This window comes from Cavia porcellus, unplaced genomic scaffold (genome assembly GCF_034190915.1).
Source record: "Cavia porcellus strain 051 isolate PalLab524CR breed Dunkin Hartley unplaced genomic scaffold, mCavPor4.1 scaffold_23, whole genome shotgun sequence".
NCBI classification, from domain to species: domain Eukaryota; kingdom Metazoa; phylum Chordata; class Mammalia; order Rodentia; family Caviidae; genus Cavia; species Cavia porcellus.
Window position 1 is genome coordinate 28,203,074 of NW_026947506.1, and position 223,174 is coordinate 28,426,247.

General features: G+C 41.5%; 1 protein-coding gene across 5 annotated transcripts; it reads left to right on the top strand.

The window, feature by feature from the left end:
- Positions 1-3,123: 3,123 nt before the first annotated feature.
- Positions 3,124-203,026, top strand: Aoah (acyloxyacyl hydrolase). Of its 5 annotated transcripts, none has more exons than XM_063233961.1 (23): positions 3,124-3,570; positions 22,764-22,859; positions 49,069-49,135; positions 58,999-59,220; positions 61,694-61,867; positions 66,370-66,469; positions 91,027-91,086; positions 95,080-95,150; positions 98,299-98,359; positions 99,377-99,447; positions 100,173-100,221; positions 102,577-102,625; positions 104,479-104,573; positions 127,732-127,823; positions 148,169-148,251; positions 174,057-174,093; positions 175,633-175,707; positions 183,329-183,597; positions 188,170-188,228; positions 188,350-188,409; positions 189,758-189,854; positions 197,762-197,838; positions 202,185-203,026. In XM_063233961.1, the coding sequence occupies exons 1-23, from the start codon at positions 3,444-3,446 to the stop codon at positions 202,311-202,313; spliced, it is 2,220 nt and encodes a 739-aa protein (XP_063090031.1). In that variant the 5' UTR covers positions 3,124-3,443; the 3' UTR covers positions 202,314-203,026. The 5 variants fall into 5 exon arrangements, with proteins under 5 accessions (XP_063090031.1, XP_063090033.1, XP_063090032.1 ...); XM_063233962.1 differs by having other exon boundaries at positions 3,128-3,570; positions 183,329-183,501; XM_063233963.1 differs by lacking the exon at positions 58,999-59,220 and having other exon boundaries at positions 3,126-3,570.
- The last annotated feature ends 20,148 nt before the right edge of the window (positions 203,027-223,174 follow it).

Sequence of the window (223,174 nt, forward strand, 5' to 3'; positions counted from 1 at the left end):
ATCTGACCAGAGTTAATGACAAATACATGACCTGAGACATTTCTCATTGTCAGCCTTAAATTTATCTAGCATCTACTGTTAATGCTTCTCCACTCATGTTGTCTGTTTAATCCTTACAGAATCCTATACTATTGGCATTATATCCTTCATTTTACAAATAAACTGATAATCAGAGCAGGAGAGCAGGTTGCCCACAGCACGTAGGTACTAAGCAGTAAAGCCGCAACCGCCATACGGTTTCCCCATCCTGACCCAGGACTTCTTTTAAGTAACTCACGTGCTTGTTGGTCATGGGCTAATTGGCCACTTCCTCAGCAGAAAGCTGAGGTTCGAGAGGCAGCACAAGGGGGTTAGAATAAGGAAGCGTGCAACGGATCTGTATTAGGAGGCTGTAAGGACCAAACAAAGACTTCAGCAAGCCAGGAGTAGAGAGAGGGCAGCATGAACCTGGCCATCAGAAAGAGGACAAAAGCAGGACATAGTGCCTTTGTCACCGGCTTATATTGTATCTTCTGTCACCCAGGCCTTTTCCTGCTCCTTTATTCTTTTCTGATTAAGGAACTTGCTGTGAATGAGATGGCCGAAGCCAATGCAAGTCAAAAAGTAATCAGGAAGCAGGTGTATTCACACAGATCCAGCCAGACCACAGGGCCAGTGTGGAGAGGCTATCAATCATCGGCCCCCTGCAGCAAAGAGAAAGGTTGTGGCTTGAGCTGGGGCTCTTTGAATGAAGCAACAAAAATGCTTCAAGACAAAAATCTTCCCAAGAATAGATTTTTAAGAAAATCAAAATTGGAGCCTGTGGGAGTAAGGGTCCCGTGGGGATATCATACAGAGTCCGACACGTTGTCCCAAACCCAGGTGGGTCCAAGCCTTCCAGCAGGGTATTTAGAGATCCTGAGTCATTGGCAGTCATTGTATTCATGAACAGAGGCAGCTTCACCGGAAGAAATGGCACCAACCAACCCGAGAGACAGGGAACCCATGCAAATGCGGCAAGAGCAGGGTGGTGAGTGGACTGAGGTTTTGTCAGTAGTCCAGTCCAGTGCACCACACTGGACCTTCAGCCTTAGTTGGCAAAACCATGTCCTTGACTCTTGGCTGCTCTTCTGACCTTGCCAAGTAGAACTGCACCCTCCGAGCATGGGAAGCATTTCCATTAACTGAAACCCACGGTGTCAGGCATTATGCCAGCGCATGCTATGAAGCAGATCATCTCACCTCCTTTCCCAGTGGAAGACTCTCACCCCCAGACGTGGCAAGGAGTCTACTCAGCTAAGTCAGGGGTACTCATTATGGGAGTTCCAAAATCAGAGCACAGCAGATATTCTCAGAGATCATCCTCCCTAGGATGACTCTGGGTGACACTGCCTGGTTCACATATACAGGACCAACATCATAAACTTGGGCACAGACTTATACTAAGAAATCCTCCCCACCCCAAGATTTCCTGGACCTGCTCACAGCTCTACATTCACAGCAGGGAGTCCTCAGGGGACCTTGAGACTGGACTGAATGGTCTTCCATGAACCCTCAAAAGATTCCTCATCAATCTCTGAGTTAAATGAATCAGATTGTGTGTGGCTGGAGCTTTACCAGGAACAGAGAAAGAACTCAATCAATACCATCCTTTTGTACCCACAGCATCTCCCCACACATTACAACTTGTCCTGCAACCCCCATGTTCTCAGTCTTCTCTGGAAGAGCATCAGTGCCGTCACACCCTTACTGGGAAATACCTGGAGCTTTGATTTATAAGTTTGAATTTCTTGTCAGATACATTGCTTTGTCATTTGATATGTCACCCACCTGAGTCTTTCTAGCATCCCTATTAACATCATTAGCCCACAAAAGGAGAAAATCAACACGAGAACATTTATGTTCCTCAGAGGTAAAGGGTAGATTCGTAGCTAAACAGGAGCCTTTCTGTCTTCATCACGCCACTATCCAATTTCCCCCGGAAGCCTCGGGAACTTCAAAGTCTAGGCCCCACCCCTGTCATGGTCCTAGTGACTCTCAAAGTTTCCTTTGGTCACAGGGTCAAGATCGGAAGCAGCAGCATCTTTGCCTCAGCGGAAGTCACAGGTCTGCCGATAGCCAAGGACATTCAAATACCCATGGCACCTGTTAGTTCAACCAGTGTTGGGCTTGAGTGAGAGAAACACCCACATGTGTGATTCTTAGCTGCAGGTTTGAGAATTTTAGCCACATTACCTTTGCAAGATGAATGCCTCTCTAAAAATTCTTCAAACCACAAAAAGCTGGAATGTCACACACTCTGGAAAGGATACAGTTCTAGAACTTTATCTGCTGTTTAAATTTCCAGTCTTTCAAGAAAGGCTGCCAATTTAGATAGCTTCCATAATATGTCACAGTCTGTAATAAGCTTTCCTTGAGGCCTAAACAGAGACAGAAAGAATCGCATGATCTCTTATCTAGTCCATGGCACTTTGGCCCTGTCCTCTGGTCTTGTCTGACCATGCACGTGACTTTGCTGTAGCTTATTTTAGAACAAAGCATTCAGATTAAATGCCTTTTCTTTCTCTATGATCTTTTACAGGATTTTTTTTCTTCCCTGTGAAAAATGGTGTTTTATTGTCACCTTCAAAGCAGAAAAGCAGCCTCTTAGAGATGGACAAATCACCCACAGGTAGAAAATGTAAACACACTTTGAAATCCTGGGGATAAAGATGTGGCCCACTCCCTTTAAAGTAAGTATGAGCTGGCTAATTCTAACCAATTTTGATTCTTCTTTCAGCTAAGATCCAATTCTGCTGATTGCCCTTACACTCTGCATACCAAAAGAAAGACATTGGCAGAACTGGACCCTTTCAGGAGTAAGCCAACTTCTCTGGTGTCACATAGCTACTCATCTTCAATATTCCTTAGCAACAAAACAAGAAGACTGGCCTCACCACAGAAAGTCCTTTAAAACAAACCTATGTTGTGAGTATAAAGCAGTATAATTTCTACACTCTGTGGGCTCTGTGATCACACCGCTGAAAGAATATGTGTTGGTGGTTTGCTTTTCTTTTTGTCAGTTTTAGTTTTACCTTAGTTTTGTTTTGCAAGAGTGAGAGGGGAAGAGCCCTCTAAGCAGCCCTGCAGAATGAGCCCTGCATTTTATGGTCACTGACTTCATCTGGGGAGGCCGGAAATGCTGTTGCTACCCCGTGAAACCGGCTTTCCTTTGTCCTGCAGTTTTTAACTTAGATCTGCACGCTGAAGATTCCCTCCAGCTCCTCCCAGCCCTGGACTTTGTGCCTCTCTCCGATTACTGATTGTGGGTCTGTGAGTGTTCCTGTGGGTTTTTATTTGTTCACACTTACTGAAAAGTATGTGTGTGTGACAAAGAGGAAGAGAGCTGGGCAGGCTTTTCTGGTCCGTATCCCTCAGTTGGCTGCCTCTACAGTCAAGTGGTGACTCCAGTGGAGAGCTTGGAGATGAAGGTCCCATGCAGAATCCTTGCAGTGGCTCCTCTGTTCCTGCTCCTCCTCTTTTGCTCCTGGGCCTCTCCAGCTCCCGATGACCAGTTCAGCATGGGTCACTCCAAAAGGCACCAGTGTATAGGTATGTACTTTTGTGTTTTTTGATGTGGACATAATAATCAGGTCTAATACTTTGCTTGCACAACAGACCACATACCTAATGACTTGCGTGGCTGTGAAATTCCAAGGTACCAGTAAACACACAGACATTGATAATTTTTGAGTCTTGGGGTAAGGATTCACAGACTATGCATATAGGTATATAGACAGATGTAGGATGTGCAGTTGCTAGTCTGATAAGCCAGAAAAATTTTCTACTTCATTGATGGGTGATATTTGTTTCTCTTAAGTAAAGAGTTGTAAGAGCCTGAAATTCTTAACTCCTTTTTGGCACCTTGCCTACTTCTCCTCCTCTTGCCCATCTCTTACTGGTTATGAAGTCTTGAATTAGTGATTAACTTTCCCATTGCCTTTGTGTCTTCACCAGTGAAACAGGGTAATAATCCCTACTTCACAGAGAGGCTGTGAGAACTCAGGTCACACATGTAAATGTGTGCTATTTGACCATTGTATGGATTCAGCCATCTCAGCTTTCATCATTGTTTCAGGGAGTCCAGACTTTGTGGTCAGCTGAAAACTGACTGACTTATCACTGGTTTATTTCCACATTGTTTTTGGTTTGCATTTGGTTTGACTTTTTGGTTTCTTCTGGAAGTGAGTCAGAAGTAACATAAGACCTTTGATATTCATATTGTACCTGGAACGTTCATAGCTGTGGTGGCCATTTAGATGGGACAACCCATGAAGCCACACCCACTTTGAAGTGAGTAGCAATTGTTCAGTCAGTAGCAACCGGGTGGCAAGTGTTCAAAATAGGATTCTAGTTTGAGAACCCAGAAAAAGAAATTGAGGGGTAATATGGTAGCCATACGCTATACAAGGGAAATCTTGACAGATAGTCTAACACTTAGGAATGATTTCTGGAAATGGTATGGAAAAATATTTGAATTAGTCCTACTTTCTAAAACCATGACCTCGTGGTTTTAACCACATTAAAGAATATACCCAAGCTTTTAAGTTTATGACCTAAAGATCTCGATTCCTTGCAAATCTATTGTCCAGAGATCAAAAAGCAGAAGTTGAAGCTACCTCTGCTCTGTGCCAGGGAAGTCACTCTGTCTCTGCATTTGGTGTTTTTATATATTATTTACTGCCATCCATTTTCTCAAAACAAAATCCTGAAACTTGTCAGATGCAAATATACTTAAGAAAGGCTTGAGTGAGATCAGTTCTACTTCTAGGCTGGTTGCAAATCAAATGTTTGGATTTAGGCAAGTTACCTACCTTGGGCCTTCACCTGGATCAAATGGACTCAAGATACTCATTCCCTTCCCTGCCCCACTCCAGTAAGGCCACAGAATGTTAGAAGGAGGTAGTGAGGGGATTCCTGGATGAGGTTGTTCTGGTTCCATTAAAATTCATCTATTATTTATTATTTGTGGTTGAGGAATCTGTTCAGAACCTGACTGGTGATATTTCTGCTCCCTGTAGGAATGACTGAGGTGACCAGATAGGATTTGGATGGTGGCTTGATGGGTCCAAGGCAGCTTCACGTACACATGCAGCGCCTTGGGGATGGGGGATGGCTCACCTGGAGAGGTCCATTTCTGCACATGGCAGTGTCATGGTGGTAGAACTTCTTGCATGACAGTTCAGAAGTCCCACAGGCAGAATTCAAAAGACAGGGCCTAGAAGCTTCCCAACCCTCAGATCTTGGGTCTGGAAATGGCACACAGCATCATTCCTGCCTACCCGTTTCTACTCAACTTCTTGCGAACTCGGCCTGTGTGACTTGGTCATTTGTCATTGTAACCAGAAAGATGCACGTGAGATGATTCATTCAGCAAATGACATTTGCTGAGTACTGGCCATGTACCCGGAGGGCTGCTGAAAGGGCTCCCTGCCTGATGTTGGTTAGGTGTGGAAATGGACATTTATGAGGAGGGGGTTTTCCTGAAGTGCCCACAGCCAAAAGACCAGTAAGAAAGAGAAAGTGGTAGGAGGAGACCTGAGCCAGAGCCTCAAACCAGGACCATTGTACAGTGAGCACTGGCACTCGGAGGGTCCCTTGAACCTGCCCTGAGGTGAGCCAGCCCGAGCCAGGCCACACTGTGGCCACCAATGAGAACTGACTGCAGCAGAGGTGCCTTAACTGAGACATTTCTTGGGACAAATGCTCCATTATCTGTAAGATCAACACTCCAAGAAGCTAAGGGGAGCCAATGCCTCTGAATGGGAGCCTGGGGTGTCCTTCCATGGAGCTATGTGTGGGAAATGTCCTAGGAAGCACAACGGAAGCTGGCTCGCAGCCAGTGGTTAGAGGAAGAACTTCAGGGCAGAGGCAGGAGAAGAGATGAAATCATGGGTGGGGCTTTGCTAATTCAATAAAATAGGATTTTATGCCTTCACACCCAGCTGCAAGAAGGATCCCCAAACCTTTCCATACACTCCCTCATCACCTGCTACCTCTGTTGCCACCATAGGCCAAGGCTGGTGCTCTGAGCCAATGTCACAAGATTAATAATTTCTACTTTAATAATACACGCCTTTAGGAAAGTCATTGTCTGGTTTTGAGAAAAATAAAAACCTGGAGACTGGTTAAGATTATGGTCCTTTAAATGAGGAATGAACTGGGCACTTAGCAGAGGTGATAAGATGCCCTTGTCAGCTCCCTGTATGTAGCAACACTAACAGCAGAGGTGCAGAGAACCATGCAGAATGGGTCAAAGGCACTCAGCACAGAGACAGACAGCAGAGGGCAGAATGCCTGTGTTCACCGCAGGAAGGAGGAATTATAACCTGAGTGAAGTGAGAGGATTATGTTGAAATTTCAGAATTTTTGGAAATAGTTCTACACAAAGATGGCTGATATAGAAGAAGCACCAGTTACCTCAGATTCTCTGCACCAGCTACCTCCTTCCTGACAGATTCTGGCCAACACAACCTTGCTGAGAGAAGTTGGCCAGCCAGTTGAATGTCAGTCAACCCCATTGGGCAAGAAGGACTTGACCTTATTAGATATCTTCTATCTTTTGGTGGCTGTACTTGTATAAAGTTTTAACTGGGTCACAGAGTACATTTCTTCCTTGGTTAACATCATAATAAAATACTATGTCCACCTTCCCAACATGCGAAAGTGACTTCTTTCCTATTTTACATGGAGTTCCATTTTGACTTAGTTGAGTTCCATCCATTTCTGTGCAAATGAGTATTCATACGTGCTTCTTACCTATAAGGCTTGTTTAGCTGTTAGTTCATCAGCCTATTTGCAGCTCCCAGTATCTCTCCATGGGGTGTTAACCATCCATGTTTTTATGGAGCTTAATCTGGAATAATTGGAGTGATGCTTTCAGAAAATAATTATTATATCTAAGAGATCTTCAACCATGTAAATTAAATTGTTATATCAAAAACTACTAGACATATTAGCATTTACTGAGCATTTGCTATGTGATGAATAATTTTCATAGGGTTTATGTGTATTAATTCATTTAATCATCCTAATGACCTCATGGAGTACAATTAGCAGATAAGCAAATTTGAAACAGAGAAGTAGTAACTTGTTCAAGGTTACACAGGTAGTTAAAACTTGGCTTTTTATTCCTCACTGTCATTCTAACTGCATCATTTTTGATGCAATTAAGTCAGGCTAATACAGTTATTCATCACACTTTTTATAATACCTGCTTTATTGAGGTGCAATTTACATACTATGAAGTTCACCCTTTTAAAGTATAAAATGAAGTGGCTTTTAGTATATTCGTGCATTGGGTATCCATGGTCAGTATCTAATTTCAGAACATTTCACCACCCCAAAGAGAAAGCCATTGCTCATTAAAAGTTGTTCCACATATTTTTCTCTCTATGGTGCCTAGAAATCACTGCCTATTCCTTTTCTTTTGAGCAGTTTATGCAGTTGCAATAATGTGATATGTGGTCTTTTGCTACATGCTTCTTTGACTTAACCTAATGTTTTAAAGGCTGTTTTATTTTATAGCATCTACCAATTTCATTTTTTTTCTTATGACTGAATGACACTCCATTGTAAGGATATACCTCATTTTCTGTATTTATTGGTACATGTTTATGATACATAATAATTGCACTTGTCTTGGAGAATTGGTACATATACATATCACATCTTAATCATTTATTTCCTCTTCCCCTTTATACTATCTATCCAATTTTATTTATCTATTCATTATTTATGGACATTTGAGTTGTTCTTACTTCTCAGTTAGTGTGAGTAATATCCCTGTGAACATTTATAGGCAAATTTTCATGTGGACTGCGTTTCTGTTTCTCTTGGTTGCATAACTAAGAGTGGAAATTCTAGAACTTAGGCTAACTTGACCTTTAACACTATAAAAAAGTTTTCCAGAGCACATGCATTGTTTTACATTTCTACCAGTTGTGTAGGAAGAGCATGACTTCTCCACCTTTTCACCAGTACCTGTTATTATCTTTCTTTTTATAGCCATAGTAGCTGATATGGAATGAAATATTTGTGACTTTGATTTGTTCTCAAATGCTAATAATGTGGAATATTTTTCATGTGCTTTTTGCCCAGTTCTATATCTTCTTCGAAGAAATATCAGATGTGATCTGGCATGCTCAGGGTGACATAACTGTACACTGAAGAAACATTAATTCAAGTCTTTAGCCCATTTTTATATTGGTAGGTTTATAATTCTATTGTAAATTTTAAAATATATTCTAGATAAAAGTCCTCTATCAAATTATGATTTACAAATACTTTCTCCAATTCTTTGGACTTTTCTCCACTTTCATAATGGCATCTTCCCAAAAGGAAACATCTTTTTGATGAAGTTCTATTTACTTATTTATTCTTTGACTTGAGCATTATATTTAAGATCAATGTTTTTAAACTTATTTTTCTCTTGTCTTATGTCCATTTGTTTATCTTATTTCCCAGACACCCAGCTCCTAACTACCATATTGGCAACTAGAAGTGTGATCTATAGGATTGTAATTAAGAGGAATTAAATTGAAAGTATGAACATAGCTCACTTGTAGAGTGCATGCTTAGGGTGTGACAAGCCCTGATTCAATCCCTACACCTAAACAAATAAATAAGGAATCAAAATGAGTGAAGCTAAGCAAATAAATAAATAAATGGAGAGAGAGAGGGAGAGAGAGAGAGAGAGAGAGAGAGAGAGAGAGAGAGAGAGAAACTTTCTTACATAAATCTGAAGAATGGAATTCAGAACCTAAAGACAGAAAATCAGTCAGATCTAAAATCAAACCAAGTGCCAAAAAATGATGACTGCCAGGACCCCTGGGAACCTCTCTCCTGGCCTCTCGCTGCTGGTTCTACTGCTGTCTACAGATGAGCTGTGCTTGTTGCTCTCAGCCCTTTGGCTGACTTCTGGCCCCTGTGGCCCTGGGTTTGCATGGGATTGCAAAGCCCACACAGAGATGGTGCCTCCTTCAGACTTCCATCCCAAATTCCCAGCACAGAGACCCAGAGCTAAGTCTTTAGATCACTGAACAGGAGGAGGTGGGAGTGAGGTGAGCTCAAAGTGCCTATATGGCTCCCTGAATGGAGGGGAGGGGTGCTGGCACTGAAGAGATTGAGATACTCCAATGGGAGCCACCATTGAAGTTTCCAAGCTATTAGGCCAAAATCTCATTACAACCCCATCTCCACTTGCAGTGACAAGGAACTTCGTGGTGGGGAACCAAGCAGTAGACCTTAGAACATAGATTTCAATAGATTCCAAAATCAGAACTAAGTGGTTAGAAGCCCTAGGGACCCCTTCCTCAATTTCCACTATTTGTTAACATTGAGCCAGTCACCCCCATTGATCACTAGGAACTGCTGATTCCTCTACGCTTAGGCAGGCTCTACATTTCTGCCACTTTCCAAATCTGGTAGAATCAATGATAAGTCAGATTCAATATTGTAAAACATCATTTTCTTTATATGGATGATTTAGAAGGGAAATAATTCTTATGTTCTCGATCACTGGTATTTAAATCAATTCATTGAATTTTGGGCTTTTTTCAAAAGCATTTTTTAATACTCAGGAAGCTTTTAGAGAATTAAAAACCTACTTTCCCCCTCATTTGTATTATACAATAAAATGCCTTCGGAGGCAGGTTATCACCCTCCCCCTGCCACAAACCCCACAGAGTGGTCAGAGATCACTGTGGTTCGAATGACAAAGAAACAAAGGTATCCTATGGATTTGCCAACCTGCACAGGACAGATTTAGACAGAGCCAGCAGAGAAGGTTACAAATTTATGATCAGGATCTAGACACACACAAATTCTACTTTCTATTTTTTTCTCTGTAGCTGAGCACTTATTCAGAAGACAAAACATTGCCATTGATGTGTTTAAATTTAGTTTCCTCTGGGTAACTCAGATTGTCCTCTTCGGTCCCCTCCGAGGATTGATCTGTCCTCAGAGAATCCCTAGCATCACCCTGACAGTCACAGTTCTCAGCCATCAGGGTGGCTGTGTCCTTGACCCCCAGAGCTCCTGTGATTGTGGTTAAGATGTCCTGGCTGGTGGACCTTTTGGTCACATCCAACACAGCACTGTGGATGGTCCTCTCCACCCCTCTAGCCTTCTCTCTCACTTCCATGCTAGGGTCTTGCAGACCCTGGAGTTCTGTCTAGCTGGACCCACCCAGGCTCCCAGACTGACCTCTCTACTTACTCTTCACATTGGCAGTGTCCTTAGACACTTTTTTCTCTGTAGTCCTCTGTCCTTATTTTGATATTGAAATTGAATGCAATCCAACCTTAGCACAACTGTTAGTTTTCTGATCATCTGCCTTTCTTTTCTGCAATAATTCTGGGTTTAAAAGAAAGCTCACAAAGATTCTACAGAAAGGAGATGAGTTTTCCTCAACTTTGGGGAAAGATTGTACTGTGAATAAAAACCGAAAGCATACAAGATGACAGCATGCTATACTGCAAGAAGAAAGTGAATATTTTCTTTTTGTAAATGTGCTATAGGAAAGAGAAAAATGTACCATGGAAAAGAGAAAACCATACCAGGGGAAACAGCACTGAGCATAACGAAGTCCAAATTATGTTATAATGTGCCCATCACTATTTATATAGCTATCTTCCTAGATAGAATGGACAACGAAATATGATTATATGGCTATCTGGGATTGCTGAAGTCACTAGCAATTTTCTTTTCAGTGCTTTTCTGAATTTTCCACATTTTTTATGGGAGCAAGGCATGATTAAATCAGGACTCTGAACCCTGATTCTGTCACTCAGAGTGAATATGATATTGGGGACTACCTCCACCTTCTGGATTTCTCTTCCCTCATCTGTAAAATGAGAATTACACAGAGCAAAACAGAGGGATAAACATGAGAGTACACTTGGCACACTGAGACCTGTCCTGGATACACTATAAATACTCAAAAAAGGATTGTGATTATCTATTCTTTTAGAAATCAGCAAAGAAACGTTTGGGAATGGTGCCTTAGATGTCCTAAATTAAACCCATTATAAAGCAAAGAGTCTTGATTAACTGCATGATTACACACCAATCTATACCTTATAAAAATACAAATCCTCAAACTTGAGATGTCTTGAAGGAAAATTCATTTATAAAGAAAGATTTCACACTGTGTGCGCTTTCCCCTGCAGTAATAAATTGTCATACACTTATCAGCTTTTAATCAACACAAATTCATCACCTCAGTCTCTACACAGCACATGTCTGGACATAACATAATTGGGTTCTAGGTTCAGGTTTTCCAAGGTTGAAATCAAGATGTCAGCCGGAGCTGCTGTTTGATTTAGGACTTGGGTTCCCTCCCAAGTTCAGTGATTATAGAATTCAGTTGCTCACCATTGTGGGAGTGAGGTCCCATTTGCTTGCTATATGTCAGCCAGAGACCACTCTTCATGACTAGAGGCTGACTCTGCAGAGGAAGTTAGCAACATGGTTATTTCTTTTAGCTCAGCACCAGCCAGAGAAAACTACAGCTAATGTGCTCCTTTGATTAGGTTGAGTCCACCCATGAAAACCTTGATTAGCTCAAAGTAAACTGATGAAAAATTCTTCATTACTCATGTAAACTCCTTGGTCATTGTCACAGAACAGAGCATCATCATGGAACATATAGCTCAGCATAGTCACAAGTCCTGCCCTCACCCTGACACATAAACCAGGAAGCAGAAATCTTGGAATTCCACTTGCCACCCATGGAAATGCTCATAACAAAAAGAAAAAATGGTCAGATGAAACACTGTGATAATAAAAAGAAACTTTGTGTGGCTTAGCCCTATAGTGCTTCACATGAAAAACATTAATACACAATAGCAATTAATACATAAAGAATAAATGGCAGACCAAGTTTTTTGGATTTGAATTTTTTGTTTTTTACTTTATAATTTTTTATATGCAAGCATTTCCTCGTGGACTTCTTTCCCTATGAACTAGTTTTTCAGTTCTAGGGGAGAAAAAGCCAAATTCTGATCTGAAACTTTCTCCCCTATATAAATCGAGAGTGATGGACACATTATGACATAATTTCGAATTTGTTATGCTGTTTCCCATGGTATGGTTTTCTCTTTCCTATAGCACATTTACAAAAAATCCATCTTTTACAATTTAACAGTATGAACGAAAATTGACCTTTATTTTATAAACTTTAGTCAAATTGCTTCAACTCACATGAGTGAGTGTAAGAGGGATTTCTGAGTATAATGGTGGGAAGGATTGGGAGATTCCTCTACAAAAGATCAGGGATAAAACTGGGGAAATGATCAGAAGCAGCATTATAGGGCACTAGAAAGTACCAGCGGAACATAAGGAGTGGAGAAATGTTTGCTGAATGCTTGAAGTTCCAGAACAGAGCGATGTAATGGTTTTCTTGCCTCATGCTTCTCTATCTATCCAGTGCTCAGCTTAGTGAAATCAGTTTTAGCATTGTGGAACTGGCTACCAAAAAATCCTATCTACTGCCAATTAAATGGGCTTAATTTGACCAGAGGAAGATCTCTCTTCCTCCTCTCATAAAGCCACTAGTTACATCATAGGTCCCCACCCTCCAGACCTCATCTAATCCTAACCATCTCCCTAAAACTTCATCCCCAAATAACATTAACATGAATTTGGGGATTATGTTTCTAACACATGAAACACATTCAAACCATAGCACATACAAAATTCAATTTCAGTACATGTTTTTATATTAAGTTTTTAAGGACTGAAATTAAGAACATTCACAGTATAATAAAGGTACTTAAGAATAAGTTTGACAGCAGGAATGGGATTATCCCTACCCAGAAAACAACAAGACATTGCTTAGAGAAATCAAAGAAAGCTTTACAGAAATGGAAAGATGTATTTTGTCAATGGCTTAGAAGATCATTAGTGCTAAAATGATAATACTCCAAAATCAGTCTGTAAACACAATTCTAACCAAAAGCCTACTATGCTTTTTTTTTCTCCTTAGAGGAAGAGAAATTGGCAAGATGATTCCAAAAGTTATACAAAAAAAAAAGTGAGAAGAAACCAGAACAGCCGACACTGTTAGAGGGGTTAAACAATCTGACTTCAAAATTTACTATTACTGTAATTAAACGCTGTAGTATTGACACAAACCTTGTTATGGGAAATAGAAAGGTCAGAAATAAAAGCACCAATTTACAGGCATTTGATTTTTGAAGGTTCCTACATGTTTTAGTGAGGGCAGGGAAGTTTCAGAGCAGATATTGAAATAATGGAATATCTGTAACGGGTGTGGGTGGGTGTTGCTTAGACTTATTTCAACACACAAACACAACTGTGATCTCAGTGTAATCATACACCTAAATGCAAGAGCAATAGCCATCAAGATTCTCATGAAACACCTTTGTGATATGGGAATCAAGCAAAGATTCTTAGATAGGACATAAGAAATTAAAACTGATCATTGTGCTTTATCAAACTTAAACACTTCTACTCGGCAGAAAGCATTATTAGAAAATGGAAAGATTAGCTCCATGCTGGGAGGCAATATTTACAAATCATATAGATGATAGTATGACAATGATTACTTAATTAACATGATCAACACTTTTTACTTTCCAAAGGCAATGTCTTAATATGTGCACAAGGCACTTAAAAGAACATAAATTTTACAGTAAAATAGATCTGGATTTGAATCACCGGTTAGCCACTGCTTACCTGAAAGGCTTTTGGCATATTGTTTAATTAACTTCTTAAAATATGAAACACCAATCTTCTAGTATGTTTTAAAGATTAAGTGAGGTAGAGTGTATAAGTCCTGGCAGAGACCCTAAAAGCAAGAAGATATTTCTAGACAATGTTATTTTATATATTTTCCTAAAATGTATTTTGGTAGAAGATAGCTATTTAAACATTACTCAGTAAGAAATATTTGATGGAAAAGAATAAGAGATATTATTGTAGCCATCGTTGATTTTCCTATTGTCTGGTTTTGAAGGCCAGTAATGCTTTCATTCTTTTGTTTTGATCAGTTTTATACTGTTTTGCTTTGTTTGAATTCATTGTATTTGAAGGTATGGACAGCTATTTCGGGGAGAATAGGAAACACTGTGGCAACCATTGTTGACTTCTGGTTGTCTTGTTTGGAAATGCTGTGTTGCTTGCATTGTTTTGTTCCGATCTGCTTTGTTCTGTTTTGTTTTGTTTTACTCTCTTTAAAATGAAAAAGAAATTATTTGATGAATGAATTTTTTTCTTATTATAAAAGACACATGGTCTTCACAGTGATTTTAGATCTGAGTTTTTTTCTTTTTGCGATACTACAGAGATAACCAAGGACCTTGACACTCAGCTACATTCTCAGCCCTTTGTAATTTTTATTTTGGGACAGGGTCTGCCTGAGTTGCTAAATCTCAATGGCTGGGTTCACACTTGCAATCCTCTTAACTCACGGAGTGCTGTGATTATAGGCACGCACTACCACCCCAGCCTAAATGAGTATTTTTAAAGAGTACAGTCAACTGTGATCTCAAAACCCAATAATCACTCTTGATATGTTGGTATATTTCCTCTCAGAATTGCTTAAGCATACATTTACTGGGTTTGGATCTTCTTGTACTATCTTGTTTTATTTCTAAATTTGGGTTGTTAAGTAGACAATCTAAAAGCAAATGCTATGTTTTTCTTTCAACAAAACAATTTATAAAAACCTTGGCAGCAATAAGCATTTGCAGGCAGATGCAAACTTTTCAAGTTAGCAAGGAGGCTTGGAGATAAAGACAGAACAATGTTGAACAGAACCTAAGATTATCTACCCATCTGTCCATCTATCTCCCTCCCTCCCTGCCCTTTATCTGTCTATCCTTCTTTCCATCCATCTGCTTACTCGTTCATCCACCCACCCACCCCTTTTCTATATATCTATCCATTCATCCACCCAGCAATAATCTGTACCTATGTTTATCTATCTTAAAATACAAATATTGAAATGAACTAAAAAATGAAGCTCTATGTTGCTTAAAGAAAAGTCTGGTTAATTTTTTAATGACAAGATCTGGCTTTGCCACTTAAAGATGAACTAAATCTGCAGCTTCAACATTTAAAGTATGCATTAAGATAAAAACCATTTTATGGGTTAAGGAAGTAACTATGTGGTAGAGAACCTGCCTACATATAAAAGTCCTGTGTTCAATCCCTAGCACCACAAAAAGAAAACAGATGAAAGTGTTTTGTTAAAAATACAGCAAAAATGAATATAAAACACAATTTGTAATTTCCAAATATCTCTTAGTATGAGGTTTCACAGGATCTAAGTGAACAAATGACACCCATAAGTAAAAGGCAAGCATTATTAAGTTTGGGGATATATTTACTTGAAATTGGGAAATGAAAGAATTCATTTATGTGTCTTATAAGTCCTTATAAAGTGAATTGCATACATACAGTCACACTAATTGGCCAAAAAAACATAAAACTCCTAAGACAATTGTACTAAATCAAGGTTTACTTTCAAGTACATTGTGCCTGTTGGATTACAGAAACTTTTTTCTTCTTGTCTGGTTTTTGACCTGATCTTTATTTATATACTGAGTTTCTCATATAAGAGAAACCATTCAATTTTTAAACTTGTGTGTGACTTACTTCACTTAATATTATGGTCTCAAGGTTCATCCATTTTCCTATAAATGACTTAAGATTATCCTTCTTTATTTCAGAGTAGTACTCAATTGTGTATAAGTACTACATTTTTGTCTTTTCCATGAATAAATGATATTCTTCAATAGATAGAGGTGCTAATTAAAAAGATCTAACCACTGCATTAAGTATGTACAACTAGAATAGAATTTTACCTTTATAATTTTCTAATCATCTGTCAGATTGTTAATACACAGTATTTATATAAGTTGGTTTTACTAAAAAACCAAAAATCTCTAGAATGATTTCGTTTTCGTTTTGAGACAGTCTCACTACACAGCCCAGGTTGATCTCCAAATTACCCCACCTCCACTTCCCAAGTGCTGGAACTACAGGACCCTGCCACCACCCCTAACCTAGGAGACACTTTTAATAGAGTGTTAAACTTATCAGAAATTTAAATTCCTATTCAAGCTTTTTACATAATTGTTAATGTTGAGAAGTATAACCACGTGCTCACTGAAAAATATACTACCTTGAATTCACTGTGTGTGACGATATGGACAACTAGTTTGAAGAAAACAAGAGACATTATAGTAACCACTGTTGATTTCCTGTTGTCTTGTTTTGAATCCTTTGATGCTTCCATTGTTTTGTTCTGACCCACTTTGTTTTATTCTCTTTAATAAAAAAATTTAAATATATTACCTTGAGATAAAATTACATGGTAGAAGAAATCAGGAAAATAGATTTTTCACTTAAATAGAAAGAATTCAATAAGAAAAAGTCTCAATGTGAGGTGAAGAGTTTGGTCCTACATATTTTTACATGAATGAGAGTAGGTATAAATCATAGTATTGACATGCTTTTGCATCTATGTAGAACATGAGTTAACAGTTCTATAACATTTGCAATCTTCCCCAACCATACCCTTTATAGCTATTTAAACTGATAATTCAAACTAATAGATAAATCATGCCAACAGCCTATATGCCCATGAACACATCAGTGGATAAAGAAAATATGGTATATATACACAATGGAATATTGCTCAGCTAGAGAGATGGGCAGAAGATCTAAGGAACAAAGTGGGTATGGTGGGGAAGGGAGGGGGAACAAAGCTGAGATGTCTATGCTCCACAGCATGACCTTTCACCTCTTCCTAGTCTGGATCCTATAACATCTCTCACCCTTCCTTTCCCACAAATCCTGAACCTGGCCTTGGCCAACTCTTTCCCTTTCTCACCTCCATGTCTTAAACCATGCTACTCTCTGTCCCTGCAAGGACTTTCCCCTTTTCTGATCAAAGAGGTCCTATCTGTTCCCAAGCAGAGAAGGTCATCCGTCCATCACAGCACTCATAGGCTGCTGTCTAGGTGGCTCAGGACTGTTGTGTTTAAACATTAGCCTCCATTACTGGTCTGTGGTTTCTCTTCCTCACCTTTGCATCCTCCAGCTAAGCACAGCTGCAGGGGCTGGTATTTGGTAAATGATTAACAAGACTGTGGTCTCTCATTTCCTTATGATTAAATTTCTAACTTCACCGCAGGTCACCCTATCTCTCCACACAGTCCTAATTGCTTCTCACAGCCTTGCCTGGGCTCTGTTTGCCCTCCAGTGTCTTCTGCCCTTGTCTTCACCATTAATTTTGCCTCTCCCTGATGCTGAAGCTGGGAGTTTGGAACTCACTGAGCATTTTCTCCTTCAAAACTGTAGTTTCCAAGTGGTGGTTAAGTGAGGCCATGGAGCCTAATCCAACCAAATCAGTTGAAAATCTGAGATATCTGAAGTGAAAGAAAACTCGGCCCCAGAACAGTAAAGGTGTGCTGGAAAAGCCACACATTTCACAAAGAAGGGCTTCTGAGTTTCTCTTTTCAAAGGTTTGTGGATGTGTGTTACCCTGGGAGCACTGCAGGTGGAAGAGGACACTTGTCAGATGCCTGCCCTGCAGCAAGGCCGAGAGCATCTTATGGGCTGTATCACGCTGGCCTCACAGCGCTGTGTCTCAGTCACCTCCATCCACATTCCAATCACGCACAAGCTGGTGACCACCGGCAGACACAGCTGAACCATTCTCCAGCACTGTCCTCTGGGCTTACTCTTGCTGCTGTGCTCATCTGGAGTGGTGGGGATGGGTGACCTGGACTGACCTCACTCACAAATCTGGCAGTTGGAAGACAATTGGCTGGAATGCTTCAGTTTCCCTTCATGGGGCGTCTAAAGATAGGCTCATGACTGTAATGTTAGGGTAGAATTAAAAGCTTCAAACCCCCCCTGAGTGCTGGTTCTGAACCCACACAGTTACTTCTGGCATATTTTGCTCAAAGCCGGTGATGTAGCCAGATTCAAGGGGCTGGGACAAGACGATGCCCCTTTTGTGAGAGGAGGTGCAAAATCCCTGTGGATAATTCTAATGCTCTGCACAGGAAGAATGAGCATCATATTCTGAGGATGGCAGAAGAGAGGGTCACAGATTAGCAATTCTGAAAAATGTTCCAAGCTCGTAAGGAAGAGGACCAGAATTCGAGCCCAGGTCTCTCTGATGACTACTTTCTGCTCAACACCATACCTCAGCAGCTCAGAAAGACTCACTGTTCTCCCTTCCATTCTCTTTCCTTCTCTTGCCCTGCTTCTCCCTGTCCATGTCTGGAATGAAACAGATGGATGCAGAAGGAAAAGGTACCCCATGATTCACAAGCAGAATGTGTGCCACCAGCTCTTCTCCTTACCTGGCTTCTTGGAGAAACAGGGCTTCCAATAGGTAACATTTAGGGGATTGTTACCATGCCTTTCTCATTTCCTTTTGTTTTCCCCAATACCATGTACAGGTCGCAGCCCCCTGCTCACGGCTGCATAAACTCAAGCTCAGTGAGACATACGCACTAAGCTTCCATGTGCTCATCTTTAAAATGAGATTAATTATTCCTACATCTCCAAGTGAGGTTTGATGAGAGAATAATATATGCAGAAACTCTTTGGAAACCATAGCACACAATCCAGCAAGGTGATGAATTATTTATGTCCCTTCTCAGGGTCAAAAAGGAAGCGCAGTCACGCAGACTGGCTCTGAGGACTACAGGTGCTTTAGAGGCTTGTGAAGTGTGGGAGTTGTACATGGCTCGCCACAGCTGCTGCGTTTCCAGTGGCACAGATAGGATTTTGATTCATTTCAAGAGTTCTGTCTCATTTCAAAAGGATTCCACTGTAGAGTCTGCAGCCGACCTGAGGTGGGTGGCCAGAAGCGGATCACCATGGCAGGTACTCATATTCAGGCCCATTTGCTTCTGTCCCTACATCATCAGGAGTGTCTGTTTCTATTACACTTATGATCTGCAGATGCCAGGTGAGAAGAGATTTGCCATATGTGAGATTTCAGGTGATGACTGCTGAGCAAAATATACAATTCTTGCTGCTTCCTCGCTTCCTGAAATGAATGACAGCCTGGACAAACTCCCTTCAACAGAGCCAGACCTTTTATTAGCAGCCAAAAATCATCTGAAGATGGAGGGACTGCTCAACCAATGTGTCTCTCCCGAGGAAAACATTTGTTAGCTTCTCAAGGCAGTGAAACCTCTTATTAGATACCACAGAAAAGTCAGTTCCTCCATTCTTGCTGCTAAAGGATCCAACACACTCCTCACTGTGGACCCTCCAATGACAATCCCACAAAAAGGGGAGTCGAGCTCACTAGAGCCGGGCGGAGATGGGCTCCCATCAAAGCTGAGCCCAACGTGGGCGTCCACAATTTCAAACCCAGTTACCTGCTTTCCTGCAGGGGTCTTTTGATCATAATAACTCTTCACCAGGTAAAGGGAGACTGGTAAGATTCACCTGGTCTTCAGAGGCAGCTGGCCTCTTTGTGGCTCCTTTTTATCTGCCTAATGATTTTCCAGTTTTAGCCAGCAGTGCAAGGTAACTGCAGTCCCAAGTCTTTGATGGGATTTCTCTGAGTAAAACTCGAAAAAAAAATGTAAGTACAAAGACACAGGTTGGTCTCCAGCAGACCAATTCTTTTTGCATTCATCCTTCTAAGCCATGGATTAAAACATGCAAATATGTGCTGTTCGAGTTAAGTTTCAGGGAAGGAAACTAGCCAGCCGAGTGTCGCTGGAATGGATAATCCTTAAGGTCAAATTCCAAGAGGCACATTCAGTGGCTCTGTTATTGCTCACCCAATATTCCTGCTACTCCAGATTAATTGTAGCTTCCCTGTTCTGGTATCTCATCCAGTCTGTGATGCCAATAATTATTATTTTTTAAACTACCATTTAGGCACTAAGAAGAAAGAAAATTTGCCACTTATTAAGTTGTGAAAATTATGGAGAAATGTGCCTAGCTCTTTCAGGCCACCAGATCTTGGAATAAATGCATGTTCTCTGACCCATTCTTCCAGTCTCTGAGAAATCTCTGTGCCAGATATTTGACGGACATTTACCATACAGTTTGTGTGCATTTGAGAAGCATGGTAGGAACTCCCTGCGGACAGGGGTTAGTTATATTCTGTTTGCCTGAAGTCGCCAAAGGCTAGCAGTTTCTTGGCAAGTTTCTTGAGACTGTTGATTCGATATGTGCTTCTTTCATTAAAAGAAACATTGGACGACTTTTCTGATATTCAGGCAATCTATATATGACGTTAGACCCTGAGAAGCAGAAAAGACAGAAACTGCCAGAGTTGCTCTAGCTACTCATGTAGTCTTACCTAGATTTTTCCATGGAAATCCAAGTCTTGGAGTTTCTTAGTTGGTTGGAATTTTTATTATAGCATAAATTTTGTTACCTGCCATTGGACTGCTCAGAGATTTTATGTCTCCTTGGCTCAGTTTTGGTAATTATAATGTGTCTAGTAATCTTTCTATTTCTTGAATATTATTCAATTTATTGAAGTATAATTTTTCAAAGTAGTTACTGATACTCTTCTGGATTTCCATGGTGACCATTGTCATTTCACCTTTTTTATTTCTAATTGCATTGATGTGAGTCTTCTCTTTCCTTATTTTGGTAAGTTGGGTTAAAAGATTGTCTATTTTGATTATTCTTTTAAAGAACTACTTCTATTATTCACTGATTATTTGTAATTTTTAGTCTTAATTTTCTTAATTTACTCTTTGATCTTTATATTTTCCTTCCCTGTGCTAGGTTTAGGTTTGCAGTGTTCCTGTTTTTCTACTAGTAGTTTTCTAGTTAGAGGTGCTTCACTGTTATTTGGGCTTGCTCTGTTTTTCTATTTTGAGCATTCACAGTGAAAACCTTCCCTGTTAGTATTCTATTCATCGTGTCCTATAGTTCTGTGTATTGTGCTGGAATTATTTTTGATTTTAGAATTTGTTTAGCTTCCTTCCTTTATTTCTTCTGTGACCTACTGAGTGGTTAGGAGTGTGTTATTTAATGTCCTGGTGTTTGTAAAACTTCTATGTTTTTGTTTTGTTTGGTTGCAATTGAGTTCTGGTTTCAGTGTTCTGTGATCTGATAGCATATGTGGAATGCTTTCATTATTTTGTATTTATTTAAGCAGGCATTATGGACAAATATGTCTATCTTGGAGAAAGTTTTGTGTGCTCTGAGAAGAATGTATATTCTGTTACAATAGGGCACAACACTATAGATATCTATTAAGTCTATGTGTTCAAATATGTGGTTCAGCTCTGATATTTCTTTGTTAGTTTTTTGCTTTCTTGATCTATTTGTAAAAACTAATATTGAGGCCACCTGTGATTGTGTCGCTGTTTATTAGATCTTTTATGTTCAGTAGTGTTTGTTTTATGAAATTAGGTGCACTGGTATTCATTGCATATATATTTATAGTTGCTATTTCATCCTGTTGAATTGTTACATTAACTAACATGTAATGACCTTCTTTGCCTTTTCTGGTAATATTTTAGCTTGAAGTTCATAGAAATGCCAGGTTGCACTGTTTGCATTTGGTATGAGGTATCAGGGTCTTGGTGTGAGTTTGATTTTGATGAAGTGTACACAAATGAGGTCTTCAACTCCTTGAGAAGATGGACAATAATGAATCCACAGCTGGATCAAGCATTTGGAACTTCCTGTATTCATAAACTTTCTACTGAACTTCTGCATGATGGAGCTTCTTCCTTTGCCTTTTTATAAATCTGTGACAAGTGCTTACTTCTTTTATCTCAACAGGCTATAACGACTTCCTCTCACATACTTACAGAAATTTGTATAGAGAAAAGTACTCCTTACCTTTGGAAAACAGACATGGGCTTTCCCATCTATTCCATAGGTCAAAGCATAAATAGAAACTTCTGGAAATTTCAGCCTACCAGTCTGTGCATGCAAATTTATCACATACCAAATGAGGTGAAGGAATATATTCCCAATGTAATCCAAATTTCCTTTTAGACTTACTGTATTGGTACTTGTTTTCAATAATATGCTTTGTAGTTTGAGGTAAAATAATATTTTACCATTTGAAGTGATTTCAAAGACACATGCCATTGAATTATTTTTGCATTGAATCATCATAAATGTCTGTATGGGAAATACATCACTTCTTGCTTTATAAGGAGGAAACCAAGGTTCAGGAAGGCTGGATAGTCAGTCCAAAGTTACAAGGTCAGTGAGTGACCATGGTGAGTCTTTCAGAAATTTTCCACCACAGACTGTTCCAAAATTAAAAATCTAACCCTGGGTCACAGGAATTTATGTGTGATGGGAATGATCCTATTCATAATTAAGCCAAATACTGCTGAAGGGAAGAAAAATGGAGAAAATAAAAGCTAGTATCTAGCTCCTATTCTGAATAGGTTACTTTATTTGCACTATCCCGTTTAAACATCCTCGCTTCCTCCCACATGACTAAGAAGATATAGAAATCAAGGAAAACTAAATTATTCCCCTTTAAATCTAAATTATCCCTAACAAGATCACAAGTCACAAAATTGGCTTGACTACCCACTTTCTGACCCCAAAAATCCACAATCCTCTCATAGACCTTTCCATTCCATGACAATTTATGCACACAGAAGATTCTTAAAGGCAAAGGCAAAGAAAAGCTTGTTTTGATGAGGCTTTTGTCATCAAAAATATATGCACACTTTCTTTCCCTGACACCCTAACCCAGCTTCCTGTGAGGCATTACTCACCTGTGTTTCTGCTCCTTGTAGGGTGTGTGCTGGTGCTGTCTGTGATCACACAACTGGCTCAAGTTCACAACTCTACAGTGGAGGCCTCAATGGAGAGACTGTGTGGCTACTTGCCTGGTAAGTAAGTGTGGAGGGGTCTTGCTGTTTTTGCTTTTTCTCTCACTCTTGAGTCGCCATGAGTGTGTCTCTACCCATATGTGTCTATGGGACAAATTGGATTGTCTTATTTCTGTGAGTTGATATTCAAAGACACTCATAGAAATTAAAATAAAAATAGAACTCTAGGAAGTTTCTCCCTTTCATTTTCCATCATGGCAGTTAAGGAATGAAATGTTGAATGGCCAATTGTCAATTTATGAGTCCCATTAATAATGATTTGACAACAGGTGATCAGACACCTTAAATACCAAGAAGTCAGAATAATGAATAATATCAACAATTTTGTATTGACTTTTATATGCATACCTATGAACACAGACCTTAAAATTGTAAAGACAACTGATCTCAAAATCCCAAACTGGAAAAAATCTGCAACATTTCATTGGCATCAACTGGATTTCAACAAAGTCCTTTATCCATCCTTCAAAAGAAGAAAATGATCAGTGGCTCAAAAAAGTTATACAATTGTTTCTCAGCCTTAAGAGAAGGAAAAATCTCTTTCCTTTATAGAACACCATTGCATGAACAAGTGGTAATGAATAAACATTCTGAGAGTCAAGTTTTCTTTCACTTACTGCTAGTTCATCCTACATTATGCTTTCTGTTAAATAAGGTGGTCGTACTAATGGCTATGGTATCTTTGATTTACATAGTACACTGTGCCAATGGCACCAAAGAATTTTCAGAGTTTATTACATGCAGAATGCCCTCACAAGATACAGTGTTCAGAATTTTAAAATAAAGACAGGATGAAGAAATACATGTGGTAAATAAATGTATGAAAAAAAATGTTCAACATCACTGGTCAATTGAGAAATGAAAATTAACACCAAGATTCCATCTCACTCCAGAAAGAATGGCCAACATCATGAAATCAGTCAATAACAACTGCTGGAGAGGCTGTTGGGAAAAAGGAATGCTTCTTCATTATTGATGGGAGTATACATAGATTGAGCCACCATTGAGGAAATCAGTGTGGAGACTTCAAAAAATTAGGACTTGAGGTCCCATTCGTGTGCACCCATGTTTATAGCAGCACAATTTTTAACAGCTAAATCTTGGAAACAATCCAAATACCCATCAATCATGGAATGGATAAAAAACGTGCTATTTTTATGCAATGGAGTCTTATCAGCTATAAAGAAGGATAAACTCAAGGCTTTTATAGGTAAATGGATGCAACTTGAGACCATACTCATAAGTGAAATAAACCAGATTCACATGTGTGAATATAGTATTGTCTCCCCAGTACAAAAAATTGAAAGAGTAAATAAAATCCAAAATGTACAATAGATATTGTAAAAGAGAAAGAAACCACTCAAAAGGAGCAAACAACTGGGATAGGGGAAAGGGGAAAATAAAGAAGGAAAAAGATCACACACACATACACAAGATAGATAACTATACTACTAATGTCTTTCATCAAAAAGATTGGTTTGTGCTTTCATTGTCTATTTTTTCATGCCTATGCCTTGTAATCTGTCAACTATTTTGAAGATAACTATACACAATATATGAACCATTGTTAATTTTGTTTTGAAATTTTTTATCACTGTTTTTATTCATTTTTCATTTTTAAATTAAAAAAGACTAAAACAAGATCATATGCAAGCACTTGTGTTTACAACATTTCAGATCGACCCATTGTTAAGATTTTAACATATTTACATCAAACCTTTCTTTTAGGAAAGTAAAACATAGCATATAAATTTAAGACATTTTTGATTTTTTTTACCGAAGCTCCATTTCCCTTCCTCTTCCCTATAAGGAATAACTCACTTGAATTTAATGACTATTGCTCTTGTCAAATTGTGTACAAATTGTATAAATCCATAAACTATATCATTTTGTTTCATCAGTGATGCCTTTAGCCTTTTATGGGCAAAACAAATGTAGAAAACCATAAAGCTATTAAAATGTGAACATTCTTGGAAACATAGCCCAAGTCAAGAAATAACAGACAAGTGGTCTCCCCTGAAGGTCCACATGCCCTATGCTATCACAGGCCTCTCTGAGCCCCACCCCAATTGAAGAATGTCTTGAATTTTATGATAATTTCTTATGTGCACTTTATATTTTTACCACCCTCGTGGTGAACATCCCTAGATACCAGTCTCACCCAGTTTTTGCAATTTCAATGTGCTTTTAAATCTATTTTAATATAGAACTTTCTTTTATATCCTCCTCTTTTCTATATAGTTTAGCTATGGAGTTTGACCTGCAGAGTTGCTCACAGTCCACAGTCTAGACAGTGCTGATTACATCCTCATGGTATAAGTGACGTTCTTTGCTCTATATTTCCTGAACATTAATAGCTGGATCCAGATCCTTGTTTAAACTTGTATAATTACTTTGACAAGATTATATAATCTCTCTCTCCCTCTCTCCCTCTCTGGTTTTTACCTGCTATTGGTGCTCAGTGATAACATTTATTAAATTATTGGGAGGTACAAAATTAGAATATTCCAGTTTATCACTTTTTATTTAATAGATTTTTTATCATCATTCCAAAATAATCAACTGGTTTTCTAAACATGAATGAACTCATGAATTTAAGCATACAGAAGGAGCTTTGGTGGGCTGCCGTTACTATTCTCTTGATGTTCCAATGACCCCATCTTTGAGAGACTCCTTAGTTTGAGTCCTATGTGGCTGTGGCCTTGAACAGGAACCCTCAGAAACTGAAGTAGCAAGGTGTACCAGCCCTGATTTGTATTTTTCGAGTCCCATCAGTCATTTCTCCTAGAAACCCTGGTTTCTTTTAGTGAGAAATACTATTTCAAGGTGACCATCTGAGTGCTTAAGGATGCTTGTTGCTACTGATTTGTCATTCTCTCTAGGTCTTCTTTATGAGCAGTGAAATACATGTATATACATTTACAGGTAAAAATTTTTAAGATAAAATATCTGCATTAGTTAGATTTCTTTGCAGGAACATAATATTTGACACTCACAATTTATAGGGGGAGAGGTTGATTTGGCTCACAGTATAGGGATTTAGTCCATGGTTGGCTGCCTATGGGGAAGAAACATTACAGTAGAAGGGTCAACTCATAGAAGCCAGGGAGCAGAGAAAGAAAGGTGGAACTGCAGAAAGAGATAAATTCTCCAAAAGTATGTCCCCAGTGACCCACTGCCTCTGACAAGACCCCATCTCCTAACAGCAGGTTTAGCCATGAACTCATCAATGTGGTCAACTTACCGATGAGTATAGTGCCTCCATAATCCAATCATCTTCCATAATCCAACCTCTGAACACATGAGATTGGAGAGTGGATTCTAATTCTAAAGTATAACAGTATCCAATGAACTCATACTGACACATCAAGTTCAAACATGCAACTATCTATAGAATGTTTAAAAATCTCTTCAATATTGTATCTGTGTCACTTTTCTGTAGTCATAATTTCCAAGGACAGGTTGATTGATCAAATTAAAATGTCCAGTGCTTACTGATTTACCTATTTCTCCTTAGACACATACCAATGTCAGATTATCAGCCCTAATACTATCATCACTGGCATATTCCATAACTATTGAGAACAACTGAAACAATTCTTTGCATATGCATTTCCTGTTTCTCCACCAATTTAAATCTTGGATCCCTGTTATCTGAGCATATAGCAGTTACACAGACTATCCAGGCCCTTTCATCCTCATTTAGTCTTGGCTCCTCCAGAAAGTGAATGAATGTTTTCCCCCACCCTTGAGAAGATGTCCCTCCACTGAAGAAGTCTGAATTTCATGCCTTAGAAAGGGCTGGAACCATATTCCCTGAATCCTGCATGTAGATAGCAGAGCATCTGTGTCCTTCTTCTTTAAAGTCAGCATTTTATAAGACATAAACTCTTGGCACATAACTTCTTTCCCCAAACAGTTTAAATATCTTACTAAAAACCTAATGATAATTAATGTTTTTCCATACCAGTTGCTTGCTTCTTTTGCCTTGAAATGCAATGGATATTCTTCTCTTTTGGTTCCCATAAGAATTAGTTACTTAACTAGAAAATGTACAGTGTTAATTTTTGTTTGTTGATATTTTCAGGCATACAGCATGCTCTCTCAATATGTGGTTCCAACTATATATCTTCTACTTTCAGGAAAGATTTTAGTATTTCCTCAGTTCCTTTGATATGGTTTTCTTCTTCTGGAATTCCTATTATCTATACATTGATTTTCTTCATTGCTTGTCTTCGACAGAGTATTCTGTTTATCTCTTGGATACCTTTTATTTCATAGTCTACAACTTTGTATTTTGTGGTACTGGAGACTGGAGTTAGGGGCTGTTACGGGTTAAGAACTGGTGATCAACTTAATGCCAGCTGGATTACATCAGCATGGCACTGAGTAAAGATGCTCCACCTGAGGAAAGTTGCCAGGATAAATAGGTGGAGAAGAAGGGAGGTGTTCAAGGGTTGAGGCATTAAGGAGGCATTGTGGGTTCTCCTACGAGTTGCTGTCTGAGCTGTTGGTTCTCCTGGAGAAGCTTTGGTCCTCACATCTAGCATTGCTTCCTGGCTCCAGAGGGGAAGACATGTGCTGCTTGGTCTCCAGGATGAACTCGTCACGCTGCTTCCTGGCATGTACCTGACTGTGCTTGCTGTCAGAGGAGCTCGGGGCCTCCATGTCGCTGAAAACAGCTGTTCAGGATAGCCCTGGTCTTTGTTGTGAGTGTTACTTCTCGGCTCCAGCATAGAACCCTCATCCCACTAGCACAGCTCCTTCATCCTGCTGGCATGGACTTTCTGGCTTCCACCGCTGACGTTTGGGTCTTCCTGGCATGGATCCGTAAAAGAGACTGGCGTGAGTCCTTCTTGTGGGCTCTGGACCTTCAGTTGGATTCATGGGAGGCACTGTCCTGAGCTCTGGGTTTTTATCTGGACTCATGTGGGACATTGCTGTGGGGTTTAGGCTCTTGACTAAATAATCCATGTCTTTGGTGTTGCAGATAGATTTCCTGCATTTTCCTGTGTTAACTTCCGGTGACCATTATAAAAATATTATAAACTCCATGTCCGAATCCTAGTTGTTCTCTGTGTACAACCCCTGACTACAACAGGGGCCTCTGCTCTTAGCTACATCTTTATCCTTTTTATTTCAAAACAGGGTTTAGCCCATGCTGGGCTAGAACTTTTGATCCCAGTGTGTCACCATACCTACTTCTCATTTACTTTTAAATCTTAAAATTATTCCTTCTCTTACCTTGTATTTCTCTTACATCATCTATTATTTTTACTTGTTTTTGTGTCCATTGCAGTTTAAACTTTATTTCTTTGATAATTTTTATTCTTCTCCGAGTTCTTTCGTTCCACAGCTGAGTTTTTCTAATTCCGATTTCTGCTGTTCTTTCGTGTCTCATATCATGTTATTAACGCCTCTTAGCTCATTTTAGAATAATGTTATGTTTTAATCTTTTTTGGCATGACTTGCTGGCATGCTTTTGCTATCTGTAGGGATGCTATTCTGTTCCTTATTCTTTTCTTCTTATAATAACTATGTATGGGAATTGACCTAGATACATTTCTGTTGTTCATTTTTATGTGAAATTAGTTTTCAAAAACTCTTAGAAAGAGGTGGCTCAGGTTAGCTTTGCCGAATGCACAGAGCTCCTTCTTTTGTTGTTTCTGTGTCATGTTTAAAAATATAGGTTAGCTTGCTTTCTGAGATTCTCTGACTGTTCTCCACTGCCCACTGTTATCTGAAATTCCTTTATGCTTTATTTCTGTCCAGCTTAATTTTGATCCAAACCCAGCAGTTTCTCCTCAGTGTGGGCCCTGGAAGGAAGCTTGGAAGGGTCATTTTCTAGAGCTTGCAGACGAGTCTGGTCCTTTAGTGTTGCTGACCTTAAAGCCCTGGGACCCTCCTGTCATTGCTGTGGGTAAAACCCCTACCAACCTCAGCTCCTGTGCTCTCATAGTCTCACTGCACACTGCTAATACCTGGCAGCTCTGAGAAGAATCTTCTCTTTTCTTGGGGTTACCTGAATTCACTGCTTTCCTATCCTTTTTCTGGTACAGATATTGATAGCTGCAAGAATTACGGTTATAATAGCGGGTCCACATTCTCACCTAAGAGGACACTGGGGTCCGAGTTCTGCTGTTATTATTTATACCCTGTGGAATTTTGGTTAGGATTTACATCCTAAATGTCCACCAAAAGCTCATGTGTTGGAGGCATGTTCCCCAGCTCATGGCACAACTGGGAAGCAGTTAAAACTTTAGGGTGGGACCTCATTGGAAGAATTACGTCATTGGAGTTGCGGCCAAGAAAAGTATACTGGAGCCCTGGAATCTTCTGTGTTTCTGCTTCCCAGCTGCCATGAGGTGAGCTGCTTTGCTGAACTAGATGCTCCCACCATGATGTTCCACTTTACCTAAGGCCTGAAAGCAGTGAAGCTGGCTAACAGTGGACTGAAACCAAGAACTTTCCACGTTTAGGTCATTTCTCTTAGATATTTTGTGATCATGATACAAAGCTGACTATGATTTATCCAAGTATCCCGTGTGTGTGTGTGTGTGTGTGTGTGTGTGTGTGTGTGTGTGTGCATGTGCATATGTCTATATTTAAACAGATTTTAGAACTCTGCTTGCATCCATCGTCTCTCCATAATTCTCCCTTACAAAAGCTTTAATTTTCTAACAATTGTTTTTGGTGTGTGCTGCTCTGCAACTTCCTTTGTTCACCCAATATTAAGTTTGTAAGCTCTATGCATGTTAAGGCGCATACACCAGCCTCCTAAATTACTCTACAGTCTCATCCATACCAACGCCCTGTATCTCACAGCTTTATTCCCTATTACTGGACATTCATAGTCTATGATAAATCCTACTGCTGTGTTCTAGCTATGGCTTGAGTGTGGCCCCCAAACATTCAAGTGCTTGGATCCTAATCTCCAGTACAGCAGTGCTGAGGTGGTGGAATCTTTGAGAAGCAGAGTCCAGTACAAGGCAATGAGGTCATGGCAGACATCACCCTGCAATGGGGTTATGCTGGTCTTGTGGAAAGTGTTTGTTCCTCAGACGGTAAATTGTTAGAAAAAAGAGCAAGTTCACAGGTATGGCAGTGCATACTTTGTAGTTCCAGCTGCTTTGGAGGTTGAGGCAAGAGGATCATTTTAGCCCATGAGTTTTAAGATCAGCCCAGACAACATGGCTGGAGCCTGTCTCAAGAAAAATACAAGGCCTGGCCTCTGAATCTCCGCTGCTGCCAGTCTCACGACGTGACAGCTCTCTCCCTTCTGCACATGCTTTTCTGTCATATTGTGATGTTACCATTCCACATAAACCTCTCTTCTTTATTCAAATACTCAGCCTCAGGTAGTTTGTTAAGGCAACATAAAATGAATTAATTCCCTTCCTTTATATTTTTACATGTCTACATCAGAGAAAGAAGGGAAATATTACTAAAACTTCACAAAAGGGAAAAACGTGAATTACAGACCCAATTAGCATTAAGTGTTTCTGTTGGTTGCCCGTCTCTACGTAACAGACCACACTGACAAATGTAACCACTTTTGTGAGCCTGTATCTTGAGCCTGGTTCTCTTGTATCTTGAGCCTGATTCTCTCTTTTTTAAATGCAATTGTGTTGTCCAAAGGCAAAAGACTAAGCACAAACCCTATTTCTTAGTTTATTACCTCTTCCTTATATATTAGCAAAATGTAAAACAACTTAGAACAAAATTATTGATGTCCAAGGAACCATGATGGCACTTTTAGCCTGAAACAGGAAGTGTCAAAGTTAACTCAGAGGAAATCAGAAAATGTGAGATTCTTATAAAAATGGAATTAGTAACTCACCAAGGAAAGGAAACAAGGTAGCTGGTTTTCAATTGGTGGGCTGCCTTTTCAATTGAAGCAGTTTATTTAGTTTAATGAAGTGATGTTTTACTTCTAGATGGAAACCGAGAACTTACTTGAGATTAAAGGATCATTCAACTTAACAGTCATAGAGGCAGGCAGGCATAACTATACCCATTTTATGGGTGGAGAAGACTGCATGGAGTGCAGAAACAAATATCATGAGACAAACAGTAGATTGTTTCTAGCTGAGTATTTCTCCTAGAACATAACAGTCCTGGTCCACAGTGCTGACCCGAACCCATGTAGCTTTGTGTCTGGTCCACAAAGATAATGGAGAATAGAAGAAAGCGAAATTATGCACAATGACAGCTAATTACTTTAAAAATTATTTTAAAGATCCATTTGTCTCTAAAGCTAAACAATAATAAATCACAGAAACTTTGCTTGCAAGACCTTTTTTGAGGATAATCACTCAGTAAAACACATTGCCCTCTGTTATGCCTAGGAATCATTTTTTTGTTTTGTTTTTCCAAATTCTGCAAAGCATTTCTGACCTTCAGTTTCACCTACTATTTTTGCCTGTGGCTCTCATTAGTAAACACCTTTGAAGAATCTTAGAAGGGCTCATGGAAAAATGGTTAATGGAATCACACTCAGTAGGGGTCAACAGAATCTATGCCCTGCATATCTTAGTAGAATTTCACTTTCTTGGGTCACCTGTGCAGAAAGCTTATCTTTGTGCAATGTGGTAGTTTAAAATTACACTGGTGGCAGGAGGAAGGCACCTCACGGAGCCTAGAATATGTATTATGTGGTTAATTGGTCTCGCTGTGCATCAAGTTTCTCATTAATAGTAATATATAAAACACCTGCTCTACCCAAGGTAGATAGGGCATCAGGTAAAATGTCCTCACATGTGGAGATGTGCACTACCAGTAACACTGACTCCTGGAGCAAAACTTCAATCTCAGCTGAACTACTTACTATGCCTGGGATCTTAAACTCTCTACACCTTAGTTTTTTGCCCATAGAACAAAGATAAAAATGAACATTTTCTCAAATGTTTCTAATAAGAAAAGAATTAACAGTAAACATGAAGATGACTTACAAAGTGAAATGTCCTACAAAGTGAAATATGCACATATTTGTGTGTACACATAATATATGGTGCTCAGCTGATCTTTTTCACCCGCTTTTGCCCATTGGAATGGCTGAATTTTATTTTTTCTTGTCATTTAAAGTCTGATCCTTTAGATCTGTAAAAACTAAACTCTCATGCCTTCCTGGGCACAGTCATACCTCCATGGCACAGTCTTCACCTAGGATAGTGGTTCCATCTATTTTCTGCAGCTAGAATAGAATAGCACAGGTAGGGTAATTTATATTTTTCTTAGTGAAAATTATTTTATTGTTTCATTTTAGGTATGCATATGATCACATTTGTTATACGGAATTTGTACCTGTATGTGATACAACTCGATTCTCTTTATCCCCATCCTCCTTCCCTCCCTTTGACAACTCTTCCCCTCCTTATTTACAGAAGATTTGTTCCATTTTTCTTTCTTTTTTCGTCATTTTTAATTTTTTGTTTCTTTCCTTTCTTTACCTGTTCACCAGTTGATGAACATTTAGAATGTTTCCAAGAGTCAGCTATTATAAATTATGCTGCTACAAACATGGTTGTGCATATATTGCTATGGTATTATGCTTTAAATTCTTTTGGGAAGCTACCAAAAAAGGAATATACCTGGGTAACATGAGACCTCTAACCCTAGTTTTCTGGAGAATCTCCACACTGATTTCTAGAGTGGTGACACCAGCCTACATTCCCACCGACAGTGAAGAAGAGTACTTTTTCACACAGCCCCACCAGCATTTGTTATTGGCTAATTTCTTGAGAATGGTTATTCTTTCTGGGGTTAGTTGGAATCTCAGTGTTATTTTAATTTGCATTTTGTGAATCACAAATGATAGTGAACATTTTTCATATATTTATTTCCCATTTCTGTTTAGTCATCTGAGAACTGTCTTGTGATTTCAGACATCCATTTTTAGATTGGATCTTTAACTTTGGGGAATTTTTTTAGCTCATTATATAGTCTAGATAGTAATCTTTTGTCTGAGGATCTGACAAAAAGGTTTTCCCACACTGTGGGTTGTTTCTTCACTCTGTCAGTAGTTTCTGTTGCTGTGCAAAAGCTTTTTAATAAGATAAGATCCAGTTGTTGATCTTTTTTGAGACCTCATGTGTGATTGGGGTTTTGTTCACAAAGTCTTTGTCTACACTATTGTCTTCAAGAGTTCTACCTATTCAATCTTCAAGCAGTTGTAGTGTTTCTGTTTTAGTATTTAGATCTTTGATCCATTCCCAATCTAGTTCACTGCATTGTGAAATATCTGGGTATAATTTTAATCTTTGGCACATGGAAGTTAAGTTTTTTCAGCACCATTTATTAAACAGGCTGTCTTCCAGTGAATGTGTTTGGAACCTTTGTCAAAGATAAGGTGGCTAAGTGTGTTTTGGAGTTGTTTCTGAATCTTCTAATCCATTCCATTTATTCTCAGGTCTGTTTTTTTCCAGTGCCATGCTGTTTTTATCATAGTAGCTTTGCAGTATAATTTCAAGTCAGGGATTGTGATGTCCCCTGTCTTGCATTTGTTGCTAAGAATTGCCTTTGTTATTCTAGGTCTCTTCTGGTTCCAAATGAATTTTAGGAATGTTTTCTCTAATTCTGTGAGATATGCTGTTTTGCACTTGATTGGGACTTCAATAAATCTGTGTAACAATTTTGAAAGTATGGATATTGTCATTATATTGGTACTTCTTACACAAGAGCAAGGGATATCTTTCCAGTTTCCGATATACTTTTCAACTTCCTTTTCCAAAATACTATAGTTTTCCATACAGAGGTCTTTTGTTAGATTCCCAAGTATTTCATTATCTTGGATGCTATTATGAAAAGTTATTTTCCCAAATTCTCTCTCTGTAAGTTTTCTATTCATTTACACAAAGCCTACTGATTTTTGAGCACTGACTTTGTATCCAACTCTACTGCTGAAATTGGTTATTAAATCTAGAAGCTTTTTGATGGAGTTCTTGGGGTCTTCTGTGTAGAGTATCATGTCATCCATGAATGATAATAATTTAACTTCTTCCTTTTCTATCTTTATTCCTTTTATTTCTTTCTCTTGTGTAATAGCTCTAAGGTTTGAGAATTGTGCTCAGTAAGAGCAGAAAAAGTAAATATTCTTGTTTTGTTCATGATTTTAGAATGATAGCTATCAGTTTTTGCCCATTTACTGATTTTGGCTGTTGGTTCATCATAGATGGCCTTCAGCAGACTGAGATAAAAACCATCTATTTCAATTTTCTGGAGGGTTTTTATCACGAGTAGATATTGGATTTTATTGAATACTTTTCCTGAATCTATTGAGATGAGCATATAGTTTTTATCCTTGGCTCTGTTAACATAATGTGTCACATTTATTGATTTATGTACGTTGAACCATCCCTGCATATCTGGAATATATCCTACTTGGTCACAGTGTTCAATCTTCTTGATGATTCTTGCATTCTGTTTGTAAATATCTTATTGAGAAGTTTTGCATCTGAATTCATTAGGGAGATTCACCTATAGTTCTCTTTCTTAGTTCAATCCTTCTCTGGTTTTGGTGTCAGGGTAATGTTTGCTTCCAGGAATAAATTTGGGAATATTGCTTCCCTTTCAATTTCATTAAGAAGTTTAAGAAGTAGGAGTATTAGGTCTTCTCTAAATTTGTTGTAGAATTCAGTGTGAATCCATCAGAGCCTGGACTTCTCATTGTTGCTAGGTTTTTAATTACACTTTCAGTATCATTGATTGATATTGGTTCATTGAAAATTTTTATATCTTCTTGATTCGGCTTTGGTAATTCATATTTATCTATGAATCTGCCTATTTATTCTGCATTTTTCTATCATTAAAATATAAGTTGGTCATTCAAGAAATACAAATTAAAAACAGCACTGAGATTCCCTCTCACTGCAGAAAGAATGGACAATGTCACAAAATCAACCAATAACATTGATGGAGGGGCTGTTCGGAGTGTTGGTGGGAGTGTAGACTGGTGGAAATCAGTGTAAAACTAAGATTAGACGTCCCATTTGACCTAGCTATTCTTTTTGTGGGTATTCACCCAAAAGAATTAAAAGCATTATACCATAGCAATAGATGTGCACCCATGTTTATAGAAACACAATTTGTAATAGCCAGATCTTGGAAATGACCCAAATGCCCATCAACCATGGAATGGATGGAAAAGATTTGGTGTTTTTATACAATGGAATACCACTCAGCTATAAAGAAGGATAAACTCAAGGCTTTTATAGGTAAATGGATGTAATTTGAGACCATACTGGTAAGTGAAATAAATCAGACTCGCATGTGTAAATACTGAATTGTCTCCATAGTGTAAAAAACTTAAAGTGTAATTTTAGATCCAAAAGGCACAATAGATATTGTGAAAGGGATAAAAACTGCTCAAAGGGAAGAAAACAGCTGACAGGTAAAAGGAGAAAACAACAAAGGGAAAAGAAAAAATACAACTATGTATATTTATATTATATATATGTATACACATACATATAGACACAAGATAACTAAGATAATTATAATACTAATTCTATTGGTTCAAGATAATTGTAGTGCTAATTCTATTTAGCTCATATTGTTTGGTTGATTTTACATGCCTATATCTGGTAATTTGAGCTACCCTTTTGAAGATAACAATATGCAGCATAACAACCATTGTTAAATTCCTATCATCTTGTCTTGAAATCTTATATCACTATTGTTTTGAGAGGTTGCTTTTGTTTGTTTGTTTGTTTTTCACTGTTTTTGAATTTTATACTCTATAAAATTATAATAATAAAAGAATGCAAGTTCTCAAAGTAGATATAGATAATCTTTGAGATTTCTACAGGATCCTTTGTAGTTTCACCCTTTTAATTCCTAATTACAAGAATTTGAGTACTTTCTTTCCTCTTCTTGGTAAAGTTGCCAAAGGACTTGTTGGTTTTATTTAATCTTTTAAAGAACTAAATCTTCAATTCAAGGATTCTTTTTTTTTTTTTTTTTTTTGTCTTTTTCATTTTTATCGGTACCAGGGATTGAACTCACAACTGCCTGCTTGCAAGACAGGTGCTTACGCTGCTGAGCTAAATCCCCAGCCCCAATTCAAGGATTCTTTGTATTGTTTTCTTACTCCTCATTGCATTAGCTTCTGTTCTAATTTTTATAATTTCCTCCCTTGTATGTGTTTGTGTTTGACTTGCTCTTCTTTTAGTAGAAGCTTCGGGTTCAAACTTAAATTGTTTTTTGGGCTCTTTCTGTTTTCCTGATATGGGTATTCCCTGCTGTAAATTTTTCTTATAGAACTGCTTTCCTTATGTCCCATATTCCAGTGTGTCGTATTGACATTATCATTTAATTGTAGGAACTGTCTAATTTCGATTTTAATTTTGTCTTTGGTCTGCTGGTTGCTCAGGAGGGTGTTATTTAATGTCCATGTGTTTATGAAGTTTCTGAGGTTTCTTTTGCCATTGATTTCCAATTTCATTGTGATATGGTCCGATAATATGCATGGCATAATTCCAATTCCTTTACATTTACTTAAGCATGTTCTTTGAGCTAGTATTTTGGAAAACATCCTGTGTGCAGCTGAAAAGATGTGCTCTGATGTTGTAGAAAAGAACACTCTGTAGGCATCTGCTAAATTCATTTCTTTAAAAGTTTGGTTCAGCTCCTGAGTGTTGGGATTACAGCAGGGCACCACCACGCCTGGCTTGCTCTGTCTATTCTTCACCTTGTCTACTCAGTGCTCCATGAATCGTGAGGATATCCAGGTTGGTCAGTAGAAAAAGGCTCTATTTGTCCATTTTGAGCAAAGATGGTGGATAGATAACAGCAGGTTACAAAGGCTCCCTGAGATAGTCAATTTAGAATTCAACATAATACAGCGTGGGGACTCCCGAGCAGAGGGAGATGAATTCTCTCATCCCAAGAAGAAACTAAGGTGAGAAGAACCAATCAAACATACAGTCCCAATGCTACTACTGGAATAGCTAAAGGTTCAGTGCTCCACTGCAGTGCCTGAATTCATGGGGCAGTGACTTAAGGAGCAGTCCGAAATCCCGCTGCTTTGAATCGCTGGAGGCACAGTCACACTGAGATCGGGGGTCAGCGAGCGGAACGGAGAGCTGAGCTAGCAAGGAATCTGCATTGACCTGTGGTGAATGATGGGAATAAAACTGTTCCACAGAAAAAAGGGCTCCAACAGATGACATTCTGTGACCAGGAAGGACTGGCAAGAATAAGGAGCAGCAGTGACTTCAGTCAGTTGTTCCCTTCCCGAATGGGATTGGTGGAGTGAACTAATCCTGGGTCACATGACCTGGCTGAGACCCAATAGGTTATCTGAAATCAATTCCCTATAGCGCCAGCATACACTAACACAGTGAAGGCCTCAGCAGATTGACTGATGAAAGGGGCAGCATATGCTGCCCCTGTTTGCAACTCACTAACACACTGTAGTGGGCAGGATCACCTAGCCAGCATGCTTTAGAAGAATTGTAACCAACAGAGAAAGAAACTGGGGCCTCCTGGAAGAAACAAAAAAGATGGGAAGAGGAAGCAACAAGAAAAATTACCCAGATCCCAACCCTGAGAACATTGACCCAGGACAGGTAAATACAAAGGAGAATAAGGACAGCAAATATGCAATATCAGACACAGCACCAGTGAACATAAAGAGATATCTTCAGGACCCCATAGATGAGTTCAAAAGTGAAATATTTAGCCAAGTAAAGCAAGATATAGGAAGGTTAATAAAAGAGATGCTAAGCACCCTTCAAAAAGACACAGATAGAAGAATGGAGGAACTCAAACAAAGGAGAGAACCATTTGATGAAGAATATAAAGAAATTATAGAATACATGAAGCAGATTCAAAGAGATTACCAGGAAATTTAAAACTCTATGGAAAGATGGCAAAACTGCTTGAAAGAAACTAAGGATAGATTATCCAAACTGGAGGACAGGTTTGCAATGTGGGATTATGGAAAGGAAAAATTTTTTAAAATAACAAGGAAACAACCAGTAACAATACAAAGACTAGAAGACGACAAGAGGATCTATAACTTGAGAATAAAGAATGTGAATGAAAAAGCAGGGGTACAAACAAAGGAACTACAAAGGCTATTTACAGAAATAATTAAAGAAAACTTCCCAAACATAGGAAAAGGAAGTAATATTTAGATGTATGAGGCATACAGAGCTCCAGCCACCTGCAACCAAAACAGAGCTACATCCAGGCATACAATAATGAAGATCCCAGAAATTCAATACAAGAACAGAATATTAAAAGCTGTTAGGGACAAGAAACAGATCACCTATAAAGGAAGGCCCATCCGAATAATGGCGACTTCTCCATACAAACCATCAGTAAGAGCCTGGAGCAAAATAGTCCAAGCCCTGAAAGAAAATAACCTCCAGCCCAAATTGATGTACCCTGATAAAAGTCTCTCTAGAAATTAATGGAGAAACAAGATGCTTCCAAGACAAAGAGGAACTTGAGAAATTCGCAACCACCAATCCAACTCTACAGAGAATACTGCAGAGCATTCTAGAAAGAGAGAAAAATACTAGGATTCCAGGAACAGTGGCAGAGAGGCCTCAATGAGTGGAGCAGAAAACAGAATGAAGACAAGCAGACAACTGATGGCAAAAAAAGAGCACAACAGAAATGAGGCAGAGAAGGTTCGTTATAATCTCTAATATAGATTGTCTTGATACACTAAATTAAAAAAAAAAAGAACCACACGTAGAGTAGATCAGGAAGTAGGATCCACCGAGATGCTATTTATAGGAAATATAATTAACATGAAAAAGAGTACATGGACTGAGAATCAAATATGAGAAAACAATGCTCTATGTGACAGAGAACCAGAGAGTAATAGGGGCAACTAGACCAGAATTTGTGGATAGGTTGGAAAAACAAGTTTTAATAGGTAAAGGAGTACAATTAAAGATCAAGTCCAGCAGAGAGAAGATTTGGAAACACTTAGGTAAAAAGATTCCCCCTCACCAATTTAAAACCAAGGGTCCTGGTTAGACCCAAAAATGCACAGTGTAACTTGGGGAAGTGAAAGGGGAGAGTCTTTAAAAAGATGGATGAAGATATTGTTAATAATGTATCAGGATTTAAAACCCACATTACTCACACCACTCTGCTTATATAGATTTTATTCTGTTCCAGTTTGTCTATTCGCATTAGATTTGAGGGCACAGACAGCTATCCCAAAAACATCAGGATATAGCACAGTAATCATCTTTAATTTCCTATTACCTTAATATGCAGCCCTGTATGACTTATACTGTTTGATCATGACTGGTCTCAGTTAAATCTGGTTTTTTTGATTGCTGTTTGGTATTGACAAATTTTATTTAAAACTGATATGACTGATAGTATCAAGTCTGAAAATATAGGCAACTATACTGAAGATGACAAGACTCACTACAATACACATTCTGGTTTGATTACTGCATGTTTTTTTAAGTTTTGTACTAAATACAAAGTTCTGTTTTTATTAATACTGATATGTACTGATATATTCAATTATAATATGTCTGGTATATAGCCAATTCTATTGAAGATAACAAGAGACAACACAGGAACTATGGTAGAACTCCTTGTACAATGGTCTTATATGTCTTTTTCATTTCATGTGTCTATAGGAATATGTTTTGTTTTGTCTTGCTTTGTTTTGTTTCTCCCTCTAATATAGAAAGAATAGAAATACATGTTAAGACTCATGCATGTGTAGAACCTATAAACAGTTTTTGAGAACTGATCTTATGACACACGATGAAATGAACAAATACTTTGAAGAAAAAGAGACACTAAGTACCTAGTGCTGATCCTGGAGTGTCATAATGTGAAACCCAGCATTAGTATTATTTTTGTTCAGAGTGATATTAGCCTGCTTGGGTTTGTTCAATCTCAACATAATTGAAGATATGGATAACTGCATGTATAAGTGTATAGGAGTGATAACCATATTTCTAAGTTTTTGTTGGATAGTTGAACAGAACTGCTTGTAGTCTCAGTGTTTGAATCCCCATTCTATATGCTCCACTTTAGTATCTTGAATAACTATTTGTAAGAGGACAATCTGTAATCATCAACTAGTGATTCCTTACTGTTTATTTTTTTCTTTGAAAGTATACATTATTTCTACTGATTTTATGTTTTGTTTAGTCATTCTTTAAATAAAATTTTTTTAAAAATTAAAAACAAAAACAAAAAAAATAGTTTGGTTCAGTTCTTTGTTGATTTTTTTGTCTAGCTGACCTATTTGTGGCAGTGGGATATTGAGATTCCCTGATACAATTGTATTAGTACTTTGTGCTTTTACATGTCCATTTATATTTGTTTATCTAACTGTGTGCACTGGTACTTGGCACATATGTATATTCATGATTGTTATTTCTTCCTCTTGAAGTGTTACTTTTGCAAGGATGTGGTGATCTTTGTCTATCTTATTCATTCTTGGCTTGAAATCCACTTTATCTGCAAATATAATATCAATTTCTCATTTTTTTCTGGCTTTCTATCCCATGAAGTATTGTTTTCCATCCTTTGACTTTCAGCCAATGAATTTGTTTTTGAATCAAATGTATTTCTCATATAGAACATATTGCTGAATCTTGCTTCTTGATCTACTGTGCCAGTGTTTGTCTTTTGATATGTGAATTAAGGTGTTAACATTGATGGCTATCAATGATACATACTGATTTATTTCTGTCATGTTATTAGCCCCTTTTTTCTGCTATTTTCTTTAGCTGGTAGATACCTTCAGTTGGGGTTTATGGAGTTGTAGTACTTATTTCTAGAATGTCTTTCAGAACATTTTGGAGTACTAGTTTGATGTACATGTATTTCTTCAGATGTTCTTTATCATGCAAGTATCTTACTTCTCCATCAACTTTGAAAGATACATTACTTGTGATGTACATCAATCTGGGTTAGAGGTTGTGTTCTTTTAGGGCTTGAAATACTGCACTCTGAGGCAATCTCAATGTTAGTGTAATAGAGAGAACAACTGGTTAGAACAATTATTTCACCTTGGCTGAAGCAGTATAACCAGCAATAACAATAGCATCAAACACCTAGAAAATGACAAAATGAGATAACTGTTAATTTGCTACCTTTAACTGTATGAACTAGATTTGTGCTTATATAAAAATTTTAAAACAAACCAGAAAATTGTATGCAGTAAATAATCCCTAAATATGATGATTTTACTCTCAGGGAAGAAAATTTAAAAGACCTTAGGGAGAAAATAGAGAAATAGAAGAAGAGGAAGAGGTTAGAAACAGGACTAGAGGACAAAGGAAGACCACGCAAACTTTGGGAAACTGAGCCAGAATACAGGAGAAAAGAGGGAAGAGAAAAATAAAAAGAAGAGATCAGAGCAGCAACCACACCAAAAAAAAAAAAAAACCATGAAACTAGAAGCCGTGTTTACACTCATATAGATCAAGAACAAGCAATGAAGAAAAACAAAAACAAAAAAAATGAGAAAGAGAAAAAAATTGTTCCACTTCAAGGTGTGTCTCTGCTGCACTCACTGGTGGACAACATAGGCAGAGTCCATAACCATGTTGATTAATCCCAGCAAGCCAGCAAGAGCTTTACAGTGAGTAGTAGATAATCCCACTGAGCCCGAACCTTTCTTCCCCATAAAGTTCAGGCTAATTTCTGGCCATGAGACTGAAACCAGACTCAGTCAACTTGCAGAAGTCAATGTACCTTCTATGAACTTTGACTCAGTTTGGGGGCCACCAGATGGAATCAGCAATTGTACTGAGTTCTGAACTCAACTGGCCCTCTACAAGATGGCACCCACTCCTATCAGATGTTTGCATCCCTGTACCATCACTAACTACTGTGGCCCTCCACAGCCACCACTCCCTCCACTGGTGCATTTCTCTGTGGGGCCCTCTGGGATGGTCAGCAGTCACCATATGTGGGTATGTTCAACTCACCTTTTCCAAGCAGTGAGTCCAGGCTCAGGAAGAAGGTGCTGCCTGCCATCTGCTCCTTCATCGTTGAAATTTCCCTTTTTGCTCTCCCTGTGGGCTTCAATTCTCACTTCAGATCCTTCCTGGTCCAAGGGACTCATTTTGCTCCTGCTTTTCTTCCTCATGTTGCTATTTTCCAATATCCAGACACCAAATCTCAGAGAGGCTCTTCCTCTGCTACTCAGTGCCCCACTATCTTCCCAAAAATCAGATTAAGTAATTTAGAATGAACAGAAATGTATTCACTCACAGTTCTGGAGGCTGGGAAGACTCAGAGTATGGTGCCAGCCCATGGCAAAGGCCTTCATCTATGGCATCTGGAGGCAGAGGACAGATGGACAAAATTCTGGAGTGGGAAAGCAAGAGGGGGCCAAACTAGCCTTTGTCACCACCACTCTGGCAGTAATCACATCTACAGTGATAACATTAATCCATTTATGAGAGCGACCACCTGTTCTTAGACCCCACCTCCCAATTCTGTTACATTTCACCACAGGAACTTGTGGGGGCACATGCAAACCACAGCAAATGTTTTTATTTTTAAATATACTTTTAGCCTTTTAAAACTAAACATAAATTTTCTGAGACAAAGGCACCAACAGTACTTTGGATGATAGAACCTTGCCATGGATTGATTTATATTTTGCTATCATTTAAAGAAGGGGTTACAACAATGTTAATGCAAAAAAGCTTTTCTTCTGTTATATCATGACTGTCAGGTTTCCTTCTGCTTTTGGCTGACTGGGATATTCGTATCATTCAGATATTCAGATAATCAGCCTTGGAAACTACAGATGAAATAAGCTAGTCCCAATCTCGCTTGGTGTTTACCCTACAAGGCAGGTAAACCAAGAACAGGCTGACTGGTCCTGGCATTTTTCACCTCTATTTTTCAAGGTGGATTATTTTCTGGTAAGCTCTTGTTTTCAGGGAAACAGGGTTTTAGGATTTAGTTCTCAGAGGGCTATCTCCATGTCCATCCACCATTGCTCCAGGGGCCTTTCAAGCAAGCAATGACAGCAGCCTTAGAGGAAAGGATATTTCAAATGACCCTGCTCTGAGAGTGAGTTGAACCCTGCAGCCCTTCACTGCGACTTGAGTAAAACAGAATTCTAAGAAACACATATTGCTTGTATAACCCTTACTTTACCAAAAATGACATAAATGTTCTCTTCCTTCAGCCAGTTATGCAAGTTAACCAAAGAACTCTCTAACGTTGGTTTTTAAATTACTCTGCTCCAGGCTAAGCTGATTTTACATCGGCAATACTTTCAACTCACATCCAAGCTGCCTTTCCCCTTCACTTTTACAGAATTTGCTAAGCATTTAAGATACTATGTGAAGGGAACTAAATATCATTTTTGCATTTGTCAGATAAGGAAACTGAAGTTCACAGAAGGGAAGCACTTCCCCATGGCCAGAGGACAGTGATTTGTGCAGGAATTTGGGTCTCTGAGTCCTGTAACCCTGCAGCTCCTTGACACTCTGCACAATCGTGTGGCTTAAGAGGGGCACTCCGTGGATAAAGAAAACGTAGTCTACAAACAGAATGAAAAAAAAATTCTCCAGTATCAACACATTATTTCTTTCATTAGAGCATATAATAGTAAGTATGAAGTTATAGCTTCTCTTTGTTAGGATTTGAATTTCCTTGATAGCTGGTGATATTCAGCATCTTTCCATCTTTTTTTTCTTTTAAAGAGAATAAAACTAAGCAAAATAAAACAGAATAAAGCAAATCAAAACAACCCAGTGTAAGTGACACAGAACTTCAAAACAATTCAAAATCAACAGTGGTTACCATAATGCCTCTTGTTGTCTTCAAAATGGCTGCAGAAGCTGAGCGTGGTGGCACTATGCCTGTAATCCCAGCACTTGGGACACTGAGGCAGAAGGATCATTGCCAGTTGAAGACCAGCCTAGGCTACAAAGTGAGCTCAAGCCCAGCCTGAACTGCACAGGGAGACCCTGTCTCAAAAAGACAAAAACAAACAAAAAAATGGCTGCAGATACCGTCAGACATAGTAAAAATCAAACAAAACAAAACAGAATAGACCACTAAAAACAAAACAATGAATGCAATAAAGGTTTTCAAAACCAGACAATAGTAAATCCAAAATGCCTACCATAATATATCTTACTATCTTTGAAATAGCTGCCCATGCCATCAGATATAACAAAATCAAACAAAGCAAAACAGAATAAAACCCAACCCAACAAAACAATGGAAATGATACAGGACTTCAAAACAAGGCAATAGGAAATCAACAATGGCTACACTTTGAGAAAGAGATCCTCTTCTGAATAGATAATCAGACCACTGGCCCTAGACCTGCAAAGTCAGTGAAACACCAAACACCACAAGCATCGAGTTGCATTTCACCTGAATAGCTAACATCGCAGCCTGTGTTTCTCCACATCAGCTGGTTGCTTACAGGGCGGGCGTTGGCTAGTCTTGTTTTCCAGCCCGTGTGCCGAAAGGGGCTGGGACTAGGCTGTACCGATGACAGCCCACACACTGTGCTGATTCACAGGGTGGGCTTACTTCTTGGTTCATCTTTTATGTGACAAAGCCTATCTTTCTTGAGAAAGATACCTACTTAGACACTTTGCACAATTTTTAATTTGTCTATGTCATTTTAGTGTTGTGTTTAAAATCTATGTACAAGCTTCTCTTGTATTTATAGTTGAATATTTATTATTTTTCAATTACACTTGAGTTGCTCATTTTAAAAAGCTAGGTGTTATAAGTGAAATAAATCAGACTCACATTTGTGAATATCATATTGTCTCCCTAGTGTAAAATAATGATCAATAATAATAATAATAGTAAAATGAAACAGTAATAAAATAAAAAATGTACAATAGATATTGTAATAATGAAAGAGAAAGAAAATGACTAAAAGGAAAGAACAACTGACATAGGGAAAAGGAGAGGGAAAAAAAGGAAAATATTATATGTATGTAGTAACTATACTACTAATCTCTGTTAATTCAGCAAAAGAACAGTTTGTGCTGTCATTGATTGATCTTTTTATGTCTAGATCTTATAACTTGAACAATACTTCTAAGATAACAAAGTGCAATATATTAACTAGTTTTTTACTTACTTTCTTACCTGTATGATTTCTTTTTTCTGCTTTTCTTTATAAAATAAAAAAAATTGGGAAAAAAGCTAGATGTTAAAGGATTTCAGGGAATACCTGTATATTAGTGTATTAATTACCAGTAGGTAAACAGAATGAGACATACTGAATTTGTTTTATCAACCTCAGTACGAATCCTCCAACTGTTATTAATCCCCTGAAATTAGAGTTAGTAGGATAGGATACTCTCACAAACCAAGACAGATCTTGCTACAAACATCTTTGACACTTCTAAGGGTCCATCCGTCTTCTCCTACAACCATTTACCTTGAGGATACGGGGGGGGGGGATGTCAAAACATATGGTGAATATTCAAGTTAAAAATTACAATAAAAGACACATTGCCATTAACACCCTGAAAATATTCAGTTGCTCTGAACATACTTATGCGACCATTATGGGCAATGTTCCTTTTACGGTACTGTTTCTGTTTAATTTAAACAAAGCATGAGGCTTTAGCAGGATACCTAAATATAAACCGTAGGTGTATGTATCTGTGTTCACTGATGTATTCTCTTCATGGGTGTAATTGTGTGTCATAGATATCATAATATACAAATGGGCATGTGTTTTTTAAAAAAAATTTTAAAAGCTAGGTGTTAAAGGATTTCAGGAAATACCTGTATATTAGTATATACATACATATATATATACATATAAAAGAATTTTTAAAAAGCTAGGTGTTAAAAGATTTCAGGAAATACCCATATATTAGTATATATGTGTGTGTGTATATATATATAATATATGCACTATATTTCAAGAAATGCCCATCTATTAGTATATGTATATGTGTATATATATATGCTATATTTCAGAAAATACCTGTATATTAGCATATATCATATCATATATCTTACTAATATACAGGTATTTTCATACATTATATATATGCTATACTGTATTTCCTGAAATCCTTATAATATATATGTATATATAATATAGTGTATATATATATATATAGTATACTAGTACAAAGGTATTTTCTGAAATATACTATAGTATATACACTAATATACAGATATTTCCTGAATCCTTTAACACCTAGCTTTCTTAAATGTTTTTTAAAAAGCAAAACAGAAAGATAGATAGAAATCATACAGAATTTTTTTAAAAGTAAGAAACCAACACTAGTTAATATATTGCACATTCTTATCTTAGAAGTAGTTGTTCAAGTGACAAAATCTAGGCTAAGATAAACTCTCCTCAGTCAGGGTCCCATCTCTTCCAAGGACAGTGAAGGCATATATATATATCATATATATCATATATATAGCATGTAGCATATATATGCCATAGATATATAGATATTGATATAATATATGCCTGTTTGGTAATTCTAGCAATAGAATTCAGTCCAAGGACACCTGTCCTCTTCCCAACTACTGGGAAATATGACTCCTCTAACCTCTGTCTATTTTTCAATTTTATTGTAGGTATTCTGAGTACTAGAATTTCCCTATGAAAGTTAGGGTCAGCTGATCAGTTCTGCAAAGAAGTTACAATTTTGATAGAGAACCATTGGCTTGTGGACCAAAATGGGCAATGTTTTCATTTAATCCACACTAAATATGCCAACCCATAAACATAAGCTGACTTTCCATTTATTTCTGTTTCTTCAACTTCTTTTAACAGTGTAGTTTCAAAAAATAGGTGGCACTTTTTGACTTAATTTCTCCTAAGTATTGAATTTTTGATGATATTATAATTGGAATCATGTTTCTGAATTCTGTTTTTATTCACTCATTTTGTTGTATAAAATATGATAAGATTTTGCATTATTGCTTTTGTATTCTGCAATTTTGCTCAACTCATTTATTATTTTTTTATTTTTTTAATTGATTCTCCTTTCCAATTTGAATGCATTTATTTCTTTTTCTTACTTAATTATCCTGGCTAAAACTTCTAATACAATATTAAGAGAAGATATTTTTGTCTTGGGGAGAGAGAATTCAATCATTTGCCATTATCACATCAGCTGTGGGGCTTTTGTAAATAATTTTATGATGCTGAGGAAGTTCCCTATTATTCCTCATTTTTTAAATTTGTTTTATTTTGGGAAGGGTCTTTTGATCACAAAGAGGTATATTCTTTTGTTGAGTAGCTTCTTCATTTATCAGATGATCAATGTTTTTTGTCATTTATTCAGCTGATGTAACACATAGGTCAATTTTCAGATGTTAAAAAATTCTCACATTTTTGGAGATAAATCTCAGTTGCATATCGTACAACTTCGTCTATATTTCTAGATTCAGTTGGCTTTTACTTCATTAAGGGTGTTTGTGAGCAGGGTAATGCTAGCCTCAAGGAACAAATTCAGAAATAGTCCTTCCTCCTTGGCCAATTCCATTTCTTAGAAGCATTTAATTAGAACTGGTTTTAATTCTTTTTGATAAAATTCACCAACGAAGGCATCTGGTCCTGGGCTTTTCTTTGGAGCATCTTTTTTAAATTCCTAGTTCAATCTTTCTACTTGTTGCATACCTATTCAAATTATTTATTTTTTAGTCAATTTTGACATTTTCTGTCTTTCTAGGAATTTTTGATTTTATCTAGATGATCTAATTTATCATCATGCAGATATTCACAGTATTCCCTTAAAACTATTAACTTCACTGAGGTCAGTAGTAATGTGGGGACAGTTTAATTGCCTTCCTCAAGAGCACAACGTATTTGGAGTTTCATGCTTTATTGTTAAAAAATCGTATAATCATATCTATTTGAATATAAAATAACATTTAGTATTACTTACCATAAACTAAAAGCAAAGTTTCAGGGAAAGTTCACTGTATTTATTCTGCTATTTCCTCCCTCAGTTTCCAGGAAAGGCCTAGGTTGTCTGCTTGTGATGCAGCAAGACAAGATAAATTCTCCTTAGTCAGGGTTCCATCTCTTCCAAGGACAATGCATCTGACCCTGTCTATGCTAAGTCTACTGTGGAGCCAACAGCATTCCATAGGAGATTCAGCCAGCGAAAAAGCAGGACTGGAGTTAGCAGTTGACACTGTGGTGATGACAAGTTCACGGAATTTCTTTGTGATCAGAAGACTGGAGGATATTATTCTCTTAATGGATGTGCATATTTATGTGGCATGCTCCTATGTTCTCTGAAGTAAATTATTCTCCTTGTGGATGCATGTGTGTTGCATGTATTATAATTATTTTCTCATTGCTGGGATGAAATACCTGACATCCACAAGTTAAGGGAAGAGAACTTTATTCTAGCTCACAGTTGTACAGGTTTCAGTCCATAGTTCCCTGGCTCCAAGGAAAAAAAAGCACATAGAAGAGGGAAAGCAGTCCATGGCATGGCAAGCAGGAAGCAGATAGAGATCAAGGGGGGAAAGAGGCAGAGAGAGATGTCTGAGTCCATGCCCCTCCCCATTAACCCACCTCCTTTGTTCAGACTTTACCTCCCAACATTGTATTTAGCTACAAACCCATCAATAGATTACTCCACTGATGAGCATCACAGTCACCTCCTAAAAGCCCTCCCTATGAGTGCATGGGGCTGGGAGGGGATATCTAGATATAAACCGTAAGTGTGCATCTGTGTTCTCTGATGTGTTTTCTTCATGGGTATAATTGTGTATTATTCACATTTGTTCTCTGATACAGATGGTAGTAGAGGCACCTGCAACATTTGGTCTTCTTTTATCTTTGTGATAATGACAGCAAAAACTAGTCAAGATGAAGTGTTGTCCCCAAAATGAATATCAGCAAAGAATATTTCCACATTCCAGATTATTTAACACAATTTGTTTCTTTCAACTTCAAATGAAATCTCAGCCAGCATTCAGATATTCCCTGCTGTAAAAAACAAAAAAAGAAAAGAAAAACTCAAAATGTAACTATAATTTTATAATAAAGTGGAGATATTTAGCACATATAGAAAAGTGAAAATCACATAGACAGAAATGATATTTAATAGATATGTTAACTGTAAAATTACCAAACCCTTAAAATTAAACACTGAAATCAATCATTAACCACTCAACCTTAGTTGCTCATTAACTCATGTTTAAAATCATGCTTAACTAATATTTAAATTTGTCACAATAAAAAATATTCTATTTTTCCCTTCTTTGTGTCTCTTAGGAAAGCTCTACCTGAAGACCACGTGTTATATATTGGTTCACGTGTTTGGATCAGACATCATCAAGCTGTGAGTATGCTGGGAGTGGGACTCTTACTCAGCTGCTGAGATGCAGGAGACTGCATTGCTCCCAGCCTGACATGCACACTGAACAAGGGTGCAGGCTGTTGCTCCAGTTCCGGTTAGCAGCGGGGGATTGACACCTAATTCAGTTCCTTTGTCCTCAAGGTGAAGACTGCCCTTGAAATGCACTGTGACAATCTGGCTCAATTTCTCTCCAAGAGCGTTTCAGGGTAGTACCAAGAACAAATGCTTGATTCCATTGGCTGACATAGGCCATCAGAATGGATCCTTATCTTGAGCTCCCCATCTGTGCCATCTCTGACCCTTGTCCCCTAACTCCAAACTCTTTCCTCTAGGTATTTTAGCTCCTTCTGGCTGGGGCTTTTAATCTGTTCTGGCCTCTCCACATTCCAATCCCTTCACCTACATCACTATCTGCTTCCCCACCAATCATTAATACATGGACTTCTTATATTTGTGATTTAAAGCTGTATCTACCTTGGATAATGTATAAATGCCAAGATTAATCACTCATAACAAAGCCTAGGACTTGGTGATGACCTAGGCTCATCCTGTGGTCCCTCTGTGTCATTCTATCATGTTTTCCCCACCAAGTTAGCATTGTCCTAGATTCCTGTTCATCCTTCTCTTGAAATCCTTATCTACAATTTTACTATTTACTAGAGTATAAATTACAGGTGGGGAATGGTGGAACACGCTTATCTCAGGACAGGAAGATTGCAAGCTCAAAACCAGCCTGGGCAACTTAGTGATACCCTGTCTCAAAAGTTTAGAAAGTTAGGCTTGTAGCACGGTATTCCCCGGGTTCAACCTCCCACCAATACTGGAAAATAATTTATGCATATTCCTTAAAACTCTATGTTGTTATTTTAGCCATTTTTCTAGTTTACACAGGTCCTAGCACATCTGATGTTATCTTTCGGACCTCATCTTTAAAATTGTGCACTTGAGATCCATTTCCATGATCTTGTCACATCTGTAGCTCATCTCCCTGACCTGTAGACAGTGCTCGATGTGTCTCTACAGATGTCTCACCACTCTACCCACCAACGTTGAGCTGTTTTCTAGTTTTTCCTTTTCACTGTGCCAGAGGCTCAGAATATAGTATCACCCTTGACATCAGAATAGCATAGAGCTGCAACATTTTAAAGATGGAATAGAATTAGAGATTCTCAAGCTGTGTACCTGCTTCTATCAAATACTAACCTCACTCCATTATGCAAATGACTCATGGTGTACTGTATATTTGAGTGCAGGGACCCTGCTTTTTACTAATACTTCACAGACAGCCACAGTCTGCTAATCAGACTCCCTAAGTCCTGCAATTCTTTTTTTTTTTTTTGTACAGGAATCTGAACTCATGACCTCATGCTTGCCAGGCAGGGGCTTATGCCACTGAGCTAAATCCCCAGACCTCTGTCCTGCAGTTCTGTAATCCACATAATTCCACTCTGGAATGCAAGTCTCATCACGGCACTTCCTTCCACACTCTTCAAAACCTTCATGCCCTTGTAGGACTCCTACCCCATACACAAGACTTTTAATGAACTTGTTAAAGAGCTTTTCCAGGCTTATCCCTTGCTGCCCCATAACATACCACACTCCTCTTGGAGTGCAGTATTCCCCACACCCCAGGAAGGTTTTGCCTCAAGTCCTTCTCAGGAGACGTTCCCTATGCTTGGCACATGCAAAACCTCCCCTCCAAGGCAACCCTACCTCAGCCCTCAGCTCCAGGTCTGCACAAACACAGGCTGCTTCTCTTTACTCTCAGCACATTGCTGCTCTCTAGCACCTCTTTAGGCCATCTGCGGGTGCAAATGGCACCGCAGGCGAACTGTGCAAGAGACAAGTGGACATGAGTGCTAAAGGGGGGGGGGGGGCTACCCCTGAGGAGTAATGTTTTCTTTTCTAGGATGAGCAATTCCCATTAGCATCAGGTGGACCATTCTTAAGGAAGGCAGATGCAATAAGTGATCATCCTCTATGGTTCTGTCTGCTATTTTGTTTTGCATTATATGCATTATGTGTATTATGTGCTGCTGAGAATTTCTCCTCATGCGATATGCTCCTTTTGTGTCTTGATGTAGGTGAACAGATACAGCTCTGGGTTGATGTAGGCCCTGAAAATAACTTTATGATTTATTTTTAACTGAATATCAGTCTCACTGTATTAAAGGCATTTCCCATTCTAGAGAGCATCCCTCCTATTGTCTCATACCAATCTGTTCTCAATGATTCGTGGACTAATTATGCAACTAATATATTTCCTACCCACAAGCAGAGACATAGACTGGTTTAGAAAGTGGAACGCCTAAGAACTCATGCATTCCCCCAAGAACCTGGGTCATGCAGTGTCTCGTTCTTTTTGGACTGCTTATAACAAAATACTTCAGACTGAGTGATTTATAAAGAACAGAAAGTCATTGCTCATAATTCTAGAGGCTGGAAAGTAAAAGACAGCAAAAGATTCAGTATCTGATGAGGCTCACTGTTAGCCTCATCGGTGGTGCCTTCTTTTTGAGCTCTCATATAACTAAAGATGCTGATAATTCCCTTTTATAAAAGGGCACTAATCCCCTTCATAATCTGCCCTAATTGCCTTCTCAGGGTCACACCTGTTAACACTATTGCATTGGTGATTGTGCTTTAGTGTGTGAGCTTCAGGGGGACACAAACATTCAAGCCATAGGATACCAGGAGGGGCTAACTCAGAAGCAGACCTGTTCTAGCCTGTGTCCATGAGCTAGCACCCCTCTGTCTCCATTGATCTTAGCCAAAGGAAACCTGGCTGTGATCCCTGTGAGTCTCACGTTGCTTCCTGGTATCTTTTGATGCTTCTCTATGAGGTACAAGCTCTGTGTCCCAAGCCCAGTCATCCTGGAAAGGCTTCCACTTTTAAGATTTTTAGAAGAAAAATGAAAACAGAAGTTGTAACAATTATGGTTCAACTTAAATACAAGTGATGGCTTTTCTGGTCATAAAAACACAATATAACTATGTTATTCATAATTGTAGAAATTGTTAAAATCACAGAATACTATATTATGATCCAGAAAGTAAAATATTGACTTGTAAAAGGAGATTTTTCAACTGTGCTGGTGTAGCTCATTGACTATAACTCACACACAAAATCTTTGAGAGCTACCTCTGAAGTCAAAATTAGAATATTTTCCAGAAAGAATCTTCTGTCCTGCACCCTTGCCATAGACGTTATTATGCTTTCCATCTGGAAAACCTTGTTCTTTTCTTTAGAATTATTATGACAGATGTCATCATCATTGACATCACTCTCTCATGACCCTAATTAAATCTACCACCTATCTCTGCCAAATATGTTTATGCCTTTCTCTCTGCATGTCTTGCCTCTACATGACTGCATAAAGGTGGTAAAAGAAAATAAATTAATATGGGATGTGTTCCATGGGTACGGAGTTTAGATATTACCACTTTTTCCTAACACTGAGTAGAATTTGGAAAAACAGAAATAAGAATGCTTCTAAAGATCCTTCAGAGAGGTAAGTAAGGTCACTAGTCAAGTCACTAGGAATTTACTAGAGATCAGTAGATACAGTGAGTCACAACTTCCCAGGACAGAAACTGCCATAGACACTATAGCTTGAGTAGAGGAACCTAAACCAAACTTGAGCACCCTAACCTAGACATGATCAAGAAGAGAAGCTAAAAACTCTGGGGTAGCTATCACAGCACTGTGCCCACACTTAGGTGAATTTTACTTTCAGGAACTTGATGGATTCTCACAAAACTTGTTGGAGAAAAAATATCCCTTTTGCTTCTGGGGGAAGGAGCTCTACATGACAGCACACTGTTATTCTCCTGATATGAAGTCTGCCATCAGGAAAAAGTAGTAACCAGAGCCTAACCTTTTGTGAGTTTTATCAGAGGCTGCCTCACCTAGGAAAAAAGATATACTCAAGTCCAGACAGTTTTAGCCAGCTTGCTCCATAAAAAACAGCTGGAAAAAAACCTAAAAAGCAGTTGTGAAGTTCACAGAGCAGAGACAGACTCAGTGAAAGGTTGAGACCTGATCACAATGTTCCCTATCCCCACACAACCCACGGTCACATTACGAAAGTCCTATTTACAGCAGTGCTTTCTATTCAGTACATTGTGTCTGGCTATCAGAGAATATTACAAGGCACACTAAAAGGGAAAACCACAGACTGGAGAGACAGAACAAGCATCAGAACTGAGAGCATAACAAGGATGTGATAACCACCAGAAAAGGAGTTAAAACAATTACTACTAACATACTAACAGTTCTAATGAATCAAGCACACAGCATGCAAGAGCAGACAAGAGAGACCTGGAGATCCAAAGAATCAAAGATTTTAAAATGCTAGAGAGACAATGAATAATAATAAAAACAAAGATTGCTTTTGATGGCAAAAGAACTAGAAATGGTTAAGGAAAGACTCTCTGCTTGATGGTGTACCAGTAAAAATCTCCAAAGGGGAAAAAAATAACAAAGAATGAAAAAAGGACTCTTGGACAACAACAAAATATGCAAATTATAGAATAACAAGAAGAAAAAGGAACAGAATATCTGAAGCAATGACTGAGAATTTCCCAAATCCAAGTGAATCTGATTCAGAAAGCCAGAGAACAGCGAAGAGTACAAATGCTAAAGTTAAATAAAACAGAAATCAAAAGAGTACACCTGGGCACACCCTTTTCCAAACACATAAGAGCAAAGATAAAGAAAAAAATCCCAAAAGAAGTCTGGAGAGGCATTATCTATAGCAGAACAAAAATAAGATCTACTGTACCTCTAATTTCTCCTCTGAAACAATACAAGCAAGAAGAGAATGGAGTAAAACAATTAAAAGTGTTGAGAAAAAACCCCATTAGCCTAAAATTCTGTACTCTGATATAATTATTCAAAAATGAAAGACAACTAAAAAGATTTTTAAAAAGAGCAAGAGAGAGTTTGCTGCCAATAGATTTTCCTGGTATGAAATGTTAAAGGAAATTTTGCATTTAGAGGGAAGAATAATATTGTAAATCAGAAACTTGGATCTATATACGAAAGTAGATTGCCACAGAAAAATAATGGATGGTAAAACAAAATCTTTCCTTTTCCCCTTCCTAAATGACCTAATAGAAAAGTTTATCAAAAATCATAATAGCAAGCATATATTCAATTATGTATAAGTGTATGTGAAATAAATGCAATAACATGAATATAAGAAGGAGAAATTAAGATTTTACAGTCATGCTACCCATGAAGTAGAATACCATTTTTAGTGGGTTTGGGTTAGTTGTAAACATGTATTACAAACTATGGAACAACCACCAAAAATGGTAACCAAATACAAGTAATATACCAAGATGAAAAATGAAATATAATATGTTCAAAACCACAAAAGACATAAAAATAATAGAAGACAAAAACAAAGAACTAAAACTAGGAAATGGTAACAGATACAATCGCTATTAATTCACCTATACTAGTAATCACTTTTAATGATAATGGTCTGAACGCACCAATTAAAAATAAAGATTATCACAGTGAATCAAAAAACAAGACCCAATCATATGTTATGTACAAGAATCTCACTTTAAACATTTAAATATAGATTTAAAGTGAACTAATGAAAAAATATGCCACGCTATCACTAATCTAATGAAAGCAAGAAGAGCTATATTAATTTTAGACAAAACAGACTTCAAAGCAGAGAAAGACACCAACAACCTAAAAATGCATATTTTCTCAAGCTCAGATGGAACATTCACTAAGACGGAACACATTCTAAGTATGAAATACGTCGTAAGAAATTTTAAAGAATAGAAAGCATAGTGCCTGCTCTCAAACATCAACAATAGTAAACTAAAAATCAATAAAAGAAAGAAAATTGGAGTTCTAAATACATGATAGTAAACAATAAATTCCAAAATAACATCTTCATCAAAGAAGAAATCTCAATAGACATTTTAAAGTAAATAAAACTGAAAATACAACTTATCAAAATTTGAGATGAAGTAAAAGCAGATCTTACAAATATATAGCACTGAAAGCAAACATCAGAAAACAAGATCTTAACGCTAGAAGCATTGCAGCTTCTAGCATAAGGAAATAGAAAAAGAACACAAATTGAATTCAAAGGAAGCAGAAGTTAAATAATAAAAATTACAGCAGAAAATAATAAAATTGAAAATAATAAAACAATAGAAGAAACAATAAAGCCAAAAGCTAGTTTTCCTGAAAGTTCAATAAAATGTATAAGTCTTTAGCCGAATCAAGAAAAAGCTTGGAGTCATGGTACTGTAGAACTTTCCAGAATGCTGGAAAGTTGAGGTAGGAGAATAACAAATTTGATCCTAGCATGGAAAATTTAGAAACTTAGGTAATTAAAACAATTTTTAAAGGGATATAAATGCAGCTTAGTGAATTGCTCTAGAGTCCCCTGTTAAGAGAAAAAGAGAGAGAGAGAGAGAGAAACAGAGACAGAGACAGAGACAGAGAGAGTACACAAAGCAGTTTTCATATCTCACGGGTGTTAAAAATAAGGAATATTATAAATAACTCTTATCCCCCCAAATTTATTATCCTGTATAAAACTTTTCAATTTCTTGCAACACAAACCACCAAAACTTACACAAGAAGAAACGGCAAATGAAAAGGCCTACATCTATTAAAGAAATGGATCAATATTATGCCTTTGAAATAGAAAACACCAGGCGTAAATGTATTCACTGCTGAGTTCTACCAAGCATTCAAGGAAGAAATTATATCAATCCTCTATAATCTCTTCAAAAGATAGAGCTTAATGGAACACTTCTTAGCTCATTTTATGAAGCCAGTATCCACTAATACTAAAACCAGACAAAGGAATAATAAGAAAACTACAAATAAGCCAGGTATGGTGTTGCACACCTGTAATCCCAGCACTCTGGGAGCCTGAAACAGAAGTGCAAATTCAAAGCCAGTCTAGGCAATTTAATGATTTGGCAAAAGTTTGTGTCAAAACTTAAACTCTTTTCGAAAGGCTAGCTCACTGTGAAGTCCCTAGGTTCAATCCATGATGGGGAGCAAAGATGAAAAAAGAGAGAACAGATGAATATTTTTTTATTCTCATGAATATAGAGAAGAAAATCTCCAATACACCATTAGGAAATGGAGTCAAATTATGTATAACAAATTGTATACAACAACCAACTAAGATTTACCCAGATATGCAGGGCTGATTTAACACTCAAAAATCAATTAGTGCAATTAAGCTTATCAAGAGACTCAGGGAGAAAAAATCACATACTCATGTTGACTGATGCAGAAAAAAATTTCACAAAACTCAGCATCTATCTATGATAAAACTCTAAGTTAACTAGAAATGTTCCTAGAAAGTGGAACAACTTAAGCTTGATAAAAATATCTACAGAACACCTATAACTGACATTATACTTAATGCTAAAAACTAGAAGTTGTCCCACTAAGATCAAGCCTAAGGCAAGAATGATCCTGCCACTACTTTTTAGTATCATTCTAGAAGTCATAGCCAGTGGCAAGAAAAATTAAAATGATTGAAAAGGGAGAAATAAAGCTATAATTATTTGTCAGTAGCATGATGTTTATGTGGAAAAATCCAACAATATCAACAAAATTTCCCAGAACTGATAAGCGATTATAGCAAAGTGGCAGGGTACAAAATTCACATACAAAAATCAACCACTTATCTGTAAAATTACAATCAGCAAGTAGAATCTGAAGTTGAACATACAGTACTGTTTATACTAGCATGCTCAGAAGTGAAATACTTAGGTATAAAAATATGTCCGGGGATATGTGAGCAAAGTGTTGAAATAAATCAGAGCCAATGTTCAGGGATAGTACCAAGGGCCAAAGCAATAAGATAGGGGATAGTCTTTTCCACAAATGGGACTCAAACAAATGTACACCCACATTCAAAAATAAAAAGGAATCTAGAAACTGACTTCAAAAAAATGAATTTAAATGGAATATTGACCTAATGTAAACCTATAAAATTCACAGAAGATAAAATATGAGAACATTTAAACTGCCTTGAGTTTGAGGATAACTTTTTAGATAGGACACCAAAGACATTAAGGAATTCATAAACTGGATATCATTACAATTAAAAATTTTACTCCTCAAAAGACATCATCAAGAAAACAAAAAGACAAGTCACAGACATGAAGACACTATTTGCAAAGGACATATCCAATGAAGTACTGTTAAAAGACTTATTTATAAAGAATTCCTATTACAGTGTAGATATTGAGTGTCCCCAAAAGGCTTGGTCCTCACCTTTGCCTTGAAAGGAATATTGGGATCACTAACACTTCCTGTTTCTCTCTTTGTGTTCCTATTACCATGAGGTAAACAGGCCTCCTCTGATACATCTGCTTGGCAGGCCCAAAGCAGCAGGAGCAAGCCACTGTGGGTCGAAATCTCTGAAAGCATTATCCTCCTTTTTTTTTTTTTTTTTTTGATACCGGGGGTCGAACTCAGGACCTTGTGCTTGCCACGCAGGCATTTGTGCCACGGAGCTAAATCCCTGGCCCCCATTTTCCTCCTTTTAAGTTGATTGTCTTAAGGTGTTTCATTGCAGTGGCAGAAAACTAACTAACACGGGTCTTAAAACTCAACAATACATTTTTTAAAATATTATTCAAAGACCTTCACACATAATTCACCAAAGAAGATATACAGGTAATAAATAATTACATGTATAGATGCTTAGTATGATATGCTATTGAAGGATTACAAATCAAAACACCTGTCACAATTTTTAGTTTAAAAAAACTAAAAATTTTATTGTTTTTCTTAGGTCTATAGCTTTTCCATACAATCCAATAATTACATCCCTAAATATTTACCCAACTGAGTTGAAAAATGTATGTCCCTACAAATACTTGCACATGGATACACAGATGTTTATAACATTATTCATAACCATCAAAAACAATTATTAGGAAGCAATTATTAGGATTTTTAAACTTGTGTGTATTGGTCAGAGTTCTCAAAATCAGTAGAAAAAAATTATAATGTATATGGTTATATGCATATATGATACAAAAATTATATATATATATATATATATGATTACAGGTAGGCTTACAGGATAGGAGAGTTCACAATGGCCATCTGTGCACTGGAGAGCTGGCAGATTCCAGCTGCTCAGTGCAAGATGCTGGAAGCTTCAGACCAAGAAGGATCAAGCGTCCAGCACAGTCTGTGATTGAAAGCTTGGAAGCTCTCTGGAGAAACCTTGTATAAGCCTGGTTGAAAGGGTGAAGAAACTGGAGTCTAATGACCACAGATGATGGCAAAAAAAAAAAAGATGGAGTTCTTCAAAACATACATGAACTTTCTATTTCTTTCATTTTTATTCCATCTAGGCTACAAGCATTTTGGATGGTGCCACATACAGTTGGGGGGGATTTTCCCTGTTCAGTTTGCTAGCCTACATGCCAATCACCTCTGAAACACCCTCAGACACACCCAGAAGTGTGCTTTCCTAACCACCTAGATGTACTTTACTAATCTCTTAAGCCAGTCATGTTGACATATCACAATCAATGGTCATGCTGTGGTGCCACCATACAATGCAGTGTTATTCAGCAATAAACATCAACAAGCTTTCCAGTCATGAAAAGACAAAGAGGAAGTTTAAATGCATATTGCTAAGTAAAAGAAACTAAGGTTCAAATTTCACAAACCATATCATTTCAACTAGGGCATTCTGGAAAAGGCAAAATCATAGACACAATAAAAAGATTAACTGTCGGGGTCGCTCCCGGCCGGCAGGAAGGACACACGACAAAGTCTGGCAGTGGACAACCTTTTCTTTTATTTTCTCTCCGTACAGCCTGCCCTGGGATCGCTCCCAGCCGAAGCCTCCTCTGGTCCGCTCCCCGCGGCTCCTTCCATGCTTCGCTCCGAAGCCTCTACCGGTCCGCTCTCCGCGGCTCCTTCCGGGCTTCACTCCGAAGCCTCTACCGGTCCGCTCTCCGCGGCTCCTTCCGGGCTTCTACTTCCCCCCAGGGGTGGCACCAGTATATATACGGATACAGTGTCCAATCATGTTAAAGTAAGCAAGGCAAGCTGATTGGCTAACATATTATTGAGCGGGTTGTTTACGCAGTAAGCAGGAAACTAACGTGCTCGATGGGAGGGGTAATCTAACTCAGGCTTTACTCTTTACCACAGGCCGCATGATCGCTATATGTGGCGGCTCGGCAATGTGGTGGCTCCCAACATCTCCCCCTTTTTTATTTTAAATAAGTCTACGCATCGCAGCCCGTCCTGAATTGAGTGTAGAGGCCTATGCCCTGATAGGAGGCCCACCAAGGGCTCTCGGCGTCGGCCCGGGTCGGCCGTCCCCGAGTCTGCCGAGGCCCCGAGGCCCTCGTCCTTTTTCCAGGGCCAGGAAGGAACCGGACGGAACCTGGATGCACACAGGCATACACTCATGTCGCTCCGCATGATCCCCCCGGGGCGACATTTGGTTCGGGCGGAACCTAGTAATTCAGCGGCTTTCGTGCGGTATGGGGTAGGGCCTGTCTTAGGTTGAGTCATGCTGGGGAGGCATGCTCTTACCCGTCATTGACTCATCTACTCTGCTATATCATAATTTTTTAGAGGAGGAGTGTGGGAAGCTCACCGTCCCTAGACTCGGTCGTAGGCTAGGCGAGCGAGCCATGCATATGCCTGAGGATCTTTTTGTCCATTTCGGGCTACCGCTATTTCTATTCATCTTGTTGGTTGGTCTGTGATGGATCTCCGGTAGGGCAGGTCTGATCTTCAGTCGAGGGCTTTGTCGCCCGTGTCAGTCTCTCCGGTACCCACAGTGGTTCTCGTCCCGATTCCTGCAGAAAAACACAAACCGCGCCTCGGTTCCAGCTGATTACCGGATCCGGGCCCATCCATTGTCATGCCATAGATAACCGCGCCTTTGGAGGCAGGCCTTGGCTTACTCCCCCTTTTTGTTTTTTATTTTTTATTTTTTATTTTTATCTTTTTCGTTTTTTTTTTTTTTTTTTTTTTTTTTTTTTTTTTTTTTTTATTGGTACCAGGGATCGAACTGGCGATTGCCTGCTTACAAGGCAGGCGCTTATGCCGCTGAGCTAAATCCCCAGCCCCCATTTCCTCGACCGGCGTTTTTCTCAGCCTGCTCGGCAGAGAACTCTGTGTACCAGGCTCGCCAATCCAGGTAACTACCCGAGGGCAGACACGCCTTTGCCAGCTGAATCCAGTCCGCGGGGGTGAGGGGCCCAGAAGACAGGTTCTCCAGCATGGCAATGGTGTAAGGCGCAGTCGGCCCAAAGGTTGTAACTGCATTTTTAAGTTCTCTAATCTGCTTTATCTCAAAAGGCTCCCATGCATTACGTCCCTGGCCCATAGCTACTTGTACAGGAAATATCCCGTAGGGGCCACTATCTATCCCAGGTGGTGGATGTACCTCATGAGAAAAACGTCCCCCCTGCCAAAGCCGCCTGTAAAAATACCGACCCGCCGGCGGCGGAGCATAAGACGGCGGCCGTGATTGGGCGGAAAATGGGGGCCCGTGCATCACTTCCTGTTCTGGCGAAAGGGGAGGGAGCTCCCACGCGGCCGCCTCGTGGCGAGGGATCGCTTCCAGGAACAGCCCCCAAGGTGGGACGGAAGGCTTCGCCTCCCTCTCGCGCCAGGGGGCGCTCAGGAGCTCTCTACTCCTCCGCAGACCAAGTTGAGCGGAGCGCAATTCGCGGCGCAACGCTGGGAAAGAACCCTGCGACTCCTTATCGAGCGGCCTATCCTCTTGGCATCTAGGCTCCTTGGTCTCATCGTTGTCTAAGCCTTCCTCGTTCTCGGAGTCAGACGACTCCGAGGCCTGAGCCCCGTCTTCCTCCTTTATATCTTTGTCTCCTTTGACGGACCCCTCCCGGGAGCTCCCTGACTGGGCCTGTTCGAATGCCCTACGCACTTTAATGAGCTCTTGAGAACCTTCCCTGCAACCACCCTCGCTCTTCAAGCATGCATATATCATTTCCCACAGTGGCCGAGCGAAGACCGAAGCCCCGCCCTCCCTTTCCACTAGAGAAAGATCCCTGCCCAACTTCTCCCACGAGGGCAGGTTTAAGTGCCCTGTGGGCAAGAACCAGGGAGCGAAACTATCAATCTCCTCAAAAAAGCTCTCCAGCGTTTTGCGTCCCACCTTGAGGTCTCTGGACTTTAAGAGCTTCCGGAGGACCTGTACCAAGGGCTGGGTGTCGTTACTCGGTACGTTACCCATATTTAATATGTTACTCACCGCATGAGGCCCAAAAATCCGCCACTTACGCGTGAGCCTGAGGGGAGTCTAAAAACCCTGTAGGTGCGCGCCACCCAGGGCCCAGGTTTATCCCCTACTCACCTGTCTCGCAGTGCTGTATCAAGGAACGTTGTCCACTACCACGTCTCGGGGGTGATCAGTTGTTCCCCGTACGGGCCACCAAATGTCGGGGTCGCTCCCAGCCGGCAGGAAGGACACACGACAAAGTCTGGCAGTGGACAACCTTTTCTTTTATTTTCTCTCCGTACAGCCTGCCCTGGGATCGCTCCCAGCCGAAGCCTCCTCTGGTCCGCTCCCCGCGGCTCCTTCCGTGCTTCGCTCCGAAGCCTCTACCGGTCCGCTCTCCGCGGCTCCTTCCGGGCTTCTACTTCCCCCCAGGGGTGGCACCAGTATATATACGGATACAGTGTCCAATCATGTTAAAGTAAGCAAGGCAAGCTGATTGGCTAACATATTATTGAGCGGGTTGTTTACGCAGTAAGCAGGAAACTAACGTGCTCGATGGGAGGGGTAATCTAACTCAGGCTTTACTCTTTACCACAGGCCGCATGATCGCTATATGCGGCGGCTCGGCAATGTGGTGGCTCCCAACAATTAACCATTGCCAGGGGTTAGAAGGAAAGGAAAAATAACCTGGCAGAGCACAGAGGATTTCTAAGACAGTGAAAATGCTCCACTTGGGAACCTAATGGTGAGTGTGTGCCATTACACATTTGTCCAAACCCAAAGAATGAACTTCAGTGTAAACTATGGACTTTGGGTGATGATGCTACCTAAATGTAGGATCCCAGTTTGGACACATGATTTGGTGGAAAATGTTGATAATAAGGGAAGCTATGCACCCATGAGAGCCAGGGAAATCTCTACAGCTTTCTCTCCGTTGTTGTTTTTGTTGTTGCTGCTGTCATTTTTATTCTGAGAACCAAATAACCTTTCCAAATATCTTTTTAAAAAGTCACCATTTTGTCATAGTTGCTGCTCTGAGAAAAAGAAAACAGTTTTGGGTACCAGGTTTGGGCCAGCCAATCCTGAGAGAGAGATGAATAACAGCACAAGAGACAGAATTTCTTTGAGGAGGGTCAGGGCACCCCACTGAAATGCAGCCCTAAAGTGACTCAAACTCCCAGATTTATTGAGGAGCAACAGAGGCATAGAGTTCTGCTGAGCACGACGTTTGTTTTAGGTTAGCAAGGCAGGTACCGAGGCATGGTAACAGTCTGGCTGAATGATTAACTTTTATCCGGCAAGCTCCCCAGTTTCCCCATGAGGCCCATCTCTGATCAAGTTGGCAGAACACATCTTCAAGACACTTCAGCTTCTGGGAGTTAGCAATCTTCTGCCTCCAGAGTCACCCAAGCAGATATTGACCCAATGGGTGTCGCAAGGAACTCCACATCTAGACGATAATGATTCTGGCGACTTTGAAGATGTCCTGGAGAGATCACAAATTATGTGTAGCCTAGGTCAAATTATATGTAGCTTGGGGGTGGGGGTAAGAGCATCTGTGCTACCTTGTAGCTTCTTATGCATTTTGCACATTACTATGGACATGAACTTGCGTAGATTTACAAGGCTAAGTATCTTCTCTTTTAGTAAGAGGAGTAATCTTCACTTTCAGTCTTTTAGTGATGAAGTGCTCCTATAGAGGATCCCACTGGGATAGCCTGTATACAGCTACCCTCTTCTGCCCCAGCCTCAACCACTCCCCGACTGAGTGGTCCCTGTATCCTCTCCCATGTTTGAGCTCACTCTCTTGAATCTGTGCATTCTCTGGGGTTGAAGGAAAGCAGACCTTGGATGCCATGTGACAAGCTGGCCCCGTGGTCCAGGACTGTCACAGATGGCATAGTGGCTGTAGGTTAAAAACAAAGGTTAAGCAAAGCCTTATTTATCACTGTTCTGAGTTCCCCGAATATCAGACCCTCATAAAGACAGCAGTCATCAGTTAAATAAATGAACCATTAAGTTGAGAACAGGTGTGTGGAAACAGCCACCTTCTCCTGATTTACTGGCCCTGGATAGACATTAGTTTGGTAATAGTCTTTAGCTGTAACTCACAGCTGGCCCCACTGCCTGAAAGACTTGGCCTCCTTTTATACTTCAGAGGTAATTGCCACCCTCTGATCACCTGTGAAAGGACCCTGGGGCTAAGCAGGTGACACTCACACAATTCCATTATTCCTTCTTAGCTCAGGGGTGTACAGACAGCTGATAAACCATGTTGGCAGTCACTCTGTTAGTCCTGCTCAGTTGGAATGAAGTCTGGGGCCCGTGATCCCAGCTTGTATTTCCACATGGCAGTGACCCTCAGTGTATTTGGCAATTTCTTACGTGAACTGCTTTCCCTGATGGGCTTTGATGAGATCCATTTACATTAACACAAGATAGTTCTATCCACAGGAGCACATAGTAGAAATAAATTCTCAAGGTTCCTTCCAGCGTTTGGAGGAGCCGTACAAATTTGGAAGGGTGTTAGTCCAAAAAGATAAAATCATTAGAGATTTTACAAGTTATTTTGATGCTCAGTGACCATTAAATTGCTGCTTACTCACTAAATGACAGTGTTTTGTTTGAACCCAAGGCCTTTGAGCTGAAATAAATCCCTGGCCTTCTTTAAATTTTTGAGACAGGGTCTAGATAAATTGTCCATGCTGGGTTCTAACTTATAATCCTCTTGCCTCAGCCTTTCAGATGCTTTTTGTTTCAGCTTTCTGAATCTCATTGTTAATCCACATATCCAAGTACAAAATTCCTTTGGAAAGGTGGACAACCACGGGAGCAAGAAATCAACCAGCGACATGTATGCAATAGGAAGCAGATTCAGAGACTTGTTTCCAGGTGTTGTTCACAGTGGCCACTACCCTAGTGCTAACCAGCAGTTCTCAAGAGTGGGCCCATGTGTGGCTGTGACTGTCTTCAATGGCAAGAAATAGAAACAACTTTGCCTTGCATAAGAGGAGAAGGAGGAAGAGGGTCAGGAGGAAAGAAGAGAGACTTCAGTAGTGGCTGAGACAGTCACTTTACAGTGGAGTTAAGAGAAACACAAGGAACCAGAGCACACATGACACAGAACTCAAGGGCAGGAAAAGGTCCAGGCCTCTAAAAGAGGCTGAAAGCAGGATAGGATGCAGCCCTCTGCATTCTGCCCAAGCACCCCCTCCTGCAGGTGCCCTGTCCTGCAGGTGGACTATCTGGATCTCAGTCCACATGGCAGGAAATGACTAAGACGGAGCTCCTATGAATGAGCCCAGACTGAAGTCAATCTTTTGTTACTATCAATGCCTGCCTTTCCAAAGGAAAGAATCTGAGGGGTCTTCCTTGAAAAAGTAGACTGATGAGGTTCAATCAACTGTCCAGGAGTTATAGAGACTAAACTCCTCCTTACCTGGCTTGAGGTACCCTCAATTGATTGTAGTCCTAAAGCATTCAGTGCAAAATTCCAGAAATATAATTAATAAGTTTTAAACAACTTTTATTATGGTATATTTGTCATGCTCTATGTTTATTGCCCTAGTAACCATATACCTAGAGCACCGACCACATTGTTGTAAATTAACTGACTGTGTCATCATGCTGTTCTGTATGCGTCATTCCCCCTCCACCCCAGTAACCTGTTTGCTGGGTCAACTTTTGTTCCCCTTGTAAGAGACAAATGATGCTGTGTCAACCATTATTCCCTTTATGAGACACAAACATTCCTGGAATTGGCAGACCAAGGGCTATTAATTGGCTAACTACCCACTGATTGAAATGTCTCTGACCTCAAGCAAAGGGGACCAAAGGCCCACCTTATTTCTGTTTCTCATCGCTATGTACTTAATGATCAATGAGCTAATCGTATTGTTAGATATTTTTCTATTCAATCATTAATTTTTGTTAATCTCTCATTGTGCCTAATTTATAAATTAAACTTCATAATGCATATGCCTGTGTAAGAAAAAGCATTGTGTAGGTCTGGGATTAGCTGTGGTTTTAAGTATTCATAAAGCAGCTCAGAACCTAGCCACCAAAAGGAGGCTATTGCCTGAGTGTATGTACAAGGAGCCAACCCTTATGGGCAAGAGGGCAACAGCTGAGTGATTTGTAAGCCTAAAAACCCCAAAAACTATTCTTTAGATTTCACACTGGTCCATCCACAAAATATAAAGATTTATCTTTAAGTATTAGCAATCTGTGTTATTGGAGTTTGTTTGTTTATTTGTTTTCTTTATGTTGGTTTGGTTTGGTTTTTAGTCTGACTCAATAATGTGGTTGGAAAAGTCACTAATGATACTTACCTTGCTCTTTACTAGAAACAATTGTTTATGTGTGTTTTACTCCATAAGAAGAGTTTTTAGAGGCTGGCAAAGAAATAAAGGTTACTTGAGCTCTTTCAAATCTTGACAGAAAACAAAATATTTGAAGAGTGTGGTCCTTACACCATCCCCAGGAAAAGAAACAAGTTGACTATATTATATTTTCTTCTTTAAGGATAAGAAATCTGTTTATTTCAAAGTGGAAGAGATGGTTTGCATTACACCTAAGAAAATAATTTTAGGTATCTAAGACATATCACAAATGATTTTTTGCTATAAGACCCAGAAAACATGACCATGTTGTTCCCATCAAATTATACCCCTGTCCATTTTTCCTTTTCCAATTGTATTTGTGGCTTCTGAAAAGATTTCAGTGCTCATGTGGGAGGTGAACTCTGCTCAGAGCCGTGCATCTCCCCTCTGCTCCCCCAGGCCTTTATTCTAACTACAAGAGGCAGCAGCATGGCAGGAAATCGTTAAGATCCAGTTGCTACTCTGAAAGGAGCTCAAAGGCCTGACTTCAGGAGTTAAGGGTATTAGAATCCATTCTGGGGATTTACTTTTGTTGGAAACAGCCTCCTTTTTCTTATGCCTGTGAGATCTTAACAGCCTTTGCCCCATTTCCCTCCAGGCTTGATGCAGACATGAATGTTGACATTGTGTGTCACACTCTGGAGTTCTGTAAGCAGGACGCTGGCCAACCTCGGTGTCATCTCTACCCGCTTCCCAAGGTGAGCAGGCCCTACTCCCAACATGCTTCCAGTAACATGCAAGACCTTTGGAAATATTGGAGGCTCAGCTTCACTTGCTCAGAGGTTTGGGGACAGGAGAGGCAGCATGACATTTTCAATTACTCCGTATGAAAAGCTTGATGTAGTTTAAATCTCGATCCTTACTCCTATGCTCCAAAGAATGTCTTTGCTGTACAGTTGTTGTGGACAGTAATCCTGAGCTGGGCTGATAGGAGAGAGTGCTAATCAACCAAGGAATGAAGGGGCTTAAACACTTCTCCGCCATGCAAAAAGTAAGTCCTTCCTATAGGGTGACCAACTCATCCAAGGTTACCTGGACTTTTCTAGGATAAGAATTAAAAGGTCCTTTATCCTGGGAAAACCTGAGCAGTTGGTCATCCTAGTCTGAGCTTTATTGTCCTCAGCTATAAAATGCCTGCTTGCTCTGTCACGCATGAGATGTAAAGAACTGAATATATACAAAATGCTTAGCACAATGTCTGCTGTTTAAAAGTGTTAATAAAAATGGTAGCTCATAAGATTATTATCATTATTGTTCAGAGTTCAGGATACCAACGTGTATTATATCACTTTGGGTTACTTTTAATTGGATTGCAGTTGGAGACAAGGCTGTGATGGTTAACACAATTCTCTCTCTGCACTCTGGATCAGAATATAGTATTAAATCCAACCAGGCCTCTACTGATTTTCAGCAGCTTCTTACAAGAAATGTATCATCACTGTACCTCCTTTCCCAGAATTGTGGGTTTTCTGTACAAAACACAACAGATTGACACTGTAATAGTTCTCTTTTTATTTTGTTGAAATGAAGTCAATTGCAGAATCTGGGGCCTAACCAATACAGGCGATTTTGTGACAATTAAATATCCGAAGTGTCTTTCCTTAAGCAGGAAAAACAGGGCTAAATGTCTGGGGTCCACGTATCTCATGCTTCTGAGGTCACTGACTAAATGCCAATTCGGTTCCACCTACACCACCTGAGGAGCTGTGGGCTTCACTGCCTTCTGGAAGAGAGAAAATAATCATGCGTTTAAATGTGCCTTAGTCACTTTCTCTGCTGAACTACAAAGCCTGACAATCATGACTCAAAAGAGGAGAGGTTTATTTTGGCTCACAGTTTATAAAGGTTTCAATCCATTGTCGGCTGGCTTCAAGGTAGGTGGTGTGGCAGAGGACCAAACAGTCCAGGGCATGGTACAGGAAACAGAAGAGGATCAAGGGAGAAGGAAGATGGACCTTTCCAGGCCACGCCCCCAATGACCCACCTCTTCCAATCAGGCTTTACCACCCACATACATTTAACCATAAGCCCAGCAAGTGGATGCATCCTGTAATAAGGATTGTGCCCCCACGATCCAGTCACTTCCTGAGAACCTCACTTGGGAGCACAGAGGCTTCTTGGGGACATCTAGCTGTAAGCTATAAAAAAACATGACATGTGAAATTTTATCATAATAATTGCCGTTGAATAATATTGGAAGAAGGAAATATGTCTCTGTTAGGAAAGCAAGTGATCTGGGTTTTTGTGATTTTCACAAATAACATCTTGTTCTACAGATGGGACAAGCACGGCTAGACATAGTCAGAATTAGTCCAGCTTTAAACTGTCCCATTTAAAATGGCATTCCTGCAGGATGTGGTGACCCACACCTGTTATGCCAGCACTTGCTGAGTGCAAAGCCCACCTGGACTACATAGCGAGTTCAAGGCCAGGGTCGACAGCATAGCAAGACCGTGTCTTAAAAAAATAATAAATTATTTTAAGTGATATTTTTGTGTTATATTTTCTAGAGTTTATATGCAAAATTTCATTTTTTTTCCTTCCCTATACAACCACACTTTTAACTCCCAACTGAGGAACATCTCAACTCTTAAATCTCTTAATCAAGGAAGGCACTAAAGGGTCACACTATGAAAGACTTGGCTCACCTTCTGCCTTCTGGCATCACCCAGGAAGCCTGCACTTGTGCCCTGAATATCCCCCTTCTTCCCCACTTCTGAGTGCAGCTCACAGCTGCCCCCTCAAATCCTCTGGGGCCCTCCATCCCTAGGGGTGACCCAAAGCATGAGCAGTCAATGAATGTCACCTGGGCACCTTCAGTCTAATCTGCCTCAAGGTTTCCTTTAACAACAGCAAAAATTTGTCTTGAATCCTTACCATGTGCCAAGACACTCAAGCTTCATTTTTTGGTTCCCTGAAGAATCCTAACATGTAAGCATCATTGGACTCCTTTAACAGTTGAGGACCTGAGGCCAAAAGAGTTTCTGTTACTTATTGAAGGTGCCTCTCCGCGGGGAAGGAACATGACTGGGATCTGTCACAGTGCTCAGGAGGGTTGGTGTCTTCTTTACATCTGGGTCAGGATTTCTGAGCTAGCACTTTACAATGACTTCTAAATCCCTACCACTAGATGACATCAATATTAAAAAGTTATACGTCCTTTTAATTTTTAAAATAGATTTCAATATATTTGCAGTTTCAATAAGTTATAATAATGCACATGCAATTGTGTATATACATTTGTTTTCCCCTTTATCATTATTATATCTTGAGCATATGTAGTATGATCAAACCACAGTGAATGTTTAATTAAGAAAAAAATGTGTTCTAGTGAAAGACACTTTGCCATGAATCCCCCTCAAAATATTCTCCCTTGCTTTGAACACATCCTATCGTTCTTGCCACTTTCTGAAGCAATTTCAGAAGTTCTCTTTATTGGCTACTGTTACTCTGTTGTACCTGCCTTGAGGTTCTGAAGCAATTAAAAATATTTACCTTAACAGTCATTTTTACTTTGAGGAAGAACCAGAAATAAGGACTAGACCCATGGAATATAAATATCCACCATATTGTTTGGCCATCTCTCATACATTTGTAAATGGTGCAAAGTAAACCTTTTCTTATTTCCCTGGCATACAAATCCCTCCTAGAATGCATATATAAATTATCTACCTACTGAGGAAATAGATGTAGATGACTTTCAGCCCACCAGAAAACCTCCCCATGGTTCTTCCATGTATATACCCACAAGGTGGCCATTATTCTGAAATCATACCATAGAAAAAGTTCATTTACCAAAAAAACCTCGGTTTTCAAACTTCATAGACATGGAATTAGCTAGTGCAGATGGTCCCTCACTTACAATAGGTTGGCTTACAATTTTTGACTTCACAGTGGTGCAGTAGTGGCATGTACCAAACAGAAATGACATTTTAAGTTCTGATCTTTTCCATAATTGCCCCTGTGTGGTGCCCTTCTTCTCTGAGACCTTGGGCAGTTACAGGGAGCTCCCAGTCAGCCACACAATCACCAGGAGAAACAAGCGACACTCCACAGTGCACTGCTGCATTGCTGGTGTTTGGAGATACTGTGTTTTCACCTCCCATCACATCTACAAACACCCATCTGTGTGTGTGTATGTGATATTCAACTGTGTTATGAAACAGCCTGTGTGTTAGATGGTTTTACCCCACCGCAGGCTGGTTGGTGTAAGTGCTCTGAGCATATTACAGCAGGCTGGGCTGAGCGATGATGTCTGGTGGATCTGGTCTGGTAAATGCATTTACAAACTCATCTCAACTGTCACCACCTCCATAAAATAATTCCTAACTTTCCCAACTATCGTCATAAAATAACTTTCTTAGTGCTTACCATGTGCTGATACTGTTCTGAATAGTTTGCATTTATTTATCCATTTACTCTCACGAAGTAAGTAGTGTTGTCCACATTTTACTAAGATCTTAAATTATATAGATTCCCTTATTAGAAAGTAAGAATATGAGAAGGAGGAGAGGGAGATGAGGGGTGAGAAGGAAAAATATCTGCAGACCGTCACTGCAAAGATTATCCAGATGGTTTTACATTAGGTTCTTTGGAGGGATGAATTACATTTTGATTACTCTTCTATTCATTTGTGCATAAAACAGCAGACTGAGTGTGTACATAAATGTACAAAAGCATACCTCTGGCAACACAGCTCACAAATCAGAAACCACGGGCAGCTGTGTGTACCCTGTGGCTCTTCACATCCCTCACTTTGGAATCCGAGTGTTAGAAGGTAGGAAGAACCCCAACTGAACTAGCAGGTCCTGGAGCCTCGGGACTTTCTGTTACACCTTCCCCAGGATCTCCTACCCCAGGCCTGAGGTCCCTCGGCTGAGCTTGTAGCTTGGAACAAGCCCCTGCTTACCTATGGCTTGCCAGAAGGGCATGCTTTATTTACCACTGTCTCAAAGGCATACTCTCAGGACTCACTTCACAGCCCTCTGATCTGAATTAGGAGAAAATTGTCTTCAGAACTTTTCAGAATGTATTCTGTGCATGGAGATAAGTTTCCTTCTTTTCCCTGGAGCCTCCAGCCCACTTACATTGCTGGGAGGGAGGACTCCTGTCCTAGGAAAACAACCAGACTTTGAAGTGGTTTTTCCCGTGGCAAACCCAATTTCTGCAGGAAGCAGAAGCTCACTGTGCTGAGTGTGTGGAAGCACTTGCATGCACAGGAATCCGCTTCCCCAAACCTCCAGGAAGTTGACATCAATCAGTCTGGGAAAGAACAAGGTTGCACTTGTATTATGAAAAAGTAACACGGGATAAATTCTTGTTTGGCTGGAAAACAAATAAGCTGACCTTGGGAATTTGCTTTTGTTTTTTAAACATCAGGCATCAAATAAAATACCTGGCATCTCTTTTAATACAAGGCATTAGGTAGTAAGGTTTTTAAAAAAAAAATCAGAAGACAAGAAAGAGAACATGTTCTAAGATTCACCAATCACTAAATTTCTTGCAAAGAAAACTGTTATTACCCTCTGTTCCCCCTAGGTTACTTAGCCCTGTGAGGTCATAACACACTTTCGGATATGTTATCTAGTCTTCCTCAAACTCTGTTTTTCTTAATAAAGTTTTTATTTAGCAGTAATTGCAAATTTGCAAAACTCTGCTAGGGCACAGCAGAGCATACGCCCACATCCCCTGAATTTAGATTCCCGCTATGCTAACATCTCAGCATTACTCAGCCAAAACTAAGGAAACCAATATTACTACTTTGTACACATGATTAGCAATTAAACTCCAGACTTCAGACTTCATCACTAATATCCTCTTCCTGTCCCAAGATCTGCTCCAGGACACACATGGCATTTCAATCCCGTGTCCCCATGATGTCTTCTGGTCTGTGAAAGGTTTTTAGTCCTTCCTTTTTTTTTTTTTTTCGTGGCCTTCATAATAGAGAGAAATACTGATTAAAAGTACATTTGTAAAATAGGTCTCAGGTTTGGACTGTTTGATTTTTTTATTTGAGGTAGACAAGGTTATGAGCTTAGAAAGGAACATCCTAATTGGAAGTGCTCTTCTCCCCATATTCTATGAGTTATGCAATCCCACAGGACGTCACTGAGGAGGTCAGCCTTACATTTGTTTAAATCACTGTTTGCCTCCTTTCCATTACTCTGTTCTCCAAAAGTGGGTCTCTAAATCCAGCCCACCCGACAACAGCCAAGGCAGACCAATCCCTACCTTTTGGAGGAAAGAAAATCTGTGTATATTGTTTGCAATTCTTCTGTAAAGAAATTGTGTCTCTTCTCCACCATGTGAACTCATGCACCATATATTTTGAATCTAATCCAAATCCAAATCTAATCCAAATTATTTGTTTTGTTGCTCAGACTTTTCCAGTTTTGCTCCAGTTTTGGAGCTCTTTGGGTTTGTTCCTGTGTCCCTTTAATATGCCTCTTTTTAAAAGCACTTCCTTATGTTTGGCATTATAGATGACATAGACTCAATTCATCATGTTGTTGCTATTAATATTTTTCTGCTGCAACTCAAGAATCAGCCATTTCTCCCAAGAAGCTCTGGTTCCTTCTCTTGGAGAATGATATTTAGAAGGCAAGATCTGGACACTGGGATGTCTTTGCTTCTAGCCTTCTTGGTAGAGAGCTAAGTAAAGTATGTGTACATACATCCTACATATATGTAAATGACTAATAGTTGTTTATGTCTATTCATTGTGTGTACAGACATAAACCTATTCAGAAATCTCCAACTTTCATCCATTATCACACCCCCAAATTCTACTTTGAAAAAGTGAATTATCAAACTTGTTTCAGAACTGAAGCATAAAGTCTTAGCCCTGGTTCATAACTGGTGAGAAGAACCTGAACTCAAGCCAAGACCTGGGTTCATCACATCAGCACTGCCTGTGTTTAAAGTTACACAGCATGCACAGAGTAGCCTTTTCTCAGAGCCAGAAAGAAATACCAGCAGCTTTGGCTTCACTTTTACTGAAACATCCTAAGAATCTTAATGTCCAAGAATCTCACACAAATATCCCAATGTTCTCAGTACCAATTAAACGATATATAGCTATTGCCCACTCAGGCACGCCTCAAGGAACACTTATCATATGCCACCCCCACAACTGGGTATCCTAAGTAAGCTCTCTCTTTTACCCATCACAAGTCTGCAGGACAGAAAGATTCTCCTGTTTTATAAGATATCTACAAATATCTGAAGAGCTAAAGACTTCCCTCAAATCCCACAGTTCTTGCAGAATAATTGTTTCCTTTTCTCCAGTCAGCAAATATTTGTGTCCAGTGAATTATGCAGACCAGCAGTCTAGCAAGTGTGGCAAACAAAAGTCAAGCAAACAGGAGTTCTAGTGGGGGGGTGCGTATGTGAACAAATGATGAGGAAGAGACAGTGCTGTAAGAGAGGATGTCGGGAGGAAGAGGAACCCCAACACAGGAGGCTGGAGTGGAGGTGGCCGGCCTGGACCTTCTGTTAGAACACTTTCTATTCTGGCATGGCCGGGGCCTTCCCTCCCTGTGGATCTCTGCTGAAATACCTGTTTTCCAGCTCATCTAAATAAGATCTCTTTTCTCTCTCTCTCACATTCAAGAAGAACTGTGTCTTCTTGCTCACCATCAGAGTCCTGGGACAGATGCATAGGGGGTGCCTCATAAAAATTTTTGAATAAGAGATGAGAGGCAGAGAGCAATGGGATGAATAGGTGTGCTTCATTTTCCTCTGTGAGCATTCATCTGATCTTATGGAGTACAACCAAGTTCAAAATATTGAGTATGTGTTAGAATGGGAAGTAATTTTTCAGAAATAAACATGGGCCCTGTCCCAGTAGTTTCTGGTGTGATATTACTGGGGTAGAATCTGAGTACCTGAGCTTCTAGAAAGCTTTTCATGACCCTGAAAAATGAAGACTGTTGCACTGGAACCAGAATCAAGCCTGATCACATTGTTCTTTCTGCTGTTGGCCTCCTCTTTGTCATCCGGGGACCTTCCAGGCCCTCAGAGTCATGGTTCCACTGGCCCTTTCACATCACCCTTTTCCTAGCCATCCCTTGATTTCTACCACTTTCCTGATGAATTCATGAACTTCAACTCTGTTACTGGGTTTGTAGTCTTTCTTTTAAGAACATCAGTGCCCTCCTAAGTGTCAAATGATCAGCAAGATTGTAAGGCTGGGACTGTGCCTGTGCAGCTGTCTGTACCCACCACTGGCACACTAAGGATGCCCACCAGATGTGTGTGGAATAGGCCGGTGTTTGAATCTAGTGCTACTTATAAAGAGGAAACAGTACTACCTTGGGGATTTACCTGATCATTCCATTACATCCCCACACTGCTGGCCTCCATGTCCTCAATGCATCTCTTTCCTCATCCTTTCCACAGATGCAGTCTAAGCATGGAGACTTCTTGGTGTATTTATCTAGACTTGGGCTTTCCCCCTTTGGCTTTTCTGGAAGGTTCACTACGAGCATCACTCCATCCTTCAGGCTACAGTCACCCCTGGGGTACATATCTCTTAGTTATTAACCCATTCCAAGAGCACAGGGTACACTTGAAGCCCTGCACTTGAATGAGAGCTTTTAGAGAGCACATTTCAGAGCCAACCAGAGTTCTTAAATTAAGTAATGCTTATATAAATGATGATTAAAGAACTATATCAAAATTAAAAAGTAATATGGAATCAGGGAGAGGATCGGAGTCTAGACTAGAGTCCGAGTATCCCCTATTTAAAAGCAAATCCTGACTTTCTTGGGTTTTTGTTGTTATTGTTTTGTTTATTTTTTAGTGTTTTGTGAGGTTTTTTTGGAGACAGGGTCTTCCTATATAGTTCATGCTGGTCCTGAACTCACCATGTAGCCCAGGCTGGCCTTGAACTTGCAGCAGTCCTCTTTCCTTAGCCTCTTGAGTACTGTGATTACAGTTATGCACCACCATGCACAGCTCATCCTTTTGCTTTATATTTTTTTTGTCTTTTTTCCTTTTTATCGGTACCAGGGATCAAACTCACGACTGCCTGCTTGCAAGGCAGGCGCTTATGCCACTGAGCTAAACCTCCAGCCCCCAACTCATCCTTTTTCTTAATCAAGAAAACTTACCTCCTGGCCCTGATCTCCATTGTGTTTGATATACATGCCCATGTCATGCACAAATATGTGCGTGCATTTACAGATGTGTGTGCATTTGCACATGTGCATGTGCATCAGTATTTGGGTAAATTTCTTTAACCAATGTCTGTTTTTCAAGCCTCACATCTCCATAGTCCACATTTTTCCTCTCAGTGCTGAAATTATGATTTAAATCTTGTTTTGTGACAGGTGCACAGAAAATAAAAATGAATTAAATGCACTCCGTTTAACCAAATCTCTCTATCAAAGAAAGGAAATTACTTTCTCTGTCATCATCATCTGTTATGTTGGAGCTTCTACAGCTTCTGCATTGCACAATTCCAGCCAAATAATAGCTCAGAATCTAGACAGAATAATTAAGCTTCTCTGTCCCATTGACTGTGCTTGTTCTAACCCTGTACTCCACCTTCACTGTGAGTAGTGTGTGCGCAGTGCTTCCTCAGACAACCAAGATTTGCAGCACACAAGTTATTAAATAAGAAAGAAACTCTTAATGTGGTAATCATAGCTTTGAATTGAGGAAATTTCCTTCTTGAGTGATGGCTGATTTCAAGAAGGACTTGATAAACCATCAGAACATCAAGTGCTATTTCTGAAGGGAACATACATTCAATAAACAGTAACTTACAGGTTTGGAACATTATTTGCTAACTTAATATTCAGGAAGAGCTAATAAAGTTTTCCAAAATTACCCTGAGTAAGTAAACCCATGGGTATGCCTGGAAGATGAATCTATTTTTGATCACTGAGACCAAAAATGGTTCTAATCAAAAGCACCTTGGGTGAAACTGACAGGCTTTTACAGCACAGACAATCATTCTCTTGTTCTTGTAATATACACTCACCAAGCTATTATTGTATAATAGGTACACATTAGGGGCTGAGAAATTAAAGACAATGACAACTGCCATGAAACTGGGCAAAGTACTTGGCACATATATGTCGTCTAATACCCTCCCACACAATTGCAAGGTTATTCCTTTATCCCAATTTCACAGATGAGAAAAATTTAAGCAAATTGTGGGTTGTGGAACTGCTTAATTGACAATGTTTTTAAAGTTCCTCTTTAAATACACGAGGAAATTATGAACAATGAAACAAATGACAGAGGAATAGAACTGCTTCAGTGCAGAAAATCAGCTTAAAATGGAAGAGAAAATGATATCTAGAAATAAACCCAAATGCACTTGAGATTCTTTATATTTTAAAATTAAAATAGCATTTCAAATCAGTGAAAACACACTGGATTAGGCAATAAATATACAGAATTAAAGACCAGACATGGTTGGAAGGTTAAGTTAGGTATTTATTCCTTATAGCAAAAGAAATCCCAAGTGAGCTAAACATTGAATGAGAAAGAATAGAACCATAAATGAAGACAAACCTGAGTAAGTTTGTTTATAATTTGTGATCCAAAAGTCACAAAGGGAAGCATTACTGCATCTAATTATTAAAAACATGTTCATACGTAATTCCAAAAGACAAATAGCAAACAAGAAAACTTTTCACAGTATGACACACACAAAAATGTTTTCCATGATTCAAAGAACTCTTAGGAAGAAAAAATGTGCACATATCACAAACAATTGATTTACAGAACAGATCCAGAAATATAAGGGGAAAACTAATGCTTTCCTTTTCTCATGATTAAGAAAAATCAAAATTAAAACTAGAGCCCATCACCTCTCATACATTATGCTTCCATGGGACTCTTGAATTGTCATTGGACAGTAAATTATCTGAGAAACAGAAAACCTCTAAATACCAGAGACCTCTAGATAATTCCCTGGAATTTTGAAGGTTTTAAACCCTAACAGATCTGAAGAGAACATTAGGACCGTGTGTTCAGACTAAAGGTCTAATCTTCAATCTTTTGTGCAAGCATTTTAAATTAACTTGCCAGAGGATCTAAGATGTAATTTTGTTGAAGTCCACAGTTGTATCTTGGAGAATTTATCCATTTACACTTGCTTAAAGACTTTCTTGGGCGACTTCAACTAGTGTAGATGTAAACTTTTCAAAGGATGCCAGTAATAATGCAAAGGTTAAGTTCCCGTTGACTTCTTATAAGTAGAGGAATTCAAGTGATTCCAAAGAAGGTACTTAAATGATGCTCAACATATTTTTTTAAAACGTATCTTGACTGCTTTTGAGAAGTTCAGAATGTCACAAGTATCTCTATCTTGAGAAGAACTTTTTTCCCACTTAGCTCAAGAAGAATTTCAATAGTTCTAGAAAATCACCTGAACTTTAGAGTTTTAATCACTAGCCTCCCTGCATCCACCCTTGGTCCTCCTCCCACTTCAATGCTCAGCTTCCACATCTTTCCTTTAAAAAGTTTTCCCTGATGCAAAGGTTAAGTCAAGCCCTCCAGGATCTCTCCACTCTTCCTGTTCCATCTTTCTAGCACTTATTTCAGTTGTATTAAAAATTATAAAATTATCATGTAATGTCTCTATCTCCCATTAAGATGTAGCTTCCCCAGGAACACAAATAGTCTGACTGTTTTTCTGTTTTCTTCAAACATACTGCTATTTGCAATTTCCCCAGAGCCCTCCACAGTTCACTATATGAATATTGCTCACTAACTCTTGGTGAACAATGGCATCCTAGAAAGAATAATGCCTTCCTCCTGCAAAGAAGTTCACGTCCTAATCCCCAGAATGTGGCAAAAAGAAATTCTTGGATGAGATTTAGTTAAGGATATTTAGATGGAAGAACATCTTGGATTATCTCTGTGAAGCTGATATAATCACAAGAGTCCTTTAAGAGGCAAACATTAGGATCAGAGTGAGAAAAGAGAACTTGACAATTAAAGTAGAGGTCAACACGAGAGGCCATGGCCAAAAAAATGTTCACAAGCTAAAAACTGGAAGAGGCAAGGAAGGGAATTCTCCTGGGAACCCTATAAGAAGAGACAGCTGACACCTTAACTTTAGTCCTAGATTTTTGAACTCTGGAACTGCAAAAAGAGTAACTGTTGTTTTAAGCTACAAATTTTGTGGTTCATTACAGCAACAGTAGAAAACCAACCCAAATAAATCGCTTCATTGAGCAATATTAGGCAAATCTTATCTAACAGCCTAAAAGTAAATAGAAAAATGGTTAAGAAATTTAAATAAAACTCCAGACCATTGAGTCTGGTACTGGCAGGCTTGTTTGTGGGCCTAAAATAACCAGTGAAATGGAGCTGTGAAACCTCGGACAGCTCACATAATGGCACTGGGTCTTGATTTCCCAGCCATAAAGTGGGGTTAAGAATTGTTACTTCCTACTCTGTAGAGCTGATATAAAGCTTAGAGACAAAATATACACAAATTTTGTTTGCCACAGACTTTAAAGCATAGAAGAAACTTTATGGCAAGGTGATATATAATGTTGGTGGTGAAGATAACCGTAATATCAGAAAACAATAAATAATGTTGGAAGAAAAGATTAGAGTTGGTACAATGCTACATAAAAAAAAAAATATTGCCTGAAGAAAGAGAATAACAAGGATAGTTGTCATTCAATATATTGGCAATAATAATAGCTATGCAATGCCAAATTAGCCTAAAAGGAAAGAAGAAAATGTAACTGATTATAAATGTGTATAAAGAGTCACCTGGCAAATAAAGGAATGCTTTTTCAAAAGCATTTTTTCTTTTGTTTTATTTCATCCCTGAAGAAGAAAATGACATGAATTTGGCTTCATTTTTTTCTATTGAACTTAAAGCCATGAGTGGCCATCCGAGCTGGAAAAGATCAGAACCTGAAAATTGAGCTTTGATAGAGCTAGATCATACATATTTGAAAATAGCCACTGTAACACACACAGTGAAACACAAATATCAAAATAGACCAGCAAATTCCACCCGAAAGGCCAGACAAGCCAATATTCAATAAAAACTCATAAGCAGAGGAACTTCTTACCTTTGTATTTCTACTTCATAGAAATCACCTCAAAGCTCTTTTCTGTGCCTTTCTAAGGTCTCCTTGTCATCCACCAAGCTTAGTCAGTTTGAATTAATATAGCAAGTATCATAGCTGGAGTGTCTTATAAAAAACAGGCATTTATTTTTCCTAGTCTGTAAGTTAAAAGTTTCATATTAAGGTGCCAAGTTGCGAGCCCCCTTTCAAGCTGCACAAAGCAAACTTCTCTCTGTGTCTTCATGTGCAAGATGTCTCTTCTGATAAGGGCGCAAACCAAGGTCATGTTAAGTCCACCTTGCATTCCTACTCACCTCTCAACCTCCAACTGTGATCATATCAAGACTAGGACTTTAATGTATGAATTGAGGAGTGGTTTTACTAATTAGCTTTCCCACTGCTGGGACCTCCTGGCAATCAATTTAAAGGAGGAGACGTTTAATTTGGCTTATAGTTTGTGGGCAGTCAGTCACAGTCAGCTGGCTCTAAGGCAGGAATATCATGGTGGAAGGGTGTGGCAGGATAACACTGCTTAGTTCATAGCAACAGGGAAGCAGAGCAGGGAAACAGTGTCCATGAGGAAGGGACCTGGGACTAGACATAGACCCTAAGGTCACACCTGCATGACCCACTCAGAAGTGTGCTCCACTAATGCCCTGAGAGGATCTCAAATCAATGAAGTTGACAATTAAGTTTAACCATCACAATGCAATGCAAGCTCTCAGTGCATTCCACTATGTTTTAGTTATCTATGCCACTTAACTCCTCCAGCAAGCAAGCAGGTCCTTGGAGAGAACACCTTTCAAATCTTGCATTCATTTTTAAGTCAACCTGTACCATTTCATTTGGGTGTGAGGAGCAACCTTTCCTCATAAATTCCTAGAAAAGATGCAGAGTAAACCAATGATCATCCCGACCCAGCTGCCCGCCCCCCTTGTTTGTGCACACTTACTAACAATAAAGAGTAACCATCTCTGATCATCACTGTGCTTCCCAGGAGCTTCCTCCTTTGTGGAAATCTGCCACTGCTGTCACATTATGAATGAAAGGCTCATTCTGTACTTTTCAAATCTCTGCTGCTGTAATTGACAGCAGAGAACTGGAGTACTAAAAAGTTGTTCACTATAGAAGCATAAAGGCCAGGTGATACTTTACTATATTAACTCAAACTGACTAAGCCTGGTGGATGAGGAGACCATAGAAGGGTACAGTGTAATCCCAGCACTCAGGAGGCTGAGGCAGGACGATTGCCATGAGTTTGAGGCCAACTTGGGCTACATAGAGTTCACAGCCAGCCTAAACTACTTAGGTCATGCCTCAAAAAACAAAAAATAGAAGCATAAAAACAAGTGCATCACAACTCGGTTATTTAACATCACAGATCCTACAAAGGACCAATTCATGAGTGTGTCTTGTACAGTTCAATACTCTTCAAGTGTCAGGAGACATGACATGGAGTCCCGCCGAATGCCTGGACACTGTTCTCTAGAACTTCCCCACGTAGTCCAAGTGGCTTAATGTACGTTGGCTGAAACCTTTGAATTTGTTCAATTTAAATAATATTTATTTCCACAAAGTGACTCAAAGCTCCCAGTGTAAAAACACTTTTAAAAGTGTACTGCAGCTCTCTCAGAGGAGGATTTCATTCTCAGATTTTTTTCAAACATTTTAGCCTTAAGTTAGCAAGCCTTTTTCGGGGGTAGGTGATAGGATTATTTCCTAAAGATGAGAAGTATGAAACAAAAGAGGCCTTTATTCTGAGAACACGGAGAGAAAGAACCAGCACCCCCGACCGCTGGAGTCCGGCTTTCTCTCTGGTGGACACGTGGCGTGGGCGGGGGGGGGGGGGGGGTAGGTTTGCGGTGGAACCTAAGGGGGCATCAGGGATGCACGGGTAGCTCATTGGTCCTAGATTTGGCACCATAGATAAGTTCCCAGGGGCGGGGAGATGACGTCACAGGCAAATTCCTAGGGGTGTGGGAGATAGGAGCTTCCTGATTCCGGTTGAGGCTTTTCTGGCTACAGAGTCCTATCTGGGCCAAAACCCTTTCAGTAGGGGAAGGTCTTTTTGCAACAGGGTCTTGATAAACAATTCAGGATGGTTCTGAGCTCACTTTGTGGCCCAGACTGGTCCTGAACTTGCAACAATACTCCTGCCTCAGCCTCTCCAGTGCTGGGATCACAGGCATATGCCACCTGGCTTGGCTAACAGTCTTATTTTTTAAGCACACCCAGAGCAGGGTTAAAAACTGGAGCAGGGGCTGAACAAGACAGTTGGATCTACACTGTCACTCACCAGTCTGTGGCTTTGGATGAGATGTTTATTCAAAGAAGCATCAAATGACCTCATCTTTAGCAGAGGGACAGTAGCTGTGCTGCTTAACACTTCCCACACTGTGTTCTAGTTACAAGGCAAAGCCAACCTTCTCTCTTCAGATTATAAATCTCGATATCTCTTTCACTTTATGTCCCCAATGACAGTTCATAGCACAACATACAATAGACAGTAAGCATTTGAAATGAATGAGTGGAATGAATGATTGCACAAAGAAATGGCAAGGAGAAAGGATGAGTCTCTTTGTATTACCAGTACAAACTTATGCCAGGTGACATGAACTTTGATCCACATGCACGGCTTCTTGACGTGCAGGACTAGTCCTGACCCCTGACGCTCTGACCTTTTCTAGGACAGTGACACTTGCCAATCCCTGAGGCCTTGGTGACATCTCCCAAGTCATACTTACTTGCTTGGGGTAAAATACCAGGCTCTGCTCAATGTGGCACTGGTCACACTGGTGGAAAAGATGACGAGGTCTAGAAATGTAACAACCGTGGCTCTGCTTGCAGACAGTCCCTGGTTAAAGAATGCAACCTCTCAGACCCTTGATTTTCTCATCTGTAAAGCATGACAAACAATACTGTGTCCTCAGAGTAGTTTTAAGGATCACTGAAAAGCAGCACACGTTTGTGTAGGTTGGTGCTGTCTCTGTTCCAGTGTTCCAGCTGTGTGTTGGTAACGTGACAACCCAAAATGAAAATGTCAATAATTGACAGCACTTGTAGGACACTTACTGGCACTGTGTTTACTCTACGTGAAGCACTATTCCCAGTTCTATGGTTCAGTCCTCACAGTAATGCTGTTAGCACCCCCATTTTGCAGATGAGAAATCTTGAGTCCCTGAGTGTTTAGCGTAAACACTCCATGGTCCAAATTCATTTTTAATGCAACAGTGGAGACCATGACCTATTGATCAATGCAATATTTTAAGTTTCCACTGAGGGTGGAAATGTTGTCCACATTTGAACTGTTGGATTAGACTACTGGTCTGGTGGCCTGCTTGAAATCTTTGGTCCTCCCTTTAGATGCCATTCTACCTGAATCTTTACATCATCTTCTTTGCATATGTGTCTATCTCTCTTCACTTGTCTTGTGTATAAGACCAGTCCAATAGAATCAGGGCCCCATTCCACTCCAATATGACCTTACTGCAACCTAACGTATTATATCTGCCATGATTCTGCTTCCAAATAGTCACAGTGTGGGATGTTAAGGGGTTAAGACTTTTCTCCTTAAATAAAGTTTAAAAAAAATTAAAAAAAAAAAAAAAAAAAAAAAAAAAAAAAAGACTTCAACATAAGAATTTTGGTGGGACTCAATTCTACCATAAGGTCAGTCGATGGTTACCAAGCCTCTCCCTTTGTCTGAAGAGTCTGGGGTGCCTGTGGTTTGAGCACTGTAACCATTCTAGGCAAAAGTGTTTTAGCAAACTAGCATGGCTACAATGCTTCTGTGTGCCCTGATGGTTAGCAAAGTGTTCTTCTGTCTCCTGTCATAGACTGCTGGAGTCCAATGCCATGCTGAAATAAAATCAGAAACAAAGGAAGAAAAAACTCAATTCACGTATCTATGGTTCTTTGGACTATAAACCCCATACTGAGTCTTACACCCTTGTGAGCTAGGGGGTGGCTTCCTCAGCATCCACTCCTGAACTTGTTAAATAAGCAGACTCTGAAAGAATTTGAAACTGGAAAGGAAAACATAATAACCAAATGAAGAAAGTAATGAGGTTTGTGAACAGATTCGACCATTAAAAAAGGTCCAGAACCAAATGGAAGCTTCCAGAACCAAACCCCTGCTTATTGATGGAGAATCTGCTTATGTCTCAGATGACTGCTTAAACTGAGTAAGTCAGAAACACATTCTGACTTCCAGCCACAAGGATGTTCTACCCAGCTCACATTCCAAAACTTCCTCTCCAAGGTTTCATCAGAACTATGCCCTCATTCTCATCTTAACTTTTCAGAGTATTGAAGCGTTCTCCTCATACTTTGTAAGCAAGCACAAACATCAAAGTGCCAACATTTAAAGATCACCAAGGAAAGGTAACAATTACGTTTATTTTTATTTGCAATTTGATTGTCATTAAGACAAGCAAATCAAATAACTCCCCCAACAGCTTTGAATTTTTACATTCATTTTCTACCAGAGGAGAAAGGCAAGCAAGCTTTTATCCAGATTTTCTGTTTTATGTTGACAATAGTGCATTTTGCATCAGCAACTGTGGGAGGAAATGATGGTTTGATCATTTTTTCAATTTTAATTTTCTTAATTCGTGTTTGTCACTAAACCTGACACACTCCCTCTCAAAACCTCTCAGTAGCCAACACCTACCTTGGGACTAAAGACCACACTGTTACCATGACACCTGAGAACTCCCACTCTCTGTCCATTATCCACTTGTCCCAGTTTCTTTCCATGCAGCCAGAATGCCTGATATATCTGAGGTACTGTGGCCCAAATGTGGCACCTGCAGCCCCTTACTTATGAAGTCCCCTCTGCTTGCAATATTCCCTTCCCACTCACTCCCACCTTTGAAAGCTCAGCCCAAGCATCCCTTCCTCCTGATACCTTCCTAGCTTTCTCCTTACTCTCGTGGAACCTTCCTTTCCAGTTTCCTCTACTTCCCTTGCTGGAATATACTCCCACATTCCCCTCTCGAATGCTGTCTTCACAACTCCCCAGCCCCACACTCCCCACTTGGTTCCTGACATACTGCTTTGCAAGTGGCATCGTTGGCTGAAAAAAGGAAATTACAGTCTGTAAATTACAGTTTCCATTTCGTCTTCTTCATTCCAACGGTCTTGGGATTTCAGATCGGCAGATTCTGTGGTCTCCCTGCTCTGTACTGTTAAAGGTGGTATCCAAAGCGATCACCACCCTGAGCACTCACAGCCACTGAGAGTGTGAGACATCAGTGTTCCCACTGGAAAATTACCCAAAAGAGACACCTCCCAGATGGCAGCTCCTAGCTAGGTCCCTCTGAATCCAAGATCTGCCCTTGGCTTCAAAAATGGGTGACAAAGGCAGGCAAGATAGTGCATGCCCCTAATCTCAGCACTCTGTGAGGCTTAGGCAGGAAGATTTCAAATGAAACTCAGCCTGGACAAGTTGGAAACACAGGAAGCCCTTGACTTAAAATAAAGCATTTTTTACAAAGGATTAGAAATGTAGCTTAGAAGAAAGGTCCTAGTTCAATCTCTGGTGTTACAAGAGAGAGAAAGAGAAGAATTCCATTTTTGTTACCAGGAGGAAACATGGGCTGGGACTGGGAGGAGCCCACCAAGAAGCCAGCTAGCCAGGCTTTCGGAAAGCCCTGCAAGCCAGACGGGGCCCAGGGGGGCCCAGGAAGAGAAAAGTCAGATAGAGCCTCCCCTGAGAATCAACCCCAGCCCCAGTAAGCAACCAGTGAGAAACTTCCTTCTGTCTTTGAAATCCAATATTGTTCTCACCGTTTTGTCTGATTAGTTGTTTTTGCTTTATTCGTTGTTCTATTTTGATTGGTTTCATTCTGTTTTGTTTGATTTGCATTCTGTTTGGTTTGATTTTGCTATACCTGACAGAATGGACAACTATCCTGAAGATAACAAGATGTACTGTGGTAGCTATTGTTGTTGTCCTAGTATCCTGCTTTGAAGTTCTGTACCAATTTCACTGCTTTGTTTTGATTGGCTTTGCTCTGTTTTGTTGGAATTTATTCTTTAAAATAAAAAGAGAGAGAGAGAGAGAGAGAGAGAAAGTGCATGAGCTCTAAAACCCAAAAGCTCTAGGCTTGATTCCAACAGGCTTCTCTCTGGCTGTGTGGCCCTGGATAAGTTGCCAGCCTCTGGGTGCATGCATTACATAACAGAAAAGAGGTCCCCTCCTGGGTGATGGGACATTTGTGGGAAAGCTGGACTTAAACTGCAGGGATCTGAGAAGCTCTTCCAAGCACCAGCTGGGCTCACATAGTCTCCATTTGTACTAGTGCTGCCCAGAACCTGTTCCCAGCTCTCTACCCCAGGAATCAAAGCGCTGATTTGCTCCCCACTTCCACCCCACCTTGAAGACCTGGGGCTCTTCTAGGACCTCTGTCTGTGCTCTGGCCACAGTGCCCATGTCTGGAGCCCAGGGCAGCTTCTGTAGCTTCTCTACTCTCCTCTCTTGATGGGTGGGTAAAACCAACTGCCATTTTCTTAAAGTTAATTAAAACCACAGCTATAGGAGACACTTGTCACCACTGCCACCCAGGAAATGTCAGGGACAGCTCGGGAAGGGGCAGGTGAATCTCACAGAGGCTCTCTGTACCTTGGTAGCATCATAACCTGCACTCCACCCCTCCAAGGGTATCTCCAACCTTAGTGTTGTCAGGGGTGGTGACTGACCTGGTTCTTGGTATCCAAACAAAGGATTCCACAGGACACACAACAATAATTGTGAAAATGCAGATCTATTAATCATGCTAGCTCCTCAGGGTAGGAGGGGCCACTGAGGAGAGCTCACCCCAGAAGCAGCAGCCAGGTGTCAGAGGCTCTGTGTGGTTTGCACAAGGAGAGAGCAGCTCTTTGCACTGGTACAGCAATTCCCAATTCAGCCCGTCAGGGACAAGTCTGCTCCTTCCAGGACAGGGTGTCACTATAAGAACCAGAATAGAGTCATGAAGCCTGAAACGGAGTCTGCTGAGTCACGGCCCTCCAGGAATCGTATTAAAAAACGTCTAGCAAGCGTTCTTCAGCTGTCAGGAACCTCCCAAAAGCATGACCAGAATGTGATGGATGAGCCACTGGTTCAAGGGCGCATGGACCCTGCATAAACACTGCACAGACTGGACCCTGAAAAGTACATAGTCTGTTACAGGATAGAGACGATTTGTTCACACAGCAGTCTGAGCTCTTCCTGAAATGCTTACAAACTCTCTCCATGACAAGCGCCTGCTTGGGTACCCTACTCGGTCGGGACTCCTCCCAGCTAGTGGGAGCTCTACTTTCTTGCCTTTATATCTTTTCAATAAATTTGCTTTCACCCCCCACCTCCTCTGTCCATGGTTCATTCCTTGACACCATAGAACACAATCTGGGTATTCCAGTAACAGCAGCACAGACACCTCGTTGTCTTTCCCAGCTATGGTCCAGCTGTCAGAACCCAGCACCCTTGTAATTTTTAGACAGCTGGTTTCTTTCTCCCACTGCTCTTCAGGCTCCTTCCTTCCAAGGGTTTCTCCTCAATCCCTTCTGCTTCACTGGCAGTGATGGAGATTCAGCAGGGACTCCTCACCCTCTTCCCCATGAATGTGCTGGAAACCTGGCCGCCCCTCTGGCTCCACTCAGCTGTCACCCTAGCTGCATCTTGCAGCAGTGGTCCAATGTGAGATCCTCCCCTTCCCCAGTTTCCCAAAGAAATGCAGATTGTCCCACTGGACATTGTAACTGCAATGTGCAGGAGGTACTGGGTAAATGGGTGGGTTTGGTTCACCTCTGGTTTGGGACTTAGGATCCTGCTCTTGGATCGCTCATTCTGTCCTTAGAAACCCTATGTTCCCCTTCAGCTTAGCCCCTGCTTCCTGCTGCCTCCACCGCTGGCTCCAATGTCCCACAAACCTGGCCATGGCCTCCTAGAAGGCCACAGAAGCAACCCGCCACCAACAGTGTGTCAAGGGCCCCATCATGTTTTTATAGTTTGTCTCCATCCTCCAACAATCACTGAGCCCCAGAGGATGGACTGGGCTAAAATCATAGAGGTGCTTTCAAAGGGATCCAGGGCCACTACAAGGAAACTGTCACCAAGGTCTTCTCTCTGCTCCTTTTTCTTCATTTCACTGTTCATGTTCAATTCAAGCTCTGACCAGGCTGGAAACTTTCAGAAGGCAGGGAATCCAGTGCCCCCAGGCCCTCACTAGCACATACACACTATCATAAAGCACATCATTCTCTTCAGTAGGAAACAAGGTCTTGTGATCCAGCTCTTTTTAAAAAGCATTTGCTTCTAAATTGGTGCTCGTTCTTTAAAAATTAGAAAACACAGAAAATAACAAGGAAAAAGTTATCACCCAAACACTAGTGTATTTCTTCACACGTTTTGCTCTGTGTATAAAATCTGGAAGCCTGTGATTCTTGATTAATACAGTATCATAATGTTTTCCTTCTTTCTGTCTCTGTATTTATTGAGCAGCTACTGTACATCAGAGACTGTACTGGGCTTTGTAGATGTTTAAATGAGGAGTTTCCATGTAAAGGAATCTTTCCAAGACAGAAAAGCAGGAAATCCATAAATACTGCCTTTAAGATTCCATATGGGAGCCGAGTGTAGCGGTGCATTCCTGAAATCCTAGCATCCTGGGAGGCTGAGGCAGGAGGAATGCGAGTTCAAACCCAGCTTAGCAACCTAGTCAGATCCTGTCAAGAAAGGAAGGAAGGAAGGAAGGAAGGAAGGAAGGAAGGAAGGAAGGAAGGAAGGAAGGAAAGGAAGGAAGGAAGGAAGGAAGGAAGGAAGAAAGAAAGAAAGAAAGAAAGAAAGAAAGAAAGAAAGAAAGAAAGAAAGGAGAGAGAGAAAGGAGAGAGAGAAAGGGAGGGAGGGGAGGAGAACAGAGGAGAGGAGAAGAGAGGAGAGGAGAGAGGAGAGGAGAGGAGAGGAGAGGAGAGGAGAGGAGAGGAGAGGAGAGGAGAGGAGAGAAAAAGAAACGCTTGATATGTAGCTCAGTAGCTCAGGGTTCAATTAAAAAATATACATCACGGAGAGCAAACATGAGACCAATAAGTGTAGCCAAACAGAAAAATCAGCACTTAGATTTGGTGTCTCCTGCCTAGGCAATACCAGATGGACTGACTTTAGACAGTGGGGAACTTTAAGGCTTTGCCAGAATTTCCAGGAAAAGCCAAAAAAAAAAAAAAAAGCAAAAAGTATTTCAACAAGCGTAGTTTTTGAGTGGGGGCCCAGTCCCTGAGCAGCCTTCCTGTGATAGACACCAATGGTTAAAAAGTGAGGACTGTCCTCTTCTGTCTCTGCCAGTGGGGTGGACTCTGGGGAATTTGGAGCACAGCCTAGAGGTTCCCACTGGATGGCACCCTCTCACCAACCCCTCTCTGTTCACCCATCCCAAGGAGGCTGGGCACCATAGGAAGAGGAAGAGGCTGAGTGGTGACCAGGGCAGTGGAAAGAAGGGACACCTGGGAGCTTAGGGACACAGCTGTCCCCAACAGCACAGCAAGGTGCCTGTGTCCTGAGAGGCATCTCCTGTGCCTGGCATCTGGCTCCACCTGAGAAGGTGTCCTTTCTTCAGGTCACCCTCACACACTTCTGGCTACCAGCCAGACTGCTGCCTTTGATTTAAGGGATACAATTAGCTGTCCTTTGATCTTGATCATGAGCTAAGGGGTGGGTCTGACACCAGGGAGATGGCTCAGCCTGCTGGCACTGAGACCCTCTTCCAGGAAGCTTCTCCTCGAGGATGCACCATCCCAGATCTCTCTGGCAGTCACTGCATCTTACACAGACTCTCCCACGTAGCTGGTGTCCTCAGAGGACCACACAGTAGCAATGCAGAGACGGGGCTCCTGGTGAGGAATGGACCAAGGTTAAGGGGTAACCTGAGTGCCAGTCATTCATCAGAAGCAAAGATCAGCATCTCCCAAGGGCCTCCTCTCATCCTCCACTCCAAAAGTCCAAAAGTCCCTTCCCACATGCAACTTTATGGTTCACTTACACGAACTACATTCTCAATGATCTTGAGAGAGAACTGCACAGCTCCCCCAAATCCCAGCTTCTCTGCTGCTTTGGTGTCAGTGGAAGTGAGGGCAGAGACAGACCTTCCAATCAAGCCATGGATGACTTAGCAGGGCCCTGCTTTGGGCTGCATGGGGAGCAGGTGCGGAGGGGTGGCAGGGCTGAGGTATGCAGGGAGCGGGCATCAAAGCTCTAGGAAGCAGTGCTGTAGGCAAACCTTCCCCACACCCCTCCTCCAATCCTAGTGCCATTTTTCTCCCAACTATGCAGACACAAACATAGGTCCTTGGGGTTTTGCATAACAATCTTTATTGTTCATAATGAGCCAGCTCTAGATTTGCAAGCTTGTATAGTGGGAAGGCAACTTGGATGTTCTCAGATGCTCTGGAAATGGCCAGAAGAGGACAGAGGATACTGAACCTGGAGAGGGGATGGTGAATGAGAGATGGAGTGGGAGCTTACCATGGCAGTGACTGTGATTCTTTAGTACCAGGGCACAAACCCTGGGGTAGGCTGTTGACAGCTTCTTCTGGTGAGCCTGCTGATTGATTGATTGATTGATTGATTGATTGATTTCAGTATTAGAAAATTATCCCAGGGCCTTCACACCAAGCTATGTCCCCAGCCCCTTTTCATTTTTTATTTTGAGACAGAGGTTCACTAAGTCACTAAGTTTTCAAGTCTGGATTTCAACTTGCCATTGTCCTGCCTCAGGTTCCAGTGTGCTGGGATTAAAAAAACGTACCACCATACCCACCCCGTGTCCCCTTTGAGTGCTGAATCCACCCGTCCTGGGACTACTCTCTCCAGAAACCTGCTTCTGTGAGCCAATCAGGTGTTCTTTCTAGTCTTTAATGTTGGTGATTGTGTTCCTGACAGCTAATGCTGATGAGTGCTGTTGTTACCTGCATGGTAGAAGGAAGTAGTTGAGCTTTTTTGCCTAGGGCACTTGGCATAGGAAGGGCAATGCTCCTCTAGTCCAACTCTTAATGCTGTCCTAGTAATCCTCAAGTTCACCAGGTTCCTGATGAGATTCTTTTTACTTGACTCGCACAGGTTCCACCAGAAACTCAAGGTTGGGGTCCTGGAATCTCCATGCAAAGCCTTCTGAGGACATTTGTTGTCCTGGGCTGTCTCCCCACCCATCATGCTCATCTCTTCCCAAAGTGCACTCTTTCTCAAGGGCTTCAGGATCCAGGCAGCATCCACATCTCTGCCAGATTCTAGAGGCATGGCCTTGAGCCATTTTGCTAGCTTTTCTGAAGCACTGTTGTCTCTCCTACGAGGTGGTCTTATCTCTGGGCACGGTTGTGAAGACAGAGTACCACAAAGCTTATAATGTACCTCCTGAAACATCTTGGGCAGCCTTCAATAAAGATACCAAATTACCATGTGAGCAAAATATACAATAAGTATTTAAATTAGAAGTTAAAATTTTTATTACAGTAAAAGACACATTGCCATTGATCCCCTAAATACTCCCCCTCTTTTTAAACACACATCCACCATGCTGGCTGCCTTCTGAAACATGTCCAATAGTCCTTTAATAATTTTCCAATATAGAAATCAATCAATCAGACAATCAGCAGCCCCACCAGCCGAAGACTGTCAACAGCCTACCCAAGTCTGTGCCCTGGCACAAGTCTTTAAGTGTGTTGTCCTGTTTGCCTCAATGTCCTGAATCCATTGAAAATGTTGACCATTCGTGGTCATTTTGATTTTAAGAAAGGGCCAGAAGCCACATGGCACCATATCCAGAGATAGATGAAGATGTCCTGTCGTGTTTTTGTTTGGCATAAATTTCTACAGATGTTTTGAATCAATTCAAGACATGGAGGCAGTCACAGAAGCACAACAAAAGACACTCATGGAAGAGTACAGTACTTCCAGAATGCTCCAGAAAGTGACCAGAATGATGGGATAAGTGTTTGTTTTGAAGTGAGGGAGAATATTTTGAGGGAGAGTCCCAGCACTGTGTCTTTTATTGGAATAAATGTTTAAAATTTAAACACCCACATATTAACGTAAAATAACCTTCTTGCAAATTGCTTTATCACAAATTTATAGAGCAATTTATTTCAACTTAAAGACTTCAGAATTTTCACTTTAGAAAACATGTGGAAAAGATGGGGCCCAAGTTATGATACTGTCTTACTTTGTTTTATAGGAGGCATGGAAATTGACACAAGAGAAAGCAAGACATATTGTCAAGAAGTCCACAGCCATGGTAAGCGGTCATGGGGGGAACACCAGCCTTTCTCTGGGCATGCCTTCCCCTCCTTTGCCCTCCCCGTATACCTCAAAGGCTGGGGGCTGCTTTGGATACAAGCCTGCCCCCTGTTTGCCCTAATTTCTTGGTGACTAAAATAAGAACATGAGCTCCTTTCCACAATTTCCTCCTGCCTTCTCCCCTTTAGAAAGGTTTCCACCATGGCACACTGACATTTGGGGCTCCATAATCCTGTGGTAGGGGCTGCCATGTGGGATCCAGCAGCGTCTCTGCCCTCTATTCATCTAACACCAGCAATGCCATCCATCCCTCCCCATCCAGGATTATCAAAAATGTCTCTTGGCATTGCTAAACAGCCTCTGAAGGGTAAAATAACCCCGGTGAGAACAATCCTCTCCCCCAGCAGTCTTCAGGAAGCCATGTCCTCCTGCCCCTCCCACTTCCTACAAATGTGACCTCAGGCTTGGTGCTCTTTGCTGTGCCTGATTGGAGCAGGGAGGCTGCTAACAGAGTTCCTGCATGCAAAGCACCTGCTATCAGGCCTCAGGCTTACCAAGTATAAACTTAACATCATCACTGTTCATCTCCCCTAATTTGTCCTCCTTGTAATGACATTTCTAGTCAAACAAGTCATCAAAGAGTCAGGTATTTGCTCTGATAGGAAAATCAGCCCCAGCTAAAAAGGAAGCAGAGGAGCAGAACTTTAAAGCCCAGTGTCATCCTCAGTGCTGGAGACCCGGGCAGGAAAGATGCATTCATCCCCAGTGAGAGGGCACCAGACCCACCCTGGACTCCCTGCAGACCTCCTTTCTTGCTCACTCTGCTATAAGACATTGAAGGTATTATCGATTTGGCCACATGAAAATAGAAGGAAGAAAAATCACTTAGGTCACAGTTTACAGGATTAAGCAAATAAAAACACAGGATGGCCCATTAAATTTAAACTGCAGAGAACCAATGAATATTTTTTTCTTAGTGTAAGCATGTCCAGTACAATATTTTTATCTGAAATCCTATGTGGGAGAGTCACAGGGGTTTTGATGTACAAGGTTGATCCATGTTAAATAGCAACACGCAGGCATTTCTACATAATTGATTAATCAATCACAATGTCTGCTTCACAGATCATTATTTAATTCAGTGGATAATTAAAGGCTGGCAGTAGCCAGCTCAGCTAATCTGCTTATATTGTTGGATAAGAAATGGTAACACCACTAGAAACCCATGACTGCCACCTTCAAAGCTGTGGAGAAAAACATAATGTGTCTTTTATCCTGCTCAGTGTGGGTCTAGAAACTTATTTTCAGGTCATTGTTTATTTGATTAGCACAACTTCCTTGGCATTAACTCGAGGGCTAATTAGGATTTTGCATTTTTTAAATTTCTGTCAGTAGGATTGAAAGCATAATTTGAGAGGCAGGATTCCAATACTGACTAGCCAGAGAAGCCAAAAGAAATTCTACTGAACATTTCAACAATTTTTTTTTTAAAAACTGCCCAATTTATTTACTCTCAGGGTTAGAACTATAAAGGAAAAAAATTAAGCAGAAAATGCAAATGAACATCTCTGGAAAACTCCTCAGAGAATATCATGGCAGTAAATTCCATCATGATGGCGGATGGAACTAAGAACCTAAGCAGGAAAGCAACACGTAGTGGGTTTTCCAGCACCGCTTATCAGGCTGTAAACACCTAGACCAGAATCATGAGTCATATTTTTCAGAAGGGAAGAAAATGCCCCAGAAATGTTCTGGATCTCCTGGGAGCTTTGCATGGATTTAGGGAGCGCCAAGTCATAGGTCACAGAGTACCTGGGTTACAGAATTTAATTTTTACCAATACAAAACACACAGAGAAGAGGACTAGAGCTTAGCAATCCACTTACTTCATGTAGCTATTAAGTCAGAAAATCATCTCTGAAGTCCAGAGCTAGCTGTTTCTAAGTCTAACACCCTTTCTTCAACGCTAGCAGCTCCCCAGTCAAGCCTCAGTGCTGAACTCAAGGGTGCTGTTTAAACCTCAGGCTTTGGGAATAAAAGAGTGATTTGAGAAGGCCTGTGCAACTGAACACCAGGACCCTGGTCACAATGCTACCTGCTTAGTAGAGTCATCTGGGAGGACATTAAAATTTTTTGATGCCCAAACCAATTAAAACCAGGCAATAAAATACAGAAAAAGGGCTTAAGAGCACTTTACCACACAGAAATTCAATTTCGGTTTCCCTGCGTGCAGAAAGGTGCTTACTCTCTCCCTTTGGCCTTCTCTTTCTGCCACTCACCACAATTTTCTCTATTCCTGATGTGTTTGTTGTTCTGCATTCATTTAACACCATGGTATGGGGGCAGCTCAGGAGGCAAATGGGTTCTGGTGGAATAGATTACAAACTGAAGATGCCGTTTGCCTCTTGTCTCCAAGGACATCCCAGATTTGAGATTTCCCTTTTAGATGAGATGAGATGAGCTCCATGCAATATTTTAAATCTATTCTTGAACTAATAACTGCCTGTATTTCTGTCCCTATTTAGCAAAGTTCAAATTGAGGGAACTAAAAATGTACAGGCAAGAACGTCTAGGCTTATCTTAGTTTTCTTTGCAAGCAAATTATTCCAAGGTAGGAACAGAGCTTAGGAGCAAATGTACCTCCCATTCTCTGTGATGAAAGACCAGATAACCAAAACTTGTCTAAACAGCAGGCTTTCCGGGGCATCTGTGGACAAGTTACATCATCTATCACCTAATCGCTAGCCCAGATTTCTGCACAATGAGTATCAGAGACAGCTGCAGCCTTAGGATGGATTTTGACAGTGAACAGCTGGGCAATTATAAAATTTTATCCTATTGTGCCTCTTGTATAGTAATTATAAGACTGTTCATGTAAATTCGTGTGCATGTTGGTGATCATCAGAGTTAAAAATCTACACTGTCATTATGATAATTAGCCTGAGACCTCTGGACTAAAGTCAATATTAAAAGAAATAGCTCAGACATCCAAATGTGACCTGTCTTTGGACTCTGGGGCCCAGAATGTGTCCATACTCCAAACTGCCACTGATGGGTTGCATAATCACAGTGAGTGTTTGTCTTATTGTGTGACTACAATCCTGGTCTCCATCTGACCCCAAGCTTTGCTGGGTTTTCTGAACCCCTCTTCTTTCCAGTACCGTTCCCCCCACCCTAGGTTACAGCAGATGTTCCAACCGGTGGCAACTTGGGGGATGAGGGTATTTGACAAAGTTCAAAGGCATATTTTTAAAAATCATTTTTCCTAACAATTTTATTCATAATAGCCCAAAACTGACAAGATTCTCAATCTGGGTTTCCCACAATGGAATACTGAACAGCTATGAGAAAGAGAATGAACTTCAGGTATTTGCAGCAACATGGAAATGAAAGAGATAAAACTTAAAAAGAGTGCCAGCTGTATGATTCCATTCATAGGAAATTCAAGAACACAAAAAACAAATACAGTCAGGTGCCATGTAATGACATTCCTGACAACAATGGGCCACGGGAGGGTGCACCTTGTGGGCAAGGAACATACCAACTGCAAGGATAGGCCACACACCAAGGACTGGACATTCAGTCCCTGTGGCCCTAGTGCAAACCCTGCCGTGTGTCTCAAGCATCCTTTATCTCTCATGAGCTTTCCCCCAGCCCTGGAGATATCCTTTGAGATGTGCATGTGATTCCTTGGCTTGACACCTCCAAGAGTTCTTCAGGATCCTAGGGTGACAAGTGGGGGAGTGGCAAACTATTCTCTGTGCCATGGGGGAGGTAGGGAGGTGGCTGGGGGTGAGTGGGGTGCTTGGAAGGGGGCGTCTGCAGGCTGAGGAACCAGCAGTACCATGGCACGGGAGGCAGAGTCGGTATGGACTGCAGGGCAGAAATGGGAAGTAAAGTAAGATAAGTAGGATGATTCTAGAAGAAAACCCAAATATTTCTCAAACTAAACATCTGTCTTTTTATTGTCTTTCTCTCTCTCTCTTTCTAGAAATATCTCAGAAGTGGTTCTGATATATGCTCACTCCCATTTCTGGCCAAGATCTGTCAGAAAATTAAAGTGTACGTATGTATGCTCTTTCTACCTTCCAAGTGTATGGTGACATCTCTGCTTGCCTCTGTTTTCCTATGGTTAAAATGATTTTCACATCTGAGAAGCATCTTCCTAAAGCAGATGCTGCTTCTGCTCTAAGCAGGGTTTACACAGAGACTGGGTGGTGAGTAAACTCCAGCAAAGTCACATTGGAGATACACAGGCCAGGCAGAACCTTTGAGCCTCCGAGCCTGCTCTGTAACCTGCAGTGTGCCATCCACCTGTCTCTGCAACCCTGGCATCCCCTGTATGACACTGGAGACAGTGCACCCTTGCCTAGAAGACACAGACCCAGTTGTCCCCAGTTTATGACTGGGACTCTGAGCATCTTTGGGGCAAAGCATGCAGGAAGGTGAAAGGGGGACTCTTTTCTTCACAGAGCCCAGCAGGAGGTTACCTGAATCAGACATATAGAACAGGATTCCAGATAGAAGAACACTGTCTAGAATTCCCAAGTCCCTCATCTCACTGTAAAATCCCATCTCTAGCTCTACTTCGCATCTAGGGTTAAACTAGGTATAATAGAACCATTGAACAAAATGTGAAGAGACAGACAGTGATTCAAGAGGACACTGGACAAAGAGGCAAAATAGCATAGGCTCTCCCTTCCGCATGTGTTAGTCAGCTTGCCATGACTACAACAACTACTTGAGATAATCAAGTTAAAGAGAAAAAAGGTTTTTTGGGGCTCATGGGTTTGTAGGTTTAAGCCCATGACCCTTTGATCTTGTTACTTTGGGCAGACAAAAGCATAGTACATCAGGGCAGGAACACATAGCACAGTTCATCCCCTAGCCAAGTATGAAAGAAATGGAGGCAGAGACCAGGGTCCCCAGTACCCTCCTACGGTCATTTAGACCAAACCATCCACTCCAATCACTGATTCTTTCACTCTCCCTCTACTGTGAGAGCCCCTATTCATTTGGCCCCTGCTGCTCCAGCCTGGCCCTCACAGGAGGTACAGATCAGACCTCAGGATATGCAGCGTGAGAACCATCAGCACATCAGGTCTGAGAGGCTGTAACAGTTCCCTGTGGCTGCTATAACAAAATGCTGTAAACCAGGTGGATTAGACCAATAGAAATTTACACTGCCTCAGTTCTGGAAGCCAAAAGTCTAAAATCAAGGTGGTGGTAGAGCCAGGCTCCCTCTAAGACTGAGTGGATTACTTCCTGCTGTCTTCCTAGCTTCTCATGAGGGCCATCAACTTTTGGACTTCTTAGTTTGCAGCCTCGTCATGCCAATCTCTGCTCCCTTTTTCTGATGGCCACCTTTCCAAGGTGTCTCTTTTCCTCTGATAAGGACCCCAGTCATATTGCATGAGGGTGACCCCAATGGCCTCATCTTCACTTGCTCCCATCTGCAAAGATCCTGTTTTCAAATAAGGTCACATTCACAGGCATTGGGGGTTAGAACTTCAAGACTTCTGCTGAACATAAATCAACCCATACCAAAAACTTTTACTATGCCACTATCCTTCATCTCTTGGGTTTTACAAGGAGCTAAGCCCCAGGACATCTCTCAACTGCCATGAAAACTTCCAGAGAGAGAGGAGCAAACCGCTGTGATTCTGACCCAGATTCACAGGCTCTTAGGGACCCGGGAGTTACAAACTTTTCCTGACTCATCTGCCAGCAAAAACCCTCTGGCCAGCTGTGCTAGCTGCTGGCCAGGATCCCAGAAACAGTAGCACTTCCCCTTTTGTGAATGAGGGAGAGATGCAAGAGCCTTAGGGATCTGTGAGGGGAAGAGAGGGCAATTGGACAGGAAAGATGATGGCGGCCACTCATGTCATCATGCCTCACTCCTCTTGGATCAGGACCCCTGCCCCTCCTCAGTGAACAGGTCACTGCGTCTTCCATGTTAAACACAGACCAGCAGTACCCAGTAGTCCCCAAGTGACAACTCTTCAATTGAACCACTTTTGCAAAATTAAATTCAAGAGCATCTGCAGCCAGGGAGTATCCTGGCCCAATTTAAAAAGAAAATTATTCCTTTATGAAAAACAAAAGCAAAAACAATGTGGGTTTTTTTCTCTTTTATTCAAAATCATTGTGGCCTGAGTATAATTTGCACCAGATTACAGTTCGTTCACTGCTTTGTGATTTACAAAACTCACTTAAACACAGCCCCATTTATTCTTCAAAACATTCTCTGGCTCAGTAATAATAATAACTAAAATTTATCCAGTGTTATCTGTTTCACCAGGAGCAACCCACTAAGGCAGACATCATTTTTGTTAGCCTCCAAGGGGGAAAGTTATTTGCCCAAGATTATAGAGCAGGCAATAGATGAGCGTCACCTTTGCAGCCAACCTCTGACCCTCCTTGGAACCCTGAAGTCCTAGTCCTACTCTCCCTATAAGAGATTTTAAAAGCCTGATTCACTCTGCTGAGCTGTATTCATTTGCTTAGAGATTCTCAGCACTGCAAAATGCTCTGAATTCAAAAGAACCTCAGATAAATCCTAGACAAGGCAGAAATTCTACCTCCAACTTTCAGATTCTAAGAAAAGCCTTGTCCTGCAGGAAACTGTCCTACCTGGGAAGCCATCTGCCACTTAGAAGCTGGAGACAGTCTGGGAGCAGTAGCACAGGGGAAATACTCCCTTATAGAGCGGATTGGTTGGGTTGATTGTCACATCAGGCTCTATGGATACATGGGCTCATACTTGGGTTTCAAAATTGCCAACTGATGATATCCAAATGCCTCCAGAGCCCCAGAGTGAGTGGGTGGAGAGAATAAGCAGAATATGTAAAAGGAAATGCGTTCAATTCGTAATGCCAAGTTCATTGACTGGACTCCAAACACACTCCCCTGCTTCCCAGTGTCCTCACATCAGCCATCCATGCCCTCTACAACTTCATTTATTCCGCCACCACCCCGACGTGGGCCACGTCAAATAGCAGATCGAAACACTTCTGGAAAGTGCAGAGCAGAGACTGGCCAAGTTTGGCTGGAGGTCCACTCACCATGCGGACCCTGAACGTTATTTTTAGATGAGCCCTCTGTCTTATGAATTCAACACAGCTATCTCTGAAAATGTGCCTTTTTGATTTTACAAACATCATTTCCTTTTTCCTGAGCCCACCAGGGTATTCTGTTTTCTCTCTTCTAGGTCTATACAAACTTCCATGCCACTCAAAGATGCTGACTCAGACAAATATAGTGTTTTCCCAGTAAGTATTATTCCAAATACCCAGATGTTCACTGGATATTATATCACTCTCTACAGATTTCTTTCCCTTAATAAGACAAGACTGAGTTTCATCTGAGTGTGTTATTAGTTTGGTGAAAAATACATCATTTCACAGTGTTCAGTGACTTTCTAGCTTCATAAACTTACATACCCCGTCAAAGTACATCTTTTTCTATTCTAGCTGGAATTGTCCATAGGAGCTACTTGTTGAAAGGTTTTGGGATTTATTTTGGAAATTCTTAACACTACTTTATCTTGTTTATTTAAAGTACACATATGTGTGTATTTGGTTGTGAGCTGATAGGGTGTCTGATGTTTTCTGGAAAAGCAAACAAGAAGGTAATATACGCCAATCCTCCAGCATTGTGAGATCTCAGATGGACTTAGGAATGCAGGAAATTAAAACATTGTTTGATGTTATTATGATATTTTATTCTTTTAAAGAAGTCAGATCAAACATATAAATCCACATAATTATCAGTTGAGCTAGATTATTTTTTAATTGCCCCATAAAGTACCTAACCATTTGGCAAAAACAAAGAGAATTATAGTAGACCCTGAGAAGATTCCCAGGGGAATTTTTGGAAGTTGGATGGTCCTGCTGTGTCTGGAAGTGTATGTTAACACACACACATGAACACATGTGCATACAAAGATAGATACACGTAAACACACACATGTGCCACACACACATGTATAACACACATGCACATATGTGTATACACATGCAAACACGTGTACCCCAACGTACCCACATACAGGCACACACGTACCATCACACACAGACACACACATCCCCACCTGTTATTGGTCCTGGTGTGATATTACACTTCACCTCACATAGCATGTCTTGTAATAATACTCATTTCCTTAATGATCACCAGTGATCCTAAGCTGTATTTGAATTAAAGGTCAACACTCCTCCGACGACTCTGATTAATCTTCATGTGGATAACATCAAAGCAATTCGCAAATCATGTGTGCTTTTTAATTTCAGACGCTGCGGGGCTACCACTGGCGAGGGAGAGACTGTAACGACAGTGACAAGACTGTGTACCCAGGCAGAAGGTAACTCTGTCAGGCTTTGAAAATGACCTCCAGCAAAGCAGGCAACAGGAATCATTTCTTCCAGGCATCATGATTCCCACTTAGAGAACTCTGTGCCTCAATAGCTTAGTGAAAAAGAATGGCATTCATTCATTCACGCATTCATTCATTCATTCACTGGGTCAAGAGATGCTTATCAAGTACCTAAAATTTGTGAATCACTTTGCATCATGTTAGTGATAAAAAAATAGAAATAGATCCCCTCCCAAGGGCATCTAGGAGTGGAAAGAAAGTATGCCACCCTTGAATCTTAAGTTGATGTTCAACCATTCACATCAAAAAAAGGAGATGCCACCCTTCACTTATGTTGTAATGGCAGTGAAGAAGCACTAAAGTCACCCGAAGTGTGCCATTTTAGAGGCACATTTCAAAGTCTCTCCCCACTTTCTAAATAAAACAGATAGCATGCATTCACCATGCTCACCAGTGCCAGCCCCACCAATGCAGTCCCTGAGAAGAGCCCACCATGGATACTGCGTTGGGTCCAGGCTTCTTTGGAAATACCCCCCACTGAGCTAAAGGCAAAGGGCTGAGCAGAGGCTTCTGTGTGGAACACACAGAGAAGCATGAGGTGCACTAGCTGGAAGAACACTGTTGCCTTTCAGTGTTATGCCATGTAGCATCCATCCATGCACTCATCTGAGGTGAACTCATGCCAAAGACCAGTGCTGATGTTTCTTTCTTAGGCCGGACAACTGGGATGCCCATCGAGACTCCAACTGCAATGGCATCTGGGTAAGCAACCAACTTCCAGTTTGACTCCCCATGTCTTACTTTCTGGTCTGCCTGAAGGCCCATTGCCTTCCCACCTAATGAAGGGAGTGACAGCTTGCAGTCACTCTCTTACTGCTGCTTGGAAGAGGGCATGGACTCCCCACCACATGCGAAGAACATCAATGATGGAACACAAGCTGAGGCTCTGTCGCAGCCCCTTCAGCCTTGCTAGTGGTCACCCAGGTCAAACAGAGTGAAACAAAGTGGTGTAGTGTTAGGAAAGCTCACAGCCACTCACCCTGCTGTCAGCACAAGCCATGCTTTGCCACTGGTACAATGCTGTCATTTTTCTCTGTTTCATTAACCTCATCAGCAGAGCAGGACTTTCCCATGCTCACCCCACCACCCACACCGCAAAGCATCAGACTCCAGCAATAGTGGGTTCACAGCTTCCAGGACAAGGGAAGGAAGCAGAAAAGCCAGCCAGGTACTCCTCTGCACACAGCGAGGACATTAGAACCATACTTTGAGTGTCTTAGATTTACATGAGTTGCAGGATCCTCATGAGGATATCAATACAAGCCAGGCAGGAGGTAGGGACATCACAACTTTGAACCCAGCCTGGGCAATGTAATGGCTTAGTGGGATCCAGGCTTGAGATAAAAAATAAAAAAGGTCTGGGGTGTAAGGTCAATACAAAGCTCTTAGGTTCAATTCCCATCCCACGAGAGAGAGAGAGAGAGAGAGAGAGAGAGAGAGAGAGAGAGAGAGAGAGAGAGAGAGAGAAAGGAAGGAAGGAAGGAAGGAAGGAAGGAAACCAACTTACAAATGCAAGGTCATGAATGAAAGTAAACAATTACTTAGAACACTAAGTTCCTAACACAGTACTCAAGTCTCATTAATTCAAATCCCTTTTTTATAAAAACCTTTCAGATTAAGCAGAAGTGCTTACATGCAAACAGGTCCTGATTGCAGCCTGGCCTCTCCCACTCAGCCTAGAGCCCTCTACAGCTCCCAGCCACTCCCGGCACTCATATAGGCAGAAGTGATGTAACCAAAGGGCCCCAAGGTTTAATAGTCTTTAAGCTCAAAGTAAACATTCATTTATCTCCTTGGACAAAGGGGAGACGCTTCCTATAAATATCATCTTCTCTCCAGGACATTAATAGTCCGGGTTTATATCAGTGGTCTCCTAATATATTTATTTAGGTCCTGTAGCTTCTGGTACATGGAAAGGGTGACAGAGGACTGTCCTCAGACACATTATTCTTCATGGAGCAGAAGACCCTTCTCCTAGAGCTTCAAGGTGTCAGGACCTCCAAGGCAGCTTTTGTTCTGATAACCTCAAATTTGCTTGTCCTATGGAGGACAAAGGCATTGATCCATGCTGGGGCTGCCATGTTTGTCCCATGTTTGTCCCCACCATGACTTGTGGTATTGTGTGCCTTTTACACATATGGAAAATGCTATGCAAAGGCTAGAGGAAAACCAACTAAGCTCAGGAGGGCAAAACCAGAGGTTCCATGAGTAGCGGGAGAAACTCACCTCACCTCCATGCCTATGCCTTCCCCAGAGGAAGAGTGGCCCCCATAACCCCAAAATCAGGAACAAAGAGGGGACATTAGCACCATCAAGGCCATATTGCCCAGTAGAGTGATTGCAGGACTTTCAGTCTATCTCTGACCATCAAGCACTCTCCAAATACTTCTCATCTAGAAGCCTTTGGCCATTTAACTCAGTTTCACTTAAGAGGTCCAAATTTCCTTCCAGGACTCTTAGTCTTGGAACTATTGCCATTGGGGTCCAACCCTTCTTTGTTGTTAGAGTTGTCTTAAAAATGGCAGCATGTTCAGTGCACTCCTTCACCTCTGCCCACTAGATGCCAGGGTCATTCCTACCCAACAGTGACAACCACAAATGCCTCTAGACATGACCAGTGTCCCCTGGGTTAGCTGTAGGGTGAAGAGGAAAATCACCTCTGGTTGAATTGCTTCTCTAAAATCATGAGTCATCAGGACCTGGAGCTGCAGGACACAGATGTTCTGCTCAGAGACAGCAGAACTCCCCGACCTGTGTCCTAGTTCCTCACTCACACACACCCCAGTGCGCTGAGGAGGGGACTCTTGGCTTGGGGTCTCTTCCAGAAGTTGCCTCCCATCCCCATGAAAAGGAGGCAAGTTCTCTCCCTATTCCTGCCCTCGGTTCCTGTTAAGCCCAGCTCTCACACACATCTACCTGTGTTGAATTAGGGGCTCGAGAAACTTTTGAGGGTTTTATCTATTGATTTATCTTTGCACTTGCAAGGCCAACTGGGAAGGATTTAGTCTCTTTGCTTGAAAAATATACACAGCTGATCTCATCATTCTTCTTCTAAAGGGTGTTGATCCCAAAGATGGAATCCCCTACGAGAAAAAGTTCTGCAAAGGTAAGAACTAGGGTCATCAGTGCTTGTTACAACACAAGGGCCTCTGTAGTTAAGTCAGACTGAAATGACCAGACCACTTGGAGAGGAAGTTCCTGAGCCTCGCGTTAAGGTGACTTATTTACACTCGTGTCCATGACAGAGAACGACATAAGAAAGGCATAGGAAAGAAGACAGAATCTGGAAAATGCCAAACTTAATTTGCTTAATGGGCTCTTTTTTCTTGGGGATTTGAAACATTAATGATAATGCTAGAAAAGGCTGCAGGATGGATAAGGCTAACTGGAATCTGGGACTTTTCTGAATTTAAAAAAAACAAGGAGAGGCAAGAACAGAAATGTGTTACAAATGCATATCCTCATCACTAGTACGCAAGGTCAGGCACCTGGACTTAGCTGACTAGAGGGATCCCTATATCCACCAGGCTAGAGATGCAGGGCTAAGGGACTTGAGGGAGATGACAAGCCCCGGCCTGCAGAACTCCCAAAGGTGACTGCCAAGCAATAGCCCTGTATCCTGGACGCCCCTGTAACTCAGACAGCTGAGCCACCAGTACTGTCTGGAGAAACCTCAGCACCCCATATTCCCATAAACAACTCATCACAAGGAGCCTCAACACAGACCCAGGGTGACGCCTCTATTAGGTGATGCTTTTCTCCACTTAAAGAAACACTTCCTCTCTCCCTCACGCTCTCCTTCACACCAGCTATTCTTACTGGGCACCGAGGCCTCTACCTGGCTCTGCATTTCTAAGACAAAAACAAAAAACCGCAGTCCTTCCTTTGATCAGCTTCACGTCCGTTTGCCTATGAGCTACCAGAGGGGCAGAAAGCAGGATAGGAAATGTAAAGGCCCATTCCATGTGCATGCAGTTGAGAAACATTAGGTGGATGGGTAAAAGAATGGACAAATAAGTTGATGAATGAATACAGGCCCAGGATGTCCCTCAGTCAAGGAGCACTTGCCTAGCATATTTGAAGCCCTGGGTTCAATTCCCAAACATGAACAAAAAAAGGGGAGAAAATGATAAATAATGCAGATCTAGGAGAAGCGCTGGACAGTTTGGCCTCAGTGTGGACAGGCTCTTGGAGTCCCCACGCCTCACCTCTCACCAGGTATCCTGACCTGCTCAGTCCCTGCTGTGTGGTATCCCCACTGGGACCCCAGGCTTCCCTCAGGGATGGAGAAAGGAGGCTCTCTCTCTGCCTCTGGGAGCATGGATTTGTTCTCTAGGTTTGGAAGGAGGTGGCAGAGTGTATTTCCAGGTGAACAATCGTTGCCTTGGAATCAGACTAAATGTCTCTTACCTCCAGACACACAGGCTGCACGGTGGCCTTTCTGACTCAGCGGCTCCATTAATCAGCCAGAATTATCCACCCAGTGCTTCCGTGTGTGTATGAATTAAGGGCTTTAAAAGACCATAACATCTTTGAAAAATCAAAACTGCCCCATAAGGTCATTAGCTCCTAAAGTGAATTACAGTGGAAGTTGATGTGTTTTCCAAGAAAACTATTTCCAGAACCAAAATGCAGAGCATATTTCTGAGTCCAGATAAAGTTTGGATTCATTTATTTATCCATCACTCACTCAGGCTGTGGCACGCCAGCTGGTCTTATACAGAGCTGGGAAACCCACTTTCATGTGTACAGCTTAGCTCACAGTACCACAGCCTCAGGATTCCTCCAGCTCCCAAGCTCTGTGCCCCTCACACCCCAGCCCAGGAGATGTGGCTCCACATCATTGCACCCTTGTGCTGCCCGTGCAACACACGCTGGGCTTTCCTTGCTCATCCCTGCCCAGTTCAGAGCTCCAGCTACTTGAGTGCATAAATAATGGGAATAAATTGTGCTGCCTAGGTTCACAGCCCAGGGGAATCATTTTGCTGGGAGACTCAGCTGGGGCTCATTTTCACATTCCTCCTGAATGGCTCACAGCTTCGCAGATGTCTTTGGTAAGTAATTTGGGCAGTTATCATTATGGATGTGCTGTCCTTTGTTTTTGTTTCCCTTTGTTTCCCTTTGTTCTCTCTCTCTCTCTCTCTCTCTCTCTCTCTCTCTCTCTCTCTCTCTCTCTCTCTCTCTCTCTCACGTGTGTGAACGTGCATGCGCGCCAAACAGGTGCCAACTTCCCTCCTCAGCAAAATCTGCCATCAACAGTAAATCCAAAATCTGCCATGAACAGCAATCCACAGCCATTTCCATCCTAGGCAAAGGGAGGCCAAGGGTTTCTTCACCTCCCCAGTCTCAGCCTAAAAGCTGATAAAGAACCCTGAGGGTGGCAGGTGAAAATCAAGAAGAAAGTGGCAAAGCCAGGCATAGTGACACAGGCCTACAATGCTCACACTCTGGGAGACCGAGGCAGGAATATCACAAACTGCAGCACAGCCTGAGCAAGTTAGCAAGACCCTGTCTCAAAATAAAAAAGAGGCTGGAGATATAGCTCACTGTGATGGTCCCAGGTTCAATCCCCTGGACTGCAAAAAAATAAAATAGAGGAGTGGCGGAGGGGCAAAACAGAAAGTGGCACACTCACAGAGAGCCCAGGGGTAAGGGGCAGCACTCCAGGGTCTCTTTAGCTTGGTTTCTGTCTGGGCAGTCAAGAAGGGACTGGACAGGGCAGACTGCTGGGCTCCTGATGGCTCCCTGCCCCATTGAGAGTAGCAGGGGTCAGAGATGCCTGCGTCCCTTCCAAAGAGCAGTAGGACTCTCCAGGAAGGTGTTGTGCATGTAAAACCAAAGAGAGTTACATTCAGAGAGAGTTGTAAACAATGACAGAGTTGTGGGAGGCCAGGAAAGTGGAAGGAAGCCAGAGTTATAGTGGCGTCAGGCATCAGGCACTGTGGGCAGGATTTATGTGAATAACTCGGGTGATCAATTAAGGAACAGTCACCCTCAGTATCTAACCCACCGCAGAGGGAAAAGGAGATAGACCTTTGATGGTTGCGTGTATACCTAACACACATTTTTCTCTGTTATTCTTCCCTAAACAAGCATGTATCTTGCACTTGCATTGAGTTAGCTAGTATAAGTCATCTAGAGATGCTGTAAGATATAGACCAGGATCACACAGGTCACACAAGAGATATCACAGTGCATTATTTTACATAAGGGACTTGAGTATCCATGGATTTCCATATCCAAGTGCTGTCCTGGAACTGATGGCCTGGACACCAAGGAGAGACTGTAGGGTGGACTTAAGGTAGCAACTCTGTGTGTTAGCAGATGGTCACCTGAGCACCCCCTGTCATGTGACCAGGGCCACTGTCCTCCCCTCAAACTAGGAAACACCTGTGGGAATGGTTTGGTGAATGATGGGAACAGGAGGTGACAGGAAATGCATTCCAAATGCTACACATCCAAGCAGGGACAGTGCCATCAGATGCAGATGCAACATCGGCTCCTCCAGCTACCTGAGGGAGGGAGAGAGTTGCCTGTGCCTGGACCAGCTATGTGACCAGCAAGGTCCAGTGCAACTGAATGGTGGACTCATTTGTTCACCGTGCAGAGGGAAGTTCTAAAGGTACTAAAATAAGGAATTTTTGCCATTCTTCTGCAATCTCTTGTCTGCTCGTAGTGTTGTTGTTTTGTTTTGTTTTGTTGCTATTCAATGTTGCCATGGTTTATGTCAGTGCCCCCAAGCCTCATACAATTATGGACTCAACCAAACCTAGCATTTGTGATTGGTTCATTGTCTTGCACTCGGATTGGTGGTGAGTGCTATACCACCTAGGGGTGGAGCCAGCATACAATGTAATGGTGGGAAGAAGATGTGTCTCTCTTGTGGGTTTGCGTCTTACTGTTTGTAGCTGCCATGAATGGCTGCCCCACAATGCCATGCTGCCTTGGCGCCAACTGCATATGGACAGAAACCTCCAAGAACTGTAAGAAATAAACCTTTCCTACTTAACTTCAGGCATCAGGTATTTTGTCTCATCGAGTAAAAAGTAATTAAAACAAATGTCATTTTTAAAAATGAAAATTTTAAATAATTGACACAAATAGTACATTTATCTTTGTTATATAGGGACAGTTCTAAGTGCAAATTATATGTAGGTACCTGCCAGATGCACAGGGGCAACAAAGAAAAGGGGACTCTAGGGAAAAGCTTGTTGTAGAAAGAGTGACATTTTGTACAATGATAAATTCAGGATCTCCACAATAATTGAAAGGAGATTGCTTATGAGCAATCCAAGGTCAATCAAGGAAAGCTGCTTTTAGGAGGCATCAGAGGCATCAGAGGGGAAAAGCCCACATGCATACAGAGCAGGTGACCAAACCAGCCAGTCCCCCACTCCCGGGGAAACCTGGGGCTCAGGACAAAGGTACCAACATGAAACCCAAGCAAGAGACCTGAGGCATGCAGAGTGGGTCCTGGAGACTGAACAGGAAATCCTGGAAAAAGGCAGACCAGGAGATGGGACCAAGAAATAAGGAAAGATAATTTTTGTGTACTGTGGGAAACTTTGTTTTCCTTCCAAAGCCCCACTGAGCAGCCAGCCAAAGTATGAAATCTCAACCAATCAGACTTATTTCTCAACACTAAATTTCAAAAAATAGGGGAACAGCCCTCCAAAGGGTTTGTTTGTTTGTTTTGTTTTGTTTTCCATACTTGGGATTGAACCCAGGTCCTTTGCACTGAATTACATCCCGAGCCCTTTTACTTTTTATTTTGAGACAGGGCCTCTCTAAGTCACTGAATTGCCCAGGCTGATCTAGAACCTGTGACATTCCTGCCTCAGTCCCCCAGAGTTCTGAGATTTCCAGGTTGTGTGTTAAAAACAATCTGATAGCCGGGCATAGTGGCACACACCTGTAATCCCAGAGGAAGAGGCAGGAGGATCCCCTAGTGATCAAGGCCGGCCTGGGCTACATAGTGAGTTCAACCCTGAACGATATAACAAGACTCTGTCTCAAAAACAAAATAAAGCAAAAACAACACTGGCCTGCCCAGCTATTATACTTATATGAGATTGCAAATCCTTATTCTCAACCATTAAAAGATTCAGAAAACATACTATATATAGACCATCCCTGGAAAATAATTTATTTTAAAAATCATTCCAGGTTCTCTAAGCATGGTAGGCAGCCAAATGAGTTACTAAATTTAATTTCATACAATTTTCAAATATATCCAGTGTCAAAAAATCATAAAATTAAGCCAAATGAAAAACTACAAAATATTTATAAAATATTAAGTCAAAGTTTAAATCTTCTAATGAAATTCTGTGATTGTAAGAAAGATATCTTTATATTTTTAATGATGAAGAACATGACCAATATTGACAGGAATTTTATTTTCAGCTGTAAGAAACAAAATAACAATGTAATTCATTATCCTTGATCAAACAAAGGCTTAAAAAGAGATTAAAGGCCTAGTTTTAGCAATCATATGGTGCAACAGGCATATTATTTCACCATCAGTGAGGGGTTAAGTTGCTAGAACTTCTCTGAGAGGAAATTTGGCAATATATAGAAAGAGTTATTATACTGTTTTTTATTTTGATCAGTAAGACTACATCTGGAAATTTCCCCTTACAAATGGTCAATCATTTGCTCAAGAACATTCAGCAGAGAATTTTCTGTCAGAGGAAGGATGAGAAAAAAACTTTAAAAGTCCAAAAATAGAAGCTCTAAAAATATATTACATCTGTACAATGGACTTAGTACACACATTAATTGACAACATTTATGGACAAGAAAATATGCTAATTGTGATTCAGTAAAGAACAAAAGCAGGCTAAAAATAATGTATAGGAATGAATTTTGTGAATGTATAAGTGGGTCTGTGTGTGAATAAAACATAATTGGAAGGTTGCAGATCAGTATGTCAGTATTAGCTCTCTTTAGGAGGTGGAATGATGGGTAATTTTTTCTAATTTTTCCATTACATGGGAACCAAATATAACTCCAGATTTGGGGAACTTGGAGGCCAAGGGTATAACTCAGTGACAGAGAACTTGTGCAAGGCCCTGGGTTCCATCCCAGCACCACACACACAAACACACACATACACACATACACACAGAATTTGGAGCTGGGTTCATTGTGCCTTATTTTGTTTCATTTTAAGCAAATAACCAAGGAAACCAGCTGAAGAAAAGCAATGCACTGCTTTATTTAACCTTTGTGTAAGCCTTCTGAGGTGTTATTACTCACTTTATAGACAGTTAGGGAGGGTGGGGAGACTCCTCAGGGTTACACAGGGTCAGCGGCAGATCACCTGAATGGACCACTCACCTGCACTCAGTGAAAGAAGGGGGTACCCACCTCAGGTGGGGTTCTGTGCTTCTGTGAGCTTTCAGCTGTGAAATATTTTGGACTCCTATGCTGCACCAACAAGGAGCCACTGCCACAGTGGATGGTGCGACCTAGCGAGGCTGGTCATCTCTGCGTGGCTGTCCTTCCTGTTGCTCCCCATGGCTTCTAAAGGCCAAGGAAAAAGATGCTTCTCTTGAAACCTGAGGCCCACTCTAGGGTTCTCTTGGAGAGGACAGTCTCTCACCTGCCTTCTTCTCAGGGCAATGGCTTGCTCTGCAGGATGCTAAGTTTCTAGGGAAGAGAAAGAATAAAAGACATTATATCACAGATGCATAGCAGCACAATTCATAATAGCTAAATCTCCGAAGTGGCCTATATGTCCATGAACAGATGACTGGATAAAGAAAATGCTTCAGTCATGTGTGTTTGAAAATGAATGCGCCTTGATATCATAACATCAAGTGAAATAAATCAGATACACAAACTCAAATACAACATGGTTTCTCTTCTAAAAGAAGCCAAATATATAAGTTAAAAATAGAAGATAAATAGTGGGAAACAAGAAGACACTTTTTTGTAAATAGGAGGGTGACCAAGAGATAGAGAGAGGGTAGGAAGGGAGGGTAGGACAAGAGGATATAAAAAGAATTAAAACGTTATGCACACACACCAACTCCCCATGCTCAATGTGATCGTATGCACTGCAAACATGCACCAATAAATATAAAAGAGACAGAAACTCACTTTGCAAGCCCAGCAGCAGCCCATCCTAGAGGCCTAACAATTAGAATTAGCACTGTAGAGCTTTTCACCTGCTGTTTGCAACAAGGACTGGTTAAAATGCTGTAGCTTAGCACATGTGCGTGAGTTTGGGTTTGAGTTATTCTCCCTCCCACTTTCTGGACAGGGAGCAGCTTTGAGAAATGCCTGAGAGATCAGGCAGATGAAGGACCCACATCAGACCCAATAGGAGTTAGGAGTCACAGATCTCATCGATATGGCAACAGCACCATGGACAGTGGGCAGCAGTACCATTTTCATGCTTTTCAGTCATCTGTTTTCAGCCTTGATGTTCGACGGTCCTAACAGTCTCTCCAGGTTCACATCCTTCTCCAGGATAAAAACGCAATCACTGGCAACAGGGATCTGTCTGAAATTGCTTCTATGGCATAGCATTTGGCAAGAACAGAAGATGAGACAAGAAATGTTTTTTCTTGGATTACTGATGCTGAATATTAAGTCCTAGCACAAGTTACTGTCAGAGTAACAGCCACTCTGCATCTGAAGCCTGCATCAGTTCACACGCCATCATTTCTCCTCACTCACATGTGGGTTGGCTGGGCTTTGTTGGTATTGGGTCCAAGGTACAGGTCTGCCCCACGTCACTCTGATGTTCCTGCTGTCTGTTGCGAGTCTGTTCTTCTCATGGAGAAAGCAGAGTACAAGAGCACAAGACCCCTGCACAAGCACCTTCGCTGTATCGCACCCTCCACCAACCCAACTCCAAAGCAAGTCGGCTGACCACAGGCAAGCTCAGTGCCAAAGAAGTCTCTGTCCAATGCGGGAGATGGAGACAGTGACTAGCTGTTTTGTGGCTTTCATCTAATTACACATGTTCTGGAAAACAGTAAGGAAAATTACGAAGAAATCAGATGAAATTCTTAATTATTCTACCACCCAGAGAGGATCATTTATCATTTTAATATTTTGGGATATCAGGTTTGTTTTGAAATATTTTCTTAACATTATTATTTCTTTAAAAGATATGTTCACATTAAGAGAGCCAATTTTGAGGAGTAAAACTCACTCCACTATTTAAAATTTTTCTCATGTCTCTCTACTGTGTGCACATGTATCTACGTGAATATGTACATGTATCTGAACATCGTATGCACACATATATATTCTAGTCACGAGAATAACAAGTTTACAACTGGAAATTCTCCTTTTTGTCAGTAAGTACTAGTCACAATCTTAGTCCACCTTGCCACTTAGTCTCTATATTTATTATATTTATGGGTGCTTCGGAGTTTCCTGTTAGTGGACTTGGACAATGTGCTAAATCATTCACCCAAAAGTGGATATTAAGCCAATTCATGGTTTTGTTCTATGACCATTATTAATCATGTTACCTTTCCAAAAAAAAAACACTTCCAATTTTTAAAAAGTGTTGTCTGTAGATTTTCTTCACTCATGTAAGGATTCGCTCTGGATGTGAAACCCTTGCCTCATCAACAGCCATGAGCTGTGTTGAGCTTGGATGTCCCAACTTCCCATCATTTGGCTTTTAGCCCTTGAGGCAAATGTAACCAACATCTCAGCTCTATCGAGGGAAGGTTCTAGAGATGCACATTGGCAGAACTGTAGTGCAGCACTCACCATGATTAGTTAAATCAACAAACACTCACCCAGAGCCCTCAGTGTACAGATTCCTGTGCTGAGCTTTGACACAGCAAGGAAAAGGATGGAAAGAACCCGGTCCTTGCCGAGTCCAGGATCCTGTGGGAAATGCAGCCCAGCAATGGCGCTTCTAGAGCAGTGTGTGCTGCGATGATGAAGGAAGGCTTCCTGGAGAAAGAAACACAAGCTCAAAGCAGAAGAATGAATGGAGGCAGTAAGATGCTAACAAACCTTGGAAAGCAAGTCCTGGTGTTTTAAGGTGAAGATCCCAACTTTGGGCAGGGGGTTCCAATGGATTAGAGGGCATCCAGGCAAGGAAGAGACATGGAAGGCTCCCCTGAGAAATGGCAGCAGTCAGGCTTAAATCTTAGAAAATGTACTCTGGTTTCAGTGCACCAGGCAGATAAGTTTGGAAGGAAACTCAGGCAAGAGGACCACAAAGGAGGTGATTATCATTCTGGCAAAATTGTACTAAACTAGAAAAGTACAATGAGAAAGCAAAGAGCTAAACAAACTCAGAAGTCATCTAGGATCAAGAGTGGCCACGCCTCTAGTCCATGCCATCCCCACCCTGGGCATTGCTGTGGGAGAGACCTCTGCAGTAGTCAGCTTCCCAACCCTGTACAAAATGCCCGAGGCTGTTAACTGATAAAAGAGGAAAGGGTTGTGTTGGTTCATGATATTGAAGGTTCCATTGACCCGTTTGCTTTTGGGCCTGTAGGGAGGTGGCACATCATGGCAGGAGCACATGGCAAAACCAAATCACTTGCTTTGTGGCCAGGAAGCAAAAAAGAGAAAGAAAGGTCCATAATGCCTTTCAGGGGTACCCTTCCAATGGCCTTACCACCTCCCCCTGAGCTCTCCTCCCACACAGCACCAAGCTGGGGGCTAAGCCTTGAATACATGGGTCTTCAGGGCACATTCAGGATCTGAACTGTAACACCCACCCTCCTCCCCTCCAGCTGGATCCCAAGTGTTCCGTAGTGAGCACATCTGAATGCGGCACCTCAGAGCGGCTGCCTGAACTTGATCCCTAACTGCAGGTTGTCCCCAGAGTCTAGGCCAGCCTTGGAGATTAGAGAGGAATTAGCTGCCCTGGGAAGCTGCCGGTGCCTCTTGTCTCTCTGTGTCACGGCCCCAACAGTTACAGTGAGCATAGCATTCCCTGTCCAAGCTGGGGACTTAGAGCAAAAAGAGTGACAGGACTCTAGACATGAACCTGGATGTGCACTGACAAGCTGAATGCAGTCACCCTACCAGATAGCATGAGTGCCATATCCACACTGACCATTAGGAGTGGTGTTCAGCAGGCAATTTCAAGCCCCTCACCTACTGGATTTGTCTAAATCAAATAAACCAGGTCCAAAATCCTGGCTCAGTCACTTAGTTTACTTATGTATTCTGAGCTTTAATTTCCTTATCTAGCTGATAAAAATGATGATGGTAACCTCATTAGAAATTTGGGGTGACTTTTATGCCAGCATGTTATTCCTGTGAGGAGTGGACAAGGCAGCAGGGCAGAAAGAGTGTACTTGACCAGGAAGAGAGGAAAGGGTGAGAGACGTCCTGACAGGGACAAGGCGGCCACACAGCTTCATCTCCAGCTGAACAAGGCAGAGGCAACATAAATAAGAGACTCACAAGCCATGTAGTAGAGAAGGGACAAGCTGATCATGGGAGATCCGTGCAAGAACCCCAGAACAACCCCACTCCAGAGACTCAGCCGTGGCCAGAGACAGTCACGCCCCATCACACCTCTTCCTTTTCCTCTTCCTCTGTCTCTGGAGTCAGAAATAGGAGGAAAGGCTGGTGAAGTGTAAGAAGAATTGGACACATTCTCCTCCCCGGGTACAGACAGGCAGCCTCTGCCTCGGGAGAGGCAAGGAGTTTCACTTCAAATTCTGAAGACTGGGCTCCTACAACTGGACATTTTTGTATTTCCTAAAAAGCAATGTAACACAATGAGAGGAACGTATGTTTTCCAACAATGAGCAATTGTATGACTCGGCTGGCCCAGATTCTCTCTCTAAAGTAGGGGATGACTTAACACCACAGTTTCAGAGGACAGAATAGAATTTGTCTCATTGCACCCTACAAGTACTGCTTCTTGAATGTGCCAGACCTCAGATACAGACATGATGATGGAGGCTTGGTGACTGCAAATTCTCTTCTCTCTGTTGTTGGTTTCGATCATCCTAAGTGTTGCTTTATAGAAAATAGCTCGCATCTCAGAGGACCAGGTCACAAACATTTTGGTATCAGGTGCCAACTGTACTCTTTAAAAAACTGAGGAACCCAAACAGCTTTGGCTTATGTGAGGGATTATGAGTTAGATATAAAATGTCCCCCCAAAGTCTCATATGTTCAGAGGTGGAGCTTTTGGAAGGTGACTGGACCATGGACACAGTGTCCTCATCACAAGATCCGTCCCTTACTGAGCTCGTAGCTAAAGGTGGCATGCAATGGTGGGGTTTGGTTGGAAGAGGAGGTCACTGGGGGTCTGACCTGGGAAGTGTGTCTCCCTCGCAGGCTCCTCCCTCCTCTCTCCGCTTCCTGGTTGCCATGTGGCGAGCACCTTTCCACTGTGCTGTCTCCTTAGAGAGAAGAAACAGCACTCAGTAATAACTCCCGTGGTCCTCACATAACTCCCTCCTCCACATTCTTCCCCAGCCTCCTTCCCTTACTCTTCCAAAGCCTTTGAACTGCTTCCCTGGAATAATCGGTTTATACCAGGTCCTGATCAGTGTCAGGGTCCACTAACCAGGGCTAGTAAGGAAATAAAAGCATTCAAGTTGGTGGATTTTTCACAGAGAACTGGCCACACAGGTGTTAGATTTAACACAGACACCACTTAAAATGAGGCCTCAGCCAGGTGCTACAGGGCAGGCCAATAATCCCAGCACTCTGGGAAGCTGAGGCAGGAGGATCAAAAGTTGAGCGCAGCCTGGTAAGTTAATAATTTAGCAAGGTCCCAACTCAAAATGAAAGATGAAAAGGGTGCAGAGTGTCATGCAGTGCAAAGGTGCTGGATTCACTCTCCAGTACCACAAAGGAAGAAAAGAAGAAAATAAAAGAGGTATTATAGGCTTTTCATACCCTGATGCAAGAGACACAGGTTCTTAATTTGGATTCTGCAGCAATAACAGGTGGGGGAACCACCATTCAATGCGAAAGAGCTGGTGTCCACACCATTAGCAGGTGACAGCCTGTTGGAGTGTAAACAGTAGGTCACAAGGTTTTATCCAGAACCTCAGTGGAAACAAATAATTTAAACATTGGTGTTTGGTGCTATCTCTTTGCTTCCCAAGACACAGATCATATCATCTGGAAAGGACAGTAAACGCTGTGGAAAGACAAGCATTCATACAAGCCATTCCTGAGACCAGCCAACATTCCTTTGTCTTTCACTCCCAATAAGACAGAAAAGGCTTCTTGGAGCACAGCGCCGGGTTGCAGCTGCATTCACAGAAGAGGAATCCATCATCATGGGTGTTCTATGCAGCCCCTTCGCCCCTCTCCTTCCATCCTCTAGTTAAGCAGTGTGGCACCCTCGAGGCCTGTTTACAGCTAATTAGATTAGGAGCGTGTTCATCTGGAAAGATATTTGTAGCTCAATAAAGAGAGTGTGAAGAATCACCCTGTGGTTCCTCAGAAGCAAAGGCCCTGAGCCTCATTGCACTCAGGACAGAAAGCCAATCCCATGCCTCTCTCCTTAGCCAGCCTCAGAGTCTCTGCAAGACTCCTGAGCTGCAGGAGCCAGGCTCTCATCCAGCCTCCTGCGCTCTGTGTCTCTCTCTCTCTCTCTCTCTCTCTCTCTCTCTCTCTCTCTCTCTCTCTCTCTCTCTCTCCTGGAAGACCTCAACTTACAACGGTTTCAAAGAAAAACAAAGAGTAAATCTGAGAACACATTCATGCTGGGGTGTTTTTTGTTTTTTCTTTCAAAGAAGAAATCGCTGTTTGAGCAGCTTTGCTATAAGCAGAAGGGAGACAGAGCAATGGCAGAGGCCGGTCCTGGGTACTGCCCTCCTGCTTCTTCCCCAATCTGTTCAAAAATTATTTCCAAAATATTAAACGCTATGAAGATTTCACTGAACCAGAAGAGGTGGAGGAAGGGAAGCAATTACAAAGCACCGTTGCCGAATGTTTATTTTGCTCTGGAGGCTGTTTCTGTCCTATTAGGGAATCTTCGCACGACCCCTGGCAGGCTGTTGTTCATAAGGCGAGGAGGCACAGTTGGATTTCATGCTGCATCAAGGACAAAATGCATCCATAATCTGGCTGCCAAAAATGCATATTCACTGGATGGCAAAGCAGTTCCAACTTCCCAGCCTCTGCACCCATCCCTCAGCGGGGCTCAGGGTGTCTTCACTAGACCGCAGACAGCTCAGGCAGCTCCAAGTGCTCCCCCACCCTGGACTCCCCACCTGGCTTCCTGCTCTCTGAATTTTTCAGGGCACTTCAAGCTTCCGCTAAGCATGAAGGCAGATTTTCATGGTGCGTATAAAATATGGAAATTCTGTCTGAGTTAACTTCATGTGGACGGCAGAACATCTAAGCTTAGAGGACTTTTTTTAATTGTTTTTTTTAAGGTGAGGAAAAGCTGTTGTTCAGTAAAACACAAAAATCATCTATCTATTGCGCGCCACGGAGATCTTGCAGGCGGGCAGAGAAAAGTCACTAAATGAAACCAGGGCAGCCTCCATCCTGCTGACTTTCACTGGTCTCTTTCCTTCTGCTTAATTATGTCCATCACTTTGCTTCCCTGGCCCCACGTTAGCCATAAAATGGGTCTAGTGGGACAAGCTCATCATACGGGAATCAGACTCTTAAGTTGGCTGGAATGTGGGAAGAGGAAATTTGGCATTTAATTGTAATTTGGGGTGCTTGCAATTGATAGCTAGGTGCCTTTCATACATTAGTCTTCAGTGCCTAATTTCATTTTTGCATCTCCTTGGGGAGCACAGAAGGCAGGGATTCCTTGGTCCAGTACTAATTCAGATGTCCGGGGGACCAAGACTGGTTTTGGGGGGATTTCCTAGTCAAGGAAATGGCTGGAGGATTAGTTGGAAGGATAATTCCTAGAGGAAAGTCAAGAGGTGCATGTATGAAATCCAAGGTTCAAAAAGTCCCAGGGCAGACACTGAGGGCAGGCGCATCAACTAAGAGTTCAAAGCCTGATGGATAAAAGGCTCAAATGACAGGGGATCGGGAGGTAACAAAGAGATGAGGGTACTAGGATGGTGACAGATTTGAGGGCCAGTGAGAATGAGTGGATGAATTAGTTCCCCTTAAAAGACTGGTAATCTATCAAACAATGTATAGGCTCAGCATAGTCAAAGGCATAGTGACTTATGATGGGAATGTGTTTTCCTGTCATATAATAATACAGAGAGAGGTGATCCAGGACAGGAGGACACTCAGTGCATCATCCTCAACATGCAGCTTCCATCTGTGGGACTTGGGTGGTTACTCCTGGTCTTGCTACTGCCCACTGTAAGGGCAAAAAAGGGCCAAGTGAGGGCACTCACATCCCTGGGCAGAACTGGCAGGAAGGGGTATGTGCCACTCTCCCCCACTGTAGCCCCAATGCCCGTAACCCTGACCTACTAAAACGGCCACTTCGGGCTGCAGCACAGATTTAGAAGTACAGTCTTGGGCTTCCCAATTACTACTACTCTATCATTAAAGACAGAAAAAATGGGTAAAGGGAGACTGCTGGGGCACCGGGGGTGGAAACACTGTCTCTAACTGCAGGGAGTTTAAGTCTAGCTGGGAAGATAAACAAACTCACAATATAATAGTAATACAATGCAAATATTATCTTGTGCTTACTAAATACCAGATATGATACCTGAAATTATTTCATCTAACACAGTCTGAATGTCTGTGCTCCTCTCACCAAAAAAATGCATTTTGGGAATCTAACACCCAATGCTGACAGTGTTCAGAGGTGAGACCTTTGAGATGTGATTGAATCATGAGGACACCACTCTCATGCATGGAATTAAGCAAAATTCTAGGACTCAGCACGCAGGCACTGTCTATGAGGTGGAAAAGAAACCCTCGCTAGACACTGAAGCTCCTGGTGCCTTGATCTTAAACCTCCCAGGTTACTGGTATGTTTCTGTTTTTTACCCCAGTCTCTAGTATTTGGTTACAGCAGCTAATCCTGGAAAAGATGCCATTATCTGATGTATTTTATAGATAAAGAAACTAGGATTTAGAGATGTTGGCAAACTTATCCAAGGTAACAAATACAGTTAAATACAGAGCCTGAATACAAACTGGGTCTGTCAAACCCTAGAACAGAGATCAAGAAATCATATGACTTGGGCCAAGTGCTATTGTCCACCAGTTTTTGCAAATTAATTTTTATTGGAACACGATCCTGTCCTTCACTTACATATTATCTGTAGCCACTTCAACATTACAAAAGCTTATTGAGTTGTCACAAGAGACCAAATGCCCTACACCGCCTGAAATATTTATTATCTGGCCCTTTCCAGAAAATGTGTGCCAACTTTGCCCAGTACTGGTAGGTTAGGGGAAATTGGCTAGGCCTGCACCAGGCAGAGTAAGAACTCAGAGAAGACACCTAATAGGGAGGGCAGGTGGGCATGGATGCTCCTCCCACAGCACAGCAGGAGTAGCTAACTCCTGACCCATGAGTAGCAACCCCAGCAGAGGTTGCTATAAGAGCAGAAGCCATAGCAAAGCCTGCAGGGGCAGTGATGGGTTTAGGGGCTGCAGGCTGGTGATGGGAAGGAGGACAGAGGAGCCTCCGAGAGAGTGGGTGACGCCGTGTAAAAATGACACCGTGGTAGCGACAGCAGCCTGTAGACCAGCATGTCCCCAGCTCAGCCAGTCACCACGGTCACCCAGGACACTTATTCAAAAGAAGATTCTAGAGCCCACCACAAATCACTCGGTCGGGACCTGGATTTTAAAAGGACCTTCCAAGAGGTTGTGGGACCCGTGCTGCAGGTGATAGGAGGAGAAGGAAGGGGCAGGGTGTCTGGTCAGTGGCAGATGCAATAACAGAGGGGCAAAAATATGTAAAGAGGGTGGGGCTGAGTGATGGCCTCGTGATCCAAGGTAACAGGGACAGAGAGGAAGGAAATGGGATCAGAGTCTGTGACCAAGATAGTGGGGAGCGAGTATCTAAAGCAGGGCTGGTTATTAGGAGGCCCCAGTGAGGCCTCTGCCCATTCTCACCCCGTGACTTGACTGTGAATGTGGGCTTCATCTGGTGTCAAATTCCAGAGATCAGCTCCAAGAAAATAAAGATACCCACACCCTAGAGTAGACAAATGTCAGCCTGCCTGCCTTAGAAACAAGTAAATCTTTTTTTTTTTTCTTTTTTAGACAGGGTCTCACTATGCAGTTCAGGCTGGCCTTGAGCTCACTTTGTAGCCCAGGCTGGTCTCGAACTCGCAAAGATCCTCCTGCCTCAGCCTCCCGAGTGCTGGGATTACAGGCATGAGCCACCACACCTGACTCAAAATAAGTAAATCTTAGCCAGGTATGATGGCACATCCCTGTAATCCTAGCTCTCTGGGAAACTGAAGCAGGAAGATTGCAAGTTTGAGCCCAGCCTGGGCAACTTAACAGCTTAGCAAGCTCCTATCTCAAGAATTTTTTTTTTTAAATTAAAGAGCCGGGGATGTAACTCAGTGTGAAGGCCCTGCATCAGATCCCTGGTACCACCAATCAGTCAATAAATGAAAGCAGTAACCAAAGCTTTACAAAACCAAAGATCAGAAGAGTCCATTTTTATGATATGATCCTTTGGTTGTTTGTTTCTGGCTCTTTGAGGATTTATTCTTTTATGTTTGTGAAAGAATTTGTTCCACTGGCCCCATGGAAGGATTGACTGATGGTTGTCTTTGTGTAAAATCAGGACACAACAAACTCTTGTTTTCTTACTTTTACTAGTCTAGGTACTGTTCTCCAATCACTTTGGAAAAAATGGTGGAAGGCATGGAATTCAATAGGAAGAACCCAACGCATGGTGTGCTCTCATTTGGTTCAAAGCAGTTGGATAAATATGTCCTTTGACTCGTTCATTGAATAAATAAATCATAGAGCTAGAGCTTAAATAATAAATAATAGAAAAGGGAAAAAGAAGAAACTAAGAGGAGCTGACAAGGTAAAAAAATGATGAAAGAGCCAGAGTTGCCTACCTTTCTGTCTTTTTTGTATTTACTAATCATATTTTGCTAAAAGTCTTTGACTATGTCTTCTTTGCCCTCTGAAGTTTTGGGACTGGTATTGGGTCAAAGATAAAACTGCTTTATCTTTTCCCAAAACATTGCTTATTTAGCTCAAACTGAAGTTTAAATGTGCATCCTCATAGATGCTATGCAGTTCTTGTTACTGGTCTATTTGGATACAGCATGTTTTAAGATGCTAAATTTAAGGGTCATTTGTTACACAGCAGTAGGAAACTGATACATTTGGTATTTTCTGATCTTCTTTGGATGTAATGTAACAAGTTTAGTCCTGGGTTTTCCTTGTGGCATCACCAATGTCTAAACTATTTTACCCTAGCCCGCTTTCTCTGGCTACCTCTTATCAGTTTCTCAAGACTCACCATCTTAGTTTTAAGCACTTTATGAACATAAATTTATCATTCACAAGTATGGATGCTGGGAACTCTATCCCAGAAAAGTGCAAAGGTTTTGCTGCTGCTTCAAAGATGGCATCTCCTAGTTGGGTCCTTTATCTAGTGAGAGGGACAAAGGTGCTTGCCCAAGCATTTCTTTTAAGAGCCCAAATGTTATTAGTGAGCATGGAGCTCTGCTGACTAAATCACTCCCAAATGGCCCACCTTAATACAATCAGCATTAGGTATTAACTTTTAGCATATTTTGAATTTTGAAGGGGCACAAATATTCAGAAAATACCACTTCTATTAAGTGATACTTGTTTTAAGATTCCTCTCCCAAAGCCCAACATATGACCTACATGCCCTTTCTATGTAGATCTAGAAACCTGGACTTCACCATCGAAACTATTAACAGGCAACTAAGTGAACTTACCTTGTGCATGGTTCATTTTTTCTAATCTTTTCAACCAACAAATAAAATAAGTGCCATTATTAATTTTTATTGGCAATAAAATGGAGGCAAGAGGGACTGAAGAATGTATCTGAGGTTACCAGAGGGAAGTTGCTTATTGTCCGTGGCTCAGTATACAGTGAACCCTCTGTAGAAGGAGCCGAGAGCTGCCTGGTGTGATGGTCAGCAAGATACCAGTACAGGCTGATCTGTGATCTCTCTCTCTCTCTCTCTCTCTCTCTCTCTCTCTCTCTCTCTCTCTCTCTCTGTGTGTGTGTGTGTGTGTGTGTGTGTGTGTGTGTGTGTGTGTGTCCACGCAAGTGTAAGTAATGAATTACAAGACCACAGGGATCTTCCTTAATAGGAGACTCATGCACAAAGAATTGTAAGGTTTACAAATCAAACTTGCAAAGTTAAATTAGCTTCTCTAGTTGTCTACCTCAAAATGTTAATTTTCCAGAATGCTAATCTAGTGAAGCCTGAGATTACACAGGCAGAAGCCAGATGGTACATTCCCTCTCTCTCCTCCCTGGGCTCTGCCAGCTAGCTCCAAGGACAGACAGACCGCAGAGCATCTGTGTCAGTGTTGTTCCCAGTATACTGAGTGCCAGAACTGGCCCTGGGCATGTGGGAATGGAGTATATATGATGTCTGTGTAAGGTCTCGTGTTCGTTCAGAATTTACCCCAAAAATACTCATTCTGTTCTCTTTATTCATTTGACATGTTCTCCATAGAAGGGAAACAGAGAAGGAACAGACGGTGGAAACTCTGGGGCATTCATGAATTTCGGAACCCTTTATGCAAAGCCATTTCTGAGAGACCACCCTCTACACAGGCAACCATAAAGTCTCACTTCCAACAACCAGCTTAGCCAATTGTCTTATTTAATGGAGTTTGGCAGCTTAAGGGAAAAGCAAGTACCAAATATATACAAATGGGCTACTACAGACTAAGGACCATGAGTCTGCTGTCTGCCTCTCTGTTCCTAATCCCATCAGAACTCAGGTCAAGACCCAGCCCCATTTCTTACCAGCTCTGTGACACTGGCAAGTCAGTCAAACTCCCTCTGAGCTCTTTCCATAAAAGCTTTTCCTAGGACCTGCACAGTGATGTGTGTGGGGTTTTTCCATCAACAGAAAACACAAAAATTCTCTGGGCTCAGATCCAACAGCCAGAGGCACCTGTGATAAAGGGGCTGACTCCATGCTGCTCATTGGTTTAGGACCTGGCCACTGAATTTATCACCTACGTGCAAAGCAAAGGTGTGTGTGGGGTTTTTAAGAGGTAATAACATCCAGCATCTGATAAATGGCAGTTGCTCAAAAGTGCTTGTTTGTAGAAGGCAGGGAAAGAGAAAGGGGAGGAAGGCGAGCCCTTGCTTTTCAGAGTTATGTTATTAAATCAATTTGTGCAAGGTACCTGTCTCAGCGCCTGGCGTATGAGGCTTTCAATACTTCAGCTTCCAACACTGTGGCTTAAAGTGCAGAGGTTACCTAGGAAGTAAGTACATTCAAGCATTACTAATAGAAATGCATTTATTGATAAGACATAGGCATGTAGCAAAGCGTAAAGGAATGGGACCCAGGCTGGAAAATTTGCATGAGGATTATGAGAGCTCTTAAAGTTTTATAATTTGATGTTTGTATAAGAAAAAGCACTAACTCAGTGGGATAGGGAAGACAGTCTAAGCAGGATATCTTTGTGGTGGTTCTGGGGTCACTGTGAGACAAGGCTTAGAAAAGGGGAAAGCCTCAAGTTTGCCACCTACAGGACAATGAAGGAGTCACAAACCAGTCACCCTGGGAGGCCTTCAGCCTCAGCACTAAACAGCCTTTGTTTCAGATTCCCTTGTCTTGAGACTAGGTGTGTTATTGAACACCCAAGAGCTACTCGCTTCTTTGAATAAACAACAATCCCCTTGTATTCTTTCAGGGTTTAATTCCCAGGAAATAATTAAAATGATTTACTTAAGTGATGATGGTACTTTTCATATTTTTTAAACAGTGACTACCTGCAAATTACTCTAACTTTGTAGTGCTGAAAATAATCAGTTCGGGTCTAACCCAGTTCAGCATATTAGGAAAGTGAAGACACTGCACAGATTGTCCACAGCATTGCTGGAGGGGGAAGGGTACATCCAAACAGTGACTCGAAACCACCAGGATCTTCCCATTATCAACAGAAGACGGGCGGAACCAGATGACTGTGTGATCAATGCCATTACTCTTGCTTTCTCTTAGCAGAGATGTGAGAAACTCAGACATCAGTTACTTATCAAAATGGCAGTTTAGGCTCATTTCCAAATTAAAATCATTGTGTTTACTAAAGAGTCAGCAAGAAATGAGAACCAATGGATTTTATCAATACATAAACAGAGAGGGAGAGGGAAAGGGAGACAGGTCAATGGTAAGTGACAGTTTTACACAAAAACATAGCATATAGTTTCTAATTATGACATTAAAAACACATTTACCCCATTGATAAAAGTCAAGAGGAAAATTAGAAACAATGCAGTAGTTGACCTAACCCTCTCTGAGTTGCTCAACTCCTTTAAACCTGCAAATTTTTTCTTGGTAAATATTAAGTCTCTCCACATATGTACATTTAAGACACACTTAAAATGAGTTCCTGAGAACATGGATGCTCAAGAGGAATAAGCAGGAGAGGATGATGAAAACCTTAATTTGCATTTTGCTGCCTTAAGTGCCTGAAATATCTTGGGTATAATGTTGCATGAATGAGGCTTTCAGTGTGTAATGCAAAATGACTTAAACATTCTCTTGTTGCTAAAGTATCTAAGGCATTTGCTATTAATGGCTGTTATTTTTCATTTTTATCTACCATATTTACAATGGAAGAAACAGACACATTGAGCCTGTCATTGGTATGCTCAACTCTTTTCTATTACCTGGCAATAAATTTCCCTCCTCTTCCACCTATAACAGTCCTCTTGGAAAGGAGCATTGGGTGGTCCACCCTAACCACAGCGCTTTGCATACTGTGGGACCTCTGACTTGTCCACCTATTTCTCACTGTCTTTTGATCTTTCCGTCAGTCTGCTGAACAAGATAATACTCCTGTAGTCGTCAGAGTTGCTGAAACTGTGGTACTGTTACCACTACGTCTTCCTTGCAGCTAGAAACAGTAAAGTCTCATAGCAACACTGTAATTGGAGTCTAAGACTTCAAACAGGAAATCATAGCTTTGGAATACTTTGAAGTTAATCAAATCACTGTGATAAACCTACGCAGCTGGTCTGCCAAGGCCTTCTAGGACTACAGTGGAGGATGCAAACTCATCCTGGTCCTAGCTGTGAGTCAGCACCAGGCGCTGTCCATGGTATTTTAATACCCCACACACAGCAAAGATCCCAGGATTGACTGGAGCTTCCTGGAGAATGGCAAATGGGTTTCCTAGGTATTAAGACTAACTCATTTCTTCCAGAGAGATTTAAGCATGATCAGAGAGGTTGATCTAGGAGAACACTGGGGCATGAAGGCCCCAATTCCAAAGACACGGTTTCCTATCATTTCCCCAACTAGCTACCCTTTCTCCTCTACCGCCACTGGAGACAAGAACTTCACCAGCACCTGAGAATGGTGGCTGCATGGAGTAGGCACTCATTTCCAGTGCACTTTAATCTACATAACGGAGTTTTACTGTGAAAAGAGTGGTCAAACATTGATCCAATCAATGTTTAAATCATTTTAAAAAATTATTACAGTAAGAGACACATTATCATGAATCCTTCTTCAAACATGCTTATCCCACTATTTTTGACACTTTCAAAAGCAGATGTGAGAGCCTTCCTACATAGGTATCTTTTCAAGGTATGATAAAAAAAAATACAGTAAATGTCGCAACCTGGTGTCATCTAACAGGAAGGCAGGCTCATTAACATTATAGTGTGGCTTCATTCATTTTGTTCACTGGATCTCCTCAGAGCATCTTCTGGATCTTCCCCAAAGTCAAAATGACCATGAAAGGTAAACATTTTGAAATGATTTTAGACATCAAAGCAGCCAATACAGCACAACTAAAGACACTCCTGAAATAAGACTTCCAGAGCTGCTTCCAAAAGTGGCAAAGAATGATGAGATAACAAAGAGAGGGAAGTATTTCAAAGGAGATTCATGGCAATGTGTCTTTTACTGTGATAAATTTTAATTTAAATATTCACCACATTTTTATGACACCTATGTGTGGCATCAGAAAGAGAAGACAGGTCTTCTGTTTTCCAGGGCAAAATACATTTGCCACATTGGTAGCACATTCAGAATTCCCACCCCTGCACCATTGCTTCCAACTACAGAGGGAATTTGGCATGGTACAAAAGCAGGAATATAGCTGCAAACGTGCAGTCACCATTGCACAGATAGCCAAAGTAAAGGGTGGGGGAGAGGGGTGGATCAAAATCATCTTTCACTTCCCTTCTAGAAGGTTGTGATGGACTGACAGGACACAGCTCATGAATTCTGCTAACATCTCACAACACTCCTGCTTCCTCACTCTCTCCACTTACCACAGCTTATGAGTTTCATCCATCCTGTTTGTTTTTCTTGTCCTTCCTGGCAGAATTGAATATTCTCAAATCCTTCAGCAAACACACATTATAAACAGAAAAATGGCAGCAGTGTGGGTAAAAGATAAAAGACAGAGGAAATCAGAACAGAGAGTGGCTGACTCATGATAGTGGTAGAGTTTCGAACAGAAAACTATGGGTGCCAGTTACCAAGAGGCGACAAAGTACCAGGCTTTGGAACTCCAGGGTCCTCTGAGATTCAGTGTGAGGTTCCTTTTGGTGAGTTTGTTTCAGTTCCTTTGAAGGATAAATCATACTGAATGCAAGTGTCTTGAAGCCATCCTGACCACTACTCTGGTCTCTACCAAGATGGAAACCACACATGGGATAAGAATAGGATGGAAATCTTGGATTTGGCATTTGGGAGGAGGAAAAAATTAAAGAAAGAGAACCAGAGAAAGCCAGAGAGCCATGGAAAATGCACATGGTATCCTACGGTGCTGGTTGTGTTTGAATTCATTTTTTGTCAACTTGTTTTATGTTAAAAGTAAATCAACTTGGTGAAAGGTTTATATCTTATCCCTCTGAATAAAAGCTACAAGCAAATTATTCATTTCAGATCATGCATTAGTTTCCTATTGCACCCTAAACATGTAATGGTTAGAAACAACAGAAATATATCCTCACAGAGTCCCCAGGGTTGGGAATCCAAGCTCAAGACAGTAACAACATTGACTCCTCCCCAGGGGTAAAGGAAAACCTGATCTGTGTGTGGCTTTCATCTGGTTCCTGTTGCTGATGGCCATCCTTGGCACTTGGCTGCCTCCTTTATCAAATGGATTTCCCGCTGTGTTTTTGTTTCTGTGTCTCTTCTTTCTCTTATTGTAAAGACCAGTCACTGGGTTAGGGATGCAAGCTGGTCTAGGGTGACCTCATCCTAACTAAATACATGTGCAACAGACCTGTCTCCAAGTAAGATCACACTCTGATGTACCATGGTTAGCACTTCAACATATCTTTTTGGAGGGACAAAATTCAATTCTTTAGCAGTCCGAAATTATGAAATATTATAATTTTGAATTCTCATTCTCTGAGACTCTGATAGAAAGACTACTTGAGCTTTCTCCAAGTGTAAAGACCGAGGGTAGATTTTATCTGTACAGGATATTGTAACACTTGCTGATAGTGACCATCCCCAACAGTCACATCATGGGGGGAGGTGACAAGGGACCTCTATTTCCCCATTGAAAATTACTATGATGTTTGAATTTTTACAACAGATGTACTATTTTTAATCAGAAAGAACATTTCAATCCTGTTTTGAAATTTACTATTTTTTCTCTTTAAAATAAATGGGAAAGAAAGAAAGAGAGAGAGAGAGAGAAAGAAAAAAAGAAAAAAAATTTAGACAGACTTTCAAGGCCCTAATGAAAGATATATGTAACATGGCTTTTCTTTCTCCCCAGTATCAGATTTTCTGATTTACAGTGGAGGAAGAGACAAGGGAGCAGTGTTTAGTTTATTTCAAACTTTGAAACAGGATTAAAGAGGGTGTGAGGTTTTCATGTTCATCTAGAGGATGTTTTAGTTTCTAATGTGGAAAAGCACAGAGGCTTCCTGGATCCATTCAACAAGGTTTCCTTTCAACTCAGGAAAAAAGAAAATGCTGAACATTAAGGTTTTTAACCAAAGTAGGATTCCCAGTTAAAATTCTGGACACCCAATTAAACTGGAATTTTCATATCATCAACAAATAAAAATTTTAGTATACCTATGTGTGAAATGTATAAATGCTAAAACTTATTTCCTGTTTTCCTGAAATCCAAATTTAACTAAACCTCCTAAACTTTTATTTGCTGAACCTGGCAGTCCTGTCCAAAACACACCAACCTAGGCAAGCTGTCTCTAGAAATTAGACCACAAGGGACTTGTCCCCAAAAGCCACATATAAAAGAAACAGGAAGAGGTCATAGTTGACCATATTTTTCTTCTGTGATTTTGCACCAGTCATGGAAATGTGGTTTAACTGAATTCCATTGTTGCTAACATCTCCCAAAGGCTCCCACCTCCAAACACCATAGTAGATTAAGTTTCTGACCTCTTAAGACCTCACGAGGAAGAACAAACTTTAGTGTAAGTTGCAGGGGGCTGAATCATACTCAGACCATCATGAGGTCTGTGAACCTCCTGCAATCACAGGCCGTTCTGAGTATACATGGGTATTGGTTGGGGAAAGGAACCATAATTAGATTCTCAAAATGTTTGCAACCTCCCAGAAGGCCAGGGGCACCACCTTATGGATGAAAGGCATAGATCTGAACTCTGCGAAGGCATTTTTGTGGAGGCTTGGGTATTATATTTCAGCGTAATTACTTTTCAGGCAATCACCTTTCTGATGATCTAAAGTGAAAAATGGAGAAAGTCTCTGAAAGTTTAAGAGTGGAAGTGAAGCAGTGCTTGCAGATGTGTGAGCCATCACATACTCCACCTGCTTTCCAGGAGCAGAATGGGGTTCATGGGTGGTGACAAATGTTGTGAATTCTCTGGGGAAGGTTAAAGTTGAGCCATGTGCTTTCAACAACAAAGTCTCTTAAAGAAAGAGGGACAGAGCTGGGTATGATGGCTCAGTCTGTAATCTCAGCATTCTGGGAAATTGACGCAGGAGGATTACATATTCCAGCCCAGCATGAACTACTTAGTGACTTGGTTAGACAATGTCTCAAAATAAAAAGGGTGACAGCCCTGGGTTCAATCTCCGGACCACTAAGAGAGAGAAAAGAGAGTCAGAGAGCAATGTTTTAGCCATGGACTCTTACTCTCTATAGAAAATGAATGACCGCTTTGATTATGACTCTATATTTTTCCTCTAGTCCTCCTTCTTCGATTTGCCAACGGCTCTTACCGACGAGTTCAACTGGCCCCAGCTCTCCGGTGCTACGGGATTTATGGACTCCACCAGTGGGTAAGTGTGCACACTCTCAGATACTTCTATGTGTCTGTTTGGCAGCAAATAGGACATGGAGCTTCTTGCAAGCTGTTATGAATTGTTCTAGAACTTGAGTGACACACAGCAGGATGGGCCACTGCCATGGGGTCCCTCCTCCATGGAGTGTGACTCCAGGCAGCTTTTATTTTATCAGTGTTGATAAAAAGACAAAGTTCCCATGGCTGCAAGGGGAGGGGTTCTGTTCACATGAAAAACATTCACAGTTTCGGATTCTAGGGACAAGGAGGAAATTTATTTGATTTTTTTACTCTCAGAAAAATGAATATTGGCTGGGGATATAACTCAGTGGCACAAATGCCTTAAGTTTGGTTCCTGGTACCCACCCCCCACCAAAAAGAAAAGAAAATGAATATTTACGAAGGTCATGGCTCTGGTTAACTGGCAAGTTGCAGGGTCCTGGAGTCACCTGGCTTTAAAGCTCTAGTCTATAAAGCGAGGATGCACCATGGGGAGTCAGTCTCCTGTTGGACCCCAGGTTCTGCATCTCAGGGGCCCACACTTGGGTGCTGGTGAGACTTCCAAGTGTCCCTGTGAGTGGAAAGCCAAAGGCACCAGAAGGAACACCTCTCTCGGCATCCTCTAAACAGTTAAAAGCTAATAAACATAAGCAATATGGCAGACAACTGCTTCCCAGTGTCAAAAAGAAGAAGGGCAGAGCTTTGCTTTAAAGTCTAGCAGCAGGACAGAAGCAGCACTCTCTGACTCGGCAGAAGCACCAGAAAGCCAGAAAGCGCCAGATGAGCCATGGAAATCATGAGATGCACAAGTGGGCAAGGGGCCTGACTTATCCAGATCTGTAAGAGCCAGAACACCCAAGGGGCAGCCCAAGGGACAGGCGTCTACAGCCACTACAACACACAATGGTCCTGTTTAACAAAGGACATTGCTGCCATGAAAAATTTATTTGATTATTATCTTTATTCACTCACTTTACTTATTAAATCCTTATCACCTAGGGAATCAGGCACAGAGTTATCAGGGTTTCCAAAGTGGATAAGGCTTATCCTGTTAATGTATTCCATTACAATAAGTACAGCAGCCCAGACAGATGTTCCAACAATGATAACCCAAGGTCAGTGTGCGGAAGAGGTCTCTTAGGAAGCCACGGGGTTTGGGGGACAGGCGCACGCAGTGAAATGATCAATAGCTACCTCCTTTGGGACTATAAGCTAAGAGGTCCAAACTCCAAGCACTAATAGATTTGAGTGATGAAAAGAACAGAAGAGTTATGCTTGTGACGGATACATATAAGCCCAGCACTGGGGAGGCTGAGGAAGGATCTCTGCGAATTTGAAGCTCTGTAGTGAGTTCAAGGCCAATCTAAACTGCATGGCAAGACCTTGTCTCAATAAAAAGAAAAAAGAATAGAGAAGAAACCAGGAAATACAACTAATATTCAGGACAACCTACTCATGAATCTATAGCAATTATTTGTGCATATAATGAGGAAAGCGGAGGAGATATGTTTTCATGTTTACGTCACATTTTCAAGCTTAACTACATTTTTCAAAAAGTGTGAAAGACTAATGATATCAATAACAGACATAGTAAGAAGTAGCCTTTGTGCCAAGCAAGGTGTAACCATGTGACAACCATTGTTTGGAATACTATATAGAGATTATTTCACTCCATCTCTTTGTAAGGTTGGTGGTAGTGTTTTCTGCATTTTACAATTGAGGAATCTGGTGTCTAAGTAGACTGATCAGGAAATGTGCCCAAGGTCACACAACTAGTAATAAGTGGCAGGACTCACTCTCATGGAACTTGGTGTCATTGTAACAAGGAAAGTGACTTAGTGGAACTAGCTCTCTCCCACAACCCCTACCTTTATGCACTGTTTGTGTCCTGTGTGCAGGAGTGACCCTCCCTCTGACAAGTGTCCCTTTGTTTGAGCTCACAACATAGGATGAGAATGACTAAGGACCCAAGTAGCTATGATCTATAAAACTATCTAGAAGTTTCTCTCAATCAAGGCTTTGGTGACAATAACAGAAAGAATCAATTGTGAACAAGAGGAATCTTTTAATGGAAGCTTAAAGTTACATGAGTCCTACAGATCTCAGCCACCTTTTGCTATAAAGGAAATGCCACTCAGATATTTATTAATTGCTGACTTCTTTGCATCTTCCCTGGAGTCTTCAAAAAATGCAAAAGGAGTCATGCCCAGCAGATCTGGTGGAAATTTTTGCTTTTTCTCTTGTCAGACACAATTTGCAACCCACAAACACACAGAATTTTCTCTCTCTTAAATCTAGTTTTCCCCAAAACTCTACCTCAACTTAGCTCCTACCTCCAGTTAGAATCTTTTCAGTGGCTTGAATCTGTATTGGGGTGCAGGAAGCACGTTCTATTCCCCTTTTCCCCCCACACCTGCTCTGTCTTCACACCAAGATTTGTGCCCTCGCTGGTAGAGAACCCCTCAAGCTCTCCATCCACACAGCATTTGCCACTCATGACCCTCACTGGAGCCCAGCAGGCTCCCCTCTGCCTGGAGGTCGAGTGTCGAGGTGCCAGTATCTCATGTGATCCACTGGCTGTTACCGCACAGGGTAGAGGGCATCCTGAGACTAGACAGAGGCTCCCTAGTAGCTCAAATTTCTCTTCCTCCTCTTATAAAAGCCAGTGATCTCCTACCCCCTACCCTTAAGACCTCACCTAATGTTAACCACCTCCCAAAAGCCTCATCAACATACAAACAGGGCATCCCCTTTCCAACTCATGATCTTTTGGAGGGGAACATTCATAACATTTTAGGAAAAAATTGCCATAGAGTGGGCTTAGGTGAAAATCCTCTGTGTTGTTGGGTTAGCACCTTTTTGTGTCAATCTCTACATTACTGTTTACAAAAACAAAAACCTCAGTCTGTTCATCCAGTTGTTCACATGGACTCTAGGTATTACACTATCTGCTGTATTGGGAACATCCTGTGGAACAGATCACAGCTGGCTGTTCAGGTACCTGAAACCCTTCTCTGTGTTTGTGAGTCCCACGCTATCTTCTTGCTTGCAGTTCTTGTGTCCCTGAGTCTGTATTCTCTGCTACTTGGCTGAAATGGAAAAAACCACATCCAACTCTTCTCAGTATAAAAGAAAATTATTTGGACCTCAATGGCAATGGAAGCCCCTGTTAGGCAGAAACATAAACAGCTGATATTTCCTATGCATCAACATTCAGGATGTGACTCAAGGTAGTCATTACTGTTAAACCATCTCACATCCCATTGTGTGGATGCTACCTGCAGAGATTCTATGATAGAATGTGGAATAAAAATTATCGGGTACACAAAAACATCAGAGAGAGACTAGCATATATAAAGATTCTCTACTGGTAGGATAAGGAAAATGAAAAGATCAGCACTATGAAACAGCACTCTGGAGCACAGATGCTGCCCAAGATGGGACTGAATGGACAGATTTCTCTATTCACCTGGATCTGTAGAAGTACAGAAGTACATTCCTGTTTCCTGTGATCAGCCTCACCATTTATGTATGAATGAGGTTCTTTGGATGACACATCTCAAGAGAGCATGAAGATGTCATTTAGAAGAGAAGATGGTCTCTTTCCTCTCCTTCTCTGTCTTTATGACACACACACTCAAAATGTAATATCTTCTTCTCAAGATGAAAATAATTGTAACTAAAATTAGGTCCAGGTATTAAAAAAATATATATGACCCCTTGGTTTTAAAAACCTATAGCTCCTTCAGTTAAGCAGACATTATCAAAATCTCTCCGGCTTCAGAGAGTCCAACAATGACATTCCTTAAAACATGTTGTTTTGTTTTTTCCAATAAGATTGACAAAGAAAGTGAGTAGAACAAAAGCAGGAGGTAAAATTTCCATATGGATGGGGAGCTTAACAATAGAGAAGAAAACTAACTGCAGATGGGAAAGAAAAAGTATATTTTAAAGATTTAAAATAATACTTGAAGTTCAGATCACTTTCAAAAGCAATTCATGTGACAGGAAAATCCACTGAAGTTAAAGTAACTGAGGCCCAGTAACATCGATGGAAAGATGCAAACATACTGAAATTCAACACGAAGAGAGGGGCTTCTCATCCAAAGGTGCATCTAAAACTCCAGAGCCCTTACAACGAACTGGCGGCCTGTACTTCCATTTCAAGGACTCTGTGTTATCCCCCAGGTGGGACACTTGATAGCCCTTGATCTCATTTATATGATGAAGTTGAGTTGGACCAAGTGACTGCTGAAGTTTTCTCCAATGTTCAGGTTTAATAGATATAGGTGTTACTGGATAGAGGTCCCATGGGGTTTCTTCCCGGTTCTCCGTGTTTTAAATAAAGAATTGGACTAAACACAAAAAGAGCAGCAAAAGTATACATTTAATGAGGCAGGATAGAAATATGCATTATGGAGCAAAAAGGAGTCAGTGAATGTCACAACAACCCCCAGGATAAAGGAATGGAATATTTTGTACCTACAATTCCTGGGTTATCTCTTTCATGCAAATAAGGTGTTAGGAAAATCATTCTGTCACTTGGCATTATACCATTCTGTCCTATCAAAAAACTTGCTTGGTTTCCTATCACATGTAAACAAAGAAGCATAAATCGTGTGTTTTTAATGGTTGGGCCCATATAAAAATGAAAGATCAAAAAGAGCATCTTCTGATTGGCTGTTATGGTTTGTGTCTGGATGTTCCCCCAAAGCCCCATGCAGTCATGGGAGGCAGGCCTTTCAAAGACAGCTGAATCTAGCATTGGTGATTGGTTCATTGTCTAGCACTGGGATTGACAGTGTGAGTGCTGCAGCCTTCCAGGGACAGGTAGCCTGCATACAATATAAGGAGGGAAAGAGGCATGCCCTCCCCTTGTGCCCTTTTGCTCTTGCTACCTTGGGTGTTTGCCACAGCCACCATGAACAGTTGCTCCTCAGCCACACCACCCTACCTTGGAGCCAGCTGAGTGTGGACTGAAACTTCCACAAACTGTGAAGTAAATAAAAGGTTCCTTCCTTCATTTTGGGTGTTAGGTGTTTTGTTCTGGCAATGAGAGAAAAGTATCCAAGATGCTGGCCCTGTAAACAGCACCAGAAATGAAGGATTAAAAATAGCAAGTTTCTGATTGCTCCAAAATCACACTGTTCTGATTGGTTCTGTGTACAGTGATGATGGCATCATGGTGTTGGGAGTGTCACTCACTCTTGTTACGATCTTACAGGGAGACAGGATCTGACATTATGGTGCTATTTAGTTTAGCTCCATTAGAGAAATTATTGTTTCTCCTCATGAAACATACCTTACTCCATCTCTAAGCTGTCTGAGGGAGGACTTGGCTTAATTTTAAGTGTCAGATACTATTATGGATTGAATCTCAAATGTCCCTCAAAGTCTCATGTATTCGCTGATGGAGCTTTCAGAAAATGATTGGATCATAAGGGCTCTAACTTTTTCAGTCTTAACCCACTGAGAGATCATAATTTGATGGCCTTGCTGGGAAGTGATGGAAACAGGAGATAGGGCCTAGTTAAAGGGAGTGGATATAAGGATATGAACTTCAGGACTCTCTCCTGCCTTTATCTCATCCTCTCTGGCTCTTTCCCCCTCTCTGCTTCCTGGCTACCAAACGGTGAGCAGTTTTCTTCTACTGTGCCTATCTACCAGGATGTTCTGCCTCACCACTGACCCAAGGCAATGGAACCAGTAGGCCATGGGCTGAAACCTCTGAAGCTATGAGCCAAAAATAAGTCTCTCCTCCTCTCAGATATTTGGTGACAGCAAAGCAAAGACAATTAACACAGAGCCTGAAATGTCCTCAAGACCACGTTTGATGAGGCCAGTGGCTCAGTTACTTTTCTCATTGCTGACACTCACAAGTTAAAAGAGGAACATTTTATTTCAGCTCGTAGCTTATAGATGTTTCAGTCTATAGTCAGCTGGCTCCAAGACAGGGTGCCATGGCAGAGGAGAAAAGTCCATGGCGGAGCAAGGAAGAAACAGGAAGCAGCCAAACAGCAAAGCAACAGCAACAAGCTTTTCTTTCCCTTTTTTTCCATCCAGGCTACAAGCCTATTGGTTGGTGCTCCCACCTGGGTGAGCTTTCCCATTATGCATTCTCAGAACTATGATAAACCACAAGTGGACTCATTTAGTCATACTCTTAATCCATATTCACACACTCTAGATCCAGCCATCTCTGAAAAGCCCCACTTATGAACACATGAGGCTTTGGGGGACATCTAGACACAAGCTAGAACACCAGGGTTAATGCTTGGTAAGCCCTTTCGCATGTGATACTGAGTACCTGACCAGCTATTAAATAAAAACAGCGTTTTGTTATTATTGTTGTTGCTATGTATCAGCCTTTATGTGATGTATTTCCTCTGAGAAAAAAAAATACAAAAGTAAAATAGCCGAGCCCAAATATTTGCAACAATAATCACCTGCATTTGCTTATGGCTATCTAAACCCCTTCTTATGATGGTAGATACAGAAATAGGGCCTACCGGTGGATTCTATAGGGAAGGGCTAAATAATAAGTGACTTAAACAGAAAGCTGGGGGTTGAGGAATGGAATAGGGCAGCATTCAGCCTTCTGAAAAGAAATAGAGAAAGCGAACAAACTAAAGTTAACCAGAAAAGTTGTGCAAGCTGAAAGCAGTTTAGCAAGTTTACCACACCACGCTGCAGTGATAAGGATGAGTTCTCCATGGAATTTTCTAAATAAAATGTTCCTCTCTCTGCCTCTGGCTTAAATTTGCTACGCTGGGGCAGAGATATAGCAAAATGCTTAGAAAGAAATAGATAAAAATAGCCTTTGTTACAAGTGGCACCATAATGCTGTTCAGGACATTTAACACAACTCTGATTATATGAGAGGTGTCCTAGAATCTGAGGGTTAAAGGCTATCTATTTTCACCCATCCAGCAGACATTGTAGGAGAGAACAATTCTGAGAACTGATGTAACTCGCTGAGCCAAGTCATTCGGGGCATGCAAACCAGAAAATTGGAGAATAGGGACTTGAGGCTAAGGATTGTTAACCTAATTTCACCTTTTTAAAAAGACATGGAAGTACTAAACACTAATAGGTCTAATAACCTCATTAAATCCATTATTCACAAGTTATGTCTGATATAATTGCAAATGATTAGGCTTGTTATAATTATACTTTGCCAAATGAATAACTAAACAGAGAGGTGGTCATCTGACATTGGGTGTGGCTGATGAGCCGGGATAGAATCTCTAGCAGCCACTTCTAGGGGTGTCTTTGAGGCCCTTTCAGGGGTCTATAAGTTAAAAGTTTGTGCACACAATACTGAATAGTATTGGCCTTTTCATTTGTAGCCATTTGTACAGATGGAACAATAGAGTACAGAATGCCCCCATAAAAATCACAGTTCAGAGTTCACGGCCTCAGTCTTCCTGGATTTTTCTTTAGACTCTAACAATAATTATTCACAGAAACCTTCATAACTTCACGGAAACCATAAATACACTCTGTAGCTTTTTTGACGGGAGGATTGCAAGTATCCAATCCGAGAGCTTCTTATTCAGTTATTCAGTTCTCCTTGCTGCTGATTGGCCGCTGACCTGTAACCCATCTGCATCAGCATTCCCAAATCAAAACAGGTTGCTGTCCCATGTGTAGCTATCTCGAGGGACCTCGGTTTTGTTCTTCTTAAAGTTCTAAGATCCCTAAGATGCACCAAAAACACCCTGTACCTTCTAAGGCTTTATTAAGACAGTATTTTATTAAATTGAATTATATAACTGAGGGAGACACCACCCATTTAGGGTTGAACTATAAAAATAGGCATTTAGAGGCATTTTACTAATCATATCTGAAATTCATGGCTTTTCACAATTCACAGTGCTCTAGGAACATTTTGTGGGTAATTTTGTGTAAATTTTGTGGGTCCACCATTACAAAAAAAAGTAATAGGACTTCCTACACAGCATATATTAAAGCACAGGCGCAAACTATGTTAGCAATTATGGTTGCTTCACCTCCATGACTCTTAGCTTCCAGCTGGAGGTGATTCTTCCCCTATAAATGTTACTTCTGTTATAATCCCAATGCTCTGGGAGGCTGAAGCAGAAAGATCTCTGTGAGAAATAAAAAGGAGAGAGACTTGCAGCAAGGATAGGCTTTAAGATCTAGACCCGAGAGGGCCGCTGGCTGCGAAGCACTAGAACAGCCGCTCTCTTGCAGAGTAAAGGGGTTTATATGGAGTAGTTAGCATAGCAAACACTGAGGAAACCAGAAACTCACTATTGTGGGATCCGTTCATCTTTCTTAGTCTGTGGTCAGTTGATTCATTTTTGTTTGCACTGTTTCATTATTCTTCGAGAGTCAAGGGCCTCCGGGTCTGGAATTATCTGTTCTGTATATAGAAACTAGGTCAGGCCAGTTAATTAGGAGTCGTATTGTTATGAGGCTAAGAGAAAATAAGGAAGGATCGAGACTCATGGAAAGATGTCCTTTGGACTTCTCCTTTCAGTCTCAAATTCAAACCCAGCCAGGGCATCTTAGCAGTTTAGGTAAGTCCTGTCTCAGAACAAAAACTAAAAAAGAAACCTGGGGGTGTAGCTCTGAGCAAAGGCTCTGGGTTTAATCTCCAGTATTGAAAGGAGAAGCGGTGGGGAGAGGGAGGGGGGAAGGGGAAGGAGGGGAAGGGTGAGGGAGGGGAAGGGGGAGGGAGGAGGAGGGGGAGGGAGGGGAGGGGGAGGGGAGAGGAGGGGAGGGGGAGAAAGAGAAAGAGTTATCTCTGAAGAATAAAAAAGTTAATTTTATTAAACTCAAGTTCATGATTTTTAAATAATTTAATCCATGAAATGCAAAATAATCACTGAGCATTTCTGCACCATAACAAAGTATTAACACAGCCCAACCTTTGTCTTAAGGACAAGGCCTTGTACAGGTGAGGTGAGAACTGATTTCATTTTTCATAAAACACCATGTAATGAATTGTGATTCTTCCACCTTAGATATATGGCAGATTTTTTATTTAGAATGATGAAAATGAGATTGTTGCTTCAAGAAAAGTAAGTGACAATGATAGCTGCTAATCATAAAATTTGAGTTTTGAAGGAAAATCTGATTGGAAGATCTGCGACTTGTACTCTGAATTTGACAACTTTCTGATACTCAAAGTCTAAGGAGATATACAGCAATATTAGCAAATGCAGTGTTTCACTATTGTAACATGAAATGTACCAATATTCAGAATAGTTTCAAGATTCAGTGAGCCAATATACATATGAAAATCTAATGTGTGATATATAAAGTCATGCTTGGGTAAAAGATTTATTAAAGATGTAAGTCAAACCAATGCATTTTAATGTAACAAGGTGCAAAAAAGTTCACTGATATAAATTTCAGACTGCAATTTGCAGCTAATCAACCTTTAAGAAGCTGCCACTTGTTGAGTTTGGGTATGAAATCAAATTAGGCATTTATATGTATCTAAGAAGCATGTTAAAATGCTACCTCCCCCAACTACATATGCAGAGACTTGTGATAGTACAAAAGAATAGAGGGAAAATGGTTTCTAGGAAGAAAAATTTATGCTAACAGGTCAATTGTTCATTATTTTTCTTTAACATGAATTGATAATTTTGATCATTCGAGTTTCTTCTAATCTGAATTTCTAATATGATTATAGTGAGAGGTTTAACTCATAAACCAAAGCTTGCTGGAGTCAATTGCTTTAGGAATCCAAAGAGGTTCCGAGGTGAAAAATTTGAGAACCTCTGTTCCACGGAGCATAAAAAAGAATGCCATTAAAGACAGAGGTGGGGTGCCCACCTTCAGGGATGAGAAGAGAGGTGATTGAAAAGGGACAGCCATGAAAGTGAACAGAAAACCTGAAAGATCTTGGGGCTCTGGGGGCCAAGGAGATGTTCCATCCATCAGCCTAGTGCTTCTAGAGGTTCAACAGCTGAGGAAGACAGATGGTGACCGTGGGGAAAATGTCACAGAACTGTGACAGTTAGGTGGAGTCAGGAACCTTGATGAAGATGATGAAGTGGGTTCAGGTGAGTACAGACAGCTCTTCCAACAAGCCCTGCTACCTGAAAAAAAGAGACAGTGGGGGATCAGGAAGACTTTCCTTTAGAGGAGAAATCCTACAGCATCCTTATAGCTATGAGATGATCAGAACAATGAGAAGAGAATTTGGCCCTAGAGAAGACTAAAAGGCCCAGATGAAGGCACACAGGCACCACCTCCGGGAGAAAAGACCCTTGTGGATTCCGTGGCTCCTGGGGGAAGGCACTGTATCTGCCACGTACCCACATGTTCCTTTACCTGCAAGGATTTTCCTTTACTTCCAGTTACTTTTAAATTTTTGTTTTTAATTATTTGAAATATTACTAGATTTCTGTTTTACAAAGAAATACCCATGTGAGTAAAATGTGTTAGTCACTTTCCCATCCCTGGGAAAAAACACTTGACACCAGCGATTTAAAGCCTCATGGTTGTAGTGGGTTTACTCCGTGGTCACCTGCCTCCAAGGCAGAAATGGCATGGAGGAAAGACCTGGCAAAGGACTGTTCCTTACCCTCTGATAGCCAGGAAGTAGGGAGCAGAGGTAGATGCCTCCAGTGACCAGGCTCCACCTTCTAACAGCACATATTCACCCATGAGCTCATCAAGGCCTGAATGTACTGAAAAGTATAGCAATTCCTGATCCAATCACTTCCAAGAATCCCACTGCTGGATGCCTGAAATTTTGGGGGAAACCCTAGGTCTAAACAGTAACAAGGTAAAAAGCCAAACGCTCCTCTTTATGTTCCCCATTCATTCCCCTTCCCAGAAAAAAAGAGATCAGTTTAGTGTGATTCCAGCCAGACACTCTCCAGGCATTTATATGCATATATTTGTACTCAGTGAAATTAACGCTTTGTTGTAATTTTCCCCCAAGTGACATATCGTGCGTAACATGCTAAAACGTATGCTTTGCCTTAACAACACTTCTTTAGGCACTTTCTATTCTTGTCCAGTATTGGGCAGTACATCATAGTATGATCATTTCGTCTACAGTGGACATTGTGTTAAGTCAGATTTCCCATCACTGGGACATAATACCTGACATCCACAACATAAAGGAGAAAAGGTTAAATGTGACTCACAGTTTCCAGAGATTCATCCCACAGTCAGTGGGCTCCCAGGCAGAAACAGTATGGCAGAAAGACTTGGTAGAACATAGCTTCTTAATTCATGGTAGACAGGAGGTAGAGGAGGGGAACAGCACTAGAGAGGGAAAGGTCAGACCAGGCATAGTACCCAATGACCCATCCAGACACATTCACAAGCATGTCCGGCCAACCTGCTAGGCATTTCTTAATCCGATCAAGTTGACATATCATGATTAATGGTCACAGACATTCGATTTAATTCCAGAGTCTTATAATACTATAATAAAATTCTGTACTCTCTCTTAACGAATATAAAGATTCCTTTGCAAGAATCACTAAATAAAAATTTATATATTCTTAATTTTTATAAGCCCTCCAAATGAGCTTTGTCAATTTACACATGCAATTAGTGTATGAGAATATTTATTTCCCCAAATCCTGGCCAAACCTGGACATGGTCCACCTTTCTAATTTTTCTCTAACCTAATGATGATATTTTATTGTTCATTTTATTTGCAACCTCCTGCTTACTAGGAAGCATCTCTTCAAGGGCATCTCCCTTCATTTTTGTCCGTTCAGTCACCTCTTCTCATGCACCCACAGCCCCTACTCAGGGACCTGTCCTTCCCTAGACAGCCTCCTTCCCCTCTGAGCTCCTGCGATGTCTTTCAGAGCCAGAGTCACCTCATTTATCATACTTGTTTAGCCACGGTCTTTCCTTCCACATACCCTGCAGCTCCATTCTGAGCGCCCTGGTTATAGAACTCAGATAATTTCACTCTGTAGCCCTGATGGATGGCACAATATGTGGCACATAGCAAGTGCTCAGGGAAAGAGTTGCTGAGCCAGCTCATAGCGTCACCCTCCATCTGTGGAGTGCTTTATGAGGTGCGGACCTCCTTCATACGCATTTTCTCAGATCGTCCAAATCAAATCCGATTTGCAGGAACCTACAATTTAGTGCAAATGGTAGGAACGGGGAGAGGAGTATAAACAGCATGAATTGAATCACCAGCTGCCTGATGTGCTGTGCATAACAATAAATTAGTGTAACTGAAACCCTTGGCTTCTAAGTGTGTCCTAGGATCAACGTTCTACGATAAGTCAGCCAAATTAATGAAAATATTTAATCACACCATCAATACTAAAATATTAGTCACACAATCAACAAATTAAAGAGAATGGATTCAAAAGAAAGTTATAGATTCAGTCACCAAGTAGAAAGAATAAAACACTGGGAAGGTTTGCTAACAAGTAAATTTGGTCAGTAATAGATAAATCAAGCCTCCATATGAATTCTTGTAAGGAATGGCATGATTTTTCAACCTAGATTGATCAAAGTAAGTGAACACCCACCAGATTTCTCTAGTACAATTTGCATAGCAAACAGGACATGATTTTAGAGTGTTTCAATGTTCAAATAGAGATCACAGAGATAATCCATAAATTTTTCTCAAAAACTATTTTGTAAAGTACTGGTTCCACAAGAGTTAAAAGGCATTACACACATTTTTGAGAAAATTCATTAAGGCAAATAGATTTTGGAAACGCCAGTTGAAATAAGGGGAAACAAGTTTATTTAGTGTAAGTTTTATCAGTGTCTTTAATATACCAAAAACTTCATATAGCTCCCCTCCAAGAAAAAGGTAGAACATTGTCTTAATCCATTTTTGCTGCGATTGAGACATGTTTCCTAAGCTTATTTGACCACAGTGTTATGTGGAATCTGTATGTGTGTTTTATGAGGATTCATCTGAAGAAATCGGTCTTCTTAGAGGATCCTTTGAGAAAGTGTTACATTAATAAAACAATCTTCTATGTTGCAGCTGATCTTTTCAATTTATAAGCATCCATAGTCTTAAATCTCCCAAATTTATTATACCTTAATCTTCATTAAAATATTCTGGCCTAGAATCCAATCTGGGGCTAGGATGAAGCGAATTACAACTGTTCCAAGCTCAGAGGAAGAAATCTTAAGGCGAGGTTAACCTAGCAGGTAGGCAGCCTTGTCTGAGTCCAAGAGATCATGAATTATTGAACACAATGCCCACGAAGTCTATCTCCCTGTATTTTTCTCCTTCTCCATATTCAATATTTATCATGCTGCCCTGCTAATCTTTTCATGTCTGAATCCCCAAGGCCTCCTCCCTATAATCATCCTTGTCCTTGTATCTCTACCCTTTGCTGGTCGGTCACAGTGCCCGAGTCCTAATCTGCATGTTTATCCATTTCTGAGCCTGAATCTGAGTTTATCTGTGATACAATAAGCTGGGGTTACACAGGTGTGTGCCTTGTATCAAAGAGCGAGAAGAAATTTTAAAAAGTCTTTAATCCATTACTCTGGTCTCATGCCAACCTGGCCTGCATCTACATCAAAAAACTATTCATGTTTTTCTCTAAGCTTCCTAGCAGAAAAATCCCATGGGTAGAACCTGTCTGGTCTCTAAGTTACCCAATTTTCTCCTAATCCACTCCCCTTCTCTAACGCTTTGCTTCAAATGTTATATTTTATCTCTCAGCCATCCTGCTGCCGGCCCCCCAAGGTCCAGACTTTTCCATACCTTTTCCCTAGGATGTAACTTAGCAGGGCCCCAGGGTGTACACCGAATTAATGCCTTTGGAAAGTCAGAAATGGCCTGGGAAAAATCCACAGGGACAGAATCCATCACTACGAATCATGTCACACTTGATTTACCCTAAAGACCTCTGACAGGTCACTGCCCTTTGGAAAAACTATGTTTTTCCTCTGTCCAAATAAATTCGGCTCTGAGTCAGTATAAGAAGTGTCCATTTTTCATGTGTAAATCACTCCTTGTCTGCAGCTTTCTTGAGGTCCATTCTGTGATGAAATGGAGCCTATGAGAAGGTGCTAGAGAAAGTAGGCTTCTCATGGTATCTGATGCAATGTTGGGAAAACAGCGAGTAATCATTCTGCTTAAGATTTATCTGTTTTGAATTTTGGTGCTGGAAGTCAAACTCTGACCTGCTCATCCTAATAGGCAATGTACTACCCGGGGTCTCCGGTAGATGGCGATGATAAAACTGGAAATTTTCCCTGTTCTCCCCTAGCCGGCTTCCTCTATTGAGGATAGCAGTGGCACCGACATTGGGCAAAGTCTGAGGAAAAAAACTTACAAGTCCTCCTTATTGGCATCCTTCAAAGTACAGAGCTGAAGCAGTCTTTCTTTGCCAACCCACCGGTCTGGAGTTTATGGTTCAACCGAACTGAAGCAGGAGGGTTGCAAGTTCAAGCCCAGCCCGGGCAATTTAGTAAGTTACCAAGATCCTGTGTCAAAATAAAAATGTAAAAAGGGCTGGTGTAGTAACCTGGTCTTAGGCTCAATCCAAAGAAAGAGAGACAGACAGACAGGGACAGAGACAGAGACAGAGTCTACTTGAACACAGGTGGAGCCAAAGGAAGAGAGGGCTCTGAGACCAAAGCATCCATTGCACTTGAAATTAATTACGCATTAAGGTCCCTGTGCCCCCAGATGTTCCCTTACTGCAAAGCATCTCAAAATAGTATATTAACTCTACCACATGCTCAGAGTCTCTGAGCACTCTGTGGGAAATTCCTAAACTATTATAGAGGCTGCTATTTGGAATGGGGATGAAAGAAAGTAAAAATAACATCTTTGGTTATATGAAATATTTTCATTGCTTGGCATAAAACTTTAATCCCCAAACTCTAGGTGCTATTTCTAGGTAGAAATATTAAGGAATCCATCACTGAGAGGTCAAGGTGTCTACATTCTTATAACATGAGAGTGAAACTAATGGTATCTATAAAATTAATGATATCTGTAAGAGTAACACTGTTTACTCTCAGGAGCGGGTCTTGAGTGATGCCCTTTTTGGTACATAAATTCCATTTTTAGAATTATCAAAAATACATATATGGCTAAATATTGGTAACAGCTATTTTCCCAACAGAAGATAAACCCCTTTTATTGACCATGAAATTATTTTATTGTTGAACTCAGTTCAACCTCCATTTCCCATCTACTTTTCTAAAACACAATAAAATATTCAAGGCAGAGGGCGTAAACCATGCAGCATATAAAGTGTCCATTTCAGCCTGCTGAGTAACATAACAGACTGAACAGCACACTTACTTTTCTCCCTCAAGAAACTCTCCTCAAATGATGGTAAATGAATTTGTCCTCAAGGACAAGAGAATGGGAAAACCAGCGGCCAAAGAACTTTGGACACCAAAGCTCAAGGGCAAACGGTGACTGATAGGAAGTTCAGGAGAGCTGCACCCCAGCTGGTGAGAGGAAGATCATCCGGCTTCTTGTATGACACTGCAGGACCCCAAAAAGTTGAAGACCAATATCTACAACAGGAGGATTGCTAAGTGACTGCTTTAAAAAAACAGTTCTTCTAATCCCTTAACTCTGCGTAGCTAAGCAACTATCTCATCATCACTACCCCCTTCTCCTGGAAGACTAGAGGTTCATTCTCTGGAGACGTTAAAATCAAGAGTCTTTGGACTGGGAGATGCCAGACATAAATCGAAGCTCATGCTTGTGTAGGCCGAGCGCTGGCAATTCATCTTGTGCTTTCATGGCTTAGGCTGGAAGGCCTTTCTCCAAAAGGAGAATCCCAAAAATGCTAACTAAGAGGGACCAGCCAGTTCCTCCACAGCCAGGACCATGCTCAGCAAGAACCCCAGAGTAGCCCAGGTCCCAAGCAACTGGATTCCATGCATAACCATAAACCAAAAACCCAAGACCATCAGACATCCGTAGGAAGCCTCCAAGACAAGAACCAGGTGAAAACAAAGAGAAAAAATGACTTAGAGAGAAATGATGAACCAAAGGAAAAACTTTTCTAAAAGAGATTTTATTAATATCCCTCTAAAATAACTAAATATATTCAAAAATAAAAGAAGACACAACATTCATAAAACAAGAACGTGTGGTAAAATTAAAGGAATATTCAGAGAATAAAAAAAGATTATTACTTTTATTTACTGGTAAATTACTAGTTAATTACTAGTAAATGTACTAGTAAATATAGTAGTACATTTACTAGTAAATTACTACTAAATAAAATACTTTTATTTACTAGTAAATTATTTTAATAGAGGGCTGAAAACACAAAGTTAAGAATATCATCCAGAAAAACAGAATAAAGAAACAAAGTATCAGAAGCCCTTCTAGACTTCCTGAGGGTCCAGAAAAGAGCACATTTGCAATCCCACAGAAAAGTTTTTGGAATTCTAGGGAGTGAATCCCAATCCACCACTTCCAGTGCAAGACGTGGCAAGGATACAGACACTAAGGCATTTTGTTGCTGTGGGAGCCGATGGGGTCTTAAATCCAGACAGAACGATGTCTGGCTAGAACAAAAGCTTTGACTCAGGGCGGAACCCAGGTTTTATTAATTTGTGAAGTAGGGAGTGCCTCCAAGATGAGCAACTGTGAGAGTGGCCAGAAAGCACGGTTGAGTGCCACGAGCTGGACTAGGTAAGAGTATTGAAATCACCTCTGCAGTATGCCAAGAGGGATATGCAGGAACAGCAATCTGCATAACACAATGTTTTAGGGTTGGTACTTCAGATAGATCTGATGCGTAAATTTTTGTGCCCTGGAATAGCACAACCTCTTTCCCGAGGCTCAATCTCAGCCAACATTGCGGCTCTCTCAGCCCAGCTCCGCATACTTCTTGGGAGCTACAGGTGGGTGGGGCAACACTGACCTGTCAGCTTGCTTCAAAGACAACACATCAGCTTCTCAGCTAGACCCATCTGCATTGCTTCAACCCATTTGAGGGGCTAGGAAATGTCCTAGCCAGCTGTGTAAAATCAATACACAGAAATAGGGCTAGGCTGAGCCAAAATTGAGATAATTGCTCTTCTTTCAAGGAGAATCATCCAGATGGTCATCTATAACAAAGGAAGCCCTGGTGTGGTGGCACACAGCTGTAATCCCAGCACTCAGGAGGCTGAGGCAAGAGGATTCCTGCAAATTAAGGCCGGCCTGGGCTACAAACTGAGTTCAAGGCCAGTGGGGGTAAAAAAGGAAACAAAGGGATAAAAATAAGAGAAAAACTAGGAAAAATAAGAACATGCATTTGATAACCCAATACCTAAAGAATATTTATCCCTTCAAACTCCTGAGGAAAAATCATCTTAAACTAGAACTCTACAGCCAACTGTTTGGTTATCTGTTTTGTAACAAAGTACTTTGAACTTCAATGCCTTAAAACAATAATCATTTTTAATGTATCTCACAATTCTGAAGGCAAAGAATTCAGGAAGAACTTGAGTAGCCATTTATTTCTCTCTGCATGACTTGGTTCCTCGGTGGCATTCACACAGTGGCCAGGCTGGACTGGAGGATCTACCATGACCTCACTCCAGTGATGGTGGCGGAAAGGGTGACTAGAAGGTGAAATGCAGTGGGTCTTTGTTCTTTTCCATGTAGGATCTTTCCACTTTTTTCATTAGCCTTTATTTATTTATTTTTTGTCTTTTTCCTTTTTATCGGTACCGGGGATCGAACTCACGAGTGCCTGCTTGCAAGGCAGGCGCTTATGCCGCTGAGCTAAATCCCCAGCCCCTAGCCTTTATTTTTGAAACAATTTTAAGGTTACAAGAGTCTGAGTGGAGGAAGGGAAAGAAGAATAAGGAAGGATGGTAGATTTTAAGGCAATGAAAAACCAGCCTGTAGATTCTGTAACAGCAAACGCCTTTGTGGAAACTCAGGACACGCAACAGAAAGGGTGAAGGTAATGTAAACCATCGACTTTAGTAACACCTTGGCGTGGCTTTTCACTGTTACAAATATACAATATCTAATACAAGATGTTGATAATAGGGAATTTGAGGAGGATATGTATGGAAGCTCTTTGTATTTTCCATTTTCTGCTCAGTTTTTTTATAAACCTAAGGGGGATTCTTGGGCCCTAGTTGGAATCACATACTCTTCCGGTTGGCATGTTCCATTTAACAATATGTACTTAAAGTTCTTCCATGTGTTTTCGTGGGTTGTAGCTTGTTTCCTTTTACCACTAAATATCTGGTTCTATAGACACACTGGTTTGCTCATTTATTTAGCTACTGAAGGACATCTTGTTTTCAAGGTTGCTTTCTTTAGTGTTCATAACAGGGTAATTATACCACTTTATACGACAGTTCAGGGTTCCATAAGTCAAAAATTGCCAGGACTTTTAAGAGCCAGAGTTGGCATGGTGTCACTTTACCTGTGAGTCCAAAAAAAGTCTTAGACCAGCCCAGATTCAAAAGTAGAGGTGTCAAGAATAGTGTGAATGCCACACCAGTCAAAGAGGAAAACTCTAATGGTCCTAGTTGACAATTCCCTTCAGCCTTTGGCAGCTTAGCAAAAGATAATTCATCATGTTTGGGGCACCTCCCTTTAAATAAAACAATTCCCTATATAAAAATCTATTACAGCCCACTGTGGTGCACTTGCCTTTAATCCCAGCACTCTGAGAGGCTGAGGCAGGAGAACTGTACATTTGAACCCATACTGGGCAATTTAGTTAGACCTTATATTGAAATAAAAACATAACAAGGGCTATGGTACAGCTCAGTATGAAGGCCCGAGGTTCAATCCCCAGTATCAAAAAATAGTCTATTACCATCATTATTACACAGACATACTTCATCCACTTTTCTTTAGTAACATAGAGTGTGTCAATAAGCATGACTCCTGTCCCAGAGATTTTGAACCCAGCTGTGTCCTTTCTAAGAAATTTTCCAATAAGAGAATGAGAACCCAGTGGGATACAGACTCTGCTCCCACTTCGAGTTTTCCCAATCAAGTCCTGAGACCCTCATTGACAGTTATATTTCAGTGTAAGCTATGATTCTGGGCCCACCCCATACCTCACCAACAATCCAATCAAAGAATTAAAGTATTTTTAGAGATACAAGTATTGAAAAGGATAATGATACTTTCCATCCACCCATCAAAGTTATGTAAAAGTATTCTCTGTACAATATAGAAAACATGTAACCTTCTAGGAAACAGGGTAGCCTACCAATGCAAGAGAGAGAGTGACAATAAAGAGCGATTAGATGTGAGGTTGAGATACAAACTTAGCATACTGAAGAGAAGATACACTTGAAAAGAAACGGAATATGCATGAGTTTATTTTTCATTAGTTTACATTTGGTCTTATTTCAAAAAGAACTTTAGGGAGTCTATAAAAGTATAGGCAACACAACATTAAATTACATTTTAATTAAATTAAAATCTTGGCAAAAGAAAATAAAAATATATATGGGACCAAGAGAAGCCAAAAAATGCTTAAAATATGTGTAATTATAGCTTGATATTCATATCGAACTTGTCTCTAAGCTCTGGGGCTATTAATAATAGCAACATTAACTAGTCCATTATCTAGAAGTAAGAAAAACTCAACATATGAGTGGCTTAAATAAGAAACTACGTGAGCTTATGTCTCTTACATGGAAAGAAATTTCAGAGATGTGTAGCCTGGGACTGGTACAAGAGATTGACTCCATGCAGAGCCCAGGGATCCAGGCTCCTGCAGATTGCATTCCTGACATGGGCCTTTTCTCAACAGTCCAAGACAGTGGCATTGCTCTTTTGGCCAATGGAATGCGGGGAGGGGGACAGAGACAAAAAAGGAGTTAGTATCTAGTTGTTCTCTAAGAAATATCATGAGAAAATGCCACTGGATATTTCTAATTACATCTTATCATCCAGAACTTAGTGACAAGGCTGCTCCTAGCTGCAAGGGAAGCTGGTAACTGGGTCATCATTCTGAACTGACGTGAGTCCTGCTCACAACTCTGCAGCAACACAGGAAGGGTGGAAGGGATCTAAAAGACAAGAGTGTGTGCAATCAAAAGAAGAAGACAACAGTCAGCTTCTGAACAAGTGTTAATAAAGATGAACAATCGCTCAAGAAATTTATCGCATTCCTTGGTAAAAAAAGATTAGAAAGAGATAACTCCAGGGGTCTTCCCACAAAAGAAAAAGGTTGATCTTTTCAACAATCCTCTGACCATGTCGATGCAACCCATTTCATAGGACTGCCTAGAATTCCCAATAACTCATAGTTTAGAGAAAGCACATCAGTGGAGTTATGATTTTCTGAATTTATTTTTCACTATAGTTTTCAAAATTATGCCAAAAATACTTCTTTAGGCTTTGTCACTGAATATCTTGACATTCAATAGATGCAAATGTGTTTGTTTCAGAATGGAAGAAAAATCTATTTACCTTCGTTTACGGAAAAGAAACCGCTGTAACCACAGGGATTACCAGAACATTTCAAGAAATGGTAGGTAGCTTTCCTCCTACCCTTTCCCCAAAGTGCCTGCAGTGGTTGGTTCTGTTTGGTAAGTACTAACTAAAAAAATAATGAGATAACAAAGACCAGAGTGAAACAAACAGTCTTCCTCCCAACACCATTTGGGGTACAAGTGCTCTCACCTTAGGTAATGTACCCACAGCACCAGACGCAGGCAAGAGGAAGATCCCGAGTGCTGTTTGGTCACCTAACAGCAGCATCTAGAAAGGCCATGGTGCAAGATATTCAGGGACCTCAGTGAGCATTAGTTGAACAAGGGCTGAGCCAAAATCAACGTTACTGCAGAAGCCCAACTATCCCCAGTAGTGCAAAGTCCCTGCTGAGGTTGCAGTCTTAAAATTTACCCGTGTGGGTTTCAGCCTCCCACCATGGAACCTACAGGTGGTCTGTTGGCCAGAATTTTGATGAAACTTCTGTTTGATAAACTGCAGCCTGGCTGATGCCTAATGAATCCCCAAGCAATGTTCTGTACAACATCACCATGCAGGGATAGCAAACACAGTGTGTGTTGGCACTCCGTCTTCCCAAGCCCAGGGAACACATTAGGCCTCTGCCTTGGCAGCCCTGCCCGCTATACCCATTCTACCTCAGTGATTCCCACACCACAGCATGTCTGAGAATCATCAGCAGTCGATTAGCTTTGGCAAATGACACCAAACCTGTTTGCCATCCCCATGCCCTCTCCAATTAACTAAAGATATGAAGGAACTTTCTGAGCAGCGTGAGTTTTAACTAAATATGTTACCTACAAATAATGCCTTTCCCGAAATAAATCTTCTACACAGAATTAATGTTCTAGTGTTCTAAGAATGCCATAGATTTTTTTTTCTATCGATACCAGGGATCAAACTCATGACCATGTGCTTGCAAGGCAGGCACTTATGCCACTGAGGTAAATCCCCAGAAATGCCATAGATTTTTAATTAATAAATAGCAATTGCCATTTATTGAGCTGTACCCAAGTACTAAGAACACTTCACATATATTTCTGTTAAACCTTTCCACAACAAACACTGTCAAGTAAATATTATTTTATTTCTTCAGTACTGCTGGTCATCATAGTTCCAGAAAGTGTGGAGGGAGGAGAGACGAAGGAAAATTATAATTTACACATTGATGGGAGCACCCAATCTAATTATCAAGTGTGTTAAAATGTATTTCTCAGAAAGGAGGAATTATAAGGATTCCCACATTGTTGAAGCTGAGGCAAGAGAGACATAAGCCATAAACCTTGTCCCAGGATTCCATTACAGAGCTGGAACTCCTCCCCTGATTCCTAACTGCACTCAGACTCCACTGAAGATAGTATGTCCGTGATACCCAAGCAAAGATAAGGGGCAGAAAATAGTCAATCTTTCCTAAATGCACATACACACAGCTAACAGTTACGATCCATCTTATGGTAACAATTATCAAGGATCGGGTTCTTGCTGGACCTTTTCCTTAAAGGAGGTAGATAAATAGCCCTCAACTCTATCAACTGCTCTTTTCCAAAGCAAACCACACACACAAAAAGAACAAGAGTTCATTTTGTGGAACATTATGCACCTCTTAAAAATGATGACTCATAGACTATTTTTTATTTAGAAAGATAAAAAATTTCCAAAATAAACAATCAGGACATAAAATCAGATACCATGGTTCAACTTCAACCACAGAGGAAAAGAAAAAATCCAGCTGTTCTTCAGTAAAAAGATTGCTAAAAAAAAATACACTAAAATTGTTATATTTGCTGGGTTATGGGTAATTGCTTTTTCCCCCTATTATTCTGTTTCCAAAAGGTTTCACCTTTGGATACAAGTGACCTTTTTATAAACCATAGAAAATCATTGAGTCCAGAATTAGTATTACCTTCATAGCTAAAGGCATCCTCAGGTAAAGTCAGGATAATGAGCAACAAGATTCTTTCCCTGGGTGACTTCAATGCCAGCATCTCTGTCTTTCCCAGGACACAGACATATCATTGTCATAACGAATGCAGTGATGATTTGTAAAATATAAAGGCAGAGGAAGAGACTCGGAAGGGCACCCCCAGACAATTGATAGTAACCACTTCCCCTCGTGTGCTCTGCTGCCTTGACAACATTCCTTCAAAATTCAGGTTGTGGAGATGAAAAGGGAAGTGGGAGGAGGGAGGAGGGCCTCCTGCTCATGAAAAGACACATGTGTCAGGATTTGATGGAAGCCCGTGGCTTGTCAGACTTTGTCTAAAGGATAGAGGCAGGGAGGAGGGTATTTCCTTCCTTTCCTTTGAATCTTCAATCCTCAGACGTGCATAAAATGTACACCTTGTCTGGTGTTACTTCTTTGAAGATGCCTCTTGACTATTTTTCTGAGAATATAATTCTGAAAGGATTTTTTTAAGATCCTCCTAGCTGCTCATTATTTAATGTCCTGGTTTTACTCTCCAGCCCTTCTTTCTCTTTCCCGTGGCTTCTCCTCGCTATGGGTTTTCTTTTGATATTATGCAGCATGGAACCTGACTACCCACGCCAAGTTATTTCAATTACTCCCCAAGGTTTTTATTAGATATAGGAAAAGTCAGCTTTCCACATTCTGCATATTTATGGCTGCACTTATTTTTCAGAACCAGCGAGAGAGAAAGAGGAAAAAAGGAAAGAAAGAGTTCAATGGAATATTAAAACATTTCTTAAAAATCGTATAGGAAGAATTAAAGAAACAGCTCCTATTTTCATCTGGGCTTTTTATATAAGATCTCAAAAGTTTTTATAGACACCTCTCTGTACAGAACCGTTGCCAGGGACTGTAGAGCATTTTAAAATGGAAAATGGAGAAGTCATCTTTAATTCAGGGAATGATTATCAGACAGGAGAGGGCTAGGGACAGTCAGGATCCTGCCAACTCTTCTTTACAGGCAGCAAATGAGACAGCTTGCAGGGCACTTGAAGCTTTTCACAGGTCTAAAAAGGGCCATGGTGGGAGGCAGCCAGGGCTAAGGTGGAGGGGCAGCTCCATGGAGTTGGCCAGCACCCACCTTTCCTCTCAGAGCTGGAACAAGAGAGCCAGAGAACAGAGGTTTCTCCCCCTCCTGTTGTTCCTTGAGTGTATAAAACAAACTGGTTTTGAACTTAGGACCTGGAATGGCTGTGTGTCTTGAACCAATTGCTTATGCTCTCTAGCCTCCTTCTTTGCATCTGTAAGATGAGGATCCTGGCAGGTGACAAGCTGACTTGTGTGGAGCATCTATCTCCACCCTGTCCTCCTAGGGTACAGGCTGCACCCAGGTTCAGTGTAACAAAAGGAATGGAGGTTGGGGGATCACCTCCTTTTCATCTTTGTCTGTTAACCCAACTCCCTTAATGAAGCCACATGACATTGTAAAAGTATCACCACCCTGGTGTGTGATTGGTCCATACAGATGGCCTCCCACACTATGGGAATAGTGACAGGATGCCCATGAACCCCATGGAGCTGCAGTAAGGAGGTTCGGTCACTTTTTCCAATCGTAGAAGCTTTTAATATTATCAAAATAGGAAGGATGTACATGACTACCAGAGCCCAAGGGCAGCAGAAAGACATCAAGAGCTGGACGCCAAGGCTCCTGGGGACAGAGGCAGCCAGGAGGGTGATGATGATGCACTGGGACAGCTTGAATGCACCAGGGTGTCATGCAAAGATAAGGGGCTCCCTCTGGGAGGAACAGGCCAAGCTGCGGATCTGGGCAGGAAGGATGGAAGATGGAGACAGCCAGTATGCAGGTTACAGGATGAGGGGGGTAAGGGATGGAGCAGATACAATCAGATTAGCAGAAGCAGGTAGGGGCTGCAGCTGTGAGGTCACTCAGGACCCCACTGGGAGCTGGAGGAGCAGAGGGCAAGGGCAGCAACTAGGGAGGAGAGGGGTGAGACTTAGCCTGGGATGGTGGGCAGCGGTCCAGAGCAGTCCTAGCTGGTGGAGGTTGGAGCTCTGAACCATGCTGACTGAGGTTTGGGATGCAGGAGAAACATGTATGGGGCTTCACTCGGTTCCTAACAATGTGCTCACTGCAGGGAGATATGACTAAGAGAAGTAGCACCTGCAAGGATCCAATCAAAGGGGCTGGCGAGGCAGATGTGGACCCCTATGTCATTTCCCTTTCCTCCCCAACACAGGCCATTCTGTGGGACCTGGGCATCAGACCTCGGCCCTGTGGTTTTCTCTATGCTTGCCTGATGTCCTGCCCTTGGTCTCTTACCTATAAGCCAGAGGTGCTCCAGCACATGGGTCCTGTGCTCACTCCTCTGCTCCTCCCCTTCCCGGACTGGGCTGTATCTTTTGCTTCCAGCCTGACCTCACAGTTACACAGAGTACAGGCGCCACAGGGGCCATGCTGGTATTTTTAGAGCCAAGCTCTACCTCTGATGCACATAGTAGTGCTTACACATCTAACACACTGTTTTTAACTTAACTTTGGGGGGTTCCATTTTACCTTTGAAGAAAACTACATCCATAAATGGTCATCCTTTGCCAATCTGAATATCCCCCCCCTGGGGGGGCGGGTTGAAAGCACTTGACTGGTAAGATTATGCTACATTTAACACAAAGAGTAAGAATCATTAGAAGATACAGCCTCACACCTGTAGAATAACCACCACCAAAAAAAACAAGCACTGGGGAGGAGGTGGAGAAGTTGGAAATTTTGTGCATTGTTGGTGGGAAAAGAAAGTGTTTAATCACTATAGGAATGATATGGCAATGCCTCAAACACTTACAAACTGAAATTGCATATGATCCAGGAGTACTTCTGAGCATTTACCCAGAACTGAGAAAGGATCTTGCAGATATTTCCACTCTCATGTCCCTTAAAGTATTATTCAGTATAGCCAAGAGGTGTAACCAACCTATCCACTGACAGGTGAAAAGATAATAAGAATGTTGTGTGTATTCAATAGAATACATTCAGCCTTTAAAACAAAGGAGTATCTGCCATAGGCTACAATATACATGATCCTTAAGGCCTTTATGCTAAGAGAAATAAGCCAATCACAGAAGGATAAATACCACCTGATTCCATCTCTAGAAGACCCCTAACATAGTCAGACTCAAACTAGAAGCAAAGGGTAGAATGAGGGCTCCAGAGACTAGAGGATAGAAATGAGGAGCTGCTGTTCAAGGGTACAAAATTTCAGTTACACAAGATTTTGAGTAAGTGTTAGAGACCTGCTGTACAACAACTTGCCTGTGAATAACAATACTGTATCGTGCACTCAAAATCTGTTGAGACTAATTTGCATGCTATGTGTTCTTATTGCAATAGGATTTAAAAATAAATACATAAAAGACAAGCAAGATAAAACAAAGGGAAGAAGAAAAACAAATGTAAATGCCATATATATATACATATACATGTGTATATATACACATATTATATATATATATATATATATATATATATATATATAAAATGTACTTTGAAAATCAACAAGACGCCTCTGCTTTTAAAACAAAACATGTCCCAGTCCTGAACCTTCACCACTACAGGGCTTCGTGGATATGTGGGAGGCACACAGGCCCTCTTCAGTTTGCAAACGAGACTTTGCTAGCTTGGAATATGTCTCCTTCACTGGCAGCCTTCCTCCACTGGTTTTTGCAAGTCTAGCAAAACTTTTATGCAAACACCTGTTTGGAGAGATTTTGTTTTCAGAAATTTAAAAGCAGTGAAGAGTGTGTTACTCCCCCCATCCCCCGGGACTAATCCTCTTGCTACAAAATTGAAATTCTGTGCCCATTGAACAGGGACCAGAGGGGTCCCCCATCAGTGCACCTGCTTGAGGGAAGGTGGGGAGCAGAGACTGCCTTAGCACAAGATAGGAAGAACACAGTTGCAAAGCTGCACTGAACCACATGTCCGCTGCCTCATCTCTCTACCACACCCACACTCAGCCCTGGCTTCCAAACAAACTTGCTCTTGAACCTCTTAGGTTCTCCGCCTCCTACCCCACCCCACACACATGCACTTAGGGAAGACTTCCTCTGGTTGTTTCCCTGATCTGGACTCGAGTTAAACCACCGGAAGAATAGAAAACTGGGTTAGGCTTCTGCTCGGCCTGTGATATTCCTGATAACTGAGTCATCAAAACCGCGTGAAGGAGGGGAAAGAGACAGAGAAACTGGGTTTGGGGGGGAGTTGGAGGCAGAAGAGGGAGGCCCTGGAGAGACTCAGGATGAAGGCAGGAGACAGAGGAAGACAGGGAGGGCCTACGTCAGGAAAGGAATAAGTGACCATGACAGCTGGGGTACTGAGATATGTTTTAGTTACTTTCCTCGTTGCTGAGACAAAATACCTAAAGTTAAGAGAGGAAAGGCTTATTTGGTTCACAGTATGTAGAGGATTCAGGGCATAATTGGCTGGCTCCAAGGCAGGGTGGCGTGGAGGAGAGAAACGGTTCATGGCAGCCAGAAGGCAGCAAAGCAGTAGTGAAAAGCCATCAGCAGCAACCTCCTTCCAACCCTCTCTCCGACTTTTACATCCTTCTAGGCTACCCATCCTCAGGGCAGACAGCACTCACACTCAGGGTGGCTCAGCCTTCATCATAGCATCACACCGCGATTCATTCCCAGCATCACATTCTTGATCCCAGCATCGCCTACCCAAGGCCCAGACACTTCCAAGAAGCCCCACCATGACCACAGGAGGTTTTGGGGAACATCTGGACACAAACCATAATAAGATAGAAAAAGTAAAGATAAGTAAAAAACACACAATATTATAATTTATAAGTTGTACTTTTAGTAAATCTGCAGGTTCAGAACACAAACTTCCTAGTGAAAACTTCCTAAGGTCCTTAAAGTTACAATAATCGTGGGCCATTCCCTGTTACTTATAAATGCGTGTTGGCCATTCTCTATGATCCTTCACTTAAATGGGCCTTTTTACCCACGAATGGACCATTCCTTTTCACCTGGAAAATGGCCTTTCCCTCTGGGTGGGCTATAGCTCCAGAGAGTTGGGCAGGCCATGGCACAGAGGTCACACCACTCCCAACTGTGTCTCTGTGGCACATGGACTATTTTGAGGTAAAGGCCAATGAAAATCAGCAGCTACAGGAAAAGGTCTAAACACAGGGCGAAAGTTTCTCTTTTGAAAAAGAAACTTTTACATTTGCTAAGTGAATTTTCATTTGTAAAATGTGTCCCACTTCTCTGTACCAGGAAGAGGACTCTGTACCAGGAAAATGGCGCCCACTGAAATCTGCAAACCCTAGTATACCACACATTTGCCATAATAGCTCCCCCTACCTTAAAACTCCAATCCTTTCTCCTTCAACCTAAAACTGTCTGAAAGCCCAAGATTTACCCAACCCTCTGGGTCACTCATCACCCAGTGCCCCCATGTACACATCTACAGAGCACCACAATGAACATCTGTTTTTTTTTCTCTCCTAAATCTTTTTGCCCAATATATTGGCCTCAGCTAGAAAAATCAAGATGAGCACAGGAGATTTATTTTTCGTACCTCACAGAGCCCAGTCGAAGGAAAGAATCTGCTTTTGGGAGATGCTCTAACAAGAATAGATGTGGGGGAGTGGTCCACATGTTATTAACCTTAAAAAAGATTGTACTCCCCCAGGAGCAAGAGAGTTGGGCACAGAAATCCCACTGCTCAGGCCTTATTCCATGCCAGAATCAGCAAGCCCGAGTCCTTTCAGCCCCCACCCAGGTGGTTAATCATGGGTCTCACCCAGGAATGTTGCCAGTGACCCTGGTTAGGCTGCAGCTCCCGTGCTCCATTGTCAGCAGGATGTGGGAATGTGTCTGGAGAGATTTTTGAGTCTGATATTGGTATTATCACGATTACTTATTTTATCTAACACTAAGGACTTTCTCCAAGTCAGACACTATGCTAAATCCTTGCTGTCCTCTGTCCTCTTCTCACCTTTGTTTCACAGGCAAGGAAACTGAGGCTCAGAAAGGTGAAGTACCTTGCCATTATGGTCCATTAGCTTGTTAGTGTAGACCTTGATTGACCCATGCCTGTCTCACACTGAAGGACACACTCTCACCCATGCCAACCTTTCATGTCTGGCTCAAGAGTCACCATCTCCTCGTCTTGGGGAATCAGTATGTGTTCCAGAGCCACCAAAGCCAGAACTCAATGCCTTAGCCCAATGCTGTGGGTCTGTTCTCCTTAACAAACATGGTGGCCTTGGAAATGAATAGAGGCAAAGGGAGAGACAGAGAGAGAGAGAGAGAGAGAGAGAGAGAGAGAGAGAGAGAGGAGGGAGAAGAGGGGGAAGAAGAAGAAGAAAGAGAGAGAGAAGAGGAAGAGGAAGAAGAAGAAGAAGAAGAAGAAGAAGAAGAAGAAGAAGAAGAAGAAGAAGAAGAAGAAGAAGAAGAAGAAGAAAGAAAGAAAGAAAGAAAGAAAGAAAGAAAGAAAGAAAGAAAGAAAGAAAAAGAAGAAGAAAAGAGAAATACAAATGAACTATTAAAAAGCATATCACTCCAGACTCAGCCAAACTCAATCACACATAGAAGAGCTCCTTATTTTTAGACTTTTCCATGGTCTCTATTTTGGAACAAAATAAGTTTTATACTTTAACTAGCTCACTGAGCTTCTGCTATTGTATTCTTGCCAAAAGTTGCATAACCTATATTTAATCATAAGGAAATATAAAACAAACCCAACTCAAGGGACATTTTACCCAAAAATATTGGCCAGTACTACTCAGAAGTACCAAGGTCATGAAAGACCAAGACCAAGCCATTGGCCCAGATTACAGGACACAAAAGAGACTTGATAGTGAAATATAAAATGTGATTCTGGATGAAATCCTGGACAGAAAGTGGCCATTAGGGGAACAATTAGCAAAATTTAATTAAGCTTTGTACACAGTAGCATTATCCAATGTCAGTGCCTTGATTTTGATCATTGTATTATGATTATAAACATGTTCCCCTTTAGGAAATCAGAGTGAAGGGCATGTACAAATCCTTTATTCCACTTTTTACAAACCTTCAACAGTTTCTTCAAAAATGAACATTTTGAAACAATTTTTAAAAGCTAAAGGAGAGAATTGGAGAGAAGCCCAGGTGTCACCTGCATGGGGCTGAAGTGGGCCATGGGGACTGGGCAGTAAGCCCGACGACAGGGTGGAGGACTTGGTCTCAGATCAGAGCCTGGAGAGATGACAGGACAACTAGGACACAGAACAACTAGGACATTTCTGTTTGGAGACAGTGTGGTCACAGCTACAGGGGCTGGTTTTGGTAGCAATTGGTGAAATGCTTGATCTAAAAAGAAACTGCTGATAGACATACTTAATGTCTATGTCTATGAAAAACTGCTATTTCTCCAAGCAATAAAATCTATCTCCAAGATCCAGAGTTTAATGGTAATGGGAACTTGGAGAAAGAGGAACATTTCAATATGACGTGTCTCGTAGAAAGGGCCACAAATCACCCTTGTGTTATTCATAATGTATTTATTGCCCCCATCTTTAATCCTTGTTTGCAAGATTTTTGGAATTCAAAAGATCATTAAGGGATAGAGATGTTGTGATTCAGGTAGGGCTGTTTCTTAGTACTGATTCACATGAGCCCCCCAAGTAGAGCAGCGTATCAGACAGCAATTATAGTAAGAAAGTTGTAGATTTCTGATCTTTTTGTTTCATCAAGATTTTTGTCCTATGCTGCCCCAATCAGCACAGCTACACAGGAGAACTTCAGCAGCAGATATCTTACATTTTTCATGTGCTATTGTCAATGGTCAGGGCTCCCGAAGGCCTATACGGTCTACTTTCAATAATTTATTTTTCTGAGAAGTTCAGTTAAAAACCATGATGGGGAAAGATATCTGCTATTTGCATTAAAGATTTAAGTGAACTTGACATTTCTCTCAGCCCAAGAGCACCCTGGAATGTGCCCTTTTACTTCTGATCTTCTTTCTTCTTCCTCTCCAACACTGCAACAGGTCATAGAAATAGAAAGAAAAGCAAAGACAGAGCATCCACCTTTGAGGGGATCACAGCCAAATTGGACAGACAGACAAAGAAACAATTAGAATTCTGTTAAAATCATGCCAGGGATTTAGTTCAGTTGTGTAAGCACTTGCTTGGCAAGTGCAAGGTCATGAGTTTGATCCCTGATACAAAAAAAAAAAAATTCTGTTAAAATGGCCCTTAAATAAAGGTAGTTTGAAGCTCCTGCAGACAAAAACTCATAATTGCCCAGAAAAGTAGAAAAAGACTTCACAGGGAAGTTAGAATTTGAGCAGAAAGTTCTGGAGAAATAAGTAGGAATCCAGTCAGGTATGACAGCACATACCTGTAATCGCAACACAGGCTGAGATAGAAGGATCGTAAGTTTGATCCCAGCCTGGCTGGGGAATGTAATAACTTGATCCTTTCCCAAAAGAAAAAATAATAAAAGGCTTGGGATATAGCTCCGAAGGCCCTGAGTTCAATCTGGGTTGTGAGGCGGAGAGAGGGAAGGGAAAAGAAATGAAAGAATTCAAAAGTATCAGGGAGACAGTAACTCAGGACAGGGTGACTCTGAGGTCTGAGGACAAACCTTCTTTGAGGAAGAGGGAGAAAGATGTTCCACAGAGCAGGAGCCTTGCAGAGTTGCCTCAAGTTTTGAGAGTGGGAAACAGAATGTAACAAGACCACTGTATTCTTCTAAAACTATGCTGCAGGGAATCATTTATCAGTTTGTCACCGAAATTCAGAATCACACTTGCAAATGTTGAAAGCATTTTCAATAGCAGAAACGCCATCAGATACTGTCACAGCAAACAATTATTAAATGCCTACTATTTTGAGCTCAAGGTCAGTATATGAGGCTGAATATTTCTGTTTATTGAAAATAACCATTTTTAGAGAAAAAAGGAATTTGAATTCATGACCACAGATTTTTCAACTGGATTGTACAAGTCATCCTCCTGACAATGGCTTCTAAATTACAAAAGTATTAGAAAAAAGAAATTTAATTTTTAATTCATGTTAAATAATATCATTAGATTTGTTGGAGCTGACACTATATTTTCCATGAGCTTTTCATGCTCTTTGTAACACACTTTACTGGTTTGGGGTACAGTGGGGTGCATACACCCCACACATTTCTCATCCTCACTACAACTATACAACTTGCAGAGAAGGTATGGGAGCTGTTAGAAGATTCTGAAAAAAATCTAAGGCTGGTTGAAAAGAGAAAATTAAAGCTACCAGCAAAGCAGCAGTGTAGTTAGCATGTTGTGATCTGATGTCTCCAAACCTGGACTCAGGCCAGATTGAAAACCAGAAGCAGGCAGCAGCGAGAGATGAATGCCACCTTAGATGTGGGAAAGGACTCGTGGTAGTGGCAGCAACCACAGCAGAGAACTGGAGGAGCCTGTAGCTCTGGAAAGGGTCTGTCTTTCCAGCTGGGATGCCATGGTCTCAAGAGAATGGGACCATCCAACCCCCATTGCCTCTGGTCTCCCTTCAGTCCTCCCATCACTCAGTCCCACTAGGAGTAAATTTGTAGAAAGAGCACAGTGAGCGGGATGACGAAAGCCCCAGATTTCTGACTGTAAAACCAAAGAGGGGAGCTAAGGGAAATCAAAACTATCAGGGAGATGATGGAAAGGGAGGGCCTATGGAAAGTACCTCCATAAAGTTGTTTAGGAATTCTGGATCTGCTCATGCATGGATCTAATCCTGCCTGTCATCCCAAAGGCTTTGGGAACTGCACTTAGACCATGGCCTGGCCTTAGAATGGCCACTCAATGTCACACAAATGAAACAGATAGAAATAAAACTTCCAAGTCTTTGCGGATGAAATTGATGTTAAAATCACAATTTTACCCAGGACTCATTAGAACTTGACCCTGAACCTAAGAGGGTTGATTTCCTACAAATGCAAAAATATTCACATTACTCATGGTACTTAAACAAGATCAGAGCCTTCTAAGATAATATCCAAAATGATCAAGAATGAATCCAAAATTACTCAACCTACAAAGAACCAGAAAAAGCTCCAATCACATGAGGAAAGTAAGTAACACATGTCAATGTTAAAATGGTACAAATGTTGGGACCATCTTATGAAAACTTTAATGCAGCACTTATAAAATACAAATACATACTGGAAAAATACAACAGATAATGCAGTAGATAAAACAAAAATACTTTAAATAAACAAAAAGAAGGCATACAATGAATGAGAAAAATGAAACAGAGGAAACAATAAAATGATAAACTTAAGTTCAAACATATCATTAAGTGCATCCAAATCAAATTTTCTAAGTGTACCAATTAAAAATCAATCATATTGAAAAATAATAGCCAGGATTGGTGTTGTAGCTCAATGATAAGATGTATATTATCATGTACAAGGCTTTAGCTTCAATCCTCAGAAGAAGGAAAAAGGGAAAGGACAGAAGAAAGAGAAGAGAGGAAAAGGGTGGGGAAGAAAAGGAAGGAGTAAAAGAGGAAAAGAAAAGAGAGGAAAAAAGAGAGAAAATTGGAGCTATCTGTAAGAACTTGCTTTAAATATAATATGCACATGAATTAAATGATGAAAAAATATATACCAAGCAAAACTAGTCAAAATAAGCTACAGTGACTATATTAATATCAGAAAAACTAGATTTCAAAGCAGAATACCAGTAATGAAGAGGGATATTACATAACAGGAAAAGGATTAAACAACCAAGAGACTACAGCAAGTCCCTGATTTGAGAATATTCAAGTTTTTAACTGTCACAGATATGAACAGACCTTGAATTGTGAGCCTTTATAGATGCAAACAATCATGGAAATAACTCACATGTCTGCCAGACATTGTCACCATTATATTGCTGTCTGCTGATTGTTGAGTGTGATGGTGCACAGTAGTAAATACAATCGAGGACTTACCGTACATGTGTGTTGTGTTTGGTTTTTTCATGCTGCACATTATATATTGTGTCATGTGTTTCAGACTCACTTTGTAGGGCTTAATGAACAAATCCAACTTACAAACTTTCTCACCCAACAGAACTTGTTTGTAAGTCAGAGACTTACCATGTAACAAAACTAAACATATACACACCTAGCAAAAGAGCTTCAAAATACAGAAAGAAAAACCAACAGACCAGAAAAGATAAAAAGACACAACCAACATCTGGTGATCTCAGCAGCTTGGGTCCTGAACCACCTTGCAGCACCTCTTCTCTAAGATGTGATTCACTAACACACACCACACGAGTAGGATGGTGAGAGCAGATGCAGATGACCTTAATATTTAACTCCTAGAGCAGCAGAGGTTTGCTAGCAACACAGACCTAGGAGTCAGGTGAGTCAGCTACAAATTCTAGTGACTCACTGAGTCAGGAAGATGGCGGATTGATAGGTAGCAGGGTAGAGAGCCTCTCTGAGAAAAACAACTCAGATGCTAGAATGTAACACCATGCAGAAGACCAGATGAAAGGAGGGGGATTCTCACGACCCAGGAAGAAACTGAGGATAAAGAAAAAGAAAGAAGGAAAAATGTGGGTGAAAGGCTGGAACCAGACATGCTCTCCTTGGAGCTGGTCCCATGATGTGCTGGTCCCACCTTGGAGCCAGACAACTCATGGTTGCACTGAAGTCGCAGTAGCACCAAAACTGGGGGTTGTTAAGCCCAGAACCCTTGGCAGGAGGATGCAGCACAATGGAGAGTGAAACCAACATGGAGAGCTGCACTAACCTGTGCTGAATGCTAGGAATTTGGTCCCATGGAGGAGGTGAATGGCTGGATGACATACTGGAGTTGGGCAGTACAGACCTGAACCCACAACCACAGTGGCATCAGTCAGCCACTCCTGGCCCAAAGAGGACTGGTGGGATCTGCTTGGACTGAGTCATGCCCCTAGTTGGGACCCAATAGCCAGGGACCAAACTATCCTGAACCTGTGATGTCCGAATGGCACAGACTAACATGGTGAAGGCACTCACTGGTTGACTGGCTCAGAGGAGAAGGGCCAGCCCACATCATCCCTGCATGCACCTTACAGATCAACAGAAAACTGGAGAGGGCAGCAATCCCCTAGTCAGCACGCTTCAGAAAAACTGTAAGCAATATGGAAAAAGCCTGAGACCTCTACCACACCCCTGTCTGAAAGAAACTAGAAACATGACAAGAGAAAGAAACAAGAAAAAGCCTCCAGCCACTGACCCAAGGAAAATAAGTCCAGGAAAGGTAAATACAGAAGAGATTGCGGGCAGCAAACATGCAATATCGGACACAGCGTCAGTGGACATAAAGAGATACCTTCATGACCTCATAGATGAACTTAAAACTGAAATTCAATTCAAGTGAAGCAAGACATAAGAAGATTAATAAAAGAAATGCTAAGCACCTCTCAAAAAGACACAGATGGAAGAATAGAGGAACCCAGAAAATGGAGAGAAACCTTTGATGAGAAATATAAACAAAATCTATAATACATGAAACAGATCCAAAGAGATTACCAGGAAATTAAAAACTCCATTGAAAGCTGGCAAAATTCCTTGACAGAAACTAAAGTTAGACTTTCAAAACTTGAAGATAGATTTGCAATGTGTAATCATGAAAGGAAAGATCTCTTAAAAATAACAAGGAACCAGGAAGTAACAATATAAAGTCTAGAAGATGACAAGAGGATCTATAACTTAAGAATAAAAAACATGAGCAAATAAGCAGGAGTAAACACAAATGAATTACAAAGGCTATTCACAGAAATAATTAAGGGAAACCTCCCAAGCATAGGAAAAGGAAATGATATTCAGATATATGAGGCATACAGAACTCCAGCCAGCTACAACCAAAACAGATCTACACTCAGACATATAATAATCAAGATCCCAAAAATTCATCACAAGAACAGAATATTAAAAGTTGTCAGAGAAAAGAAACAGATCACCTATAAAGGAAAACCCATCAAAATCACAACAGACTTCTTGACACAAACTATCAAATCAAGAAGAGCTTGGAGTGAAGTACTCCAAGCCCTGAAAGAAAATAACCTCCAACCCAGACTGATGAACCCTGAAAAACTGTCTCTCAAAATTAATAGAGAAACAAGATGTTTCCATGACAAAGAGGAACTGTGGGAGTTCGTGACCACCAATCCAGCCCTACAAAAAATACTGAAGGACTTTCTAGAGAGAGAGAAAAAAATCACCAGGATTCCAGTAACAGTGGCAGAGAGGCCTCAATGAACTGGGCAAACAGTGGAATAAAGAAGAAAAGTAGACAATAAACAACAGAAAAATAGCATAACAGATGAGGCAGAGAAGATTGGCTATAGTCTCTAACACAGATGGCCTTGATACACTAACAAAAAGAAACACAGGCAGAGTAGATCAGGAGATAGGGTCCATCCAGATGCTCTGAATAGGAAATAGTAACCCTGAAAGAGGGTTAATGAACCAAAAGTCAAAGATGAGAAAACAATGACAGGGAACCAGAGAGAAATAGGGACAGCTCATCCAGCAGCTGCGGGTAGGTTGGAAAGACATGACACTTTTGTGCAGTGGAGAACTACTTAGATATAAGGAAGGAAAACCTCGAGGCTTTAGTAGGTAAAGGAATATAGCTCAAGATCAAGCTCAGGAGTAAAAAGGTTCAAAATCACTTAGGTAGATAGTGGGTCCCACCCCTAATCTAAAAATTAAAGGAGTTAGTGGGACCCAAAATGTACAAAGCACCCTGAGAAAGGGAAAGGGTAGGAATTGTCTAAAAAAGGAAGGCAGAGGACATTGTTAATAGTGTATCAGGATTTAAAAGCCACATTATTCTATTGCTCTGTTTAGTGTGATTTTATTCTGTTCCAGTCTGTCTACTAGATTTGAAGGCACAGACACTTCCCAAAAATAGCAGGATATGCTATAGTAACTATCCTTAATTTCTTATTAACTTAACCTGAAGCCCTGTATTACTTATATTGTCTTACTATGACTGAATCTGGTTTGTTAGATCACTGTTTTGTCTTGACTGGTTTTATTCACATTTGGTATGCTTGATAGTATCAAGTCTAAGAATAAAGGCAACTACTCTGAAGATGACAAGATGCAATAGGATACCCATTCTGGTTTGATTATTAACTGCTTTTGAAGTCCTATAATGTCTCCAATGTTTTGTTTTTATTAATATTGCTATGTTCAATTATGTTATGCCTGATGATATAGACAATTCTATTGAAAATAACAAGAGACTTCATAGTAACTACTGTGGATCACCTAGTATTATGGTTATATATGCCTTTTTCATTTCATGTTTCTCTAGGAATTTGTTTTGTTGTCTTGATTTGCTTTGCCCTCTAATATAGAAAGGATAGGTATACAAGTAGATATTCACGCATGTGTAGAACTTCTAAACAGTTTACAAGAATAGATTATATAATGCATGATGTAATGAACAGATACTCTGAAGAAAATGAGACACTAAGATACCCAGTGCTAATTCCGTAGCATCATGATATAAAATCTAGCAATACTATTATTCTCTGTCCAGAGTGATATTAGTCTGTTCTCTTTTGTTTAATTTCAACATATGTATATATATGGACAGCTATTTTGAAGACAATGAGAAACATTATGGCAGCCATTGCTGACTACCCTATTGTCTGGTCTTGAAGACCTAAAATGCCTTCATCATCCTGTTCTGATCAGTTTAGAACTATTTTGTTCCATATGAATTCACTGTGTGTGAAGATATGGACAACTATTTGGCAGAAAACAAGAGACAATATGATAGACAGTAAAGATCTCCAGTGGTTTTGCTTTGAAATCTGTGTTTCTTAAATTGTTTCTCAATATCTGTTTTGTTCTGTTTTGTTATGTTTAATTTTACCCTCCTTAAAAAAAAGACACAACCACAAATACAGTTGGAGACCTTAACATTCTTCTGTTAGTAATCTATAGAACCAGGAAATAGAAAATCAGTAAAACATAGAACTATCAACCATTGGGGTCTAATTTTCATTTACCAAAACATCACTTCACAAAACAGCCCATTCGCTCCAAACATACACAGGACATTCTCCAAGGTAGAATGTCTCCTTGGTCATAATTTAAACCTTAATAAGTTTAAAAGGGCTGAAATGATACAAATTATCTTCTGTCACTATAGTGAAATTCAACTAGACCTTAATTATAAAATTTTTTATAAAATAGGTAATAATTTTGAATTTAAGCAATATTTTCTAAATAACCATGAGTCCAGGAAGAAGGAATTTAGAAATATTTTGAGTGGATAAAAATGAGGATATAAATACTACATATCGGCTCAGATTTAGCTCAGTGGCACAGCATCTGCCTGGCAAGCGTGAGGTTGTGAGTTCAATTTCCAGTACAAAGAAAGAGAGAGAAAGAGAGAGAGAGAGAGAGAGAGAGAGAGAGAGAGAGAGAGAGAGAAAGAAAGAAAGAGAAAGAAAGAAAAACATATCAAACTAAAGTTGTCCTTAAAGGAAAATTTACAGCATTAAAATGCTTATCATAAAACAAAAAAAAATTCTTAAATCCATCATGTAATCTCTCATCTCAAGAAACTAGAACAAGAAGAATGAAACAAATTCACAGCAAGTGCAAAAAGGAAATAACAAAAATAAGGATAGAAATTGAAATAAAAAACTGAAAAGCAATAGGAAAAATAATGAAACAAAAGATTGTTCTCTGGGGAAAAAAATTCAATAAAATTGATAAACCTCGAGACTAACAACAACAAAAAAAGAAAAAACAAATCACCAATATCAAGAATGAAACAATAGAAATCACTACAGATCTCTCAGATATTAAAATAACAGTAAAGGACTCCTAGAAGGCATTGAGGTACCAGAAACTATTTTTTTCCACCTTTTGAAAGCCCCACCTCTGAAGACATGTAACTCGTGAGAAACATTTCATGTGTAACCCTAACATTCTGCCCCAAGAATGTTTTTTTTTTTAAATCAGTACTGGGGATCGAACTCACGACCACACACTTCCAAGGCAGGTGCTTATGTCACTGAGCTAAATCCCCAGCCCCAGAGTTACATTTTTAAAAGACAACTCTAGCTGCTTTTTTGTTTTTTCTCCCAGCAGTTATTTCGTAGTAGTGCGTGTCTGCAGTATGTAATGATCACGTTCCTCGTGGGGTGTGATCCACACACATAGCACATCTGAATTATGTTTCCATTGTTATTTCCTCCCCTTCCTTCTCACTCCATGTCTCATTTGCAAAAGGTCCCCTTCTCATTTGCACAAGATCTATCCTTCTACTTCTTACTATCTCTCTTCTATTTTGTTCTTTATTTACACTTTGGGTTTCCCATATAAGAAAAAAACATGCATTATTTAAACTTGTTTGATTTATTTCATTTAACGTTATGGCTTCAAGGTTTGTCTATTTTCCAACAAATGTCTTAAATGTGTCTGTCTTTATAGGAGGGTAGTACTCCAATATGTATAAATACCACATTTTCTCTACCTATTTCTCTAATGAACATATAGGCCACTTGAAATATGCTGCTATAAACTTGGATATGCATGTATTGCTGTGATATGAGGTCTTTAACTCTTTCAGGAAGAAACCTAGAAGAGGAATAACTGGGTCAAGTTGAATTTTCATACACTATTTTAGATAACTCTGATATTCTCCAACTGGCAATGAGACTTCCATGGAAGTTCTTTAGCTCTAATTGACACAATATGGCCTGTTGGTGGCTCCCTCCAAGGCATGAGTAGAAATTGGGGAAAGAATGATTCCTTGCAGAATAAAATTAAGCAGCTACCACCAGGGTTTAGGCTAAAGTTAAGGAGGCCAAATTGCAGGTAGTGGAGACAGAACAGAGGGTAATAGCGATTAATCAAGAAGTAGAAACGAGAATGGTTCATTGCTAATGACATGATGGTGACAGGAGACGATGGGGAGCAGAGAATAATGGTATGATATCCCATTCAGTAGGCTGGGCAGGTCACTGAGTTTTCCCAGACATGGAATGGGGAGGGGAGTGTGGGTGAGGGGTGGAGGAGATGGAATACAATATTGAGCATGTCCTGTTTGAGGTATCTAAGGGGTATCTTTGAAGAAGCATCTCACAAGCAGTTGGACCTATGAGTCTCAAAAAGGAGATCTGAACTCAAATAGATAATTGAAAATCAGGAGCATACAGGCTGTAGCCAAATCAGAAAAGTTGTATACTGTGGCCCAGAAATAATGTTTACAGTGGAAATCTGAAACATGACATATTGGCCGTGACATAAGGGGGTGAGGAGGAGAACTAATGAATCGTCATTAATGAATGGATCAAAGAACAGTATTTGCTCAGACAGTTACAAGCAGAAACAGGAAAGCATGAAGCCACTAAGGGTCCACAAAAGAAAACACAACACACAGGGTCCTTCCTAAACCAGTGCCACAGGAAGCCTTTTGATGTACCTTTATCTTGTGGAGCTTAGTGCTTTAGAAAAATCCCTACAGTTAAGGAATTTATTTTCATATACACATGAAATAAGTCAAAACTAAACAAAAGATATAAATAATCTTGCTATAAAGGGAGGAAAATAGGGAAATAAAGGAGAGAGGAAAAGAAAGGAGTCACAAAATCAGTCACCCAATGGTACTGCTTTTCACTAAGAGACCAAATACAAATCATGAAGTACTGTGTCTTAGTTACTTTTTAATTGCTGAAACACAATACCCACACTTACAATTTAAAGTAGGAAAGGTTTATTTTGACTCACAGTCTATTAAGTTTTCAGTCTGTAGCTGCCTGGTTCCAAAGCAAGGTGGCAGAGCGGAGGAGAAAGAGAACAGGGCAGGACAGGCAGAAGACAGTGAGGAATCAACACAGGAGGAGGGGGAAAGACCCTCCAGGTCACGCCCACAGTCACCCCCCTCCTCCTCACCAGGATTCACCACCCAACATCATACCCAGCTATCCACCCGTCAGTGGGTTAACCCATTACAGCACACCCATGATCCAGGCTCACAAATCCACAATCCAGCCATCTCCCAGTCCATCTATGCACACATGAGGCTTTGGGGAGCATACAGATACAAGCCATAACATGCTGCTGTTTTGCTCTCAAGTTTTGAAATAACTAGTTCCCTCTGTTATAATTTTTGAACAAAAATTGGAGGGAAATTTTTTAAACTTATTTGAAATATGTTGATTTTTGTGTCACCCTGTGGAGGGGAGGACACAAGGAGGTCAAATACAAACACATCCCAGAGCTCTGTTTGGTCTAGCACATGAATCATTTCTTAGAATTCTTGGAATAGTTGCCAATACCTAAAAAGTGGGAGATTTCACATAAATCTCGGATTTCCAACCTCCATTGTGAAATAAGAAGACAACAACACTGTCCTCCACTGCGAAGGGCACCAGTTCAGACAGACTGAACAGTGACCCTCTTTCTGAATTGGGTTAACCGTGATTTCACCTGGGCTCTGCAGGTGTCCCAGCTCATGTCTCCAGATCATCACTGCAGGCCACATCCTGCTTTGCTTGAGTGTATTTGTGGGCAATAAATTGAAATGCACCTCACAGTCCTTGACATAGATTTTTCTATAAGAACTAAATAATTCATAAATTCTCATCTTTTTTTTTTTTTTTTTTTTTTTTTTGGCAATGCTAGGTTTAAGCCAAGAGCGTCCAAATGAAGTTACATACTCCCCCCTGGCAGCCTTTTCATATTTTTTTTATTTTTGAGATAGGGTGTCTATATATAGCACAGGGTGCACTTGAAATTCTATCCACCTGCCTCAGCCTCTTAGAGAGTTGAGATCACAGGCATAATCTATTTTTAATTATTACCATAGATTAGCAATAGACATTACAATTATTAAATTGCTCTCTGAAGTGAATGCTAGCTGAGACACCTGCACTTGCTACAAGACTTCAGCCAAACCTCTTTCTGTCTGTGGGATGGTCTATAAAATGGGCTACCTGGCCAGATGCTTCCAGGGCTAATGCTTGTAAAATCTGGCTTCCTGATGGAAGTCACTCCAGACTTGTGCTGGGAGGCAGATTTTGGAAGCTTGAGGGTCATCTGCTTGCATGTCAAACAGACTATTTATAAAATTGGCCAACCTGGCTGGGGATTTAGCTCAGTGGCATAAGTACCTGCCTTGCAAGCAGGCGGTCGTGAGTTCGATCCCTGGTACCGATAAAAATGAAAAAGACAAAAAAAAAAACAAAAAACAAAAAAAAATTGGCCAACCTAAGGTATTTTAAATCTATGACCCCATCTCCCACTCTAGCTTCATCTAGTGTCAGGACATGCTCTGGGTGTTTTATGTTCTTTTTCTTAAAGAGAATTCTCTCAATGAAGTCAGCTTCAGAATTATCAAAACCTACGTGTGTTTTGCCCTATACACATAGTCACAACCACTTCAGCATTGAATTTTAGAGCTCTGTCTCTGAGTGGTGTCAAAAGTGTCATGTAGTTTAGTGGGTATTAATTAATAAGACTTTAGGAAGGGAAATGCCAGCACTTATTTCAGGATCCACCACCAATTCTTCGGCATTTCTCTGAACCCAACACCACAAGCTCATTACTTGTGTAATAACTGGAATCCACATGGAAACCAAAATCATAGCTGGGTGTGGTGGCACACTCCTGTAATCCCAGTACTCAGGAGGGTTGCAGAGAGTTCAAGGCCAGCCTGGGTTACATAGTGAGTCCAAGACCACCCTGAACTACATAGCGAAACTCCATCTCAAAAACAAAAAAACACAAAAGAGATCACATCTTTTCTATTTCCTGATGTGTCCCCAGCAACTATTGCAATGCTTGCTATATACTAAGTATTCAATAAATGTGGCCAAATGAATGAATTGCCTAATTTATGAATATATGTTTACCAGCTATGATAGAAACATATATATATAGCAAGTGTTTAAATTTTAAAAGTATATTATACACAAAGTCTACATCACCATTAATCTTCCTCAAAATACTCCTCTTCATTTTGTTTATTTTTTATTTTTTATTTTTTATTTTAAAAAGAATAAAACCAAGCAGAATAAAACAGAACAAAGCCAATCGAAACACACCAGTGCAAGTGACACAGAACTTCACAACAATAAAAATCAACGATGGTTACCATAATGTTTCTTTTTATCTTCAAAATAGCTTGCAGAAACCTTCAGAAATAGTAAAAATCAAATAAAACAGAACAATAAAAAGTAAAAACAAAACAATGAATGCAATAAAGGACTTCAAAACAAGACAATCGTAAATCCAAAATGGCTACCATAATATATCTTGCTATTTTTGTTTTTATATTAAAAAAATTAAAAGAAAGGAGATTCATAATACATATTTAATGTAATTTTCGTTTAAACACTGACTCTTTTTTAACCTACCTTGTCAATATTCTCTCTTGCCATGAAGAATTAGAGAACTACTGTCTATTCTAAGCCACAGAACTGAGTTCAAACTCATTTAAAAGACCATAAAAATTGTCACACCAGTTGATTTAAATGCACAGACTGTGAGGTGTTCGCTGGCGTGATCAGCCAGGCCAGCCGTGGAAATGAGAGCTGAAGCTCATTTAGGGAGAACTGACGGGTGCTGAGATCAGGTGAAGCCTTTCTGTTCTTGCAGTGCGCCCTCTACAGTAATGTACTGTATGTTCTATTCACAAGAGACCCACACACAGAGTCAGGATTCAGACCTTAAAGCACAAACCTTTAACTGGAGACAGACAGGTTCTCCATTGTCCCACCTTGACCTCTCTAAATACCTCCATTCTAAGCTCAAGCTTTTCCCATTTCTCTAAACTGTCATTGTAGAAGCCAGAGCATGTTTTCCAAGTTCAAGTTCATCAAAGCACCTGCTTTGCTGCATTCCTACGGACGAAGAGCTGTTCATACCCTCTAGCTCCAGCTACCACCATCTTTAAATGCAACAGCAAGGGGCAGCTGGGGACATGACTGTACCTGGGAGCAGAGAACAACAGAGTGAGGGAAGGAGGCAGACAGAACCAAATAATGGCAGAACAACAGAAAAGGGAATAGGGGAAAGTGACAGGGCCGTGGTAAACGACTTAGATAACCTCATAAAACTAAGGTTTCTGAAAGGAAGCAGAAATGGCGAAAGATGCAAGAAATTTGGAAGGAAAAGAGATCTGTGCTTGCACCAAGGACACCAACCAGACAAAATAAAGAAAAATCTGGATAAAGAAGAATCAGCAGTTTCTTGCTCCTTGGGTAGCTGTGTGATTGCTTTTTTATTTAAACCTACTATGATCAGCGGTGCTGAGTCTGCTGTCCTTGTCCTTTGCAGTAAGGGGACAGAAGCAGTGTTGGATACAGAGAGGAGCTGCCCACACAGAAGCCCCAGCAGGCTTCCATCTGTGAGTTCCTCACGCTCCGTGGGTGCTCCACACCTCGAATTCCCACCTGTACTCTAGATAATGAAGAAAAGCACTGGCCCAGCCCGGGCCCATCATTTTTCCCCACTCTTGCCTTGAGCTTTCATTAGTTTTCATTTCTCATTAAGAGAACAATTGAAGAGTGAGAATTAAACACCTCCTGATTTATTATCCTGATGGAAATGGAAAAGTGGGAGCCATGGGATGGATCTGAAGACTCCGCAGATGAGAGAGCCACCATGGGGACTTGAGAGCGTGCAGGGCTGCTGTCCTGTTCCACTTGGAAAGCAATGCTATAAAATCAGGAACCTTCCCAAGCTGAGACACTGGCCCGCGGTTACATGCTTCCCCACTCTTCAAGCTTTGCACTGACCTTTCAATATTATTCCCAGCATCAGTTATGTATCTCCCCCCAGACATGCTGCTCCTGAGGTCCAGAGGCTGGGCTCAGCTCATCTGTTGCTCCTCTACCAGGTGGCAGGCATGTGCCCAGTGCTCACATACGAATAACGTGGGAGAAGGAATTCATTCACGCATGCAGAGACAGATCAGCCACCTTGGATTTGCATGGCTGCATGCATTTTTAATAATGCCTTGGCTTACTACAAAAGAAGATAAAACAGTATGTAATTTCCTCAAAAAAGGGTAAATAAAACTTCCATATAAAAGAGCATTTCCAAATAGGTTTATACGTCCCAAAGAATTGAAAGCAGAAATTTGAACCAATATACGCACGCCAGTGTTCACAGCAGCATTGCTTTTATTAACCAAAAGGTGAAAACAGTGCAAGCATCCATCAATGGATGAGCAAAATATGGCATATGTTTACCAAGGAATATTATGCAGCCTAAAACAGGGAAGAAGTTCTGATATGTGCTACAACATGGATGATTCTTGGGGACATTATGCTAAGTGAAATAAGACACAAAAGGAAAATAGTTCATGTCCCACTTGTAACAATTAAATCGTGGAGACAAAGAGCAAATATGTTTCTCAAAACCTATCTTCCAGAAGAATGACTCTAGAGTATCAGTTTGAGGTGGGAGTTTGGTGAGGAAGTTCCAGAGATGGTAGTGGTGGTGACCGTTATACAGCAATGAGAATATGCTTGCTGTGCTATCATTCGTGACTCAATGGAGAGAATATCAGTGCTGCCCATGCAACTTATAGCTAATTCTATGTAACAAAGAGACCATCACCAATGTTGGCACAGCTTCAAGGGGACAAGGGCTAGTGTGCCCATCCAGACCATGACTGCCCTCCAGGACACACACACCTGTCCTCCACACTTCTGAGACTGAAGGTCATTGGAGGAAACTTCCAATGAAAAAGAGCAACTGGATGTTCCTTCTCCAAATCTCACCCAATGAATTGCAGCACCCTCTAGAAGTCTGCTTACTTCTTACTACTGAAGAATCCTCCAGGAACAAAAAGGTGCTGCCTGCTTGACTTCAGTCTTCCTAGATGAGAATCAGAGTTTCGCCGAAAGCCAGGACCCAGTGAGTTGGGTGTAAGGGTCTAATGGCTTTGTGCAGGTCCCTTAAGTGAGCCTTGATTTCCTTACCTATAGAATGGAAATTCTTCAGTCCCTACCTGGCAGTAGTACTAAAGCTCAGGTGTTTAATAGTGTGCTGAATGAAATAAATTCATTGAATGTTATACATATGAGGTATATATGACCATTGCAGAGCTGTAGGAAGCCAGCTGCTCATGGTGTGGTAGATAGGAAGTAGAAATATAAAGAAGGAGCAGGGGAGAAAGATAAACCCCCATGACCCGCCACTTTTGACCAGGTCCCACAGTCCAAGAGCACATTTAGCTATGAATTCAACATGGACTAATCCACCATGAATCTAGCACCCTCAAGATCCACTTACCACTCCCCCACACAAAAGCCCAGCCTTGGAGTGCATAAGGCTTTGAGGGCACATCCAGGTCTAAGCCATAACAAGGTTGCAGCAGGGTTTGGGGGAGGATGGTCATTGATCCCACTGCAAGAGTTGAAACTTATCAGCTCTGCAACTAACCCTTGCAGTAGTCAGCCAGAAAGAGCCCAGGAATGAGCAGGAATCCAAAGAAAAGATGGAAGGGACTCTCTGGGGACATGTGTGCTTCTCAAAGAATCTGTTCCACTGTTCCTCTGATGCTTCAACTCTTAATATGTTGGGAAGTTTATCTCTTTGGTGATAGAGATACAATTTTTTCTCACATTGACTAAAATGTTTACTCTTTCATGCCTAGGAAATGTCTTGAGATCAGTGAATCTGAAGGGATTTTTGTTGTTAGTGTATGCCACGTCAACAGAAAATCCCTTAAGGAGAGTTCCAGGATAAAAACACTCCAGAAATTCAGAAACAAATTATTTTCATCAATATGATGGTCTGGATGACTCAGTTTGTACAAAAGTACTTCTCTCATGAATTTAGACCTTCATCTTGCCAAATTGTCAAATTGAACTCACTCATTTCATTTTCTCAATCTTAATTATTCAGGTGCATCTTCCCAAAATCTGAAGAAGTTTATAGAAAGGTAGGTGGTCAATGAATCTAAAGACTTGTTCTTAAATTTAGTTTCTTATTTTGAAAAAGGAATGAAATAACCATTTGTCTTAGTTACTTTTCTTGTTGCTGAGATGACATTCCTGACACCCAAAGTTAAAGGAGGAAAGGTGAATTTCAGTTCACAGTTTGTAGAGGTTTCAGCTCATAGCTGGCTGGCTCCCAGGCAGGGTGGCATGATAGAGGAGAAGCAGTTCATGGTGAGCAGAAAAGCAGTGAAATAGAAATTGAGAAGCCACGACCCTCCTCCTGTCCTTTATATCCTATGTAGGCCACCTGCCCTAAGGCTGGGTACCACTGGCACCCAATCCTCACATCACACCATGAGTCAATGTCAGAATCATGTCCTTGATCCAAGCATCATACACCTTAGATCCAGCCACCTCCGAAAAGCCTCACCTATGACCACATAAGGCTTTGGGGGACATCTAGATTCAAGCCATAACACTATTGTTCCCTGTAATCATTTGTACTGACTACTGATAGATTGTTAATCACTATGCAAACATTGATGTGTTACTGCATACACCAGTAAGCTAGGAAGCAATTCATTTTTGTAGATGCCCTGGAAGAATACAAATATGCATGAGTTGAATAAAGCTTAGAGCTAACAGAAGCAACAGAAAGAAACAGAAAAGACCATGTCATAGTCTATATTATGGAGTATGGAAATATTTTGTAGGTATTTTGGATTTAAAATTCAGAAATGGATGTACCTTGAGACCACATGTTGAATGAAATAAATCAGACACACAAACTTAAATGCCACATGGTACCTCTTACATGAGATACCAAAATATAAATAAAGAGCAAATAAAAGATCATAGGAAGTAGGGAGGTAGATTTTGTTCAAATGAGAAAGTGATTGATAGATGCTGTAGGGAAAGAGAGGAAGGGGAGGGAAAGGTGATGAAAAAGAATTAAGCTGTGAATATATATGTATATATATATATATATATATATATATATATATATATATCAATTCCCCATAAGGAATGTAATCAGTATATAGTGCAAGTGTGTACTAATAAAAAATAACAACTGAAAACATTCAGAAGCGAGGCTAAATTCAGCAGTGCTCTGAATGAAGGACCTCAGGAAGGCCATCTCTTTTTGAAGTTCACTGTGCATCCATAGCAGTCCAGGTGTCTTGTGAATCTGGGCAGGAGTGACCAAGGTAACTCACCCATGTTTATTATTGATAAAAAAAAAATTCTATGAATGATGCTAAGGAGATGGCAGTGTGCCTGTTCGCCTGGGATTTCAGTTCCCTCTTTTCAATTTTATGCATTGATGTGGCATTTCCCTAATAGGAAAGTGAGTCAGAAATGACAGGGGGGAAGAAGGGACTATGAATGGTAATTAGCTATACTGGAAAGTAAGAAAAATAGAACAATGTTTTTCAGGATGATGGTCATACAAAGATCTTTTCCAGGCCTAGGCTGTGCTTCTGATTATAAAATTAGTTTTCCAAATGCCTGACATTCAGATTCTATCTGTGGCTTCTCAGCTTGTCTAGGAACCAGCTGTTGGACAATCCGGCCATCGTCATATATGCCATGATCGGAAATGATGTCTGCAATGGGTGAGTCGCTGAGAAAGAGCTTTAGCATTCTTTAGCTCTGGCTTTCCCCTCTTCTCCACCCCATTCTCCACCAGCTCCACTCCATTCTCATGGCCTGCTGTTCTCTTTATCTTAAGCAAGCCCTAGATCTGTGAAACATCAAAAATGATCTGTAACACCAGAAATCCTATGTCCAGTCCATTTATGACTAATTCTGACATCACTACAAATAAATATGTCAAGGTCAACTGTCAGCTGTATCACAAGAAATGTGCTGCTCCTAACCAAGATTCAAGATTAAGAATCCAGGACTATGTTTTAAAATGAAATAAAGCAGAATCTCAGTTACTCCCTAAGAAGACAATTGCATTCCTATTCTGATGCATTTTCTCCTGGGAAAGAGACAGCATAGACTTACAGCATTTGCAAAGAAACTGCACATAACTCACAGCCAATCCTGCTTATGCCCATAGCCCATGGTGAGAAAATAGTATTGCTAAACTGTTGGTATCGACAGTGATTTCAAAATATTGACTGCCTTAGCTACCCCCTGAACATTTGGGGAGGCTCATCAAAATCTACACATATCCCTAAGAATATACTGCATGTGTGAATGCCATCTGGATTGTGATTATGGCCAGAAAAAAATTAATAAATAAAAGGTGGAACAGAATCTAGAGCAACTTCACAGTGGCCACCCACTTACTTCTCTAGAAAGCAGGAAAGCTAGGCCAGGAGGGTTTGCATGAATCACTGCATGACAAATTGATCAGTGGCAGATCTGCCGCCAAGCCCTGGGGCTAGAAGTGGGCCACCAGACTCGGCCTTAGCCTACCAGGCTGGTTCATTCTTCTTCCAAGGACTCCAAGTCATCAGAGGTTCCCACCTATGGGATAAGTCATTTGGGACTTTCCAATAACAGACAACTCCCACCCCCAGGAGAGCTTGGAACTCTCACAGCAGGAGCCAGGAGCTATGCTACTCTCTGTCACATGATCCCTACAGTGGTTGGTCCTAGGGGGCAAGGCTGAACATACACATTTTACAGATAAGGAAACTGAGATTCTCAAGGTTAGAGGACCTGCTCATACTATTGCTGAGTAGCTGAGCTAGGAGCCAAATGAGGTCCTCCAATCATATTCTGTGCTCTTTGCGGTGCATGGTGGCCTTCTCAGCTTTCTTTGCACTGGGACAGACACAGTCTCTAACCTCATGAACTCACAGAAAAAGAACACTGAGCCCTACCCCCAGTACAAGAAACCAAGCCAGCCCATATCCTAAAACCCCCAGTTGAGTTTCTCTGTGGGAACAGAGAGCAAATGTGCTCTCTGAACGAAGACCACCTGCAGGCAAAGGCTGTAAGGTTGACATCCCCGTCCTCTCCCAGCACAGCTGCTCACCAGGAAGCCCCTCCAGCCCCGTCCTACTTCCCTTTGCCAAAGAGCAGAAGAGCAGACAGCCTTCGGCCAGCAACCTGTGCCAGGCTCTCCCACAAGGGGATCTGGGCAGAGAAGTGGCAAGCATTTGGGGGGAAGAACAGAGCTGGCAGTGTGAGATGTCCCTGCAGTGCCCTTGTTGTGATGCCCCGTGGAGAGGTTAGAAAAATACAGACAGATGGCAATGCTACCTCCCTGTCTGCCAGCACCAAGGTAGAGGAGACATCCCAAAATGAGCAAAGGGATATGAAGCCCACGCCAGCCCAGAGTTGCATAGCAAGTCTGGCCTGGAACAAATGTTAGGATACTTGTTTGGATTTGTCTCCTCTTTTAAGATGCTGTTAGCGCTTACTGAAATAATGTTGCTATGGACTCATTTTCTAAGTTCTCTAACTCATGTAGCTACCCAATAAATGCTGTTTAAATGAACGAAGGTCACAATCGGAAGACAGCGTTTAGTGTCAGGAATTCAAAGAGGAAGGAAATACAGGTGCTCCTCGCTTTCTCCTCACTACAGGGCTCAATTTGACTGGCACTGCACTCTATAGAACTCTATTTAATGGGAGTGATATGAAAGGAAGAGAAATCCCAGAAAAAATAAATGTGGGTGAGCTACAGCAAGAGAACCTTATAGGAGTAAAGGCAGTGGTGGAGAACTGGGGATGTCCTTAAAGCATCCAGTTATAAAGGCAAATGACAGCCTTTCCACCATGTCCTGCCATGATATCCCTGAAAAGAACACTGTGATTTCTTTAAGTGTGACAGATTTATACAAGCCTCTAATAACAGCCAGATCCACTGGCCTGATTCCATTTTTCAAAGTGGACATAGAAATTATAAATTGTATATTCTTACCCTATGAAGAGAGGCAGAATAGATTGTCCTTGTCCCCCTGACCATCAAGCATCATTTTCCTACAATGTTGATGCTTTTGGATCTACTCGGGGCAGCTGGCCAGCACCACCTAGAGAGGAAGCAGGCGAGGGGTTGTCAGGTCACAGGCCCCAGGAACCCTGGAATGCTGGTGACTCTTGCTGTCCAAAAACCAGCAGGAAAGGGAATGGACAGAACTGCTTTTTAAGGAATTCTATCTTCTAAACCCCACAGTCAGAAACATGAGTGGCAAAGGAGGTGATGAGGAATTTCCACCTAGCCAACGTGCTCCAGGTCAGGGGCTTCCCATGCATGGGGGAATGGGAGCCCAGTGACTCCCCAGTCCATTCCCAGTCTGTGTCATGATGCTTCTGGCAAAGACACCAACCAAGTATTTGGGACACTATGTCCAGACCACCCTGCCATCTCAGCTTTGCTCACCACTGCAATGTCTGGATACCCCTGGCCACACATCAGTGAGATCAACCTAGACACTCAGATGATAGGTGAGAAATCAAGAGTATCTGTCTTCCAGGGAGGGATGCAAACACCGGGGCTGAGGGATTCATCTCTGGGATGGGATCTCTGTGATTGCAACTGGCTGGCATGAAGGAAAGAGCTCAGTTCTCCTCCTAGATAATTCAAAAGCATGAGTGCTGGCCATATGTGAGGTCTGCACTCTGTCACACCAGGCCAGCTCTGGTTCCAAGAGACTGTTGTCTGCAGAAGCTATCTGCTTTCTTCCCCAGAGCGCTCTCTCTCTCTCTCTCTCTCTCTCTCTCTCTCTCTCTCTCTCTGTCTCTGTCTCTGTCTCTCTGTCCCTGGCTCTGTCTCTGTCTCTGTCTCTCTGTCTCTGTCTCTCTGTCTCTGTCTCTGTCTCTCTGCCTCTGTCTCCCTTTCTGTCTCTATCTCTCTGTCTCTGTCTGTCTCTCTGTCTCTCTGTCTCTCTGTCTCTCTGTCTCTCTCTCTCTCTCTCTCTCTCTGTCTCTCTCTCTCTGGCATCAGCCAGATGATATTCAGCTGGCATTGCCACAGCATAATGAAATGGTCACAGCCAGCCCTACACCCAAGTGAAAGGGCTTATTTTGCATGACCAAGCACAATTCATTAGGACAAGAACAGGCTTCTGAGCCACCCCAAGGGGCAAGGCTCTTCATCTGTTCCCGGCCTGGCCCTTTATTTCTGACATGCAAGAGTGTGTCAGTAGGCCCAGCCCTGGCTCTCATTATGACCATAGCTGTAGTCACTGTGTCCCTAAGGAGGTATGAGTGCTTCTCGGTAAGTGAGGTGCTCCCGGCCCCTCACCTATCATCCGAGAGTATGAGACAAGGGGCAGAGTGTGTAGGTATGGAAGCAGGTGGGTATATTAGTTAGTTTCTTGTCATTATGGGGAAATATCCAATACTTGCAACTGAAAAGAGTAGAGGTTTATTTTGGCTTATGGTTCCGAGGGTTCAGTCCATGGTCAACATGGCAAGAGCATGATGATAATGAAAAGTCCTACAGAGGAAAGGTGTTCACTGCATCATGAGCAGAAAGCAGATAGAAAAAAGAGGAACTGGGGACAAGAATGCACCCTTCCATGTCACACCCTCAGTGACCGACTTCCAACCAGGGAACCTTACTTCTTCACATAACACATGCAGCTAGAGATTCATCAGTAGATGAATCCACAGATAAGAATAGCACCCCATGATCCAATCACTTTCCAAAGCTCCATTTCTGGATTCTTGAGACCCTAAGAGACATTTTAAATCCATAACAATGGACAAACCCAGTATGGTAGGGTGGCCCAGATATGGTATCTCCAAATACCTGGATTAAAGAGGATCAGGCACCTCCAGCTCAGTCCATTTAGATTTGGCAGACATCAGAGAGATGTAGGCAATATTTTCCAAACCACAGGGGCTCTCTGGCTCCCAAAATATTTGTACTTAATCCCCTAAAATATCACCAGAGGAGAGAGAGTGCATCGATGATCAAATGACTTTGGGAATTTTTTGGAGAAAGATCACAAAACATCTTCTATGGCAGTCAGAAGGAGTGATCACCACCAGCGCCATAAATCTTTCCTTCCCCTGCACCAGGAGTTGGTTGATTTTGCTCTGAAGAAAGATTTAACTGACAATTTGTGCAATGGTAAATCACACAGCTATGTAAGGCAGAACCAAGTCATCCAGAAAATGTTCCGTGAGCAACACTGGGGCATCCATTTTGGTTTGACTTAGAAATATTTTTGGAGCATGCTTGCTTAGTTTGTGGGATGCCCTTCCACAAGTAATACAAATTAGCTCAGGTTATTTGCTTATCATCAGGGTTGTATCTTTTAATAAAAAATAATCATTAAATAGGGTGTTAGGGGGTTTTCCTCCATTTTAACTCATCCTACCTTTGTGGGTGAAGAGCTCCACAATTACTTTGTGCAAAAGTGTTTTTCCATCAGCAGAAAAAAAAAAAAAAAACAAAGAAGGTAGCAAGGTCAGAGCTTACAGGAAGTGCATGCCACCTCTACCAATGGCAGAAGGCAGGCAAGTAGATACCCAAATCACCCTTCATGCCAACATTGCTGTCACACTCCAACCACCAGTAAATATTAAACCTCATTACTGAGCTGCTTTGGTGGTGCAACCCTGTAATCCCAGAACTCTAGGATGCTGAGGCAGAGTGATTGCAAGTTTGAGTCTGTCTCAAAATGTAATAAATAAATTAACAAGCAAACAATTGACAGGCGGTGTCGCTCAATATGAAGGGTACTATCCCCATAACTATAAAGAAAAGAAAATAAATTATCCACTGTTAGCCAGGTTTGGTGGTGCATAGCTATCATTCCAGCTGCTAAGGAAGCTGAGGCAACAAGATCTCAAGTTCAAGATCAGCCTGAACAATTTAGCAACACTATTTCAAAATAAAAAGGTAAAAGAGCAATAATAAAAAAAGTAGTTCAGTGCTTCCCAGGTTCAATCACCAGTGCTGAAGTTAAGCCACCTTCAAATTTGGATGCATTTTGAAAGAGAATGACAATGTTCAGTTAGGAGATCCCTTAAAAATTGAGAAGGATATGAAGGAAGAAAGAGAGACAATAAAAGTTGAGACCAGTGGATGTTCCAGGGGCCTTGTCCTGTCACCTCATCCCATATTTGTGCTCCTGGTCCAGCCTCAGAGTACAGGAAGCATCACTTTGTGGGGCATAGGATCTACATTGTATTCCCTGGTGCTGGCATGGCCCAGTACCACACACTGGGGAGCTTGAGGGAACAGAAAGATATTCTCACATCGTTCTGGAAGCTAGGAGTCCAAAGTAAGTATCAGCAAGATCAAGCTTCCTCTGAAAGCTCAGGGAAAATGTTTCCTGTCTCTTTCTGTGTGCACCAGCATTCTCAGCAACTAGGTGCGTAGCCAGGTCTCTCCAGCCTCCCTGTGTGCATCAGCGTCTGCTCCTCTTCTGATGAGGATCCCAGTCCTCCTAGTCCAGTATCACCTCATCTCAACTAATATCTGCAAAGGCTCTGATTTAAAATAATGTAACCAAGCAAGATAGTAGTTCATGTCTGCAATCCCAGTACTTGGAAGGCTGACACAGGAGGATCCCTGTGAGCTGGAGACCAGCCTGGACTACATAGCAAGTTCTAGGCTAGTCTGAACTGCACAGTGAGACTCATTCTCAAGAAACTATCAACAATAACAATTATTATTACTATTTATATATTATAATTAAATAACTATAATGTATTATAATAATTATAATATATATAAATACAGTCTGAGGGACACTGTTCAACTCACTTTGCAATCATTGGGGAAATCTGGAATTTTAAGAACTCAGAATAGAAAACAGCTCCCTAGTGTAATTCTATTTAGGTTAACAACAGGCAATTTACCACCTGAAGACCAAGTGGAAGCCTCAGAGAATGCTGCAGTTATTCCTTGGGGTTACGCAGTTTGCATCCTAATCCATGTTTGGTGTGTTCTGAAAATGTGTTGAGGACTCAGCTGTGCAAAAAATGAGCAATAATCATCATGGATTCATGCCAAAAAACTCTACTATTCCAATTTACCCCTTGCCTTTTAAACAGACTGATATAGATGATAGATAGATAGATAGATAGATAGATAGATAGATAGATAGATAGATAGATGTGTATAAATAAAAAATTAACATAACCTGGGCCAAGAATATGGATCAGTAGCACAGTACCTGCCTGGCAAGTGCAAGGTTGTGAGTTCAAATCCTTGAACTAAAAAACAAAACAAAATTAACATAACTTCCAACGATGTATTCAAAGAATTTTGTATATTCCTTACTTCTGTTCTTTTCTATACCCATTGCAAAGTAAATCCATCACCTTAAATTCAAAAAATGTCTGGTGGAGGTATAGATGGTCTACTGTCAGCTCACCTATGATCTCTCATTGACTTAGATGCTTGATTTCATAACTAACATTAGCACTTTCTGTTCTGTTGAACTTCCACGAAATAAGGAGAGCAGAACATAGGAGTTAAAGTTAAAATAATTCTTTATACAGCACCACCGCTGATATATAGAGAAAGACAATGATGCAAAGCAGAGTTATTGGGTAAATAATGTTGCCGCGGTGCAGCACAGCATAGGAATCTATTAGGACATGCACAGAAGTTCAAATTCAGTGTACAGAGTGCGGGACCCTAAGTAGGATGAAGTGCAGATACAGAACATAACTTCATTTCTCCATGAGATTCTGTTTCCTTAACTGTGATATATGTTCCTAGTTTTAAAGACCAAGCTTCAGAGCTCAAAGCTACAAATAAATCAGAAGCAAAACCAGAGCCCTTGGGTTCCTTTTTGTGTAAGTCAAGATAAGTGATCTTGTCCTGCAGGGACAATAGCCCCCTAAATCTTAGCAGCATAAAGCATCAAGCATTTCCTTCCCACCCAAGCTGCACGTCTATCAGGGACCACAGCGGGGCTATGTCCAGTACTCCAAGGAGTGGAATAGCTGTCTAGAAGACTTCTCATAGAAAAGAAGGGGAGAATAGAAAAAAAATATTCCAAGGGCTCTCACACCACCAGGCCTGATCCTCCTCAGTTCTGTTCCAGACCCATTGGCCAAAGCAGTCACATGATCTACCCATCCACAAAGGAAATGGGAAGTACAATTTGACCACAGGCCAGAAGGCAGAGAGCCAGGGCAGTTTTGGAAAGCAGTGCCCATAACCACCACAGTGTGCATGTGTGGATGGGTGTGTGTGTGTGTGTGTATGTGCACGCATGTACTCATGTGCGCTGTATCTTGTATTTGCATACATTCCCTATCCTCAGGAATTAACTGAAATATGATCTGTTCCTTCTCCCACAGGAAGGCTGACCCCATCCCAGAAATGACCACTCCAGAGCAGCTCTACTCCAGCGTCACAGAGACTCTGAAGCACCTGGATTCCCACCTGCCCAAGGGCAGCTACGTGGTTTTACACGGCTTGCCAGATGGAACCTTTCTCTGGGATAACTTGCACGACAGATATCATCCTATCGGTATCCATTTGAGAAACTTTAGTAACGTCTGTACATGTCTGGTTCGATGTACACAGAGCCCTTCTAGGAACGGCCAAAGCACATCACAGAATGTAGGTCAGAGGCTGTCTTGGTTACTCTTCTCTTGCTGGGACAAAATACCCAACAACCAAAATGAAGGAAGGAAAGGTTTAGTTAGCTTACAGTTTGTGGAGGTTTCAGTTCATAATCAGCTGGCTCCAAGGCAGGGTGGCATGGCACTTGGGCAACAGTTCAAGGCAGCAGCCAGCGAAAGCAGCCAGAGCAAAAAGAGGGATAGCAAGCCTCTTTTCCTCCCTTATATTATAAGCAAGCTACCATTCCCTAGGGCGGGTATAGCAATCACAAAAGCTGGTTGCCCTCCTCTTGCAAAGGATGAGTATGTTTACAAGATAAGAAGTCAGGCTCTCTGCTGAGTCTCTTAGTTAAACTTTCAAACTTCTCAAGTTGGCACAATGTACCAACCAGAACAGAGGCACAGAGGCAAGAGGGATTTCCCCAAATATACATGGGCAGAGCCCAGTCCAGAGACAGAAAACGCACAGTAGTTCATGAAAAATTAAGACACATGAAGAGGTTGGAGGTTAAATCAAAAAACCCCTTAATCGACACACAGTGCAAAAGACACAAAGCCTAGGTCAAAGGAGGGGTGCCCCTTGGTGTGAAGGCCTCCTGGTGGCCAGTCCCTGGGGCAGATGGTTCCCTGTGTCTGCATTCTGGGGATCTTTTGCTCTGAAAGGCTTTAAATTTGCCCCAGAAACTTTCTAACAGCAGCTCTAATTCTCCAGCTAGGGTACAAACAATGCAAAAATGGTAGCTGCTTGGGTTAGGAAGGGCCACCATGCTGATCCTGTAGCAGCCTTGCAAGATCAATGCTTTCATTAACCAAGATAATAGGGCTCAGACAGGTTAGATAGCCTGTCAAATGTGGAAAGCTAACTCCTTGTATGTGAAAGCTAGGTATGCAGGGCCAGGCTTTCTGTTTTCCACAGGGCCTGTCCTTTCAAAACTATTTATTAGGTGCCTACTTTGTGCTAGGCAGAGTTCCAGGTACTGGGTAACCAGCAGGGAATACCACCACCCAAATCCCTGCCTAGGGTTAGATTACAGTGGAAACTACTCCAAAGGGTGGCCATGAGCCACCTCCCTCCCCAAGGAAACACTATCCTGCTCTGAAGAGAGTGGGAGTCCTTTAACCAGCTTTCAAGGAGTGCTTCTCTCTTCCCTGGGGGGGATACAGCAGAGGTCACATTCAAACTCTTCTGCAGAGAATGAAGTTCACAGGACTTACCAAAATACACCACAGATATTAATACCCAAGCAGATACTGTCTCAGCTTGCTAGGAGCACATTCCTCCTGTTCACACCCTGTGACACTGGTCCCAGAAAGTGGGATCGATCACACACGGGAGAACCACAGTCCACTCCCTATGTGCTGGAGAGCTCGGCCGTGCAAGCTAAGAACGCCTCTTTGTTTCAGGTATAAACATGTTCTTCCCCTCGATAGATTCCCTAATGGAATTAGGAATTCCTAATTGCTAAATTGCTAAATTTTCCTCAGACTCAAAAATCCCTGAGGAAGACACATTGAGGGGAGGGAGCAGGAAAATGTGACCCAATTTACTTCTTCACACCTAGAGGGACCTCTGACAGGACTCTGGGTTCTTTTCTCATTTTAAATCCCATTCTCTCTACACACCCTGCTGAGCCTGCCTCCATAAATCCTTTCACAGGTGCCAGGTGACTGCCTGATTTAAGAGCAATCCACAAGGGCTCCGTGCCACTTGGAAAGGCTTAAGGGAAGAGGAAAAGTGGTTGAGAAACCGGGCACCTACTTCTGAGGGTCCTCTAGGTGCAGGCTCTCAGAGGGAAGGTGGCCACCCCACCCTCCTCACACCAGGCTGCGAAGCCCCTACGGACGTAGTCCGGGGTAGCTGCTAACATCCCAGAATATGCAGCATGGCGCCCTATACCCGGACCTTCCACAACACAAAAGAGGGATGAGAAAAAGATGGGACAAATGCATCCAGTATAACCCTAGTTTTGAAAAAATTCCAATTAGGGAAAAAGTGCAGGCTATCTAAATTTGTTTAATTTTTAAGTAATTAGTCACATCCCAAATTATCCCTGCTGCCTGGTTGCCATGGGAAATAAGTGATAAATTTCTTGACGAAGCATCAAGGTCCTTTCTAGAAAGACTTGGGAGGGAGGGATGGGTGCGCCCAGCCTCCCCAGTCCCTTGGGGCTCTTCCTGGAGACTTACAGAGAGACACAGTCTGTCTCCTCCACTGCTATCCCCAAGCCCAGCCTTAGTGTTCCATTGCCAGGGGACAGAAGCCCACTGTGGAGTGGGATTCCCTGTGCTGGACCATTTTCTGGCTTAGGGGAGCAGATCTCATCCTAACCGACAGCCAGATCCTAGAGTCCAGTGCCCAGGGTCCTGTACCGGGGTCACAGGAGGGGAAGGGAAGGTCTGTTTATATCCATGTTTGAACTTCAACAAAAAGTGGTGAGAGACCCTGTGTACTTACCAAGCCACCACCCATGGTGGGTGATACATGCTCTGTCCCCTCCCTTCCCTTCATGGGACAGAACACAGCTGGGCCCTCAGCAAAGAAAACAAGAAATGTCACAGCTCCTAACTGACAGGAAATGAAGGTCTGGAAGGAGACTAGGTCCATTGCCCACTCCTGCCAGGACACAAGGAGACAGCTTCACTACACATGTGGCACAGAAAATAGAACAAATCTTGAGAGCAAGATTTGTTGCAAAGCACATTAAAGCCACAGGGATACCAGGAAAGCTACAAAGGAAAGAGGGAGTAACCAGCTGGCAGTATCAGGACAGGAAAGAAGTGTGAAAAGCATTCACTTTTACTTTCCTTTAAGCCACCAGCCCTTGGCCAGCATCCCCAGCCGGCCTCCCTGGGGCCAAACCAGGAGCAACAGAGAGGGGGGAGCACCCTAGGAACAGCATACCCAGGCACTTAAGCTAACACTGTCCCTTTGTCAGGCAGATTCCATGAGCTGGCGCCCAGATGGGAGGAAGATAGAGGGAAAGGGGAGAGGGATCAGATGGAGGGGAATGGTCCCCTTGAAAGGCATGCTGGGACCTAGGCGTAGGATACTCCAGAAGGTGATAGGGGTCAGGGTGAGCACAGGTGTGACAGTTTCAACCCCAAAATAGCAACCAGTGGTTAAGTTGCCTGTGATCACTGAGCAGGACAAACTGTAGACCTTTCAGAAAGTGGAGAGAGGAAAATGCCAGAGGGTAATTCCTGACCAGTCACCCAGCAAGAGACAGAGTACCCATCAGGGACAGAGCAGGCAGGCACAGAGGCAGGCAGGGGCCAGGCTGTCTGCAGATGAGAGTTGGGGCAGACTGGGTCTGCCTACACCATGAAGATCAAAAAGAGAGCTCCGTAGGTTGCTATGACTTTAAAGGCAGCAATAAGCCCGCAGCTTTCTGGCCAGGCCCCACAGTCTCACTCACTCACACAAAGAGGTGATGTATTTTTCCTCCATGTTGGGCAAATTGACTCCATCTTCCAGTCTAATGCATCTGGGGTCTAATTGGAGAATCAGAGCGTGTCCCCTCGCTGATATCTTCCTTTGTGCCCTCAGACCTGTCTGATTATCTTCTTTGATTTTTTTCAAATGTGTCAGAAAAGTTCACAGTCCCTCAGCCTGCAGGTCAGGGGGCCTGGGTTTTATGTGGCAGCCACAGCGTGACAGGCAGCTGCTTCTAGAGGTGACAAGGTGGAAGGAGGTTCTGGATCTGTGGTGATGTTCAGGCTGACCCTGGATGAACCCCATATCTCTTTTCTTTTTACTCTGATGGGTGTGTGTGACCTGCACCAAAACACAGTTAGGCCATTTGTACTGATTAGGGTCACATAGGGGACCCTGGGAAGCTTCCAGCCTGGGACCAAGGAGGAAGGCAAGATATCGCCCCTCCCCTACCCCCGTGACCAGGTTTGTGTGAAGACCTTCAGGTCCACAGGCTGCACAATACTCAAAGGTCAGAGCTCCAGGCGCTCAGAATGTCCTACCAGGGCCTCGGCCCAGGATAACTGGATCAGGCCTGAGTACTTCATAAACTTGGCAAGGAGGATTCAATCAACAACCAGCGTGAATGCTTCTCCTTGCCCACAGGAACTCAGTGTTGCATCCCATGGCCAGGAGTGAGCTGGTGCCTGCAAAGGGCTTCGTTCAAACACTTGGGTCCACCCCAAGCCACATGACACTTGGATTCCTTTACCCTGGAGTTAAGATGAGACCAGTACCCCAAGCCTGTCCTCACCCAGGCCAAAAATTCTAAGGGAAACTCCAAAGACCCCTCTCCATCTCAGGGTCTGAATTTCTGGGATACAGAAGAAGTAAAAAGCACGTAGTCATCTAGAGCAGTGCTGCCTGATATAGTGACAGCACCTGTAATCCTAGCACTTGGGAGGCTGAAGCAGGAGGGTTACTTATGGCCAGGAGTTCCAGGTCAGTCAGGACAGCATCCTGAACTCCTGTCTCCAAAATAAAGAAAGCAATGTTCAGAGGAAAGTTAAGGCAGCTCTTCTGAGAGTTAGCTCAGCTCCCAAAAGTTCTAAATGTCACTGTTTGAATGCCTGTGACATTCTGGACCTCTCTTACTTTCCAGGCCAGCTAAACAAAGACGTGACTTACGCACAGCTGTTCTCCTTCCTGAACTGCCTGCAGGTGAGCCCACTGACTTGCTGCAAGGCCACATCACACGTGTGCACAGACACACACACATGCACGCACGCACACCTGCTACCCATCACTGTTCTTTGATCATAGTATGTTCTCCCATCTTTAGGTCAATGCCTGCCATGGGTGGATGTCCTCCAACAAGACCCTCCGGACTCTCACCTCCGAGGTAGGACTGTCCCTAGCCGCTGGGCCACATCTTCGATCACTCTCCCTTCATCTGCTGTGGTTTTTAGGGGAGATGGTTTTCTGGTGACATGGTAGTTCCCAAGATGCTAAATGGCAAAATCAAGCTAGGGTTCTCAAGGAGTTTAGAGAATGTGGGGCACCCTGGCTCCTGCTTCTTCTCTCTGTGTCTTTCTCTATTTGTTGCTGTCTCTCCCATTCCTGCACACACATTTGCACACACACACATGTACACACATGCATGTGCATGCACACACTGGGCAGTTTGTAGATGTGCAGGTTCAGCCCTGGGTTCCCTAAGGTCAATGAGCATCTCCTCAGGCCTCAGAGAGAATCCCTTGTTCAAGTAAAGTGCCTTGTACTTCATTTTCAAACAATGAATAACCTGTTTGGAAAGGATTTATTTGAATGTCTTAAAAATATTCAATTAAAAGACAGAGAGAACATAAAAATAACAAAAGTCCATCTTTATTTTCTTCTATTCATTTTTGGTTTCATTCTGCCTTGTATTTCTAATTTCTCAAGGAAAGATATGATGATATTTCATAATTTTCTTCTTTCCTAATAAATGTACTTGGCGTTAAATAAAAAATAAAAAGAATCCACCCAGAACATTACACATAGACATGTACTTCCAATACACTCTCTAAGGACAAGTATGTTTGGTTTCTTCCTTTGTAGCATGAGAATACATGTCCATGTCCTCTTTTATACATCTCGGCACTGACAAATCTGAGCATAATAACACAACCATTTTAAGGGACACAGTCGATGAATGCACCATGATTTATTTCAACTCTTGGTGTTAAACATATTGGTTGTTTTCGGTCCTTTGCTATGATAAATAGCACTGCAATGAACTATCACCCATATAAAGATGGATGCTTCTGTGTACATCTCTCTCTCCTTAGGGCAAGCTCCTATAAGCACTTATGGGGTCAAAGCATAGGGTCAGGTTTAAGGATTTGATCCATGCTGCCAAACTGCTGTCTAAAAACGTAAAAACAATCGACATTCTCACCTACTCCTGTCAACATGCAATATTAGCAAGGCTGGTCACAGCTTCTCTGCCGATTCCATGGGGAAGAAGTAGTGCCTTATTACCTAAATTTGTCCTGATTTGATCCCTAATGAAAGCTAGCATTTTTCCTATGTTCTTTGGTCATTTGTACGTGCATAGGATGGAATGTGTGGAACCGGTCTCCGCTCACCGCTTAGAGGGAGGAAGGTGGGGAATGAAGAGGGGAAAGTGAATTTCTTGTTCCGCCTGAATTGCCTCATGAAAGTCAAAGTCTAGGTGTCACAGAATTCTCCATTTCTCTCCATCGCAGAGAGCACAGCAACTCTCCAATACACTGAAAAAAATTGCAGCCAGCGAGAAGTTTACAAACTTTGATCTTCTCTACATGGATTTTGCCTTTAAAGAAAGTAAGTCACTTGTTTTAGGTATTGGCAGGGCCAGGCACAGATGCCACCTTGCTGAACATATGGAGCCATGCAACAGGCAGTAGGCTGGGCAGGGTTCTCATGCCCATCCTGACACCACTACTGGGAAAAAGCAAAGACAAAGCATGAGCTCAGTTTGAGGAACTTGAGACGCAGTGTCACCTCCCTACCTCGCCATCATCTTAGGGCCTCTGAAGCCAGGGACCAGTTGGAAAGAGCATTTGGCCAGCAGACTTCAGGTCAATGGGGTTCCCTACCTTATTTTTTAAGTCCATAATTGCAGTGCTGACAAAGTGATCACTTTCCTGGGGGAGCTGTCACAAGTATATAACACATCTTAATTCCTTTTATTCCCGTCTTCACTGGCCCCTCTTTCTATCTCTTGGTGCCCTTGTCATTTGCAAAATCTGTCTCCTTGTTTTCTGTTGTCTACCTTTTATTTTGCTCTTTATGTATATTTTCAGTTTCTTGTATGAGAAACCATGTGACAGTTAAGCTTATGTGTCAGATATTCCACATAACATGGTCTCAAGGTACAAATTTTCCTGCAGATGACTCAAGCTGGTCTTTCTTTCTGGCAAAGGCAGTGCTCTGTTATGTGTAAATACCACCTTCTCTTTATCTATTCATCTGTTTGTGGAGATATAGGCCGCTTCAAAGATTTAACTATTATGGGTTGTGCAGCTATAACTTGTATCACTGTAACACGAAGCCTCTAACTCTTTCAGAAAGATACCAAGAAGAGGAATCCAGGTCAAATACAATGGCTAGGTTTAGCATTTTGAGCAGTCTCCATACAGATTTGCATAGTGGCTGTACTGGTTTACATTCCTAACAAAGTAGAAAGATTTTTTCTCCCCTACAGTCTCACCAGTAGTTGTTATTATTATTTCTTGATGATGACCATTTTTGTGTGTGTGTGGTAAGAAGGAATTTTAGTGTTGTTTTAATTTGAATTTCTCTATGGCTAGAGATGCTGAACTTTTTTTTTTCATTTATTTATTGGCCATTTGTAATTCTTCTGAGAAGTATCTGTTCATTTTATTTGTCCACTTTTTGTTTGGGTCTTATTTTTACAGGGGGTCTAATTTTTTGAGTTCTTTATATAATCTAGATATTAGTATTCTGTCCAGGGAGTAGCTGGCAAAGTTTTTTCTCATTCCATATGTTGACTCTTTTTTCTGTTAGTTGTTTCCTTTGCTGTGCAGAAGCTTTTCAACTTGATATGATCCCATTTATTGATTCTCAATATTTCTTGTGGAGCTGGGGCTCTGTTTAAAAGATATTTGCCTATGCCTTTGTCTTCAAGAGGTTTACCTATTTTATCTTCCTGAAGATTTGGCATTTTTAATAGTTTTCATCTATGTTGATTTGAGTTGAGTGCATAGAGAGACATAGATTGGGACTCAGTCTTCTGCATGTAGATAGCCACTTTTCTCAGTGTCATTTGATAAAGAGGCTATGTTTCCCTCGAGCATATGTTTTTGCTCCCTTTTCAAAGATCAGATGGCTGAAGGTGCCTGGGAAGCTAAGGTCATCCTGCTGGTCAGCAGTCCCTTGTCCCTTGCTTGCCTGAGGGCTAAACCTGACAGAAATGAGGGCCACAGCAGTCCCTTTCACAGTGAAGCACTGGGTGACCTAGGACTCAGTTGCAGTGCAGATTCCCAGAGCCCACACAAGAGGAACATGAACCTGAACCTGATTACAGTCTCTAAGAGACGGACCAAAGAACTGGTCTAAGGTGAAGTAAACAACGTGTGCCCCAGCTTTGGGGAATAGACTCCTTTTTCTGCATTCTGTGCAAATACTCAAGTAATTGACAAGTGGCCCCACAGAAAACAGCATGGTGACCAAAGCTACTGATTTATTTTGTACGTCTTGACTGTGCAAAGTATTATTTATTGATTGTAGCCCATCCAGATTTATTTTCATTGCTAAGCAATTCTTCTACCAGAGAAAAGCCCCCCATTGATTGACTGCCAGCTGAGATAATGCTAATGAAAAGCTTTACGGTGTATGCAAAGGACAGAAGATTTCTCATCCAGAGTTTATCATCTCCGGCCTCCACCCCCACCCTCCGGCCCCAGCATCTGGAATGGAGCAGATGGCCACCATGAATTATCAGATATTATATTAGCTGACACGCCATGCATTGAAGACTCCAGTACTTCAATACTAACGTCTTTTCAACAAGACCCATCTCCTTTAACAAGATTTCTTGCCTACGTGATGTGCATTTCTCTCATGGGGAGAGACATTTTGATAAATAACCTCTCATTGAAATGCAAAGCTGAAGACTGACTAATGAAATCCTGTTGTAAACAAATGTACCACCAGGTGATCTTTGATCATCACCAATCTTGCATGTAGATAAAGCGATTAAAAATATGATAATGTCTAACATTCACCCAGGACTCTTTTTGCTTTCAGAGTGACACCCATCCATATCATTAATGATCCCTGGGACTGCAGCAGCACTCTGACAATCTCTGGCCTCCCATTTCCACACTTGGATGCGGGGCATCCACATCTACTTAGCAAATCTAATGATTACACAATATGTATTGTCCTCATAAATGCTGTGCTTAGTACACACCCAGTGGCAGGAAAGAGAAACGTAGCCTGACACCCTTGTCAGTATGTGATTCTGGGTGAGAAAAACTAGTACCACCTAGGCGGATTAAAATGCAGAATCCCACCTAATCAGAATCTGCATTACCATACAACCTACAGGTCATCTCTATGGCCACTAAAGTTCAGTACTGGAGCTCTCCAATACTCTATGATTAAAAACTTACTCAGTCACCAGATTTTTGCTAGGTCATCTCCATGTCAAGGACTGTGTAGATGCTGAGAATGTAAATGTCAACCAAACAGAATTCTCTCCATGGAGGGATTGGAGAGATGAGCTTTATCCTTGATGCAACCCAGCCAGCATCCCACTAGGGAGCTAGTGAGATGTAAAGCATCTCTCTCCTGTCCTCACAGCCACAATAAATGCAGTTCAACAGCAAAAAAGCTGGGTTAGACTGAACCAGAGCTGCTACATTAACATGGCTGCAACCTTCCAGGTATTGCCCCTGCTTGTAGATTTCCATTGACAGTTCAAGGAACCTCCTGTTTGCAATGCATTTGTTTTATTTGATGTGTAAAGTCAGGGAAATTCTCCTAATCACCAGCATTTCCAAGATGCAACAGAAATGGCAGAGGGAGAGTCATCAGGTATTTGGTAGCTCTTTGATGCACAGAATCAGCATGGCAGGCATGCACCTGCAATTCCATCACTCCAAGAACCTGAAGCAGGTTTTTGATTGCAAGCAAGATTGCAAGTTCAAGTCGAGCCTGGGCAACTAAGTAGCTTAATGAGACTCTGCCTCAAAATTTTACAAAATAAAATTTAAAAGGACCTCAGTGCAAAGCCCCTGTGATCCATCCCTAGTGTGGAAGAAAGAAAACAGAGAAGAGAAGAGAAGAGAAGAGAAGAGAGGAGAGGAGAGGAGAGGAGAGGAGAGGAGAGGAGAGGAGAGGAGAGGAGAAGAGAAGAGAAGAGAAGAGAAGAGAAGAGAAGAGAAGAGAAGAGAAGAGAAGAGAAGAGAAGAGAAGAGAAGAGAAGAGAAGAGGGGAAGAAAAGAAAAGAACTAAGTGTGAAGATCCAGTGTTGGTCCAGGATCTTCTTGGTCTTCTTGCTATGAATCAGAGGGTACCCTCTGGGGACAACAAATGGACACAGTGAAAGGGAGATGGAGACGGAAAGACAGCTCCATGGGCCCTGCCTAATAAACATTTGATGCATTGGCCTACATCTAATGCCCAGGTGCAGCCATATCTACTTTGGAAAGAGCCAGAACTTTTACCTACTTTTCAAGAACTATGACAATGTCATTGACTTATCTTAAAAGTTTTTCATTGTCCCCAGATTAGCAGAGGGCCCTCGGCTGCTGGGCCCATCTTTGTGGGTGACCTCCAAGGCCTGTGCATGCGTCTTCCTGGGAACCTACCAGTTGTTGTTGGATAACAGCAGCCTAGAGCTCTCATCCAGCGCAGACTCGAGGAGCTGTGAACCCAGGAGTGAGCTAATGATCATCAGTGTTTGTGTCTTTTTGACGGAAGGTAGCAATAACTGAACCTCAGGGGCTGTGTAAGGAGAGAGTGAGACAAAGCTTGCAGGGGAATAAGAGCTCTGTGGCTGTGAGCTGCTGCCCACTCTGTCCCCACGGATGTATGGAAGGCAGTCTGACTTCCCACCGATCATGAACACTGCTTCCCTTCTGCCTTTTCGCCCACCTCCCCTCACTGCCACTCATGCCAGGATGACTTTTCCTTCAAGGAAGACACTGGGGAATTGCAGTTTGTTGTCACTGAATTCTCCTTTAATCAGAAACTGAAACCCCAGGGTGACTTAGGAACTCAGCATCCTGACCAGCCACACAGGATTCTCCCTTCTCATCTCAGTGCTCTATTTGAGCAGGCCAGTGCATCCCGGACCCCTCCTCTTTCCTGACACTGAAATTCACCGTCTCACAACCATGTGACAGAGGACATTTTGGTGAAGGGTCTCTGTCCTTTGAGAAAAGCCACAAGACCTGTTTATTCCCCACTCTGACACCTTCAGGCTGGCATTAGAAGATGAAAGTTTCTCTCCATAGAAACTTCCCATCTTATGCTGACACATTCTCAGGCCAGTTTCTCTCCCTCCAGGAAATGCCAGCTGGAGCAGATAATGTTCTTTTTCCTTTGTCTACACCACCATTCCTCCAAGGCAGAGGTTATACTGACAGTTTAAATATCCCTCCAACTGCCTTAGGCCATGCAGACAACTCAACTGGGAAAAACCTGGTCCTCATTCCACCCTCCCCATGGTCCCCTTAGCAAAGACCGAGGTTGACCACACTGCCCATTTCCCTTTAAAATCCCTGCTAGTGCTGCTGTGCATCAAAGAGCTACCAAGTACCTGGTGACTGTCCCTCTTCCATTTCCATTGCATCTTGGAAATGCTGGTGATTAGGAGAATTGCTCTGACCTTACACATCGAGAAAATACATTACACCGCAAATCCCAACAGATGGTCTGTGATGGTTGCAGAAGTTTAATTCAGGTCTTCTGAAGAGCAGGTAGGAAAGAAAGTGACCAGCGTACCTTGTACCCTTGATTACACTTGCCACTTTCAAATCATCAAGGGACTGGAAGGCCATCATCGTCTGATGCATTTTTCTTGAGAATTGAGCTTCATCCTGAGAATTTTTTAAAAGAGTCACTCTGTCTGTTAATAGTGAAGGTACAGATAAACCTTCATACCTTTTTCTGATAGTCACCACGGCCACCTTCACATTTTCACACTCCTGATGTCTGCTTCTATACAGCGACCAGAGTGCTCAAGATACAATAATCATTGAGAAAATGATGTTTCGCACTGTTTATACACTGTAGTCTTGGTAATCTTATGGCTTTTTCTTTTAATACATACTGTATTATTTTATATGGGAAGACAGTTCTTCTACAGCCTGTATTCTCTTGTTCCACAAATATAGGAGAGGGGAAAGGAATAAGTTTCCTGACAGGAAGGAATATGTTATTATGGGTGCCATTTAATCTGCAGAGTCTGGTGATACTAAAACGTAGCCTTCCTCCACTGGCCCCCATCCTAGCACACAGCTCTGTTCCAAGGCAAAATATGGCAGATAAGCCAGTATCATGGTGCATGCCTGAAATCATAGTGCTCTGGAAGGCTGAGGCAGGAGGATCAGGGTTTGAGTCATACCCTGGCAATTTAGTCATTTAGTAAGACACTGTCTCAAAATTAAACATCATTAAAAATTTTTTAATTTAAAAAATAAATAAAAAACGTAAAGAGTTGAGGATGTAGCTCAATGCAAAGGTCCTAGGTTTGACCTCAGTACTTCAAAAATAATAATAATAATACCTGGCAAGTGTATGTTCGCTCCCTTTTCTTTATGCTTTTGTTCTTGTATCTTCTATTTGTAACCCCACTAGTACCACCACCATTTACGGGATTGTCCAAGCCTCCAAAGGGAGTTAGGGAGTTCTCATTTTGAAAGGACTCATTAATCCTGATTAGGAGGAAACACACAAAATTATGTCTGTTTACCCCATGAGGATCTCTGTCAACATCTCCAAGGGCCGAATTTCCTCTTTGCTGTTGGTAACACACATAATTCATATCAAGATAAAAATAGCCTAGATTAGCTTCAAGCCCAGTGCCAAAATTGAATCACATGCAAGGAAACTCATGTAGAAGCAAATCTGGCCTTTCTAACACAGTGCTGCTGGTAAACAATCCTCCCCACACAATCCTGGCTTCTTTTCATTTCCTCTGGGGTTTCATGATCTCCCGGTGCCCCTAATCCTTTTCTGGATTTTTCTTGACCATGGAAGCCACAGGCATTGAGTGAACTTATCCTTCAGCCTTCTCTAGAAGCACAGAAAGTCACAAAGTCTTAGTAAGGCTTCCTCCCCCATAGGACGAGTGGACACTAGAGTTCCTGGTAGGATGGTAGCTTGCTGTAGGTCACAAACACAGGTGGCCTCACCTTATACCTTCTCCACCCAACTCTGCCCCCTCCGAGCAGGCTCTGTCTGAGGTCCAGATGGGGCTCCATACCTACTAGCCTTGGTCTCATGAGCAATGCTTGGTAATTTTTCCACATCTACCTTAGGAGGCTCTGCATCTCCTATAATTAAGCATTATAACATGAGTAGCTTCTAAACAACAGAGACTGATTTCTTACCAATCTGGAGGTTGGAAGTCTGGGATAGGGATGTGCACATGCTCGGCTGTGGTCAGGGTCTTCTCAAAGAGGCAGACTGCCAGTGTCATATGTTGGCACATGTGTGTAACACATCTTAGCTCCGTTTCCTTCCCTTTCCTCCCCCTCCATCTTTTGGTCCTGTTCCCATTCGCAAAAGTCAGGCTTCCCTTGCACAAAGCCCCATAGCATCTTAATCCTCTCTGGACAAAATGAGGAGAGGATGGTACCGACCTCTGTCCTTGTGTTTTCTGGGGCATGGAAAGGACTAGAAGTCTCCCAGCTGTGCTTTCTGGACATCAGAATTTCAAAACATCAGGAGAGGAGCCAGGCAAGTGCCCACCCAGGGCCACCCTCTGGCTGTGGTATTTTCCTGGGGAGCACTCACTTCTAGCAGCATGGAGTTCATTGCATCATTTCCTTGATCAACTAGCACGCGTTGTCCATGTCAAAGGACAGCTTTATTGCTTTGTGTCCCATTGCAGCCTTGCAGCCATGCTCTCTCTAAATTGCAATGCTGAGATGATTTTATGCAGTTGTGTCATGACCTGCTGCCCCATGGCTCAAGGTGATCATCTGACACAGGCGAGAAGTGTCTGCATGCAGCAGTCCAGGACAGATGTTAACAAAGTACCAAGATTTAACCTCCTGCAACACTGTGCTATCAGGCCACAGAGAAGCGAGAGGAACTGAAATCACCATTAGAGCCATTTTTCCTCTCCTCTTCCTGCTACACAAACCACACTCACCCAGCACTATCCTGCCTTCTACTCCTGAGTTAGAAAAGGAAGATAGACTCAGCTACAGTGGTCACACAGGTAACCCCAGCACTTGAGAGGCTGAGGCAGGAGCACCACGAAGCCAGCCTGCAACACACAGTAAAACGTTGTCTCAAAGCAAACAAACAAAAGAACAAAACAAAATGAAAATGCATCACACCAGAGGAAGGTGATTTCTGTCCGGAAATATCCTAGCCCTAGACAACAACTCAGAGGAGGGCATGGCTGGTTCCAGGGGCCTGAGGGGTAATGTCAGTGACACTTCCCATGCATGGTCCTTGCCTGGGGATGGGCTATGGCTGTGCACTCGTGTGTGTAACCCCGCTCCCTTCTGTGTGTCCTATAGTGGTAGAAGAGTGGCAGAGACGAGGTGGGCAGCCCTGGCAGCTCATCGAGCCCGTGGATGGATTTCACCCTAATGAGGTGAGTGCATCGTGGAGGCTGCCGGTGGCCACCTGTGTGATTATTCTTTAAACACGTTCGTGTGTGTTTGGTTTTATCCTGTTTTTCTCCAGAGAGGATTTGAGACAATATAGCTACATAAAGACAAAAAATCCAATCAAATTGAAGTGAAAATTGGTGGGGGGGAGGTAGAAATTACACCTTGACTCCTAACTTCATTTTTAGTTTGGAGCCTGTGCGGAGCATTTCACAGAGACAAGATGCGTGCAAACCCACACTGGGCTTGCTGGTGACCAAAAAGGGGCTTTTGTCCCAAAGGAGCCTGGTATCTCTTGAACTTGTGGAGTAGACCTGGCATGGGGGCATGTGTTTGGAGAACTGAAGCCCCCCTAGAAGATCACTCTTCATGGGTAACAATGTAGTTAGGCCAAGAATCATAGCTTAATATGAACATTGCCATCCCAAGGGAGGAGAAATTCTGAAAGCTGTTGACAAGGACCTGACCAAAAAACTTCACCAACCTCCACCCCCTTCCCACTCTGGGGAGGTCAAAGGCTGCAAATAAAAACTGAAAAAGTCCACAAAAACTTAGATAAAACAGCAGCCTGTGACATCCTCCTGTTTGGTGTCCTTTCTATGGGAATTTCACAGAAGAGCAAAACATTCAAGGTAGACCATGGCTTTGGAAATAGGGAGGCTTCCAGCCAGGAGCAGACAGGTGCAGTGAGGGTAGCCCACTGAGACCCAGGTCCCATCCAATGTGGTGTTACCTAGAGGAAGGACCATACCAGCTAGAAGTGGCAGCCATCTGGTCTCTGTGCACCTAGCCAAGGTCCTGCATCAGTCCAGAGCCCATCAAGCCAGTCTTTATTGCCTGATGATGTTATCCAAACCCCAGGGAGAGGTGCTTGGGGTTTGCAGAATCCTTGATTCTTCCTGCTTTTCTCAAATCTCCCTGGTCAAAATGGATCCATCTGCTGCGCTGGCACAGTAAATCCAATAAAATCCACCAATTCTGGCTCCTTAAAACTCAGACATGGTCTCTGTAAGTAAATAATGCAGTTTGGAAGTGGTGGTGCTCAAACTATAGCACACATCAGAATTGCTGGGGTGGGGCCAGGAACTGGCTCCTCGTTCAGAGTCTACCCAGTAGGTTGGCAGAGGAGCCCTGCAGTAATTGTGCTCAGTGAGGTGGAAACACCCTGCCAACGCCATCCTACAGGCTGGTCCATCACACCAGGTGGATAGAGCTCTATCAGGTTAGGAGAATGGTACTGCCGTATGGGTGTTGGAAGGATGATGGTGATTTTGTCATAATCCCAGTGAAAAGAAAAAGCAGACACTGAAAAGCTGCTCTGGAAGGAAAAGAAAAATAAAAATCACTTGTGAAACTTCCAAGCTAATTATATTTTTAAAAAATAAAGCAATCAAAGGGACCAGACAGAGAAGACAGGAAAGCAAGGTCTTGGCATACAGTTTTCATTCAAGAAACCCAAATCCAGCACATCCCAGAGTTAGGGTGACTCCATTAATCTCAGATCCCAAACAGTGACCACAAGCCAAGAGAAAGGTGACTGGCGCAATCCCCAAGCATCGAGAAATTCAATAAAATATCACACTCTATGACAAGAAGCTGAGGGGTGAGCTCAGAAACCATTTCAGCTTCCTGCATGATGCCATGTTTGCATGACACTGCACGAGACAGTCTTTTAACTATCAAGAAAGAAGTACAGAAGGGTCCCAGGACACCAGGGCATCCTTCCCAGTGTTCTATAAGACCCCACCTCCTCCCCATCTGTGTCCAGGAAGGTAAGCAAGGGAGATAAACCAGACAGTTCGGAGCCCTTCTACCCTGCAAAGCTGAGTGCCCTGTCCCCTGTCCTTAGAACAAATACCTTGGGACAAATGTGCAGCAACATTTTCAACTATGACAGAAGTCAGTTTACCTCCATCTGATGGAATACCACTCATGGAGCAGACACAATAGACATCTACCTCCACGGTAGCACAGATCAACAGAGACACATGTTGGAAACAGAGACTAGAATAAAAAAAAGTGGAATCCAGATTGTGGGGCAATTAGACTACTGTGCACCTCTTCCAACACTCATGGAATTGTTGACAAGAAATAGTTAATATCACTGGTGCCTAATGCCTCAAAAAGAGCAGGCTGTAAAATGATATTCACAGAGGATCCACTTGTGTGTTTGCAGTGTGTGTGCCTGCGTATCTAGAAAATTTCCATCCAGTGTTAGAAGAAACCACCTCTGTTCTAAGTACAGACAACTCCGAATCTGTTCGCTTCCCTTTGCTTAATTTTCTGCTTCAGAGTTCCCAAAATGACCGGGTACTGCTTTCACGTGTTAAAGGAGCACAAAGAGATCTGCATTCAAGAAACACTGGGGTATAAAAGAGCTGTGCCTCACCCCGTGTGGTGTCCCACAGGAGTGGCGACAAGAGACAGGTCATATGAGGAGTCCCCAGTAGGTGCCCAGAAAATATGAGTCAAACAAATGAATGAAGGAAGGAAGGAAGGAGTGAAGTGGATCACTGGATCCTACATTGCCAGTCTAGTGACAACTTTGCCTCTCTCATATTAGACCAGTATTTTAGCAGCATCCGCTCATAAATGTTTTCATCTCAGTTAGAGTGACAGCCAACTAATTGCTTTCAAAGCAGTTACCATGCGCTCGTTGATTTTCTTTGCCTCCCCTGACCCTCACCCCTCTCTCCTCATTACCATAGATAGGGAAACAAATGCCCACAGATGCCTTGGGAACTTCGTAATTACTAGGAAGATGGCTCAGGTTTATCGACCTGAATGCAAAAAGAAAAGAGCTGGTAATTTTCCACAGACCTGGTGGCAGCCTCCTTTGTTGAGAAATGTCAGGAAAAACAGCCCCAGACCAGGCCTCTGTCTGTGAGGACACTGACGGCTCCGTGTGGCAGATGAGCCAAGAAAAGTGGCCAGTGTGACAGGCAGCCGTGGACTTTCTCCTGCCCTGAAGTACTGTGTGTGTGTCTATGGGTGTGTGTGTGTGTATGTGTGATGTGGGTAGGGATGGGGATGTTAGGCACTGTGACCAGGATGACATGCTTGGTTCAAAGAATTTCAGAACCACAGAAAACTCATCAAAACACTGGGGAATATTTTCATTCAGTGAACCAATCAGTTCTCATTGTTCTCCAAGAACTACTACAATATTACATCCAATGTGGGATCACAACCCCCAGTCCATTCACTGTGCAAATGAGAGAGCTGGAATCAGAGAGTATGAGAGGGCCATCAGACAGCAACTGCCAACCAGAATGGGGTGCTGTGGGGTGCCCAGTGGAGACAAGATCCTTGTGCTTTGCCATAAAGTCAGGCACACCCATTGGCAATCTCATTTCTCTTACGGTTCAGCATTAAAAGCTACTGCTGAGATGTAGCCACTGGGGGCCCAAAGACCAGGCTGGGCCTATGCTGAATGAGGCTGTTACCTGCAGAGGAGGCACCTTCTCAACACAAACACAATGTGCTGAGGACCAGAGGATCCGGCAACCAGATGATACCACCCCCATCAGGGACCACCCCTGTCCTGCCTCATCCCCCACTCCCTCCTTGAAAGTTCAGCTCAGCATCACCTGTACCTGCCACCCTGCATCCAGTGGTGTTGTCACTGCTCCTGTCATCACAGCCCTCCCTGGGGTTCAGTGGCCTCATTGTGCAGGTTCCCCAAGAAAAGGGTTTAGCAAAACCTTTGGCTGCAGCCAGGAGCAGCTAACAGATAAGGTAGACTAGGGTTCCTCAGAAAGTGTATGTGTTATGTATCGCCACGCAATAATTTATTGCAAATTTAACAACTGAAAATAATGCACACGGTCTCTTTTGTAGTTTCTGTGGGGTCAGAGCTTAATTAAATCTCATAAAACCAAACCCCAGGTGGTTTATCCAGGCTGTGTCCTCATCCAGAGACTTAGTTGGGGGGGGGGGTTGAGTTCAGACTCATTTGAGTGGTTAACATCTGCATTTCCTTGAGGCTGGAGGACCCCAGCTTGTGTCTGGATGTCACCCTCAGCACAGATACATGGGTCTTCACATCAGCCCAGCAAGAATTCCCCAGAGCAAGCCCCCTGGTGAGGCCAAGTTCCCCCATAATGTGGCAGAATCACTGAAGTGACATCTGTCCCCCACCACCTCCATTGATTAGGACAGAGCAACAGTGTCCCCCACCAATGCCAAGGGAGGGGAATCACGCAGAGAGAAAATGTGGCAGGGATGGAAGAGACGATCCTGGGGTCTGCCCTTTAGAGAAAGCATTGCTTAGCAAGTCTTCGCTCTTGGTAATCTCCCTTTGCCTTGCTCTTTTGACTGTCTTTTGCAGGTGGCTTTGTTGCTGTTGGCAGAACTTTTCTGGAAGAAAATGCAGCTCCAGTGGCCCCAGGTCCTGGGAAAGGAGAATCCATTCAATTCCCGGATTGAGCAGGTGTTTGGGGACCAAGGTGGGCACTGAGCAGCTTCCCTGGGCAGCACAAATCTGGATGCACTCAACAGTCCACCCTGGAGGCTGCCATCAGGCCACCGAGGATCCTCTTCCTATATCTTTGTGAAGCCCTCCCCTCTCTATTTAAAGTATGGCTAAAAGGCAGTGTGACACTTTATGCTTCCGGGTTCAATTTCCTGCCCGCTACCCCTGAAATGACCTTTAATAAGAGACTTTGGGGACCGTTCCAGGAAGGGATATTTCTGTGCCCTTCAACGTTAATTGTTCCTAAAGGAGCTTCTACAAACACAGATGCCACCCTACAGGACTTGGCCTTTCATGGGGTCTGGTGTAACCAGTGAAGGTGACTTCGAGGTGGCCACGGACGGCATTAACAGGGGCCTCTGCAGAGGAGAGCTGCCAAAGACACTCACAGGCAATGTCTGCCGAGGTTTCATGCATCCACTTTCAAAACCGAGCACAAAACCTTGAATACAAAATTCCATACAAACTCAAATAGTTATCTACAAGGAGAACAGGACTCATAACTAAGTAATAACCTTTAAAAGTCAGCAAGTACCATAAGCCCACAAAGTCCATAGATATGATCACTGTTTTTGGTTAAAACTTTTTCTTACATTCTTTACCTGCATGATCTGATTGCCTCTTCTTTATAACAATGATTTTGTGATATCATTGCCTATAGGAAGCACTGAAAAATAAAATTTGTTCCTTCTTGTTGATAGTTTAAAAGCTTTAATTCCAGCTACACAAATCCATGATGGGTGAAGTTGTGTCTATTATTCAGGATTGTTGTCACTGGGTAGACCTCTACCAAATATCCTTTGGCTATTGTTTTGATTTGGTTTTTGTTTTTATTTTTTGAGACAGAGCCTCACTATGTATCCCAAGCTGGCATCAAACTTTCGATCCTCTTGTCTCAGTCTCCCAAGGGCTAACATGCCCCAACATGTCTTCAACTTTCAAATTTCCTTTAAAGACCCCCTGCCTTCATAGTTCAGTCAGTCCTCCATATCACCAGTTTGCATCTGTGAATTCAAGCAACTGAAGTTCAAAAATATTTGGGGAAAAAAATGTTACCTGTACTGAAAACATGTGCATATATCTGTCATTATTTCCTGAACAACACAGTATAACCACTACTTACATGGCACTATTACATGGACATGTCCTAGTAAAAATAAGAATATTTTTGTTTATTTTGGGTCTTTAAAAGCTGCATGTGTTAAAGACTTAGTCTTCTGCTACAAGCTCTTGGGAGGTGGTAAGGACTTTGAGGGGCCTGGTGAGAGGTTTGAGGTAGCTAGGCTGTGCCCTTGATGGGAATAGTGGGTGCCCAACCCCTTCCTCCTCTCTTTTGCCCTCAGTCATAAGATGAATGAGTCTCTTTTACCACATGCTCCCACCACACCTAGAACAATGAGGCCAGTTGCTCATGGATTGGAACCTCCAAAATAAACCTTTCTTCTCTTTAAATCTATTAGCTTGGATATTTCCTATAGTAATAGAAAACTGACCATCACAATAAATAATCTAGAGATGACTTAAAGCATACAGGAGGATGTCGGTTATAAGCATTTTTTTGTGGGGTACTCGGGATTGAACTCACAACCTCACATTTTCCAGGCAGGTGCCTATGCCATTGATCTAAATTTCCAGCAGTTATAAGCATTTTATACAAGAGACTTGAGCATCTTGATTTGGAACCACCCTACAGCTATACCAAGGAATAGCTGTACTGGTGTAAGTTTCTGTCAGTATGAGCACAGGAATTCTAATCAATTCTGTTGAACAACATCCTTATCTGTGTGCTGTCCTCCTTACCTGCTTCCAAAAGTGGCCACACATTCAGTGGTCACTCTGGGTATGCGCAGGCCCACCAACAGGCACGCCTTTCTGCATTCTACCCTGGGCAATCAGCTTGGCATGACCCAGAAGGGTGGGGTTATTTGCCCTCAAGAGGAAGCCTGGGACCAGGGTATGGAGGCACCACCTCCCCTGTGAGAGGTCAATTTAGGGAGCACTCTGTGCACCTCTTAGGGGCCCCACAGGTTCAGCTCTCTCTGCTCATTTCCTTCCCTGAATACCTACTTCTAGAATTGCTTCCCAAATAAACCACCACATGCAAATCTATTTCAATAAACACAATGTTAAAGTGCAATGTGGATATGAGTGTACAATTGTTCCTTAGGATGCACAGGGATTTGGTTCTAGAACAAATTGTGAATACCACACTCTTCAGATGTCAAGTCTCTTGTACAAAGTGGTGTAATCTTTGAAAATAATCATTGCACACCCTCCCATTACTTTAAATTATCTCTGGATGACTTATAACACCCAGTACAATGTAAATGCTATATAAGTAGTTTATATCATATTATTTAGAAAACAATGACAAGAAAAAGATCTGAGTGTGTTTAGTACAGAAACAAGCATCATAAACCTAACTGTTTATCAGGGTGAATCTACAGGTATGAAATTCATGGTAGCAAGGGCCAACTGCAGTGTTTTACCCTCAGATACACTCTGAGTAGCAGAATATCCAGCACCACTGCAAACCACATCTCCTGCTCACAGTGCACAGCTGACAACTGGACATCACTGCCACTGACCAGTTTCTGGCTCTGGACATCTGAGGTCTGGTTTCTCCTCCATGAACAACACATTTTACCCTAAGATCTGACCACCAGCCTTAAAATTTTATCACCATGCTGGTGACAAGAGCTAACAGTAATCTAACTGGGAACAGAGATGACTGCAAACCACATAAATATCAGCCTAAACTTCCATAATTTGAAGCTTATACATCTCCCAAGGCCTAGGTGATATAGGCTGGGTTCCAGCCTATGACACTATGGACAGGTGGTGGACCTTTAAAAGGAGGAGCCTAGTGGAGGAAGTGAGGTCATTGGGTGTGTCTTTGAAGGCAATATTGGCATCAGACTCCTGCTTCTCTCTTTTTGCTTCCCAACTGCCATAAGATGAACAGGTTTCTTCTGCCACACTCTCCTGCCACCATGATACCCTATGTCATTATAGGCCCAAAAAACAGGGCCAAGCATCGATAGACTAAAACTTCTAAAACCATCAGCCAAAATAAATCTTTCTTTGTTTTAAGTTGATTGTCTCAGGTGTTTTGTCACAGTAATAGAAAGCTATCCAACACATAAACCTAAACTGCCCAGATCTCTACTTCAACTTCCCCTTAGCTGAAGTTAAGAGGGAATTCTTTAAATTCCCACAGCTACTTCAGTGTTACTGGCTATCAGAGAAAGCATGGCAGAGAAGAAGCACTTTGCTTAAAGTACCCTAATTTTGCAAATTTTTCAAAAAATATGACCACATGTATGCATTTCTATGGCCTCTCTTGGGCCTTTGGAAGGGACCTAAGACTTTAGTAGAGTTAGGGTAGGTCCATATCCACTCACAAGGTCAGTTTGTCAAGTAGTACATACACTTGGCTCTGGGAGCCAACACTCTTAGAATGTCAACCCATTCATTTTGTCACATAGGCAACTAGCTTGGTCCCCTACAGGCAGAACAAGAAAGGGCACCAGATCACTCTCGGAGGGCTATTATGTTAGGCAGAAAATAAAAACAAGGAGACTTCATTGGAGAGGGAGGGGTTTCTAGGTGTCAGGCTGTAGGAGCCTAATGTATACACTCGTGATGGACATGTCCTCTTATAGGGTCTTGACAATCAGAGAACCCAATTGAGTGTTTCTTGTTATTTTTTAAATATCAGGCACCAATATCTGTGAAAACATTGCCTTTTAATCTGAAATCTGAATCATTTGGTCTTACATGCTCAAAATACTGTGCTAAAATTGTATATTCCTGGGGATCAAATTCATGACCTCATACTTGCCAGGAAGAAAACTGTATATTCCCTTAGAAACAATTCCACCCCAACCATGCCCTAGCTTACAATGTATCTTATTGCTATTTGAACGTTTTTTATCAGAATACTCATGAAATTGATAACTTTGTCTTGCTTTTCCTGTTGTTGGTGGACAGGGAATTCTTCTTAGGCTCTGATCATCTTCAGAAGTCCTGGAGGACAGAAGTTATTTTAAAAGTTGGGGCAAAGCCAAGTGGGCTGAGAAAGGAGAACCTGAGGGTAAATGAGAGGCTCCCAAGCCTGACCAGATCCTTCTATCACTTATGTCATCTATGTCCCTGCCACCTCCACTCACCTCCAAGAAAACCTATTGAAATTCTCTTAGGACTTGATTACCCTCTACTTTGGGGAATCATTTGACCACATAGTGATCATCTCTCTGCACTATAAAAAATGCCTGTGGGCACTAACTTATAGAGAGAAATGGCCTGCTTAAGCTCTGAATTTGGAAGTTCTAGTCCATAATTGGTTTCTTTCATCTTTGCTGTGGACCTGTGGAGAACACATAAGGGCAGGTGAACATGCAGAGAAAATTGCTTATCTCATGGCCAGGAAGCAAAAGAAAGAAAGGAGAAGAGGCCAACATCCCACAGCCTCTTCGGAAGCAATGACCTGGCAGTGACCCAAAGACCTCCCTCCAGGGCCAGGTGTAGTGGTGCATACTCGTAACCTAGCTACTATGCTTCTAAAACTGAGGCAGGGGGTTCACAAGTTCAGGGCCATTGGGGGCAACTTGATGAGACCCTGTCTCAAAGTCAAAAGTGAAAGAGAACTTGCTAGGATCACCACTCTATCCTAATATTGCCCCCTCCCAAAATATCTCTCCCTCGTGCCTGCCTCTCAAAGCTCCTGCCATCTTCCAAAACCACCACCCTGAGCACTAAGCCTTAAATGCACAGACTTCGAGGGGGACAAAGTAACACAACATCCTCCCAACTTGGTACTAGACCCAGAGAAGTAATTTAATTTCTCCAAGAGTAACCTCTATGTTCTCCTCATTCCAGAAATAAACCTCCCACTCCTTTTTGGTGCATGCATGGAGCCCTCCCTAATCTCAACTCCACAACCACCCAAACCTCCACCCACAGCCCCCAGTAAGTCTCTCTGTTTCCTGTTTTGCACAGGTGATGCTCCTTCAAATCAGCTGTTGATATATCATTTTGCCCACCTTCCAATCTCCTCCCTGAGCCAGACCTGATAAAAGTAGCCTCACATCTTTGTTCCAAAAGCCCTTGCACCCTTTTGCAGCTGTCCTGTGCCTGCATTAAAGGCCTGTCTACTCTTTGTTTCTTATTATTTCTTTAGCACCACCTCAGATTGAGCATGGGAAAAAATACTCAATGAGTTTCTTCGGTGAGATTTGACCAAATCCTTCTCCTTGGCCTGAGAGTCATCCTTAGGCACAGGTGCTGCAGAGGTTCCTGTCACTTCTGGGCATTCAGAATCCATAGGATTGCTGTGGGGGGCAACTCTCACCCTGCAGTTCTGTGCCAGCATCCCTTGAGTTGCTGTGTTTAGCCTTGAGTTCTTCTGAGTCATGGTGGGTGAGTTCTGACCCATGCGAGGCACCTGCAGGACCTTCCTGGATGGCAACCACTCCTCTCCTCACTATTTCTCCATTCCTAGATTGGGGAGGAGGGGCGTCTCTGGTGAAAAGTCCAGAACTGGAAGCAAAAACTCTAGGGGCAAGAACCTGAGTGGGCATGCTCAGTCCTGGGACATAACCTCTACAGCAACACCTGGCCTAGCATGACAAGGGGAGTCAGAAGAAGTCATGGAGGCAGGAAGGCAGGGAGGCAGGGAGGACAGGTTAACTTTGCTCTCCAGCTCATGCTTTATTATTTTTTGCTATATAAAAACAAAACAAGAGGCTGAAGCAGGAGTATCACTGTTGAGACCAGCCATGCTTCACGTCAACTTTATACCCAGCCAAGACTGTATAAACTGAGACTCAAAGCAGAAATAAACAAAAACAAATAATTAGCCTCTTTTTTGACACATGTGAATTAGACCCATTGAATTATATTCCTTGAGGTAAGAAAAATAAGAAAAAAAAATCTATGGGCTGAGGGCTGCTTTCCTCCCCTGGGGGGAGACTTTGAGCTCTATGTGATCTTCATCTAGACCCCCAAAGTTTCTGCTGCAATCTGTTTCTCCTGTTATAAGAGGACAGATCTGTCCTGACCTCCACTGTTGAGCTGAAGCCCAACTTTTTGTGTATAAATGACCACCTGGGACCTCTGTTTCCACTCACCTGGGATGGTTGTCACCTGGTAAAAGGCCTTTTAGGTTCAGGCCCTGGTGGAAACAAACAAACAAACAAAACCCTTTCAGAGCATCCATCTAAAGAAGCTCACTGAAAGTCTCTCTGCAGGATGGCATGGATGCACATGCAGCAGGGCCTGAGTCTGCCGGGCATCTGCACCAGCATCCTCATCTCACCTTCTCTCTGATTCCGTCCTGCTGGAGAAGTGGGAATCCTAGAACTGAGGGTTACAAATGTGCATGGGGAAAACCCAGCACATCCTCTCAACTTGAATGCAGGCAACAAAATGCAACTGACAGTGTTTTGTCACAAATAATTTCCCATCTATCACAATTGTTACAGAGACAGTCATGTTTTTAAATTGATTGATTGATTGATTGATTGACTGACTGACTGATTTTTGGCAATAGGGATTATACCCAGGGCTTCTGCACCAAGATACAGCTTCAGAACTCTTTTTATTTTTTATTTTGAGTCAGGGCCTTACTAAGTCCCTAAGGTGCCCAGAGTGGGCTCAAATTTGATGCTCCTGCCTCAGCCTCCCAGAATCCTGGATTGCAGAGATGTGTCACAGCACTGGGCAAAGGTGGATATACAGTCCTGGATATCCATGATGGACATGTTTAATACAGTCATTGTAAACCCTGGATAAGCAACCATGTGGCTCCTATAGGTCAGGTTCCTGCAAAATACATCACAACATTTTGCAACTGGTCAGCACACAGTTTCATTTCTTATGTGGTTTCTGTTTAAAAGGCACCATGCTTAAGATGTAAGGTTCATCAGCACTGAACTCACAGCCAACAGAACTATAACTTTGCTCTAATGTAGCTTTTCCAACATGTTCTCTCTCTCTCTCTCTCTCTCTCTCTCTCTCTCTCTCTCTCTCTCTGTCTGTCTGTTCCAGGGATCAAACTTATGACCTTGTGCTCATCAGACAGGCACTGTGCCACCGAGCTATATACCTGACCAATACATCTTTTCTCTTTAAGACACATAATGTCCTTGACTGAGGACAATGGACAGCATTTCAGCACTAAGGCTGAAGGTATTTTAAACAATGTCATCACCAACACAAAGCGTGAGCTTATTGCACTCAATATGGCCTGAAAAGGATGCCTGTTGACATGAAGAGCTGAAACAAGACAGTGGAGTGTGGCCTTGGTTGTTCTTAGCCAGGAGCAGGCAAGTAGAGACCTCAATACCTTCACTGATCAGTATGACATCACTGCACAAGAACCACAGTATTAACTGAGGTTATGAAATGAGATTAGCAAGTAGACAAATTCACAAGTAATGACGATCTATTGTGTCTTGAAATAGGATTTATATGCTCATTCATGGTCTTTATGTGATTATTAGAGCCTGTCTTGGATCTCATCATTTAACATGTTCCACCCTCAAGCACATGTTGGGCGTCTGTGCATGCCTGAAATCCCCGATGCTTGGGAGTGTGAGGCATGAATACTGCAAGTTCAAACCCAGCCTGGACAATTTAGCAACTTCGAAAGACCCTGTCACAAAATTAAAGGAAGGGCTGGGGATGTAGCTCAGTATGGAAATTCTGTGTTCAATCCCCAGTCCTGCAAAAAAGGAAACGGGAGGGTAAGAGTGGAGTGTCCCTCAGGGGCACAGTGCCCCTGGGTTAAAGCCCTAGAACTGAGAGATAAAATAGACAGGGAGTGTGTATGCCCATTCCTATCTTAAATATTTAATATTTTATATTGATTTTCTTTATGATTCTGTATTTTTTTTTCATATTTAAGGCTGTTGTGCTAATTAAGGGGCCTTAGGCCTCCGCAGCTGTCATGGGGGTACTTCACAAGGAAGCTGCCATGCCCTGGGGGTCAGGACTTGGAGCAAGAAAACCCCACAATCTGAGTGTACACCACTCCTTCCTGGAAGAGGCAGGTTTGTGGGCCTACAGTGGAGATGTGGGCTCAAGTTCAGCCTTTTCCCAGCATCCTGCCCCAAGCTTTCTCAGGGCATCACCCTCCTGGCACCCAGTGGCCCCACATCCTGTGGGGGACCCAAGATGCTGCTAGGGGAGTGAATCTGCCTCGGTGCTCAGTTGCCACATCAGGAGCAGAATTTCCCAGGCATCTTAAGACCAAAATCTCACATTTCATCTCTGGTTTGGGCACCAAGCCTTTGGAATCCTCTTCCTTGAGACAATAGCTTTCCTGGGGGAACTGAACCTGACCAAGGCAGACTGTCTCCCAAGCTCTCAGATGTGGGGTGCACATTCACCATGCGCTCGGATTTCCTGATGAACAGATGCAGTGATCTTCTATTAACATGTCAGCTCCTCATTAAATCTGAATACAGAAACCATGTTTGCCCAGCGGGGTGAACTCCCCTAATCTGATTTGGCAGAGGTTCCGGCATAAATATTCATGGAAGCTTGAGCTCTTTTAATCTGGTCCTTTTCATGGAGTGTAAGAGGGTGGAGAGAGGTTGCTTTTAAAGCCTGTTTTCCAGGTCAATTCTTTAAGCCACAGTATCAGAAAATAATGGCCTCATGATCATGAATCTGTCGTTAAGGGAGATTAATCTTCCAAAGCTCTTGGATGGATTGAAATGAGAGGAGAGATAAAGAGCCCACATAGAGGCTGCTAAGGATTTCTTGGGGCATTGCGCTGTTGGCTGGGTTCTTTGTTTTTAATTAATTATACCAAGTATTTACAGGACCCCTTTCAACCTCAGGGCCTGAAAATGTGACTCCCAGTTCACAGAGCTCTGGTCAATTAGCCTATGGCTGGGAGGACATGCCAAGGACTTCCATGAGCTATCCAGCCCAAGGCTGCTGCAGACACTGGAAAAAACATGCATATTTTGCCCAACTCAGGAAGGCCCCATTGTTAATATTCTCCCAGTGATTCTCACATTATAGCTCTGCAAATATGAGCCAAAGCCAAAACACAGAGAGACCCTGCCAGAGATGCATAGGGCTTTGAGGAATAAGTGAGATTTCTGGCTTGTCTGAGTTTTGTGTAAAGAACAAACTCTGTCCTACAATCTCGTGCAGCTAGAGCACACCCCAAAACATGATCAGTGGTAAACTTGAGGTGCCACCGGCTTTGAAAGGCTTAAATTCTTGGTGTCACTGTTACATCCTTTGTAAATGGGAACAACATTCCCTGTCCCTCGGGGCTGCTGCAAGCATTCAAGAGCAGATTTTGGCAAAGGGCTAAGAAATAACAGCAGGGTGAATGTCATCTTCCTTAATGCTCAGAGCTGTACACAGCCAGTCTGCATGGTCTTCCTCTTGTATGACAAGAAAATGGAGCTATGCACAGTGAAGCCACTTGCCTAAGACCACGTCTCCTAAATGATGACTCAAGAGCTTGAAATCAGGCTGGCTTGCTCTAGGCTACAGGTCCCAGCTGTTAATTCCATCCTAGCTCCTTGAAGACATCCAGGTCCCCGTGTTGCCACAACTACTCTGAGAATGAAGCTCATTCTCAGAAATCAGACCGCCAGCATTCCAGAAAATGTCAATATCACTTTAAAGGGACACACTGTTATCACGAAGGGCTCCAGAAGAACTCTGCAGTGGACTTTAATCACATCAGTGTGAAAATTAGCCTCCTAGGAAAGAAAAGAGGCTGCAGGTCAACAAATCGCAAAGAGGAACCAGCTGCCGTTCCCACAGACTGAAGCCAAGAGAGAGAGAATCTGTGTGTAAGCCTCCCGGCTCTGTCATTACTGCAGGGGAAGTTGTTATCTTAGTGAAATTTCTTGGGTACAGAATTCTCCAGCAACATTCAGCCAGGTGTAGCTTATTTAATATCTCAATTCCAGCAGGATAAGTTAAACCTTGAAGGAAATGATGGTAAATGTGTTTCACATTCTGCTGCTTTGATTCAGCACAAAAATTAAAAGCAAAGATACGGGGAAGTTTAGGGTGGTATCTATGTCCCTGAGAGAAGATTAGTGGTTAGACTGACATGTGGGACCAAAGAGCTCATTTCTCTGTCTCTCCCTCATCTCCCTTACACTTCTGCTTAAGTGCTCCAGGAAAGGGACACATTTTTATTTTGCTGAGCTAACGATTGTTTTTCTTCTCTCTGCTTGGTTTCTCAGAGGTCTACCTTCTCACCTTACTTGCTTCATTAGGGAAGTCTGCAAAAAAAGGACAAGAGCTACCCGGGATAAATTACAGTCTCAAGCAACAGAAGTGATTAAGTCAACTACGATGTTTCAAGTGATGATGACGATGATGATGACAATATAACTCTTCTTTTGCTTCATGCATTTCCAAACTGTTTTAGACCCTTCACCTGACTTGGAACCCAGAAATCATTTTTAAAACTTTTAAATTTTATAAGTACATGTTCACTGTAAATAATGATTTTGTTCATTGTGTGGAACTGGTACATGCACGTTATCACAGGGTATGACCGTGGCGGCACAGACGATGAAAAATTACTTGGAGTCTAAATTCAATTTAAACTCTGAAGCACCCAGAACTGCTCCACTGAGACCCACTAGCATGTGGATGTCTCAGAAAAACTGTGCCTGGCCTCTTATACCTCGTCTTAATTCTTTTTATTTCTGCTTTCCCTCTCCTCCCTCCAGCTCTTGGTCCTCTTCCCATTTGCAAGCAATCTATCCTGTTTCCTATTATCTATCTTTGTTTTACTCTTTATTTATACTTTGTTTTTCTCAAGAACAAAGGTGCAGGAAAAAAAACATTTGTGTAGGAGTTTTGGTCATAGAAAAAGGAAAGAACAGGATGGCCTAGTATGCAAGTTTAGGAAGCATGAGAAACACAATGCCCAGAGCAAACATCTCGAAGAGTAACTCTGTTTGTGTTCCACTTGCTTAATTATACACCTTTCATTTTGCTCTTTAATTTATTTATATTTTGGTTTTCTCGTGTAAGGGAAACCATGCAATATTTAAACTTGTGTCTCTGATTTGTTTTACTTTATATTATGACATGATCTCAAGGAGAATCTATTTTTCTTATAAATGACTCCAATTTATCCTTCTTTATGGCAGGATAGTAGTACTCCGTGACGTATAAATTCCACATCTGCTTTTCTTATTTCTTTCTTTCTTTCTTTCTTTCTTTCTTGTTTGTTTGTTTGTGTGAGACAGGATCTCATGCTGTAGTTCAGGATGGCCCTTAGCTCACTATGTAGTCTAGGCTGGCCTCAAACTCATGGCAAACTTCCTGCCTCTGCCTCCTAATAGTTGAGATTACAGGTACCACCCTGCCTGGCCAAATACCACATTTTCTTTAGCCATTCATCTGCTGGGGGACACATAGGCCACTTCTGTGATTTCACGTCTATGAGTTATGCTGCTACAAACACACATATGTTTGTATCAATTTGATGTGTTGTCTTTAACTCCCTCAGGAAGATACTTAGAATAGCTGCATTGAAAGGAATTTCTATTTTTAATTCTTTATACAGAAAACTTTAAAGTTAAATTGCTAAATTTGCTTCTTAAAAGTGTTTGGAAGGAAAAACAACTACCATAAATGGAGTTAAAAGATAAATGGCAGAATGATGGAAAATGCAAATTATCTCATAGAAAGCTAATCTCCCCATGATGCAAAGAGTTCTTGAAGATCAAGAAGGACGAAATTAGCAAATAAATTTTTTAATTGGTCAAGAGCACAAATGAGCTACGTTCACAGAAAATACAATCAAATGTTTTTAACTTCACTTATAATTAGACAAATGCAATTTATTACTATACTGGGAGACTTCTGTTTTCTAATCAAGCATGTAAGGAGTTTGAAAGTTATCACTCCATCCTAACAATAAAAAGCTGAACAGACTGAAAATTAACAGCTCTTCTTAGCTCTTTCATATAACTGAGACTAAAAGAAAAACTGCTTCCCCCCAAATTAGAGGTAGACAGGACCATAGAGAAAGATTCAGCTTACTGAAGGAGAAACCCATTAGCAGAAACATAGAGAAAAAAGACCAAGTATATCATGTCTGGTAACAAGACATATTAACAGTTAGAAAAGCACAGTTTGAGAAAACAGAGCAAACCTCAAACTACATTTGGATAATACAAGGATGTCCAAATCATCACACTGGAATTTATTGCTGTCTACTGATTTTGATCTACAGTTCAATCCTAAAAATGATCTCTGATGAATTGAAAATAATTCTAAAATATAAAGCTTTGATAGAAAAAGTAGACAGCATTCCAGAACACATGATTAATGCAAGAAGAGTAAGGAGAACTCTTAAAAATACTTAAAGTGACACATTAGCAATAAAAACATGTAATAAAAAGAAAGAAGGCATTCAATGGGCTCGATAAACTAGGCAACCCTGAGGAAAGGACTCAGGAATTGAGGATAGATCCACAGAAACTTCCAAAACTGAAAAACAGAAAGAAAGATTTGGAAAAGAGCATCCAACAACCACAGGATAACTACAAAAAGTGTAACATATGCCTTAACAGTGGTACAAGAAAGCAAAGAGAGAAGAGAGCAGAATCAAAGAAATACCTAAGCAACAATGACTGAAAATTTTCCTAAATTAATGTCAGACAGCAAACCCCAGAGGCAGGAAGCTCAGAGAACACAATGCAGGGTAACCATCCCAAAATTTATAACTCTGCCTATCATATCCAAAATCAAGAAAATCTAACATAAAGAAAATAAATGAACTTTTAGTGATCATGATGTGTCAGTGTGGATTTATTGCTGTAACAGAAAAAGCCCCAGTCCCAAGAAGAATTGTAGTAAGGAGGGATGCTAAATCTGTGTGGGGACAAAAGAATGTGGGAACTATCTACCTGCCACTCAGTTTTACTCTTAATTTAATGCTAGTCACTGAGAATAGTGACTCACAACTATAGTCCAGCACTGAGGAAGGCTGAGGCAGGAAGATTGCAAGTTCAAGTCCCAAATGAGCAACAGAGTGAAATCCTGCCCGTAATGGAAACAAACAGTAAAGGCCATCATGTGACTTGAGGTGATGGGAAGTCACTAACTTATTAATCTTCAGGGTAAACTTTTATTTGAGGTACTAAGTTCTAGCCATGCCATCAATATATTTTATAATATCTGTGATTCCAGAAACAAAATCTCTAATAAAAATAAGATTATATTCTGCCCAAAAAATAAATTGTAATTTTTACACACCAATAGCAAACAGAAAATGAAGTATCTTTAAATAAAATTCTGTTTAAAATAATAACCCAAAACACAAAATTTCTAGGACTAAAGCTAGCAAGACTTGTAAACCTCTGTGCCAAAACAATACCTTACTGAAACAAATTTTAAGAAAACTGAATAAATGGAAATATATATTATATCCTTAACATGAAAGCTCAATGTTATTGCTGAGTCTACTGATTCTGATCTATAATTCAATCCTAATAATAATCTCTGAGGATTTTTTAATTGAAAATAATTTAACATATAGAGCATGATCCAAAGAATCTAGGTTAGGCAAGATAATTTGGGGGTAAAAAGAATAAAACAGAAGTTATTTTATCCTTAACTCAAAGCTTAACTATGAAGTTACAATAAACAAGAATGTGTTACTGACATAACTCAATGGAGAATTTTGGAAATCAAATTCCCACTTATACAGTTGTATGATTTCTTTCACAAAGATGCCAAAGAAATTCAAGATTAAAAGAAACCCTTTAAATAAATGATATCAGAACAACTGAATTGACAAAACTGGATTCTCTTAATATCTTTTAATTCTTTTAATATCATGCCATACGAAAGAATTACAGATGGATCTTAGATCTAATTATAAAAGCTAATGACTAAGCAGCTTCCAGAAGAAAACACCTTCACAATTTGAAGGTGAATAGAGTTTCCAAGATAAGAAAAACAATAACCAAAGATGAGAAGATTGATAAAGTAGACGTCAGAGAGAACTGACATTCTGTTAAACTGCCAAAAATTTATAAACTTCTGATCACAAAGACACTACAGACTCGAAGAAAATAGACACAAAACATAGATCTGACAGTTACTTTCCAATATCTAAAGAACTTTTACAACTGAATAATACAAAGACAATCCAGTTTAGCTGGGCATGGTGGCTCATGCCTATAATCCCAGCACTCGAGAGGCTGAGGCAGGAGGATTGTTGCGAGTTTGAGACCAGCCTGGGCTACAAAGTGAGCTCAAGGCCAGCCTCAACTGCATAGTGAGACCCTGTCTCAAAAAGACAAAAAAAAAAGACAATCCAGTTTTTTTTTTAAAGAACAATATTTGAACAAATGCATTACAAAAAAGGTGTATGGCCTATAAGTACATAAAAAGTGCTCAGCGTTCTTAGCCATCAGGTAAATAAATGCAAATTAGATCATAATGAGATATTATTCGTTAAAATGGCTACAAATAAAAAAATTAACTGCAACAAGGTGTAGAATGAGAATGCTGGCAAAGAACAGAGAAACTGAAGTCATGCTTTGGGTCGAGGTGGTGATCAGCCTCACCCTCAGGCCCCTGTAAGTACTCTTCAAAAGTTTCCTGTAAAGCTAAGTATGTCTTTCCTATGACCCAGGAAGTTCATACCTAAGTACTGACTAGCACGAGTCCATAAAAAGACTTGTACCAGGAATATTCATAGCAACTTTAGTCACAAAAGCTAAAACCTGAAAATGGACCAGATGTCTACCAAGTGGAGAACAGAAGAGCAAATGAAATACTACTCAGCAATATGAAAGGAACCGCATACAATGTAAGTGAGTCTCAACATTACGGTAAGTAAACACACACCTGAGAACAGGCAAAATGGATTGTGTTGAACATTAGAAAAGTGTTTGTGGGGAGCACGGGGGGAGACTGGGAGAGGAGATGAAAGAACTTCCTGGAGTCGTGGGGCCATCTGGAAGGAACTGAATTGCACAGAAGCATGAACTCATCAGAACTAAGGGGGAAAAACACTTATAACTTGTGTATTTCATTGCACATAAATATGATCAACTGATGGGGAGCCGGGTGTATAAATGTATGAATATCTGCTATTCACCTTCATGGAAATCAGTCAATTGGAATCTTGTGATTGGCTTGGGTTTTTGGTTGGTTGGTTTTTTTGCTTTGTTTTGGTTTGGTTTGGTTTTTGTTTTGGAGACAGGGTGTGTCCCTGTGCAATCCAGGCTGGCCTGGAACTTACTATGCAGCCCAGGGATCCTCAATCTCAAGATGCTTAGCTTCCCGAGTGTTGGGATTACAAGCATGCACCGCCATCCCCAACTCAGCAAGGGAGAATTTTTAAAGCACCATAAGAATGACATATTGATGTACTTTGAAACCATAATGTTAAATGAAATAAATCAGACACACAAGCTTAAATAGTGTGTGGTTACTGTGGTAACTACTATTAAGTCAGGTTATCTTGTGGTGAAACACTATGTTGCTTAAATTGTTCTGTTCTGACCTGTATTGTTATGTTGTTATGTCCTCTTTTATCTCAATCTCCCCCTTTTTAAAAAAAAATTATTTATTTATTATTTTTTTAATTAAGGGAAAATTTTTTTTAATTAGCAGGATATATTATAGTAACTTTTTTGATTTCCTATTAACTCGATTTGAAGCCCTGTATTGCTCTCACCATCTTGTTTTGACTGATTTTACTCTATTCTGTTTTGTTTGATAGTATCAATTTTGAGGGTATAGGCAACCACTTTGAAGGCAATAAGATTCTCTATGATGCCCATTCTGGTTTGACTATTATCTTCTCTTGAAGTTCAGTAATATCTCTAATGTTTAGGTTTTATTGGTTTTGTTCTGTACTGTTTAGTTCAATTTTATTATACCTGGTGATATAGACAATTCTTTTTAAGGAAGCAAGAGGCATTATGGTAACGATTGTTGATTACCTTGTATTCTGTTTTTACATCATGTACTATGTCCATCCTTTGTTTTGACTGACTGCTTTATTCTGTCACATTTTGTTTTATTCTCTTCCAAAAAAAAAAGTAATAAGAACTGTGGGAGTAATAAAGCCCAAAATGGGTAAATGTTATTGTAAAAAAGAGAGGAAAAGAAAGTGCTCTAAAGGACACAACTGCAAGTGTGTTTAGGTGTGTAAGATAGATGACCATATTACTAAGTTTTTGTTGGATCACTGAACACAACTCTTTGCAGTCTCACTGTTTGAATGTTCACTTTGTATGCTTAATTTTGTAACTTTATCAACTATTTCTAAGATGACAATATGTAATCTATTAACTAGTGATTTCTTACTGCTTATTTTTTTGAAATTGTGTATGACTTGTACCCTTTTACTGTCTTGTTTTTTTTTTTTGTTTTGTTTTTTCTTTAAATAAAAAAAATACTGTGTGGTTTCTCATACAAGAAACCAGAGATATAAATAAATGAAAGAGTAAAACAAAAGATTAATAAAAGCAAATAGGAAAATAAATATTCTGCAAATGAGAAGGGGACCAAGAGATGGAGGAAGAAGGAAAACGAGGGAGGGGAAAGGGATGTAAAAAAGAACTAAAACGTATCAGGTACATGTGCCAAATACAATGTATTATGTACACCAAACATGTACTAATAAAAATAAAACACAAAATATGAAAAAGAATGATATATATATACACCTACATTGAGTTATTTTTCTAGAAAATGCTGAAATTTCATCTACAAAAGATCATTGGGAGAGTTCCTTAAAATGCTACCTAGTTGATTATGACCTGCAATATTTTAACAGACACATAAAAAGAGTTTTGTGCCCATGTTGTTGCTTAGTTATTGATATCACTGCAAGAAAGAAACATCAGAGGAAAAACAGGAGGGTGCCTTCCTAAGCTTCAGACTATAAATAGTATTATAATTTAGGAGATGGCAAGATATAAAGGAAAAAAATAGAAAAGGATAATTAGGATGTAAAAATGGAACATGGTTCATGAATTACTTTGAAAGCACAACTTTCCAATACAGCTATTTTAATTCATTCTCATCCTAAGAAAATGTACAAAATAAAGCCAGCAGTTCTTCCCTGGCTGGCTGACAAATTTATTAAGCCAAGTGACTCTTGCCTGTCCCCATTCAAAGGAGCAGAATCCCTTTACAATTTGCAAAAGGGGGCAGGAGACGTTAATTAGATGGCAGATTATACTGCAGACAACACCAAGGCTGATTAGCTGTGCAGACTAAGCGCACAGCAGGAATCTCTAACTGCTGGAACAGCTGACATTTGAAGCCTTGACTGTTTGCCCTTCTACTGCAGCCCTGTTCCTGCCCTACCAGGTCAGGCTGCCAGGTGGATGCACCAACCAGGGGGCTTCCCTTCCCTCCATCTGGGTGGATCAGCTCACTATGCCAACACCTCTTTCTTTCTTTCTTTCTTTCTTTCTTTCTTTCTTTTCTTTTCTTTTATCTTTTTTCTTTCTTCCTTCTTTTCTTTTTTCATTTATTTTGTTTTTCGAGACAAAGTCTCATTATGTACTCCAGGCCAACTTTGATCTCACCAAATCGTCCAGGTAATTCAAATACATCCTCCCATCTCAGCCTCCTTCAGAGTAAGTGCTAGGATCATATCATGCCAGGCTTAATCATATTCTTTTTCACAGACCACAGAGAAAATAAAGAAGAATGTAGCGCATGGAAAAAAAAACAAATGTTGTCAAGGAAATCAAAATGTTCTTAGAATTTTAGGAAAAAAAAATTTTAATGTTACAAGCCATTTCAAATCAGGCCATGGTTTGATGGTTGGCTCTCCTGTATGAATGTAGGAAAGTTACTTATCCACTCTAACTCTTAGATTTTTCATAGCCGTATCTTTATGCTTAATATAGAATTTGCATGAGGATTAAACGAACACACATAAAGCACCTTACACAAATACAAAACACTTATCTACACTCTGAAAATTCAAAAAGTTTTGATGACCAGGTGTACTTCAATACTCATTTGGATTCAAAACCTGGAGAGATAGAGGAGAAAGGGGATGAAAAAAGGAATTAAGATATGTTATGTACATGTACCAACTTCACACAAAGAATGCAAACATTATGTGTTTTGGGGCTGGGGATTTAGCTCAGCGACATAAGTGCCTGCCTTGCAAGCAGGCAGTCGTGAGTTCGATCCCTGGTACCAATAAAAATGAAAAAGACAAAAAAAAAAAAAAAAAAACATTATGTGTTTCAAATTTGTACTAATAAACAAAAGAAAAATGATCTGAAGTCATTTATACCATTTAATATGAATTTAATATTTCTCTGTCTGAAATTTAATGGTTTGAACATAGTTGCCCACCTTCATCATTTGGCATATCACATAAGTTATATCGTGTACACCACATTACCATTATAAATCAAAAAATTCTGAATTCTGAAGCAAATACAACCACAAGATTTTCAGATAAAGGATTGTTAGCCTACATGACATCCTTATTTTGTTACTAATTTATAAATCTCCTACCTCCAGCTCATGACCCAGAACTCCTATGCCTGATTTCCATATATGTTCAGAGTTTCCGGGAATGGATTAGGCTGGTTTTGAGTGGATTCAGTGATACCAGTGAGTTTGGGGGCATCTTCCAAGAGAAAAATACAGTGTCTGAGCAAAGTATTTTACCACCCCCAGAAAGCTCTTGCGTATTCTTGAATACCAAGTCTCAAGAATACCAAGTTTAAGAAGGAAAGGTTACAACTACTCTCATAGCCACCATGGGCCAGGTCAGCACTGTCAAGAAAGAGACAGCAAGGGAGTAGCCATGCTGCAGCAGCCCTGCTCAGATACATGAGGAAAGCCACAGGAAGGAGCAACTTCCGCTTTGCAGGAATGACTTCCGCTTTGCAGGAATGGCTTCCACTGTAGAGGAGTAATTGATTTCCGCTTTGGAATGACTGACTTCCGCTTTTCCTCCAGCGCGGGAGCAGACTGCTCCGCAAAGAAGCATTCTAATGAGCTAGTGAGACCCGCAGGGTGTGCAGCTCCATAGCAAGTTTAAATATTAAACGCTAGGGCTATAGTGCAGCAGATGGCAAGCAAATGGAAATTTTCAAAAATCTAACTAGTGGATACTGGTTTGGGGGAGTCGTATCAGTTAAATGTTAAGTAGGCTAGTTACACGAGATAAATAGCTCTCCATTCCTTTCAGCCCGCTTCATTCTTTGGCATGTATTGTTCTGAAGGATGACATACACTTGTACACTTTTTAAACTACATCTAAAGTGGAATTCATAAAAATGTCAACTTGGTTAAGAGCATAAGTAACCAGTCGTCAATATCTGTCACCTACCACTTGAGAAGACATGAAAGTAATTTGGCAAAACCACCGGAGAGGTATTGGCACCATCTAGTGGTAATACTGGAAACTGCATCTGTATGGCCCACTTTAAGCTAAATGACAGATCCTTCACCTCAGGGTTGATTGACAAGGCAGTTATTTCAAGTGCTAACTTACAGAATTCTGTAACGAACCCTGGAAATCCACATTGGTAAATTGAGATTCACGTTAGTAGAGTGAGATATTTATCATTTATGTTAAAGGGAAACACATTAAAAAGTTTTATAAAAAAAAAAACGGTTTTACTGGGAAACAAAGCAACCCACTCGCCTGCCTGGTAAGCTGCCGAGAGCCTAGCAAAAGTCAAACAGCCCATCCTCCTCCCCCCACCCCCGCTGTTAGCAAATGGGAGCCAGAGGTCTGAGCATGTCTAGGGAGGTGGACCATATGCAATATACCAAATAGGGACTGAGTGAAGCTTCCAAGGCTCAAAACACATTTTGGAAGTCATTATTTTATTTAATCACTATTTTATAGATAACACACTAATGCAGTTATGAAATAAAAATAACACACAAGATATGAAATCTTGCTCCCACTTTCAAATGAACAGAAGTAATTGTTTTTTCCAACTTTTCTTCTTGCAAGTGAAAGCAAATATGAACCCATAGTCTTGTTTGTCCCTCTTTCTCTGTGGCTTACTGCTATACTCAACAATACATGTCAACTATCTTTCCACAGTAATTCCCAGAGATCTGCCGTTTCTGCCTTTACAGCTGCATAGTATTTCATTGCATAGATGTGCTCTAAATCAGTGGTGGCATGTGTTATTGTGTTTTTCTTTGAAAACAAAATATATTAATGTAGAATTGTTTTTCAATAATAAATTAAAACTTCAGTATTCAGATTTAGTTGCAGGGCTGGCACTTGGCAATAAATAAGTGGGCTTGGGGTTACAGTTTGGCACTTCTGTCTTTAAAAGTTCTCCAAATTGAGCATGATGGCATGCGGCTGTATCCCAGGGATTGGGAGGCTGAGGCAGGAAGATCACTTGGTGACACAGTGAGTTCAAGGCCAGCCTGCACTGCATAGTGAGACCTTGTCTTAAAAAACTAAAAACAAATAAATTAAATTAAAATTTAAAAATAAAAGTTTCCCCATCATTACTCTATATTGTTTAACCCCTTGTTGGTGGACATTTGGGCTGCTGTCAGTTATTGCTTCAAAACTCCATTGGAGAGATTTTACTTTGCAGTGTTATAAATTCATCTTATAGAATACATTTCCAGAAGTGGAGTTCTTGAACCAAAAGGTATACATTATTTTGACAGCTGAATCCAAACTACCCCACAGACGTTGCGTTAATTTGTAAGTTTCCCAGAAACCCAGCCATATCTGGAGTCCAAAACAGAGTACAGTGAGAACTCCATATACCATTGGTGCTGGTTTGACAACTGGTGGTCAACTTGTAACACCCAGCTGAGCTGAGTCAGCATGGTGCTGGGTGTGGATG

What these genes read in the sequence shown, in the direction of transcription:
- Aoah (XM_063233961.1), top strand. Translation starts at nt 3,444, where the DNA reads ATGAAGGTCCCATGCAGAATCCTTGCAGTGGCTCCTCTGTTCCTGCTC. An exon ending in ACTGTGTGGCTACTTGCCTG is followed by an intron (nt 22,860 to 49,068) that starts GTAAGTAAGTGT and finishes TGTGTCTCTTAG; the next exon opens with GAAAGCTCTACCTGAAGACC. An exon ending in GGATTTTGCCTTTAAAGAAA is followed by an intron (nt 189,855 to 197,761) that starts GTAAGTCACTTG and finishes TGTGTCCTATAG; the next exon opens with TGGTAGAAGAGTGGCAGAGA.